This window comes from Nyctereutes procyonoides, unplaced genomic scaffold (genome assembly GCF_905146905.1).
Source record: "Nyctereutes procyonoides isolate TBG_1078 unplaced genomic scaffold, NYPRO_anot_genome, whole genome shotgun sequence".
NCBI classification, from domain to species: domain Eukaryota; kingdom Metazoa; phylum Chordata; class Mammalia; order Carnivora; family Canidae; genus Nyctereutes; species Nyctereutes procyonoides.
Window position 1 is genome coordinate 15,718,830 of NW_026575049.1, and position 284,811 is coordinate 16,003,640.

General features: G+C 40.3%; 3 protein-coding genes across 5 annotated transcripts; 1 reads left to right on the top strand and 2 right to left on the bottom strand.

Annotated features, from left to right (window-relative positions):
• Window positions 1–11,397: 11,397 nt before the first annotated feature.
• Window positions 11,398–186,684, bottom strand: KCNC2 (potassium voltage-gated channel subfamily C member 2). 3 transcript variants are annotated; one of them, XM_055328686.1, is made up of 6 exons: window positions 185,766–185,888; window positions 184,530–185,193; window positions 19,940–20,867; window positions 19,436–19,539; window positions 17,383–17,547; window positions 12,235–12,367 (listed from the first exon to the last, which is right to left on the bottom strand). In XM_055328686.1, the coding sequence occupies exons 2-5, from the start codon at window positions 185,172–185,174 to the stop codon at window positions 17,428–17,430; spliced, it is 1,797 nt and encodes a 598-aa protein (XP_055184661.1). In that variant the 5' UTR covers window positions 185,175–185,193; window positions 185,766–185,888; the 3' UTR covers window positions 12,235–12,367; window positions 17,383–17,427. The 3 variants fall into 3 exon arrangements, with proteins under 3 accessions (XP_055184660.1, XP_055184659.1, XP_055184661.1); XM_055328685.1 differs by lacking the exons at window positions 19,436–19,539; window positions 185,766–185,888 and adding an exon at window positions 186,661–186,684 and having other exon boundaries at window positions 11,398–12,367; XM_055328684.1 differs by lacking the exon at window positions 19,436–19,539 and having other exon boundaries at window positions 11,398–12,367.
• Window positions 186,685–210,230: 23,546 nt separating this feature from the next.
• On the bottom strand, window positions 210,231–251,138 carry CAPS2 (calcyphosine 2). The gene is made up of 17 exons (XM_055328763.1): window positions 251,046–251,138; window positions 247,378–247,427; window positions 246,121–246,166; window positions 245,907–246,032; window positions 244,279–244,452; window positions 240,769–240,891; window positions 237,625–237,692; window positions 234,393–234,512; window positions 230,055–230,129; window positions 229,012–229,107; window positions 228,830–228,923; window positions 225,842–225,960; window positions 224,120–224,196; window positions 222,451–222,605; window positions 219,074–219,193; window positions 216,591–216,687; window positions 210,231–211,434 (listed from the first exon to the last, which is right to left on the bottom strand). Exons 1-17 carry the CDS (start codon window positions 251,124–251,126, stop codon window positions 211,259–211,261), a joined length of 1,797 nt encoding a protein of 598 aa, XP_055184738.1. The 5' UTR covers window positions 251,127–251,138; the 3' UTR covers window positions 210,231–211,258.
• Window positions 251,139–259,239: 8,101 nt separating this feature from the next.
• GLIPR1L1 (GLIPR1 like 1) lies at window positions 259,240–280,007 on the top strand. Its single transcript, XM_055328480.1, has 6 exons — window positions 259,240–259,413; window positions 266,976–267,221; window positions 269,796–269,896; window positions 277,313–277,401; window positions 277,838–277,869; window positions 279,900–280,007. Exons 1-6 carry the CDS (start codon window positions 259,240–259,242, stop codon window positions 280,005–280,007), a joined length of 750 nt encoding a protein of 249 aa, XP_055184455.1.
• The last annotated feature ends 4,804 nt before the right edge of the window (window positions 280,008–284,811 follow it).

Below are 284,811 nucleotides of genomic sequence, written 5' to 3' on the forward strand. Positions count from 1 at the left end.
TTGGCCCCTCCTCCAGCTCATGTTCTCTTTCTTTCAAATAAATAAAATCTTTAAAAAATTCCAGTCACATTGAACCTGTAAATTACCAAAGATATGCTACTAATTTTTATTTATCTTTATAAAATGTAAGTACCTTGATCTCTGGAGAGAGTCTGTAAATAAGAAAATCCTTTGAAAGTCTTTTCATGTTGATGCTCAGATAAATATGAAAGGAAGATTTCATTATCTTTAAAGGCAATTGGAAATGGGTTTAGAAACTGTTGCCAACATTTTGTTCAATAAGATCTACCACAAAGAAAAATCAATACTAGAGAACAAAAAAAATCACAAGCTGCCACACAATTTGTAGAAAAAATCAATGAAAATATAATCATAATCATAATAGAAGTTCATATTTAGAGCTGGATCTTTGTACACAAAAGTGTACTAGGCATATTATATGCATCTTCTCATTAGGACTCATGACAAAATTATGATGTAGGTATCCTTACCAGTTGACAACTTTCTATAAAATTTAGTGTTTAAATTACTTGTCGGAAGACTTATAGCTAGTAAAGGATAAGAACAAGATTCCAACTCAAATTTACTTTGCCTCTAAACCCCATTTTCTTCACCATAGGTCAAGGAGATCTATCTTTACTGGGTTTATCACAGCACAATGGGACCTCATTACTTGTGCAGATTCTGGGGATGGGGCCCCAGAGGAGATCTGTCAACTGAATTTCTGGTCCTGGGAATTAACTCTGGCATTTGCTGTTGAAATGATGAAAGAAATATATAAAAGGTTTAAAATACTATGACTGCAGAGTCTGTGGCAAATTGACGTTAGACCTAGACTGGTGTCAGTGTCTGAGAAGGTCCAGGCCAGTGAATGAGGCAGGACAGCAAGGGATCCAGGGACAATGATTAACACGGTGTCTACTGTATCCCAGACACCTTGTGAGACTCTGAATACTGAACAAAGGAACTAAATAAAAAGAACCAATAGCTGACTCCTTGGCAGGTAAAAGGAGCCAGATGATAAAATGTCTTAAATGGCAAGCTTGAGATTTTGTGTTTTATTCTGACACTGATAGATGAATAACGAGGGGAGAACAGGGGAAGATATGAATTTCAGGAAAATCAGTCTAAGTAACAGTTCAATTTTCGAAAACGCATGTTAAAATTCTTCTGTGAGCCCAGTAATATTATGTCAGGCATGGAAATGGGGTGATGAATGCCTGCCGGGGGCAACCCAAGGGTCAGTGTCCAGAGAAGGAACGAGTCTAACTCATTCATCTCATCATGTTCCTTGACAGTAAAATGAGAAGAGTTGAATGGCAGCCACTTTATCAATTGATTTATAGCCTCCCCCACCCCCGGTCAATTTAACCACCTGAGAAAGAGGGGACTTAATTGTTTCAAGAAAGGAAAGCAAGCAACTTAGTTTTAATAATTTTTAAATAATTTTTAAATAATATTTATGATATTATGAAAATCTTCTAAAGATCTATTTCAAAATTACAGTTAAGTCACAGAGTGACTGGAATTCCTCCCCCACGCCTTCCCGTCTCCTGTAAGTCCTCCAAGTTGTTTTATTGTGATTCACAACTTCATACTATCTACTGAGGAACTGTCAAAAACCAATCGTGTCAGCTAAACAGGCAAGGAAGGTGAAGATTATTGCAATAGGACTCAAGACGACTGCAATAAGGAAGAGAGCTAGACTTCAACTCTGTTAAAACACAAGCAGGAGAGTTTTAGGCACTGGGGTGAGAGAGAGGAAAACTACTGGAGGACATTTGGGGGGAGGTCGGTCAGTGGGGTTGGGCATTCATGGAAGTTAGGCTCCTGTCCTCCCACAGACACTGGTGGATAGGGTCCTGTCCTCATGGTTATGTTTTAAGGGAATGGCTCCCTGGCACCTGAGAAAGACATTCTTGGGTTGTAACTGACAAGTGCTGGAAGAAAATTTATACTTTCAAGGGACAGAGAAAGAATTTACAACATCAATTTTGCTAAAGTAAATGCTCTAAGAAAAGGGGCCTCTGGTCAAGAAAAAAATAAGTCTAAAGTTTAGTCAAGTGGAGGAGAATGTTAAGGCATCTTGGTCATAGCTGCCAGTGGGTGATTCAGTAGTTTTTGGTTAATATGTAGCCTGATATCTAAACATGAGGAAAAAAAACATATTTGATGGGACATGGCTCTCTAGTGGACCACGTATGTCAGAGAATGCTTTCTAAGTGTTAATTCTGTGTCCTTTTCTAGGTGTCCAATAAACTACATGTCAATTCATGGGCATTCGGGACCAAGGAAAGCTGTGATTGAAGGCAAATTGTCTTCTTCCACCTTAATATTTTAACACTTAATGTAATGGCTTTTCTGCATAGAATTATTGGTTCCAGAAACATAAGTAGAGAGATCTAAACCTTAACAATTTTGATATTGGAAAAGAAACCTTATAATGATATTTGCCCTAGGAATCTCATCTGTGTCATTAAGAAGTTGCACATCAAAAAGCGGTATGTTCTCAGTAGTATTTCATCATTATATTTTGCTCTTGCAATAAATCAGACCAAAAGCCTGTGCAAATATATTTTATGCAAATAAAAACAAAATAAAGCCAGGAGTATTTTGCATTTTGACAGTCATTAGTTGACTCTGAAAACATTTAACCTTAATATTAATGTAAAGGAAGAATTTTTTTTTTTGTCAAAACTGAAAGAATAAAATGAAACAAGGCATCTAAGAGAAAGTTACTAACTTCATTCTGTGCTGGGGAATGTAAAAATCGCCAGTCTTTTCTGACTCCTTGTTATGCAATGCAAACCTTTCAAGATCTCCGTTGAAAAGAACCCCTGGCTCTTTTGTGACAGACTTATTCTAACATGGTTTATGAAGCAGAATCATAGAATCATTTCTTTATCTTTGACTTGTCTTTTTACTATTTCACACTAAAAGACCTTGGTTGAGGCAATATTCAGTCTTTGCTACTTCATCTCATGCTGTTCCTTCCTGTATATTCAGCTCTGTGTATGAGTAGGTTTTTTAATCATTATTATCTTAGATTCTGGACATTTCTACCAGCCATCCTTCCAGAATTTCTATAATTTTCTTAAGCTTCCTGCCAGCACCCAAAGTGAGAAGGAACAGCCAGTGCAACAGGAGGGAAGACCATGGAGAGCATTTAAACGAGTGCCCTTGTTTCCAGAGAAGCCAAGTTACTGACACCTGTGAGCTCTTGAGGAAAAAAAAAAAAATATATATATATATATATAATTTATAAATATAAAAATATATATTTTATAATATATTTATAAATATAATATATATACATATATATATTTGCAGTGATTCCTTAGGGACTGACTTCCTGCTTAATTTTTTGCAATGAATTTGGTTTCAAGCCTTTGGTTTGGTTTGGTTTGGTTTCGATCCGCAAATTATAGCTCCTTTGGGCCATTAAGAAAGAATTGGTTTTATGTAATCTGAGACCACTGGTTAAAGAAAGGTTTCAGGGACTGCCACATTCAAAATAAATTAAGAATCCTTTTCATATGGTGCTTATTTTTAGCCATTTCATGTCACTATTTACTCTTAATAAAAATATGAATATTTCACTTCATTCCAAAGTATTTAAATCATGTGCTGGAACAACTCTCCTGAGCTTATAGGAAAATTTATTTCCCCTTTAAAGAGTTACTTGATTTTGAGTTACATGGAATGTCCTTATCTCATTTTTTTACTATGAGAAATGTATTGAAAAATGAAGATGTAAGTTCTACAGGTTTACCATACATGCACACTATTGTACAAACAATAATACATCAAATTTGATTCCAAATTTGAAATCTGGCTCACAAAATGAAAAACAGGATTTCCTGATAAGGATACTTAGCTAGCCTGCTGATAATGACTAGCTAAATTGAGGAAAGCAGAGACATGATATTAATAAAATTTATAAAATCCTTCAACTCATGCTAATTTAATCACACACATAAACTTACTCTGAGAAAAATAATATTTTTTAAAATTGTAGTACAGCTAAGAAAATTATCCTGATAATGTCACTTTCACTGGTCGTTGATGACATGTAACATAATATGACTATGGGGAAAGTAGCTCTTAAAGTACGGTCTTAAGAATTTTTCCATACTCTTTAAGCCAATAATGCCATTTGGGGAATAATTTTTGAAAAACCTTCCCTGTCAAAAATTAAAATAAAAATGTATCTACACAAAATGGTCAATGCTTCTTGATTTATAATAGAAAACAGGAAAAAGAAATAGAAATCCTGCATAGCTGAGGGAAATGAATATATAGAGAACATTAACCTAATGGGATACTATGCATTCTTTTTACATTCTAATTGCGAAAACAATATACCTACGTGCAAAATATTTATTTAGGAAAAAACCCTATTCCTTTATAGTAATTTCCAATCTCTATCGTACGTTAGTCCATGTCAGATGGGAGAAACACCTGTGGGGTGTTTGTTCTGTTGTTTGTTAATAATATATTTGCATATTTTAAAAATCATATATATGCCTAGGCCTCATCCCCAGGGATAATTTCTAAAGGTTTAGAACTGAGCACAGCCTCGTGTATTTTTAAAGGGTACCAACAGTTTTTCTGGTGCAGAGCCTGGGAAGGACCCGCTCTGTGGACGGGAGGTGCCGTGGTCACCGTGAGACCCAGGTGCTTCCCTGAGCATCGTGCATGAGCAAGTGTGAGCTGAGGCCGGAAAAGTAACGGGCCAGACTGAAGCAGGACCGAAATGATAGGCCAGATACACACATAGATGCCCACACTCACACGCTGTGCTAAAATCATAAAATGAGCTTAACAAAAGGGGGGGGAAAAGGCAAATCGACAAAATGAAACAATTTGGGTTATGGAGTAGAAAATTATGGCATTATGGCTGTTTTGTTTTGTTTTTCTTTTCTTTTTATTTTTTTATTTATTTTTATTTTTTTTTATTTATTTATGATAGTCACAGAGAGAGAGAGAGAGGCAGAGACACAGGCAGAGGGAGAAGCAGGCTCCATGCACCGGGAGCCCGACGTGGGATTCGATCCCGGGTCTCCGGGATCGTGCCCTGGGCCAAAGGCAGGCGCCAAACTGCTGCGCCACCCAGGGATCCCTGTTTTTTTTTTTTTTTTTCTTTTATAGAAGCTTTTCTTGTGTTTCATTTTTTAAAAAAAAGATTGTATTTTTATTTATTTTTTTATTTTTATTCATTTATTCATGAGAGACATAGAGACACAGAGAGAGAGGCAGAGACCCAGGCAGAGGGAGAAGCAGGCTCCATGCAAGGAGCCGGATGTGGCTCCATAGCAGTTATTTGCTGTCTGGGGCACTTGAGTGGCTCAGTAGGTTGATTGTCCGACTGGGTTTCAGCTCAGGTCGTGACCTTGCAGTAGTGGGATCAGGTCATGAGCCGACGTGAGACTCGATCCCGGGACCCCAGGGTCACGCCCTGGGCCCAAGGCAGGTGCTAAACCGCTGATCCACCAGGGCTGCCCAAACATATCATATTTTTAAAGAGAAAGAACCTGCTGGTGAATAATCGGCAACATATTTACAGCTGGAAACGAAACTGCAGATGTGTAAGTGACCTGGGGGTTCCCTGGGACGGCCTCGGGAAGGTGGGTTAGGGCCATGCTTTTGCTGCCCACGGAAGAGGGACCGAATGAAACCGTGAGTGTGACCCGGGGGACCCACCCGCCACCCGGGAGCATGCTCTCGGTGTTTAGCCAACGAAGCACAGACCTGTGTCCACACAATAGCCTCACCCAGTGTGTGCAGCAGCTTTATTTGTGCGTGTCAAGACTTGGAAGCAGCCAAGGTGTCTTTTAGCAGGCGACCAACTGCAGGACGTTCAGGAAGCGGCTTGGGAGTTAGCACCAAAAGGAAGAGGCCGGGGAGCCCCAGTGACCCGAGCGAGGCTGGCACCTGACACCCCAGGGGAGCCAGCCTGCAGAGGCAGGAAGGGTCGGTGGCTGCCACCGTCGGGGGAGGCGGGATGAGCGGGGTCGCAGGCCGTGGATGCCTCCTCGCGATGCTGCAGATGTGGCTGCGTGTTGCCATCCACTTACCAACATGTGCAGGGCCTACACCGCCAAGAGGAGCCTCCTGTGCGCCCTGGGCCTTGGGTCACAGTGACATGTCCTCGTAGGTTCACGAAGGTCGTGGCCGACACGGACGGTGCCCCTGTGTGGGGCCAGAGGGAAAGGGGAGGCCTGTCCACTCCTCCCTCAGTTACTGTGGACCTACAGCTGCTCTCGGCACGAATCTCTTCTTCCTAATACAGTTGGCATCAGTGTATGTGGGATCTAGATGAGGTGGCCGTAGCCTTGGAAGGTCTTGCTGTTCCGGTGCATATTCAGGGCCCTGGGTGACTCTCTCTGAAGCCCCTGACTCCTGGTTTCTGCTCGGGTCACGGCCTGGGGTCGCGGGACTGAGCGCCGGATCCATCAGGCTGGTGCACAGCGTGGGGCCTGCTAGGCACTCACTCTCCCTCTCCGCGAGCCCCTACCCCACTCCCAGGCACATGCACTCGCTCTCAAATAAATAAGCCTTTTTAAAAGTGCATGTAAGGGAAAGGAGGGAACTGAGTGGGGAAAATGAGAGGAGACAAGTCATGAGAGACTCCTGACTCTGGGAAACAAAGGGTTGTGGAAGGGGAATTGGGTCGGGGGATGGGGTCACTGGGTGACGGGCACCTGACAGGATGAGCACCGGGTGTTATGATATATGTTGGCAAATTCAATTTAGATTAAAAATAATGCATATTCACTGGTTCATCACTTTGAATGACAGTATGATAAAAAAAATCAAGTCATAGTTATTCGATAAAATTATTTAATTTTTAGACAATAATGAAAAATATATCTTTGAAACAGTTAGTTTAGGGGAGAACAGGAAATTACTAAATTTAGGATCAATATTAATGATACCTGATGGGCACTGAGGTGGGCACTTGACGGGATGAGCACTGGGTGTTATTCTATATGTTAGCAAATTGAACACCAATATAAAATAAATTTATTTAAAAAATTAATGATACCGAATCTATGGTAGAGAAAATTAATATAGTAAAAAAAAAGAAAATTAATATATATCTATAGTTTAATAATGTTCACGAATTTAATCAATTAATTGGATTTTGGCAGGGGCAATTGGAAGGGAGACAGTTTTTGTCGGTAAGGGAAAATTTTAAGCCGCATATTTTAATCATCATAAATGGCTAGGGATTTCAATATTTTAATAGATTCATTTAGCTCTAAATGTCTCCCAACACGTTATAAATCCTCCAGAGTCCCCGCTTTTATAATATTGCCTTCGAACATATTCATTGTCTCTCTCCGGGAGAAGTTCACTATTGCCATTCCATTAGCCTGCTTTTTATTTATTTCAAAGATGAAAATGAGTACCTTCCCTTTTCATTCACGACAATTGAGTCTTGATTTTTTTAATCAAACTCTGATGGTAATTATCACGCATTAAAATGCATTCTTGGGATCCCTGGGTGGCTCAGTGGTTAAGCATCTGCCTTTGACCCAGGGCGTGACCCCGGGGTCCCGGGATCGAATTCTGCATGGGGCTCCCTGCGTGGGGCCTGCTTCTCCCTCTGCCTGTGTCTCTCCCTCTCTCTGTGTGTCTCTCATGAATAAATAAATAAAATCTTACACAAATAAATAAAATAATAAAATAAAATAAAATAAAATATAAAATAAAATAAAATAAAATAAAATAAAATAAAATAAAATAAATAAAATAAAATAAAATGCATTCTTTCCCCCTTCTTGTGCATTTTTCCTCTTTACAGCAGCCCTCATATTCTGACACCGGGGGTGGCATCTAGGCGTGCCCCCTTTAGGGACTCAGCTGCTCAGCAGACACTCAGCAGCGCAGGGCGATTTGAGCCATGGGGGGCAGGGGAGGGCAGCGCGGGATCTGCCAACCTCGCTTCTCCTTCTCGGTCTACACTTTCCTGAATCCTGATGGGTCCCCCCAGTGCAGAGCCCCCAAGACGAGGGCGTGTTAGCTCCGTTCAGCCTGCTGCCCCAGAGGGGCGCACACCCGACCTCCAGCAGGCCATACACCTGCAGCAAGACACGGTAATGGTCTGACCCTGAGAAACAAGGGGGGGAGGAGGATCTGCAGCAACCATTTACGCAAACAGCTCGGCCTCCCTGATCCCTAACCCCCCATCAGTAAGCGGGCAGCCGAGCACAGTCACTCCCAGGGCTGCGGTGCAGACTAGGTCGGATGGCGTAAGTGAAAATCCAGCATGAGTCATCAAGTGCCCAACAGATGCTGGGGGACATCGTGACTCATAGTTTTGGGTGTCAGGGCCATGGGGCAAATCCAGGCCGTGGGCGCCCCTAGGAATCACTGGTTACATGGCCAAGACCCGAAGGAGAGTGAGAGCTGCGTGTGTCAGCCCTTGGAGCCCAGGGCCCCCGTGTTGTGTGTGACCGCTGCTTGGGCACCAGGACACCAGGGGATATACAAAGAGTATAGCCTGGTGAAAACCCCACAACCAAGAGGAAAGCCAAGAAAGGAGCGTGAATAATGTGACCAGACAGGATCCAAGTTTGTCCCCAGCTTAGTTGCCTTTTATTCTTCAGTTGAGCGAGTTACATGTCTCCCTGTTGTACCCAAGGCCGTGCATGCACCTCGAGGTGTCCACAAAAGGCCCACGACACAGGGGTTCCTAACTGGGCCATATGGTGTATTCGGAATCCTGGGGAACGGACTGGCTCTGCAAACATTGGTTAAGCGAGATGAAGAATTCTTACAGTTTTGACTACAGCGATTTCAGAGACACGTACAAGCTTCGTTTGCCACAAAACTCACACGCACAAAAAATAATAATAATCGGTTAAAGAATATCTTTTATGCAAAATATACATTTTAGGATATAATTTGATTAATACTCTACTATATACTGACATTACTCCTTGATCATTTCATAAAAAAATACTCTCATCACCAGAATTTTATCTTCTGTAATATTTATATTGAGGTAACAACAAGACCCAAACCGTGAATGATGTTGGCCAGTTGTGTTTTTTTTTTTTTTAAGTCGTAATGAATTTCTGGCACTCCACGAATACGCGACTGCAAATAGCTTAGTTCTGGTAAGTAGGCACTGAAAACTTCACCACAAAGACAAGCTGATCACATAAGTGGCTTGTACAAAAAGAAATGACACAGTGGATGCTCGTGGATCTAAGGCTGGACAAGTCAGGGGAGTGGAGACACCTGTGGCTGCTGATGTCACGGCCACGTGACCCTGGGCACAGTCCCTGCAGCCCCGGGGCCTCCTCGGAGCTGCAGACGGTGGTCCGGGACTGGTCCCCCCACCTTGGCATGGGCCTGGGCCCTGCACGGTGGTCGTGCCCTTGGGTCCCTGCAACCTAGGCTTGGGCCTGGGCCCCGCACGCATGTGGGTGGTCGTGCCCTCAGGTCCCTGCCGCCTGGGTGTGAGCCTGAGCCCTGCACTGGTGTTAGCAGTCGTGCCCTCCACTCCCTGCAGCCTGGGAGTAGGTGTGGGCCCTGCACGCGTGTGGGCGGTTGTGCCCTCAGGTCCTCCGGCCTTGGTGTGTGTGTGGCCCTTGCACGGTGGTCATGCCCTCGGGTCCCTGCAGCCTGGCCTGCATGTGGGCCCTGCGTGGTGGTCGTGCCCTCGGGTCCCTGCGGCCTGACTGTGGGCCCGAAGCCCGGCCGTGCACGCGTGTTGGTGTTCACAGCTGTTCCTCGGCTCCTGGCCCGTGTGCAGCACACCGCGATGTCCGGGGGGGGTGGGCACCCACGGAGTCCCAGCTGTAGCTCCTGTCCAAGGTTTCCGCCCACAGCCAAGACCCGGGGGTCTCCCAGCGCACCCGAGGGCGTCAGGGCACCTTCAGCAGCAGAGGTGGGTCCTGGGTCCAGGTGACCCCCTGGCCGTTTCCCGGTAGTCAGAAGTCCACGGTAGATTCTGCACAGCAAGGCAGCCAACGGTAGACTCTGCACAGCACCGGGGCCACCGGTGGACTCTGCACAGCACCGCGGCCAACGGCAGCAGCGCGCACACTCGGCTCCTCCCCTCGCCCCCGCGCCCAGCGTCGCCAGCGCTCCTCGTGTGACGTCACGCCGCCCTCGTGAGACGTCAGGGCGGGGCCGGGCCGGGCCGGGCGGGGAGGGCGCCTGGCCGCTGGACTGGGCGCGCCGTAGCCTCGGGGACCTGCCCCCGGAGCCGCCGCGGCCCCCTGCCCCTCATGCCCCGCCCCGCGCGCAACGTCGCTCTGCAGCCCGGGGGGTCGCGGGGTCACCTCCTCGTGCCCGGGTCCCCGCGGGGTGGGCGGGGGGCGCGGTGAGGGCGGCCGGAGGGGGCTGGGGGGCCGGGGTGCGCGGGGATCGCAGGGGTCACGGGGGTCGGGAGGGCTGCAGGGGCCTCGAAGGCCTGGGGGGTCACGGGTGTTGCGGGGGTCCAGGGTGCAGCGGGGACCCCGGAGGTTGCGGGGGGCCCTGGAGTCGCAAGGACCGCAGGTGTCACTGAGGTCGCCGGGGTCGCGGGGGTCATGGGAGCCGCAGGGTGCAGCAGGGGCCGCAGGGGTCACAGGGTTCGTGGAGGTCACAGGAGCCGAGGGGCCGCAGGCTGCAGCAGGGGGCCGTGGGGGTTGCAGGGACCCAGGGTGCAGCAGGGGTCACGGGTGCTGCGGGGGCCACAGGGTGCAGCAGGCTCCGCAGGGGTCACGGGGGTCACAGGGCCGCAGGGTGCAGCGGGGGGGGGCTGTGGGGGTTGCAGGGACCCAGGGTGCAGGAGGGGTGCACGCGGTGGCAGGGCCCACCCTGCAGCGGGCCGGGTCACGGCACTGCGGCCTCGGTGCTGCTCACCCGGGGGCTCCCGCGCCCCCACCTCGTCTACACCGCCTCGCCCGTGTGCGCAGCAGAGAGGGGGACGGGACGAGGGGGGGCAGGACCCGGGTCAAAGTCATGAGCGTCTTGTCGAGGCCTTTCTGCGCCCCATGAGGTCGGCTGCGTGCAGTGGGACAGACAGTAGGACGGACACACAGACAACGTACAGGATGGGCCGCCGCTCAGACGCTGCCTGAAAATCTGACCGGTCCTGCGGGTCGGGATGGGAGCCTCCTGCGAACCATGATGATCTTTGATGTTTGCACAAAAACCAATCGATCGAAATAAAGAAAGGGGGTAAAAGGAAAAAGACATGAGAGCTTTGGGTGATAGTTGGCACTTTCCCTCTGAAAAGTATGACAAATCCGGGATTAAAAAATAATGATTATATATATATATATATATATATATATATATATATACATACATATATATGTATGTATATATATATATATACATACATATATATGTATGTATATATATAGTAGTGTAGTGCCAAGCGGGGTCTGCAGTGACACCGTGCAGGCCTGGCTGGCAGTTCCCTTTCCGTCCTGTGTCCTGCCCTCCCCGAGCCCTTGAGAGATCTGGCCTCAGCGCGTGTGACCAGTAACAACCTCTTGGCAGTTATCTGGGCGCAAACATCCAGAACGCCAGTACAGCATTTTTGAAGAAAAGTAAATCAAGACATTATTAAAGCAAATATTTCTTTCAAAGAATTAGGGAGAAAGAAAAAAGAAAAGAAACGAAAAAGATGCCAAGGAGAAACTGGCCCTGCCCGCCCCACAATCCCACACGCAGGACAGTGGACCAGGGCTTGCGTGTCAGCAGGATGGTGGGTGCATGGACATGGATCCTGAGCCATCCACGTCCCCGGGCTCTGTGACCTGGCTCTCGGGCGATGGAGACAAGGCGGTCCGTGCAGATGAGCTGAGCAAGGTCATGTGGTGTGCGATCAAGATAGGATCCCAAATGTCTTCCGAATGGTTTAGGGTCCCGAGAAACGAAGGTCCAATGACGTGATGGGCATTTGGAAGCACACGGTTAAATGTATCTCCCTGAAGACAGGTTTATGTGTCGGTGTTGGCCGGTGTGACCCCGACGGTCATCTTATTGCGAAAGGAGACCGGGGTCATTAAGGTGGAGGAGTAGCACTACTGTAGGAGATCTGTAAGCCGGGGTGAGATGTGTTAGCTACCCGAGTGGCGTCTGACTTCAAATAGCAGTGTCATGCAGGATTTAAACTGTGTCTAATGGAGCCTGGAGTGACTCTACTTTTAATTCTCTTCGAGGAGGGGTAACCAGCACGTGAATCCATACAACTTAGCCGACTGCTGCAGCTTGGTTTACAAAATAGATGGGATGGGAGATCGGGAGCGCCTTAGAGGACAAGGAGAGTTGTAGGGTGATGTGACTGGAGACAGCCTCAGAGCATTGCCTGCCAAGCCCGCTATGTTGTTTAAGCTTCGGGATTTTTCATATCCTTTCATGAAAAAATGCACAGACATCAGTTGAATCCAACCAGAAAACAGACACAGACAAACAGTACCATGCAGGATAATCAAAAGTGCTATTTCGAGTTCAAGGAAGAATTTTTTTTTTAACAAAGAATTCGATATTGAGACCATTTGTAACTTAAAAAAAAAAATAAAGCTCACTAGAGCTGTCATTTCCAAAAAGATTAAATGAGCTATCGCAAATTATAGTTGCAATACTTCAAAATGTATTCTTTCCCAAATTATACTTTGCATTGATGTGATTTTGGCATATGGAATACTAGAAATCTTTAAAGAATTAGGCAAAGCAAGTTAAGTAAGATATAAATTTGGCTAATATTTTTACATTTCAGAATATGCTTCTGAAAAACAAATGGGCTGTTTTTTCTTTCCATTTTTTATTATTTACTAAGCTAATCAGCTAACGTAATATATTTGGCTAATATATTTACATTATGCTTCTGAAAAACAAATGGGCTGTTTTTTCTTTTCATTTTTTTATTATTTACTAAGCTAGCAAGCATGATTAACTCCAAGAAGACAGCGTTATTTTTTTTTCTTAGCATATTTAGTCTTCCAGCTTTATACGGCTAAATGGATGATTCTTAAATAATGGCATTGGATGCCATTATCTAGGTGATGCGGGATGAATGCCTAATTTTAGTTCCTTGGATTAAAAAAAATAGGAAAGGAAAATAAAAGAAAACAAATGAAATAGAAGTTGCCTTATACTTTCAGCATGTAACGGTCTGAACTTGGTTACAGGAGGTTTGCAGTCAGCTCTGCTGCCGGGAACCGAGAGCCATTTGATCTCGATTCACTTTGTCGTTGTATTATGTCGCATCCTAGTCATGGATGCGTGACAGTCGTGGAACAGAACAGGAGATCTGCCTCCCAAGCTTTCACCCAGCGTTTTTCCTCCAGGCCCCTCTGGAAGGGTCGTGCACCTGCTACTTACTAGAAAAGGTCAGGGGCGGGTGGACGGGGCGGGTAGCACGCAGTACAGCCTGACGTGACCGGTCGTACAAGCAGGACAACAATGGACAAGCAGGCAGGAGGTCAACGTTCACACCGGCCCACTGGAAAACGTGCCGCAGAGCAAGGTGAGACCCTTGGCTGTTGGGCAGTCAACGCGGGGCAAGGACAGACAACCTGATGGACTTTGTCGCCCCGTGACCCAGGGCTCACCCCGCTGCTCAGCCCTCAGGGGCGTGATGGCCACGCAGGAAGGAGAGTGGGCCTCTGCTGCTTCCCCGTGCTCCTCCCAACGACCCCCTTTCCTGACTCTGTTTCCCAGAGCAGGACACACTGGGTGAGCTAGTGATCCCGTGATCTCTTAAGGGCCCAGGAGCAGCCTGGGCGAGGACTGCAGCACCTGCTCCCTGCAGGGTGGAGCTGCCCCGCGTGGGTACAACCCTCCCTGCTCTCACCTGTGAGCTCTCCGCACACTGCATGTCTTCTCTGAGCTTTCGCTGGTGGGAATTTGTGCCACCCGTTAACTATGGTACGTGCCCAGGACACAATTTCTGCTAGCGAGAGAATTATCTGCCCATGTGCTTTGTTAGCATGCGGAGAGACAGAACATGGGAGGTGAGAGCTATTTCATCCTACTCCAGTGGATGATGGGAAACTTAATAAGAGGATGTCTTAAATTATTAATAAAGAATTGCAGATAATTTATCCTTACATAGGGACCTCCATGCGCCTGGAGAGCTAGTTGTTACGGCTCTTCCGTAAAGTGATTGGCAATATGACTTGGGGACTTATAGGAAGAATAGTTCATCCTAGTTGGCCATGTAATCTAAAAATGCAAACTACACTATAAACATTGATTTGGTTTGATTAAAAGCAAAATGGTGAATATGCATGAACCAAAGAGGTTGTGAAGCTTATAAATCATTCATCCCTATAAAAATTTACACAACCTCCAAGTTCCCTCCAGGACCTCCAGAAAGGTAAAGATTTGCTTGGCAGGTTTCTATTAATTACACTAGGTATATGTAAATCTTGGTTGCCGTTCTAAATGTTCAGTTATTTTCCTGAAATACAGGTTTCTACAGAAAAATTATCCATTCTGTTTACAAGTTCTTTTACTTTTAGAAACTATAATTTCAGTGTTCATTTGAAAAGACTCCCTTCTAATTTAATAACAAGTATTTAATTAGTAAAATTATGAGTTATTCTTTTAAATATATATATAGTTTTTATTTTGCAGGTTGATTTGTGCTAGAAAATTTGATAAGGTTTTTGCTTAAGCAGACTTTTATTGAGTGGAATGGTTAAAAATATAATTCATGAGAATTAACAATGTTGAACCGAGTTGGAATTGGCATCTAAATACATAGTGTGCATTTTATATGGTTCTTAAGAGCATGTGCTTGTTTGGGGTGATATTGAAACTGCTTCTCCGTGTACTATCAATGGGTATGTTTTTGTGTATGAAAGATGATTTTGTAAAAACTTCTGCATAAATAAAAACATAGGTCCTAAATGCTGGGAGTTCACTCTCATAGGGAATCCATAAATTTTCTTAATGTAGGACCAACTATACTCATACATGTTGGTAGAAAAAGAATTCAGTGGGAATCTGGCAATTTCTTTTCATCTTTCTTTAGAACTCTAAAAATCAAATCAGTAGAGATGCCAACTTGAAAGATAAAAAAGGGATCCTATAGGAAATAAATGTCTGAATAAGAATAAGAGGAGAGATCTATAATCTCCATAGAAAAGATCAAAAGAAGAAATGAATGGATTCCTGATAAATATAACAAGACAACACACTAAAAAAATTAAGTGAGGTTAACCCAAAATGCTATGAGGCCTCGGGGTGGTGGTGGTGGGGGGAAGCACAAGGTATAAAAAAAACTAAGCAAAAATTAACAAGGAAGTTGATTATGGTGAGAAATGACAAAGAATAAAAGCCCATGGATGAATTTTCAAGGATACGCTTATTGATAAAGAGAATTTTACATTTGTAAAATAACATTTCATGTATAACTTTTCCATACAAACTAAATATCTCATTAATTGCTTTGCTCATGAAACGTTGCCATTTTACAGAAAAATTCTCTATGATATAAAATTCTATAAATATACAAAATCTCTATAATTCACAGTGCTCTATAATTTGCGAAGTACTTTTTTCTTATATCCTTTGACAGTTTAGAATTCATAGTATCGTCTAACAGTGGAAGGAACAAATTTTAGCTAAGTTCTTAAACATGCAACAGTTAGTATAAATACTGCATGTGATACGTTTTAAGGTGAAGCTCAAAAATATATGTCAATGTAACCACATACTACACAGAAATACATATATACATATGCATATATATACATATAGTGAGTAAAGATAATGTAGTTAAAAATATGTTCTGTACAAGAAATCATTAGTCACATGCTACGATCATTATTTAATGTATGTATATATATCTCGCTCAAGTACTATGATAGGACATGAACGCTTCGTAAAACATTTTAAAAATTGTTCTAGCTCTTAATATTTAAATGCATTAAAAATACATAAAATTAGCAAACAAATCGATTAAGCCTATTCAGATCACTGAAATACATTTTGGTGCAAATAATAGATGCAGAGGAATGGAAGTGATCGAAGCGAAGCGGGGCATTTAAAACATTACGTACTGAGGAAATAAAAGGCGAGTCTCTCTCCTCTTTAGAGACTCAGGGGTGTGAGACAGGACAGACAACACAAAATGTTCAGGAGCAGTGAGAGAGAAGCACAGAATGGGCAATGGGATGTTTCAAAGAGAGAAGACATCACAAAATAAATACTTAAGGCTTAAAATGTTAAAGCGTTCAATAGAGAGAACCCACAATGAATAGCAGAGAAGCACAGAGTGTTCCTAAAAGGCAGTTGTGCCGGTGTGAAAGCTTTGGGGTGGCTTTGCATGAACACTCAGTCCCTTGCATCCCCAGGCCCTAGAGCTCTGGTCGGTCAATGAGCAGAGAAAGCACCAGGGCCAGAAGCCACTGGGATCGTCAGAGTGGGAAGCGACAACGAGGCATCAGCCCTGGGACAAGGGTGCCTGATAGACGTCACAGGACCGTTTCTTAAGGGGGGGACAAAAAGGTCCCATTGTCCCGGGGCCTCGTAAAGTTCACGCAAAACAGAGACAAAAAAGCAGCACCTGGGGCACAGGCATGACCGTGGCGTAATCTAGAAGCCTGGGAGCTCGGGGCGGGTTGGAGCGTCGATGGGCTTCCGAACCAGGATGCCAGCCCACAGAATGTATTCACTCAACAAGTATTTACTGAGTGTCTTCTGTGTGTCAGGCACAGGTTAGTGGGGGTCGGAGGTAGTAATGGACTTAACACTATTACTCTTGTCTCAAAAAGGAATCCTGTAGCAGGTTTTCTGGGTCCGTGAGCAGTGACGGGGTGTGCGACTCTGCAAGGCCCACGATTCAGGGCCTCTCCGGCTTCCCAACTCAGGTAAGTCACAGCCAAAACCGCCCACATGCTGGACGGGGGACTTACTCATAGTGTGGCTAACGCCTTTCTTTGGGGGGGGGGATAAAAAAAAAAGAAAAAAGCTTCTCGTTCTATCAATTACTTATCAAATATATGCATAGAGTGAGTGCATAGAGTCAATTAGTGATATGCATAGGGTCAATTAGTGAGTTTCGTTACCTGTAGTTAAAAAATATGACTTTTGAAGACTGTTAATTATGTTAATTAGGTGAATGACCTAATTTCTGAACACCCGTTACAGTTCTTCCCATAGACAAATGGAAGCCAAACATATAAAGGAAAAAAGGAAGAGTGAAATGCCTTTCATATGGAGCGACCAAGCTACTACCGGAGAGGCGGTTATGACACGTGCTTTAATGCCAATAATGAGAGAAGAGGCGACGAGGAATGCAAGGGAGCGCGTGCAGCCTTTCCTAGGAAGCGACCACAGAGCATTTGCATCACTCGGTATATTCGCAACACTTAATCTCTAAGTCACCTGTTAGGATCTGATGAAACACACGCCTACCTTTCCTGATCCCTCCGTCAGAAGCACACGTGTAATCACCTGTCGTCAGTAGAAAACATGTTTCCCCTCTTCCGTTTTTGTCTCTGGTACTAGAGCGTCTGATGGGGAGCCTTTCTGGGGGTGATAATGGCGGCTCACTTCCTGTACTGTCGTCACCTGATAACACTGGTCACAGCACCATGCCCATTGACAGACAGTGATGGATGAGGAAATGAGACAGTACAGAGAGTTTACACTGAAGGTCCAGAGTACGCGCACTCCAGATACAAGAACACAGTCATCACATCACGATAAGAGAAAGGGTTTTCATCACTCGTTACAAAAATTTACACGGAGCAAAATGGAAAACGTATTGAAAAGGAGGGAAGTGTTCTTTGGGGAATGTGAATTCCATGTTTAGATTCCACTAGAAAATGAACTTCTGCAGAATTATTCACATGGGGGTGTGATAATGAAGTAACAGACGCATTGATATCTTACGGTTTTTTTGATGTGCCATCTAGTTATTGTGAATTAGAATCTTTAAAAGTGGAGCCTAGGGCAGCTCGGGTGGCCCAGCGGTTTAGCACCGCCTTCAGCCTAGGGCGTGATCCTGGAGACCCGGGATCGAGTCCCGCGTCGGGCTCCCTGCATGGGGCCTGCTTCTCCCTCTGCTTGTGTCTCTGCCTCTCTCTCTGTCTCTTATGAATAAATAAATAAAATCTTAAAAAAAAAGTGGAGCCTATTTAAGGGAAATCTCCCAGGCACCTGTTGGTCTTTGGAGCTGACACATGCTTTTAATATTTGCTAGAATTTTAATAAAAAATAATCCCAAAGCTCACTTTTGTGTCCAGGTTCTCCATTTGAAGCGGAAAAAAAAAAAAGTGTTTCTGAGCATCACGATGGAATAAGATCAACTTCTCCAAATGCCCTTGAAACAACTGCTTGCCCGTATGTGCTTGCCAAAGATGCCTGCGTCCTCTTGGCCTAGGTGCTCGCTTATTGTGTTTACCAGGCTGAGAGCGTGCTCTTGGTCCGTGCCCTTCACAAGGACTCGGCACAAGCACCCCGAGAACAGTCTGCTGAGACCAGCAGCACCGGCTACGCCCCACCTTCTGGGAAGTCCTGCTTGGCCTGAGGGTTTTCAGATACATTCAGATACACTGCAAATTCAGAATTTGCAGAACAATACACTAAGTGAGCATTAGGATCTTTATGAAGGACATCTGTACGAAGCATTTTAGTTCTGGCCGTATGTTTCCCCCATTCACCTTCCTTAAACCTCTGAAAGCTCATGAAGGAACATATGTAGAGGTTACCTGCCTTTTTTGGTTTTTTTTTTGTTTGTTTTTTATTGTTGTTGTTTGTTTTTTTTTTGTTTTGTTTTGTTTTGGTTTTTGGTTTTTGGTTTTTTTGTTTGTTTTTTTGTTTTGTTTTGTTTTTTGTTTGTTTTTTTTTTTTGTTTTGGTTTTGGGTTTTTTTTTTTTTTTTTGCTTGCCTTGTGTAATTGGTGGTTATTTCTAAATTATGCCAAAAGTATTCATAGGGGATTATCGTAAATCATCGTTCTACAAGAGAAAGATTAAATATATCTAAGTCATGGTTATATAAATAGATCTTCAGTTTTCAGAGTGGGCTGAACGGTGATCAAATTGTTTAATATACAGAATTATTTCATCAGTACCGGACACAAGAGCGAGCACATTCCTGACTATCCTCTTGGCGAAATGAAAGTTTATAGGCAATGTCCTCTGAATTATCTACGGCAATGGAGAGGAGTAGGGATTTAGCATAAATCGCCCAAAACTCAGTTTGGGAGGGAAACAGAGAGCAATGCCTCGTGCATTCAGAGGGAAATCCGCAGGGAATTTCAGCTTTGCCACTGACTAGACAAAGCAGATCATCTACCTTCAGAATAAGGGTGAATTTATTATATCACGAAGCATCTTACCCAATCTAAAGGGATTATACTGAATCTCCCATCTAGGTTAACAATGGCGAAAATGTAATCAACCCTCTAGAATATTCCTAGGGAGGGCTTTCGTTGTCAGAAAGGCTGTCTTGCATACCCCACCTTTTTGGTGCTCAGGCTATTGAAATACAAGCACCCGTTGTTGTTGAGTAACTGCTTCCTGTGAATTCGGGTGAGATGCATGGCTCCCCGTGGCAGGGATAAAACTGAGACGAACACACCAAGCCAAACGACGAGGAAATCAACATTTTGAGAACGAAAGATGGAAAATGGCCAGTTATCGTACCATCACATCGTGCAGGGGAACAAAGAAACATCGGCACAAAAGCAACAAACAGGCAAAAGAAAATATTGGCACCATCAGCAAAGGGCATTCCCACTAAAGCAGGAAAACTCTATAGACGGGCTGTGCAGGCCTCTACTTGGAATCCACCCAGAGAAGCTACGATCCAGCTGTCTCCACGCCTGACACGAGCACATGGATCGTGAAGAGATAGAACCGAAAACTCAGAAATGTTTGCAGACAATGAGAATGGTCGCCTCCTCCCTGAGGGACGTACTGGTCTATGAGGTGTTCGGTGGCATGCACCTGAAGTTGTGCCTTACCTGATCTGTTATGTTCCAGAAGCCGGTTGTCCTTGCCCAGACAGGGGTCACCCTGTGTGCTGTTGCAGGCCATGTTTAATTCTGTCTTGCAAAAGGTAGGCGAGCTTGCCTGGGGGGCGGGAGGGATGTGCTTCTTTCTCTTCCTTGGAAGTTTCTGCTTCGCCATAGCCAAGGAGTAGTACATTCCAAAGTTGTTGACGATGACCGGCACAGGCATGGCTATCGTCAGCACCCCAGCCAGGGCACACAGGGCTCCCACCAGCATCCCCGACCACGTTTGGGGGTACATATCCCCGTAGCCCAAGGTGGTCATGGTCACCACAGCCCACCAGAAGCCAATTGGAATGTTTTTAAATTGCGTGTGCTCGCTAGCTGAAGGGTCGTTAGGTTGAGCTCCTACTCTCTCGGCATAGTAGATCATGGTAGCAAATATCAAAACTCCTAGAGCCAGGAAGATTATCAGCAGCAAAAACTCATTAGTACTGGCTCGAAGAGTGTGTCCAAGCACCCTCAGACCTACAAAATGGCGGGTGAGCTTGAAGATTCTCAGGATCCTCACGAACCTTACCACCCTGAGGAAGCCAAGTACGTCTTTAGCAGCTTTGGATGACAGCCCACTGAGTCCCACCTCTAAGTAGAAGGGTAGGATGGCCACAAAGTCAATGATATTCAAGAGATTTTTGATGAATTCAAGTTTATTAGGGGAAAAAATGATACGGACTAAAAATTCAAAAGTAAACCACACCACACACACTCCTTCTACATACGTCAAGGCAGGATCCGTTTCGATTTCGTATTGCAGAACAACACTCGTGCCATTGATGACTGGTTCTGTCTTGTTTTTAACAATATTGAAAGCTTCGTGTGTCTCCAGGCAAAATGTTGTGATTGAAACCAGGATGAAGAATAAAGAAGCAAAAGCAATAAACTGTAGGGGGGAAAAAAAGAAATAAAAAAAAAAGAAACAGAGAGAGTGATCTGAACTATCATATACTTTGATCCAAATCTAAGAGCATCGATCCCTGCAGGTGGAAAAGAATAAAAGCACATTTGGAGATTTTGCTTGGGATGTCACTCAAGTGAAAGAAGAGATGCGTAGGTATCGTTAATTAGAGTTGCACACACAGTGCGTTTCGAGTTCTGTTTTCTGGTTATATAGGTAAAAACTTTTGCTTTACGTTGGAAAATAATTTCTTGACTCTTTTGTATAAGAAAATACACCTGTTAAAAGAGCATAAAAATCAATCCAAAGCAACGTTAAAGGGCAACAGACTGAAAAAAAAACATAAAGTAAATAAATGTACAGTAGCTTTAGATAATTGTTTCCGATCCTAGAAATCCTCACGTATCAGATCAAGTTTTACGTCTTATAAACATTAAGGTGCTGTCCACACTGGTGGGAATATGGAAGCCGCTTGAATGTAACTGTAGGTTTTTAACCAAAAATAAAATGTTGATGTTGTCGTTAGGTAGGGAGAGGAAAAAAACCATTGTGGGGGTGGGGGGCTCTGTTACAGTTAAATCATATCAACTTAAGGTGGAGACTTAGCCAAAAGAACAGACCTAGAGAAGACTAGGCGACAAGACTGAAGAGAGAGAAACAGAGTCGGGAACAAAATAAAAGACAATTTTCCTTCTCACCTGAAAAAGAACTCCCAAGTGTTAGAGGAACGGGCCATAAAGTTGCAGGGTTTATTTTATTCAGCTCTTTCTATCCTGTTTCTTTAGCCAGTCCTAGGGGGACACACACACCCACTAATCCAGAATGGTAATAGCCGGAGCTCTCCCGCACATACTTCTTACCCCAGGCCGGCCCCTCATTAAGGCAAATCACACAATCAACTCATATCAGGCCTCGGAACCACCTACTGCCGCTGTCATCCTTCACAGTTCTGCGGTGTCAGCACGGAGGTCAGGCTACATTTCCAAGTCATAAGATGCAAAGCGATACCTAAGGCAACCAACCTGACAAGCGTTGCCCCCAGTTGTGTTAACCACCAAACTCTCACATGATGAACACAGATATGTCGGAGAAAAATGTACTCCTCTTGGGAATCACAGATTTCCCAATAGTCAAGATCTGAAAACGTAAAACCCGGGGCTGAGTGAACGGTGCTGGTGCGGACAGTAGGCAGTAGTTGCTCCGTAATGCTCTCGGACTTAGCATGAGTGATGAGCACCAAGACTGCCCCTCAAACATCCAAATTCACTCATTCTTTAGGAGCAAGAGGTCATCAGTCAAGCACAGGGTAACCCTTTTTCAGAAATAATGGGGCGTATCCAAGTCCCGCACCTGTCCCCTAATTGCTATTCCTCACCCGCGCCACTGAAAAGATCTAAGTTTCAAGAAAAGATTGAGACAACGTCCTCCTTTTCCTGGTAGAGCTTCAACAGAAGAGACATATGAAAGGAGGAAGGAAGTCCTAGGACGGTGGCGCCCAGCCGCCAAGAGTCACCTCAAGCTCTGAAATTGTTTCTCTGCGGAGTAGAGGTTAGTACCTCGCTCCTGTAGGAGTGTAAGACACGCCGCTCTCATGGCTTTGACTTACGTCCCCAAGCACGCCTTCCAGGTTCCCTTGGCCTTGACATTATGGGTTCCCTCACATCTTTCCCAGACGTGATGCAAGAGGTTAACGTGTTTTCGCCCAGCTTTCTTTTTTGTGCAAATAAATATATAGCTCTTTGTCCACCTACGTTCATGCAGTGGACTGAGTGGGACCTCCCCACATTGCTCTTTCAGGATCTGTCCCGGCTTCCTGGCCTGCTCCCATACCACAAGGGCAGTTTCCCCCTGTACTTTGACGCTTGTCGGTACGAAATGCTGAGGCCTGCTGCGATTGGACATTTTCCTACTCTTCACTCATTCATTCAACAAGCATGAATTAGGTGCCTCTCAACGTCAGGCCCCAAGACGAGGGCTTTAAGGTAACAGTAGTTAGCAAAACGCAATGCTTGTGTTTGAGGAATTCACAATCTATTAGGGACACAGACATTAAATAATTAACCACAGAAAAATTATATAATTACAATTGTGATAAATGCAATGAGGGATAGAAAGGACCAAAGGCGGGCTTTATTTAGGGGTCTTGAGGGATCATAGAAACCTCTGCCAAAATGTCACCAGACTCAAATTGGAGGGATAAATGAAGGTTGACCTGATGGAAAGGGGTGGCTTGTATATAGCTCAGTGGGAGGTTTTAAAAAAATACGGACTTTTTCAATCTCACTTCACTTTCTTGAGCAATGGGTTTACTGGGACACCACAGGAGCAGCAGGTCTTCCAAATCTGCCTCTTTTGCATGAAAACCCAACATAACGCAGAGACCCCGGTTTTTTTCAAGGCTAACCTCTTTTTCTGAAGAGCTTTAAATAAACCAGAAATATTGCCTGGGTTTTAAAATAAGACTGTAAGGTGACTCTAGAGCAGTTTGTTTGCTGGTGGCGCTCCTCAGACCTTGTTGGCCTACTGGGAGAGCTTTAGAATTCACTTAGCTTATTGTATCAGCCCTGTTGTTGGGGATGCAGTAAAAATAAAAGATAAGTGTTTTTAATTTGAAGCACCATGTAAATACTAGAAATCATTATTACATATATTTTATTATACTGTAAAAATATATAATTAGTACCTCAATGAGAACTACTAGAGCCTGATGTTCATGCTCATTACATGAATTATCATTTTGTCAGAAAAAGTCAACAAAGTCAGAAGGTACCACCCTTGGTGGTTGGAATTTAAATAACATGAATTATCTTGTTAAATTACCCATTTTACCCACCCACATTCTTAGAAAAGGAATTTGGTCACATTCATTGGAACATACCTGGGGAGCTCACACAAATGTGAATTCCTCACCGTCCATGTCGGACATCGACACAGATTCTCTTGTTTGGGGAGAGGGAATTTGCATTTAACAAGTGTTCATGGTGATTGCTATGAAAACTAAAGTCTGAAAAACACGGTTTTGGCGTTTCTCAATTTGAGAATATAAGATTAATAATTCATTATTAAATGCGTTGGAGAAGTTTCTAAATTACAAGCATTTGTAGACTTTTTAAAAAATCTTCTAAACCTTAATAAGAATAGCTCACTAACTCCTGTATCATAGGATGTTTGTGCCTGTGTGTGTGTATTTGTGTGTGTGCTGTGACATAATTCTGGCTTCTACACGAATATTGGTGAGTAAACAAAGCAACTGAATAGCCTCTAACTACATGTAATTCTAAGACACAAAGCTTTGAAAACCAGATTTTGACTGTTTTTACAAGTCACTCGGAACTTGAATTTATCAATATTTTTGTTAGCATTATTTAAGGAAGCCCACCATGATTCTGTACTTGTATTATTCTTCACGGTGATTTGTATCATTCCGTATATCATTCGCTTTTAAGGACTTCATAAATCAGTCAGGATGTGATAATAGTATAATAGGAATCATAAAAAGAGTGTGAAAACAAACAGTCATTCTGGGAGAGACACATTAATCTCAGAAGTACAATATTATTTTGCTTTAAAAAAAACAAGCTAGATAAGCCATTTCTTATGTATGAAGACTGAAGACACTACAAGGTGTGGCTTAGGGCGAGAGGGCTAGAGGGCTCTACCAGAGGACAGAAGTACTCTTCACACACAAAAAAAATCAAATAAATAAATAAATAAATAAATAAATAAATAAATAAATAAAAATTTAAAAATAAATAAAAATAATTAATTAATCAAAAATAAATTAAATAAATAAATAAAAATAAATCAAATAAATAAAATAGATAGATAGATAGATAAATAAATAAATAAAAATAAATGAAAGAAAGAAAGAAAGGAAGGAAGGAAGGAAGAAGTACTTCACAATAACGTGGCGGGAAATTGGAAGTTGTCCTCTATCAGCTTAAAAGCGGGAAGTTGGAAGAAAGTTGAAACCTGGACAGAAATGAGGAAGGTCTCTAAGGAGGATGAAAAGCCCATAGTGGGAGGTGGTAAGCAGGGGCGAGGCCCCTGTCTGGGCGCAGCAGCAGAACTTTGGGACGCAGACGGACTGTATCAAATTTAAGACGATGCTTGCTGTGTTACACCTTCAGCCAAGGGTGGTTGTACACTGACGGTGCTCTGAGTGGTGAAGGTATTGGGCCAAAGGAGGAAAAAAAGAGGGGAGCACCCAACCATGAAGACAACATACACAGTGAGGATCAAAGGCATTGGAGAGTAAAAAATAAGAGTAAAAGGTAATCAAGAGAAAAGTAGCCCTTGTGAAAGTATTTGGAGACATTGGGAGAGACAGATTGGCCCTTGTAATGAAGAACGGGAGCCTAGTTTATTAGGGACTTAGTCCAAGTATCAGACGAAAAGGTGACCCCAGAAGCCTTGAAGGCCTACAGTCATCCAGACCTTGGACTCCAGTATCAAGGAGTTTATATATGTCACTTGAACCTAATTCTCAGAGATTTGGATACAGAAAATGTCTTCTTTTTTTTTCTGACTCACTAAGTTAAGCTGAAATGGGTAAATATGAGGTTAGATTAAATAATATTAAGAAAAGGAAATTTATGGGATGGCTGGATGGCTCAGTGGTTGAGCATCTGCCTTCAGCTCAGGTCATGACCCCGGGGTCCCAGGAACAAGTCCCACATCAGCCTCCCTGTAGGGAGCCTGCTTATCCCTCTGCCTGTGTCTCTGCCTCTTTCTCTGTATCTCTCATGAATACATAAACAAAATCTTTAAAAAAAAAAAAAGAAAGAAAAGGAAATTTAAAAGGAAAGAAAGGGGGAGAAAAGAAGGTTTTATTTGTTTTTCTCCTTCACTGAACCGGGAACTCTTTAAGGACTGGAATTATGTCATATTCATTTATGTACCAACCAACTGTACAATATTTTTGCAAACTGTTTAAGGACTGGTACAATATTCTTCTACCAACTGCTTCTGGCACAGTGGATGGATAGGAGGATAAAATAATAAATTAATTAACAAAATAATAAGATAAATCACATTCTACTGGGAATAAAAATGATCTGAGAAAAGAGAAACAACAGAAATGAAACCTTAAAATATGCACATGGATGCAAAAAAAAAAAAAAAAGCCAAATTTACAGCAGGGGCAAATTGAAACGGTCCTAGAGGTGCAAAGGTTCCCATTAGTAGCAGTTCTGTTAATTCAGTTAATGGCACCTTATCAAGGAGTCGGGGAAGAAAATCACATTGCCATCCCTCTCTTTCTCTTCCCCCCCTGTGATAGGACCACAAACTCTCGCGGGCACTAAACGAAAATAAAATAAAGCATGTTAAATAATTAAAATTTAGAAAGCTTTCTAGAAGGTGTTATCATGCAGACTGAATGCATATCCTGCCCAGCAGTTGAAGGGACACAGGCTGCTCTAACACCAGCTGGCGGAGGCGACCAGCAGCCTTTGCTCTCCGTAAGCCCAGTGCTCAGGACTGGCCAAGGGCCCAATACTCTGCTTTAGTTCAGTTTAGTTTTATTTCTCATCAGCAGCCATGGAGAGGAAGGCTTCCAAGTACAGTTCTACAGAGAAGGTATTATGTGAATCTACCGCAGGTCAAAGATTTAAGTAGATCTCCACAGAAGTAAGACGGGGCAAAAGCAGGCCATATTTTGTTTCATCATTTTCTCTTCCCTCGTAGCATGAAGATGAACATACCCGAATGCTATAACTGGCTCCAAAATGCCAAACACGACAGGGACCGGACTGATCAAGGGGTCTTTCTCTGGGCACCGCTGCCAGCCCAGGATCACTGACGTAGCAGTTTTCACACATTTTTGTTACCGATTCTACGTGTCCACAAATTGTGCAAAGAGAAGAACGTAACACCTATTGCTTAACTAACCTTAGGAAGGTGCTCAGATCTTGTGACATTAGTGAAGGAAGATATTTCTGAAATATGTAACTTGGCATGTAAAAATTCCACTGGCTCCAACACAAAATCTGTCCTTTAAAAGTCACCTCAAAAAGAGAGAAGAAGAAAAAAAAAAAAAAAAAGGAAGGTCACCTGGGTGGCTCAGTGGGTTAAACATCCAACTCTTGATTTTGGGCTTAAGTCATGATCTCAGGGTCCTGAGATGAGGCTCATGAGGGACTATGCACTGAGGGTAGAGGTCATCTAAGATTCTCTCTCCCTCTCCCTCTGCGTCCTACCTCCCATACACGCTCTCTCTCTCTTTAATAAATAAATAAATAAATAAATAAATAAATAAATAAATAAATAAATAAATAAATTTAAAATTTAAGAATTTAAAGTCACCTCATCCTATTATTTCCCAATTAAAAGCATCAACCTAAAAATAAATAAATAAATACAAATAATAAAAAAGTCAACCTGTATCTTAAAGGGGGAAAAAGACTTGAAGAAAAATTAAACTTATTCCTATTTAAAAATAAAAGTCAATGGGATAATTTAAGAATTAGAAATTAACGTTTTTTTAAGACAAGTCACCTAAAACACAGACTGTGCCATAGCCCCTGAAATCCAATCCTTCCATGGGAATCCAATCATCTTGAAGGACTGGAATTCATGGGCCATGGCAAAGAAAAGCCTGAAAGCTCTTCTTGTCCTTGACAGTCACCTTGAAAAGAGACTCCTCAAATCAGGAAATTGAGGACAGTGGCTTTCACCAATTAAGGCTGTGAAAATAGCCATCGATTTGATGAGACGTTTAGGAGGGAGGAGTTTTCTTTCCTCTTTGATTTCCTCTCACTTGTAAAAGATGATGAACCATCACTCTGCTTTGAAATGATTTCTCTCGCTCTGGCATCTTGCGGGAACCCCATGTACTAAAACTGAATGATTTATCAGGGTTATGGTTGCAATACTTTGTCTGAGATCAGCTTTAAAAATCCTTTGCACATAAATACTGATAAACTTGGGACGATCAGGGTTGTGGGACCCCTTGAGTTTCGCAGCCAAGGACGTTAGGTACATTGTTCTGGGTTATTATTCACGGGAGCAATTGGTTAGGATCTCTCTTGTCTCAGGGAGCTAATGCTCTGTAAAGGGATCTTAGCATAATAGTCCCAATCAAAGATTGGGAGGATGGTTTTATTTTTATATACTATTAGGATTGCAGGTGGCGGGGGTGGGGGGTAGTGGAGAGAGACAGTTTTAACAGACACTTGCTGCCTTAAGAAGAGTGCTCAATTTTCAGATTAAGCTGTGAAAGCTTGGGGCCTCTGGGTGGCAAAGTCGATTAAGCGATTAAGCGTCTGCCTTCAGGTCAGGTCATGATCCTGGAGTCCTGGGATGGAGCCCACGTCGGGGTCCCTGCTCAGAGGGGATGTGAAAACTTCAGAGCTCATAGTGTAGAGTAGGAATGAAGATCCTTGGAGTAACTATGGAGGAAGATCCTAAACTGCAAAGATTGGCTGTTACCAACTTTCGCCCCAAGTCAATTAAGCCAACTTGTATTATCATAAAACTGCCAAAATACTGTATCTGGTTAAATGGGAGAAGGGTTGGCTTTATTTGCCTTGTGTACCCACCTTGCCCTATGATGCGTGTAGTTACAAAGAATTGTAACACTTAGTTAAAAAAAATACACACACACACACACACAAAGGAATTTGTTTTTGCAATTCCACATAAAGTATATCTATTTTTAGTTTGCATTTTAGGGACAGTATATATTTTCCAAACAGAAATGCTTCACTTCCATTTTGCCCATTCTACTTTTCTCTCTTAATTAAAAAAAAATAAAAAATAAAAAATAAAAGATGAGCAAGGACTTCCAATAATGAAGAATCAGAGTTCATAGTGCTACCCAATCCAAAATTTCCACTTTTAGGAATTTACTCTGGTAAAATGTGTATAGTAAAGTACAAGGATATATGTAGAAGGACATTCACTGAAGCATTATTTGTCAAAAAAAAAAAAAACAGTAAATGTCCATGAGTAATGGTATGTCCACAATATAGCATTACAAGGAATGAGGCAGCTAAGCATGTCCTGACATGGGATAATATCCAATGAAACATATTAAACCATAAAGGAATATGTTTGGTTTAAACATATTAAACCATAAAGGAATACGTTTGGTTTAAACATATTAAACCAAAAGATGGTTGTAGCACAGTATGCGGAGCCTAGCACCATCTTGCTCTAGGTACAACTAACACGTGCAAATAAATAGCAACACTACACTATCAGCCACGTTTATGTCCGAGGGGAAGAGTGGCCTTGTGTGACTGAGTTGCTAACGGAAAATTACAACTGATTCTATAAATATCTTTAAAGTGTAAAATTTCTACAAAATTTTTAATCATGTATTATGTTTCATTTTTAAACAAAATTCAAAGAAAATACAAAAGAGGATTAAACTTGGATCTTCATCCTTGACCACCGTCAAACTGACTTTATTACTCCATAGAAATTACACATTGGCACGTTGCCATTTTTCTTCTTTTCTACAGCATCTTAAATTTAGCAAACGCTCTTAATTATGTATGTGTTCGAGTCTTATGTACTAGCTTTGCCATAATTAACAAGAATGTGGTGTTGTTCATAGAACTGTGGTCTCTAGAGAAAGAAAATAGTCTCTTTCATTAGTAAGACTATCCTCAAGGGCCAATCAGGCAGGGACAACTGGAGCCCAGCATCTGCTGGCCCCATGCAGACTTGGCAATTGCTTCAGCCTCTTTTGAGGCTGGTAAAATCCACTTCCCTTCATTCACATTTTACTGTTTAAAAACATTCCACAAACTATTGCATTTATGATGTTGAATTAGATCTTTCCTCAATGGGGATACCATACACATACATGACTATTAACAGCAGAAATCATTGAAGAAGGTGAAGATCAAGCTAAGGTAACTGTGATCATGTGTGTGTTTAGTGTGTTTACAACACATTATATATTTTATATTTATATCTGTGTATAAAATGAGTTTATATGTATGGATAGATATGCATGATATACATGGGTGTAGATTATATATAGATATGAATATATTATATAGATAGGTATAAAATAGGTATAAAACAATTTAATGTTTAGGCTTCTCAAATCAAGAAATATACCCAAATATTGCTTTTGGCCACTGAGACTTATATGACCACTAATAAATACTTTCCACTGTGTTTTTTGATAGCTTATCCAATATAAATATACATCATTTTTTCTACATTTTTTTTTCTATGCCACAGGCTGATTTCCCTGAATTTTATATTTGGCCTATCCACTCACACCCAAGTGTAATTTTTCAGGATACAGGCAAGCGAGGCCTGCACATAACGTTAATATTATCACAACAAATTATAGTGTTCAAAGTTAGGTCACTAGATTTAAAATTCATCAAATACGAGCACCCGGGTGGCATCTGCCTTCGGCTTGGGTCATGAGCCCACAGTTCTGACCCAGAGCCCCACATCCAGCTCCCTGCTCAGCAAGGAGTCTGCTTTTCCCTCTCCCCTCTGCCCCCGCTCATTTGTGCTTTCTCTCTTCTACTCCCTCAAATAAAGAAATAATTTTTTTTAAAAAAATCATTAAATATGAAACCACAGTATCATTTTACTTCTCTCTAAGTCTCACAATGTAGTTTAAATAAAGTGTTTTCTCGGGTGCCTGTGTGGCTCAGTTGGTTAAGTGTTGGCTCTATTTCAACTCGGGTCATGATCTCAGGGTTGTGAGATCAAGCTCTGCATTGGGCTCCCTGTTGGTCTCTGCACTGGGCATGGAACCTACTTAAGGTTTTTCCTCTCCCTCTTCCTATTGCTCCTCCCTCTAAGCTTGCATGCATGTCCTCTCTCTAAAAATAGTGTTTATAATCAATACATTGCATGAAAATAATTTTTACAACTGTTTATTGGACTGAAGAAGATTTTTACCCCTTTAGTCATAAGAATATCAGATTATAGTCATGTCATAACATAAACATGGTATTGTAATTATTTCAACTATTGAATTCCAGTATTGAAAACTCCCTCCAAAATTTCCATATTTAACATATATTAATTTGTCTTAAATTTATTTTTAAATGATTCAGTTTGTCTTGGAATGATATGACCTACACCATCATCCAGGAATACCTAGCTGGTCACATTTTTAAACCTTATCTACTATAAGCCCTAGGCTGTCTTTTTGAGGCTAACAATCACTTTTCAAATTACATTATCTGAGAATCTCTGGTTTAACTTAGTGGCGAGTAAGGGACACAAAGAGAATGTTAGTCAAACGTGAAGGGAGGGGACAAGCTTACAAACATTTGCCAAAGATTCGTTGACTCTGAGAAGTCCGCTTCTTTCAACACGACGGCCGGCACTGTGGTTAACACGTACTCTACAGAGCACCAGGGGTGCCTGTCTATCTGCGGGGGCTCCTCCCCAGATCCTGGCACAACACTGGGAATCCCAAGCTTCAGTCTCAAATGTTATCATTCTCTTTTTCCGTATCTGCTTGCTCAGTTATCGTTTTTAAAACATAACCATATACACCAATAGCCAAGTCCTGAGAGTCTTCCGAGACCAGCCATAGCTCCAGTGGACTGTGCTTTTCCCTCTCCTTCCTCATTTATATATTTAAATTAGAGCTTTACTGACCATTCCTTTTTCCTCCAGATCATTTTGTTTGGTGGATATTTGTTTTTCCTTGCTATGAAGCCTGGGTCAGGACACCTCCAATCCACCCTAGTCTATTTAAGCAGGTATGCCTATGTGGAGAGGGGATACTGGAGTCTAGTTCCTCTTCTGTCTGAAGATCTCGGGTGTTCTTGCAAATAGTTGCAGATTCCTCCCAGAATCAAATTTTCTACATTCCATTCCACAAAACAAAAGCTCCTGGATAATTGGTAATTTCATTATAAGATGTAGAAAAGTCATATTTAAAATAGGGAGGGATTGACTGGCTTTGTAATTAAAAATCCAGTAGGGTCCACCTTAATGTTTGCCTAAGCAATTTAACTGTATCAACAGCTATCAGAGTGTGGCTTGGAACTTCTAGGGGTCAGAAGACCATTTTCTTGGGTTTATAAAATCAAAATTAGCTTGAAATAATATTAAAATATCTTTTGCCTTTTTCATTCTCACTGTCTTACCAGTTTACAGAAGAGTTTTCCAGAAGCTACATGATGTGGTATTGCAACAGATTGAATGCACCACAGAGATATGAGAATCTAACCCACTTTCTATTAAGTCAGACATGAGAAAGAGCTGCAAAATGTAAAACAATGCCACTTTTCTCACTTTATTTTTCCTCTTTTAGAAATTTTATTCTTTAAAAAATATATTTTTCTAAATCATGGAGATGCACAGCATAGGGAATATAGTCAATGATACTGTAATAACTTTATGTGGTGACAAAAGACAACTAGACTTATTGTGGGGGTCATTTCATAATGTATAAAAATATCAAATCATTATTATGTACACTGAAACTAATAGGATATGGTTTGCCAGTTTTACTTCAATTAAAAAAAATATTTTCATTAAAAATATGTTTGCTTACATCACTAGGTTATGTCCTAATCCAGGAAAATAAGTTCTCCTAACCCTCCTATAAATACTAATAGGGCCCACCAGGAACTCTATACAAAGATCACAAGGTCTCCAAGGCAATCTCCAACACAATCAGCTGCTTTACTAGAATATAGAGTAAATAAATAAAAATGTGCATTTATCGTGTTAATAGTTTTAAAACTGTCATGAATGAAATGAATGCTAAGCTAAGGAATTCTCAGTGGTCACAGAAATCTAGAATAACCAGAAATATCTGCAGCAACTGCTTAAATACTAGAATTGCTTGAAACTTAGTAATCTCATCTTCCATGATTTCATCTGCCATCAATGCATCAGTGATAGCTCAAAACTGTCAATCTCTAGTTTACACCTTTTTTTGTGGATGACCTGCCATAATTATCCAAGTCCATAGAGTTCTTCAGTCTCAATTAAATAACAAATGCTATAATGGCAAAATAATATGAGTCTGGGTTCTACAGAGAAATGGATCCAACAGGATATATATATATATATATATATATATATATATTTATATAAATATAATAATATAAATAATATATATTAATATATTAATATGTTAAATATATAAATATATTTATATTTATAAAAATAAATATATTTATAAATATAAATTATTTAATAAATAAATATATTAAATATAATTTAATAAATAAAATATGATTTATAAATATATATTTATTTATAAATATAAATATATATTTATATAAATAGTAAGATATTTATTTTTATATATTTATATAATATTTATATATATAAATAGTAAGAGATTTATTATGAGGAATTGGCTCACATGATTAAGGAGGTTGAGAAGTCCCACCATTTGTTGTCTGCCAGAGGAAGGCTTAGGAAAACCAGTAGGGTAGTACTGGTCCAAGCTTGAGGACCTCAGAACTAGGGTAGTCAATGGTGTTAAGTCCCAGTCTGAGTCTGGTGACCCAAGAACCAGGAGCTCCAATGTTCAAAGTCAGGAGAAGACGGCTATCCCCCCGAAGCAGAGAGAGTGAATTCACCCTCCCTCTACCTTTCTGTTCTATTTGAGTCCTTGACAGATTGGATGATGCTCACCCACACTGGTGAGGGGATTTTCTTCACTCTGTCTACTGACTCAAATGCTAATCTCTTCCAGAAACGCCCTCACAGACACATCCAGAAATGTTTACCAGCCATGTGGGCATCTGTGAGCCCAATCAAGTTGACACGTAAAACTAACCGTCACAGGGATTATCATACATTTTATTAGTGAAGATTTAGAAGACACTTCAAACTCTACTTCCCAATGTGTCACTCAAATCTGATCTTGTTATTCCATTACATATTTATTTTATTCTGAACCATCGTTTATCAGTTAACCAGCTTAGTACTTAGATTCTGGTTTTTTTTCTTCCTCAACACCTTCATCTGTTGTATCACTGAATCCTGTAGATTCTCAGACTTGAAATATCTCTAGTATTTTCTTCCTTCCCTATATTTATTTTGCCTTTAATTAGCTTTTCTTAGATTATGAAGACTAAACACTCCTTCAAGGGAACAAATGTGATTATATCACTCATCTGCTTAAAATAGTTTAATGGCTCCCATCACAGGACACACAATGCTCTTAATACATCATTCAAGGAATTTCTTTATGTAGACCTTCCATACATCTCTACTGTGAATATCACCATCTTGGCTGATGTACCAGAAGCTCTAATTCTGTGCCAAATATACCTTTTTCCTTTGTATAGCTGGCAAAGAACTACTTAGTATTTCAGACTCGACTCTGAAATCACTTGGTCTTTGAAATTCCTGAAGTCTGAGGCAAAATTAAGCACTTTCTTGTTAGTTTCCTACTCATATCTTTATGATAACACTTATCTCGTTTCTATAATACTTTATTTTCTGCTCCTTTGGTAAAGCACAAGCTTGTGACACAAGCAGGAATTTTTATTTGCATTTTATGTCAGTAACATTGTTAGTGCTTAATAATATTGATAAGAAGTAATAACGAAGACTATGGCCACACCAAAAATAAGGTTTAACTCATTTTTTTTGCACTTATTTACACTCAATCACTTCCTCCAAAGGGATTTTTAAGAAGGCTTATGAAAACAACAAATAGAATAGAAAGAAAAGTATAAAGGAAGACTAATAAGGGAACAGACTGTCAGTTTGAGTGACAAGAGCAGGGCAATGTCAGGGATAAAAAGGAAAGCAAGGCTTAAAGCAAGAGAGATTAACAATGTCAATTTCTGCAGAGTTCAAAGAAGATAAAAATGGAGAAAGGTCTACTGGATGAGATAATTAGACCAACATTAGTTTTCCTTGATGAAGCCATTTTGGTAAGGAAATAGGAAAGAATCCAGATTTCAAGGGATTAATGAACTAGTAGGTGCTGAGAAATATGAATGGCAAGTAAACACACACACACATTATTGCATTCTCAAGGGCTGAGGTCAGTTCACAGGGATCATTACAAATTTTTTTTAAATGGGGGGCTCTGCTATAAGAATAAGTGAAACATGCTAATTCCAGAAAACACAAAAAGCTACTCAACTAATATAGCACCAAACATTTTCAACCCATAACCAATCAGCAATGTAGGGTAACTATGCTTGTTTTGTAAGGTTTTTCACTAATTCTTCCCTCAAAATCTAACTCTGTATCTGCTGTCCTAAGAGGCATCAGGAAAGTAAGAAATTCATGACCATCACCTTGGTAACAGTTCTATGACATTCATAAGTGATAATTAAAAAATTAGTAATAGCTTTAATGTGGCAGGAGCAATACTGCCTTTGCCATTCAAAAAGTAGCAACCAAAAATAATAAAAATAAGTATCTAAAAATCTAAAATAATAATAATAATAATACAAGAGGTAATATTCAGTAACACATCTGTCCTAAAAAAATAATTTTCATCGCACCTAATCCTGAAAATATATAGAATATATATATAATATTATATATATATATATATATAATCCAGAAAATATATAGATTCTATTATTCCATTTTATAGAAAAAGCAAACTGAGGCATAGAGACTAAGGTCAAAGCTCTCTGTTTAATGGCATATGTTGTATCTGAATTCATCTTTTTTAAACAAGAATCTTTAACTCTACTGAGCACAAATATTAAGAAAATAAATACTACAATATTCCTATAAATAGTGTTTTATACACATATATACATGGAGATATGCATACGTGAATGTTAAAGTTTGGTCATCAATAGTACAAAAGTAATAAAGCCAGGAAAAAAAATAAAATTTCTGAGCTTTATTCCTGATTTGTCTTGTGGATCTTTACATACAGTACTTTTTCGAGGTCCTTATAAAGTAAATGGCATAATAACCAAATTCTGATTCTACATAGGAAAAGATAACTAAGCAAATGAGTATCAGGCTGGTAAGCAACGTGGGTTCATTGCTTGGACAGTTAACTATACATTTTGGGCCTAACATATCTTTAAAAAATTCTGAAATTTGCACGAATGGACAAGTGTGAGCTGGGTTCTTTCTCCTCCTTGATATGCTTTTCTTAATCTCTATTTTCTAGCTAAAGAAAGAAATGGTTGTTTTCATAGACTGTTTAGCTCATTTCAGGGCTTTCAGAACAAGGTTTACAGGACTTGTCCTTGATACAGAGACAACAGAAGGAAGGCTTCTAAATATTTAATAGCTAGGAAATACTACATTTAATATTCTCTTGAGCTTGCACAGTGCTGACTTAGAAGGAAACCAAAAGTGTCTCTTTTCCACATGTAGAATCTGAACAAAGCAGTCTGTAGAGCATTCTCTAGAACAGCACCTTCTTAAAGGTAAAAAACGTCTTTTAAATTGTATGCGGAAAGCTCTTCGTTGACTGGGAAGAAATAGCTATAAACTGTACTTCAGGGTTTCATTCACATTCTATTATTTTATCACCTTATTCTTTCCTTTTTAAAACTTCAACAATTTGGCCCGGGCCTGAATTTTAAGCTTTGTTTTATTTTCTTCTGTTTTGCCATTTTGGGAGTTTTTTGTTTGTTTGTCTGAATAAGGCACACATTTTAAGAATACTAAACAAATCAGCCACCAACTCCCATTGAACAGGTTTTGCACATCCAGTAAGCCTTGATTTTGATTTTACAAATGTGAAAATTCCTCTAGATAGGATAAAATTTTAAAGAACCAGGCCTGGAAGAGAAACCCCCATACCTCAACATCCTTTTCAAATGGTTATAACCCTTCACAAGATTTTTGAAAAATGCCCTAGAGTTTGGCTTCTTCTGTTCTGCAATTTCTTTATAGGTTGTTCAAGAGTCTGTAATTCAAGTCAATAAATACTTCTTGTCCAACTCTTATGATTTGAAGGCCCTCTGCTGTGAGATTCCAGAGAAATCAAGACAAGCTCTAGGAGCGTGTAATCTATATTTCTGCAAGAAAATAAATGACTCAAAATAAATGTAAAATATAGTCCAATCAGGAAAAAAACAAAACGCTTGAGTCACACATCAACCCACCTTTGTCTGCCTTCCATTCTTTTTCTCCAACGAGAGCACCTTGCTCTTAGGGAGGTCATCATCTGCAAACCTGTTGGCAATTCTAATGGATATTTTTATGTTCACATTCTCAAAAAGCAGTGAACCCTGAAGGTCGCTGAAGGTTACCATCCCCCTTCGAGACACTCTCACTAAACCATTTTCAGGATACCAGGTTCTTACATTCTTCCCACTTCTCTGGACAATACGTTTCTGTCTTCTTTGCTAGGTCCTTTCTCCCATCTGACCTCCAAATGTTGGACTGGCATAGAACTTGGCTCCAGACCCTTTTCTATTTCTAGGTGACCTGATGGGGTCAGATTATTAAAACCTATATGCATTTGCATATGATTCCAAATTTCTATCTATAGCCTCTGACGTCATTGAGCTGTAGACTGCTTTGTTATAATTGTCACAGGACATCATGTCAAAATAGTTTACCAATTGTTTTTTATTTCTTTCCTCTCAAATCTGTTCTTCCGCTCATCTTCTCTACCTTAGCAAATATAACACCGTTACTCAAGTAGAAACGGAGAGGTCATCTTGGTGCTTCCCTTTCTCTCCTCACTTCAGGGTCTAATTCACTAACTCACGGCCAAGGGTCAATCATCTTCTTGAGCAGTTGCCATAGTCTTCCAATTCTCTTGTCCCCATGATTCTGGACATTGTTGTAGTTCCCTATTGTGGTGTAAGTATCACCCCAAAACTTAGCAACTTAAGACAACATATGCTTATTATCCCAATTTCATACTGGTTAGGGGGGACCTGGGTAGTCTGTCTCACGGTTCTGGTTCTGGCCAGCAGCTACGGCCATCTGAACGTCTAACTGGAGTTGGCAGACGTGCATCCACGGCAGCTCACTCACAGCCCATTGGCAGGAAACCTCAAATCCTTAGTGTCTGTAGAGAGAAGGCCTCGGTTTCTTACCATGTGGGCCTCTCATAGGGCTCCCTGTCTTCCCAATATCCTAACACGCCAGCTGCCATTCCCAGAGTGATGGATTCAAGAGAGTAAGAGAAAACAAGGGCGAAAATGTAATGCCTTTTATGACTTAGTCTCAGAAGTTACTTTCCGTACTATTATTTTCTTCATATTCTTTTTTATTTATTTATTTTTATTTTTTTCTTCATATTCTATTCGTTAGAAATAAATCACTATTATTATTTCAAATGGTTATAACCCTTCACAGGATTTTTGAAAAATGCCCTAGAATTTGGCTTCTTCTGTTGCCAATTTCTTTATAGGTTGTTCAAGAGTCTGTAATTCAAGTCAATAAATATTTCCGTACTATTATTTTCTTCATATTCTATTTGTTAGAAACAAATCACTAAGGGCAGCCCACATTCAACAGCAGATTAGACTCCATCTCTTAAAGGGAGGAATATCAAGAAATACAGAAGTATTTTAAAACTACCACCAAACTACCAAAGTCTTCCTTTGTCCACAATACGGGGCCTTTACCTAAATCAGCTCCATGACCATTGTGACCTGCGGTAAAGTGGAACGAAAGGATTGAGCAGATGAGTAAATTCAAGAATTGTGAGTTTGTGTAGATACTGACAGAGAGAATAGCATCAAAAAAAAGTTTAGGTGGAAACATCTAATGCTAACAAGAAAGATTGAAGGAGATTCAGAGGTTCTAGGGCTTTTTTCAACGAGAAGAAATGACCTAAAAGCATAGACTCCAGTGACAAATTACTTCCAGCGAGGAAAGCTTCCCAAGAGCGGTATGAACATAGCAGCAGAGAAGAAAATGAAAAGTACTTCTTTTCAAGAAAATGGCAAAAGGAGGCCCACTAATTGAAAGCAATCTCAGGAAAAGTTAGGTTTCACTTAGGCAAGGAGGTAGAGAATTGACAGGAAAGTGAATCATAATCTGGATGTATCGATCGGCTCAAGCTGCCCTAACAGTATCTGAGGCAAGGTGACTTAACAAAACAACAGGCATCTATTTCCTTAGAGCCCGATAGCAAGGTGCCAGCAGGGTTGCTTTCTGGCACAACGTGTCCTCCTGGCTGGCAGATGGCTTCCTTCTTTCTGTATCCTCACATGGCCTTTCTTATATGTGTGCTCCTTCCTAGCAGGTTTCCCCTTCTTATAAGGACACCAGTCCTATATGGAGTCATTTCCTTATGGCCTCATTGAACTTTACCTCCGCAAAGGCCTTGTCTTCCAATGCAGTCATACGGGCAGTTGGGGGTATCAGCATATGCATCTGGGAGGCAAAGGGGAGACATAATTCAGTCGACAGCACTAAATTAGCTAACTTACAGTAAAAACAGATCGTGGGGTTCATGGCACCAGGTGAAAGAAGAGAAGAGCATCATGGCCCCAGCTGTTGTAGGCGGAGGAAAGAGGACAGGTGTTAGGAGGGTGGGAACATGGAGTGGGGAAAGAGATCTGAAAGGAAGGACACAGCATCAGATTCAGGATGGAGCAGCTGAGGAACCATGGGGTCTTGGTCTACAAGCAAGAAAAAATTGCAGGCCGTGCAATGAGATGGAGAAGACTGCGTGTTGAGTGAGTTTTAGGAGAAGTCAGAAATTAGGAGTCACCAGACATTCAAGTCATGGATTAAGAAAGCAGCTTCAAATGAATGCCAAATTATTAGCCTTCCCAGAGTACTATATGCCTGTCTGACCCCCCGAAGGGCAATTTTTGGCGTACAGCAATGACCTTCAACACCAAGAAGAAGAGGTGGACTGTGGTAGGTGTGTGTTTTCAACAGGCTGAAGGGGGAGTCAAAGCAGAATAAGCAGTGAGTTCTCATTTCACACACTAAATCACCCAAGATACTTCATTCAGTACACAATCATTGACAATGTTGGTGGTAAATTCAATAAAACGGTTCCTGTTCTTAATTTTCTTATTATACATTTTGGAGCAGAACATGCATATGGACCAGAGATGAGACATATCCTTTCACAGTTTATCATGAACATGTTTAGGCAGGTAAGAAGCAGAGGGGAAAAATGAAATGCAAAGGCAAGACCAGTCAAGTATGCCCATATTTCCTTAGCTTGCCAATATGTTAATTATCACAATCAATTATTATTATTCCCCAACAAGCGATTCATGACAATTTGGATGAATGCTGAACCTTAACAACAAGAGACTAGGTAATTTTCACTTTCTTGGTGTTACAAAAATGATTTCATAAACTCTAAGTGCCTAAAATGACTTCTTAAACAAAAAGTGGAACACAATAAAAAAAAACCTTTCCCATCCAGTTTGAAATTTTCATCGTTTCTAAAACTAGACTGATCTCCAGATAGATAAATACTCAGAAGCAAAATCGATAGATATGTTGCTTAATTTCTATTAAACTTGATTTCAAAATACCTTTTATTAGCTCCTTTATTCCGTTACTACACTACTCTAAGATGCTATGAAGTGCAATCTCTTATTAGATTCTAAAAGATTCTAAAGCCAAAAAAAAAAAAAGCCAAATTTTGGATGGACAATATCACTTCCCCATAATTCCTTTCAACTTCCATGATGCAGCTTCATGCTGTGGATATGATTATTTTAATAAGATGTCCCAATTTTTCTTTCTTTTTTTTTTGGTCCCAATTTTTCTGAAATAATTATAACATTTCACTTCCAAGGGAAAAAAGCTTTAGCATACTAAATTCTGCTGATCAAGAAGTATATTACGTATTCCATGTAATTGTAGTAAGAAGACCAAATAATTTTTTCTCTAAATCATACATATTATAGAGATGACATTTTTTTATTTTTTTACTGCTGGTATTATTAGGAGATACTTTAAAGCTTCTTCCATTGAATTTTTGCTCTGCTGTTGTCAGTGGTGCCAACAGGATGGATGATTTCAAAAGTAGACTTTGGAGTGACAAAAGGAATTATATTCAAAAATACTATTTATTCCTTGTGACAGTGTATATTATTGGCTTTTAACTTTGAACTCAACTAATCAAAAAATGTTCTCCTTTTTTTTTAAATTTTGAAGTTTCACACTTGAATATTGTGGACTTAACTCTCCACTAAAATATGCCTTTTACAACTTTAGGTGAAGATATTTTGTGTATGTTATTTAGGTTGTGTATACACTACACCGCATATCCATGGTGTGTGGCATAGCACCAACAAATACTATACAAAAATTATATACAATGTATTAAACTGTGAGTGTATTTGCCCATATAACATAGACAATTAGACAGGTGGAAAGAGAAAACAGTGAAGTTCTTTATTATTTGAGCATCTAATAATCTTTATTCATTGATTTGATTTTCTTATAAGCTAATATTTAGTTGACAAAAACAGAAATACAAAATTAAATTAAAATTAAATATAATTATTAGTCTTTGAAAAAATCATTTTAATTTTAAACAGTAACAGTCAACAACTATTGGCTCAGTTTTTCAAAAGACCCCAACAGCAATGAGAATGTAGTAATTCAACATACTGGGGTGACTAAGGTGAAGTCCTATCTTGATCTAATTCTAACAACACTTTTGAAATTAATAAATGTGATTTTTACCTAGAGTTAAATATTTGTAGTTTTTATAAATATTATAATTGTAATATTATAAATATTTATATTATCAATTATTAGTTTGTAAAATTTTAATTTTTTAATGCTCATTAACGCATTTGATATGATCAGGCTTTCCTTTCTTAAGTAAAATTACATTCATATTTTCAATTTACTACAATCTATTTGTACCAACAAAGAAAAATATGAAATATATCAAAACTTTATCTTGAAATACTTAATATCAAATATCTATGAAAAGTAAGGCCTTATTCTTCATTTATAGAAATATCATAATAATTCAAAAGACCTAACTGTGTGATAGTAATATTTCCATTTCAGCCTTCTTTATTGTTTTTTTTTATTTCATCAACATTTGCTTGGCACTATTTTTTATGGTTAGCCAATGTATAAAGTGTCACAATAAAATTTGTTCTCTGCATCACTAAATTCTGCTACAAAATTTTGTTGTTATACAAATCTAATACAGTTAAGATTAATATTTTCCTACAAAAACAAAGCTTGAACTATCATGTCCTCCTCATAACATTGGAAGTAATAGTAAGGTTTTTTTTTCCGCCAATGGAGCAAAATCACTTATAAATTTGGATTATGTGGTTGTCAAAACCTATGAATAAATTAAAATTTCTTAGGTAATTTAAGTCTTTGGGCTATAATTGCTACTCAGTTGAAATAATTCATTTGCATATAGAAATGAAAGATTTGGATAATAACCAAATCAAATAACGCACTTCACTTCAATTAATTTTACTAAAATTAATGACACTTTATTACTATTAAAATGATGTAGTTATATTACATGGATCTGACTTTAAGCCACGTGTTCTTTCTCCTTAAGTTTTCACCATTTAATAAATGAAATTAAAATATTAATTTTAATAAATCCAATATGTTTAGAACCTGGAATTGATCTACGTTTTCCTGTTTTTACTTGTTAATTGCAAATAGATAAAGATTTTCAAATTTAACAGAGTATGGTTTAAAAGTGATATTATTATCTTCAATATACCAAATAAAGGTATTCCAATTGTTCTTTTATCTATTACTAATTAATAGCAAAGGGAATTTTAGACCTGTAAAAATCTTTAACATCATTTTGTTTAATCTCTGCAATTTATGGATGATAAAAAAGCTTAAGAAGTTGGGTCCTATGTCTATAGTCACCTAGATAGTTTGTGGCAAAGTCTCTAAACCACTGTGGTATTCATATGCAGTCCTATTTTAATTTTTACAACAAATAAGCAGATAAATTACAAAATATTATAGTATATTAAATCTTATTCAAGAAATTCATTAGACATGCATTCAACTAACACTTACTGAACACCTGCCATATGTAAAACCCATGATAGACCAGCAAACATGACAAATATAAACAGAATCCTAAGGGAATGGAGAGACAAAAAAAGATGAAATATTTCCAAAGGATATGGAAAGTCTTCATTAAAGAGGAGATATTGGACTCAACTTACCCCGTTAGAAAGCCCTCTGTGACTCTCTGTATGACTAGTTGTGTTAGAAGAATCATATCCCAAACCTACTAAGGCAACACTGAAAACAGATTCCTCCCTTTAAGTTACCTGTTCTTTGTATAAAAGGATCTGAAAAATCGCCAGGATAGAGAATGTGTTCAAGAGCAGTGGCTTCTCCCTTCCTGGCTTCCCATAAAATATTACCAATTTGTCACTGTCTCGCCCATCCTCCCTGCCCCACTCCTGGCAAACTGTAAGCTCCTTTACAGCAGAGAAAATAATTTGTTCATTATGTTCTTGATCTTAATGATATGGAGGACCCCCTATTGGGAGGTGTTATTACGCTTCTGTTGAGCTAAAATCAACTGGATCCAATGGAGTGATCGTGGATTTACCTCTTAAGCAAAGGAGGTGGGAAAATGACTTCTCAGGAAAGGAAAAACATGTAAAAGGCAAAGTCTGGGGTAGAGTTTGGCAAAATCTTCACACGTGGAGGTGTGGGTAGACCATGGTATGGAAAGGGGAGCATGCTGCTTATAGAGTAAATGATGAGTGATGAATTGGATCTAAATTGGAAATGTCTTTAGCTGCCATAATCACACTGTGACATTCTTTGTTCACCACAGATATCCCAGGGATGTTTTAAGCATAGTAATGATGCAATCAGTCTTTATTTTTGAATTTTATGAAGTTTAATTAATGAGAAGGAAGGACTTCTGGAAGAAATGACTAAATAGTCATTCCAATGGACTAAATGAGAGAAGATGAAAGCATATGTTAAAGCCATAAGGATGGAGAAAGAAAACACAGTCCAGGTATATTTGCAAAGTAAAACAGGAATTTGTGAATATATTTTGTTAAGAATTATTTAATGAGGGAGGTGCCTGGGTGGTGTAGCCCGTTGACCATCACCTCTTGGTTTCGGCTGAAGTTTGATCTCAGGGTTGTGAGACTGAGCCCCCAGTTGGGCTCTGTACTTGCCATGGAGTCTCCTTGGGGTTGTCTCTCCCTCTTCCCCTTTCCCCACTCTCTCTCTAAAATAAATAAATTTTTTTTAAAAAAAAGAGAATTATTTAATGAGGTCAATAATTTGTAAAAAAATAATAATTCAAAAAAGCAGAAGTTAGAACTGACAAGAGGTGAAGCCATACAGACAAATTAAGTGTGCCTTATTCCTATGGGAATGAAATAGTGACAAAAAAAGATTGTATTTGTACTGACAAGTTTGTTGGAACTGGTTAAAGGAAGTTTAAGGAAGGAAAACAGTTTAAAGAAAGGTCTCTTCACCTTTGCTTGGTTTTGCTCTTCTTTAGAAGACATTCTGAGTATATTCAGAGGCAAAAGGAAAGACCATGGAAAGAGCTTGAATATGCAGGAGTAACTTGCCTGGGACAATTTCCTAACAGGGAATTAAAATTAAAGAATCACTGAAACCTGTCAAAAGAATTAAAATATAGCTTTAATTGTATGCAATCTATAAATTAAACTAATTTTCATCTCACACTTAGTATATGGTTGCCATTGAATGACTCCAGTGGCTGAAGATTTCATCATACAGTATGAGTGTTGCTCAGTGACTACCATGAGCAAGTCTCAGGGGTTCACAGAAGTCTTAACTTTAGCTCTTCCCATCTAAGCATAACTGGAATGGGCTCAATTAATCATCCTTTATTACCAAACACTTAAAAGGAGGAAGAGAAGTCCCTTCACTGGGTATGTCAAGAAAAGGAAAGCATGCCCTCCCACACCTTCAGCCTCTGGGCAGAAGCTTCTTGCAGATCTAAATGCACTGGCTTTGGGCATAAATAAAGCTTCAAGCCAATAAGGAGTTAATACCTCCTCTATGCCCCATCTCCCTGTCTACATCTTTCCTACTCAGGGGGAGCCAGGAGGGCAAGCCTGGGTCTCAGGAGGCCAATTTCTGAGGCTGTGAAGTCAAGTTCAGTAGCCCCATCATTCGTCAAAAAACAGTAATAAGCTGGATCTGACTTCTCCGTGACAAATTTCATGCGAGATGGGAGATCTCTCTCTCTCTCTGGCTTCTTCACTCATGGAGAGAAATGTAGCTTTTAATAATCACAAGCTAAACTGTATGAACTGACTTAAGAAAATGTACTGACTCAATAAAATATTAATAAATAAGAATATTCTGCTTAGTATAAAAAATATTGTTATGACTCATTTTGAGGCAAACCACAGTCACTCTTTAACTCTTATAATATTAAAAATTGCAAAGGCAAATTATTTCAAGGAGAATTAAATATTTTCAGAGGAAAATTCCCACAGTCTGTCACCTACAATGCCATTGTTATCTCATCCTCAAGGTGAGAGACTCACAAATAGACCTTTAAAAAAAAATCTTTACATATTCTTAAATTCATCCTATAAGAAGATAATATATAAACGTGTAAATGCACTTATAATACATTTAACTTATACATACCCTCCATCAGATATATATGTATTAATTTAATACAAAAGAAATAACTTTATAAATTATAAATATTGATTAACACAGCATTTGTGGGAAATAAATGAAGAGTTCAAATATCTTGAAAAAGTAATTTTTTTCAGGCAAGGCAATAAATGTACCCAGAGGACATATACATGCAGAGGCAGAAAATTACATATTAAAAATACATGCTTTAAAATTAATTGTCCATTTTCTTAGCAAAAATATGTCCTTTCTTAGACATATTTTTCATATGAATTCTTATATTTATTTTGCTAAGCTTTTTATTTTCTTCTTCCTCATTGTTTTCCTGTGGCTATTTACATTATCATGGTCTAGTAAAAAGTAATTTTTACAGAACTAGGATTGAATCATACCTTCATTTACTTACTATCTATGTTAACTCTCAGCAATTTACTCGGGCTATATCTGTGTCCCACCCTAACAATGGAGATAATAGGATTCCTTATCTAGTTGCTGGTTGATCCTCCCAATGACGTGATCTATGTAAAAAGTGTATAATGCCAGGGTCTCCTCTAGTATGAGAGGCATCTTGGAAGCAATTTAAAGATTTGCTCTGGTAGACTAATTTGTAAAAATGCCCCCAAGCTTCACCAGGTCTCATGGTTTGTGGGACTGAGAAAGGAAATTTAGATCCCCCATTTCCACCTTGGGTCGGGAGCCATTGCATCCTGCACAATCTGCAAAACCTACATCACAGCCCCACACACGTACTAACAAGGAACTCAATAAATATTACGTGTCATCTCCCACTCTTAGACATATCAGGGTTATAAATTTAAAAAAAAAACTATTCTAAAAATCCCGGTACACATTTTTTTCATAAATTTACCCTTTTTTCCATATAAACAATTCAGTAAGAAACCCACCCCAGTCTTTGTTATCTTAAGTGGTTTGGTTCATCACTTATCCCTACTGAGAATTATCCTATGTACCTTATGCATATTATCTAAATTTTTGAAGGAACAGAAAATAGTGAACAATTACTCTTATATACAACTCTTTTGTGATTCAGCAGACACTTCAGAATAATTCCTCAGGGCTATCATCGTGAAGAACAATTAACTCTCCACACAAATGTGAGTTAGTTAAGGGGTTGGATGATAGAAGGCCAGATACAGAGATTCTGTTTATGTAACTGTCTTGATGGGAAAGCTCAAATAGCTGTATTCTTTAATATAATGTTGATTTGATACATGCAACTTTGCTAATATGGAATTAATAGGTCATGGAGCCAGTTGCAAAGTTACATATTGTCCTTCTGTCGATGCCTTCGTCGCCCAGCTGTTCAGAGCTGTCACTAAACATCATGTAATCAAAAGGAAGAATTAAAGTGACCTTAACATTTGTGAACATTGCTGGAAGAAAAGCATGATGTATAATTTTATTCGATTTAAAAGATTTTAAATGATGTTAATCAGTGATAAGTAGATGCAACATAGGTCATTCAAACTGATGTTTAAGGAAATTAAAATATACGATGGTAAAAGGAAAGGAATTCATTCTTCTACAATTACAAAAAAAAAAGGTACCTCAAAAATGTGTCTGAGATTCTTTGGGAAGTTCTGTTATTTAAATATGTGCATTACAGATGCTTAAACCTTCTATACAGCTGAAGTCTTGATAAGAGATAATATCTGGGAAACTCAAAAGTCTGAAATGTTAGGATATTTTGAAGGGAAACTCAATAGAAAAAATAAATTAATTCCTATATGCAAATACAAATAACATACACAAATAACCATTTCATGGTTAGCTTTTCAGGAATCCTTCCAGAGAACTCAAAAATTTCTCTGGAATTTGCCCGAGAGTGCCTGCGGATGACAACTTTAACTTGCAATCGTCTTTCTCTTGTCACTTTAAATCAGGTCTTTAATGCCACATCACTAAAGTTTCTGAACTGAAGATCTTGAAATGGCTTTGATCTGACATGATTTTAAGACACAAATCTGTCAAAATTGCCAAATAAATATGACTTGCGGACTATTGTGGGATTTAGACTCTCTCAATAAAACAATTTCCATCGAAGTAGGCATAATGGTGCCCGTTCAAAGGTTTGGAAGTACATCTCTCGTTACAAAAATGTCTATTTATGTCATAGAAAAACATATATCATATAAATTGCAGCAACTGAACTGAGAATTGTAAAGCTCATTCCCTGGCTTCATGATTCTGCACCTGTCGTTTATCTGTGCAGACCTGATATTCTATACTCGAAAAAGAGCTACTGTCATTTCTTCAATTATTCAATCTAAGCATATAAGACTCCCTGGCCCTCCAAGCTGCTCATAAACAAATGTCACCACACTGCAATAACAACAATAATATTGGTGTTTTAAAAATAAACATAATTCTAAAATAAATTCTTGGCTGAATATATTCTGCTGACAAGAACTTTTGATTATAAGTAGGAAATACACTTAAAAAGCTGCCAAAACTCAAAGTAGTATCTCTGTGCCAACTGCTGGAACTCATTTTCTTTGTAATTTTGTGCGTCTTCTCACTTCTTTAGGTAGATAAAGTTTTCAGAAAAGTAAACTTAGGAAAGAACCCAATAGAGGGGCATTAACACGTTTAATAAGAACTTTCTATAGTTGCAATGTTACATCGTTTCCGATAGATACAGATGATCTTATTTTGAGCATTTTTTTTGTTTTCCTTGCTTAAAAACTCTGCAGAACTAGCAAAGTTGTAACTAAATTCGGAGAGTGTGAATTATTCATCTAAACTATGTGCAATTAAGATATCGGTTTAGAGTAGAAAGAATATAAAACTCCCAAAGTACAGAGATAGCTGGTTTTCTAACACCTTATTGAATAAACCATAGAAATGATTTAAAATTCCAGAGGGCATATACATTTATGGGCTCCCTAGATCTAGGTGGTAATTATTCTTAAGATACCGCTATGTCTCTCAATTTATGATTTCTTGACTCAGTGAATGCGGATAAACTAGATATACTTAGCCTGGGTAAAGTTGTCACTTTGTACTGAAGTTCTTCCTAAATATTCTGGAAAATCAACCTCTCCCTACATCAGTTTCACATATAGTAGGAATGGATCATCCATTTTCCACTATAGCTCTTCAAGTTGTCTGCCTCTGAAATCGTAAGCATCTTCAGAGGAAGGATGATGTCAGAAAAAGAATCATCAACAAAAAATAGATTCAGAGTTTAAAATGGTGGTTTGGTCTTAGGATTCTTGTAGTAATCTATCGAAATATGTAAAAAAAATCCATTACAATTGGTTATATGAAAAATTAGGTAGTAAATCAACAAGCTGGGAAAGAAAATCTAACCAAGGCTGACTCACAAGTATTTTTTTGGCTGTTTGGGTAAAGTTGAGGTTGAAATTGTGCACAACATATCAGTGGTCTGTTTCCGGGGTAGGAAGTGTATAAGAATCCCATAAACAGATTTGAGGCCAACGCAGGGAGGAGGGGAGGCAGGGAGGGTCTGATATCCAAATTTTATGAAGTTCTGGCTAACTTGATCAAGTCCGCTTTCCTTGCCCTTTTGAAAATTGTGCATCAAATTAAGTTGCCTCAAGGCAATAACTGTATTAACCCTTATAATTTCAGCCTTATTTACAATTTTGGTCCCAGTCTATCATGGAAGTTCTCTTGGGTCCTACATGTAATTCTGGATTTAGAGATGATTGTGGAGACCACTTTCAAGTTTAAAATCATAAGCTTGGCCTAAGAACTGAGCTTTGCTCAGTTTTTATTCATTTCATAAATGTTAATTATACACCTATCGTGTTCCAAACATCAGGCATGAAATGCTAACACTACAAAGATGTAGTTTATATATCCCCTGCCCTCAAAGAGATTGAAGTGTTAAACGAGAGAGACAGGTAAATTCATACTTAGTATGATGGCGTAATGAGTGTTATGTTAGAGAAACAGCGGAAGCACAGAAGGAGGGCACATCTAACGGGAGGATAGTGAAGGTCTCCGTTAAATCCAGATCCAGATTCCTAAAGGAGGGAAAGCTGTTCCTGGATCAAGGGAAAGAAGAAGGGATAAAACATTAAAGAGAAAAAAAATTAAAGAGCAAGATGTGTTGTGTTGTTGGATGAAAGTTTCACATGGAAAAGTAGAAGAATGTGAATCTAGAAAGTTTAGACAGAAAGAAATCATTTAAGGAATCTGAATGTTAATCTATGAACTTTGAAATTTAATCCCAAAACAACACTGAAGATCCATACAAGAGACAGACTCAGCTCTATACTGTAGAACTCTATTAAAATGTGAAATAGCCACATCATGATTTTTTGCGCATTTTTCGTCTTGTTTTATTCATTTATCCTAACCCACATCCTTTTAAACCAACATCGGTGGCTAAACTTTGCTCCAGTCAGGAGATGTCATGATTCTTCGTCCCATTATCCCTTCAACAGAAAGCACCCCTTCAGGATCTGTAAGAACCTCCTTAATCTCTTTGGAGAAAAGTTAAATATCTTCAAACATTAAATCCACTTCTCAGGAGAGCAAAACATAAAAGTGCTACAGCACACAAACCTTCTAACCTGAAGACTGAAAAGGAATGAGGGGAAGCCTCCGTAAAAGAAGACCATACAACCAGTCTTGAAGTCTTGAATCTGTTGGGGCTGCGCGGAGGCGGCTGACAGCCACGGTGTATTGCTGATTTCTGAATTAAGTGTTATTATGCTGAGTGAAGTAAGTCAATCGGAGAAGGACAAACAGTGTATGTTCTCACTTATTTGGGGAATATGAATAATAGTGAAGGGGAATATAAGGGAAGGGAGAAGAAATGTGTGGGAGATATCAGAAAGGGACACAGAACATAAAGACTTCTAACTCTGGGAAATGAACTAGGGGTGGTGGAAGGGGAGGAGGGCGGGGGGTGGGGGTGAATGGGTGACGGGCACTGAGGGGGACACTTGACGGGATGAGCACTGGGTGTTATTCTGTATGTTGGTAAATTGAACACCAATAAAAATTAATTTATAAAAAAAAAAGTGTTGAAACTTCTGACTTTATAGTTTTAGAAAATAAATGCAATTATACTTATATTCATGTTCTGAACTAAAGAACCTGTATCCCAATACGCGTGCTAGCTCCTCAATAAGGCAAAGTACAGGATCTTTTTCAACATCCTTCTACAAGCCTCCTTTAGAATGGACTTGAATAATTAATTACTAGCTATTTAAACCTGCCTGAACAAAGATAATCTTTCTAGTTAACATTTGCAAATTAGCATTAAAAACAATGGCGGTTTTCTAACAATCAAACTGCTGGTTTAAAAAGCTTTGAGATGAACGTGCTGTAATAAGGCCTGATGTACATTTAAACAATTTGGCTCCTACCTACGTAGAAGACATGAGAATATCTAAATGTATAACCGATGCCAGAAATTCTTCTTGATATAGAGATCTAGAATAGTGTCAAGGTCTCTTTATATGCTCAGAGTTTTCAATTAATTTATCCTTCTGTATAATAAATGGTGATATTATCATTAGGTATTGCCAATAAGATTTTTAATTTAGGTTATGATTAACCTGTAGAATGTAAGATGCTTGATACTCATTTTAATAACCCCAAAGCACATTACTGTATTTTCAGCAGAAAAGTTGTTGACTTGCTCGTTTATTTTAATATCTTACTTTCCAGTTACGTGTATCTAGTTCTTTCTACCTATGAAAATATACTATAAGCATTATTGATTAGGTTTTAATAAAGCTTAAGAAGAAGGGTTTTTTTCTGTCTGGAAATATCTCTAATTTAATAGACTCAATGGGGAAAACATACAACAGTTTATACAATTTTAGTTTCATCAACTTTTAATAATAGATTCATTATGTCACTAATACACCAAGTCATTGCTAGAGCTAGTTTCATTATTATGTGCTGGGGGGGGCAGGAAATCACTTTTGCCATCATTATTTAAACAAGGATACAATCATATATTTTCAGTATGGTAAACCCCATTAAAATCACTAATTTTCTAAGACTTAATAAATGCTTACTCTTATGGATCTGAATGACTCCTACAATAATTACTTTCCACACATGGTCATTTTGGTAATATTTTATCACACGCTGTCTAAGCAAATTTAAATGTGTTTTCTAATGGGATATTCCAAGGCTCCTGGTAACTATAATTGAGAAAACAAGGTGAGGTTCCTGATGCAAACCAACTTCTTGGCATTACTCATTTGTTCTTTTTGTTCAGTCCATGATAATTTTAAAGGACAAAAATGTCCTCTCTTCTAAAGGATTCTAAGATACACCTTAATTTGTAACCATGCATCTGTCAACATTCTTAAAATAAAAACCTTAACTGGGCAGCCTGGGTGGCTCAGCAGTTTAGTGCTGCCTTCAGCCCAGGGCCTGGCCCTGGGGTCCTGGGATCGAGTCCCACATCGGGCTCCCTGCATGGGGCCTGCTTCTCCCTCTGCCTGTGTCTCTGCCTCTCTCTCTCTCTCTCTCTCTCTCTCTCTCTCTCTGTCTCTCATGAATAAATAAATAAAATATTTTAAAATGAATGAATGAATGAATGAATAAATAAATAAATAAATAAATACAGTAACCATTAGAATCTTAGCAGGGAGTTCAGGTAATTCAGGACCAAAGCAATAGGTCATGCCCTTTGTTAGGATATCTAAGTAGGATATAAAACTATAGGATAAAACTGCCAAAGTATACTATACAAAATTACAAATAAAGCAGCAAATAAGCTAAACCTCCATTTCCTTGGGTAATTTTGACAGGAAAGGAGGAGAAACAGTAGCACATTTAGAAGCAGAAATACACAGGATCCATGCACCCCGTAGGAAACCGGTGTTGGAAAAGACCAAATACTGCATATTCAGTTACTCCCTGCATTGTAAGAGGAGATCCCTAATTACCATTATTGTGACGTCCCCTTTCTCTCTCAGGACTGTTCTGTCACCTGTTTTCATGCTGTGTGGTTACTCTCAGACTCCATTTCTGTGTGAATAGCTTTAAAAAAAAGATAATACATTCCACCCATTCTTGTATATAATACTCATTAAGAAGACTGGTCAACCAGCCAGTCACCACCACCCCCCGCCCACCTCCCCTTCCACCACCCCTAGTTCGTTTCCCAGAGTCAGGAGTCTCTCATGTTCTGTCTCCCTTTCTGATATTTCCCACTCGTTTTTTCTCCTTTCCCCTTTATTCCCTTTCACTATTTTTTATGTTCCCCAAATGAATGAGACCATATAAGGTTTGTCCTTCTCCAACTGACTTATTTCACTCAGCATAATACCTTCCAGGTCCATCCACGTCAAAGCTCCAATTTACTCTCAATGTTATTAAAATTTGTTATTACAGAAAAAAAAAGAAGAAGAAGACTGGTCAAAAGTAAGAAACCATAAGCTGTGTCTAAAGTGCGAGGAGGATGTAGTCTGAACCAAGAGCGGAGGATGCCGGGCGTGTTCCTTCATGGGACAACAGGCCAGTGGTACGGGGGTGGGGGGGGAGCAGCCCTGGCAGGAGGGCCCTGCGCTATAACTCAGGATACATCAGTATAAAGAAATTTAACTCCCACCTTTGCTCAAACTTGAGTATTTAAGTACTGAGTTCCCTCGTTTCACATAAACCCATCTTCTATAACCGTGATGACTTTCAAGACAACGTGACACCAGAGGAGAGATACAGAAAGGTGCTCCAACTTCACTACCATAAAAGTCAACGCTTATTGAGAACCCTTACTACAAAACCAGCATCGTTCTAGAGTCCTTACGTGTGTCAACTCCTGTGGTTTTCAGGGAAATCCTAGGGGGATACAAAACTATTAATTCAAACGGATACATGCACCCCGATGTTTATAGCAGCATTAACCACAATGGCCAAATCAGGGGAGAAGCCCGAGTGTCCACAGACCGATGGCTGGATACCAACATACACAACATACACAACGGGACAGCAGCCAGCCCTAAAGAAGACTGGAATCATGCTATTTGCAAGGACATGAGTGGAGCCAGAGAGCAGTAGGCTCAGTGAAGAAGTCACAGAGAGAGAAACTATCATATGATTTCACTTGTGTGTGGAACTTAGGAAACAAAACAAATGAGCAACGTGGAATAAAAAAGAGAACAGGAGGCAAACCAAGAAACAGAGTCTTAACGGTAAAGAACAAACTGATGGTTGCCAAGAGGAGACATGGCGGGGGATGGGTTAAATACGTGCTGGGGATTACGGAGGCCACTCCTGACTGCACCAACTAGTGCATGGAAGGGTTGAATCACTGTATTGTACACCTGTATGTTAACTAACTGGAATTAAATGAAAACTCTTTTTCATTTTTTTTTTTAGCATTTTAGAGATAGAGAAGAAAATACGTAACATCTGTCTTTGGTACATAACCTGTCTCCTATGGATTCAATCCGTCGGAAGAGGGGAGTAGACATAATGTGCTTCCTGTTCTTGTCTGTGGGCCTCTCCACATTTCATCAGCAGTGAGAATAAGGGAAAAAAAAAAAGAGATGCTAGATTCCGCAGTGACTGCGTGAGAAGGAGTCTGGGTCTACGACTTCACAAGCCTTCAGTGGAGACTTTCTTCCAATCCGTTTAATTTTACAGGAATTTTTTTTTCTTTTTCTTAACTTCAAAAAGTAGATTGTCTTTGTTCTTCCCACTTCTTTGCTCAATCTCATGGTCAGTTATGTTGACCTGCATTGTTCTTCCAAAATAACTTAAGAATTTCATTGAAAATCATTTTTTGAGATCACAAATGCATAAAAAAATAATAATTAAATAACTAGCACGGGCCAAAACAGGTGCACTGTGCACACAACCCTTTCTCTGACGCGTTTGCCTCCAAGAGTAATTACGCACTAGGAAGCGTTTGGTTGCGAGTATGCGAGGGCCAATGTGTGTACTCACCACCCGACATCAGCCCCACGTGGAGAGCTAACAGAGGGGAGAAGAAACACCCAAGAAACCACGCTCGCCGTCTCCTCCTGTAAAGCAGCCAGCCGCCCCGAGGCGGCGGAGCTCCGTCTCACCCTAGGGAGGTGGCCTTCCAACAAGCACAGGGCCTCGCCGGCCACATGCGGCATCTCCGCCAGGGACACCTGCCATCCCCCACATGCCACACTACAGACCCACTATCTTCTAGGACCCCCCCTTCTGCCCTGGAGCCTCCCTGGGCCCCCTCACCCATCCCAGGCGCTGCTCCAGGGTTCAGGGCTCTCCCCGCCTCGGGTCAGGCCTGCACCAGAATCTCCTTCTCAGTTAAAATATATATTGATATACCAGAGCCCTGACATATAAAAAAAATTTGCTAGGATGGGATTTTGTCCAGTTTGTATGTGGACACCCCAGGGTGGCCTGACCCTCAGCACCCAGCGCAGGGCTGAGCACGGCCGGAAGGTACATATATTAATTGACAGAGGCCAATGTATCTAATTCTGGTTTCCTAACCTTATGGCAAATTTCTATCTATCTGCTAGCATAGGGTAAATTGGTGGTTTTCAGAATGTCTTTCTGTTTTCCGTAATTAGATTCTATAGCTTTCCCGTCATTACACACACTACGTCCTCAGTATCCATCCTATTAGAAGCATATCTTCAACAAGTTTTTTCTCAGTAATCCTTAAACTTCTTGGAAAAACATTCAAACTGAACAAAATCCCATCCTAGCAAATTTTTTTATATATATCAGGGCTCTGGTATATCAATATATATTTTAATTATCAATGTCTTTTTTCACACTCAATTCCTGGGCAATTTGTATTTCGTTTAATATCAAATATGTTCCAATTGGAATAATGTAGAAGCACAATCTAACACTGTCTATTCTTTTTTCTTTTCCAAACTGCTACTTTTTAAGCATTAATTTTGACCTTAGAAACACCTTTGGCTGAAGACCAGCTTTACAGAAACCATAAAGTATATAATAACAAGACCTAAGACAGACGTGACCAACCTCAAAATACCTTTGTTCTAAGATTTACAGCTGTTTCTCAACATAATAATTTGGTTGCTGGGAATAGTTTGCTAAATATTTTATCCACCAACAGGCTGATTCACTTCTTGTAATAAATTTTCTCAGCTACTCTGGAAAGTGCTAGCAATAAAAATTTCCACTGCAGGTAATGGAGTATTGCCTATATAATAGTTTGAAAATATAAGAATATAATAACTATTTATACCTCAGAAAAGAGAAGCAAAAATGGTTCAATGAAAACACACAGAAATTGAAAATCATGATGCACATTTGCTATGTTTAGAGAACAAACATAACCCATATTAGTAAATACTCCCTCACACAACTGTTTGGCACCTAGAAGTCTGTGCTGAGCCCAAAGCCAATCCTGTATTTCTACTCATACCAAACATCTTCAAAATGTTTGTGTTTATATAACTAAATGATATTTCTTGTAGCCTAGATGTTTGCGTGTTCTTGTAATCTCCGGAGAACCACTTAATTTCTGTCTAAGCTTGGACAAGTTGCCTTTCTGCTAAGTATTTTCAGAATGTGTAAAAGAGGCACAATGATATTATTTCTTATTATTACCTCACAGGAATGGTGTGAAGATCAATTAAAGCACTGTTTGCTGACAACTTTGAAAAGTGCTATATAAACACAAGGTACTGAAAGTTTGAGGAATAAGAAGTTATCTCAGGAATTTTTAAATCCTAGAAGTTAAAGATGCATCGGAAGATATTGGAACCATTTATAAAATCCATGAGGGAATAATAATAATATAGTTAAAATTACAGAATGACAACGGAAGTGAGATTTCTACACCTGATGCTGTTACTACCACCAACAACAACTTTTTGTAGTAAAAGGCAAATTTTTGAAAGATAACAACCTCTAGACAAGTACACCAATTGATTGCCTCTTATACACGTATGAAGGAAGGGCAATCAGCATTATTAATCGAGTGCTATAATATATGTCATATACTTTGCCAATTAGTTTTACACAATGATTTTATTTAAATCCTACAACAGTCTTTAAGGTATATGAGTATGATTTTAGTTATTTTAGAAATGATGAAATGGTTTCACTCATATTTAATAATGTGCTTCAATCCAACAACTTCTAACTATCAGAGCTCTAGGATTTTCATCCTGGTCTTCTACTCTTTGGCCATTGACTAAAAATAATAAATATTTCTATTTGATGAGAACTTAAACTTCCTAAAATGGGAGAGTTTGCTGCATATGAGTAAATGTGTGGAAGTGGATATTACTTGTGTGCAGATAGATACTCCCCCCATGTGTAGGTACATATTTGAAATTGAATTGTAAATGCAACTGTGCAGCGAGACAATTCAGATTGTTAACACCACATGTAATATGAAAACACTCGGAAAAAAATGACATTTGCAATACACACGACCTTGATTAGTATCCTTAACATGTAAAGAACTCTTTAAAAAAAAATAACCCTGCAATTTTTTAAAAGATGAGATACAAGTCAAAGAACACAAGCAGTGAATTCACAGAAAAGAAATACAAATGACATTATATGTTTTTAATGTTTAGTTTCACTAATAATAAAAAATTCAATTCCAAACAATAAGTTATTTGTTGTTAATTAAATGCATATTTGAACCAGTGTTAATAAAACTTAGGGATGTTTATTTTTCTGGTTAAAGTGTACATTGGTACTACATTCCAAAGATTAACTTATAAATATGAACCCCAAATCTTGAAAATTTAAATTCTATTTGATCCAGAAATTCTTCCAGAAAATCACCTGAAGGAATTAAGCATTCATGTGTCGAAAAAATGTGGCCATATAAATGAATGTTCACTGTAGTGCTGTGTGTTTCACAGTAAAAATATGGAAGTGACCTCAATCCCTATGTAATAAAGAATAGTTTAGGTAAATTTTGGTGCATTCGTGTATTGAACTGCTCTGTAAGCGCTTAAAATAATATTCTGAAAAATTCTTAGTGATATAGAAAGATATTAACAAGTTAACTGAAAAAAATCAGATAATAAAGGAATACTGAGGCTGATTCTGTATTTGTTTATATATGGGCAGCATACATTTCATTTTTGCATCCAGAGATAGAGATTCCTATATATAGAGAGAAACAGATCTGTCCAGATAGAGAACTAGAGATAGATTGTGAGAGACACAGACAGATATCCCACAGAGATAGACTTGGAGATAAAAATAGAGGTACAGATATCTACATAGAGCAATAGAAATATATCTATAAATATAGAATTACAGAATCAGATATATATAGCTATAGATATGCATATGTATGCATATATTCAGCAAAAGTTTAGAAGTGGTTATCTATAGGTAGTGAGGACTGGAGGTTTTCTACTTTGTCTTATTTTATTTAGAAATTCAGCAAATTTAGACATTTTATAATGAAAATATGTAATAATTTTTAAAAAGATAACTTGTAAAGACAAAAAAAGTCATAAATGGGTGCCTGGTTGGCTCAGTCAATTAAGCATCCGACTCTTGGTTTCAGCTCAGGTCTTGATCTCGTTGACTGTGAGTTCAAACCCCACACTGGGGGGCTTTCAATTTATAGCAAGAAGAATCAAGACCCTTTTAATCTTCTCCAATAACAGTCTAATTTCTGTTTGTTAATCACATTGGTAATTAATTGGCATCATATTTGAAATTTTCCAGGTTTAAAGAAAATTCCTTGGAGACAACAACCTTAGGTCTATTTTTCTGTTTGGAGATAAATTGGTACAACATTTCAGAAAATTAATTTATAAATATGAATGTGTGGAGATTGGAGTTATTTAGTTAATTTGATAAAATCAATGAGGGTACATGTTAAAGCCAAAAGAGGATAATAAATTAAGAAGTCATGAAAATAATAGCTCCAGTTTTAAATTCTGCTATTTACTAGGTATGAAACCTTGAAATGTTTCCAAAAACTTCTTCCAGAACTCACTTCTTTTCATTTATAAAATTGGGCTGAAAATAAACCTGAACAAAGATATGTGATTACAGACTCTAATGAAATGTATAAAATTTATAAAGGCTTATGTAAACATTACAATCAGTGAGGTTATTATTATTTTAAAAAGAAATCAGGAAATTAACAACTTGAGTTAATTATCACGTTTTTATATCAGTACAAAATATTTAAACCTAAGATTTTTAAGTCTTTAGGAAGGTATTTTACCATGATAAACATATGGTTTTCTTACTCTTTTTTTTTTGTATAGACTAGAAACACACTGTAATTTACAATAATAATTTACTGTAATTAGTAAAAATCAGGAATATCAATATATATAAAATAAAATGACTTCTAGTTAAACTCAAAGAATAAATATATTCATTTCCATTCCCTCCATATTATATATTCTTGAACCTAGTGGAATATGCATAAGAAGTGAGATTCCTAAATTGGACGCATCTCTTTAATTAGAATCTTCTGTTTAATTTTTGATTTGAGAACCCCACACTTATCTTGAAGTATCCAAGAATTAAACCACTTCAAGTGTATTCATAAAGAAAATTGGAAAATGCGGATGTCAAAGAAAGTAATGTACCGAAAGTATCTACGGAGCATTTCCTCTACCAAGTATAATATAAAATGGAAACTTTGCTCTAAAGGGGCTCATAATCTATACATAATGAAGTACACAGAGATTAATATATATTAATGTATAATGCAAAACAGAAAAGGATTTTTTTTAATGCCATAGGAATTTACAAACATAGGACATCATCCCAATCCTACCATTTTTAAATAATTAAGTACCACACTTAGGCTCCTATAATTAGGAAATGCTAGATTCAAATCTCCATCATTTGACTTCTGAGTCTCGGCTCTTAATCACTACAGAGGGGCTAACATTGGAAAACCACGAACCCTCCTAGATCCTTGTACGTCCCAGCGTCCTTAAGCAGTCCTTTCTCAAATGGTATGTAAGTGTCCCAAGGGAGTTACTGGCCTGATAAAATGTCTTTATCACCAGTCTTTCCCAGTTGTACTTCCAATGACAGATCCCCCTTAACTGATTATGATCACTTATCTAGTAACTTTCCAAATAAAAATACATGTCTCACAATATAAAGAAACATAAAATTAGAAAATTAAATATTCCTTTAGAGCTGTGTCATCAATGCAATGGTTATGATGGCAAACCATTACATTAAGATTCAGAAGACCTGATTTTCACCCTCTAAACATTTCTTTGTGAAATTTCTTTTCTGCTGAATGTAGGAGCCTGGCCCATGCCCACACCAGTTCTCAAAGTCATGATTTTCATATACTTTAGCTTTTGTGGGCAAATGTATTGTCCCCCTTTAGTATGTTCCATTCATATTCTAGGGAAGATTTAGGATGCAGGAAGTATCAATAGTGACTCAAATGTCTTCACCCCATAATCTGAGAAAACATCTTTTTGCTTTAAAACTACCTGGGAAGGCTTTTCTTGGTGTGTGTGTTGGGTGGGATGGAGGGAAGATTAGAAAGGTCAATGGACGAGAAATCTGGCCATTAGAAGGCAAGACTTTGTGCCTCACGTGTGGCTGCTGAACCCTCTGCCATTCGTGTCGTATGTTAGTTTATGCAGTTTAGGTAAATCGGAAGAACATGCATAACAATAATAATAACAATTTAGCTGAAATGAGAAATAGGATACATTTTTGTGTTTCCATTGGCTTGGCATGTTTTACCCCCTTGGTGACGTCTGGAAGTACTAAAATGCATATGAGTAAGTGAGATCTTTCTAATGCGTTTTCAACCTACATTTGTTGGTATAGTAGACAAGCTCAGTGAGTCAGCACTGGTCTTCAGGGCTAAGAGGTATTTTTAGTTCACCTTCAAAGAAGCAGAACAGAGTCCCTTAAGAAGTAGATTCATTTAGCAAAACAATACAACTTAAGATAAATGATAAAGACATAGCTCAAGAATTGAAGGGAAAAAGAACATTTGAAATTCCTCACATTAGACATGACATTAAAAAATAAATTATTTACCTTGCATTCTAAGAGGATTGGGCTTACTTTGTAATTGCCTCAACGAGTACATTGGAATTGAATAATAATGATAATTGCATATTTATAAAATATATCTTTCAATGTTTTTAATGTTCAAAAGCACTTTCAACTCATTTGATGTCATTCATATAGTCATTCAACAACACCAACAAAATAATCAAAATACTTTCTATGCAGAAAGTACTTTGCTCTGTACTGGACATGTGAACCTGTGCTTGAGGAATTTGGAGTTTCAGAAAGAAGACGTTATCATGCCACGAGCACACTTGTGGCCTCCATCTGTGGAGATCTGAATGCTTAACAAGCGTCCCCTCTATTAGGTCCCAGTGCTGTCTCTGAAAGTTTTATTATTACTATTTTTGCAAGTTTTATGTATTATTGTAACAGTAATCCAGTTAAAATTTGCATGAACTGATTTAAATGCTGTGGAATTACATATAACTTAATTAAAAATCTACATAAACTCATGAAAAGCTGTATGTTATTGTACACGTGAGAGAAAACTTTACAAGATCAGACATGGGGTTAGAGAGATTTATGTAAAAGTTTCTGTATATTTTACTTCCCCAAATTTCTCTCCATTCTTGCTTTAATTCAGAGAAACTCAAAGCAAATATTGTAGAGAGTGCAAAAAAGAAAATGTGAAATGTTCAGCAGATCCATACTCACAATACATATTTTCTCACTAAACCTCAAAGTAACCTTGCAAGGAAATAATTTGTCCAAGTCCACCCATCTGAGAAACAACTGCACTGAACCGCAATCTGAAATGGAAGTCCTTGCTTTCAGTTGCTAGATAATAAGCTCCTCGTCCCCATAATGAAAAGAAAGTATGTGAAGGACAGATTCAGCAAGAAAGTATAATATCACTATTAGAATTTGAGCCCAAATGTCTTAAATAGCTAATTCTGGGAGACTGATCACAAAGTGTTATAACAAAACGGGATCACAAATCAAAGCCAAACCACTATGCCCCGTGCGTGCATACACACACACAGGTGCACATGTAGGTATATTAATTCTAAAAAAAAAAAAAAGTGAATAGAGATTGGGTACATGCTAGTGATTTATTTCCTCTGTTAACCTTTTACTGAAGATTCAGGGCTTATAGAGTTCTGTTGTTGCACAGTAAAGAAATAGAGCCCGTGGTCAATCAAGGCACAGGCTTTTATGATAAATAAACTGCCGTGAGTTCTGAGCACGCACCGTGCAACACCCTCAGGTGAATGCCGCCTGTCGGAGCGCTGTGGGATATCCCCACGAAGCAGACGCCGGCTGGCTCCCCTGCCTCACAGTGCTACCAAGAATGAGGACGTTCAGGAGTCAGGAAAGCTCCAGGTTCAAACCCTGGTGTGACTTTGGGCAAGTTTCAGCTTCTGAGTCTGCAAAATAGGACTGGTAAAATCTACCAGCAGGACTACTTTGAGGATAAAATGATATGATTAAATAACATGCCTAATATATGGCACATTCTCGATAAAATAGACTCCAATTCCATCGGTAATTGAGTTGGGCTCTTTGAAAAAGCCTCTTGATTATACTTATACCAGTAAGATAAAAATGCAACCTAATTAGATTTAAAATTTGATTTATGAATTTTTAAATACTGAGCGTGATTTTGTCTATGTTTCACAATGTCAATGGAAGATGTAAAGTTAAGAGAACGTGCAACATTTAACAATTTTACAGTTAGTTGGGCACTTATTTTCTACATTCTTTAACAGTGGTGAAGTCAGTAGGATTATTACAAATGGAGTTGTCATCTCTAAATTGTTAATAATGTGCTGTATTTTAGATTAAGATCACCTAGACTTGTGCTATCTATCTTGGTAGTCACTCACTATATTTGACCTTTTGATTTTAAAGTAATCAAAATCAAATAAAATTTAAAATTCAGCCTCTTCAGTTTCACTAGCCACATTTCAAGTGCTTAATGAACACATGTGGCTAACGGCTACCATGTTGGGTAATGCAAATGTGGAACAGCTCCATCATCCCAGAAACTTCTATTGGACAACCCTGAAACAGGCTTCAGTAGCAACGATTGTTAGCTTTGATTTTTTTTTTCATACATAATGATCCAGAATAAGACTTCCCAATAAGGTGAATTGGGATGTTTTTCAATAATATCCTATTATTATTAATAAACCAGTTGAGTTTTGGAATGCCATCTTATAAGGAGTGTTAACCACATTCCAATCAATAGTCTAAGTGATGCCTCTACTGGAAGTTTCTATATACCTTCAAACTCATTACCTTTGGAATTATCTCTAAATTGTCATCATACTGTTCTGTCTGCATCATACTTTCTTTCTTTCTTTCTTTCTTTCTTTCTTTCTTTCTTTCTTTCTTTCTTCCATTCTTTCTTTCTGAGATACAGAGAGAGAGAGAGACAGAGACAGAGACACAGGCAGAGGGAGAAGCAGGCTCCATGCAGGGAGCCCGACGTGGGACTCAATCCCGGGTCTCCAGGATCACGCCCTGGGCCCAAGGCAGGCGCTCAACCACTGAGCCACTCAGGCGTCCCAAACATAATTCTTTTTTGGTCTTGTCCCCCTCACCACCCTCACTGCCACTTTTATCAACCCTTTTCTCACTTCAAACTGTCTTCCACAGAAAACCCATAGCAGCCTTCCTAAAGCACAGATGACACATCCAACTACAAAATAAAGTGCAAACTCCTTAGCACAGTACCAAGGGACTTCATGGCCCCTCACACATCCCACCCACGCCTTCACAATGCCTTGGGAACTTCCCCTGGGATTTTTTTTTTTTTGGAAGTCTATTCCAAATACCTAAAAATAAGTTCAAAGTTTTAAACTTTTATGACTTCCAGTTCTTCTTCCATCATAAAGCAGAGGAAAGAATATTTACTTTCAGAGATAATTTAGAAATTAAAGCATATAATAAATGGTTGCTGTTAATAACATTATCATGATCATTTTCTTCGACATTATTATTAATTTGGCTCTCTAACCTCCACGTCTTTAATTGCATTCTCCAGGAAGTCTGCACAAACCAATTGGTAAAGACCCCTAAGTTTCATTTCACTGGTGAAGGAAAATGGGTCAGACAAGGCACCATCCATTTGCCACAGCCAATTATATCATTGAGGACTAGCCTCGGGATACCAATGCCTTTCTCATTACCACTAAAGGTTACTCAAAAGCTGTTGAAGTCCAATGCTATAAATGACCTTATATTGTTTTTATAAGATTTCTGAATTTAGTGCAAAGATTTTCATTACATCCCTTCTGTCTCCTGATGCAAAGCTCCCATCCATAGTCTGCATGACTTATTGCCCAGACGCATTACAGTAACAGACCTATCCAGCGGGTAACATTATTCCATTACCACTAATTAAAAATTACTGGGGTATTATCACTATAAAGCTCATCTAAACTTTCATTCTCAATTTTCATTTGAGCTTTTAATCCTCCAAGTTTATTTTTTTCAGCTCTTCATGCAGCAACAATTTAGGAACAGTCTTAAATGAAAATAACTGTCCTCTGATGTAATAAAAGCACTTGCTATTAGCAAAAGCAAAGAATTTGCTGAATGACCACAGGATCTATGGGAGCCTATCCTAGAAAGTTAATCTTCTCAAGTCCCAGCTTTCCCTATATGGAAAAATCTGAATTTTGGAGGTGGGTTCAATGCCTAATCTGCATTTTAACAATCTCCCTAGATAACTCAAAATTTTAAATCTCTTCACTATATTTTTTAGAATGAAAGCAACTGAATGACAAAGCCAAAGGCAGACGGATGGCAAACGAATGTGGAATTCCATTTCCTCCCCAAAGCCATACTAAACAACAGAAGTAGCTCCTTTAGATACAGGGTATATAGTCCGTCTGTATAATTACTCTTTAGAATAACAGATCTGGTTCTCAGATTTTCCTGACAAAGTTTCAGTAGTTTAAATAGTAAAATAAATTAATGCTTAAATAGCCAATATAAATTTATTTGTAAAAAATATCTTAATGTAACATTTCTCCAGGGGGGAGAAAAAAGGTTATTTTTCATTGCCTTGCAAATATATTCAAATATATTTTACTCAAGTTGGCATTAAAATTCATTGATGACAACTTGGATAAATATCTTCAAGGCAAATTAAATAAAGACATCTATTCCTAAAGAAAAGAAAGACTCTCCCTTGGGAAAGTGATGATTATGGCAATCACTTGAATAAAACTCTAAACAACGCTGATAAAAAAAATTAAAATTTCGTAGTTCAGGAAATAAGTAATTGTCAATCTTCCCTTCCCCCACCTCTTCATATTTCTGTCACAACCTCTCAATAAAATACATATTAAGTATTACATTTTAGTCCTGAAAGCAACATTCTTTGAATATGAGGCACAAGTTAATCGCTTTGTCTGAAATTAAATCTATTACGAATCTAAGCTCATCATACTCCAGTAGAAGTCATTCTCGTCTGTATGGTTCAATCGAGTCATCATCAATCTTTATCACAAGATGTGCCAATGACTTTAAAAGGTCAGGAATCCAGTTTGTTATTGTAATTTGACCTTCAGATTTTTTTAATTGGTGGACTAGTTATCTGCTCCTTCCTCTTTCATTCAAAATCTCTCAACGATATGAAGGTGGATGGTGGAAAGAAAACAATGCAGCAATTGAAGTAGTACTTTTTTATCACTTCTGTTAATTCATAGAATCAAAATACTCTGCCAACCGTAAACATAAAAAGAGGTGTGCATATTCAGATGTAATGGCAGCAATTAATAAGTTAAATAAAACTCAGGGAAGTCTTCTTTTAAAATCTGTTCTCTTTTTTTCACAATGTCAATGGTCCCGGCAGTGTCAACTCTGCATATTTTACAAGATCAGTTTATGTCCCTAAAAGGAAAAAAATCATGTTAAAACATGTTCTTTCCCTTGTGTGATTGTGGAAACTAATCTCTGAAAGAAGCTAATGGCCCAGAAGGCTGATTTCTTCAGATGCAACACCCACCCTTGTGAAAAATCAGACTGACTATTCACCACGGATTGGTCACCCGTGGATCAGTGGGATATTAAAAGACTTGAAGCCTTTTTTCCAGTTTATTCAAGGAAGGAAGCACTAATTTCACCTAGACGTATGAATAACAATACATGACAAACTAAGTTATTCTTTGGGTGAAGAGTTAATGAAGCTGTCAAGGATGTTTATTCTACAGCGGGGGCTGCATTCGAGGAGGGAGGCATGAGCACACACCGACATTGACCAGAGCTTAGTGCATTAATTTTGCTTCAATTTAAATGATCGATGGTAACTAAGACCCATGGCTGAGATTTTCAGAAAAATTAAATTTAACATCCTTAAAATGCCTGAGATTTTCAGAAAAAATTAAGTTTAACATCCTTATCACTTCCAGTAGTTAACACATATCTAGTAACCAGCAAGAAAACTGAAATTATGTTAATGAATTAATAAGTAAAACTGGAACACCTGGATGGCTTAGTTGGCTAAGCATCCGACTCTTGATTTCGGCTCAAATTGTGATCTCAGCTTAATTGTGAGATTAAGCCCGACATTGAGCTCCGTCCTGGGCACGGAGTCTGCTTCTCTCCCTCTGCTCCTCTCCCCACTTGTGCTCTCAATTTCTCTCTCTTTGGAATAAATATCTAAATATTTTTTAAGAAGTAAAATAGAAAGAAAGAAAAGAAAACTGTGGTAATGTGAGACTGCTTTACTAAGAGGTTCTACCTAAAGAGCTTAGACATGCATTTGGAATTTATAACACTGCACAGGCTCAGTGTAGCGCTTTACTAGGTCTTCCTTTTACGATTTTGGTCATATTCCAGTTAACAGACAAACAAACAAACAAAAAAAACACTCTTGCCTCTCTTTTGGGATGAGATTCAGGACATCAGGGCTGCACATTTAGTTACTAGTCACAGTTTGGGTGAGTATGACTTTCTGTTTGTTAAAAGTAACGTCAAATATGATTTCTTTTTTAAAGTTGTCTTTCAATTTTCGAATCACATAAAATTTATAGGGACACAAAAATACATTTTAAGAATAAAAAGCTATCTGTTCCTTCTACTAATTTTAAGTATTCTATCAACTTAAATTTTATAAACGGATCGCTCTGAAACATTGCTCTATCCAGAAAATACGTGGTTGGACAAGCTGTTATTCTCAAGTTAAGCAAAGTAATAGCCTGATTTGTTAAAGATGACATAGCAATATAGCAAAAATTACTCTGCTCTCGTAATCTTATAAATAAATGCAAAATTTTCCCACACTCCCTCAAAATTATATGCAGTAATATTTTGTCTTTCATTTAAATCAGTTGTAAACACAACCCCTCCCCAATGCAGGGAAATGTCTGACTTACAAAATCCTTGTTTACGTTTAACAAGAACTTTCCCCTCTCCATAAGGTCTCCATAAGGACAATCCGAGCAGACACTGAGAAGTTTCCAGGACTTTTTTTAACTGAATCAGAACTGATAAGGATTAATTAGCTATATCTGTCCCCTTGACAGTCCTGATTTGCAAACAATAATCAAATTAAAGCTCTGTCAACAGAAATTGACAGTGATAAAGATTTAAGACTTAACTGCAACTCTCTCTCAAATGTGACGAAGCCCCGCTGCGAAGACAGAGTGCTGTCACACGGGATGAAGAGTACGTGACCCTCTGCACTTGGGAACACTCCAATGAAAAGTCTAAGAACACCCAGTGCTTCTTAAAGTTTAACAGTTGGTGGAACCAGAAATTAGCATCACCTAATGTCCCATTGATTGAAAAAAAAAAAAAGAGGCTTAAAGTCATCAAGCTTCACGGAGAGGGGACTATGCATCGTCAGCAGCACACAAGTACTGGCAGAAAGACCTGTACTTAGTCGTCATTTTACAGATAACACAAGGATAATGATGGAGACGAGTAAGGATGGAGAATGTTTTATAGCTAATCATTAATCAAGAAAATGACACAACCAATTTAAGATCTTAATCCTTAAGTGGCCCTTTAGGGCTGGCAGGCAATTCTATGACATGCATTATGATGTACCTTATAGTCCTTGGGTGAGGACCCATGCGTGTAGCTGCACAGGGCCCACATTTAGAAGGGCCCATGCTTGGTTTAATGCTCAGCTGTCACTATCTTGAATTTTTAGATAATTCGTTAACAAGACTGTCACATTTTGCATTTTTCTTCAGGCCCCACAATTCATGTTGCCAGTGCTGTTCCTAGTCAAATCACTTTTATACTCTTCCACTCCCCAAAAGGACTATTCCACACATTATTTTCTTTTTTCCCTCCAGCCTCTTCTCCCTCTTTCTTGCTCTCGGTGTGACAATTTGGATGTCCTATTTTACTATTGAGAAACTGAAAACAATCAAAAGACAGTTCTTACCTTTTCCTACAGCTATGTTCAGTACCTTCCTATATCTGTACCCTACGTATAAACTTAGGTCTCCTGTGAAATTGGGTGAATGTTTCTTCCTTTTATCTAAAGCCACTTTTAACCCTGAGGGAATATGAGTTATTCCCAATGCTTAGTCTGCTTCATCCCGTCACGGGCCAATAAATCTGACTGATTTTGGAATAGAGTATTAGGAAACCCATTATGCCCCTGCACCTGAGCCACATTCTCCCTTCCCACCTTTATTAGTATTAAGCGGTAATATTTTTGGATATCCATATATTCATTCTTTGTCTTATTTTTCAGAAAAAAAAAGTTATTTTCAGGAGTCTCTCAAAGACCTCAACAGCAATCAATCTCAGCAAAATATTTGTTAAGAAAATAAATGAATAAAGGCTAAGCATATTTTTAAATATTCGATTGCATATTTTACCAAGTAACCTTATATTTTAAAAAAATTTCAAAATAAATAAATGAATGAATGAATGAATAAATAAATAAAGATTAAAAAATTTTTCTAATCTCGACTTCCCTAGGTAATTATGATACTTCATTCCTAGTCCATTAGAAGGGAATATGAATGGGTATTTTATTTGTGATTTTTACCAACTATAGGGACCTATTTCAAGTAAGATGGTGGTGGTCAGACTCAATTACTTGAGAAAGTAATTTAGAATTGCTTTTGGTAGGATAGTAAAGCCATGTGTGATTCCAGAGAATTCAAGTTTTACCGTCTCCCTCCCACAGGACATCTACTGCTTGATTGAAGTCCCTAATTTTTTCCGCATACTACAATGGATAAATCCCACAATTTGTACTTCCATTAACACCACTTCCAACCAAGTCATTTGCAAACAGTGAAGCTCAAATCTTATTTCCCCTTAGAAATAAAGATAGAGTTCAAGTTCCCCATGCTTGTAGGAGATACAATTTACACATGAAAACTGAGAAGAATGAACTAGATGAGTGCTTTCTAATAGTGTTGGTTTCACAAAAGTATTTTAGGAACAGTTTGGGGGAAGTGGGGAAAATGGGAAGGAATCCCAATGGATTTCCTACATTCTACCAGAAAAAAAGTCTGCATTTACTTTCCTTATTCATGGAATTTTCTTATGACATTTGTTTAAGATATTCTTCTGCTAAAAATTGTATAAGCTCCCTTACAGCTCTAAATGCTTAAATAAGATATTTTTGTTGAGTATAGGAAAATCATAGGAACAATTTGTTACTCAAAGGATCTATATATAAAAGAAAGAAATGGCATTGTTCTTCAGAGGAAAGACCGAATAATAGTAAAAAGCAAGTGATTATACAGAAGAACAGGAGCAAAGAGGTGAATAATAAACGATGGAAGGAGGAAAATGAGGGCATATACGAGAACTATGCTTTTTTGCTTAAAACCAACACACAGTCTTTCCAGGGCTCAAAAAATGAGAATAGAAAACAAAAGTATATTTAGTGAAGTAATTCTATCTTATAAAAAAGGCATTAGAAGTTATCTAACATAGTTTTTAACAAGGACCTTGAAAACAGATAAACCAGCATTTCATTTTAAGCCTTGCTCTTTAGCACCTGTCTGACCTTGAAAATAAAATTTTCTGACCTCTCAAAGCCTAAGTTTCATTATGTATAAGTAGAGATAATATTTGTGCCTATATCCCTGTGTTTGTTTTTCTTAATATGAAGTACTAAAAAATTAATATCCTTTTATTTGTTCTTATAGAAATAAGAACAGTGTCAAGTTATGAGAGGAGGGTTTAGTTTAAGCCATTGGTATAAATTTACTACCTTCTATCTACTAGAGTTCTGAAATAATAAAGTTTATTATTTACATTATTACAAATATGTATAATTCAGAAGTCTTGCTCCTCTTCAAGCCTTAAAGAGGTGGTGAATTAAGAGCAATGAGACTCCAATCTGAACTTCGTAAGTAGATGTTGTTCTTATCTAGACAAGGGCAATTTAAGACCCCGATTAGCTTGCTGAATATTTTATGTTAAAACACATTACCAGCATTTAATAGAACAGAAGTTTGCTTCTGTTCTTAATAAGAAGCATGAGCAGCTCTTTAAGTACTTACAAGTTTTACTGGGCACTTATATTACTGTGCAATCTGTTGCTATTTGTAAAATATTTATTTCACATCACTCTGGTTGGTTGATTCAGGTTTTATTTCTACAGAGAACTGCAGAGAAGCTTTTCAAACATTCTAAACCTATCTTGAATCCCTTTTCTCTGTGGAATTCTTAGATTGTGTTGATCTGGTATGAAGAATTATTTCTCAGCAATCATACTGGAGGAATTCTGGAAATCATGAGCCAAGTGCTGTCTGAGAAAAGCTTGGAGAGCTGCCGATACACAAAGTGGGGCTGTGCCCTCACGCTCCGTGGAAAGTTTCTCTTCTCAGTGTCCTGCTGATTCACTGTTTGACCTTGCTTAAGGACTCTCTCTTTCAATGCATGGAGCAAATGAGCAAAAAGTGTCAGTATCTTCTGCATTCTTTAATGACATCTTATGAGTTAATAACCTTGTCTTATGATCAGAACTTAAAAAAAAAGAACTGCTAAGAAATGCAAAGCATCACTATTATTTATGCAAAATATGGTGGGGAAACTGGAATATATTAATTCAAAAAAAATCATGAGTGTATCTAAAAAGCTGGCACAAATGCAAGGTGCCATTTGTTCAGAAATAAATTTACTTTCTAAGACACAAATGAGAGAAGGAAATTAAATATTGCACACACAAACCCACAACTGTGCAAGGCATTCAGAGGTTTTGGACCTTAATTTAGTTCACATTCAAATAAAGTTCAGTTTTTCACACACTTTTGCTTTGTTTTGTCCCTGAAAGGCCCAGCTGCTTTGCCCAGCTGTCTCCCAGGCATTCTTGATCATAGCTTTATTAGTGGGATTCTGTACTCCTGATATTTCTTTTGGAACTAGAAACAGTTAGACGTATATATGCCTTCTGACTCTATGAACACAAAGATTACAAGGGAGACATTCCGTAGGGATTCTTACACAAACGTACGGCATTTATAAGAATTCAACCCTGGCTGAGGCATCATGGCCTCCCTAGATAGCTGTTGAATGATTAATCGTTTCAAGAGAAAGAACCTAACTTTTCCTCAAGTACTAGATTACTGTTATTCTCATTTTAATTTCAAGTCCCTGTGGAATAACTTCAAATTAATAAACAAACAGGGGGGAAAATGCCACATTTCTAGGACTTATAACATTTGTCAGAATGAACAGAATAACTATGAGCTCTGGGCTATTAGACCAATAGACCAGGGTCAGAAGAGTTTTCTCTGACACCAAATGATGGAGTGACTTTGGGAAAACATCTGGGCCTCCATTTACACATAAAAATTAGAAGTGTTCACTCCCCTTCCTGTTAGAACCACCCTGCACATAACTGTCTTATTCTTGAGGTTCATCAAAAGATCTAGTTTAATAAAAGTATTTCTTTTTCTACACGCACTCTAAATAATTGTGTTTCTATTGTCTTTGGCATATCTACGAGATAAAATAGGGAAAAAATTGATGAGTTGAAGGTAAAACATGGTCAAGTTGTTCCTCAAGCAGCTCTACCCCAGAGGCTCATTTCTCCATTGGTTATTTGTTGTTGTTAGGTTACAATGCACTTACTTTACAAATTTTGGTTTGCTCACATAGCAAAACATACACTGACAAACCAAACCAACTGATAAAGGCTAAAAGAAAAAGTAAAAATATATAAGTAAATAAAGTTGCTAAAAGACATTACAAATTGGGTATACAGTTTTACATAGTGAATATGAAATAGAATTTTACGTGAAAATGATATTTATGTAAAACAACACACATATTTTTTTTTTTTTCATTTTTAGATGTCATTAGGTACTCTTACTTTTTCTTCATGGATCATATTGCTACTACTGTTTCACTGTTCTCCCTTCTTTACTGAATAGCATCACTGTGCATTTAGAAAGTCTTGACATAGTACGCTGACAGTGATTATCACAAGTCCAGAATTATAGCACAAAACATTGACTGCACATTTTTAAGCATTTTTGTTTTAGGAAAAACCTGATAAATTTCAATATAAAAACAATATTATTTAATCTTCTTAGATTATAAACTATAATCTTTGTTAGTGATCAAGGTGAGACTAGAATTTTAAGTAATCAGATATCAAAAGAAACATAACAGAGAAAATAGGGGGAATTATGAAGCAGTAAAGGTGTTTAAATAAGGTAGATTCCCAAATTTCATACACAAATATCAACTCAATTTGGATGATAGACCTAAATGTAAGAGAAATGTTATACAACTTTTAGAAGAAAATATGGGGAAAAAAATCCTTGGGAAATTGGGTAGATACCTTTTCCTTACATAGGACAAAAACCTCAGGAGTCACAAAAGCAATATGTATACATATCGGATAATGAACTTGTATCCACAATATGTAAAGAACTCTTATTGCTCAATAGTATGAAAATTAATAATCCAATTTTTAAAAAGGACAAAATGTTTGAACAGATACTTCCTCCAACAAGAGATGAAGACAATGAATATGCACATGGAAAGATGTTCAATATCATAGTCATTAGGAAAATTCAAATTAAACCACAATGAGATATTACTATAAAACTACTAGAATGGCTAATATTAAGGGAGGGAAAAGCATATAAGACAAAGTATTGACAAGGATGCCTTGAAACTGGAACTCTCATATATGTCCTGGTGAGAATGCAGAAGGGTACGACTACTTTGGAAACCAGTTTGAGTTTCTCACAAAGTTATAAACATACCTACCATATGGCCCGATAATTCTATCCACCAGGGAATCACCCAAGAGAATTGAAAACTTGTGTCAAAGGCCTATACACAAAGTCTTCATTCACAATTTCCCAAAACTGGAGAGAACTCAAATTTCCATCAGTAGATGAATGAATAAATAGATTGTGACTTATCCATACAGTAGAAACCTATACAGCAATAAATAAAAGAATAAAAGAATAAATGAATAAATGAATAAATGAATAAATAAATAAATAAATAAATAAATAAATAAGCAGCAACATTGATGAGTCTCAAAAGCATTGGTGGTAAGTGAAAGACCAGACACAAAATGGTAGACATTGTAGGCCATTTATATGACACCTGGAACAGACATATCAGCAATTGCCAAGGGCTGAGATGTCTGAGTGGGGAGAAGACTGACTATAAAGGGGCATCATATTTTGGAATGATAGCAATCTTCCATATCTTGAATAAGGTGTTGCTTCCAACTGTATATACTCATCAGTACTCATCAAATTCTAACCAAAAAGGGATTTTTTAAATGAAAATTGTACTTCAATAAACATATATTCAAAAAATAGATCTATGATTCAGTAATAGAGGGTTAGTATTTTTAAAAGGCATTGTAGAAAAATACGGATAGATATAAGGTTCATGGAATAATTCAGTTAGTCAGAACTTTTCCGTGTTCCCTTAGAGAACCATGTATGATTTAGACTTGGGAAAACCTATAGGTGACTAAAACAAATAAAAAGGAAAAAAATATTGTCAAATGAGTAAATCTGGTAGAGAAGACACTTAGAAACCATAAAACAATAAATGTTGGAACATATAATGCATATTAAAAATGTGGCTTTAGACAGCATTAATTCTCAGAACTCTTATCTTGATTAACTCTGGGTAGTTTCTCTACCTCACACTTCTCTTCCTGTGGCCCTTCCTGGCTGCTGAGAGTAGAAGGTCATCTTCTCATGGGATTTGCTAATCCCCTCATCCCACAATTCTTAAGGAATAGCACAGGGGGCCTTTCAACTCAGATCAGAATTCCAAGAGTAAACACTCCAGATTGGCTGATTAGAAGGTCATAGATTTGATGGACTCTTCTACTAACTTATTTGCTTATTTGCTATCAGTTGGAATGGTTTTGATTGGGGGGGCACAGATCATACAGTTTGTTCCATAAAATCACAGCTGATATGGTGGTTTGAAGAAGTCCTTGGAATGACAGGATTGGGTGAAGCACAATGAAAGAAAATCTTATGAAGGAGCTCCTATTCTTGCCCTTCAAGACAAACCCCAGAGTGGCTAAACAGAAGTCTCCATTAAAAACAGAAGAAAAAAAAAGTTCATAGCTTTTCAGTTTCCCTTGGCATATACTCACATATAAAACATGATACTGTATTTCTGGGGTGGGATCATATGGACAATCCAGTATTGGTCATGAAAACACACTCTTTCCAAGTGATTTGAACAAAAGGGAAGTGTTTGTTCTGGAAGGTATGAATCAAGATCACTCCAAAACTGCAAGATCATACCAGCGTGTAACCACAAAAGATCAGTTGCTAAAGATTGGGTTAATTGGATTTAATTCACATAGTTCACCATCTGCATTAAGAATTATTTTCTGGGGCCCTGGGTGGCTCAGTCTGTTAAGCCTCTGCCTTCAGTTCAGGTCATGGCCTCGGGGTACTGGGACTCACAGGTCCTGGGATCGAGCCCTGCCTAGAGCTCCTGCTCATCCCCTCCCTCTGCGCCTCCCCTCCACCTCTCTTCCTGCTTGTGCACTCTCTCTTTCTCAAATAAATAAAATCTTAGATTTTTTTCAGAAGCTTTAGGTATTTATCACATTGCATCAAATTCCTATCCTTCTCCTATTTACAAGATTTCTAAATCTCTTCCTAGGTCTGATCACAAGTGAAAATTACATAGAAATATTGCTAAAAGGGGATCAGGAGACTTAAGTCCTTATCACCTCTGCAGATGTAACCAAATCAATTAACCCCAGTGGCGCTCAATTCTTTTTAATGGCTCCTTAAATGTAACAATACCTAATTCTACTGGACGACAAATGAAAAGGAAAAATGTAGTTTTCTAAGCCACGATATCATGACATTGAATTCAAATTATATTATTTATAAGACCTTAAAATCATAAAAATCTGTAACTTTTCAAAGTAACTTCACATACATTATTTCATTGTTAGTCCACAAAGTTACTGTTTTATATTTTTTGCAGAAATTTTTGATTTCACATATTAATCAATGTATTAATGAGAACTAATAAATACATTAAAGCTATATGTATTTAGAACTACATATATTTATCATATATTATATTACCATTTCTTTATAAATGTAACTTACTAGTGAGAACTCACCACCTAGGAGCTTAAAGAATAAACATATCCTGTGTGTTGTCAATATAGCATGATTTACGATGATTCCTGATTTTTCTGAACAAATCAGGTGCAGCTCTGAATTTAACGTGACAACAACAATCAAAAAAGAATTAACTGGTTCAGTGTGTGAGCATAAAAAAAAAAAAAAAAAGCTTTGACTTCCACAGAAAGAACACCCCTTAAAGGAAAGAGAAAACATGGCTAGTTCCTAAGATCACCTTTTCTTCCTAAAACCTAACTAATATAAATATACTTCTTCCTTAGGAAATCAAAAGGATCAAAAATAAAGGTTCCATATTGTCCACTTTAACAGAAATTTTTCAAAGCTCCAGGTGTAGTACTAGTAATTCTGTGCACTTTTTCCTTATTTTCAGCCTCAGGAGAGAAGGATGAGTATGAACAGAAAAGGAAAATAAAAATCGCATATATAGTCCTCTGTGGCCAAATTTAACAAGCCTTGAAATTGCTAGAAAATGAGATTTCATTTAAGAGGAAGAGATGGCATTTAAAACACCAAATCATCAAGTTCAAACTGCTTACCCTAGCAATGCAAACCGACAGCACATGCACACACATAATCAAATGGGAAATAATAATAGCACATCTCAATGGACTGCCCAGCACAAGAAAGTCAATGGCCCAAACGACACATCAGGAATAATTTCTTCACGTGCATTTCTCTCATGCTGTGCTCTCACAGGGTGATTTTATCAACAGAGAATGTATGAGGCTCTGAGGCAGGGAGACGAGATCTTTATTCTCGCCCAGCCTCTCTATGTGGGAAGAAGAAATCAGGTTATTTTCCTAAAACAAGCAGCTCTTTTCTAAGAGGTAGTGGTAGCAGCTTTTTCTAAACAGCCATATTTCTGTGTATTCACAGGAATCAAGAGAGAAGAAAAATAAGCTATTTTCCAAAAGTGAGTAGGGACAAAAGAGAGCATTATGCAGTGGGGGCAGATTGGACTCTTTTTCTTTTCCAGAGGAAAATTCTATCAGTTGGAATGGTTTTTCAGATATTATCATTACATGCTAATTAGATGACTAAGGTGACATGTGCACTGGTTACATACCTCTGATTTTGGAGAGCCCCAGTTGCTACCCCAGGAGGAAAGCAAGCCAAGCGGCCAAATGGCCCTCGGGAAAAACTCTATGTTGTCTGGATGTTTCCTCAAGGTCTGTATGTTTTTGTTTTTGTTTTTGTTTTTGTTTTTTTTAGAACTCCGTCCATAATATTTATTGCCAATGGCCAAAGAAAAGTAGAATTTCTAATTATGTACCGTTATGCATATGTACAAACACATTTCCAATTATATACATGTCACTTTTTTTAGATTTAAGACCAAAGAGTTGTATCTATGTAATTAATTAGGGGCAGTGCAGAGAAAATTAGGTTCTCACTAACCTGCTGAGTTTCAGAGGCTCTTAGGAGGTGCCCAAAGCTCGTGGAGCGCATCCTCTTCTTATACGTGTTTACTGACAATATATCTTCTAACAGAGAGCGATGCCTTCAATTTATAAGATATCTTGCTTCAAACAGCACTGTATGGAGTGGAATGTTTTGATTTGAGCCTCACATAGGATATAAAAAAGTTGTGACTAATACTTTTCTCAGAGCAGGGCTTCGTAGTTGGGAGAAGAGCCTTGGGACATGAAATGCCAGAGTGACAAACAAGCCAGCATGCCAGGACGGGGATCGAGAATGTCCAAGACACGTCCCCGCTTTCCCTAAGAGGGCACCTACAGAATTGCTTGAAGAGTAGTCTCTGAGGGGAAATCAGGGGCTCTCTAAATGAAGACAATTAAAAGAGTTAAACCTAATTCCATGGAAAACAAACAAGCCTGTGAATGTCACTGGAAATTTCCAACCGTGAGTCAGACTAGATGTATGAGCTCTAGATCCACTCTTACGGTTCCCAAATGTTTTGGTTTTTTTTTTTTCCCCTTTTCTTATTGTTGTTAAGTAGAATCTTTAAGGAAAGGCTATGATTTGTCTTTATCCATGGGCTTGAAACCTGAAAATATAGCCATTCATAAAATTCCACCAGTAACTTTCTATAAGCTATTAAAGCAATAGTTATACGCCCTGGGGGCTGCTCCTTATTCTTTACTGCCAGGGTTATTGAGTTATTGATTTACTGAATATCATAATTCTGCAGAGCACTCTATATATGTTGTCTCATTTGCTTATTATACCAGAACTTTATGATGCATAAATATCCCATTTCAAAATGAAGTGCCTAAAGTTTAACATTAGTCATCTAAAGCCATACAGCTAGCGGGAGAACTGGAACAAAAGATCTGATTCTGAAACCCCATGTTTATCAAACAGTATAATACTTATATGTAGGGATTGGTACAGCATTTTCCCTTCCAAAACACAACCTGAGAGAATAAATATAAATAACTGAGTATAATCAAACTATCACAATATATACAATATAATCAAATATATCAATATTAAAATGTAATCAAAATATAGAAATATATTTACTTCTGAGTATAGTTTTGAAATATGTCTAGTTCATATATGTGTTTAATAATAATAAACTTTTATCTTGGATTTATAGGTGCCGGGTTGTGTTCTAAATGCTCCACAAATATCTAAACGCTTTCTAAGTATCAGCTTACTTACCTTTATAACATCCTTGTGCAGTATATATACATAAAGAAATGTATGTTGATACAGAATAATTAAATAACTTGACCAAGGTCAAGCAAAGTAAAATGATAGAGCCAGGATACACACCTAGAAGGTATGGCCCCAGACTCAAAACTCTTACCACTAGGTTGTATTGCCTGCCCTTTAAACAATAAAAGCAAGTTTTCAATATTAATGATAATTATTATAATCAATTTATTCAACACATTTTTTGAGCACCTACCTTATGTCAGGCCCTGATCTAGGTGCTTGAGATGAAGCTAAGATGAAAACATACCAAAGTCCCTGCCTAGGAAAGTTGTGTTCTAGAGTGGATGTCAGAAAACAGGCATTATCAACAAGTAAAATATGTCAGTCTTTGAGAGAAAAATAAAGTAAGTCAGTGAAGTAAGAAAGTCTAGGTTTATAAGGAGTGAATATTTATACTTTAAATGTCCTTACTGCAGAAGAAGAGGACGGAAGGAGGTGAGTACGTGAAACATGTAGGGACCTGGGGAAGATCATTCTGCTGAAGGAAACAGCAAGTGCAAGGACCCCGAAGCTAAAGGATGCTTATCCTCTATGCGTAGATCAAGAAGACCAGGGAAGCAGAAGCAGTGTAAACAAAAGGATAAACTAGCAGAAGTGAAATCAAAGTCAAATGGAAACCTAGAGTGGAAGTTAAGTGGAAATATAGAGCCCTTGGCTTTTACCTGTTGGATACTGATTCGCCATTGTTGGATTTTGAGCTGAAGGGTATTTTGGTTAAGAATGGACAAAGAGGAAAGATGTCAAGGAGGGAAAGCCTGGTAGATGGCTATTCTACAAGTAACATAGAAGTGATGCAGTGTTGACGTGGACCTGGGTAGTGATGGTGGAGATAGAGAGGAGCAAGTATCAAAGTATAAAATTCTAGATGAATCTTGAAGGCATAGCAAATAGAATTTCCTAAGAAATAGGATATACGAAGTAAAAAAAAAAAGAGAGAGGTTAAACTTGACTTCAGTGTTTTTAGCCCATCCAAAGCACAGGATAAAGTTGCTGTACAGTGAGATGAAAGGCACTTGTTACGTTTAGAGATCATCAGTCTAAGGGGCTGTTACATCTGCCCTGGTGGCTGTAAGGCCGCTAGGAAGGGATGTCAATTAAAGCAATTAAATACAAGACTCTAAAGTTTGGAGAAGGGAAGTTTGGGTGGCTCAGTGGTTGAGTATCTGCGTTCAGCCCAGAGTGTGATCCTGGAGACCCGGGATCGAGTCCCACATCGGGCTCCCCATGGGGACCCTGCTTCTCCCTTTGCCTGTGTATCTGCCTCTCTCTCTCTGGGTCTCTCACAAATAAATAAATAAAATCTTTAAAAATAAATAAAGTTTGGAGAAGAAGCCTATATGCATCAGATGAATTCCAAATTTCTTAGACTGGAAGAGATCACCTACAGAGAGCAATGGAGTGATGTTTTAAGGACTGGTAGAGAACTCAAACATTGGGACGCTGGACAGAGGGGAATAGAACCGAAGACGAGAAGCAGCGGGCAGAAGGTAGAAAGGCCACCAGATGATCTGTAGAACAAATGTTTCTCGCAGGATGCAATGATCGATTGCACAAAGGGCTGTTGACAAATGTTGACATTGTCAAGGACCGATGATGTCCCCTTAGTTTTAGCAGCCAGCGGGGGCACCGCTCTTAAAAAGAGGAGAGTCTGTGAAATTGAGAGCTGAAAGCCTGGGAGTGGTGGGTTCAAGCAAGAGTGATAGGACAGGGAGCGAGAGATGAAATATGGAAAAACCCTAAGAAATTTTTCTATAAGAGAGAGCAGACACATCTGTTTCAGGTGGTGGCTGAAACAGATCATAGAATGCTTCTATGCTGATGAGAATTATTCCAGAGGTAAGAGAGAGAGCAGCGAGGGAAGGGATAATTGCTGGAGCTGTGTCACTGAGGAGATGAGATAAGTATATATTCTGAATAGGAGGAGAAAACGTCATCAGATAGGAGGCAAAGCTCACTCACAGGATGAGGCTATGGTGACCCGTGCAGAGAGGTGGGTAGAAGCACACACAGGTGTCTTTTAGGTTGGTGCTGTTTTCACAATGAAACATGAATAAGGCAATAACCTCACCACCACCACCACTGATACTGAGTGTCAACTACGTAGTGGGCACAGGACTGGGTCCACTAATGATGTCATTGAATACCTCACAATTTATACGGTATCCCTGCATTACTGTGGAGAAAGCTGATATCACCAATAGAACAATTCATATATTCAATTTCAAAGATACATTTTTTAATTTATCACGTTAATATTTAGGGGAAACCAATATTAAGCGAACACCAATATATACTATGGAATAACAGTTTTTAGAATCAAGTCCCTTTTCTGTCAGCAAATTTAAAGTTGATTTTTTTTCTTTTGTGTTTAACAAGATAACAAAAAATAATATGGCATGAGGATATGATAAGAGTTGAAACAGTGGGGATAACTCTTTACAAAAAGCTTTTAATATGAAGTTTATGATAAAATCAAAGACACATAGGAAGTAAAGTCATCTTTTTTATCTTGTATGTATTTTACAAAATGTTTTAATCTATTTTACCAATGTGTGTCAGAAAAAGAAAGATTTCTCTAGAACTAATCTCTTATTAACGGCACGGCCAGTCAATCTTCTCAAATCTCTCCTAGATTGATGGTTTCAACTGAAGAGGGGATGGAAAACAAAATGCATCTGTTTATTTGACTATGTTTCCTGCAAATACTTTTCATGTAGGAGAGCCATACTTTTTAAGAGTAAAAATCAGAAAAGTAAAAGGGGTGTAACGATGGCAACCATAAGGAATAAAAATTTGAAAGTAAACTGAAGAGCAAACAGAGAAAAATAGGAAGCCATTGATTTTTACCTTTTCTAAAATATTCAGGAAAAGCTACAAGAGAATTACTTTTCCCTGATGCATATTAACGCATCTCCAGACACTCTTATTTTCTGAATGTGGCAAGTAGAATCCTGCATATCAACCTAATTTACTTTTAAATCCTATAGTCACAGCACAAAAAAATAAAAAAAAATAAAAAAATAAAAGAAAAAGAAAAGAAAAGGACAAGGGTGAGAAAGAAAACAATTACAGAGTAGAAAAGAAAGTCACTTGAACCATCCTTAGGCCTCTGATCGCTGGGAGCTGACGCATTATTTTAATCAATAGTAAGAGTGTTTGCTGAATAAGTTAATAAATAAATGTCAAGCAGCCATGCGGTAGGTATTTTGGGTTATTTTCCACCCATCTCTCCGTAAAGTGACCTCTCTCCCGCTAACGGAATATATCCAAGGAAATTAATTACCAGTCTAGACTTTGACTCAGGATTACCAGTGTTTTAAGAAACAGATATGCAATAGACTACATGTCCTTGGCCAAGCTACTTAACTTCTCCCATCTTTAGTTTCCACATGCACCAAATAGGAAAATTTGTTTGAAGTTTAATGAGTTATCACAAGGTAAGTTAATACAAGTGAAGTATTTAGGAAGCGGCTCAGAGCAGCACAGAAGGAGACACCCGCTGTCCTGACTCTACCTTTGCCTGCCTCGCCTTTCCTGACCATCCTGCCATGTAACCCTGTAACCATCCCCCTCCTGCTGCATACATTTTAATAAGTTTGGAAACTTGGAAACATCCAAGTCCATTTCTAAGCCATTTTACCTCCCCAGATGCTTAGTTCCTTAACACTTTATCTTATGGTAGTGAGTTTGAGAGCAACTTTTAATTAAAAATCAGAAGAAAAAATAGAGTGACTTATATTTGGTTCTGATTATAGCCATGTAAAATAATCATTTATATTTGCACATTTGTGCTGATTCTGTCCTTTTCTATGGTCACTGGACTGGAGACTATATTTAGGGGCAGGGAATCCTGCCATCTTATTCCTTTTAGCCCTCCAAAGCCTCTAGAATAATATCTCTAATATTGTTATTTAGCCATTCACCTTAGAAGCAATTATTTTAAAAATAAGCTCAGAACTGGGACTACTATTTACGACTAAGCCTTTAACTCCCCTTATCCATCCCAAAACAGACGCTTAATATCACAAACCCAGCAATTATAACTTGCCCCCACAAGCTCCCATAGCTTCTTGTAAATGGATTCTTTGCTTAAATCCATTCTAAACCAAATAAGAAGTGGTGTGTTCACAGATCCAATGCGGCAGTTTAAAGCTATGTTAGGCATGGAGATTCGGGCATTTTTTTCCTAAAGCAATTCAGCTGAAATTCAAACTATTAGATACAGCCATTAAACTTTACAGTAAATATCCCTCCACAGTAATATTTTCATATATGTGCTAGAAAGAAAAGAGGGACTTTCACATTTTCTCTACAACGAATCTAAAGGTTACTTGGAAAGAGTTATCTGTTGGAAACAGTACAAAGTTTAGAATCCAGGCAAAATGGAGTTGAAATCTTGGGTACTTCCTAATGCAGCTATGGGTAGGTTATTTATTTATTTAAACTTCAGTTTCTAATAAATAAACAAACTTCAGTTTCTTCCCTTAAAATGGACAATCATTATATATCTGGAGAGATTGATGTGATGATTTAAACATAGATACTGCTTGACACATAGTAAAACTCATAAATGGTATTTTTTTAAGATTTTATTTATTTGAGAGAGACATAGTGAGAGAGAAAGCATGAGCGGGGAGGGAAGGGAAAACCAGACTCCCCGAGAGCAGAGAGCCCGACGTGGGGTTCCATCCCAGGACCCCGAGATCCTGACCTGAGCTGAAGGCAGACGCTCAGCTGCCTGAGCCACCAAGGGGTGCATAAATGGTATTATCTTTAATGCAGAACTAATCAGTCTTACAGAAAAACCTGGGGGATTCTGGAGAAACAGCATTTCCTGAAGTTAAACCTTCATGTTCCCACCACTGCTCTTGTGCTGATGGCTCAAGACAGCAGCCACTGAAGACAAACTGTTCACTCTCCTGTGTCTTATGGGAGTTCAGAAACCAATGGCCTGAGGTGATTATGTGGACCCTGGTACTTCCAGAGATAACTTCTGAGAGGATCTGAGTTGTTTTAGGGACGTCATGCTTCTGTGGGGTCTGAGAACCCATCAGGGAGCCATAATTAAGGCCATGTTGCTAACCATCTTTGAAGTTGAGCATTAAGGCTTTCATGGCCCCCCAGCTGGTGTGAGAGCATCCGAGTGACTCCTTCATGGGGCCTCGTCAAATTTCCAGTCCATGTCTATCCTTTGAAGACTCAAAGGAACAAAAATCTACTGGGCTTATATCCTTCCCTATTTGGCCAGCATTTATGGGCCCTCAAAACCTGACCTGATGGCTACCAACAGGTGAGTCCCAGACACCTGTGGGAGGACATGCAAGCCAAAGATCCCAAACTGAAGGCTTTTATTTTATTTATTTATTTATTTTTTATTTTTTTAGTTCACTAGAAGAATTTGATGATGACTTAAACTAATAAAAGGCAATAGGACCATATAAGGGAACCTCTTTGGTCTTAAAAAGTAGTTTGGAATTTTAAAAAAAATCAGTATAGGAGATAAAAGAGAAGATGACAACATTTAAGAACTGGCAAAGATGAATGAATAGGAACATCTCAAAACAACAAAAAAAATTACAAGAATATAACAAATCATGGGAGAAAAGTTAAGAGTCTGAAGGAAAAATACAGGAGATTTGATATGCAAATAATAAGAGTTTTAAATGAAGGAGAAGGAACAGATGGAGGAGAGAGAATAATCAAGCCAACAATAGACAAAATGTTTTCTGAACTGAAGAAACATTTGAGCTGCAGATTGAAAAATTCACCACATCCTAGAAAGGACTAATGGGAAAAAAATTTTAAAAACACCTTATTTTGATATGTATTCCTGTAAATTGTCCTGAATTCCTAAGATGAGGTAAACTCTTTCGAGTTTCTATACAAAGTAACTAACTTCTGCACTAAAAAGAGCCAGACTAGCCTTGGAACATCCCTGACGTCACAAAAGGGAGAAGCTAATATTTGCAGACCACTGAGAAAAGGACTGTGATCAAGAACTCACACCCAGACGTGACACTTGTCGCCTGGGAAAATAGAAGTTTATCTCTGGATAAGCAGAGGTACTGAGAATTGGTCACCCGCGTATTCCCATCTGAGGAAAATATGTGAGAAGTTACCAGAAATCAGTTATGTGAGACCGGAGACTGGGGAATAGTGAAAAAAGAGAGAAAAAATGGTGAACCATAAGTCTTATAAAGCACGTAGATAGATCTACATGGAGGATCTCCGGGAAGAGGCTGATGATTGATATGCTATGTTATAAATATACATTCCTTTCCTAAAATCTTTTAATGTAATGTTTTTACTTATAAAATATGTTACATATATAAATGTTATAAAGCACAATAAGGAAATGAATATTCATGAACAACCACCTGACTGTCCCCACCCACACTTTGGCTCTAGCAGTGACCACCATCACGTTCTCGCTTTTTCTGAACTTATTTTTTTTAAATCTATATCTCTACATGATATACCAATATCATATAGTTTAAATTTTTTAAGATTTATAAAAACTAGTATTAGATTACACACAATTTTCTGGAGCTTATTTTTTATGCAATAATATGCCCCTTAAATTCATGAATGTTTTTATATAGATGATCTGTTTTCATTGCAGGAGAACAGTCCCTCACATGAACCCACTGCAAAGTTTGTCCTTTTTCCCATTGGAGGATCCTGGTGGTTGGCAGTTACAAAATATATTGCTACGAAAAATTTCATTCATATTTCCTGGTGCAATACTTTCTCTAGGGAATATACTGAGGCAAATATATCAACTTAGAGTATATTAATAAATATCTATTCTACGAGGATTACCTTATAATTTTCATTATCACCAGTAGTATATGAGATTTCTTTGAAAGTTGTCAAAATTTGATATTGTCACTAAGTAAGAAGGTTTTTGTCTTAAGTTTTTATTTAAATTCCAGTTAGTTAACATACAGTGTAATATTAGTTTCAGGTGCACAGTCCAGTGAGTCAACACTTCCATACATCACCCAGCACCCATCACAGTAAGGGCACTCCTCAAACCTCATCTCCTATTTTTAAAAATCTAAAGTGATACATTAAAGGAGAAAGCCTAAGAAGTCTGGAATTCAGAATATTAAGCTGTCTGTCTCCTCAATCTCTAGAGACTAGAAGCGAGTTAGGGAAAGGTGAGAAATAAATGCACTCTAATATTTGTTTCTTTTTAAAAATAATAATCACAAAATGCAAATTTAAAAACAATGCAAATAAGAAAGTAAGTTCAAGCAGAATAAAAAGATGAATCAAAAGCTCTACATTTATCAAAGGGAAGAAATTTCTTATCAGTTTATGAGAAGAAATAAAAATGAAAAGTAAACTAGAAAAACCCAGAAAGTAGAAATAAAAATCATGCAACAAAAGTATCATCAACTACACGGTCTGTACACTCTGCCGTGGCTGACGTGGCCAATTTCCAACGTACAGAAGAGGGGCTACTAAAAAACAGCAACAGCAATGCATAAAACTCCCCACCAAACCAAAACTCCACTCTTTTTTTTTCTTTAACAGCACACATGAACCAAAGAGTCAAAAATAGAAGGATGGTCAGCTACTAGACAAACACAAACAGAAGCAAAATCAGTAGAGTAGAAATTTAAGTCCAAGCATTAAATAGGACAAGAGGCACAACATGTAATCATAAGAGACGTAACTTACAAAGATCCTCTAGAAGCTGTGCAGTTTAATATCAAAAGTTGAATGTAATAAAAGTACCAGGTAATCTTGATAAATATATAACTATAGTCTGATGTGCTGATTTGGATCCTTCTGAATAGAACAGAACACAGAGCAAAAAGATTTTTTTAAGGAATGAGAGGTCTGAAAAATACAACTGAAACGCTTAGTTATGTCGATCTATATTTTCTATCCACCTTCGTATCTATCTATTAATATGTTATTAGTACAGAATTTCTATTCGTGTCTTATGACCAAGTTAATATTTATAAAAATGCACCATGCTTTTGGTGCTCAAAAATCTACAATATATTTTTCAAACTTAAAATTAAGAAATTGTACATGCTGTCCATAAATAAATTTAGAAATGATGGAAAGATAACTGGCAAGCTTACTACAATGGCATTTTCTAATTGTTTTCCTTAACCCCGGCCAAAAAAAAGTAATCAAAACTAAATCTACAAAACGCATTTTAAAAATAAAAAGATTTATTTTAGAAACTAGCTAAAGATCAACTCCAGAGGAAATCTTATAGGTCTGAGTATTATCATTATCAATAAATAAGAACTGAAAAAAGCAACTTAAGTACTTTCTTAAGAAATAGGAAGACAAAAAACCAATAAATGAATAGATGAGGAAAGATATAATAAAGGTTAAATACTAAAATAAAAGAGATACAAGATCAAAAAGGAACTTCTGCCTTCCAAACTATCTTTTGATACTCTTTTCTAGCTGCCTTTATCATCAAAGTGTCCATCAATTATATTTTATAATTAACTATGATAATATAATAATGAAGGGTTTGGAGTTTTTGGAAAGAAAGATGGTCATAATTAATTTATCACTGTTACTTTGACTTATTAAAAAAGGTCACAAACTCAATGCCTGAAGAGATCAAGTGACATAACTAAGAGCAGCGGGAGGGGCGGGTACAGTAGGGAAGGCTGTGCACTCCTAGGAACCCAGACACACAGGCTGGTCTTCAAGGGGCCACCACCGGCTTCAGGCCAACACGGCTAGGTGGGTGTGCAGCCCCAGGGCAGCCGCGTCTTCCAACATCTCAAAAGTTGCCTATTAAGTCATTTTTGTTTTATTTTGTTTTGCTTTTATATGAAATTACTTGGCAACTAAAAAATTTTACCATACAGCAAGGAGCTATAGTGTATTAATTAAACTTGTGGGCCAAATAAAGCAAATCTACAGCGAACTTTGGTCCATGGGCCACTTGTTTTCACCCTCTGCCTTAAGCCTAAACCTTAATGCTCCAAAGAGTATGATAAAAACCAAAAAAGCAAACACAGTGCTTCCATTTTTAAACTTCCCTCAACAAGCTAGCCTGTAGATTTTGTGTGGAAAACTAGACAATTTTTAAATACTAAATACTCTTATTATCTAAAAAAATAGACTTTCTATAGATAAGGTAAAAAAATATAAAAATATTCAATACTCCATCCAATTCACACTACATCTTGTATCTTTAAGTAATTTTTAGAAAGATTTTCTATTAAAATAGAAACTGTTTGTTATGATCCCTTTTTCATTAAATTTATCACCTTATGTAACAAGGAAAAAAAACACAAAAGATTGCTAATATCTTAAAGAAGAGTACCTAATTCTACTCTATGCTTATGAAACATTTTTCATAATTCACAAATTAGACTCCAATGATCAAATATTAAGAAAAATATATTTCAATTGAAGAAAAGTTCTCTGAGTTAAGCAAAAAGACAATTCCTCCTTGATAGCGAAGACTCTTGAAGATTTCATTTAATTTAACAGAACTTCTAAGAACCAGAAGATTTTTTTAAACATCGAAAAATTTTTGTGCCTTTTTTTTTTTTTTGGTCAATCCTTTCTACAATTGCCCTGTCCCTGCGCTCTATTATTGTCTCCATGTTTAGGCTACCTCATCTAAAAATTCTACTAGTGGACAAACATTATATGGTCTCATTCATTTGGGGAATATAAAAAATAGTGAAAGGGAATAAAGGGGAAAGGAGAAAAAAATGGGTGGGAAATATCAGAAAGGGAGACAGAACATGAGAGACTCCTAACTCTGGGAAACGAACTAGGGGTGGTGGAAGAGGAGGTGGGCGGGGAGTGGGGGTGACTGGGTGACGGGCACTGAGGGGGGCACTTGATGGTATGAGCACTGGGTGTTACTCTATATGTTGGCAAATTGAACACCAATAAAAAATAAATTTATAAATTAAAAAAACTAAAAAAAAAACAACAAAAAGAAAACCAGTCAAAAAAACAAAAAAAATAAAAATAAAAATTCTACTAGTCTCCTCCTTTCCTCATTTCTCCTTCTTGTTTATTTATCTTTAATCCAGTCTTAATCATAAAATTTCTATTTTCTAATAGAAATCGTAAGTATATTACTTTTGATAAATTGTAACCATACAAAGGACAAATACTGATGAAAAAATAAAATCACCATGCCAAAGCTAATAACTTGAAAATGTGGGAGATACTGCTAGCAAATGTGGCTCAGGATACGCAATTATCAGCATTGCCTTGATATCCTAATTGCAACTGAAATCCCATTAAAAAATTCCCAAATCTAAACGAAGCAGAATCATGTAGTTTAACTAGGAAACCTGAATTCAATTCACAATTTATTTTAAAGAATAAGCAATAAGCTACCACGTTAGTTCAGAAGATACCAAAAGTGAGAAGCACATTATATAATAGAAAGTTACACCTGTAATTGCAGATTTCCCAACATTTGGACATCTGGAGTGTTCAAGGTGAACATACACACATGATGGCACACCATCTGACAAATTTAAACTTTTTAAAATTAATGTACTGACATTAATCACAATTAATCACATACCAAGTGATTCGGATCAGCAAGGTGAATGTACTAAGTCTTCATGATAAAAGAGCATAGTTCTCGAGTGTTGAGTTCTCAACCTTGATCCAAATGTGTTTGTTATTTGAATATGCAACCTCTGACCATCCAAACATTGAAACCACTATTTCCCTTGTAATTTTCCAAAGGAAAAAAAAAAGATGGAGAATTTACTGCAGTATAATCTCCCGAAATACTCTTGAATTTAGTGTTTGTGTTTATAAAGGAATCACACCATCCTACGCCAGAAATCCTGACCTCTTAACTTGCCCACGTTGCCCCCAAACTCTGTGCCTCCAGCCCCAAATGCCATACATACCCACCTTCTCTTCCAATGGAGTTTTGAGTAACATGGGCTGCTTCACTGCTTATAAGAAATCGTCACCTGAATCTCAGAAGCCCTTTCATGTAAATTTGCAAAATATTTGTATTTATGGTCCTAAAGTTAGTCTTGTCCATGTCCAGCACATGGCATGTAGTCCTTCTAACTTGGGTCATAAGACATGGGGCATCTGGCCATTCAACATCTCCTCTAGGGAAGAGAGCTTTTCTTTCTTGAATCAACAGAATTCAACTTATTTTAACTTATTTATTTGTAAATCCACTTTTCCTTACCCTAAGTAACTCCCTATACACACACACACACACACACACACACACACACCACTGTTTATGAAAGTTTAATTCCATGGCTTATGATAAAGGAGAAATCAGAAAACTTACTTAAACTGATCTACATTTGAACTCACTCTGCTAAGTTTTTAATTTGAAGCAGAATGAAAGACTCAAAATCTAATGGAACAATATATAAAATATTCAACATTTGAAATTTTGGCTTAGTGACTCAAAACCAGTTAGGGATAGACATACTCTAATAAGAGATAGCGCTAAACAAACAAAAAAACCTCAAAATCAAAAGATAAAATTGTGGATCGTTGCCAAATTGGCCCCTTCCCCCCCCTTTTTTTGTCAGCAAATATCATAGATTATTATTCCCAAATACTGTATCTTTCACGGACCACTTGCTCATCCAGTGAATGAACAGGGGATGTTTTATAAATGCCAGGCACTGCTCTGGTAGCAGGAATACAGTTTTGAGAGCAAGATAGACTAGAACCCGCCCTCCTGAGCCTGTGTCCATACCTGCTACCAATGCTCGCAAGCAAAAGAATTCACTTCAAGGAAATGTTAGAAGATAATATTTGAGGTAGGAGATTACATCCCAAAAAGGTAATATTTGGTCAAACCCTAAGCGATGTGAGGACCTGAGCATTCTTCCAGTCTTGTGCAAAGGACCTGGAGTCTTCTCTATTCCAAGAGTTGTTCACATCCCACTATTTCCCTTATCATCCTTTTGCTCGCATCGTCCTCTCCCTCAAATGCCCTCCAATTCCCACCTGCCTTTTGCAAGCCTATCAATTCTGTGCATATTTCCATGACTCCTTCCCAGGTACCATTTTATTGCTGCCTTTAATGACCACTTATTGTGATCTGTGCCAAGTATCACTTACAGTCCACGAGAGAAGAGGACTGATACTTATGGAATTTCTAATATGAACCGGGATCTCTGCCAGGAGCCTTCTTATATATCATCTCATTTAATATTTATGAGAGTTCTAGGAGGTTGGCTATTACTATTCAATTTCACAGGTGAGATAACTGAGCTTCTGACAGATTCTGACCACACGGTCAGTAAGTGGCAAGGACAAAAGTCATACCCAGTTTCATGTAACTTCATATATTTCATTTATTTATTTATTTATTTATTTATTTATTTATTTATTTTTATGCTTCTATATCAAAAACACAATGTGTCTCATGTCTTGTTTCCGAGGTTAGGACGTAGATGATTTTCAGTGCTTTTGCCTGGAATCTGTCCACCTTCTCCCCTGCATATCGGAGTCTTCAGGGCCCAGGTTTTCTAAATTAACGAAAGCCACACTGGTGTGTCTCTTCTCTGAACTCTCGGGTCACTTGGAATCAGAATTACAAAGATTGGCACCTGCTGATTTCTCTATTTGTGTGGTTCTTGATTTGTTTCTAAACATAATTATTTATGTATCTAGATGCCCTCCCCAGAAAAATCATGACTATAATGACAATATCGTGCGTACCTGAAACTCACCCTGGACTCAATTCTTTGAATACATTTATTTAAACTCCCCAGGAAAATTACATGCTCCTTGAGAACAGCAACTGTAATTTATTTTCCCTTGAGCTCCCTGCAGTGCCTAGCGCCCTGATGAACACATATTAAGTGACTAGCCTGCCAAAGAACCTAAGCTTTAGATTATACGAAGAGATAGGTTTTTAGCATAAACCCATCTAATTCCATTTTGAGGAATAAAAGAAGTTGGATGCATTTTTGCAGAACCCAAAGGTCAGGGATTATAACTTTAGAGAAGGAGCATAATGTAGTTCAATCCCACTGGCTGGGGCTGTTGGGCCGTGAATGCTGAAGCCGGCTGAAGGGGAGGGACAGCAGGCTGAGCCACGGCTGCATGGCCCCTGCCTCAAAGACGACACCAAAAGAATATTTTCTCCTCCTGATATTGTTGGAATTGCTCATTATAAAATCACCACCATCATCATACAGTGAAAGCGAGTATTATTAGATTTTTAAGACTATAAAAGCAGCTACTAAAAATCAGTTAAGAATTCTTCTAATTCACATAATATCATTTTTTAAAATTCAGATTCAAATCAAAATGAATATTCCAAAGGAAGCAGATGAATATACACATTCAAGTAGAGGGAAACCCGGTAAAAGCAAACCAACATTTAAAAATAGCCAAATAGAAACAGTGGGAATGGAAGACAAAACACAGTGTTTTACCCTGAAATGCAGACACTAGGTGACCGGGCGATGGAAGGAAACGACAACGTGGGAAAGGCTGGGCTGCAGGCCGCCCCCAACACTGATGCAGCAACCTCAGCCCACACCCTGGGCCTCCCTCCACGGACCCCACACTCCGCACCCCTGCACACACCTGTGACTCGGGGTGTCATGACCACTCCCTGCAGCCCCCCGCCTCCCAGGAAACAGCCTTGCCTGATTTTCTGACTTTAGAGGATGGCGTCTCATCGCCCTTACTGTAATTTCCAGCCCGGCCTAGGAAGCTCTCCTCTACAATGGTCTCCCCAAGATTCCATTCACATAGCAACACGGTTTTGTTTTGTTTTTTTTTCTATTTTGGACACAGTTACTCCCTGACTCTCATTATCACTGGCAACTGGGCTTTTTTGCATTGCAGTTTAAGAGAGAAAAAGAAAAGAAAAGAAAAGAAAATTTAAAAAAGCAAGCAAGAAAAAAAGAGAACACAAAAAGAAAAAAAATAACTCCCAGATTTAATTACACATTTGTCACCCTACTTTAAGAACTTTCTGGGTTTAAAGGCTTAATGTTTTTTGTTCTTGCCGATGCACTGAGAGAAGGTTTTGTTTTGAAATCATTTTTCCTGCTCCTTTCAAAATACACAAAGGAGAAAAAAATGGGGGAAGATACAAGCTGCACTGTCAACAGGCTGGCCCTGCACTGCTTTTATTATCTTGACTGAAGCCACCAGGAAGCCGGCAGACAATTTACATAAATTGCTTACACCAACCAACTGTCCCAAAAAAAAGACTGTAACGCTGACTTTCTTTTGTGGGAATTGTTAGGACCATGAGCAGCCTTGGAAAGTCCAAATGCCTTTTCCAGTCAAATGCTGTTTTCCTGTATCTCCAACCACTTCACTACAATTTGCCTCGTGACTCCTCCACTATGCTAACACGGAAGAACGTTCGGAGAATATGAAAAAGAAAAGGAAGAAATCAGCAATACAGGAGAATGAACCAAAAATGAGTTTTCCAAACTCTTAGGTTTGGAAAGATAGGGCAGAGAGGACAATGACTCGAGTTTAAGTTCATAAAATATATAGATAATAATAGCATATATAGTAAAATATGTAGACTATGTTCCACATTATGATGGACTAAATAAATGGAGGAAAATAAATTCATCATTTTATTATTTTTTTTACGAAGGGCAAGTGAATGACCTTCAGGGCAATGACGTCTGGGCCTGCAGAGCACACGCTGCCGGGTCCCCTGCATTGTGGGCAGCGCCATGGGCAGCGTGGGCACCGGGACGTCTCGTGTGTGGCCTGCCTCACACACTGCATTGTCCTCAAACAGGACCTGTGTGCGCCCCCCCACCTCTCCTGACACAAGGCCTTGAGATGTCCACGCTTCACAAAATCCCCAGAATTCGATGCAGCAGATGTTGTTACGTGTTTTAGACCCATGAAGCAGGACAAATCTTTGTCCCGATGACTAAGCCAGGAATGACCCTGGTCATCCACTCCCTGAGAACCGTCACCGAACAATGAGGACACCCAGCCCGAGGGCACAGCCCAGGAGAGTGCATAAGCATTACTGGGGAGCAGCTAACAAGCCAATGAGGACAAACAGGTCACGAGTATGTAAGCAAATAAATGAAATAACTTCAGATGCTACTGAGGAGCAACATGAAGGCAGCGAGGTGGGTGGCAGGGCCAGCAGCTTGGGAGGCAGGCTCACGGGACGTTCTTCAGGGGGGCCTCTCTTCAGGTTCCCACCTCAGTGCTGGGAAAGCCTCCCCAGAAGCAGCAGGAGGAAGCGCATCCCAAGTAGAAAAAAATCAACAAATCAATGATCTAGTCTTGAAACAAGCTGCTGAGGAACAGAAGGAAGCCCGGGGGCTACAAGGCTGTGCCTAAGCAGGAGATTTTAAGGCAGAAGGAAATGCCCATCAGCAATGGGCATGACGAGCAAAGAGGATAGATTTTACTCTAGTTACGGTGGAAACTGGTTTTACACAGGGAAGCAGTGGGATTTGGTTTAAACCTGAGAAAACATCCACCAGGTGCCCCCTCGGGAGCACGCAGCCTCTTAGGCAACCCCTTCTCACCCCAAGGCCCTGTTGGAAAGACTCAGGTTCATTGCACAACCTGGCAACAGCAATTCTGAGCTCTGGGCTGCCCGCAGTTGTTTCCAGGAGAACAGCAAAAACGCCCTCCACAGACGGCCAAACAGATATTTCGCAGGAAACTTCAAAATTTAAGTTCTCTTTAAGAAGTGGTCTCGCCGAACCCAACCACAGCAAGGAGGTGTATAGACTTCCCACCCTTAGTGGAGATAACGACAAGGCCTCGGTTAGAAATAACTGGCATTACAAATACTACCTTATTATCTGCAAAATACTTTTCCATACAACGTCTCACACGATCCTCAAACTAACACTGTAATGTTGGATGATTATCATCATCATCATCATCATCATCATCATCATCTCCAACACAGAGACGAATAAACAAGCTCAGGGAAGTTAGGGACTTAGCCGAGAAATCTCGGCCAGTAAGTGGCCAACTGGGCCAGACCTTGAAAGCGGTTCTCCTGGGCGTCGTGGTCAAGCAGCTTCCACCGCTCTGCAAGGTCCGCATGGGCCGAAGGCCATCGTCCTCAGGGAAGCCAAATCGTGGGGACCAAGAGCGCTGCCCTGGAGGTCGGAGGCAGCTCCAGCAACTGCAACGACTCGGCGACTTCATCGGCATCTCTGCAACCTCCTTACATGTGAAATGGGGATAACGAACGTCACCTCGCAGATTTTTCCGAGGATTGACACAATGGACGGGAAGCGTTTATCACAATGTCTTGAGTAACAATGGTAGTCGCCTGAACGACAGCTTAGGAAAGGGATGACTGTCACAACTGAATGAACGACACGCTCTAATTGTCCTTAGGATACAGCGTGGAACCAAGGCAGGACCAACGGGGCTCGGGCAGTCGCCACGCTCTGCATGCAGCTCTCTGGGAGGATTTCCAGCCCACCCTCTACCTCACGTAAGTCTGCGGATTTAAAGGTAATAAATATAGAACTAATAAAACAGAGAATTACGTCTCTTGTGAGCTTCAGTGTAATACTTCTAGTTTGCATCTACTGGGTGCTCAAGATAACTCACTTTCCATTAACCCCAAATACTCTCTGAGCTCGGTAGTTGCAGAGGTTCCACAACAGGGCAGCAGTGTCTCATCAATGTTCAGAATCGATTCACGCTGGAGCATAGATCACAGATTCCTGGGCAACCTGCACAGAGGCTTGTCATACTCGGCCTCCCACCCTGGCCTCCCACCAGGGCCTCCTTCAATCCCACTTGCTACACCTGCAGGGCATCCAGCTGGGATTGCGGGTGGCAGCTCCTCCTACGACGACGCCGTCAGCCCGGCTGCTTCCCTCCACAGCTGGAATGATGCCTTCTGCTCTCCCCCGAGTCCTAGCGAATGGCCCCCTTTTGAGATTCTAAAGCTGCTTGGACGGAGGCCACAAATGAGCCCAAAGCCATCAAAGGATGGTTCTTACCCCAACAGAAAAGTGCTGAATTTGAGGAACATTCTGGCAACAAGGAGAGTCTCTTACAAAACATTGCTTGATATGTAGCTATTGCTTATCCTGCCAGGAAAGGCCATGGCGGGTCCCCAGAAAGCATGTCTTTGAGAAGAGAAGTGGCAGGGACCTGAGCGGGGCTCTGCTGTATGGTTTTCAGAGGTTCTGAGATTACACTCCCATTTCTTAGTGGCTTACGTCTTTTCATTTCCTTTTCATCCCTGCGACATTTTCTAAAAAAAAAAAAAAAAAAAAAAAAAAAAAACTAGGGCTAAGTATGAATCCAAAAAATGTGCTTATTTTTTTAACAGTAGCTGATGCTGGATTGTAGCCCCTTCTATTCAGCTCTGCGGCTAATACGAGCAATTCACCGACGTCCACCTCTGCACAGTCTGACTTCCACGTGCGCGCTAGACCTCCGGGTGCACTTCTCTCTGGGCACATGATCCCTTACGCCATGGTGGCCTTCAGACCTTCTGCTCTTCCATTCCTAAGCCTTATGAGTTTCCGGCTCTTAGCTCATCCACCCCTGGTTCCCGCTACTACAGACCTTCGTAACCAACTCTATTGACTTCCCCATTTGGCTCTTAAGTATATATTTGATTTCAATGGATTTCCCATTCATTGCATTTGCTTTGTTTTCAAAATTCTCCCTTTTGGGACTCTTAGAGAAGCCAAGAATTGTGTCTCCCAAGTCAGCTTCATTAGGACAATTTGCTGAGAACTCTCCTTTTTCACTCTGCAATTAGTTACTGAGCACAGAGCCAGGCATAGGGAGAGATACTAAGGACATGGCAGTGAAAAGATAGACATGATCCACACCCTCAGGAAGAAGCAGATGCTAAACAAGTAATCACACATACAACTAGAAAATGAAAGCTGTGATATGTGCTAGGAAAATATATGGGGTGGGGAGGGTGTCAACAGAGGCCCCTGAGGAAGTGATTGCCTTTGTCATGGGATCATAATCACTCCCTGTTTAATTGTGTTTTTTTTTATTAATTACTGAAAGCAGAATGTTGTGTTAGTTTGGTTAATATTCAGCATGGGACTCAGATACTCTCTGCAGCTGTGCCCAGAGAGCTTGGTCCTATTTCTTCTAGAATTTCCTGTGAGTAGAAGCATTCATCTCCTAGGGCCATATTTGATGGATTAAAATAAGCATTGCTCGTTTGTCAGCTGGGTTTTAATGTAGGGAAAGCTCTCCAGTCCACTTCTAGTACTCCCTGTGATCCCTGGCTCCACTTCCCAGAGGGGAAAGGTGAGGCTGCTACAGGGTCGTGACACAGAGCTCTAGGTTATTGGTTTCTACACTGACTCAGTGTCCACAGTGAGTGACCTGAATCCTCGCATGCAGGCTGCTGTTGACACTGCTCCAGGCTTACAGCCTGCAGTACTTAGGAGGATGATTGCATGAAAGAGAAAGGCCATTTGGGGAAATCGAAAGCCACATTCGGCCACCAGCAAGGCAAGAGCGTTAGTCCTCTCACCAGAGGAATGGAGCCATTTCTGCCCCTCTAGACTCAGGGATAGAGTTCAGTAAAGCTCATTAGCGTGAAGGAGATGAGAAACAGCTGTTGTCTACAATCATGACCGGGGCACCCTACAAAATGTGCCATCCTAATCTTACAACAATCCTCTAGGGTGGGCACAGGATCTTTTACAGATGCAGAAACTGGGTCCCAGAGCCATTTATATGGTAGAAAGAGACAGAGCCCACTTTAGTCCATATAGGTAGGTGGGAACTCAAAGGCCTACCTACCAGTGTTGAAAATAACAGAATATGAATTAAGAGTGAAGTTTGTTCTAATATGTGTAATATTTTCCATTAAATTTTCTTGAAGAGTGTCCTTTTTGTATAATGATTTATCAACAGAAATTTTATTTTTAAAAAATTTGAAGAGCAGAGAATAATAGTTCAAAGCTAAGGGCTCAGAACTCTAACATACTTGGGTTTTCTTTCTTTCTTTCTTCTTTCTTTCTTTCTTTCTTCTTCTTTCTTTCTTTCTTTTTTTTTTTTTTTTTGAGAGAGGCAGGGGCAGAGGAAGAGAGGGAGAAAGAGAATCTTAAGTAGGCTCCACACCCAGCGTGGAGCCCAACACAGGGCTTGATCTCATGAGATCATGATCTGAGCCAAAATGAAGAGTCAGATGCTGAACCAACAGCCAGCCACCCAGGTGCCCCTTGGGTTCTCATTCTGTTGCTGCTGTTCACTGGCTTTACTACCTTCCTGACCTTTTCTCACCCATAGTCTGGTTAATAACAGTACATCCTCATTAGGACATTTTCAATTTTATTGAATAATGCAGACGTATTGCTTAGATCAATGTCTGTCACAAACTCAATAAAGGGCAGCTATCTTTTTTATAATCTATATTCACATAAATGGAACTGTTCCTTGAAGCCATGTTAGGTGACTGAAAAAGTGAAGCTGAATGATTACGCGTGATGACACATTTTCAATCAAAACTCAGATCCACAGCACACATCCTAAGGGTCTCTCAACTTTACATTCCATTGCTTAAGTATCAACCTTCTAGAAAATGTAGCTCACATATCCTTGAAGTAAAACATAAGAATGACCGTGTAATAAAAAGACCACAGAATTCAGGATCCAAAGAGCAATTCAGGATTCGAGCCTCAACTTCCATCCATGGTGTGTGATCTTAGACATTCACTGAATTCTAATGCACTGGTGAGTAACCCTGTGTTTAACATAAAGAAAATAAGATTCATCTCTTCTATGTGGCTTCAGTATCAAAGTATATGGAAATCTAAAAAATATGGGTTTTTTTTAGTAAATAAGGCAGAAAAATCCAAGGATTGTCTTAGTCAATCTGTTAGGTCAAATAAGGACTACTACAATTAAACGACATCAAAGCAAAGCAGCAAGTTCAACCTTTTTGTGTTCATCTACAGACTACCCATTATCATCTAACATTTGCTTAGATATATAATGAAACATCAGACACTAGTTAAAACCAGAAAGCTGGGGAAATATCAGGTAGTGTTGGAAGTCATGGTTTTACTAGAAGAAATTTATTCTTTGGAATTCATATTTATTTTATTCAGAGGATATTTTAATTCAAGTCATAGGCCAACCTGCCTTGATGATTAAAAGGATATTTTATCAAGTATTATCTTTTTAAAAATTGAGTGTTTAGGAAAATCTAGATGAAACCAAATGCCCCTATCTAACAAGAACAAATAATTATATTGAATTAATTATATTCCTTCAAAGACAAAAATACTAGTTTTTTAGAGAAATGATTGAAGATTGGCATATAGACCTTGCTCGTCTTTAAAGGATAAGTGTTTCTTGAACATCATTTTATGAATTTAAGATGCCACTTCAGAACAGAAGTAAAAGCAGTTTCATAAGATTTCAGCTGCCAGTGTGGGTATAGAAGAGACATGCATGACAAAGCATTCAGTTTTTCAAGGCAATTTTTACTGCATAGATTAAGGCTAAACACCAAGATTATTTTAATTAACTTAGAATCAGTGATATGTAAATCTTAGTAACTATCACTTGAAACCAATTCTATTCTTAATAGTACAAAAATAGATACAGTGAAATACTGCTCTTCTAATTAAATGTTTTAAAAATACGCTTAAGGAGAAGAGCAAAACAAACAAGTTAGCATCTACCCACCACCTTACGTGACTACCCTTCCCAAATGCCTCCTTTAGGGCTGAAGAGGCCGTGAGCTTGGAATCCTTAGTTCTACATGAGGTTCTCTTCCCAAATTCTTTACCTTGCATAGCAGGTTAGGGCAGCATCTATCTTCCCTCTCACATGGGAAGATCCTCATTATATCTGAGGACAGGCTTTAAGGTCTTGATTCTAGACCTGTTGAGTCCAGAGACATAAGGTACCAGGCTCCCTGACCCGCGTGTCAGCCCCACACGTCTAACCACAGCTCTTCCCCACGGCGTGCACCACTCCAACTCCTTTGTCTCCTTCAGCTCTTTCCTACATGGGGGAACCTGTGGAAGCTTGATTCTCTTCGGGGCCCGGGCATCAGTGAACGTCTCTCAGAATCCCACAGAAATCCGGAGAAAGTTCAAAATTAGCCAGCACTTGATACATTGGCTACCAGGGAAGCTGATCTGGGGAGGTTCCAAAGGTTATTCATCAAAAACCAAAATCAAATACCACTTTTGCCAACACAGTGGAGCCATTCTTCAGTAAACACTACCTTTTCTTAAGCCTTATACGTTCTCCCTTCATCTAGTCTAGAGAATAAAATTTCACCTAAGATTGCTAGAGGGAGGTAATACAAAAATCTTTACAGGAACCCAAATCTTTCTCATCTTGCTACATGAAATTTGTTTTCTGTACACCGGGTTTAGTTACATATGAACTTAAGTCATGCTCATCTCAAATCAACTTTCACCCTGTGTATAAGACCAGAGGAAAAAACAACCTCTCCTCTACTGAGCAATTGTCTTATTTGAAAAACAACAACAACAACAAAAAAAAAAACACAGATATGATTATTCCCACTTCACAAAACTTATCAAGGGGATTCATATACCCCACAACGCCTTTATACCATACTTTTTTCAGTGAAAAGGCTATGGGTTTACTTGATTATAATCTTCAGCTTTATAAAGATTTATTATAAAGAAGGAAACTAGCCGTTTTATACCTTTACTGAGGCCTGAATAAGAATTTAGGTTGCAATGAGAGGGATTTTGTGAGATGCAAATACAAATTGTTGATAGAGGGGGATTTTAAGATGCTTTCACAAGTTATTAAGGATTAACTGAGATGGTTTAAATATTTAATCATACACACAGACAAAAAATGACCTTTGGGGATCACTTGCAGACCTATGATTGTGTAGAAATAGGCCATGACACAGGTGTCTTTGAAGATAAAGATGTTTTCTATGTATTGAAAAAGGATTAAAAATGTCAAATTTGCATATATTGTGATTAAATCACCTCTTAGGAGGCTCGTAAAATGTTAAAGATATAAAATATTTTGCTTTCTCATCAGTGATTACAATCTTCTGCAAAATTGTGTATAATCCTCTCACTGAAATTTACCATCCTTGATATCTATCTTTATCACTACTCCTATTGAGTAGACCTTAATCAAAATGTGTCAAAGGATGTGGGCAAAAATGATGACCAAGCTGGCAAAGAACATCAAATAGGTTCATGTGATTGGTGTCTATGCCCCCATGGTGGGGAATAACTATGCCAACTGGCAGGCTCACGAGTCTACATTCTCCTTGTAGGTGATCAATGGGTTAAATGGATGAACAAAGCATACAAAAGTACACATATTAATTGAGTATTTTGGAAAATAATCTCTCTGTGTTTGACTGGAGCCAAAATCAGACCAACCTATCTTAGCCAACAGGCCAAAAATTCAGGGTCACATGGTTATATTGTCATTCATCTTAATAGAAAGTTTTCAATCTATTTACAATAACATGTGAATAACTGTGTTTCTCAACAGAAGAGCCAAACAAGAAAAGAAACAAAGGAGCAGGTGGGTTTCTTCACTGCACTATTTGCACATCCTCATGGGATGGTAAAATCTTTCCTGTTTGGTTCTTTCGACTATAGAAATTACTAATTCTGAACATGAGTCACAGCTCTATGACTTCTATTTTAATATTACCCTTTGTAAGGCATTTAGCCAAGACTATTGGAATGTTTAGGGTCAGTCATGGGAAGAATTGTGAAGCAGGATTATGTCACTGCCATTTTATGTGTCAAACACTCTTTTTGTCCTCCTTTTACCCCTTCACAAAATGCACTGCTGTCAAACTCACATATACTCGTGCAACTGGCCTGAGCCTTTACATTAAATCCAATCTTTTCCTCATTCCTCATCAGAATTATGGGCTCCCCCTTTTCTAGACTCATCCATTGGAAAGTCAAGTTTTCCAATATAAATTTCTTCTTGAATATCATTATTTGGACAGGTAAAGCCGATAGATTGATACGTGCATAGACAGGTGCATAGATAGGTCTTGTTTTGCTCCTCATAATAACCTCATGGACACTATTTTTCAAGTGAAAAGGGAACTAAGACTAAGATAGCTATCTAGTGAGTTGTGGAGCCAAGAGTAAAAGCCAATTTTCTCTTTTCCAATCTCATGGCCTTACCACTCCACAACATAGCACAGAAGTACATCTTTACAGACTAGCCCAGCACTACATGAACTAGTTTCAAGGGGATATTTGCTGCACTGAAGGGGATAAAATTAATAGTGAGTCAATGTATTATCTCACTTATGTGCATTTTAAAAGAGAATAACTTGGTAAATAAGGTCTTTAAAACAAAATAAAGGGGCCCCTGTGTGGCTCAGCCGTTGAGGGTCGGCCTTCGGCTCAGGGTGTGATCCTCGGATCTGGGATCGAGTCCCCCATCGGGCTCCCTGCATGGAGCCTGCTTCTCCCCCTGCCTGTGTCTCTCATGAATAAATAAATAAAATCTCTAAAAGAAAAGAAAAAGAAAACCTCACATATACCAACCTTTTCTAAAAGTTTTTCATCATGCCCACTTAAACGATGCTGTGTTAGACACCCCTACTCCAGGAAACGCACCGTGGATTGCTAAAGAATTCTGCTTTCTAGTTTGTCTCAGCGTGTTGGGTTTGGCCTTTGTCTCAAAGATTTTATGAATGAGAAGTCACTGCGGAAATGACAGAAGACAGGTAGTAACAATCTCCGTGCTCTGGTGAAAGCCACATTTTTAACAAAGGGAGAATTAGCAGCTATGTGACAGCACTAGTTGAAAATGTAGTTCAAATTAAATTCAAGCAATCCTGAAAATTCTAGGATCCCTCACTTGCTTTCAGAGAAAAAGGTCAGTTCTCCAACTGCTGACAAGAAGAGAAAAAGGAGCTTGATATTTAAGGAAAATTGCCTATGGCTTTATGGAACTACAAAGAAAACTGGCAGTCTCGGTGGTCTGTTTTATTTAATTCTAGTGACAGTTTAGAAGTAATGATTGAAGATGTCAATGGAAAATATAAAGAAAAAGGATGGGAAAGAAAGTAATCTTTTATAAGGTAATCAAAACACATAAATTCTCATCCCCAAACTGGAAAACATCAATGAGGGTAATGAGGCAAATAAACACATTGCCCTTAAAAATGAAAATATTAAAAACTAAAAGTGATGAAAGAGTAAAAAAAAAAAGTTTAAAAAAAAGTAGCAAATGGTATTTGTCTAAAAAGAAGAGGTAAGTAAAAAAGACAAGAGTTTATTATTCAAAATAAAGATGAACATGCGAGCATGTTTGGAAGACAAATGTAATGAGAAGATGGTTGGACCCATTAAAAAATATCAAGGAAATATTTCTGTCTCATGATTCAATGCAGCTTTTCAAATAAGTTATCAATTATGCAGTGCTAATGGGATTCTCCTCTCAAGAAAAAAGGCGGAATTCTCCTCTCAACTTTAAGTAGAATATTAAAGACTTTTCATGGTCTTGGAGCCCTTGGGGGGCTCAGTGGTTGAGCGTCTGTCTTCAGCTCAGGCCGTGACCCCAGGGTCCCGGGATCGAGTCTCACTTTGGGCTCCCTGCATGAAGCCTGCTTCTCCCTCCCCCTGTGTCTCTGCCTGTCTGTGTATCTCTCATGAATAAATAAATACAATCTTTAAAAAGAATCTTTCATGGTCTTTACCTATAGAGGAACATACTGTAATCATAAAAATATATGAATATGACTTCTCTCCAAACTAAGAAAGAAACCTATCAAGCCAAAAACATTAATGAAGGTTATAATGATGAAGATCCTTTTAATAGTAAAGTGGTTTAGCAAGAAAAATACCTAGTGATGTATTAGGATATGCCTACTTCAAACACCACATCGTGGAAAATTCTTATTACGGACTACCCTCTGCAATCTATTTCCTAATTAACCTACTCTTCTTATTACAATATCTTTAACCTGAAAATGTTTGCAACATAGATTTTTTTTAATAAGCATTGGAATGATGAAAGAAAATCTCTGGCAAAATAATCAAAAAATTAGCCAATGAAGAAAATATCCCAAATTATGTTTCATTCTCTGAGGGCATCGCTGGAAATCTTTTCTCTTTACTACTCATTCAAAAGTAGAAATATATTTAACATAAAAAAGATATGCATGTAAAAGTCTAATAGCCGTACTTCTGCAGAACGCTGCCAGTGACCGAGGTAATGGGAGGATCGAAGGGTGAAAGGAGGTTCTTACAAAACAGCTTCACACCCAGGGATTCAGTTGCATGAATCCAGCATCTAATTTACTGAGTTAAAATAGCAAATTGACAAACTCCGCTAATGAACAGGTGTTGTTCGAAACAACTGGCCCCTGAAAGAATAAAGCCCCTGGATTTAAGTGTAGGAACCTACCCTAACCATTTAGAAACCCACAGAACACGTTCTCTGTTACCAAAACGAGTAGCTCATATTTGCATGTCAGGAATTTCAGACTTTCATCATTTACCCACACCCGATGCCAATGCTCTCTGCTCAGAAGAGGGAGAGAAAATCACATCCAGGATTTTGTCCTTCAAATCCCACAGGAAGGGGAGAAAAAGAGATATCCAAGTCTCAAGAGGATTTTTCAGGGCCTGGTCATGTTATTCAAAAAGAAGACTAAGCTTCACCATCATTAGTGCTATATGAGCGGCCTCGGGAGTCCACACAGCAAGGTGGTCTCCAGTGAGTCCCTCCGGCTCCACGTCGAGGCTCATCTGTTCCCGCATTTCCTCCGGAGAAGACGCACTTAGCCTCTCACCTGCTAGTCACACCTTGGCTTCAGCCTCTTGGCTTTTCAATTGATGCTGATTCATGAAGCTCTGGTCGGTCGTCGCCAGATCAAAAAATCTCCCCTGACTCTCTGAAGCCAAGTTATTTTCAGGGCAGCAAAGCAGGCTGAGTAGCCCTAGAGCGTGGACCGTCCCCGGGCTGGGGCGGGGAGCACAGCAGGCACCTGGATACCTCCAGACCAACGCCCGCACAGGCCGGTGGGGCTCCAGGCACCAGCACCCCACCAAGAGCCCTGTCGCCCTGCAGCCCCGGCTCCAGTTAGCCCAACAGGCAGGCAGGACCAATGCCCAGGGATGTTCTTCATGGATAAAGTGGCCTGTGGCCAGCTCGCCTTTGCTTTCGGCTCAGGGGAGCCAGGGCCAAGGCCTCCGCAGCAGGCACCGCTCCGCTTCCATCGCTGTTTCTAGCCCTACCTTTGCTCACATTTCAGTTTCCTTAAGGGCAAGACGGGGCCCTGCCCTCCCGGCTCCCTTCCCAGTGCCTACCGCCATGCCTGATGCACCAGGAGTGTCCACATATATGCCTTGAAATCCCAGAAAGTCAGAAAAGAAAGCAGAAAATGGGCCTGGAGAAGAAAATGTGACTTTCCCGACTCTGTACCGTGACGTGGAAATCACGCGGAAACACAGAGGGGGGACGTACTTGCTAGAGAACAACCCGAATGGCCATGATAACCAGCACGCTAACAAACCATGTGCCTACGGTATGATGCGCAACAGCTCACTGCGCTTTAATACGTTGCAGAAAGCTGAAGAATCGATGACAAAATTGGAAATTTAGTTCTGCATTTGCCTGAGATGGCAAATAACCAAAGACATATGAAGGAATAAATCTCATACGTAGTTTTTTTAAAAAAATCATTAACTCTATATAAGACTATTTAAATCCTGTGTCACATCCATGATATGCCAGTGGCCTTGATTCTTAAACGTGGAAACTCAATCAGTTCCGAGGTCGAGAGTGGTTGTGCACAACACTCTAAGATACGCTATAATATAATATATTTCCCAAGGCAGGTAGAAATTTAATTGCTTATAACACATTTTCAGTCTTAGTTAATATAATTCTGTGAACAAATATTTACATCTTTCATGTCTTAGCCTCAATTAGGTCCATCTTCTCCATGTTCCTTTAATACCCAATTACAGAACTCATTACTGTATGGTAATAATTCCGTTACATGTTGTTTTTTCCCACTATTCTATACATTTTTCTGAGAATCTGTTTCTCTCCTGCTCGTCCCAGGACTCAGCCGTAATTAACACAGTGTAGCCCATAATAGCCCCACAGTGAAATAAATGAATGAATAAATCATGTGACTGATTAAGTAGTCCAAAATACGAGCACTTGCTTGGTGCTAGAATCACTGTTATGAAATGTTGGGGCTGTAGAGATGAATCACATTTATGTCAGTACCTGAATGAGGCCACACAAAATATTACAACATAGAAAGTGATCAAAAAACACCCATAAGAAATTATTGTGACTGTGTGGTTAAGAGCTAATTCATCTGCTTCTGTGTGGGTGTTGAGAACATATGCTCTCCATGTATCTTAGGGCAAGGATCTTTTATTTGACTCGGGTATTTCTACTTTTAAACTCAAATAGGGATTGGGACGCCTGGGGGGCTCAGTGGTTGAGCGTGTCTTCAGCCTAGAGCATGACCTGGGGGTCCTGGGATCGAGTCCCACGTCGGGCTCCCTGCATGGAGCTTGCTTCTTCCTCCCCCTGTGTCTTGGCCTCTCTCTGTGTGTCTCTGTCATGAATAAATAGATAAAATCTTTAAAAAAAATAAAATCATATAAGGGTTTTCATATCTTGTGAAAGAAGACATGAAGACAAGCTGGGCATGGTGGAGCAAGGCAGGAAAGTCAGGGAAGTTCAGATTCAGTGCACCCTGAAATCTATAGAAGCTCACCCGCAATTCTGAATGAGCGACCATTTATCTGTGTCCACCACTCACAGATAAAATCAATCCCATCTGTCGCGTCTTCTGAATTATCACAGTTCAGATGCACTGGTGCAGCGATGTGGACAGTCCTCCTCGGGACATAACTGGAGCACATATGCTGAGGAAAGACCCAAGGCTGCTGAGTCGTCACGGCATTTTGTATATTCCCCACCGAAATAAACGGGACTAGATGATCATAAATTTCCAGGCGAGTGATGGACCGAAGCCAACTAGAATGCCTCAAATGAATACAAAATGACTCGCAAAATACAAAAGAAAGGAATATTTTACAGGAAAGATGACCACCATTTTTAGATGTACCTTGATACATTTGGCTTTCAAAATCCACCCGGACACCAAAAGGTAAATACAAACATTACGATAATTCCTTACAGATCTTAGCTTCAAATATTACCTACGTTCTTTGTGCTTCACTCTCACTAACGTATGCATTTTTAAAAATCGTGGATCAGGAGCCCTTTTGTAAAACTGAGGACTACTGAAAGCCGTGGCGCACGATCGTGGTCGTGGCAGGCCGAGGGCGCCCCTGGCCCTGCAGTGTCCTCGGATTTGTGCCCATGTTACATGGCAGTAGGGACTCGGCAACCGTAAGTAAGGTTAGGGACCCTAACACAGGGGCAATATCCCAGATTATTCCAGTGAGTCCCATCTCATCCCACGAGCCCTTAAAAGCAGAGAGCTTTCCCAGGATCAAAGTGGAGAGAGGAAGCAGGAAGAAAAGCTAGATTCAAGGTGAGAGACTTACTCCATCGCTGCTGGGGTTGGGGTACATGGCAGGTGGAGAAGGACGCCAGGTGGCCCTCGGGGCAGCATCGCCACCCCCCCCCAACCGACAGCCAAGGGGGTCTCTGTTCTACAACCACATGGGTCAAGCTCAGCCAGGACCTGAACGAAGCACATTCTCCCCGTGCCACTTGGTAGGTGACACTTGACTTCAGTCTCGTGAGACCTCGAACAAATGCTCCCTGTGGACTTCTGGCCCATGAAGCTGTGAGGTGGTAAGTAGATGCTTACCCAAGCTACCCAAGCTACCCCAAGCGTGTTCACTCACTACGACGGCAGGAGGAGACTAATACAGAAGCCCTGGCTCAGGAACCAGGCTCTCTGGATTCAAATCCCAGCCCAGCCACCAAGACATAATTTCAGAAAGTCTCTACCTATACACGTTTTCCAACCAGTTTTGCACGTGATCATCCACTAGAGCTAAGCATACCTTGGGAAAGTCACGGCTTCATTCAAAGGCTCCGTATTTTCATTTGGAAAGTAGGTTTAATGGAAACAGTACATTCCTCATAGCTTTGTTGGGGGGAATCCTCGAGATACTGCGAGTATTATATTTAGCTTAGTATTTGGTAGATGGTATGGGCTCAATGAGCTAGTGCTATTTAAAATCAACTACATTCGTTGACATATTTAGCTAGATGTGTACTTGTCTGCAATTTACCTTGAAATATATAAAAAATAAGTGGATTGATGGCTAGAGGAAGTGTTGGATAAATGGATAGTGGATATGAGACAGCATGTACAGTGTAGTGTTAGCAGCAGGGTGGAAGGGGAGGGTATATGGATGCTCACAGAGAAATCCCTTCAACTTTTTGTCTGCTTGATAATTCTTATTATGGAATCATTGGAACAAAGCAAAATTCATGCCAGCAGCTTTTCAGTAAGAAAATACCTTATGTTAGGATGAAACAGATAATTATTATTAGCAAAATTACACACTTTGAAAAGAAACCTTGCTGTTAGCCTTTGCTATTTCTCTCCGCCCTGTCACTGAGGTGTTAAGGCAATCAAATATATAAAAAATGAAAATTCTAAAAAAAAAATGAAAATTCTCAATGCAAAATGAAACAGCTTTATGATATATTTATTTTATATATATAAATATCTATATTTATATATTTTATATATTTATTATATGATTATTATTTCCTCACAAAGTAATACATTGATGTTTTAAAATATATTCATTAAATGAAATTAAATGATTCCACAGCACTGCTGAAGAAATATAAGATAAATTTAATGACAGCTCCCCTGCTAATCCATGCTCCCTACCTGTCACTGCATTATCATCGCTGTTCAGTATTGCTTTCATTAATTCCTCACTGACTCCCTCTTACATCGACATCTGCATCCTCTAGTTGATTAATTAGCATATGAAGTTGCTTTGAATTCTGAATCGCCGTAAATGCTAAATTATTTCTAAAAAACATGACCAAAGTTACCATAAAGATTGACTATAGGGATCCCTGGGTGGCGCAGCGGTTTGGCGCCTGCCTTTGGCTCAGGGCGCGATCCTGGAGACCCGGGATCGAATCCCATATCGGGCTCCCAGTGCAGGGAGCCTGCTTCTCCCTCTGCCTGTGTCTCTGCCTCTCTCTCTCTCTCTCTGTGACTATCATAAATAAATAAATTTAAAAAAAAATTAAAAATAAATAAAAATAAATAAATAAAATTTAAAAAAAAAGATTGACTATAGACTTACCAAATGCATTATATGCCTCATTTTTATCCAGATATCAAAACGTTTAATAATCCTTCTTTTAAAAATTGGCTACTCATCACCAAGAATTTTAATTTATAGTTATTGTAGATGGTTAAGGATTGTGAAATTGTAAATATCTTAGCAAGTCTAGAATATATGTAAAATTTCTATGATTTAGCAGTTGCATTTGATATGGGTATTCTTACATAAAATGTCAATGTTTTACTTTCAGATTATACTAAATCTGATGTAATTTTGAAATTTAGTACCTAAAAGAAAGCAGGCCCTTTATGCAGGTGCAATATATACTAAAAATGGAAGTTAGGAAAATGTTTGTGGACTTTAAGAATCAGACGATAATCACAAAATTTAATCATTGTAATGCACGTTCTGGATGCTTTAAGTATTAATAAATAAATGAGTAGAATGCCAAGACTGCACAAGCAAGTCAAAATGAAGAAGTGTAAACACTGGATTTAATGTGCACCTGGTTCCCATCCGTAACCTCAGAATAATACTCAACAGACCTAGTTCTGGAGTAACCTGACAAGAAAAAAAAATTACATGTAGTCTTTTCAAGATACATGGGGAGAAAACTAATTTAAATTGACATTTTTTTCTAACTCATTTATAATAAATTACTTGCTCTCCCATATGAGTGGGGAAAATGATATTTCTAGTGTTTATATTACAGTGATTATGACTGATTATTCATCAGATTTTCTTTAAAATATGCATTCTCCTAATCAGCTAAAATGCAAAGAAAAATCTTGACCCCAAGGACAATATATTTAATCATCATTAGAGAAATGCTGAGGAAACCATTGATTCTACAAAGTTCATTCAAGTTGATCATAACGAGCAGAAATAGTCTAGCTGCTAAAACTGAATGTAGATGCTATAAAATGTTTCAAATTGTTCCGTATCAACTACATTTCACCTGTACAGGGATCATTAAGCTCGAGTGAGTCAGTAATTCTGTACATGGAAGGATGACACATGTAAGCCAAGCAAATCGGCTGTAGTCCCTAGCTCAGCAGCACTAATCATGTGAGTAGGAAATAAGTAGGAGGGCAAGGGGGGAAGCTGAGCCCCAGCAGGGTGCTGACCCCAGAACATCGTTAGCGAGTGTCAGGAAAAGGCTCATGGCATAAACACATCAGGTACCTTGGCCTCCTCAATCACTGCTTCACGTGAACAACAGCAAAATTACCATCAGAGTCAGACGCATTCGAATGTGAATCTGTCCTTCTGCATTGAACTGATACTACCCGAACTTCTGTTCCTATCAGTGAGCTGGCCCAGTCAGCATGCCCAAGTGATGGGCTAAGGCTCTATTCATAAAGGTGAGGGAAAGGTTGAGGAAACCATGAAGGCTGGTGGCTCAACCCAGATCTGGCAACAGCAGAAAGTGGTCACCACCCCTCGTCATGAGGAGACAAAGGAAGGGACGGTACCTGGAAGAGCTGCCCCTCCAGTGGGGAAGGGACACAGTTATTGCCAATCTAAGGTCTAGCGGGGGGTGGGGGGGTGGGAGGGGGTAAACACAAGACTCCCTGTCTTCTGGTCTCTTGCCAGTTCCTCCAATTGCCTGAGCCCTCCGGGAATACAGAGGGCAGTGAAGGTACCACTGAGACACCTGCAGAGCACAGAGAAGGGGAAAGAACATCCCGTGTGCTTTCCGCCACCCAACACGATTCGGTATTTTACACAGTAGAAAAGAGAGCGATGAACAAAAATCCTGAGAAGAAGCCAAAACATGTGAGAACTCGGTCGAGCCCCCTCGCAGGGCTGAGTCCATGGACGTGAACTGAGCCAAGAAGCCCCTCCCAAAGCAGTGACTCTTCACGTGGGAGAAAGGACCTGCTCCCGACTCGGTGCAGAGCACTCAGGTCTTTATCACCAAGTGCAATATTAGCCATAGGATTCTCTTATATGCACGTTAATGGATTGGGGACATTCCTTCTGTTCCTAAGTTTAAAAAAAAATTTCAGCTTAAATATTCATTGCTTTTTTGGGGCATCTATTGAGAAAACTACATCATTTTCCTCTGTTAATTTGTTGATATACTGAATTACACTAGTTTGTTTTCAAGTACTTTTTTTTAATTTTTTTTTGTTTATTTACGATAGTCAGAGAGAGAGAGAGAGAGAGAGGCAGAGACATAGGCAGAGGGAGAAGCAGGCTCCATGCACCGGGAGCCCGACGTGGGATTCGATCCCGGGTCCCCAGGATCGCGCCCTGAGCCAAAGGCAGGCGCTAAACCGCTGCGCCACCCAGGGATCCCACTAGTTTGTTTTCAAAAAGCAAGTCTACCTTGCCTTCCAGGAGAAAAACCCCAATTGGTCAGGATATATTGTATTTATATATATATTATTAAATTCAATTTGCCAATATATGATAATGATTTTTTAGTCTATACTCATGAGAGATATGGACCTATAGTTTCCTTATCTTATTATGTATTTTGTTCTGAATCTGAATAAAACTGGTCTCATGAAATGAGTTGGGAAACATTCCCTTCTTCTATTTTTCAGAAGCTTTTTGTAAAACAGACATTATAACTTCCTAAAATGTTTTACAGAATCTACTACAGAAGGTATTTGAGTCTGCACATCTTATTGATAGGAAGATTATTTTAGACATAAATTCAATCTCTTTAATAAATTTCAGACTATTAATATTATCCATTTATTTTAACAGTTTTGTTTAAATAATTCATATTACATACAATTCACCATTTTGAAGTATACAATTCAGTAGTCTTTAGTATATACTATAGAATGTAAAACTGTAACTACTATCTAATTTTAGGATGTTTTATCACACCAAAAAAGAAATTCCATACTCATTAGCAGTCACTTCCTATGATTCCCTCCCCCAGTCCCTGGCAAATACTACTCTACTTTTTATCTCCATGGATTTACATATTCTGGACCTTTTTTGTAAATAGAATCATTTAATATGTGGCATTTTGTGTTTGGCTTCTTTCACTCAGCATAATGTGTTCACGGTTCATCCAAGTTGTAGCATGTGCTTACCAACATTTCATCCATTTTTGTGAACAAATCATATATTGTTACATGGATATACCAAATTTTATTTATCCAGTCATCAGTTGATGGCCATTTGGGTTGTTTTTACTTTTTGCTTATTGTGAATAATTCTACTATAAACATTCATGTACAAGTTTTTGTATGGACATGTTTCCAAACTTTCTTGGGTATATAGCTGGAGTGGAATTGCTAGGTAATTCTGTTTAACCAGTTGAGGAAGTATCAAGCTCTTTTCCAAAGTGGCTCCATATTTTATTTTCACCAATAATGAATGAGCATTCTGATTTCTCCACATCCTCATTAATACATGCTCCTGCCCATCTTTAAGTATAGCCATCCTGCTAGATGTTCAGGGGTTATCTCACTATGGTTTTAATTTGCATCCCCTAATGACTAACAGTGTAGAGCATCTTTCGATGTGCTTATCAGTCATTTGAATTTCTTCTTTGGAGAAGTGTCTATTCAGATCATTTGCCCATTTTTAAAGTGAGCTGTTTTTTATTATTTGGTTGTAAAAGTTCTTTACGTATCATGGATACCAGTCCATTATCAGATAGATACACAATTTACAAATATTAATTTCAATATGGGGGTTGTCCTTTCATCTCTCTTATGAGTTTTATGACATAGTTTCCACTATAATTATTTTGTTTGTGTCATTGATTTTTCTCCTGATAATTGCACTGTATTTTTCTGCTTCTTTGCATGATTTTTGATTTCACTGAATTCCCTGAGTCTTAGGTATTTCTACAGTTCCCTCTTGGACCATGAGCTATCCCCAGTCCTATGTGACCTCTGGGATTGTTTCACGTTCCACTTTCCATAGTTCTTTCCCTGCATATGCAGATGAGTTCTCAACCAAAAATTGAAAGGAACTCATTTGCTCATATCTAAAACAATATGGGCACTTCCATCCTCTTTCATATTTTGTTCTGAAAGTGCAGCATGCCTGACCTCCCCACACTCTGGACTCTTGTCTCCTCTACTGAGATAATTGGATTCTTTAAGATTCTCTCTCCCTGCCCAGTAGCCTGGAAGTTATCTTCAGGGAGTCATCTGGGACATTGGTAGAATTTGCCTTACTTGTTTTCCTTCTTTCAGGGACCATTGCCCTGTGGCCTTGATATAGTTAAGGTAAAAGAAAATCAGGAGTTTGGAAAAATGGTTTAGAAAGTCACAAATCATAAATTCCATTCTAAGAAATTCATCCCTGTTATTATTAAATTGTTTTCGTGCTGTTTTTTTCCAAAATGGCATACAATTAGTTAGTTAGGTAATTAGAAAAATCACCAAATTACAGTGTGAAAGAAGGGTTACAGGCCAAAAATCATGATGGGGCCTGAAATGGGTGGAATTTTTTGACAGAGTGAAAAGATTGCATTTAACTATCACTCTAGAAATACATTGCTCTGATGGGTATACTATTAATTTTAGAGAATGACACAAAGAAAAGAGTCCATGAGGATGTTAGATTTTTATAGCTTAAGAAAGTAATGATTCTAGGGAAAAGGTTAAAGAATGCAAATGGAGGAGAAGGAGTTTTTGTCTTTGTTTTTTAAATGGGGGAGGAAGCTAAGTAGGTAAAATATAGAATATGCGCTGTTAGGCATTTTACATGATATCCAGCTAAATACATTAAGACTTCAAAATACTTCTTGTTCATACTTGCAGACTTTATGTTTTATTTGGTAATCCTATATTAATATGGTAGAAAGAAGTTGGAATTTGGTAAGCCAATGATTTTTTTCATCCCTTATAAACTTTATCTAAATCCTCATTCATTAGTAATTCCCTTGTCATAATAATTACCTAATTTTGGGTCATTCTGTTTAAATTGTAGTATGATTCAATTTTGGACACACCAAATGTCTGCTCTGAAACCAGTGCAGATCAACTTTCATCTACCTTGATTTCATCTGTGAGGTTTTAGCAGAAGAGTCAAGATGCCTAAAGACAGAGTTGGAATCTTTGAACAAACTAAATTAAAAGATGACTCTCACTTAAGCGTATATTTAGAGCAAAGTTGAGACAGGATTTTAAAATAAGATCTTCTTTTCTGTACTGCCAATAGGAAAAGACTTTCCAAAGATGTTTTGGAAAAAAAGAAGTAAGGAAAGAAAGAGTATGTGCTAGGGGATGGATAATTCCCCAAGCTGCAATATTTTCTTCTCCAAATGCAACAAGTACTGTAAGTTAGTTCCTGTTTCAGATGAAGACTGTAATTCATCAAAATTGCCCTAATCTAAGTTTTTATCCCTAATCGAAGGAATATGAGTTCAACTTACATTCAGAGTAGAGTGCCAAAACTTTTTCTTGATTAATCAACTGCTCATTTCTGGCTACAAGACTCCTTTAGAGACTTTCAACATGCCTAAGGCCCATGGAGGCATCATCTACACATCATGATCTTTTTTAAACAAATGATGACAATTTTAGCAACACTGCATTACAGACTTCCAACAGTGAATTTTCTATTTTACTGGGTCTTATTCTCCTAAGAACTCGTACTAGCTGGAGTAATATGAACATTTGTTCAAAGTTATAAATTACTTCCTGACTTTATCTATTACTGCAGAAATATCTATTCAGATTTACCTTCAGTAATAAAAGTCATTAAATTAATATTTTCAGTTTTAAAAGATGTACGAGACTCAATAACTTAAAATCAAATAACCTATACAAATTTACAGAGGAGGAAAAGATTTTTTTGTTTAGTAATTATCTTCCATGTTAAAAAAAAATACTTCAGGGAGCGCCTGACTGGCACAGTTGGTTAAGCATCCTGCTCTTGGTCTCAGCCCAGGTCATAATCTCGGGTGGTGAGATCAAGCTCTGTGTTGGGCCTCCATGCTCAGCGCAGAGTCTGCTTGAGAGTCTCTCTCTCTCTCTGTCTCTCTAAAATAAATAAATAAATAAATCTTAAAGAAAAAAAACACACAGAACTTTAAGATCTGGCTATCAGGTATCACACAAATTAAGAAATGTGTAATAGAAATATTTGTAAACCAGTATTTGATATTGATTGATCATTGTTTGTTAAGAAGGATTTATAGCTAAACTCAGAGACTCAATGACATTACTTTCTCATCACTTAGGACAGATGAACATCTAATGTATTTGTAAGGATTTTCATAAAATGAAAGTTCACGAGAAACCGCTCAAACCAATTCTAAAGTTTACAATAAGACACTTCCAGGAGAACCTTATGTATTCCCTCATGTTTCTAATGAGAATTGAAACATTTTCCTTAATTTCCATTCAGTTGAGATGATTAATAATATTATCTTCTCTGTAAGAAATCTCCAACAATGAGTGCCAGTCCCTAAGCACTGCCTGTAAATTTGGTTACCATTTTGGGCTCTCTGATAGAAGGCTGCACGGCATGGAAATGGTCCAATGGAGGGGGGGGGAGAAATGATCCCCACAAATAAAAGAAGTAGATTTTGGTTTTCCTTCTAGACAGACATAAGCAAACATTTTAATTTTTGTAATTCATTCTTTGATAAAATAGGAATTCATTCATCTAACCATGTGCCCTATACAAGAAATTTAACTAGACAGCATGACAGAGTAATGAACAAATCGGACATTGTTCTTGCTTTAAACTAGTGGAGATAAATAACTGAAGCAAATAATCATAATAAAAAGTTAAAAACAGGAAGAAAAGAAAAATGAAAAAACATGGCAGAGATGAAAGGAAATGAGTATTACAATAATGTATTCTATTATTTTTTTTGGTTTTTTTTTCTATTATTTTTTTAATAAATTTATTTTTTATTGGTGTTCAATTTACCAACATACAGAATAACACCCAGTGCTCATCCTGTCAAGTGCCCCCCCCTCAGTGCCCGTCACCCAGTCACCCCCACCCCCCGCCGTCCTCCCCTTCCACCACCCCTAGTTCATTTCCCAGAGTTAGGAGTCTTTATGTTCTGTCTCCCTTTCTGATATTTCCCACACATTTCTTCTCCCTTCCCTTATATTCCCTTTCACTATTATTTATATTCCCCAAATGAATCGCAGGGATTTGGAGCAGGACCCCAGGAGGGCGGGGATGCCCTCAGGCTCCCTGGGACAGTAACAGAGGAACTGCGCCCCAGGGAGAGTGGGAAGAAAGATAGTATTATATTATTAATACGAGTATTAACTAATAGTTAATAGTGAGCATTAACTAATATTTATCCTACTTTTCTCAAAAGTGTGTGCAATATGCAATATGTATGAAAACTTGAAACAAAACTTGTCATACAAATGGAAAACAGTCTCTTATCTCCAATGGTGATTAAAATGTGTCTGGGCAGTTGTCAGAGTCACCTGACAGTTTAGTCACTATCTACTTAAATTGATACAATTAAATTAAGCATAACGAATGGCCTATAATAGATATTAAGTTATTATGTATTGATAAAGTATTGTGATACTCCAAAGATATATTGTGCTTCTACTTATACCTAAAAGCACATGATTATACAGGTATGCTATCTGCGTTGTCTGTAACAAGAATAACACAATCAATAGAACATAAATTATTTCAAATTTGATGTTGGAATTACAGAAAAATAGATATAAGGTTATTTTTGTAATGACTTGAAAGTGATCAAACATCTAAGTCTGGTGTTGGAAGATGTCCTAGTCTACCACTGTACACATTTAAATAATGTTGCCAGTCCCCGTGTATCCATAAACCTATCAAGGAAGAGAGGGCATTATTATCCTCCTTTAATAAATCAATCAACTATATTGAGTTATTTATTATATAGACTCATAGATTCCTCAAAACACTAAGATTATAAACTCTTTTAAAGTAGTATCTTTCTATAAACTTCTATTCATAGATAACTAATTGATATAATCATTTTATAATGAAGTTTCTTAGAGCCTACTCTTAGAAAACACTTTCAATTTAATGCTAAATGCAATATGCACTTGCAAGTAATAAAAATCACATTCGATTCTAAAATTTAGTCTCAAACTAGAGTTCTGTTCAGTTAGTCTGATTAACCAGGTTTCATGGGATTCTAATTACAATCACAAAACGGAATGACTGTCAGTAAACTCATTCATACTTGACTATTTTTCTCTAAATAAGTACAAAATATTTTCCTATTTGCAATCTCAAATATTAGATGGCCCAAGTCACTAAGCCAAGACTTTACCAATTCTTATGACTTAGGGTTACAGATACCTGTTCTCCTTGAATTCCCTATCCACAGTTACAGAGCAAATGGGAATAAATCCATGACCAAACAGATGGAGAATAGCTGGGTTCATTAGGCAACATTCCAAGTGTTTGTTTCTGGCAAAAAATGTAAGATTAAAAAAAAATACCACTGAATTCCCAACCATTATGCACTCACAGCTCCGTGTGAATGTGATAATGATGGTGGTTAAATTAATGTGTCCCTCTTCGCTACAGGGCAGATCTGTGTTATTTCAATCATGCATTCAAACATTTACTGTGGGTAGATTCAATGTCTAACTTTCCTAATATTAATGATATTAACATCCTTAAGTTCATTCTAGAGAAAATAGGAGGAATTTTTTAAACAGCTAGTTAAAAAACTCTTTCTATATAAACATATACATATATATTCCATATGAACTTCAGACATTGTTTTGAAAATAAGTATTTTTAGTCTAAGGGAGAACTGACAAGTGAGGATATAATGTTGATGCTACAAGGCAGTCCTTAATCGCACAACTCTACATTAGTTTTTTGACAAATGACTTCCCCTCCGCACACCTCATAGAATTATGGCATTCACAGTGGACATTATCTCTGCCCACTCATTTCCTCATGCCAGTGACCTATATTAGCTCTTTGGAATCATACAGGTTCATTATGAGTCCACATTTTCTTTCTTTCTTTTTTTTTTTGAGTCCACATTTTCTATTATTAATTGTGTGCCACAGATCATAGCACTCCACATGCACCCAGAGCGTGATGATACACTAATTTAATATGGTTTCTTCCTTTGACAAGTTTGTAATCGTTTGAGAAAGAACTAAGCATTATTCATTATATACATTAAATTTACCTTCATCTCCTTTCTCTGATCTCAGAGGAAAGATCTCCTTCCAGTTAAAACTCATCTATCAATTGAAACACTCAGGTCTCTCCAGAACAACTGGGTCTCAGTCCATCAATTATCCTTCATCTGTTTTGTATATGTGACCTTGCCCTTCATCGTCACCTTTAATGAAATACCTACAATGAACCCAAGTCCTTCTTATTCCTTAAAACAACTTTTGCTTTACTTTGTATGCTCCTACTACAACCCTCCCAATCCACTGAATTTTCTCTCCTCTTCCCCCTCCATCAAATTTACAGTAGCCATCTTCCATTTGTTTGTTGTTGTTGCTTTATTCAACCCACTGCAACTAGTTTCTCCTGAAAATGCCTTTGCCAAGTCCACCAGGGACCACATAATTGCTAAATCTAACAGATACTCAGGGCTTTTCTTCTCTCTTTTCTTTGGCGCTCAAGATGCTGTCTCACTTAGCTGTGTCCTACTGCACTGAACATTCCTTTTAGGTTTCCAGGACTAATTTGTTTTCCCTTTTTGTCTTATAAATACTAATTCCTCAAGGATCCTGTCCTTGACTCTTTTTACATTTTGTGCAAACCCCCTGGAAAGTCTCATATAATCTTCTAGTTTTATCTACCACCTAAATAATAAATACCTTTCACAACTGCATCTGTGTTACTGGCTTCTTCCCAAAGTTCCAGGATCCTATGTACGGTTGCATATGATCTATGTAATACACTCTATTCATAACCAAATTGTTCATCAGAAAAAAAATGAACTAATCAGGTTTCTGAAAAAATAAGAAGGCTAAAAGAAATGATGTCACCATCACATCCATTAAAAATAGCAGGATTATACCTAACATTTTTGTCCCAATGCAATGTTTGCAAATGCATTTTTTTATTTATTTGATTTTGTTCATTTATTTTGTTTATTTTGTTTATTTATTTGAGAGACAGAGATGGCTCATGTGCAAGCACAAGCTGTGGGGAAGAGCAGAAGAGAAGCAGGTTCCCAGGGAGCCAGACGTGGGGGGGATCCCAGGACCCTGGAACCATGACCTGAGCTGAAGGCAGATGCTCAACCGACTGAGCCACCCAGGCGCCCCTGCACATGCATCTTTATGCTAAAACATTTCCGTATAGATGATTTCCACTTTGGAATGAAGAAAGCTTTACAGTCATTAGGACCTTTGCAGGGGAACATATATAAAGAAGACATAAAGCTAACTTAAATCCTCTTGCCCAGTTCACATTCCCATTAACAAACATTCATCACCGTCAAATGTTTTCCTCTTCAGGCTGGGAAGGAATGGAACACCGAGACCTATGATTTCACCTTGATACACAAAAGTGTGCCTATTAGCTGTTCACTGTTATTTTAATATCCATCAAAGTGAAAATACAGCGTTAAGTTCATTTCCTGAAGAGAAAGATCTGATTCGTCAAGACTGTGAGCGTCCCTGGAAGCCCACTATGGAAACGTCGTGGCTGCCTCCAATTGGCTGTCATTGATCAAGGGTCACCCATGCTATGACTTCTCACGGACGGCTCACTGGGATGGACAGAAACACAATCCTGCTGATTCCATTTTTAAAAACAATGCTTATTTTAGGAGGATTGCATATCTGAAATATTTCTTGACAGGCGAGCACAACAAATCTGAATTCTTTGCTGTTGCATTTTGGTTTTGCCAACGGAAATAAACCACTGTTTAGTCATTTCCTTGTCTTGTACCTACTGCAAAGAGCTCTGCCATTTGTTATTCCTACTCTCATTATCATAGATCTTAAAATATCTTTTCATACAGATGTGTAAGTAACCAAGAGCAACTGGAAGAGGGGAATAACAGTATCAGTATACCTGAAGTCAGGTAACTATGTTTTTAGGCCTTGTTTCAGAATTACTTGGGTGCCTGCTTAGAAACAGAACAAAACAAAATAAACAGAAACCAGATTCCTGGACGGACCCCCCAGAAAATACACTGAATCAGAACATTTTCAGTAGAGCAAGTCTGTTTTAATAGACTTTCAAAGTGATCCCTATAAACATTAAAATTTGACAAAAAAGATGCATTTTTTATTGCTTTTGACCAAGACTTGAACTTTGAACAAGGATTCGGAAAGAGGTATTGAAAGCACAGGAGGTTGTCAAAGATACCTTACTTTAAAAAAAAAAAAAAGTGGGGTGGGAGGATTTTATTTTAAAAAGGTTCAAGGAGATACATGTCAGTGCTACTCACCTGAGAAAATGCCAAAGCAATGAAGGCATTCCGGCATGACGTTTCAGAGACCTCGGGGACCTAATAAATCACATTATTTACTGTCTACATCTTGAAGATCAGCTTGACTGCCTTTGCTCTCTTTAGAGTTAAAATAACCAGTCCGCTTCACTTCATTCTGCTGTACAAAAAGCAGTCACTCCAAGCATCCGAGTTGGCCCAAATATAATAATAAGGCCAAGTCTTGGAAAGGAAATGAAAAAGAATAAAACATGAACCAAAACTTTACCTCTTTCTCAAAGGAAGCTGTGAATTATGGTTAGAAATAGGCTGATAAAACTGTAAGCGATGCTCTACTTTAAAAACAGCAGCAGGAGAAATACAATTTGGCAACCAGGAGGAGGAACACAAAATTCTCTCAAAAAAGAGATCACGATTGAGGGTGAAACTGTCGTGTGTGGACAGGAATTTGTGTGTGAATTTAGTTCAGCTCTTACTGCTATTCCACATCCATAAATACTACCCTTATTCAGGCTTTCCATCTTTTTCTCTAACTGCGTTTTCTGGTAGTGGCTAATATAACTCTTCTCCAGCACCGAGGAGGAGATGTCCACCCAGAAATATGGCGATGCTATCTTTTAAACTATAAAATAAAATAATTTTGACTTTGGAAATATGACTATATTGTCTTAGAGATTTTTTTTTAATTTCTAAAGAACCCATGACAACGTAGTTATTGGACTACGTTTATTTATTTTTCTTTTAAACCTGCTGAAGGAATCCATAGTATCATAGAAGAAAAACTAACAGCAACCCACATTTGAGCCGTAGATGCCGCATATGCAGAACTGAAACAGTGTCTTCTCTAACCGCTTCGCAGGGCTGGTGTGTCCATATGTTCCAAATATACTTCTGTACAACAAGGCACCCTGCAATTTAGAAGGCTAACAAATCCACTTATTAGCTGTGTATCGTCGCCCAGCCTGGTTTAGCTGAGGCGTGTCCTAATGGTGTCCCCCACAGTCACTCATGAGAGGGATACTTGGGACTCGGATAGTTCATAACGGTCTCACTCACGGGTCTGCTGTTTTGCTAAGGCTTTGGTTCTGGGCATTTCTGTTCTTCTGCACACGATTTCTCCAGCATGTTCCAAGAGAGTAGTCACAACGTAAAAGCAGAGGCTTGCATCACATGGCAAGCAAGTCATGGGTGGAGCCTAGGGTCATGGCGGGAAGAGATTGCACCAAGCTGTAGACGCCAGAGGTACGACTCATCAGGGACTGCTATTATCACAATCTACCAAAAATGTATTCTTTTGTAAGCTGCAAAGAATCATACAAAGAACTATAATATTAAAAGTAATGAACTAGTAAAAGTAATCATAAAAATAGTAAAAATCTAACTATGAAAGTAAATTTAAAATAAGCCTATCAGTGTCTTTCCCCCTTTGACTATTGAGCTCGCTTGCTACCATGTAGAAAATTCGGTTGATTTCAATTTATCACTTTTTAAAAATACCTTTCAAGAGCATGTCGATGGAGACACATTGGGGATACATGTTTGCTCCAGAGTAAACAGAAGGACCAAAAGGCAGGAAGACAGGAAAGAATATCTGACACTTAGTGGGCAAAGAAAAGGAAAAAAAAAAAAGTCAGGCAAATGAATAACCACCAACTCAGCGAAACAAAGGTTGGAAGTAGAGAAATAATTTATCATTTTTTAAATGGAATGATGGTCATAGACTCAGAAGAACGAACAAAAATAAGAGATTGTCTGTCTCCTCCAGAACACATGACACTTAATGTCATTCCAGAAAGTAAAAAAAACACACCTATGCTTTTAAAAAAGTGAAGAGAAAAAAAAATCATCCATTTCTTCCATTAGCTCCACTCAGTCCTTAACTGTGGGAAAGACCCTTCTTGGTCCTCATCCTCATGGTAAAACTTGAGCTTCTGTCTTTGTTCCCATCCTTGGGGAGTCTGCATGAAAACTGGTCACCTCCTTTACACAATCACATCACTCTCCCCACACTTGAGGCCTGTTCCATGACATCTCTTACTTTTTCTCTTCTTTGGGTTAAATTGCAGTTTTCTAAACTGTTTCTCAACATGTTTTCAGACCCTTGAACCACTTTCGCTACACTTCTAAATCCTCTCAAAAATTTCAACACTCATCTCCAGGAAATAAGGCTCCTTCATCCTAGGTTTTGATTAACCAGAGACAACTATAATGCAGTGACCCTCTCCAACATTAGACAGTCTTGAGGATTTTTAAAAAATTGGTAAGTTTTCCTATTCTAGGCCTAGAATAAATAGTACAAAGCATGGTTCACAAGTAGTATAGCAGCAGTAAAAGTAGCTGTTTGGCCCATATGTTTTAAACATTCTTATGTACTAATTGTACTATATTCCTGATGAATGCATAGCTTCTCGGCCACTGGGACTACTAGGTCTTCACCTTTATACAAGCACAGTCAATCATTCCCTTTTGAGCATTCCGTTTCTTAAAATTTATTCAACTTTCAAAGTTATTCAGAATTTTACTCTATCTTCTCACTTTCTTTTTTTTTTAATTTTTATTTATTTATGATAGTCACACAGGGAGAGAGAGAGAGAGGCAGAGACACAGGCAGAGGGAGAAGCAGGCTCCATGCACCGGGAGCCCGACGTGGGATTCGATCCCAGGTCTCCAGGATCGTGCCCTGGGCCAAAGGCAGGCGCCAAACCGCTGCGCCACCCAGGGATCCCTACTTTTTTTTTTTATGATAGTCACACAGGGAGAGAGAGAGAGAGGCAAAGACACAGGCAGAGGGAGAAGCAGGCTCCATGCACCGGGAGCCCGATGTGGGATTCGATCCTATCTTCTCACTTTCAAAGCAATGTTTCCATGTTTGGGTAAGGCTGGAACTAATATATATTTATTATTTGGGTAAGGCTGGAACTAATGTATATTTATTATAGTGATTGAGTGAGCCATGAAGTCTTAAGAAGGAGTTGGGAGAGGGATAGTCGGTGCTCCTCAGTGAATATTACTACGTACCACAGTAGGAAATAGTTGTGCTTTGAAGGATTATCTGACATAATTCTAATAATAATAATAATAATAATAATAATAATAAGTAATACTAACATGTATTGAATATCTACTATGCACATACTGTGCAATGCAATTTACATGAATTATTTTGCTTATCCTCACAAAATGTGATGCTGTAGTAGGCGCTTACAGCCATTCTCATTTTACAAATGAGGCAGTTCAGTCCTAGAGAGGTTGAGTGACTTGCTTGAGGCCATGTATACTATAAATGTCAATGTCTGAAGTCAAATCCAACTCAGAATCTAGACTCTGAATACCTAATCCTTAAACTTCCTGTACAATGGCCACAAAATAATCCAGTGAGAGTTACTGGTTTTATTTTGTGGGTGAAGAAACTGAGGCAGGGTAGTTTAAATAACTTGTCAAAGACTCCACCATAACTGGCATATCTAAAATCTGAACCCAAGGACAGAATGACTTCAGGATGGAGAAAAGAAAGTCTTGACGGGATGAGCACTGGGTGATATTCTACATGTTGGCAAATTGAACACCAATAAAAAATAAATTTATTAAAAAGAAAAGAAAAAAAATCGTAAGACAACTGTGGTCCTGCGAAGTAGAGACCTACAAATGTGAGTTTCTTGTGAAGCTATCTATCTAGACAGACTTGTCATTCACAAACCTACAATTAAGTTTTCCAAAAAACAAATAACAGAAACGGTGAAATCTGTATGACAGTTTTTAAGGGTCTCTTGAATATAGGATTTCAACTGATCACTACTACTCAAGAAAGTAAGCACGCTCCATCTGACGTGACAAACTATCCCGAAAACTTAGTGTCTTAAAACAATCACTTATTCAAATAAGGAGAGAGAGAGAGTCCACCTCAGGGTGGTCACACAGACTGAAGATGGGTGCGGCCAGGCCACAGAGCAGTCATGGACCTAGAGCCCCTCTGCAGGACGGTAGCTCGATCCCAAAAGTGAGAAGCCCCAGACAACTACACAGAAGCTACATTATCTTTTATGATCTAGCTTGGGACGTCACAGAGTGGCACTGGGCTGTGGGCACAAATGGGTTTGCCCATATTCAAAGGAAGGCAACACGGACACGGACACCTGTCTCTTGATGGGAGAAGAAGCACCAAAGCAATGAAGTAATTATGCACTTGCATTCCTTTTGCCTTTTTTGTTTGTTTGCTGGTTTGCTTTAACTTTTTAAACTTTATTTAAATTCAATTAATTAACATAGAGTGTATTATTGGTTTCGGAGGTAGAGCTCAGTGACTCACCAGTTGGATATAACACCCAGTGCTCATCCCATCATGTGCCCTCCTTGATGCCCGTCCCCTGGTTACCCCCTCCCCTCCGGGGATCCTCAGTTTGTTTCCTAGAATTAAGAGCTCTTGTGGTTTTTCTCCCTCTCTGATTTCGTCGTTTTCCTTCTTCCTCTCTTCCCCTACGATCCTCTGTGTTGTTTCTTAAATCCCACATAAACGTGAGACCATATGATTGTCTTTCTCTGATGGACTTCATCCTTTTACTTTAAAGGCTATAGTCCTTGAGCCACCACTAATATCCGAGTCCCGCTTCCGGTTTTGAAATCAACTCTGTTTCTTTTTTCTTTTTTCTTTTTTTTTTCAACTCTGTTTCTAAGCGAGAGCAACAAGTCCCTGTTGAAGCAGCTCAGCAGCTTCATGATGAGTCAGTCTTATGGGCTTATAGAAATAATGATGTTGCTCAAAGAGCACTCCCTTTCTGGAAGTTGGGAGCTCTAAGACCTAGTTCCAGGAGGCTCTCCAACTAAGATATGTGTTAAAAGCCCACACAGGCCTCAGTTCTCTCATCTGTAAAATGAGGGGGTTGGTGTAGACGACCTCCAAGGCCCTGAAATCTATGATGAAGTAAGCATCTCCCTACCTATCCATCCATACTTCCATCTCGTAACTCCTGCCCTAGTGTCTACCCAGATGCAGCATTTGCTGTCCCTAAGAATCCACTTCGGTGGCAAAGCACCTGTTCCTACAACCTCCTTAGAGAAAAACTTGCCTTCCAGGATTTCTACTGCAACTACCTGTCACTCAACTGCCCCACTTGACTAGGAAGGGAGATGTGATTGGTCACTAATCCAGATGAAGTTCTAGCCGCTTGTCTCTCCTGGGGACGGACTCGTTAGGGACTTATCTTCAGACTTAGGCCTCCCACAGCTTATCCTAGAATAACAGCCAGTGTCCTTGATCCCCGTGTCTCCTCCACCGTCACCCGATCAACGACGTTCCAGTAGGATCCCCAACTTTCCGGTCTACAATCCCCACTGCTTTCGGATCCTGGGTTCTCAAGTTTATTCTGCAACCCTTCCTCGTTTTATAACTTCCTTCATCGAAAGTACCCAGTGAGCTCTTAATATTTTTCACCTTGATTTCTGCTTCTTCCTGCAAAATAGTAGCAAAACATTTCTACAAAATCTTCTGAGTCAGATTGAAAACTTCCATTATGTATGATAAGTTTTGATGGGAGTGTTAATGAGACGTATAAAACTAATTTAAGCGTCAGCAATATTTCTTCCGCTACGCATGTAGACATACCCTCCGTCTGATAATAAAAATGACACACGAGAAGTAAAGAATGATCGTGTGGGAGTAAAGACTGCCTAAGAAAACACGGCAATTCATGGCAAATACCCATTTTTGTATGAGTGACACTGTATTAATAATTATAATAGCTTTACTTGTCACCAGAAGGGGAAGAACAGAACACTAACTCCGGTGTAAAAAGACAGATCCACCCAAAGTACCGCCTGATGAGTATAACCGCCACTTATTTCTCTAATTATCACCTGTTCTTTAAATTAGTATGTCGTGATATCCACAGAACACCAAATGCTTTGAAAGACAAGTTATGGAAACACCTGGGTATTCTCCCTAAACATGCTCACACTGCGACAAGGTAGGCTCATCATGCTTCACGTGTGATCCAGCAGATGTGATCGCTGAATCCGTGGAGCATCTACTAGCATCCAAATGTTCTATTTATTAGAACTTCCCTGTGTTCTCTTCAGGATTCGCACGACTCCCAATTTAAAAGATTCTATGAATTTTATTCTGGCTACTGCTTATTTACATGGTGGGTCTAAGCACTTTCACTGAGTACCTCATCTATTTCCATTTGTCTTGCAGAAAAACAAAACGACGAGGATCATCCTTTTAGGAGCAGCATAAGATATTGATCACATCCTAAGTCCTTCCTAAATCATTAATCTTATTTCATTTAACTAAATTAATATACGGCTTTGATACTTTCTGGATGATCATATATTTTTATTTGTGAAATGTGAGACCAAAACCGAATATAGTGATTTAAAGGACTTCAGCAATACCAAAGATAGTAGAAAGATAATTTCCAGAGTCCTGCTTGCCATATATTTTGGTAAATGGTGCAATATATGTGTTCTATGTATTTTTGTGACTCTAAAATATTTCAAAATTTAGAAAAACAATACAGTATAGAGAACACGTATGTGCCCACCGAGAATTACTGTATACTTATATTGTGTTGTATTTACTTCAGGGCCTTTGTTGTTGTGGCTTGTTTTATTAAAGAAATAAAATGTTATAGCCACAACTAGAGCCCCACAGCTCATTTTTTTTTCCTTCCTCCCCAGAGTTAACCACCTTGGCATAGTCATTGCATTACTAAGACTCAGAAAGCAGAGAATCTTACAATGGCTTTTTTCATGGGAAAGAAGACAATCCCTAATCTATCACTCAATCTTTAATCTATCATTAATCCATCACTCAATCTTTAACCTATCATTAATCCGTTAATCTATCATTTCAATGCTGCTCAGATCTCTATCTAAGTGCAGTGTTCATAAAATTTTACTGTCTTATCATCATATTCATATGGAAGATTAAGGCCTTGCACTAAATCAACCCATGACTCTAATTTATTTAAAGTCATTGCACACGAAATAAAATGATAACAATTAAAGAAGTAGTCAGGTTTAAAAGAATCATACCCAAGATGAAAGGAATAGTCATCCTAGGAAAGAACTTGCATTGAAAGTGGTCAGAAAATATGTTTATATGGATTAAACTTGAGCCTGGAATTTGGATAAAATTTGCAGAGATGAGAATGGGGAAAAACAGTCCCTCTTAAAAGGTGAAGTGACCTAAGCACAGCACAGACATGATATGTGTCTTGGCCAAGACCACAAACCTGGGACTTCAAGGCAAAGGCTGAGATAAGAGTCCTGGGCTTGTTTCAGCACTTTACATTCTCGTTTCCAAGCTCCATCCATGAAAAGACCAAAGTAACCTAGTTTTCATATAATAAAGTGCACAGCAATTTGTGGAGTAGAATGTATTTCTGGGACAAAGAACCAAGATTTACAGCTGGGGAGACAGAAACTAAATATGAAAAAGATTTCACCCAAATAGAAGAGCTCTTAAATACCATGCCTAGGAATTTAGACTTCCAGCAAAACTTGGTGAAGTCGTATCTGTTGAATAAAAATTTAGTTAAGAACAAAGCATCCTAAAATATAAAAAATAAAATAAAAAATAATAATAAAATAACAAAGCATCCTAATTGTAAATGAAAGTGCAAAATCCTCCAGAGGATACAAATCTATGATTCACGGTCATAGCACTTTTAATAAAATCCCAAATTATCCTTTACTTGGGTATAAAATAGTAAATGAGATGATCTCCATTCAAACTGACAAAATTTTATAGGTCTTCCATGGCTGACATCCAATCTGTAATAATTATTCATTTAAAATCAGCTTTTAGGAGACATTCCCCCCCTGGACTAGCTCTTAAACTATGCATGTTTAGCTCAGGAAGTCTATCTCGTCCTAAATATAAATAATATAGAGAAAGTGAGGTTTTTATCTGGTTCTTTTTTTTCCTTCTATATGTCTTCTTATTGCAAAAATCAACTAGTCATTTGGATTAAAAAAAAACTAACTTGGTGACTATAACTGCAATAATTTTTTTAAGGTTTTATTTATTTATTCCTGAGAGACACAGAGAGAGAGTCAGAGACACAGGCAGAGGGAGAAGCAGACTTCCTGCAGGGAGCCCGACGTAGGACTCGATCCCGGGACCCCGGGGTCACGCCCTGAGTCCAAGGCAGACGCTCAACCGCCGAGTCTCCCAGGCATCCCTGCAATATTTTCATTTGACAGATTAAAAGAAAAAGACTTCTTCTGTGTATCTTATAGTTTATACGTAAAATAAAAATTGTATCATTTACTTGTTCTTACCAAGAACATAATGCAAGGTCATTGGCAAGGATCACTGTGAATTTATAGCATGTCATCAAACTTTGGATCAATTTCTCCAAAGAATAACAAAAAAGTTTTTTGTGCTCAATTCTCCCATAATATCTATCTAGGGAAGAAAGAATGAGTCTGCATTCCCAATTCAGTTTTTTGCCTCAATTCCAACTGAACAGTTTGAGGATTTATCCTGTCTGCCAACACAAACATTTTTAAAGATTTTTTTTTTATTTCTTATAACACTTTTTACGTCATATTGCATTTTTTTATGTAAATGAGCTTGAAAATCTTTTGATGACCCATGAACTTTAAAAAAATCTTGGCAGAAATTGAAATTTGATATCATCTTAATTAGTGTCCCCCAAAATATTAGAACGTGAGACACAAAGATGAATGGCCAATTCCCAGTAACTTAATGAATCAAGGATGCAAAATTCAAGGAAACCTTTAGAGTCATTTAAAAGTGAAATGGTGTGGAAAAGTTGGAGGAACTGTGTGTGTGTGTCAAGTATGCATTTTATGATTTTCCACTTAACTCTACTCCTTGTATTAGTAACATTCATGTGAAAAAAATAAGTGAATCCTGTGTCCACAAACTTCTGTTCACAAATCAAGACTGTATACTATGAACTTCTCATTATCTTTTAGTCAAAAATGTTCAGTAACATAAGGAAAGCCCAGAAAATGCATATCCTTGTAAATGATAATAAAGTTTCTAGTTCGGCTGGAACCTTCATCTGCAGAAGACGGTTTTCTTTGCCAGTCTTCTAAGAAGCTATATACTAATGAAAAAAACCACCGCGAGAGGTGGCGTGTATGTCCACACACATTCTAGTTCGAATCTCATATTAGGCCTTTTTAATCTTCATTAGTGCTTCATATTTATAAATTAAACAGCTAATGTTTGTTTTCATTTAGGTTGTGACCCAGGTCCCAGAATTTAAATTATTCATTGTAAGGCATTTCAATTATCTTCCTAGAAACAAGAAGTCTAGTGTAATTATCTAATAATATAAAAAGGAGAAAAATAAATCAAAATACATGTAAATGGTCATTAAATCTGGATAGAAAAAAAAAACCTCAACACCTTCTTCTTAATGAACAGCTGCTACCAAGGATTACTGCAAAAAATTCAGTAAGAATTCCTGTTTTATGGGATCCCTGGGTGGCGCAGCGGTTTGGCGCCTGCCTTTGGCCCAGGGCGCGATCCTGGAGACCCTGGATCGAATCCCACGTCAGGCTCCCGGTGCATGGAGCCTGCTTCTCCCTCCCTCTGCCTGTGTCTCTGCCTCTCTCTCTCTTTCTCTCTCTCTGTGCCTATCATAAATAAAGAAAAATAAAAAATGAGAAAAAGAATTCCTGTTTTATTTCAACCTGCAGTTTTCAGTGCTTTTAAAACACTGACTTTGGACATCTTCAGGTTGGGCATAAACAGAATTTGCCTCAGCGCCCAACACTCCTCAGCATCTTACTCTAAACCTGAAGGCCTTGGATTGCACAACCTCAAATCTAAAGCAACATTCTGCACCTCTATCCAGAGTCTACTAGAGATGGTTTCTGCTAAATACGTATTGCTATATTTAAGCTTTATGTTATTACCTGCATTACTTTAAACTTTTCAGAAAACCACTCAGACTCATTTATTTGGATGATTCCTAAAAATAAGAAAACTTCAATTACCTCTGCTTAGCAATTTACTCCGTTTTTCACTACACCCTCATCATCCACAGTGACATACGTCACACTCTCTAGTGGTGGGAGCTTAGAGCTCCATGTAGTATATCATGGTGCTGTGCCGTTGCCAGGCTATAACCATCACCACTGCCATCTCCAATTTATTCATTGGTAGATGTCTATTTTTTTAAAAGATTTTATTCCTTTATTTGACAGAGAACACGAGCGAGCGGAGTGGAAGCAGGAGGAGCAACAAGCAGAGGGAGAGGGAGAAGCAAGCTCCCCACTGAGCAGAGAGACTGGTGTGGGGCTCCATCCCAGGACCCGTGATCATGACCTGAGCCGGGGCAGACTCAACCACTGAGCCTCCCAGGTGCTCCGGTAGATGTCTATTCATACCTAAGTGTCAAGGCCACCTTTACAAATGCCTTAACTCTCACAGGCTGACTGAGTGGATCCTTCCTCTAAGCACCATTAATAAGTACGTACTTTTTCGCAGCTATATGGTAGTTATTTGATGGCATGGCCATCCATTTATTCAACTGTGAGCTCCATCAAAGCAGGAACACCCCAAGTGCCTTGGGAAATACTTGAGACATAGTAAGTATTCAATAAGTACTTTTCAAAGGAAAAAAATTGTTGCATAAGTAACATATTCAATTTTCCGAGCCACTTTGAGCATCAGTGTAACAAGGCATTTAAGAAAATTGGATTCTGAAACCAAACTGCCTGTGTGCTAATGCAGACTTGGCTACAACTAGCTATGTAAACATGGGTGAAATACTTAGACTCTCTGACTTCAGTTTTCTCTTCTGTAAAACAGGTATAAAATAGTAATTTCTCTAAAGGATCATGATGAGAACTAATTGAGCAAATACATTTTAAAAGCTTAGACTAACCGCAGCACACAGAAATGCTAACAAATGCTAGCTATTTCTATTACTGACTCTAACTATAGAAATAACATCCTTCTATGGGCACCATGAACATATGTTCATAAAGGAAAACAAAAGAAACTGTGTAATCATCACAACCCTTTGATTTTTAAGATTTATTTTAAATCTTGGAAAGGCTTACTGGCCACATGTATCTTTGCATATACATATGACATGCAGTTTTCAGGAAGAAAATATTATATCAGCACATTATTCCCATCAAGATTTTATGGTTGTGTTTAATGTCAATAATATATCAACATTTTACACCTTCACTTTTAATAAATAATGCCCTCCTGAATATCGACAATGCTTCATTCACTAAATTTGTTTTTGTATGGCTACAATAATAAAACATATGTTATAATGAAAACTGAGCTATGTAGAGCATATCCTTCAAAACCCTACAGTAAAATGTAGAGATAGATTCGATCCTCTATGCACTTGCAGTTCTTAACACTCAGGTTATCTATTTCCATCAGTACAGTGGATTCTATACCCCATGTGTGCCTTTTTTTGCTGAAGAATTAAAATTATAATATACATATTATTTTGAATGCATCACTCATGATGAGCTCATACGAAAAAGGAAGCAAGGACTCCGGGAGGTGAGTAAATACCAAAGATAATTTTACCCAGACAGTCTTGCCTGAAGCCAAAAGACTCTGAGTGTCCATTTTGATAACTAGATAGAAGGACAAGATTGGTAACATCCAAGGTCCTCACAATGCAGGTACATTCATAGGAAAGCCTTGCACAGAAGATTAAATATAGAAAGAATAAATCCCTCTATTTGAAAGGAATATCAGACAAACATGACTGTCTAGACCCTAAATGTGAGTGAAGAGAAAAACACAATTTCCCCTGAGAATCTGTAACTACAGATTAGCTTCCACACTGGTTTGCAGTTAGAATTCAAACCACCTGTTCAGTCCCAAGGTCCTCAGGTGGAGAATTTAAAGGTGTTCTGGGCTGGTGAAATGCCAGACAACTGGCAGAAAGAGACATAAATCCTCTCTTGGAAGAGCTCAACTTCAAACACACCTCAAAGAATTCCCACAGATAAAATTCCAAGAGAAATGAATAGCTTACAATCAAACTACACAAAACTAAGCCACAATCAATAAGAACCAGCAGAATGTAATATATAGGCAAGCAAATCAGGGAAGGAGGCAGGGAGAGAGGGAGAAGGGAAAGAGAGTGAGTAGAGATAGATGATAGAAGATAGATAGATAGATAGATAGATAGATAGATAGATAGATAGATAATAGATGATAGATAGATGATAGATAAATAGATGATAGAGAGAAAGATGATAGAGCAAAATTTAGACAACTGATTGATTCTGGAATTATCATGTACTTATATAACACATTTAAGCAATGCAATCCCTAAGAAAGCAAGGTTCGATAATATGACCAGAAATCAAGCAGATTTGGAAAAAAGGAATAGGACATACAGAAAGGAAAAATATAATAATGAAATAAAGCTTATTTGACACATCAACTAAAAGCATTAGTTTAAGAGAAAATTAGTGAGCTGGAATAAATGTCTGAGATGTTATTCAAAATATGGTGCAAATAGTCAAAGAGAAGGAAAATTATTTTAAGATTTTTTAAATTATTATTCATAAGAGACACAGAGAAAGAGAGAGAGAGGCAGAGACACAGGCAGAGGGAGAAGCAGGCTCCATGCAGGGAGCCCCATGCGGGACTCGATCCCAGGACCCCGGGCCAAAGGCAGATGCTCAACCACTGAGCCACCCAGGTGTCTCCTAAGTGAAGGAAAATTCAAAAAGAGGATATAAGACATGGAGATAGTGGAAGAAAGTCTAATGCATGTATAATTGTGGGTTTAAAAAAGATGGAGCAAGTGTTAGAGATAATGCTGAAGACAATTTTAAGACAATGGTTGAAAGACGCAATCCTCAGATCCAGGAAACTATGTGAATCCTAAGCACAAAAAACACATATACTCTTGAACACATCACGGTAAAATAAAAATTACCAAAACAAATGGGAAACCTTAATATCTGTCAGGAAGAAAAACACAGATGATCTTCAGGAGAATGCTTATTAAAATAACTGCTGGTTTCTGGACAATAGGAGGCAGGAAAGAATGGTTCCTCTGAGTTACTGAGAGCAAATTGTTGTCCATACAATTCTATTTCCAGTCCTGTAAATTTCAAGTCACTGCAAACAAGCAATGATTGAGAAAGCATATTGCCAAAGGACTCTCGCTAAAGCAAAGTTTCATTTATATCCCTCAGGCCAACAGAAAATTATTCCAGATGTAAGACTTGAGATATAAAAAAGAATAGCGGGATAACAAGCTGGTAAATACGTGAACAAATCTAAACAAATATTGATTGTATAAATTAGCAACAAAAACCTTGACTGTATGTTTGTGTGGGATGAGGGGGCAAACAAGCTAGAGTTAAAATACTACATAATGATGCAATAATTGCAATAACACGCAAGTATTATCACATAATACATGAAAATAATATATGGGTCGTGTAAGAGTGATCACGTCAAGGGATTCTGAGGTCTGTGACTGGTTGTGGGGAAGTCCTGGCCTAACGATAGAGACCTCAGCAGAGTGCGCGTGCTATGCTGAGATAACCACTAGAAACCTAACTAAAGCACAGAACTGTTGAAAATTATAGGAGACAGACATCATAAGACAGAACCATCTGAAAACTCAATTTATCCCAAAATACTGGGGAGAGAGGAGAGCTGGAAAATAGCAGTAGGAAACACCAGTGAGGTGCCTGCGTAGCTCAGTTGATTAAAAGGTCCAGCTCTTGAGTGGGCTCAAGTCACGTTCTCAGGGTTATTGGATCTCTCTTTCTCTCTTTCTTGCTCTCTCTCTCTCTCTCTCTAATAAATCTTTTTTTAATAATAAATTTATTTTTTATTGTTGTTCAATTTGCAAACATATAGAATAACACCCAGTGCTCATCCTATCAAGTGCCCCCTCAGTGCCCGCCACCCAGTCACCCCCACCCCCTACCCTAATAAATCTTTTTTAAAAACATGAATGAAAGGGATCCCTGGGTGGCTCAGCAGTTTAGCACCGCCTTCAGCCCAGGGCATCATCCTGGAGCCCCACATCGAGCTCCCTGCATAGAGCCTGCTTCTCACTCTGCCTGTGTCTCTGCCTGTGTGTGTGTGTGTGTGTGTGTGTCTCATGAATAAATAAATAAAATCTTTGAAAAAATAAAAACATGAATTTAAACTACTATGTTGAAGGAAAGTAAATAAATAAAAATAAAAATAAATAAATAAATAAATAAATAAATAAAGTACGATTTCATACGGTTGAAGTCCACAGAAGCTCAGCACTCAACCATCGGGATGCACGTGAATTCTTTCACATTATTATTATTTGGAATAACAGCTATTCCAAGAGAGAGATGATGACATGTTATCGGCGACGGGGACGTGGGGGGTTCCCAACAGGTACAGAGTGTTGATGTCTGAGTCTCAGGGATGTAGCAGTGGTGTTTATCTTAGCACGTCTCCTATAGCATGCGTGCACTGGTATGTACTTATGTATAGACACATGCTATGTCATATCTCACAATAACATTTTAATTTTAAGGGGAGGAGGGTGAGGGGTGAGGGTGACTGGGTGACGGGCACTGAGGGGGGCACTTGACGGGATGAGCACTGGGTATTATTCTGTATGTTGGCAAATTGAACACCAATAAAAAATAAATTTATAAAAATAAATAAAAAATAAATAAATAAAACATTTTAATTTTACTATCAGGACTCTTTATAAGGGAAATTTACTTTAATTCCATTGAGCAGTCTTCCTGATGGAACTGGCTGGAGCAGGGGGAAATGGATGAGTCCCTGGGGTCCCTCCTGGCCCTGGTATCTAATTATTTAGCAAACATACAAGTGCTGCTGTTTGTTGCACCAGGAGACATAGTTGTAGAGATGGAGATGGAGCCCCTGAAAGGCCGGCATCCCAAATGAGCCATGTCCTTCAGAGGAAACCGGCCACTCCGACGGGAGCGGCGGAGATTTGGGGCCTTGGTCAGGATCTCCTCCCCAGGGAGGGCCACACCTGTCCCCGCCGTGGTTGGTCTGCAGACTCCCAGGCCCAGGCTCCTGTCTCAGGCGGCCTCCGCCCGTGTAGGAAGGACCCTGCCCCTGCCCCCGCCCCCCCCGCCGGCATCCACGCTGTGTGGACGATGAGCCACCGTCAAGCAGACTGAGTTTCCCCAGCCCATCTGGTGCTGCGGCTGCATAGACAGATGCCATCCTGTTTCTATAAAGAAATCCAACTGGCAGTGGTGTGTGTCAAGTCATGAAATGTGTGAGCTGGTCACCCAAATAAGCCAGGGAGGAAAAGCCACTTAAAGCTCCTATAATCCTGATCTATTTTCATTTGCTGTCATGCCAGGGATCCTAGGGCGCTGGGGCTGTGACACTAAGCACACAGTATTAGACAGGTGATAGAGGCGCCTGCGGCTAAGCGGTGACCACACGGTGACAGCGCCCTGAGATTTCTCTCACGTTTTAAGCACCTGGAAAACTAAGGTTTGTTTCTGTCGGCTGTCAGCCGTCCTCCAGCCCTCATTGACTCGCCGAGAGTGGCCTCCAAGGCGCAAGGACCTGGCGGCAGCCGACGCAGAGGCCTGGGCCACAGAAGCCTGGGCTGCAGAGACCTGGGCCGCAGAGACCTGGGCCGCAGAGACATGGGCCACAGAGACCTGGGCCACAGAGACCCGGGCCACAGAGACCTGGACTGCAGAGACCTGGGCCGCAGAGACCCAGGCCGCAGAGACACAGGCCACAGAGACCTGGGCCGCAGAGGCCTGGACTGCAGAGACCTGGGCCGCAGAGACCCGGGCCACAGAGACCTGGACTGCAGAGACCTGGGCTGCAGAGACCCAGGCCGCAGAGACACGGGCCACAGAGACACGGGCCACAGAGACCTGGGCCGCAGAGACCCGGACCACAGAAACCTGGGCTGCAGAGGCCTGGATTGCAGAGACCTGGGCCACAGAAACCTGGGCTGCAGAGGCCTGGGTCACAGAAACCTGGGCTGCAGAGGCCTGGGCTGCAGAGACACGGGCCACAGAGACCTGGGCCGCAGAGGCCTGGACTACAGAGACCTGGGCTGCAGAGACCCAGGCCGCAGAGACCCGGGCCACAGAGACCTGGGCTGCAGAGGCCTGGTCTGCAGAGACCTGGGCTACAGAGGCCTGACTGCAGAGGCCTGGACCGCAGAGGCCTGGACTGCAGAGACCCGGGCCGCAGAGACCTGGGCTGCAGAGACCTGGACCACAGAGGCCTGGACTGCAGAGGCCTGGGCAGCAGAGGCCTAGACCGCATAGACCTGAACCGCAGAGGCCTGGGCCGCAGAGGCCTGGGCTGCAACCTCCGTGGTGGATTGCAACCTCACGGCCCAGGAAAGCAGTGGCCCGAGCCTGTGCTCTTGCCGTCGGGCCGCAGTCGCTGCCTGCCCCCCCCCCCCCACCAAGTCTGTACCAGCCAGGCCCAGGACGGCAGGCCCCTCCTCTACCCACCCCTCAGGCTGGCCCGCACGCCTAGCAGCTGATTGCAGAAAACAGCAACCTTGTTCCTCTGCCAGCTGGACGCCAACCCGCCTGAGCTCCTGGGTCAGGGGCCCACAGGGCCTCCTCCCCGCTGGACCCCAGGTCCCAGACACCAAGACCCCTGCCAGCAACCTGGGTCAGCCTCCCATCACTTGTGCCCGAGTGACATTATGTAACCAAGTAGTGCAAACCATCAAACTCGAGGGGAAAAGTGCAGGAAAGAAGGGGAATGTCCTGGGCGCAGAGGAGGGGACCCCCGACCAGGCCGCGACCGCAGCCTCCCTGGCACACACCCTGCAGGCAGCCTCCCGGATCTCAGGCCAGACCTGGGCTGCCAGTCAGCAGGCGGTCACTGGGCCACCCAGAGCATCAACTTTTTTTGCAACCTTAGGAAGATTAGATTGAAGGGCAGGGAGTCGTTGGCATGGACACTGTAAGTCCTGCCCTGCTCAGACAGGTCACCTAGTGAAGCTGCATTTGCACTCGGCCAACCTCTGTCAGCAACTGAATCCTTCGGACCCTATTTACACCATTTGCATTTGAGGCCCAGAAGGCAGGAGGAGACCTGTTTACATTTTCTCAGCATTCAGTAATGGATACATCAACTTCAGCACTCCTTTAGCTCATTCATTCGTTCTCTGAATACGTCTGTCACCCATCAAAACTCAAGCTATGAAATAAAACCCATAGAATCAGTAATCTTGCCTTGCAAACAAAAAAAAAAAGCCATTCTAATTTTCTGAATTAATGGAATCTAACTTCATCTTCATTGCGAACGGGAAGACGTTATCTGTACAATTTTACTGACCACCTTCATTCGAAAAGAACGAAACCATACGTATATTTGGAAATCATCCCGTAAATCACTGAAGGCTATAGTTTTAGATACGCTTCAAAGGAGAGAAAAAAAAGCCACACGTTTGTAATCAACAGCAAAAACAAAGCAACAGTCTATACCCCTGAACTTCACATGGGGTGTAACCTTGCTTTTCCCTACCACCAGGGCCGGGTGCTTTGAAATCTAAAACAAGGTTTCTTCATGGTTATGACATATCTCATGGCATTTACTCAAAAAATCAATCTGGCTTTTCAAGCACTGGAAACAGTCTTGTGAGACAGGGAAGCCATAACAAGGCATCAGCCAAAAAAGTAACTTTGATTTTTTTTTTTTTTTTTTTTTGCCCAAAAACCTTCTGAGAAGCTTTATCTGAAAATGGATCTAGTAACACTTCAAAGGCAAAGGCCATCTGAGAGGCTCTTTATTAACAGCAGGGTTATCTTCGTCTACAGATTTAATTTTAGTCCCCAGGGACTCTGACTATAATCAAGGTATAGAGTCAATGCTGAGCAAGATTTAATTTGCTCTTAAAAATAATAACAATAATAATAATAATAATAATAATAATAATAATAATAATAATTTGCTCTTGTCCTCATCAGGCCCAAGAGATACAACAGGAATGACAAACCTTCCTGTTTCAGAGGTCTGCAGGTGCCGGGGGGGAAGCGATAGTTGTGAACTGAACTCTAAGTTGCAAAACAGTGTGGGTCTTGCTTCGGTTTTTGTTTTGCTCAAAAAAAAAAAAAAATCCTTAAACTCCAGTAAAGCTTAAGAAATGTTCCACCGATGGCGGTGACAGTAGCACAAGGGGCAGTTGTATACAGGACCCTCGTGGACTTGAGTCAGGAGGTCTAAGATCATCTCATGAAATAATTGAAGATTTATGTGTGTTGGGAAGATGCGGTGAGTAGGAGCCGTCCGACCCCTTCCTCAAAACAGCTGTGTGATGCTAGGCAAAGTACTTGACACACCCTTAAGCTCAATTTCTAACCTCACTGGACTATTATTAGAACTAGAAGCCACAACAATCGCAGATGCATAAATCTGGACCCACAGAGAGAGACCTGCACACAACAAAGACGCGTGAGGCTCAACGAGAGCCTGGCTCTCCACAAGGCGAGGACAGAGGCCTCTGAAGAAACCACGACTGCTGATATTTCTATCTTAGATTTCTAGCTTCCAGAGCTACAGAACAATAAATTTCTGTTGTCAAAGCCACCCAGCTTGTGGTGTTTTATTATGGGAAGCCCAGCAAACGAACCCATTTACAACCCCCCCCCCCGCCACAGACACACACACACTAAAGCAGTATCAGAATTTGCTATGAACTGACAAAGGGTAGTTTACATTTATTGTTACATTAAGCATTTCAACATAAGCCAAAGAATTTAACACCTTGCTCAAGTTCACACGGATGAGGATCCACGTAATTTCCAAGGCCAAGGTCTGAATGAATACAGGTACAGCAGGGTACGTCCTAACGACTCAGCCACTACACCGCAGCGCTGACCATGCTTTTTTTAGTAATGAATCTGGAATTATGAGTTCTGAAACAGGATCCAATCTGTGAAAGAGATGAGGGTCACTTCTTTAGAAACAGCATGCTTTTCTGATACGTCAGATGCACATTGATATCGTCTATATTCAGAATCTTATTTGCTAATCAGCACTGTAGTAAAGGCTTCATTAAGATCTTAAATACCGGGATCCCTGGGTGGCGCAGCCGTTTGGCGCCTGCCTTTGGCCCAGGGCGCCATCCTGGAGACCCGGGATCGAATCCCACATCGGGCTCCCGGTGCATGGAGCCTGCTTCTCCATCTGCCTATGTCTCTGCCTCTCTCTCTGTGACTATCAAAAATAAATAAAAATTTAAAAAAAAAAGATCTTAAATACCCGCGTTTACTGTTTTGTTTCAAAGCATTATCATAGTTTCTTTCACAAGTGATATGTATGGTGGGGCCATAATAACCACAAAAAATAGTTTTATTTTATTTTTTTTAATTTTACTCATTTATTTAAGAGACAGAGACAGAGTGAGAGAGAGCACCAGTGGTGGGGAGAGAGGGAGATGCCTTGGGGCTCAAGCATCACAGGACCTGGAGGTCATGACCCGAGCCAAAGGCAGGCTGACACTTGACTGACTGAGCTACCCAGGCATCCCAAGAAATAGTTTTAACGCACGTAGCATGATTTTCAAGAATTGTATAGATTTGGAAATTCTGTATCTCCCATGAAAAGCAAATGAGAAAAAAAAAATTACCAGAATATGTGTTTTGTGCCTCTTCTTAAACAGGAACTACAATACAAATTAAAGTACACTGAAGCAGATTAAGTTTCATTCCCATTTATTACTAGGTTACATGAAATGGGAACACTACCTATTTGGGTAGTAATGAGCCCATATCATTCAAGGTTGTAGGCGTGTCTATGAATTAAGTCCCTTAGTGTCCAAAATTAATAGACACCGAAAGAACTTAAAATATAAACTCCTGCTTCCAGAAAGAACCACAACGGCAACAATAATAGACATTACGTAAAACTTTATGTTTTCTGAATTAAACCAGTATTAAATCTAAAATATTTGTGTAGACATCTCTGGATTTATTCCTACAAACACAGTTGCAGAATGTAAATGAAACCTCCTCGAGTACAAACTAATTTTCCCCCGAACCACATGGGAAACTACTTTCAAGTAGTAGCGCAGAAACCGAGAGTAAGAGACATGGAAATGGCCTGTCAAACGGAGCCCTCGGACAGCGCTCGAATGAAGAACTCACTTTGTCCACAATCAGGCTCCTTTGCAGACTAGAGGTCTGCAGAGTTTAGCAGCATCGAGTTAAAGCATCTCAATTTCTGCTTAGCAGAGAACTTTTTTGCCATCTTTTCCTCCAGAATCATAAAGAAAGGAAATTTATTACTCTGGCCACCTTGGTAAAATCCATGTTCCGGCAAATTTTGTGGTGTGGAGCCAGCAGGTGCAGTCACACAGATGGGCCCCGCCCGGTTCCAGAGCATCACTCACAGGGACTGGCACGTGGGTCACACCCCCCGGGATCACGCAGGACTGTTTCTGACCAAAGAACATACTTCTGCTCTGAATTTGCTTGCTGGGGGAAAGCAGCCCTACCTCCCCAGCCACGGGCTGTGTCCACGGGGCATGAGGGGCGGTGGCAGCCAAGAGGCAGCGTGATGGGGCCGCCTGCCAGCAGCTGCAGAGGATACGGTGCCATCAAGAGCAGTGGAATCTCACAGCCACTTAAAGTCCTTCAAAGCCATGGATTCTGGGTTCACAGTATCCCCAGCGTGGGTGCCACTCAGCCACGAGGGCGTTACGGGCAGTCTGCTCCTCCACCGCAGATGAATGTCTGTGTTCCCACAAACCTCACGGTGACACCTGGACCCCAACATGACAGCACTTGGGGGCGAGGCCCTGGGGACGTGTGGGGTCAAGAGGGCGGCACCCCAAGTCTGGGACTAGAGCCTTATAGGGAAACCCAGAGAACGGCTAAGTTGTCCATCGAGCCAGTTTACCTTGTCTCAAAAAACCAGATGACCAAGCCTGCTAGAACTCTTCAAAAATAAGTGTCATGTCAAAAAAAAAGAAAAAAATACATGTCATACAAACATCTTCCTAAAATGTATTACGTGGCCTTCCCATCTTCTGTGACACAGTATTTGATCTCATTTTCTTCATTCGTAAAAAACTTGACCATATGGACTCCAAGATCTGCTTACCGAGTCTTGCCGAGTACTTGAAGCCGTTGCTTTTCACCTACATGGTGGCCTGTGTGTGCCCTACGGAGACCCTCCTTGACCCGCACACAAGGGCGCCTAAAGTCCCGCCTCTGGAGCTACTGCCCACTTGTATGCCTCCGTTCTCTCCTCTCTTGCTCTCCCACTGTTGGCGGCTACATCTTGCCCAACATCATTACGCCTCTTTGTTCTGATTTCCCGCTGCAAGGTACGCGCAGACTTAAAACCGACGACCAAGGCCGCTAGAACTCAAGAAAACCCAAAAAGGCCTTCCTGTGAAACGTTAGATTCTGAGTAGAGAGAACAGACTTAATGGCATCTGTATTGCCTACTCATCATCAGGAAACCTCTCCTTCTCCTTTTGTTTTGGCTTCCTTTTTTTGGAAGAGGTACCTTCACCGCCTCTCCCTATTGGCAGGTTAGTGGCAGGGAACATTTTCAGCTCCTTCAAGTGAGGTCAATTGATGCAAAAAAAAGGGGGGGGGGGGCAGCGCTGGTGGCTCAGCGGTTTAGCGCTGCCTTCAGCCCAGGGCCTGATCCTGGGATCCGGGATCGGGGCTCCCTGCATGGAGCCTGATTCTCCCTCTGCCTGTGTCTCCCATGAATCCATGAATAAATAAATAAAATCTTTTAAAAAAAAAACTGGGACATTCATGTGGGAGACATGGTTTCCTGAAGATGGAAAAGGCTAAGGGTCTGACTTGCTTCCTCTTTCCTTCCCGTGCTGAAGAGTAGGAGGCTGTCTCCTCCTCTAACTTGTCCTCACCAAGCAGACCCACTTGGCTGGTTGTAAACGTGGACCTACAGATCCAGACTTGCCCTCCTCCCTCATGCAGGAAGCCTGAGCATGCGGTGTACTGTTCAGTTAGAGGACGATGGCGTGCTCCCCTTGCCCCGAGGCCTGTGCAGAAGCCCATCGGGGGAAGGATGGATGACACGGAGGGGAAGAGATGAAAGAAGAAAAGCAGGTTTGCTGCTTTCATGGTCTTTCCTATTAATTAATAAAGCCTATGTCTTATTTCCTTTTTGTCTGTTGTTCCTTACATGTACAGCTCCCTTGACCAGAAACCCCAAAGGGAAAAGGACTGATATAGGTCATCCAGGTAAGAGAGAAATTACCGTAACATTATTATGAGGAATAAACAGAGTTCTTGCTAGGAACCTATTTTTTAAATGGTATTCCTAAGCTGAAAGTCAACCAGATGGTGACAAAAGAACACTTCTCATTTGGAACAACTGCAGTTAAGTTTCTGCAAATTAATAAATTTGTTTTAATACCAGCCGCTTACAGCTGGAGAATAAAGGAGCGGTAAATGTAGCATCGAGCACACGCGTATATCTATGGATTGTTGAACCTCAAAAATATGAGATACATAACCTATGTAAAAAATATCCACTGCTACTTACTCATTCCAACCGTTTTTGTTCCGTTTGTTTTTAAAGAAGCTGGTGACACAATCTTGAGCGCGATTTAGAAAATCTCACCACCGCACTTGGAGATTCTAACATCAATGACTTGGAAAATATAAATTATGTAAAGCAGAAGATGAGCTCATTTGCTGAAACCTAAAAATTTGAAATGCTAAGTGTTTGTGTTAAAAACACTTATAGTTTTGCTAGACCTTCTGTTAAGTAAGCTTTTCCTATGACCTCATTTCAAAAATGCCCTGAGACTCGATGCAAGGGCTGTTGCTGCTCCTTTGAGACAGATCCCATGTGTTGTTCCCAAACCGCGATGGGAAAGGTGCTTCCTCTTTATTGGAATTTTAAAGAACCAGTATGAAACAAGAACAACCGAATGGTACCTGGATTCAGGAATTCCCAAAACTGAGTTCTTTTTACAGAGTTCCTCGCAATACACGCCTTAAGCTCCGTTACGGGGCTGGCTCCTCTTCGGTCATTTGCGGAGAATACAGACCAGCACCTGAACATTATTAGCCTGATATTTTGTTGTGGGGGTGGGTTTTCCTATGTATTTTCAGTGGGGACACTGATCTGGGCTTTGTGTGATTTTCAGCACATGTACGTGTTGGTCCTGCCTCTGCGCACTCAGCCCAGCCCCACACAACACCGGCTACAACTGAATCCGCGTCACTTCGCTTTGTCCACAATAAATCAGCATTCATTTTGAGGATGCCTCTGGTTACATTATCATATAAATATCTGAGGTGTCACAGCTCAAATTTTACCCCCAGCCCCACACATATCTGAGCGCATTTCGCAGTGTCACCAACTAGAAAATACCAGCTCTTAGAAACCTTTCGGATTTCTGATCCTTTGCCAGTAGGCACCATCCCTCCAGGCTTTCACTAAACCCATTTGGGCATAACTATTGATTCTTAACTGGAATGCATTCCTCTGGATTAAACTGCTGCCAGGTAAAATTTTGGTAACAGGCTCACGAGGTATCTGCAAGAAAGACATGGGTAAGTAGATTACAGTCCTTTAAACATTAGCCTGTAACAGTGGTTTTATTTGCCCTTCAAAATCTATTCTTGAGCTATGAAAATTGCCAATAGACGTGCCTGGAGTGGTCTATGTATAATTCATAGGGCAAAAATGGCTGAAATAAAGGAATCTTCATTTGCATGAACTATTCAAAATAGAATTAATATTTACTGGATATTTATTAATACTTCAAAAACTCATTTAACAAAATCTGTCAGTTTTGCAAGTTTGTCCTTCCCTAAATTTACCACCAAAGGATCTACCAACCGACTGCAGTTATAACCATTGTGCTTAGGCCAAGCCATGGCTGCTACACATGTTTCCGTTTCTATTCCATTTCTCAGCAATCCCAAATTGTTGAGATCAAGACAGTGATCTCAGACAGTTCCCTGGTACTATTTCACAAATCCATGGAGCTCATTCATGAAAAACTCTAAGGAAAACTGATAGAAAGAGGTCTATATTGTTATCTCGGAGTCTGACTAGAGGTATTTAGAATTTCTACCCTTTAATGATTCTGTTCCTGTATGTTATCAGTAGTCTAAATAGAAAACCTCAACAGACCTATAACAAGTGAAGAGATTGGCTTAGTACCCTTGTTAGAATCAACTGACCATAAACTTAAGGGTTTCTGGAATTGCAATCCTATTCCATTAATATATTACTTCACTGTCTTGATTACTATCATTTTGTCTTTGAGGTGAATCCGCCAACTTTGTTTTTCCTCCAAGTGGTTTTGACTACCCTACGTCCCTTGAGTTTCCAAGGGATCTAGAGTATCAGCCAGATTTTGGTAATTTTTAGAACTATCGCCCCCCTCTCCCTCCCCCCCAAAAAAAAGTCTACATAGTTTCACTAGCGAATTCCTTAAACATTTAAAGAATACCAATTCTTCACAAACTATTCCAAAACAACAGAAGAGGAGGGAACACTTTCCAATTCATTCTGTGAATCCATTATTACACTGATAACAAAACCAGAGAAAAAAATAATTTAAAAAATCTACAAAGTATTCTTTTTGAATACAGAAAAAATCGTCAACAAAATACTAGTAAAATAAATTGAACAAAATATAAAAAAGGATTATATATTATAACCAACTGAATTTAGCTCAGCAACAGAAGGCTAAATTAAATCTGAAAATTAATCATTGTAATATATTCTATTAATAGAATATAGGACAAAAAACACATTACCATTTTAACCAATGCAGAAAAGGCATTTGACAAAACTGAATGCTCCTTTATAATAAAAACACTGAAATAATCTAAATAGAAGGAAACTTCCTTATTTGTTAAAGGGAATGTATAAAAAAAAAACCCACGGCTAATGTCATACTTAAGATCTGGAACAAACTCTAATACCAGGAACAAGACAAGAACATCCACTCTTGCCACCTTCACTCAACGTTGCATTGGAAGTTCTAACTAGGAAAATTATGCAAGAAAAAGAAATAAAAAGCATCCAAATTAGAAAAGAAGAAGTGTCTCTATTTGCAGATGATATGATCACGATGAGAAGGAATCCACTTCAAAAAGTTATAACTCCTAAACCAGTTTAGCAAGTTTGCAAGATATGAGATAAATACGCAACGATCAACTGTACTTCTACACACTAGCAAAGCACAATTCAAAAAACGAAATAATTCCACTGAAAATAGCATCTAAAATATTTAAGGATGAATTTAAAGAAGTGTGAGGTTTGTACATTAATAATTACAAATATTTTCAAGCTTAAAAATATATCTAACTAAATGTAATAAACAAATCCACGTTCATGAATTAGAAGACTTTATGCTGTGACAATGACAATATTTCCCACTCCATTTACAGACTCAATAAAATCGCTATCAAAATGTCAGCTGCCTTTTTTTGCCGACATTGACAAGCTGATACTCTAGACCCCTTGGAAATTCAAGGGACGTAGGGTAGTCAAAACCACTTGGAGGAAAAACGAAGTTGGAGGATTCACCTCAAAGACAAAATGATAGTAATCAAGACAGTGAAGTAGTAGCATAAGAATAGATATATACATATTAATGGAATAGGATTGCAATTCCAGAAACCCTTAAATTTACAGTCAGTTGATTCTAACAAGGGTACTAAGCCAATGCAATGGGGGGAAATAATTGTCCTTTCAACATGTGGTGCTGGGATACCCACATTTCAAAAGAAGGAAGTTGGTCCTTTAACTTGGACTACATATCAAAATTATTTATTTTAAAGATTTTATTTATTCATGAGAGACACAAAGAGAAAGGCAGAGAGACACAGGCAGAGCGAGCAGCAGGCTCCATGCAGGGAAAACAATGAGGGACTTGATCCCAGGACCCCAGGGTAATGCCCTGGGCCAAAGACAGGTGTTCAACCACTGAGTCACCCAGGGGCCCCTTTATATCAAAATTAACTTAAAATGGATAATAGTCCTAAATGAAAGAGTTAAATTATAAAATTCTTAAAAGACAACACAGAGTAAATCTTTGTGGTCTTGGGCTAAGTAGTGGCTTCTTAGAAGCTATACAAGTACACAGAACAGTGTCTGGCATATAGTTAGGTCTTGTTTCTTTATTTTTAAATTTAATTAAATAATATGTTAATTGCAGTATATTATATAAATAACATGTCTATTGATATACTTTGTTTTAGGTCTATTATCTTTTTCTTATTCCCTATTTGTCCCTTAATTCCTCTTTCCCGCTCATTTTATGGATTAATGAAGTATTTTTAAAGTTGTTCTCTATGTAGTTATTAATGTTTTAGTTAGGTATTTTTGTATATATTAACAGTGACCTTTGGATTGCAAAATGCCTCGTTTATTTTTAAAGTTGTCTTAAATTATTACTTTTACCTCTTTTCAATTAATTCAAGAGCCTGGAATTGAATAGGTCAATTCCTGACCTTTTTGGTTTTATTGTGCTACATTTTACTTTTCTATAGGCTAGTGCCCTATGATACATAAAATCTATCATTTAGGGAAGATCTTTGCCTTGGAGCAGATTCATCCTTTCTACCGTTAGATAGTTTGAGGGGCTAAATACTTAATCCAATAAGGACATGAGATGGATCCAGGATACTACTCTGCACTTTCTATGCAATTCAATGTGTCTCTAGATTTCAGCGTCTAAGGGTCAGGCCAGCAAAATGTTTGTTTTAGGCTTTTCCTGCCTGTAGGATTTTGCTACATCAGCAATGAGAGAGTATATGAAGTGTCACTCTGCTTTTACAGCCCAAGATTAATCTTAACTTCTCAAATGTTACAATTTTCATCACTGATCCATTAAATTCTCACAAGATCCCTGAGATCACTACTATTATAATTTCTGTTTTACCCATGAAGAAACGGAGCAATAGAGTGACTAAGAAACTTCCCCAAGATCATTTATCAGTTAGTCACAGAGCTGACATTTGAACCAAGGAAGTCTAGAGCGAGGAACCATGCCCTTAACACACTCATTACTGCCTTTCACAGATATTCAAATTTTCAGAATGGGAACTGGTTGATGCAGCTTTCTGTGGAATATTATATAACTGTGAAAATTACCATATAAATCTATATACATTCAGGCATATGAAATAACAGTATATGTATATTGGCAAGTAAAAAAAAAAGAACAAAAAAGAACAAACATTTTATGATTTGAGTTTTGTAAAATATAACCGTGCAGTAGGTATTTCTGTATACATATGGTAAAGATGTGTGAACATGTGAAAAATATAGAACAATATACATCCATATAGTAATGGTGGTTATCAAGTAAGCATAGGGTTCTGAGGGAATTGTTACTCTATTATCTGTATTTTTGTTGTCTCCTTTTGTTTCCATTTAACAAGCATGGAACACTTAATTCTTTCATTTGTAAGATAAAATTCTTTTAGTAAATACTACAAAGTGTAACTGGAAGGACTAAAAAGAATGTAGAGGCACCTGGCTGGCTCAGTTGTTAAGTCATGTGGCATTTGATCTCAGCATTATAAATTCAAGCCCCCGCATTGGATGTAGAGATTACTTAAAAATAAAATCTGTTTTAAAAAATCTAGAATTTTTCCCAAAAATATAAAGTAAAAGCTTTTTATGGGTCACATTTTTCTCTTTAGAAGTATTGCTAATTACAAGCTAAAAAATCATTCATATATATAATGCATGTGAAGAAAATCATAGTTCAAAAAAGAAAGGAAATCATAGGTCAATGGTGAAATGACATAATGAGAAGACTGCACCAAGAAAATAACATTGAGGTTAACATATGTAAAGATGCATGAAATTAAAAATAAATAAATGCTGATAATGGAGTTGTCTCAGCAGAGAGCTCTTTCACCAATCTGAGTTGTAACTGATGAATTGTAGGTACAGCTCTATGCTTTTGGCTCTTCTGTTTTCTCAAAAACACCACTGAGAAAGATTGACTTAGTAAATCATACATCCTATTGGATAAATCATTTTATCATTTTCATTTTTAAAATCCTCTCTTTTCACATGACTCCTGTTTTATAATAGAAGTTTGTCCTAGTTGTATACGTGACAGTATGTTAAGATTTTCTGACACTTTGATGGCCTTTAATCTATAATGCATAAAAAAGTTATCTCAAATCCTCAATCATCATTTCCAATTTTGCTTTAATCTCTGCATTTATCTTCCATACTTGAATGACGACTCTTTGTTAAAAATGTATAATATGAGATTGCCAAAGACCAAAATGAGCTCTGTAGCCAAGTAATTTGGGATTCCTCTCTCCAAAAATCTAATATCTTCTTGCTATTCATCATTCACCCTCCCATAACTGCCAAAATGAATGCTGATTTTTTAATGAGTAATTTAAGAAAAAATGAAAAGCATGGCTATGATCGGAAAATCAATCAAGCACCAAAAACAAAATTTTATAATGACTTTTAAATTTCTGAGTATTTAACATGTGTCATACTAGTAGGTGTACATAGTAAATATATGCTTAGATAATAATAATGCATTGTTTATCAAAAATCTGTTTCAGTATTTTTGGAAGCAAAGCCTACAAAATCTTTATTCAAAGTTTTTCTTACTTGAGTTAGGCATAGCTATAACTATTTTGTAAAGGGTTGCTTCTAAATATAATCTAAATAGTCATCTCTCTACCAGGCAATTAATTTAACATGTAACTTCCTTTTCTGTAACCCAGAATGCAATGCAATTATAAATAAATCATAGTCATTAATCTCTTTCAAGCATGAAGCTAGTTGGGATTGCCTTGTCTGAAGCCCTGAGTCTTTCCCAGGTAAACCAGCACCCCACACAGGCCTGGCACATTGCGAGCGCTGATCAAAAATACTTTTTGAATAACTAGATGAGTCATCGACTAGCATAAAATAGATAGAAACCAAACAACTCTGAATAATTAGTTGAATTAATAATAATCAATGAACTGGTAGAAGTTATTAAAGATTTATAACAAGACCTTCAGTGATGTTCTTTTTCTGGCGATAAAGATAATGCCACTTAGAGTGCAAAATAAAAATTCTCTTTTGAAAGTTATAAAGTCAAAGATATAGAAATAGACATATAATTTTCTCAACCAACCAAACTTTATTTGCACTTTCTCTTCACTGAGCATCAAGGCAAAAAACCAGTTTGGAAGTAATTTTGACCAATATAATGCGTTTCAGGGTACTTTCATTTCTTCATTTTCTGAATTCCGTTTCTTTAATCTTCAGTATATACTTAATCCTTTCCAACAACAACAAAGTCATTTTAAAGAGAGTAATTTTTCTTTTTTTAAGATTTTACTTATTTATTCACGAGAGACACACACAGAGAGAGAGGGAGAAGCAGGCTCCCATGAGCAGGGAACTCAAAGCAGGGCTCCATCCCAGGACCCCAGGATCGTGACCTGAGCCAAAGGCAGATGCTCAACCACTGAGCCACCCAGGCACCCCAGCAATTTCTTTAATACAGATTTTGGTTGAGTTTGAGTTAAAGACTCTTCTTCCTCATAGTTCTAACATTTTTCCAACCTGGTTCTTTAATTTAATCAAGTTATTGAAATAATAGCTAACTTGAATATTCTGGATCATTAATTAAACTTGATCAGAATTCTTAAATATTACTAAATAGGTGGCTAAAGAGTCATAAGATGAGTGCTGATATAAAAACTAATTTTTCGGAATCAGTTACAGAATATAATAATTGGATGACCATCCCAACTGATGCTCTCAACGACAAACAACGCACGGATTCAATCCCCAGCGAATACAAAGTAGCATCAAGAGCCTACCTTACCTGGTCTTGCCTCCTTCTCACCCCAAGAGGTGGGAACTGCTGCACTGCTGTAAGGTCCGCAAGCGGCACAGATTTTCCTTGACATAGTACAGACCAGAGGCTCTAACCCATTCCTTTTCAGACACAAAAGTGGTTATTTAAATTCAGCCTTCACTTGGAGTTTGAATCCCTCAAATTCCTTCCATTTCCTACTTCTTGGCAGTTATTAGAATGTATCTTCTTGGTTGTTGGAAAATGAGGTCTACTCCTAGCAGAAACCGGCCAAAATTTGGTTATTTATTCCCAATTGGTTCAAAAAGGAGTCTCTCATTTGAGCAGTCGATATATTTCCCCATATATTAATTATCTGTGGGTTTGGACATTTATCTGTAGGAACATTTATTTATCTGGTCTGGCTGAAAGGATAGCACAGAACAAAAAGGTTAAGAAAATAAAGAAAACTAGCACCATACTAGTTCTTCCCAGCTGGCAGCAAGGAAGAGGAGCGAAGAGCAGAGAAGTTACAGTGTCCGGGGCAAAGGAATTGGCTCACTGCCTGCCGATGGAGGCTCCAGGACAAAACACCAAGAGGGGACGGTCAAGCACACGAGAGGAGGAGAGAGCCTGTGAACCTCCAGGACCAGTGACGGCTATGGCCAAGGATATCTCAGCCTAGAGGAGATCACACCTTCACGCTGGGCTGGGACTGGCCTGGAGCGTAAAACATCAGAGCAACTTAACACACAGGTACTGGCATTCTACGCTCCGTCAATATAATTCTGGGATCTACCTTTCAAACAACTTCTTAGTCCTAAAGAATTAAATAAGTGAGAGATGGCTATGCCATAAGTTAAGATAAATATCATTAGAGAATTACAAATACACTCCCTCAGGCTCACCTGTGGTGGTTCGTACCTAGGAATTAGGTGCTATTCTCTACCTAGCTCCGTTCCCACCGCCCCCTCCCTTCCCAGGATGCGGTAGGAGGAACATCTGGCTCCTCTTTGGTTCACCCGCCTGAGGGATTGTTTCCAGCCAACAAGTTGCAAATGGCAGTGGTTGTGTTGCTTCCAGCCCAGAGCATTTAATAGCCAATGTGAGGCTCTGCAGAACTCTCTCTTTCCCCCTCTGGCCGAGTAAGGAACAACTTTGAAATGGTTGTCTCTGAAGAGCTATAATTACTAGGACTTCTCTGAGGCCCCATAAAGTACATGTGATACGAGCAGGAAATAAAACTGTGTTGTCTGAGCCCCTAAGACTTTGGGGCTCTGTTTCACCATGGAATAACACAACCCATCCTGACCGAAACGTCTAACTTCAGCGTTCAGAATAGTTTATGAATAGGTTTGCCAGATAAAATTCAAGATGCCCAGCTGAATTTGAATTTCAATAAGCAATGGGAAAAAAATAGTATTGCTATGTTCCATGCAGTCTTTGGGACATACTTACACTGAAAAATGTTTAGCTGAGATTCAAATTTAATTGGGCCTTCTGTATGTTTGCTTGCTATCTGACGACCGTATTTATGAAGGCAGTAGTATCTGAGATGGGTTTTAAATAATTTAATAGATTTTTGACATGTAAACAGGAAGCAAATGCTCAGGCAAAGGGCCAGGGGCCAAAGGTACAGGGCGTTCCAAGATCGGGAAGCCTAACCTCACTGAAACACCGTACCTGGAAGCGCAGGCACCCTCAGCTTGTGGTTTCCTAGGGTTTCATCCGTGAGCCTACTCTCATTTTCCTGTTCGCCCTAAGTACTATCATCCACTCCAGCCGCCCCCTCATCTGAGCTGGAATGGGACTTGAAGGGTAGATGGGAGAAAACGCAGCCCTGTAACCCCCTCTGCTGACAGCCTCCATCTCCTGCCTGTATTCTTACAACAGCCCCCTAACCCTGACTCAGCCCCTGCTCCTACCCCAGGACACTGTTTCAACGGTATAACCGCAGTCATCGTCTTAAAACAGAAGCCAGGTCGTCACTCTTCTGCTCAAAATGCCTCAGCGGCTTCTATCTGACTCAGGAAGAGTTGAAGTCCTCACCACGGGCCTACAGGCCCTGCAAGATCTTGTGCTCTGCAAACTCTCCAACTTCAGGCACTACCGCTCTCTTGTCACCCTGCCAGCCAGATGGCCCGGTCGATGTTCCCCAGGAGCACCAGCCACACTCCCAGCATGGAACCTTTGTACTTGCTCTTGACTTCGGGAGAACACTTTCCCCTGTTCTTTGGCAAACCTTGCTGCCTTACTTCTTCAGCCTTCTGCACGAATGTTCCCTTCCCGGTGAAGCCTTTCCTGGAGGCTAGGGCGTTGCCACCTTCATTTCTAGTCGGGTATCATCTCCGTTCTTTTATCCCCACACAATATACACTATGTTTAAGTACTTACTGTCTACTCCTCCAAGAGAATATAAACTCCACAAGGGTAAACGCTTTCATTTTTGTTCACTGTTGCATCGCTAGTGCCTAAAAAACAGCGACTTGCACACAGAAGGTACTCAATGAGTATTTTTAAATGAATAAATGCATAAATATTGCAGAGGACAAGAGCAGCCTTGGGTGGTTTGAAGTCAGGAAGCGTATTATCTGAGTTCTGCTTTAACAAGATTACTTTGACAACAGTGCATGAGAAACTGCGATAACCCTAATTAAAGAGAGGAAAAAAAAAAGAGGGGAGCTGGGGTGGTTCACTCGGTGAAGTGGCCAACTATTGATTTCAGCTCAGGTCATGATCTCAAGGTCATGATGGAGCCCCCCGCCAGGGGGGGGGTCTTAAGATTCTCTCCCTCCCTCTCCCTCTGCCCCCTCCCTCGTTCATGCTCTCTCGCTCTCTCTCAAAAAATAAAACAAAACCACAGAGCACACACACACACAGAATATGCATGTGAAAAATAAGACAAAAATTTTAGACTTAAGCAATCAATTGGAGAAGGAGAAGAATCTAGAAAATTTTTCAAGGTAACTGGAGTTTGAGACCCATGTGATTGTGATTCAAAAGCAACAAAACATTTTATGGAGATGGAATTTTTCATCCTTATGGGTTATTCCTACATTATTTTAATCACCTTGTATACTCCCTTATCTACTATCTATCAGCAGACCATGCTTCTATCAGCTTTGCTCATTCCTAATGCACATCAGTGTTCAGCAAACTCTTTGCATTATCTCAAGAACGTAAGAGCAGTTTTACTATAACTTAATTTTTTATAACTAGAGAAGTGCTCCCATGAAATATGCTACTTTCATTTTTTGATAGTTTAATTTTTCACCAGCTAGTTAATATAGGTTCATCTTCTTATTCATACTATTAAAAGGTAATCCATGTGATCATTTATACTAATGATCAGGTAAAAATACTATAAAATAAATATACTATAAAGGTAAAAAATACTATGAAAAGTCTGAGAAGAAAATACAGGAGAAAGGTTTCATGATGTTGGATATGGCAATCGCTTCTTAGAAATGACACTAAAAGCACAGGAAACAAAAGAAACTTGGATTTTATCAAAACTGAAAACTGTCCATCAAAGGACATCATCTACAGGGTAAAAAAAAGACAACATACAGAATAAAAGAAAATATTTTTAAATCTTGTTATCTGATATGAACATGAGATCCAGAATATATAAAGAACTTCTACAAGTCAACAACAAAAAACACAAATAGCCTGATGAGAAAATCAGCAAAGGACTTAAACAGACATTTCTCCAAAGAAGATATACAATGACCAAGAAGCACATGAAAAGATGCTCAACAGTACTAGTCATTAGAAAATGCAAATCAGAACCACATGAGATATCTCTCCACACTCATTTTAAGTGGCTATTTTTGTGAGGCCGAGAAAAATTAAGGCCATCCCACCTAAACTTTAGCATTAGGACAAGTACAGCCATCTTAGGCCCCTGTGAATAAGAGCTGAACTTTATGGGAAAAACTGCAGAATGTCCTCGGCAGGGAATCCCATATCAGAAAGACAACAGAGCTCAGAATTGCCCTTGGCAGAGAATCCCATATCAGAAAGACAACAGAGCCCACATCCATGGTAGAAAGTCCCATATTAGAATGAGAACAGAGCTCAATGCCCTTGAAAGCCTCATATCAGAATGTAAACAGAACTTGAGAAATCCCTCCACCCCTTCTGAAAATCCCCTAGACCAGCCTATAAAAAACCCAGCTGTAACCCACTTCGGGGTCCAAGTCCCTGCTCCGCTGTGTCAGGTATACTTGGACCCGAGCTGGAGCTTGCTAATAAACCCTCGTGCACTTGCATCGGTGTCGGCTCCTTGGCGGTTTCTCGGATTCGCAATCTTGGGCACAAAAATCATTAAAAAGAAAAAAAAAACACCAAATTAACAAGTTTCAGCAAGCATGTGGAGAAACGGGAAACCTTGTGCATTGCTGCTGGGAATGTAAGATGATGTGGCTGCGGCAGAAAATGGTAAGGTGATTCCTCGAAAAATTGAGCACAGGATTCTCATACAATCCAGAAATCCTGCTTCCAGGGATAGATCCGAAACAATAGAAAGAAAGGGCCTGAACAGATGTCCGCGCAGCTGCATTCACAGCAGTGTCAGTCCCGGTAGCCAGATACAGAGCAGCCCAAGTGCCCGTCGACAGATGAGTGCACACGCAGAACGGGGTTCCTAGAGCCGTGGAATCCCACTCTGCCTTTCTGAAGAGGGGAGGAAACTTTGGCCTGTGCCTGACATGAGCGAGACCTCAGATGTCCTGCCAAGTGGGATGAGCCTGTCATAACAGGACCCACTGGGATTCCGAGAGCAGCCAGCGGTGGTTTTGGGGCTGGAGAAAGAGGGGGTGGGGGTGGCGTTCAGTGCCCACAAATTTCCAACCGAGAAAGAAGAAAATGTTCTGGAGATGAGTGGTGCTGATGGCTGCACAACCATAACTGTACATTTAAGAATCATTAAAATGGTAATTTTTTCTACAGTACGTGTATCTCACCACAACAACAAAGAGGATAAACAGATTCACATTCTTTGCAGCTTCCAATTAAAATCCTGGCATAGAAATATTGGTCACAACTCTACGCATTGAAGAAAAAGAATAGATCACATTCCACGGCAACACTCATGGGTTCTCATCCGGGGGAAGGTGAGCATCAAGATCTGCCCCACGCTCCTTCCTCACGCCTGTCCACACGCATCCGCTCACTGAGAAGACTCACCAGGCCCAGGCACGGTTATGAGAGTCGTGGAGCAATCTTTCTTGCTAGCAAGTTCTCTTTTTTCTCAGTAATATATTTATTATATATAATTACTGCTTTTAATCTCCTCTAAAATGTCCCATGCAACTTCTCACCTCCTATTCCATCATAAAAACCAAGGCCTCAGACATGAACCAGCTCGTCTCCGGGCCCATTTAGAGTTTCATCTACATTTAAGCCTAATACTGTCTAATTATCCTCAGAGGATATGTGATTCTTGTGCGATTCGTTAATCCTTTCATCTATATCCATTTATTCATTCATTTAGGAGACATTAAATGAGTGTCTACTATGAATCATTTCATTTTCTGCCTTTTCTGTGGCTCATTTCAAAAGCTATTTATTTTCCTTTTTTTCGACATCTTGGTATCTCTTGGCTCTGAGCACATTCAAATCATAGCCAAACTCGAACGATATCCTCCCCTGAATTCCAAGGCACGTGTCTCTGAATCTGCGAGTCCTTCCCTCTAAAACACTACCTTTCCCTTTCCCTTCTAAGGCAGTTTTCCTGGCAGTGTTCTACACTGCACTTTTCTGTTTTTCTCTCATCTCACTGATGCTTCAGCTCACTGATACCTGGAATCTTCCCACACAGAAACCGCTCATCCCAAAAGTCATTGGTCACCACGTTGATCAATTGGATAGGTGCTCTTCAGGCCTTATATTATTGGACTTCCAGACTGTATGTGGCATGTTGGCCTCTGTTTGGATCTTTTACAAATATTTTATACCTCAGTTTGGTGGTTGGCCATATCTTGTATGACCACCTCTTACCTCCATAGCCATCATTCCTCAGGCTACTCTGTGACTCCTTCTCCACCCACCCCTGACATTTTGCTATGTCAGAGACCTCTGTACCCCCTCTACGTGTTTGCGTTAGGTCCTCTAATCCACTCTAGCCCTTCCTCTCATCTGAGCTTCGGGCATGAAATCATACGCCAGATAAAAGCATGTATCTCCATGTCCCACAAACACCCCAAATTCAACATACTAGATTGCATTTATCATCTTTCTCCTATAACCCTATTCTCAGTTAGTGACGTTCTTCACTCAGACCAAAACCTAGGAGTTATTTGACTCCCTCATTCTCTACATATAATCACTTCAACATGGTATTAATATTATATCCCAAACACATTTCAAATACATGTCCTTTTTCCATATTTACTAGAATTGCCTTCACTGAAATCTTCATAGCTCCATAAATGTAACTCCCTACTGCCCTTTGTGCCTTAATCTGTATAAACTGCCTCCTTTCTACAGTCAGAGGGACCTACTGATCTGATTGAACTGTGTCTTTTCCCCCTGCTTTAGTTAACAATGAAACCTACCACTTCAACTTTGAAACAGAATGATTCATTTCAAATGATATCGTAGATTTATATAATTCCTTTGAAGATAAATTTAGCAATTCTCATTAAAGGCCATTGTGACAATGGTAATCTCGGAAACAGCAAACCAAGTCCTAAGAATGTGACCAACAAAAAAATTAAAAAGAAAAGAAAATACATATTTTCAAATATGATCTTATCACTAAGGCCTCAATAATAATATATATTCATGAAAAAAGAAATATATTAATTGAATATTGTGTATCACATAAAAAGGTGACGAAGACGTAGCAACATGAATGTGTTAACAAAGTTAAGACAATTCTCCAAATTATTATGCACCGTACTTCAACTTTGAACTTTTGAAAATAGGAAGACATGAAAGCAATTGTTTTAGAGCGTATTAGCTTGCTGGGGTTGCTGTAACAAAACACTAAGGACGCAGTGATTTAAATGGAAATTTATTGTCTCACAGTTCTGAAGGATATAACCTCAAGATCAAGTTGTCAGCAGATTTAGCCTCTCCTAAAGCCTGTCTCCTTGGCTTGTAGGTGGCTCTCCTGTCTTCACATGGCCATCCCATTGGCCATTCTGTCTTCTCTGTGTCCTGACCTCTTCTTATGAGGACACCTGTCACATTACTGGGTGAACACCCACCCTAATGACCTCATTCTAAACTTAACTCTTTCCTGGTCCTCTCTTCTATACAGTCATATTCTGGGATACTGGGCTTAGGGCTTCAATATATTAATTTGGGGATGACAAAATTCAGCCTGTAGCATAGGGTAATAGAATTATATTTTAAGACTTTATTTATTTATTCATGAGAGACACACAGAGAGAAGCAGAGACACAGGCAGAGGGAGAAGCAGGCCCCCTGCAAGGAGTTCAATGTGGGACTCGATCCCAGGACCCCAGGGATCACGGGGCAGATGCTCAACCACTGAGCGACCCAGGCATCCTGGGTAATAGAATTATAAGTGAGATTTTTTATCATTTTATCAAGTCCTGTTAAAATTATAATCAAGTTTTAACATGAAAATATAAACGGGTAGCCCCAGTGGCGCAGCGGTTTAGCGCCGCCTGCAGCCCGGGGTGTGATCCTGGAGACCCAGGATCGAGTCCCACATCGGGCTTCCTGCATGGAGCCTGCTTCTCCCTCTGCCTGTGTCTCTGCCTCTCCGCTCTCTCTGAATGAATAAAGAAATAAATCTTTAAAAATATAAAAAAAAAACAATAAGAGCTAATATCCAAGAAAAGTTGCTATGAAGTGACATAATAATTAAAGGGAAGATTTAATAAGCTTATACTAGGGAATTGAATAAAAATTTGCCCCTACTTCCTGGCAAAAAGAACAGTGAAGAAATATCCAGAAGATATAATGTTATTCCATGAATAGACACAGGGTTCAAGAAATGTGCCCACAAGCTTGCACATTTACTGTGGAAATTCAATGATTATTTTATATATTTATATATTATAAATTTATTTATCATGTTCATATATATTTATTTCATATAACCCATATTTTTAAAGAATTATTGAATTAAAAGGAAATATGGGAATTATTGAATTAAAAGGAAATATGGGAATTGTATAAGCTAAGATGCTTTCAGCTGCAAGGAATCAAGCTGGCTTAAAATATAGGGAACTTGGATCTTAAGTTTTATGAAAACCAGAGAAAGGAGAGGCTTCAAGGTTGGCCTCATCAGCTCAGCGAGGTCACCAAGTGGTCAGGTTCATTCAAAGACCTGCTCTAACAACCTCTGTGTTCATTTCCTCCTTCACCTAGCAAGAGTTTGTCATTGCATCCAAGTAGAACGTCACGTGAAACAGGAAAATCAAGTTCTCATCGTGAAATGTTTGGAAGAAGGGTGCTCTTTCCACAAGTTTTCTTGCGGATGTGACCTAAGATTTCACTGTTTTCTTGAACGATTTACTGATAAATGAGTAGAGTTGCTCTTGGACCAGTCAGTGTCACCCCTCACTGTATGTGGGTCGGGGCCAATGTCATCTGAGGCATACAGCCATCTACAGAGAATGGGGGCTAGCCCAACAACACTGGGCTTCCCTCATGAAGAAGGGAAGTGGAAAACAGGTGACGATAATGCCCCTTGTCTTATATATTAACACTAACGGTAAAATCCAGACAGATCAAATACCTCGTCCAAGAACTAGGGCACCTAATTCTTGGTTTGGGCTCAGGTCACGATCTCATGGGTCAGAAGACTGAACTCCAAATGAGGCTCCACGCTCAGCAGGCAGTCTGCTTGAAGATTCTCTCCATTCCTGCCCCCCAAACACATGCACGCTTGCGTCCTCTCTCCCCTTCTGTCTCCCTAAAATAAACAAATCTTTAAAAAATAATAAATAAATAAATACCTTGTCCGAGAATCGCAGGATAAGGCCTACCACTGATGCTCATGTGTCTGTGAATGTGGGGTACCCGGCGAGAACACTGGTAATCCTCTCTCTCTCCTAATAGGACTTAACTGCAAGATCACCCTGAAGGCACGGCTCCCGCGTGAAACACTAATTGGACCCCTCCACTTCCGTCACAGTCTGTATCTACCCTTAATGAGGCAGTTCTGCGGACACGCGGATTAGCAGAGATGCACAGTCAGTAGAAACGAGGCCTTTTCATTTATTCATGAGAGACACAGGCAGAGGGAGAAGCAGGCTCCATTCTGGGAGCCTGATGCGGGATTCGATCCCAGGACTCCAGGATCACACCCTGGGCCAAAGGCAGGGGCTAAATCGCTGAGCCACCCAGGGATCCCCTAACTAGGCCTTTTCAAAAGTAAATCAGATGCTAGGTAAGAATTGAACTGAAAAACTGATGCACGGAGGTGGCAAAATGATTCCTGAAGCTCTTCAGCGCACGCACATCAAGTTTTTCAGCAGAGTCACTGTTGGTAAAGGCAGAATGAAAAGTTTCTTGAAATCATGCTTTGTTGACTGCTAAAAATCTTTTCAAAGACCTTGCTGCGGAGTAAAAGGTATCCTAGATTTGGAGTTAAATATCGCAATTTGAGAAATGAGCTTTGCAGCTTACCAACTTGGCAAACATGGAACTACTCAGAGCCCTATAACCCTCAAATGGAGATTTAATCAAACAAAACAACGACAATAACAAAAACACACCAATTTCCAAAAAAGCCGCATGAGTGCAGTGAAGCGAGATGATACACATGAAGCATTTAGGACAGAGCTTTGCACGAGGGAGGCACGTCTGCCTCAACACAGCAGGGCCCCGACTGCCAGGCGCAGCAGGCACCCACGCCAGCACTGCCCTCTCACTGCCGTGCCAGCATCTGAGGCACCCTCCTTTAGGGAAGAGGAAAGCAAACCGTTCGGAGGAAGTTTGTACGCCCAACGAGCTAGTCCATCGGGCATGGCCACCCCGCACACCGCCGCTCCATCCGTGGAGAACCAACAGGGATGCTTCGGGCTCGGCTCAGGCGGGGATCGCACGGTCGTGATCCAAGGTCATGGGATTGAGCCCCCAGTTGGGTCCACACTCAGTGTGGAGTCCGCTTGGGATTCTCTCTCCCGCCCCCTGACCCCTCCCACCAGTGCCCTCTCCCTCCCTCCCTCTCTCTCTAAAATGGGTAAATAAATCTTTAAGAAAAATAAATTAAGTCTGAAAAACATAAATATACTAAAGAAAAGACAATGAGGGGATCCCTGAGTGGCTCAGCAGTTTGGCGCCTGCCTTTGGCCCAGGGCGCGATCCTGGAGTCAGGGGATCGAGTCCCACGTCGGGCTCCCGGCATGGAGCCTGCTTCTCCCTCCTCCTGTGTCTCTGCCTCTTTCTCTCTTTCTCTCTATCATAAATAAAAATAAATAAATAAATCTTTAAAAAAATTTTAAATAAAAAAAAAGACAATGAAGGAATAAGAATGAAATGCCACCATTCTGAAAAGTGTCATCCGCAGTCTTTGGCGTACACACTACGAATAATTCAACAGTCTGATTCTGAGGCTGAATCTGCATACAGTTAAAACTTAGGACGTCGGAAGTGATAGAGTACGTTACTTGTCTACAAACATTCAGAGAACAAATATTTTTTAGAAAGTGCAAATCACTTGCACTTTGAAAAAGACTTTATTATTTCTTTCAATCTTTTTTTTCTCTCACTTTGGTTAAAATATATGAATGAATCTGACGGGCATTTATTTTTTTTTTCCTGATGGGCATTTAAAGAAATGTTAAGTCAAAAAAGAACAAGAAGCTTCTAAAGCCTTTTTAGGAAGCCTGCATGGCTGGATATCAATTCCAACCACATGAGAAAAGAGTTTTAGAGGAAGCATGTTTTCTTCCTCTAGACCTAAGGACACATGTTGGCTGATTCATGCATGTGTAAGTCTCCATGTTTCCATAAAAACAAATGCATAGAATAAATATGTGTATATGTATTTTATAAATGATAGCTGTTATTACTATTGTCATTAAAAATATGTGAACTATTGATTTTTCAAAGGACGCTTCTGCTGTTCCACTAACATACAATCTCTTTAATGTAGCATTCCATACAAACTAAATTGCATGGTATCTTAATCATCATCAAGTGTGTTTATTAAATATTACCTATTTCTAGACTTTGTGCTAACCACCAAGAATAGAAAATGGTATCAAGGCATTTAGATTAAAAACTCCAAAATCTTACTGTTTTCCTTCCTTACTTTTTTCTTTATTATCAAAGGAATATATGCTCAATATAGCAAATTTAAAATATAGACATATATATTTACTATATTTATTTTGTCTAAAATATAGACATATAAAATGGTAAATACTCAAAGTTGTGTATATTAATATCTTTGGCACATATCTGCGCTATTTTTAACATTAATTATATCGTTAGTATCATGATCCTTTTCTGCTTCCAACATTACAAGTCCCATGAGAAGACCCCACCTGTTGGGTTCACCATGGTGTAAATAAAACCCTTACCACATACAGGGACAGCAAAGTGTTTGTCGAATGGGTGCTATTAATTTTTAACCACGTGAGGCCTCTTTTGCTATATTAGGCTTCGATGTAAACTAGTTGTTTCATCACAAAGTATTCCTGGTGTAAGGGAAACCAATGAATTTACTGGCTGTGAGGCTAGGGAGGCAGGGCCAAAGTCCCCTTGGTATGATTTTGTTGATCTTCAATGTTTTCCATAGATAATGTCTTTTTGATAATTCATGTCTTTCCAAAAACACCAACTTCTTCACAATTTCTGGATTTACTCACACGCAGTTGTAAGTAGAATTATTCTTCTAACACGTTGAGTAATAATCCTTCAAAATATAACTTAGAAGACAGCCCTAGTGGACAAGCCAAAGGTAACGATGCCCAGGTGAGGGGGCGAACGTGACCCTTTAGTTTCTAGGCTCCCTGTGGGAATGGAAGGTAAGACTCAAGGGTTTTGTTAATTCAGTTAAACAACCACTGAGTGATTTTCCTTTCAAGCGACCGAGTTGTGATCCCAGGTCTAAGAATTGAGAACTGCGTTGAAATTTTTAAAAATAAGAAGAAGAAGAAAAGATCAATGATTCCCCATCCTTATTTTAAGAGGAGTAAACTCCGATCACGAAGTAAACTGCTTCCTGACTTCTAACAAAATTATTTTATCACTTCTTCTCGATATTTAAATTATTCTTCCAGTCACTCTTCTGTCCACACAGAATGCACCTGCGGCACCGCAGAGCAGCACAGTCCTTTTGAACATTTGCACCCGAGTCCAACTTGTTGTCCTCCCACCGCGTCAATGCACGACCCCTCACAGCTGCTGGGTGCTCCCCCCGCCCCCCCGAGCGTCCGCCACCCCAGCCTCCCCGGCGGCCTCTCACTCCCCTCAGGTCACCGGCCGCGGGGAAGCAGCAGGAGCGCGGTGGCCAAAGGCAGACGGGGGGGGGGGGGGACCCAGGGCAGGGCTCCAACGCACCTCCGAGGTTTCCCCACCAGTTATGTAGCCTCCTCACACCTCAGTGCCTCCCTCTCCAGGATGGGCCTCCCTGTGCCCATAGCGCAGCTTTGTCATGACGGCCAACCAGGATGATTCTGCGGAGGCCTGGGTCTAGGTCACTGCGGTCACTTCCTGCCCATTACGGGCTATTAAGGAAACGTCACAACACCAATGCTCAGGCGAGCAATGGAGCTAAACAGAGGAAAGGGACCGTTCCCAAGGCATCTGGGTGGTGAGGGGACAGGGGGGATCCAGGTGGTGATGGGGACGGGGCAGGGGATCTGGGTGGTGATGGGGACGGGGCAGGGGATCCGGGTGGTGATGGGGACGGGGTAGGGGATCCGGATGATGATGGAGATGGGGCAGGGGATATGGGTGGTGATGGGGACGGGGCAGGGGATCTGAGTGGTGATGGGGACGGGGCAGGGGATCTGCCAGTGGTGAGGGGATAGGGGGAGCATCCAGGTGGCGAGGGGAGCGCGGGGCTTGCAGCCAGGCCTTGGTCTCTAACGCCTCCTGCCTCCCAGCAGCCCTGCCCCCCACAGCCCTGCCTAGGGGCCTCCCCAGTCACCCAGTCCCTAAGGAGGAGGGTTGCGAGGTCCTCAGCCCCCACTGGGACCCCGAAGGCTGGGTGCATTTCAGGATCCCTGCACTTTCTGAGCTCAGAGAGGCTATTGGGTCCCTGGAACATGCCCGTGACACCCGCGCAGTCTGGGCGCACCCCAGGAGCAATCAGCACCCTGGCCCCAGGGGGCGAACCGAGGAGCCTGGAGCAGCCTCACGTTCCTGCAGGACAAGCTGTGCTCCTCCGTCCCCAAGACCTGTTCTGCGCACAGAGGTTCAGGGATCAAGACTCGAGGACCAGGGATTGCCAGCTGGTTTGTGCTAGGCCCCCGTCTGGGTGACAGGACCCCAGACACCTGCATGCCGGGCCGTGAACACACAGTCAAAGTCCTGTCACTCACCGCGGCCCAGCCCCGTCCCCAGGTGCAGGGACCCCAGGCACCTGTACGCCAGGCCATGGACACATGGCCAACGTCCTGTCACCCACTGCAGCCCAGCTCCCTGCCCCCCGTCTGGGTGCGGTGACCCTAAGCACCTGCACGTCAGGCCATGGACACGTAGCCAACGTCCTGTCACCCACTGCAGCCCAGAACAGGCTGCCCAGCCCTGCAGGACAGCGTGGGTGGCGGCCTGATTGCTGCTTTACAGCCGGGCCCGTGGCAGCGAGGAGTCTGGTGGGCCACCCCCCTCCGGAGACACAGGTCAGGGTCCCCGAGTGCGGGGGCCTCCTCCGGTTGCCTCATAGCAGGTGCGCTGACCCCGCGGCCACGGTCACCCCCTTGGCCTGCTTGTTCAGCGCCCGGCAAATGCGAGATGATGCCCAACGTGCAGGCCCCACGTGAGCACAGGCCCCTCTGCAGGGCACGAGGACAAAGTGCCACCGCACAGAGCACAGCGATGGGCCAACAAGACCGGCCCCAGAGCTGCGATGTTCTCAGGGCCGCTGCACTCGTCCCGGGAGGGAGAGAACCGGGAGTCCAGGAGGGGCTCCCTGGGTGCCTCGTTCGGGGCAGGGGACAGGTGCCAGGCTCAGCAAGTGCTGCACATCCTGGGCTGGGCGCAGTGGGGACACAGGCAGCCGCTCCCGGGCGGGTCGTTCAATCTCAGCACTTCTAAAAACAGCCCCCGTGAAAGCTGCAGGCCACTGGACACAGGCCCCAGAAGCATGACTCTGGGTTCCATACACCGTCGAGGTGTCGCGGGGAAGAAGACAGAGGTACGGCCTCCGTGGAGCCGCCCCACAAAGGGCCTACCAACCCTTCAGTGTGGGACATTTTCTTTAGGCTGCTTGGGGTTCTAGAAGCATCTAGTGCATTTGGAAGAAAGACCCTCCAGTGTCCCCACCGCTCCATCTGGGCCTCTGCCGCTCCGCGAAGCCCAAATGGTCACCTTGCGGGGCGCCCTGGACCCGAGCACCCTCCTGCCTGAGCCTCTGCTGCGCTCACCCGCTCCGGGTGCTGGCTCCTCAGGGAAATGCATCCTGACCCCGGCGCCCGGTTACACACTTGCTCCCAGGGCTCCCAACCACCGCGTGCACCCCTCTCACGATTCATCGGTCGGGGCACCCAGGCCCCGGCGACAGGTGCCCACCAGCACCAGCGGCACCCAGGAGGCTCGAAGCCCAGTGAGCACCTGGCGGATGAGTAACGAAAACTGGTCTGGGTACCTCATCTTTCTCACCGAGAACCTCTCGCTGTGGCGAGCATTAGAGCTGATATTAAAGGTGATTTTTTTTTTCGATTTCACAAATCTTTTAAAACAGAAAGACTGTGGAATTCCCAACCTGTTTCATCGGCAGTGCTAGGAGCTTCAGCAGCACATGCTGCTGACCTTAGACAGATGCTTCTTGAACACTTGAGACGCCCTGGGGCTCAGTGGTGGACCATCTGCCTCCGGCCCAGGGCGTGACCCCAGGGTCCCGGGATCGAGTCCTGCATTGGGTCCCTGCATGGAGCCTGCTTCTCCCTCTGCCTGTGTCTCTGCCTCTCTCTGTGTGTCTCATGAATAAATAAAGTCTTAAAAAAATAAAATAAACATGTTACATTCATATTTTTATAAAATCAATAAATGACCACTGGACAAAGTTTAAAAATATATGATATTTTGGGATGAAAATATGATTTTAAGTCTATATAATTCAGTTATAATTTATAACTTTTTACCAGTTCTCAGAATATTTATTTACTACACACTCATTCAAATTACTAATAATATACAAAATAAGGAACATTTAAACCTGCAATATTTCAAGAAACATATTTTCCCATACACTAAGATTTTTCATGAATATTATTTTTCACAGAATAATATTCCATCATATGGATTGTCATAATTCGCATATATCTCTCATCTCCCTTTGTTGGAAATTAAAGGTTTTTTAAAGTTTTTATTACCATAAAATATTCATGAAATACTGTCATGGGAAAATTAGTTTCCTCATATCTAATATACTTTTTTTTTAATAATTAATTCCTGAAAGAAAGAGTATTAGATTGAGAAACAATTTTACCTTTTTTTTTTTTTTTGGTTCTTGATTCCTTCCTCTTTTTTGGAATCAACGTGATCAAAACCTTCAAATGTCTTGAACGGCGGCCAAACCCAACGGCGCACAGGTTAGACCTAAATCCTCATTTCACAAAATTGGCGTCTTCCTTTCCCAGGCCTACACTTGTACTTAGATACATGAGTCACAGGTGTCATCTTCCATTCATTTGCCATTTTAACACCTTTACTCCAATATCTGACTCTACAGCAATGCCTTTAAAAACACAAATCAGGGGATCCCTGGGTGGCTCTGGGGTTTAGCGCCTGCCTTTGGCCCAGGGTGCGATCCTGGAGTCCCGGGATCGAGTCCCACATCAGGCTCCCGGCATGGAGCCTGCTTCTCCCTCCTCCTGTCTCTCTCTCTCTCTCTCTCTCTCTCTCTCTCTCTCTCTATGATAAATAATCTTTTTAAAAAATAAATAAAATAAAAAATAAAATAAAAACACAAATCAAAACTCAGATTAAATAATGATATCACTTCCTTTTTTTGTATATTTTTTTATTGGAGTTTGATTTAAAAAGTACCAAAGGACAGTACTTTACAAAACATATTTCATAAAACTGGTTATTTCTGGGGGGGGGGAGGAAATTTGAAAATTTGGAGACAAAAAAAAAACAAATTTGGAAAATAGGCAATTTCCCTTTTTTATTCTAAATGGGATCTCTCAGGGCTTTAATACACAACGTGCGTGTCAAATCAACGCGTGAAGGTAGAGTGTGACTCACTGCCTGAGTGTGACGCAGCATCTCAGAGGACTTGAGTGCTGAGGAACACAGGGCTGTTTGGAAGGATTATGCCCTCAGTCCGACATTGACATGGTTCAAGGCATTTTTGGAAGTCCTCTGTTGGATGTAACTCAAGAGACAATTTACCAAACGCTAGAAAATCCGTCTTGCTGAATAGCAGGTGCAGGATATGCCCTTCGGTTCCAACCCCCTCCTCTGTCCTTACTTTCTCAGCTGCTTTCCTTCACCCACCTGCTCCTCAGCCCCTGAATCGCGGGGAGCTAGTGGTGGGGCTCGCTGGCACGGCTTTTTGACACAGCTATTTGCAGAAGAGACACAGCGGAGGCCAAAGGGAATGGCTGTGGAACCCGCGAAAGACACACGCAGGCAGCAGCCTCGCTCAGGGAGTCCCGGAGCAGGCCACTTAACACGACTATCGCCTGTCTGGAAGCACCACAAGCAATGATAGAAATAAAATAGCCTGAGGGATATAAATGAAAATTATGAGAAATCAAGTTGTCAGAAGTTAAGAATTCAGATGCCCACGTATTGGAAACCACACTTGTAATAACAAGATGGGTCTCTATGGGTTCATGGGTCACGTGAACCGTTCCCAAAGTTGCCTCAAAGAACATAGCCTCTGTGTGCAATTATTTAGTAATAATAAAAGCCCTCTTTTTTTTTTGGCAATAGTCACACCTCTTTGGGGTAAAATGTACTAGGAAGAGGCCGTCAGCAGGCACACAAGTCATATAAAAGTCAACAAGAAGAGAAAAAAAAACGGAGTCACTTAAAGTGTGTTGGTTCAATAACATCTGAATAAAAATGATATCAAATTTTGCCCTTCCTCCACCAGTTCTGGGAACACAGAGTTATCTCTGGCAAGGACTCACCTATCTTTGCTATTGTTCCAGCACAGGTGTCATGGGATGGCTTGAGAAGTTATTTATCTCTATTTGAGCTCAAACTGCCTCAAAAATAAGACCCAGAGCTACCGTAGACAGGGTACAGCACCCTGAGTATGATGAATCAGAAAATGCGAATAGAGACGATGCTAAAACAGTGAGAAAGACTGCAAAATGGGAGAACCAAAGATTTCTTTCTGAATTCTCCTTAAAACACACTGTAGGGTTGTTAGATTCAGCAAAACCAAACAGAATACCGACCTAACTTTAAATGTCAGGTAAGAAACACATTTCTGAATGTAAGAATGACCCATATTTAGCACATGTATTTCCACTAAAGGCACCTCTTGGTCGTTGATCTGTAATTCGAGGTTATCGTATTTCATCTGGCGACACGACAGCCACGAAGACCCGTCAGACGACACGGGCTCCGATAGCAGAAGGGCGGGGGCAGAATGAACAACACACCTGGATCCTCGAAGAGTTTAGATGGATTAATATACCTACTGATGTGAGTAGCTGAGAACTGATGTCCATTGCACCCTGGGGGTGCGTTTTTGAGATGGCTGTTGGGGGGGGGGCGGTAAGGTTGAGCAGAATTGGGGAAATACGAGAAGACCCTTGAGCTTTAAAGTCAGGGTTGGTGCAGATCTGACCTGTGATCCGGGAAACCACATTCCACAACCACCATTCCAGCAATAGTCTTTCCAAGAATGGGAACTCCTTGAGAAGCGGACAACTCTACTTCGGCAGCGACATTTTCTCCTTGGCTCCACTTGCAACAGCTTGGGAGGTGGAGGGGGTGGCCGCGGTGGTCCTGTTCTCCAGCAGCAGCGGTGTGGGGACGTGGGGACCGGCCGGGCACTCCTGCTTCTCGAGCCGGGCCAGCCTACAGTATCCCAGGGGCAACAGGGCTGAGGGATAAGGACACTTGATGCTCCCCGGGGGGCATGCAGACTGCCTCCCGAGTGCTGCCCGCTGGGCTGGCCGCCCGCCACTCAGCCGGTCAGGAAACACTTCTGAGCCCCCACCAGGTGCCAGTGTGTCTGGGGCATCGGTAACTCATTGAACAAAAGTGGTCTCGGGGCGGCCAGGGGGCTCAGGGTGTGACTCCCAGGTCCCGGGATCGAGTCCCACATCCGGTCCCCACAGGGAACCTGCTTCTCCCTCTGCCTGTGTCTCTGCCTCTCTCTGTGTCTCTCATGAATAAATAAATAAAATCTTTAAAAAAAAAAAAAAGTGGTCTCAGTGTCCCCTGTGCCTCTTGACCGCCCGCTCCGTTGCCCTCACTCGGAGAAGCAGGTGGTGGCATTCGGAGAGCTGTCTTACTTCAAACGCCGTCCAGACCTAGTGCCACTGTGGTCACGGCAATGACGGGAAGCTGCCAGCTGTGCTCGCCACAAGCTGTGGACTGAGTGCGACTATTCTTCAAAACTATCTCCCACAGCCTGCTGGATCCTCTACCTAGGATCCAATGGAAAGAGGCTCTCCTGTCCCCCGACCCGACACACAGCAAGCAGTTGACAGACGCGACCAGCCCTTACACTGAGGACGTCGCACTCCAGCCTGCCCTTACGCCCCACAGAACAGCAATGACCCTCCCAGAAGGCTGCCTCTGTGTTAGACATTGGGCTACACGGGCTAACGCGTTGTTCTATTTAGTTCTCATATTGTTTAACCCTCATATACCCATTTTAACCCTCATATACCCATTTTACGAATAGGAGTATTACCCAGCCATAAGTAAGATCAAAGTCTTGCCATTGGCAGCGACATGGATGGAGCCAGCAGGCCTTATGCTGAGCAGAATAGTCAGAGAAACAAGCATGACTTCACTCGTATGTGGAATTTAAGAAACAAAACAGATGAGCCTGGGGGTGGGCAGTGGAGACAGGCACACCAAGAAACAGACTCCAACCTCTAGAGGACAAACTGATGGCGACCAGAGGGCAGGTGATGGGGGGCTGGGGGAACTAGCTGGTGGGGATGAAGGGGGCTCTCGAGATGAGCACGGGGTGTCGTGTACAAGTGTTGAATCACTGAGTTCTTTTTTTGTTAAGATTTTATTTATTCATGAGACACAAAGAGAGAGAGAGGCAGAGACACAGCAGAGGGGAAAGCAGGCTCCATGCAGGGAGCCCGACGCAGGACTCAATCCCAGGACTCTGGGGTCATGCTCTGGGCCAAAGGCGGATGCTTAACCACTGAGCCACCCAGGCATCCCGAATCACTAAGTTCTATATCCAAAACTAATATTACGTTGTATATTAACTAACTGGGATTTAACTAACTGAGATTTAAATAAACTTGAAAGAAAAACAAAGGGAAAAACAACGATAAATAAACTACGATGACCCCTCATCTGAAAAACATAAACTTGCTCTAATATTGCTATTTTGAAAATTATTACTGTGTTTTATAATTTTTATTTTATTATTTCACAATGTTTTTTCCTAAAAGCGATGCCATTATCTAAACTCTATAATATATGGAATATATCTGTATGAATGAAAGATTTTTCTGTTCCTTCTATTTGCATGACCATTAGAGTGTATATACGTTTCTTTAAATGTCTTTCTCAGTCCTTCTATTTGCCACAGCTCAGAGGAAATATCCAGACAAAATTAGGTTTTAGATATAATGGTCATCATTACTGCATTAGTTTGATAAAGTGTATTCCAGATACAATGGGGAAAATTTCACCTTTGGATATTTCTATTTTATTAAATGAAATGAGATAACAATAGTGTGATGAATAGGAATCTTTTTTTTTCCTCCTCTCCTTGGCTAATTTCCTTGCTGCCACAACATCCATTCTTCAGTATCTTTTCTTAGGACACAGAGACTTTAGCGAAGGCCCTATTTCCATGTAATTAGTGGGACAATCAGTGCCATCTATTATCATCAGTCAGATGCTTCTCTACATAATAGGGACTAGGCATTTGGTCCCACTGCCAAGGCCTGTGTAAAACATTAAACCACCCTAATACGTAAGTGTTATTTCAGCCCAATGCTGTTACTTTATTCAGGGACTTTAAGTACCACAAACATCTGTTAAACCATCAAAGTTCACATTCTTACAAATGCATTCCCAGTAGGCAGATGATAAGTTAAAGTGTCACTGTTCTCCAAGTGATCATTTTCTAGGATTTTCTATTAATATTAGTCTAATAAGCTTCTTAGAGCAATGGCAAAAATCATACCCTACACTTAGCCTTTTAATTTCTTTACTAGGTTAAGTAAATGTCCAGGCACCATAATAGATTAAAGAGTAGATAAGAAGGTGGGCTCAAAGAAGATAAGAAGAAACACTGACTTTGTGGGGAAGAATTATACAGAAATGCATCCTTGTAGACAAGGAAACTTATGAATTATTTAGAATCATTTAGATGGTGGTAAAAATATACTGAGAAAACTACCGGATGCTGTTCATAACTCTGAACAACAACAAGAAGAAATGGCACAAGCTCATAACTAGGATGGCCAAGAAGCCTCTACACATAGAATTAAATTCCAGTAGAAGACGGTAACCCTCATCTCCTTAGCCAAGCCTCATTAAAAATGATGACAAAATCATAGAGATGGAAAACAGGAAATCTTACTGTTCTTGAATCAGAAACACTACAGTATAAAGCAAACAGCACTGGGATACTGGAGATGCAGGGTAAGGAGGGAATGCAAGCCGGTATAAATGCAAGAGTGAGCATTTCTTGGGATTAGTCCAATTCTTTACAAGGAAATCCAGAATCTGGAAGAACATAAAAGTCAGAGGCAACAGGCATTAGGACCAGGAGCTGGCTCAGGAGCCACTTGGAGACCCCCTACTTCCTCTCGTTGGCAGGCTACAGAATCGGCCCACAGGATAGAGCCAGCAAGAGCAGCTCTCTAAATTAAGTAGGGGGTCAACAGAGAAGAAGACAGATCCTAATTAGGTGTGTGGATGTATTGATGTGATAGAGAAAAGTGAAGCAAACTTCTAAGTACCTCAGATTTCCTCAAAGTGCATGAAGAAAATGAGACGGAAAGGTCACTCCCCGTTCACTGAAATACAGGAAAGTCCTGTCTCTGAATAGAGCCTCCTTTCTTAGACTTTGAGAGCGCTTCCAGTTCGCCCACCTGCTCCTACCCACTGCCTCTGAAGGAAATCCTATGTTTCCACACAACCCTGACTTTTTACCCACATAACACTATGGTACCCTCACCCTCTTTCAAAGACAAATATATATGCAGAAAGTCAACAGTACAAAAAACAGCAAAGGTGAAAGAATAGAAAAAAATATATATATCCATAAAGGGACCAGAGTTAACACCAGAAATGTGATAGAACTTTAAAAATTATCTAACTAATCTTCAAAAAGATTCATACAGACACGTGTGTATGAAATGAGAGCACGCTGATATAGAAAAGGAGAAACCAGAAAATAAAAGATCTACTGGACATTATGAACATATGCCAAAATGGCAAGGTCCACATACTAGTTTGAATGTAATCTTCCCAAAATTTATGTCCATCCCAAACCTCAAAACATGACTTTATTTTGAAATTGCTTCTTTGCACAGGTAATTAGCCAAGTTACGATGTGGCCATACTGGATTATTATGGGCTGTAACCCAATGACTGGTGTCTTTGTAAGAGAAAAATGGGGCAGAGAAACACAAAAGGAAGACGGGCATGTGAAAACAGAAGCAAGACGGGCATGTGAAAACAGAAGCAGATAGCGCGACGTGTCTACAAGCCAAGGGACCCCAGAATTTCCAGCGACCCTCAAAAGCTAGGAGAGAGCCAAAGAACAGAATTTCCCCCCAGAATCTCCAGAAGAAATTAATCCTGCTGACACCTGAATTTCAGATTTCTAGCCTCCAGAACTACAAGAGAATAAATTTCTGTTGTTTCAAGAAATCAAGCTCGTGGTAATTTGCTACCGTAACTTTGGGAAACTACTCTGGTCAGTTAAGCGCTATAATCCTGTGTCTGCAAAGTGATATGGAAACTCAGAGGAAGAAAGCAAGTGCTTTTAAGAAAGTAGAGGTGTCAAGTAAGACTTAATAATTTATCCAGGATATTGAAAGATGATTGAATCGACCTATTAAACCAGGATGAGAAGGCATTCCAGGCTGTGAAACGGAGTACACACATACACGACAATGTGAACACACGTCCTGCATTCAGGAATGGCAAACCCGGGCCTGCCCTCAGTGGTTCTCTACGGGGGCTGATAAGAGGTGTCCCTGAAGCACAGGTGGTGCACGGGTTTGTAAGAGCCGGACGAAACAGAGGACACCTTAACATGCAGCTAAAGGAAAGAGATTAAAGGGATTTTAACAAGAAAGTGACATGGCTTATCCTGCTCTAGAAGGAATTCCTTGGCCTTGGATATGAAGTTGCCATCTTATTCCCTGCTTTCGTTTTTGTTTTGCTTCCGCACAGCATTTACTCCTTCCTGGACTTTTTGCTAAAGGAAATAGTTATTCGAAGCAATTTTCCAAGGAGTATTTAGAGCCACAGAATCTCATCAGTATTTTTTTAATCCTCAGTTCAATTTAAGCTTCTAACTTTAGAGTCCAGTTTGGATAGTTGGTTCCATTTCATAGAAATGATGCAAAAATTAATATTTTCTCAGGCTTCAAACCAAGATTATAACAATGCAAAGCTAACATTTCTTGAAGAGAAGACTTCTTACTCCTCACCACCTTTTTTTATGGTGGTGACTTACTATGACCAAAAAAAATTTTTATTTATTTATTTATTTTTTTTGACCAAAAAATTTTTAAGGGGTTTTGCATCTTTTATGGTTTCACAACCATAAAATCTATGAAATGTCTGTCTGTAATTGGGTAATTGGTACTGAAATATAAAAGTAAACTCACAAAACATAAAACAAAATATTATAGTGTTAAATCCCATGAAAGAATAACTACCGATAAACTGGATTCTGAAATCATATAACCACAGAAGGTTGAATTAGAAAGAAAGTCATCAAGGTTTTCTTGCCTCGTGGTGCAAACAGGAACTAGGAAGACATTCTTGATTTCTCTCTCTGCCTCATCACAGCACCTAATCACTGCGCTTCACCCGTCTGGGCGTTGTCTTAACTCAGGTCACCATTATCTCTTACCTGGATTATTACAGTAACATGCTAGACAATAGCCCTGCTGACAAACATGCACTCATCTTCACCAGCCCACCCCCCTTTTTAGGTACAAAGGTTTCAGAATGATATTCCCAGAGGCGCCTGGTGGCTCAGTCAGTTAGGCGTCTGCCTTAGGCTCAGGTCATGATCCCGGGGTCCTGGGATGGAGCCCTGCACTGGGCTCCCTGCTCAGCGGCAAACCTGATTCCCCTGATTTGTGCTCTCTGACTCTATCCTTCTGTCAAATAAATAAATAAAATCTAAAAAAAATAAGAGAGATATTGAGACAGAAGAAGAATGACATTCCCAAATACAAATCTGCATGCCCCTGGCTCGCTAAAAATCCTTCGGAAGCTCCCCCATTACCACCAAGGAAGACCAGACCTCCACAGAGCTTACTAACCTCTGACCCAATCTCACTTCCTGTCCCCGCCACATCTCCCTGTCCCTCACACAGTCTGGGGCTCTGCTGAGTCACTCACGATATTTTGTGTAGGCCATGCCTTCTTTCTCTTTTGGAACTTCATGAAAGCTTTCTCTCTGTCTGAAAGTCTGGCTATCTGCTCTTCATCCTTTGGAACCAGGAGAGAGATATTCCCCCTAAGAAGTCTTTTCCAACCTTAGCAAGGCTATGTTAACCTCCAAAGTACCCCGGGCATGCTTCTCCTGCAGGTCTCAAGATGTGGCACCAGCACTTCCCCTTTGTTGTTCTCTTCTAGGAGGCCACAATCTTCTTAAAGGCAGGAAATATTTTTTCACCCTACCAGTTGCAAAATGCCTAGTATACCATACGTATGTGTTCTATTATTCTATTTAATCACTACTTACTCATGAAGGATAAAATTGAGTACCTACAATATCCAAGATCCACGTGAAAAATCTCAGGAACAGATAACTTGTATTTTCATGGACTTTCTAAATGGCAGAAAGCTTCTTTAAATTGTGCTATTGCAACCACACCATCTCCCTCCTCCCAAAAAAACTAATGCTGGCCCTAAGGAATGATAATAGATAGTGATGATGATGGTGGTGATGATGATGATAGAACTGACATTCATAAAACCAGGCTCTATGCTGGATTCTTAACGTAAATACACTCAGTTCACTTCCATGACAATCCTTTGAGTCAAATACTACTACTACTTCCCAACACAGATGAAAAGAAGTCGTCTTAGAGAAGCAACTTGGTGAGAGTTATACAGCAAGCAAGTGGTGGGGTCAGGATTCAAGCTCAGCCACCTGAGTCTAGCCCGTAGCATTAATGCATCCCCACCTCAAAAGCAAATGTCTGGCACTTAGCCAGTCTCTGTAGTAAAATAATAATGGTAATAAATCAAATTGAAAAACAGAAACCTAATTAACTTTGTTTTACCCTGGTTTCCAGGTGAACGTGGCTGGCTCAGCCAGTAGAGCATGAGACTCTTGATCTCAGGGTTGTGAGTACAAGCCCCAAGTCAGGTGAAGAGATCACAGAAAAATAAAATCTTTTAATAAACAAATAAATGAACTGGTTTGCAAATTCATCTGTCCATGGAACTCTTTTGAGGAGCAACCCCTATTAACATTCTCAAGGACTACAAGATCTATGAGATGCATGTGGGAAACACCAGTCTAAGCGTGATTATCCTCCTAATTCACTGTTAAATCATATTGCTTTTGCAGCAGTCACATCAGAGTTGGCCAGGAACCAACTACAGCCCTGAACGTGTTCACCGGATCTGAATCTTTCTTATCCAAGTCCCACTGGATTTGAATCTCTGGAGTGAAACCTATGAAGCAAAATTTTAGTCATCAACTTACATTATTTCTAGGCACACTGAAGTCTCAGAACCACAGTTTTGGATAAACTGAAATAATAGTGTTTGGTTTTGCCCTGGAGTGAGCGCCTTACATCTCATCAGGAAATCTCCTTTACGAGCCAGAGGTCCTTTCACTCCAGTTTCAAATCTTCCCTATGTCTCAAGCCTCTTCTCCTGCCCTGCGGTCTCTCTATTTCCCCATATCACGTGGCATGGCATTCCCCGCGTTGGCCAACTGCGCTGTTGACCTCCCCCCTGATTGCTGGAGAACACTTATCTTCTGGAAGTTAACTAAAATGTCATCTCCTCTGTTTAGGAAAGTGGACCCCTCCCAGTCTGTGTATTCACACCATACTAGTATCTCTATTATAGTGTCTAATATGTTGGATTATAGCTCTGGATGTGTAGGTCTTTTTTCAACAGAATACAACTGCTTTAAAGATAAATGTCAAACTCCAACACATCTTGAATTTTCTGTACAAACTAGTTCTGGACAATAGTTGAAGTTCAATAACTGTCAGTTGAGAGATTCAAAAGCATTTTAAAGCTTTCGTCTCTGGTGGTTGGTTCTCTTCCAGCTTGTTTAGCTAAAAGAGAAATGTAATAACGCCCAGTGACAGCATGCTATTTCATCAACCAATCAATACAAGCCAAGGCAGAGCAAACAGAGTGTTGTTGATAAAGAAACCCCGCACTGAAGCACAAAGTCAACTACTCAAGATTAATGCTGTCAAGAAACCATCCAAGATAGAGAAATCAGAGACGAGTTAAATTGATGATCGATATATAAATAGAAGAATGAACAGATTTAGAAAACATTACTAAGTTAAAAAAAAAAAAACTAAGGGACTGAGAATATGCATGTTACAACTAAAAATCGAACAGCACATTCACAGAAGAGATTGAGGCACTCAGTTAAGATCCCTGTTTTTGCATTGAGACTAATCAACTTTGAATGCCACTGAAGCCTATTAGTGTATTAAAATATGTTTGATTCCATTGATTTTCTTGAATGTTATACCTCTACATTGTAGTCTAAACATCAAAGCATAGTTAACACCATTACAAACCTAGAAATTAAGCATAAACTCGCAAAAGTTCACCAATCATGATACAAATATAATAGTTCTTCAACTTTCCAGCACTTGCTAATCATTTTACATGACTGTGATAGGCTTGCTCAGGCCTGATAATAAAATCTCAATGGCTTAAAAAAAACAAAAAGCACAGATACGTGCTACTATACATTCTGTTTGCACAAAATAGAGCCAGCGACAGCTCTATTCTGTCCACTTACCACTCAATTTATATGAAACACAGGTTTCATTAAAGATATTTAATAAGTCTCATAATGCTCCTCTCATTGCTTACCTCAAGAGAGAAGCACAATAACTTAAATGATAAATCAAACTATAATAACCGTATTGTTCTGCTTTCCTAAATAAAAGTTTCATTAATTTTATCCACATTAATACGTCAAAATAGTAAGGAAGTTTACTTTTGTTATGATTATTCTGCTATTGTTTCCAACACAACATTCACTTTTAACAAACAGTATTTTATCAATAAACATAAAAATACCAAAATAAGCTACCCTATATCTGAATTTCTGTTGTATAATTTGCAAACACAGACACAAATTTTACATAAATGCTGAATAGTTTCTGTGTTTCAATGAACCCAATCTGACAAACTACTCAAAAAAATTTTATATTGATCCAAATAGTTTTTGCTTAAACATACTGTCTTAAATTTAGAGATAATAATATTTGGATATATTGGCAAAATTACTTAGAATCACTTTATTTGATTCAAAAATGTGTTTGAATTTTACCATTTAGTGAACAACTTAAAAATTCTGGACAAAGCATTGGTGTAAAATAAAAGAGTGTCTGTGGCCAAAAGGTGGCATATTTTCATCTCTGGGACTCTCTCCACAGAGACATCTAAGAGGAGAGAACACTTTGCATTTCTAAATTTTTTTTAAGATCTTTAGTTATTTATTCATGATAGACGTAGAGAGAGAGAGAGAGAGAGAGAGAGAGAGAGAGAGGCAGAGACACAGGCAGAGGGAGAAGCAGGCTCCATGCAGGGACCCCGACGTGGGACTCGATCCTGGAGTCCAAAGCCAGGCGCCAAACCGCTGCGCCACCCAGGGATCCCCCACTTCGCGTTTCTGAGACGAAATCACGAACACCCGTCAAGAATGGCTATGTTGACCTTTGCTTCAGTTTTCAAAGATGTCAGCAACGTTGTAAGATACATAAAGAAACGCAAGCTCTAAGGTCTGATAGCAAATCACCAGGGTCTTCAAACAAAGAAGACATTACTGAGGTGTCTGCATAGAAGAGTAGAAAAGCAAATTATAAAAACCATACACACACAGAGGGATGAAGGGACATAAAAAGAGCCAAGTGCATACGCAGGTTAGTTATGAGGCTTTAAAGGCAATGGCACAGAACGACGTGGAACTGGCAGGGAAGGCAGGACTGGGGCTGCATCTGCAGGGGGATCCAGAAACAAAGTGAAGCCATAAAACACGAACACTCTCCCTGCCATTATTGAGCCACAGGACACTGAAGAGGGCAGGCCTCCACATACGCATTCCTGATGCGCTTGCTGCTCCCTCAGAACTAAACTCTGTGCATCTAATGTTGGACACTGTCCAGACTCAGCAACCGAGACTGAACGGGAAGAGGCGCAAACGTCGGAAGGCCTACCTTCTGGCCCTCAACCATCGCCAGCTCCCGGAGCCAAGGACAAGTCGGCTCCCTCTTCAGTGAGCCGAGGCAGTTGGGCCAGGTAGTCACGCCAGGTAGTCGCCAGTTTCCTCCCAATCCCACGCCTCGTGACCGCCTCAAGTCTGTATATACACCAGGACCAATCCCGCTCGAAGAGCATGCATTTTGGATGCATGTGTCTAACATGCACACATGCACACACCCTAAAGTCGTAGTCCTACAAATCTTTCCCATTGCTTCCCACATGAAGACTGTAGGAACCTCCCCGAGGATGTATCCGTGTTAATGACACTGAGTGCATCCTCTTCCTATGCTAATGTGTATATCCTGAAATGGAAGCAGTATCTTCCCAGAAGAAAAAGATGGGGTGCTATAACACGTACGTATTTACCTCGAAATATTCTTCAGTAACGAGTACATTAAAATATGAGTCTGTCTGAAATGTGCTAGACGGCACACTCTTCTCTATGCTCATTCTGATAGACTCAGTCATGAAAGAGATTAGAACTAAATAATTTGACATTATTTTGTAAACACTGAAACGTGTCAGGCATATCTGTAAATCCTCCAGTGAGTAAGACTCTCCCTTCTGTATGAGACACAGGGAAAGGGAAAAGCATGGTGTCTCTGTCAAGGCACTTTTCACATGGAAATAAAACTGAGATTATCTAACCAGGTATCCTTGTGGTGGGTGCCTACACACCGGCACTGAAACTCGGATTTAGGACACGACAGAGCCAATCGTCCTTATGGGTTTCACGACACAACCGCAGCAAAATGATTTCCTGAGATCAATATGTGGTTGAGGGAAAGCTGTTTTCAATGGAAACAGGAAGCTAGGAGCTAACCTGTTTCTATGGTAACCAGAGCAGCAGCTACCCAACAGCTGTAGGGAAAAAAGGGCAGAAAGTTATAAATGTAAAAAAACAAAAACAACAAAACAAACCAATACTGGTTTACCTCATTCGTGTGGCGGTCCTTAAAGTACAGCCACAATGAGGCAGACGTTGTGCCCCCCACCCCACTCCCGGGGGTTCCTAGCAATCGGTATCCTCGGTATCCTCGTTTGTCTTCCAAACCTCAGAACCTAAGAGCTGGAAAGAAGTTGGGATACCAGCTAGTTCAATGTGTCATACCCATTTTCTTTTTTCTTAGAAGAAGTCAAAGGAAATCAAGACTCAAGAAAACGAAGTACATTCTCCAAGGTCACCCAGTCGGTGTGAAACCTAGGTGAGGGCACAGGTCTCACACATCCCACCCCAGACAGTTTCCCAGTGCTACTCCCATATATTCTCTACCCCTGCTCCCTCCTCCTCCCAAACACCCACATTTCAGGCACTTTTGTAAAAATATTGACTACATGATATTAAAATCTATGACCGCCCTTCAACTTCTAAGAGAAACAAAAGGCGGTGCTGTGTAGATATCCACATACACATAACAGGGGAGCACTGCTTTTATATAAATATATATATTTATACGGATAAAGAGATGATCTTCTGGAAAAAGAAAACATATTTCAAAAAGAACTGAATTAAGTTCATAGGATATATTGATGGTTCTTGTTTAGACTATATTCCCGCTATATATGTCCTTCGGGAGATCAGTGTTTACCTGTTATTAGTCCTTTAGTGCCCTTTACTATTTAATTTAGACATATTTTTAAAGGTTGCCATAATAAAAAGATGTGACTCAGAATTCAGAAAATATGAGACCTGACACCGCATTTACTTTTTTTCGTAGTAGTAAAAATAAATGATAATGATATACGTCTTCAAGTGGGAAAGGCTGGCCTGCATTTCTGTATAAGCCTACACATTCCTCCTTTTCAGCTGCTTTGAAAATAAGCTTCTCGACAGAGAAGAATTTCCTGGACTCTCATGAGTTTTGTCAACTCGAGGCTACAAATGAGCAATTAACAAAATATCAGAGAAAAAAGTCATCCCTCAACTGTCCGACCACATTCACCTTTGGCGTGCCTAGTGCCCAGCAGTGGATCAAATCACCTCATTTGTGAGGTGTCTGCCTTGGGCTCAGGGTGTGACCCCGGAGTCCTAGGTTCGAGTCCCACATCGGGCTCCCTGCATGGAGCCTGCTGCTCCCTCTGCCTGGGTCTCTGCCTCTCTCTCAGGAATAGATAAATAAAATCTTTTTAAAAACCACCTAGTTTGTGATCAAATGTATGCTGAAAATACAATTTTTTAATGAACTTCCTTGATTCTTTTAGTGATGCATAAATTAGGTACTCTCTGAACCTACCCAATGCTCAAAATATAAGCATGAAATTAATTTGTGATATGTACAGCTAGTGGCCTGGAAAGGGTCAAAAGATACTTAGATGTATATATGGGCAAATGCAAAAACACCAGGCTATTATAGTAGAGGTTTTTCAGGAGCCCAAAATTTGGATTGGCACTGTCATATAATTATCCGTGACTTTTAAAAATGGAAGCTATGAAGACACTTGACCACACCCTAAATTATTTGGTTGTTTTGTCTAAATACAACCTTCACCATAGTCTCCAAGAATATTACAAAGACAGAGTCTATTAATCACCTTACAAACAGAAAAATCAAGCTTAAAAACAGCTTAACACTTTCATAATGAAATAAGGATTAACAATATCTTAACACAGTTTCTAAATAGAATGTTTCCTTGAATGTGTCAGGCAGTGTTTCCATTTGAATTATTTTGTTTTTGTCTGTTTGTTGAGGAAAATATATCTTTAATAACTCTGGAATTTTTTTTTGCACTTCTTAATTTAATAGACAATGTTTTTAGGAAATGTTTTATTATAAATAGGGTGGTGAGCTTACTGAGGGCAAAAACTGTATCTTCTCCATGCATTCCCAGGTACTTCCATAGTTGAGGGCCTGAATAAGCAATATTTGCTAAGTAAATATTCTAAAAATTATAATAATTGGCAACAATATTATATGAACAAGCTGTATTTGGTCAATAATTCTTTGAATTGAAGCAAAACTTACAAAAGAAAAATTAATAGTTTTTTCTGTAATCTTAAAATACAACTCAACGGTCCTTACTTTATTATATTTTTTTAAGTTAAATGATACACTTAAAGCTAGCAAAGAGTTATTTATTTTTTTAAGATTTTATTTATTTATTAGAGACAGAGAGAGAGGCAGAGACACAGGCAGAGGGAGAAGCAGGCTCCATGCAGGGAGCCCGATGTGGCTCCATAACAGTTATTTGCTGTCTGGGGCACCTGAGTAGCTCAGTAGGTTGATTGTCCGACTGGGTTTCAGCTCAGGTCGTGACCTTGCAGTAGTGGCATCAGGTCATGGGGCCCAGCCCCCTAGGGCTCCAAGCTCAGCAGGGACTCTGCCTCAGATTCTCTTTCTCCCTCCCTCTCTCTCTGTGTCTCAGGTAAATAAATAAAATCTCTTTTTAAAAAATGTAAATAGGGCAGCCCGGGTGGCTCAGCAGTTTAGCGCTGCCTTCAGCCCGGGGCCTGATCCTGGGGTCCTGGGATCAAGTCCCACGTCAGGCTCCCTGCATGGAGCCTGCTTCTCCCTCTGCCTGTGTCTCTGCCTCTCTCTCTCTCTGTCTCTCATGAATAAATAAATAATTTTTTAAATTAAATAAATAAATAAATAAGATGCTCTTTGAAAGTAAAAAAAAAAAGTTTTCTCAGCTAACCAAAGATAGACAAGTCCCCAAAGAAGAGCCACCCTGTAAACCTAATTCAACCACCTTCACTCACCCCCCCAAAAAAAATGAGAAAAGGAAGAGGGATAAGGACAAACTTCTAACTGCTCTCAGCTCTTAATATTGGGAACAAATTATTTAAAATATTTTGATTCTAGTATTTTGCCCTTATCCTTTTCTTTTTTTTACTTCTAAATAATCTAGAAGTTCTATCAAAAAATTTCTGCCTGGCGCCTGTTCACTTACCTACAAGTTAATGTTTTCCAAAGAAAGCACATACAAGCTTCATTTCCCTTTTCCACTTAAATATTAAACTGGAAAGATACAATGCATAACATTTTCACAAACACATCCGTGCATCCTTGATTTTGGCTATTTGTAAATACCACTCAACGGCATCAACAGTATAATCTCTCCTTTTCTTTCCTGATCTCATTTTCTCCAGGACAGGTTTCCATGACAACTTATATTCAATTTTTTATAAATTTCTATTTTGGAATACTATTCTTAAGGATAAGAATTCATTTAAGTACAAAATACAAACCCATTTACCAAGTTAACCGGAATAATTTGGACTTTTCAAATACGCATTTACATCATAAATTTAAAGCAACAAAGGAGGGAAATGCCAACCAAAACAGAAAGCAAAAATACAATGTTAGGACAATTAATTGTGCTATCACTGTTGTTTCAGTCTGGCACTAAAGATCATAAAAGTTAGAAATAAAGCGCTTCTGCTCTATAATTGAACCAATCTCCTCAATACTGGGAAAAGATAAAGATGATGATGACAGGTAATAACAAATTGAAAAAGGAATTCGGGCAGTTACAAACGTTCATCTCGAGCATATCAATAAAAGATGAACTAGTGTAAAGAAGGTTTATAAAAGTTAAATACTTAACTTCTATTAAGAATGAGACTGTGGCAGTAAGACCACAGCTGAAGCAAACTACCTGGTAACTGACTTATGCCTTCTAGGACTGTATCCACACAAAATATAATTTTTTTTTACCTCTCGATGTAATTCTATTTATCAGATGGGCCAGATAACATTAAGTCAGGCTATCATCGGAACTAAAAGGTTTCCTATAAAAATATTAAATCACATTTAAGTAGAATGACAACCTCTCATTACTCTTTCTTAGGCAACCCCTAATAATTTGAAAAGGGATTTCCCTGAAGACAAGTCCTACAAATGTTAGTCAGTCTGAAAGAAAGAAAAACACTACATATAACAGGTCAATAAAAATGGAAAGTTCAAAGAGGATTGAAGAAGTCAATTTGAATTCTATATCTTCACTCTAATGTTGGGTTGTACAGGGTAAAAATTCTACCAAAGTCCCGGAATACAAAATTTTTTTTTAAAGTCATAGATGACCTTTCAGAATTAGAATTCTATGTCTTATGCTGCATTAACTCTCAAGAGTAACATGATCCATGGAGATTTCATAAGCCAGTCAGTTATAATCAGTGGTTGGGGCAAAAAGGGCCTGGGAAGGATGTCATGAGACCTCCATCATAATTTTGGATCTGCTATTAACTTGCTGTATGACCTTGGCCATCACTTAGCATCTGCAGTCTTCATTTTCTTCATCTATAAAATAAAGGGTATTCATGAAGGGACCTCAAGGAAATTTTCCAGGTCTGTGATTCTCAGCTGATTCTGCTTCTAATGGCTCTTTGACCTTGTGGTAATCTCTAATACATCTGTGTTCTTTCCTCACCTGAAATGGATGCATATCAAACCTTTAATATTGTTACAATGAAATCTTAGTAAGATTTTTAAAAACTATTTTCAAATTAATAGTTTACCCTTTGACCAATAATCAATAAAAATCAATTTCCACAGCGATAATAAAAATTGAATACCGTCTTAGAGTTTTTGCTAGGCAATGCAGCCTACAATAAAATGTATTATATTATCACGGGTAAAGATAATAAAACATTCTCCCTCTTTTGTAGCACGTAATCTGGGGGGGGAGGAAATCACATGATGAGGCTGAAAACAAATTCAGGTTATCTTTTTAGCCACCAAGTGGAAAGAGCACTGTGGCACTCAGCTGGAATTGAAAAAAAAAAAAAACACAGATGTAATGGTCATGAGTCTGTGACTCAAGTAAATACGCACTGGTTTTTGTTTTTGTTTTAAATCCAACTGTTGTAGAATTTATAGAACAGCCCTAAAAGGAAGATTTCGGAGTTGAAGTTACCAATCCTATATTTGAGTGCCATAATGTGGACATAGTAAAATGTATGTATGCATCCAAACGCCAGATCCAATAGAGGAGCAATGCTTGAAATGGTCTCTTTCATATTCTATTTCAAACTGAAAACAAAACATAGCCTCAGAATTCTAAAGTGGTATCAGAAACACATCTTCTGACACGTTATCAGATAGACAGCTGCACAACACCCCAGAGGCAGCGGCTGCTGACATACAGAAGACAATAACGAGGATGGAGCCCAAGTGAAGCTGCCTGGGGGGTAGTTCTTCTGGGCATCAGAAGCAAACCAGACACACACAGTTGCAAAGATTTAACTAAATACAGTACTCCCTTCCTGTGCATCATTTAAAAACACTTTCACATACTATATAATTTTTGGTTATTTATATTCCTTTTATTTCCTTTAAACTGGAGAAACTATTATTGGTTACCTTTATAGTCCCTTCATGGGATTCTGAAGAATTAATTGGGAGTGCCAAGGACTCGATTTAAACTGTCATTCAAGCTAGAAACTGAAAAGAAAAACTGAGGATGGAGTGGCAATCTAAAGAGTCAAATAAAGTTTGCCACAGTCTATGTTACCCAGATTTAGACAACTGGACTAAAGTAGCATCACCCAAGTGACCAACCCACATCCAACCTGTAAGAAACATGAACAGAGCCCAAGGGGGCAAGGGCCAGACTCCAAAACTCAACGTGCAGGGGCGCTGTGTGGCCACCTCACGGGGCCAAGCCATTCAGAATTCTTGTCCCTTGGGGGGAGACTGGCCCCCACAGCATTCAGGAGACGCCCTCCAGGGAGCCCCAGCCAGGACTAGGTTCCACTTCCCGACCTGGCCTCACGTTAGGTCCCTAACTGGAGCCGCTGCTTTGAGTCAGATGGGCAAGTGCGGCAGGCCTCCCTGGCAAACCGTGGGGAACAGAAGGCCCAAAGAAGCATCCAAACTAAGGAAAAGTTGGAACAAAAGAGTCAGGAAATAAAGAACCCGGCGAAGCGCGACAGCTGTGTGGGGACAAAGCTCCAGACAGACCTGGCATTGGCCCTTCAGGTGCCACCTGCTAAAGGGGATGTCAGGTGTGTGGGGCAGGGGAGGTGCCACCTGCTAAAAGGGATGTCAGGTGCGTGGGGTAGGGGAGGTGCCACGTGCTAGAGTGGATGTCATGTGCGTGGGGCAGGGGAGGTGCCACCTGCTGCAGTGGAGTGGATGTCGGGTGCTTGGAGAGAGGAGATGCCACTGCTGGAGTGGATGTCAGGTGTGTGGGGCAGGGGAGGTGCCACCTGCTGGAGTGGAGTGGATGTCAGGTGCCTGGGGAGGGGAGGTGCCACCTGCTGGAGTGGGGCTGGGGAGGTGCCGCCTGCTGGAGTGGGTGTCAGGTGCATGGGGAGGGGAGGTGCCACCCACTGAAGGGGATGTCAGGTGCGTGAGGCAGGGAGGTGCCACCCGCTGGAGTGGATGTCAGGTGCGTGGGGAGAGAAGGTGCCACCTGCTGGAGTGGGGCTGGGGAGGTGCCGCCTGCTGGAGTGGGTGTCAGGTGCATGGGGAGGGGAGGTGCCACCCACTGAAGGGGATGTCAGGTGCGTGAGGCAGGGAGGTGCCACCCGCTGGAGTGGATGTCAGGTGCGTGGGGAGGGGAGGTGCCACCCACTGAAGGGGATGTCAGGTGCTTGGGGCGGGGAGGTGCCACCTGCTGGAGTGGGTGTCAGGTGCGTGGGGCGGGGAGGCGCAGGCCCCGGGTCCCGCCGGCCCCCACCCCGGGGCCCTGCTCCCCCCCCCCCCAGCGTCCCAAGGCCGCAGGGGCGGATCGGGGGCCGTGCCGCCACGGAGGGGCGCCGGCCGTGGCCTTACCCTGGCGGCTCTGGACGAGTAGGGGTCCTCGAAGAGCGCCCACACGCGGGGCTGCAGCCTCCGCCAGCGGCCGGACTTGCCGTCGGGGCCCCCCAGGCCCGCGGCGTCCTCGATGCCCAGCCTCTTGGCCGCCAGGTCGTCGTCGTCGCCGGGGTCGCCGCCTAGGAGGTCGGGCGTCTCGAAGATGTCGAGCGCCTCCTCGGCGTCGCGGTGCTGCCGGTAGGTCATCCAGCAGCAGGGCTCCACGTCCGTCTCGTCGATGCCCCAGAAGGCCAGCTCCTCCTCGAAGAGAGGCCCGCACACGTCGGCCGGGCAGTGCAGCTTGCCGGTGCGGTAGTAGTTGAGCACATAGGCGAACACGCCCGGGTGCCGGTCGAAGAAGAACTCGCGACCCCCCCCGCCCCCGCCCCCGCCGGCGCCCCGCGGGCTGCAGGGGCCGGGCCCGGGGGACAGGGGCCGCGGCGGGGGCGGGGGCGGCGGGGGCGGGGGGGCGCCGGCCGCCGTCAGGCAGTCGCCCGCAGGCTCGGAGGCGGCGAGCAGGGCCAGGCGCGTGCCGGGCAGGGTCCGGAGGGTGCTGCGGTAGGTCTCGTGCCGGGTGCCCCCGACATTGAGGATCACCCTCTCGTTGCTCTCGATCTTGCCCATCTCTGTGGCTCAGACATGACTGGGGAGGCGAACACAGCGCCGCGTTAGGGCCCGGGCGGCCGCGGAGCCGCAGCCGCCCTCCGCGGCCCTCCCCCCGCCCTCCCCCGCCCTCCCCCGCCCCGTCCGGGTCTCCGTCCCGGTCCCGGTCCCCGGCCGCACGCGCGCGGGCACAGCCGAGCCGCCCCGGAGCACGCGCGCACGGCGGGTCCCCGTCCCGGACCCCCCACCCGGGACCCCCGACCCCCGGAAAGCCCCGGATCCCGCCCCGACACCTGCTCCGGCCCCATACGGCTCTCCGCACCACCACCCCCGCGCGGTCCCGAGCACGGGAACCCTGCCCTCGGCGCACAGCCCTGCCCCCCAACCCTCACGCCCCCCTTGCCGCCCACTCCCCCCGACCCCGTACCCTCCCGGCCCGGGGCAGCCCCTTGGGCGGGGAGTCTCTGCTGGCCCCTCGGCCCGCTGGGCGCCGATGCGCGGACCCCGACCCGGACCCCGACCCGCACGGCCGGCGGCGCCCCGCGCCCCCACGACCCGGCGACACCCCCCGCCCGAGGCCAAGCACCGAACCTCCCCGCCGCGGCCTCTCACCAGGGAGACCGTGACTAATTTCCTGATCCAATTTCCTCCGCACATCACTACCGTGGCTGCCGCTGCTGTTGTTGATGTTATTATTACTTGGGAAAGGGAATCGCTAAGCAGGCTCCGCGTCTGGGCGGACGAGCGCCAGCGCCCCCCTCCCCATCCCCCTCCGCCAGACACACGGCCGCGGGGGGCGGGCGCCGGGGGCCGGGGCGCGGGGTCGCTCCCGGACAGGGCGAGGCCCCCCGGGAGCCGCGGGACCCCGCCCCCCGCCCCCCCGGACACCGGGCCCCCCGCCCCGGCTCACCCCGCGCGCCCCCCGCGCACCCGGGGGGGGCCTGCAGGTCCGCGCGCCGCCCCCAGGTCGCCCCTGCCTCCCGCCGGGGGAGCCGCCCCCGACCGCAAACTACTTGTTGGCGCCCCCGGGCTCGGGTGCTCGCTCCGCCTTCCGGGGCGCTGGGCTCGCCCCCCACCCCCGGCTGGGCGCCCGCACCCGGCATCGCGCGGGGAGGGGGGTGCAGGGCAGAGCGTGGGGTCGGGCCCGGGCACCTGCCGCGCAGCTCCCCCCCCCGGCCCCGCCCCTGCACCTGCAGGTCCCGCCCCGCCCCGCGTGTCCCCCGGGAGCGGCCGCTGCTCGGGCGGCGCCCTCCGCTCCCCCGGCCGCCCCGAGCTCGGGAAGGGTGGGCGGCTGGGTGGGTCTGGGGAAGCTCGCGTACCAACCAGGTTCGTGCGTCCTCCTGCCGCGCGGCGGTCCCCACCCTCCCGAGCCGGTGCCTGCGGGCGCCCCACGCGCACCCCGTGTCCCCTCCCGCCGCCCGCCCCTCCCGACCAGCGAGGGAGCGTCTCCAGCAGTGGTTCCTCGCCCGCCCCCGTGACCGCGGGTGGGAGCCAGAGGTCCACTTACAGGTGACGAGTGCGTCCTGCTGCGCGCGTCCGGCACATGCTCCGGTTCGCTCTTCCCAGTCGAATGTAGGTCTCCAGTCACCACATCATGGTTATATAAAACAAAACAAGTTTGAAAAGTTTATTCCAGGAACACAATGCTCCAGCAAGTGAAAACTCGGGTTTCCTTAGAAGCAGCAGAGGCGAGCTCAGACGTCCGCGCGCAAGTCGCCCCGTCCGGGGCCGCCGGGCCTGGGCTGCCTGGGCTGTGGAGCGCCACGCCGAGCTGCAGCAAGCGGCGACTGGCGATCTCCCCTCTGGAGGTGGAAGCCAGAGCGAAGGTGTGGCCGCCCCGGTTCCTTCCGCGGGCTGCGCGCGTGGGACCTAGTCCAGGCCTCTCTCCTGGGCTTGCAGATGGCTCCCTACCCCGTGTCCCTTCTCCTTCCTGCTATCTGTCCCTGTCCGCCCAAATATCCCTTGTAGGGACAAACACTGGCCCTGCCCGGTCAGCGCCCATCTTAATGACTTCATTTTGACTTGTTCACCTCTGTGAAGACCCTGTCTCCAGAGTAAGGCCACTTCCTGAGGTTCTGGAGGCTAGGACCCCAACCCCTCTCTTTTTCTGGGAGGATGAGGGCGCTGGACACAGCTCATCCCATAGCACCTCCTGTGTGTATATTGAGAGGGAGACTCGAGGCCACATGGATAGTTGTCGTCCGGGGGCGTAGATAAAACCCGAGGTAGGAGGTAAGAGAAAGTCTCTTAGAAAACCCTATGATATTGACACAGTGATTTAGGAAGTCAGGAATCCCTACTAAAGTTTCCGCCGTACACAGGACAGCGAGGTGTGGGCAGTTATACAAGCAGTTCCCTCAGAAAACACCTGTCTGTCATGACAGGAGGTAACTAAGGTGAAGAACTCGAAGGTGCCTGTAAGATTACTGATGTCTAGGAAAGCAACGCAAGAAAACACCATAATCTACTAACAGTATGTCCGTAAGTGTGCCGTGAGGACCCCAAGATCAGCTATATGGACCCAGCCTCGGGACCACATAAATTCGCTTTTACTAACACACCCAGGCAAAAGGGCCAACCCCACGTGCTGAGGGAGTGATTCTAGTTTAGCATGATTATCAAACACTGAGGCCGTTCTTAAAATAAGTGATAGTAAATTTCAGTTGCCAGAAAATTTCCAAAGAAAAATCATATTCAAATTATAACATACATTCTCATATTGTCTAGGTGGTTCCTCATATAGCTTAATGTAAATTCAATAGGGGGAAAAGGCATATGGTTTGCTTTAAAATAAATTAGCAATAGTAAGTGTAGTAACAGAAGCATTTATAGTAATAGATAACATTTACTGAGATCTTACTAGGTGCAAAATGTTTTGTATAAATTACTCCTTTTAATTTAAATGGAGGAACTATTCATATTAAAGTATAAGACTTCCAGAAAGATAACTCATACGGATGGCAGAAATCAATAATGGAAGCCTTTAGGTTGAAAATATTAAAATTGTATTATGAGGGATCTACAGAGAAACCACGGAGGGGGGTGCTGCTGCACAGGACTTGTGGAGGGAAGTGGGAAAACACAGGTCTAAGGAATCAGTTGGGGTCTAAGGTTTTATGAGCTATCGAGGGATAATCATACGGACAAAAGGACACTGTTTTAGAAAAATTCAGACTTTTCTTGTGATTCATAAACAATTAGATGTGAAACCAGAGAACATTCCAGATAAGTTTGAAAATAAGAACATGGAAACATAAAAGGAAGAGATGTGCAGTTATCAATGGAGAACTGATAAATAAGGCACTGAATGAAATGCAGTCTCTCTCTCTCTCTCTCTCTCTCTCTCTCTCTCTCTTTTTTTTTTTTTTTCCTGGTCAATATAAGAGGGGAAGATCCTAAGACAAATATCCAGGCTTCATTACATAACACAGGAGAAAACAGAAAACCCCTCCAGCCAACTAGCTCCCTGATGCTTCTGTAAAAGACAGATAAAAGTGAAAAGAAAGCAAATCTTTGAAAGATGGCAATGGAAAACTGAGGTGGAAAAAAACAGTTGTGGTTTCCTTTGTTGGTCTGTGCAGAGCAAGGATTCAAAAGGCCATATGGACATTACCCCTGGCAGAGAAGCAACTGAAATGCTGCTTCCTTTATACCCTTGAGTCCGCGTCACAGAAGGGCCACGGGCGCTGAGCGCTACATCACCACCAGAAATATGGATTGATCTCATAGGCCACGCTGGGACTGTCAGAATGGCAAGCTTGTGAAAGTTTAACAGTTGAGCAAATGAACTCTCTTAAAGTTCAGCATAAGGATTTTTAAAATATTATTCACCTTCAAAGAGCAATACATTCATGGACAAAATTCCTCTGCAGATTGAAAGATGACCACCATTTCCCACCCTGCCCTGAAGACCTGCCCCTCACCCCAGGACTCGCACCTGCTCCCGCCGAGTCTGTTTCCCCAGCCCCTGAATCTGTGCCGGCTTTGTACCTCACCTTGGCCAGCAGAATGAGGTGGAGGGGACGTTGTACCAGTCTAAAGCCTTGGCCTCAAAGGGTCTTGCATACCTCGGTCCCCGCTCTTTTCTGGACTCCTACCCTGGTGCTGTGAAAACGCGCTTAGCTGGCCTGCTTGATGATGACAGACACGTGTGCCAGGCTCCTGCAGTCCCTCTCGCTCTCCCTCCCTCTCGCTCTCCCTCCCTCTCTCCCTCCCTCTCTTTCTCTCAAACACACATCTTTATACAAAGAGAATCAGCCCTAGGAAACAAGTCAGAAGATATAATAGAGCAAAGATGTGAAAGAAATAAATACCTAAAAGAAATACCGTCCCCTGATGCTAACATTTCGTATCTCTGCCCCTAGATGATTCACAGCCAGGTCACAGCAGCAGAACCACGGCTCTTTTTTTTTTCTTTTTTTAAGATTTTATTTATTTATTCATGAAAGACACAGAGAAAGAGAGGGGCAGAGACACAGGCAGAGGGAGAAGCAGGCTCCACACAGGGAGCCCAATGTGGGACTTGATCCCGGGACTCCAGGATCAGGCCCTGGGCCAAAGGCAGGCACCCAACTGCTGAGCCACCCAGGGATCCCAGGGATTCCAAGAACCGCTGCTCTTACACACACCTCCAGAAGAACAGTCCAGCTGAGCATAGCCCAAATCCACTAACTCACAAAATTATGAGCTAAAAAAATGCTGTATCTGGGCTATTCAGTTTTAGTTGTTTGTTACCAAGCTCATCCATCATCTACGTTGCCTTTATCTGAAAAGTAAAAAAAAAAAACAAACAAAAAAAAAAAAAAACGAACTTACATACCTGCCCTTTTAACAATAACATTTATATCAGATATTGCAAATTCTAAAAGAAAATAAATATATGATATACACGTTCCTCATTCCATAAGTTTTTGAGAGGCGGTATTTTACAGTGGTTAGTTCCTCAGGCTGTGGAGACAAGTAAAACGGAGTTTGTCTTCTGCGTGCTACTCACCTGAGGTCTGACCCCAAGAAAATCCCACAACTCCTCTTACTCAATTTATTCTTCTCATTATTCTAGAATGGGAAGAATGACACATCATTAATATGAAGATTAAGTGACATGAGGCCAATAAATGCCTAAGGAAGTTTCAGGAACATGTTAGGCATCTACTAGTGGTAACTTCTATGCCAACTGAAGAAGTCTTACACCAAAATAACACAGCTGACGATTGACAGGAGCTGGATCATGACCACATCCTCTGATGGCAGCCTAACTCCTCTCTGCTGCCCAGCCTGCTTCGCACAGAGGTCGAGCTGGGTCAAACACGGGATTCAACACAGATGTAATGAAGACAAAACTCTAGCATCCTTCCAATAAGTCTGCGTCCCTCTCAAATTATTTTAATTTGAAAATGTACGTGTTGCATCTTTTAATGACCTACTTTATGCAATGCACTTTTTTTTAACCACCCAGCATAGTTCCTTGTGATAATTATGATTAGACGTACATATGAAGAATTCACAGAGTGCTAATTTTACCACTTGGTCATTTGATTTACAGGAAATATATATTTACATCGCTTGTCAAGGGCCATAGTCTCTGCATAAATACCCAGCATAACAACATAGACAGCCGACTTGAGCTTACTGTATACTTAGAAAATTAATGTTCAAGAGTGCTGAGAAAAGGCATTTTAGATTGAAGGAAGAGAAAAATTTTCCACGAATATAGGATGATGTTGACTGATGAGCATTCAAAGCAAGAGTCGAAAATAGCCCTCTTGCTACAAAAAATTCTGGGCCCTAGCCTTCTGCACCAGCCGTTAATTTCAATAGAAGATGATGATGGATAGATGATGATGATGGATTCGACAGATGATAGATTAGATGCTGGGTAACCTCCGTACCCAGAGCAGCCCAATACTCTCACCACTCCACTTGAAGTCGCTGTGACTGCCACGGGGCAACATGCAGCAGCGTCTCCTAGGACGACTTGTCTACCACCCGGGGTTAGGGTATCGGCAGGTGTCAGCAAAGTGCACTTTACTTCCTAATGTTCTTTTTCTTCCATAGGTCACAGATGTTAGATAAGACATTTCATTGGAACTTGACGATCCTTATTTTTAGCACCTCCCTGCCTCCTAGTGCTAATCATTTCACACCTGTCTGACTTACTCTACACATTATGTACATTTATTTACAGACTTCCTCCCTTTACATCTCCTTTATGACTTCCCAGCCTTAGGGGAGTTCTGTGCTGTGCAGTGCCTCGGACTCCACTGAGAAGCATAAAACGTGAACATCTACACCCTGAGATTTTGATGCAGTTGGTCCATTCTGTGCCAATTTCTGCAGTTGGAAATCTGTGTTTTTAAAAGCGTCTTATGCCTCATGAAATGTCCATGGGAAGCTATAGTGAAGTGAATTTTATAAAAATATGACAAGAAAGTAGCCGAACATGGCATCTGCAGATTATTTCAAGGAGGGATGGGGCAGGAAGAGGATTCACATTTATTGAAAATAAACTGTAGGTCTAACAAGCAAGTGTGGAAATACTCATTTTCTTCATATTAGGCAAGGGGTTGTGAGAATGATTAAGGAAAAGGAATTATTAGGAATTGCAGTAGTCAAAGCTTTCTTAAGTACTTTGGCACAAAATAAGATGCCAAAAGCTTTAGATATACCTCACTTGATCCTCACTCAGCCTATGATGTTACCAGCATTTTACTAATGAGGAGGCTGAGACTCTGAAATTTCACAATAACTTGCCCCATATCACACAGCTAATAAGAGGCAGCTGGTAATATTCAAGCCCACAGGTGTTTGATTCCAATGTCTGTGTCCCGGAAAGTAAATGGTAGAGCCATGATCTGAATATATGTGGAACCAGGATTTGAATAGGAAACAGACGATTATAGACACGAGAAAAATAAACACACTTGCAAGATAGCAATCATTCAGTGAAAGCCCATTGTCAAAATATCTCAGAGCTCTTCCCCCTTCTGTTACATAAACGGCGTACGATGAAAGCATGCTCCAAATAGGTAAGCAGAGTAGGCATTTTAAGACGACTGTTTTGTGTTCGTTTGATACAAAAGAACGGAAACCACGAGTCACAAATATGATCTGTAAAGTGTTGGAAATAATCAGGTTGGTTTCCCCAGGAAATAACAGAGCTCAAGGAATAAGGAAGCTGAAAGAGATGTGAGCAAAACTCAAGCAGATGTAGGCACAGCAGCTAGGCTCCTCATTAGGAAAACACCAAGACGGGGATGAGCAGGCTTCTGGGAAGCTCTGTATGCAGGTTTCAAACGGAATCGAGGGGAGTAAAAATAAGTCAGGACACAGGAGCAGTACTAAAGAGGACGCAGAGGAAAACATTGGGATTCTTCTCCTTCGCCAGACCACTGACACCTGCTTTTCCATTTTATCTTTATTTATTTGTTAAAGAAATCGAACTATGGGACAGCACAGAATACGGTGCAGTTTGGAGGACAGACGTCAAGAACAATATAAAACTACAGTCTGGATCACCTTGACTAAATTGATCGTCCGAAAAAAATATTATACCACAGTTAACTGTTTTCAAGAGATATAAAACATCATTTAAATTTCTGTTAGGGGAAAAGCATCAATGTCTTTTTTTTTTTAACTCACCCTTTCGTTTGTTTATTTTTTTAAAGCGTTCATTTTTTTTTTTTTAAGGATTTTACTTATTTATCTGACAGGGAGAGGGAGAGGGCACATGCAGGCCGAGCAGCAGGTCTAGGGAGAGGGAGAAGCAGGCTGCCCGCTGAGGAGGGACCCCGATCCCAACCCCGGACCCGGGATCAGGACCCGAGCTGAAGGCAGACACTTCACCGCCTGCACCCCCCATGTGCCCTGAAAAACATCCATTTCGTTGCCATCGTTACATGCACAACCCAGTATTCTCTGAATGTCTTTGATCGTTGTATCGCCATAATTAAATTTGAACATTTAGTTGAATTGATTTAAGAGCAGCAATGGTTGATTCCATTCCATTCCCACAGTGGGGGATACAGTTTATTAATGAAACATAGCCGAAAGAATACTCACAATACACATTCCTCCCTAATCGGACACACAATTCTCCCTTTATTTTTTCACTAGTAACCATTTCAGTAGACTGTTTTGTCCCCTGATAAGCTGCAGTCAGTGCGTATTAGGTACTAGAGACAAGTCCCGAGGAGAGCAGAGTGCCTAGAGCTAAGCCCCTTCACTTCAATCTCCAACTCTTCCTGAAATCGTTTCAGTGGCAACAAGATGCTCAAGCTAAAAATTAGGGAAACTTTTATGACTTAGTCTTTTTTTTTTTTTTTAACCTCCGATGCAAACTCAACTCTGTTCCCAAGTTTAGAAAGTTCTTTCTCCCAAGCAATCTTTCAAGTCTATTCACTCCTTTCCCTTCTTGCTTGTCCAGACAGTCAAGCTCTCGCACCCGCGAGCCCTACCCAGCTGGCTGACCGAGTCTCTGCCTTCTGCGAGACGCTGACCCCACCGTCCAAGGTCTTCAGAGAACAGAGGTGGTGAAGGTGTCCTTCCCATTTTGATTGATCACCAATCGAGGGCCATCTCCCACTCACAGTCCACCCACGTTCCCTGAAGTGCTCCCCACTTCACCTGGTCCACGTCTTCCTGATGCTTTCTTCTTCCCTCGACTCCCCGGGGACATTCCCACAGGCCAGTCTCCTTCAGGAATCCTCTGACCCCTGCACATGTTAACTGCAATTCAGCATTCAAATCTCAGTTTAAACACGATTACCTCATGGTTGCCTCCTTGAAGGCTTCCTTCCTGCCCTAGAGTATCCCATGCCCCATGGACTAGGTGCGGGTGTGCACAGAGTGCCCCTTATCTCCAGCGTCGGGACGCTGAGAAACCACAAGAGCAATCACTTGTTTCATGATTTGTCTGCCATCTAGACCAGAAGAACCAGAATCAAGTTGTTTTGGCCACAATTAGATCCCCGTGTCCACTTTAGTGTCTAGTTTCCAGTGGTCAGTGTTGATAACAACGAAGAAGACGATGACAGGGACGTAACAAGTGCAGGGTGATCGCATGGCAAGTGGCCATCCTGGCTGTGATTCTTCGCACTCACAGCAAGCCTGCAGTACTTGCACTGTGACCGTCTGCATTTTATAGATAAGGGATGTACATATGCAGAAGCCACTTAAATTGCTCGAAATCAAGACTTTAGTAATGGGAGCGAATAACACTGGACTCTGGGTGTTTTGCAGGCAAAGGTTGTCTTCTTCAGTAATGTTCATACTGAGTTTTGTTGAATATTGCAGGCAATGTGGAAGAAGCTGTTTTTTATGAGTCTGAGTTTCTATAACTGGAATTTTAGGTATTGGATTCTTATTTTATTGGATTTCTGAGGTTTCAATTTTACGGTATAATTCTAATGCTTTCATCTCTGCTTCCTTAAGAATTCTAAATGTGGTATTTCCTTGGATAATTACGATACCCACAATAGACAATAAGTCTGGGTATTCGGGGATTTTTAGATCAACGTCCTCCTAATTTTTAAATTAATTTAGTGACACTATTTCGCAGTTAATACCCTGCTCTAATATTCGTCATATATATTTTAAAAATAAGACAAAAACGTCTCCCTAAATATAAGGAAGCTTCTCAGGCTACTTCTTATCTAAAGTGGGTTAGCATCCAACAGCCTTGCTTCATTTTGTACTTTTTCTGCCCCTTTCAGCCCAAACTAATATAATTTTTTAAATATCTTCATGTATCAAATAATGTACTCCATTAAATGGAAGACACATCCCCATGTCTTTTTTCAAAGTCTGTCTAAGCCTTGGGTGCTCGGTGAGGCTGCTGTGATGCGAATCCCTCAGCCGTCGTAGGAGTTCCAATGTCTTAACACGGAGGGTGTGTGAGGCCTTCACGGTTCTTCGGTGAAGAACCTAATCAGACCTTTTGTCTGATTGACAAAGAATTTCCTAGCACCATCTGAATTTGATTTCTTATACTTTTATGTTCTTTTGCTAGGAGAGACTGAGAAAAGAGAGTTATAGTCTCAAATCCAGCAAATGCTGGCTTATCAAGTTTCTCTAAATTCTGCTCAAAAACGTAGAGACTTCTTCTTTGCTGCACCTCTTCTTCTCCTACTCCATCCCAGCCACGGAAAGAAGCCCACCCTTCCCACACGTGGCCCCCTGGAGTGCTCCTCTGCCACACTCAGGAGTCCAGGGGGTTCCCTTGCGTTTTTCACGCAGCTGTGGACAACAGTATCCGTCAAACTTCCCAGCACCTCGTAACAGGAGTCTCTTTTCATCCTCCAGGAATATTTTCCTCACCGTATTCCAAGCGTTTGGAAACAGTTTCCCCAAGGTTTTGCCGGCTTCCTACCAACCGCTCTGATCTGCCACCGGGTTTAAAGCCACTGGCAAAGGCCCAGGTCCTCCTCACGGCGACACTCTACTTCTGGGACCAATTCAGCTCTGACTACAGGTGTCTTGCCAACAACTGCAAAACTCTGTGGCCTCAAGCCAGAGCCAGGTGACGATGGTCTCCAACAGTCCTGTCACCGGGTACACAGGCCAAGCACAGCAAGGATGGCTCATTCTCAGCCCCATGGCATCTGTGGCCTCAGAGGGAAACCCTGAAAGGGCTGTGGGCCGGGTCAGCTGTCACCAACTGAGAACTGGCCATGTCCACCGTTTCAGGATCTTTCTGTGGGAGGTTTCTGTATGGTTTCTCCAGGAAGGCAGGCTAGGGAAATCACTTTCCTCTGAAGGTCAGGACTTCACAAGCAATAGATCCAATAGGTCATGGTAGAAACTACAAGGATTCCTGACCTTGCGAATCTAACCTCAAGCTCCAACCGATGCTTTTATTTCCCATCCCTAAAGTGTTAGAGTAGCTCCTGTCTTGGGACCATGTCATTTCCTGTTTCCTATGCCTGATGGGCTATTCTTATGGATCTCTTCCTGGGTGGCTCTTTATCTCATTCACATCTCTGCTCAGACCCATCACTGCAGTGACTGTCCTGACATAGCTACCTCCTACATCAGCCACCCAGAATCCACTTTTAATGAAATGGTGGGTGTGCAGTGCAGAGATCAAAGGAACTGGAGAACCCTCCTTTGCATATGCTGAGATACTGCAGCTACTTATGGCTCACTTTTTTCCTGACATTTTTCTCTCTTGAATCTTTGTGATTTTATGAAAAGCAAAGTTATTCAAAATCTAATTCATATCCATCTCTTTTCTTGTTTTTCAACTATAGGTCTGGAGAATGTATGATTTTAAACAGAAGAAATAAGTTAGGATCCAGGCTTTAAAAAGTTCAGACCAGAGAGCAGAATGGACCGTCTTAGAATCCTTAACCCTTCTCCCATCAACTGTGTCAATCATCCCTAATCATCGTCCCATGATGTTTTACCTCCATGCCCTGAGTAACACCAGCAATAAATGGAGGACAGAGAAAATGTCCGGTATAAAATGGTACAAATGCTTCTTCATTTTTTATTCATTCAAAAAGTGTCTCATACCCTCATTTCTCATAAGAACAACAGAACACCAATGAAATTGTAAGCTTAGGAATTTTTTGTTAGATATGGGGAGAAAGTTCTGACTTCAATGGTTTTAAGAGAGTGAAATGTGTTGGGTTGTCATAGCAAATGCAAAAGAAATTATTAGAAAGCAAGGCCTGGATTGGCTTGGATGAACTCTCCCTCTAGGCAGTGAGGGAAACTAGAAATTTGATTGTAGTCTTGTCCCAGTCTTAGAAGTGTGTGGTCCAAATCGCAAGGGAACATCAAGTTTCATCACTTCCAGTACGATTTAGAAGTTAATTTCACACGCATTTTTTTCTCAGTAAGGAAAATGTTTCTACAGAATCTAACTCATGGGAATCTTACTAGAATCTATTATGCAGTGAAAAAAAGCAATACAGAAATATCTTTTTGCCATTGCTGGACTGAAAAAGCAGAGGCAAGGCTGGTAACTCGCACAACTCATTAAGGAAGAGGACCCAGAAGCCCCATTCTCAGGCTAACAAAATAAAAGTCTTGAATCTCTTCCTGCGAAGATAAAATTACTATATTGGAGCAGAAATACTTGCAATGAAAATGGAACGAAGAAACTCTGGCCATAAAGGACGGCTGGAAATAAAATTTGCTGAATGATACCATAACATGCCCACCACACATATGCCACCCTGGAAGAGATGAGAGGACCCCGCAGAGCTGGGCATTTTTACTTCCAGAAAAAAGCAGCCGCTCTTACTTAGCATGTAAAAAGCATTAAGATTTGTTTCTAATATCTAAGCTATCTGGTATGCGTTCTGGTTGTTCATATTTCCAAGATATGTAGCAGTCATTTCTTTAGATTTCAAATATTTACTTTCCAATAATTTATAAAAAGCTGTCTACAATGTATTTCGCATTTTCTGCCTTAGAATGTGGTATGCAAGAAGCATAATCTGTCCTCTCTATTAAGATAGAAGGAAAATTATTATTCCCATATTACTTTACATTCACTTGATTATTGGTGAATTTAAATCACTAATTAAATATATATTTAATTCCATTTATACATATACACATTCACTATACACACACACGCACATATATACACATACCTCGGCACATCAGAGTATAACTGCTAAAGAGTAGAGACAAAGAAAATAATTAAATGTAACCAGAAAGAGGCGCAATCTCTTCCAATGAGTCATAATAAGACCAAAATCTGAGTTGTAAATAGAAACAATGAATGTTATAAAATATAGCAACTTCAAAGTATTGGAAGAAAATAACTGGCCAACCTAAAATTCTATATACAGCAAATATATTCTCCAAAAACGGAGATGACACAAATATGTCTTCACACAGATGTACATACACCCCTGAGAGAATTTGTCAGTAGCCGATACACCTAAAAAAAATAATAAAGGAGGTTATTTGGGCACAAGTAAATAGATCCCAGATGGGAAAATGGGGAGAGAGAAATAAATACAGAGCAATGAGAAGGACATTTATGTAACTAAATCCAAATGAATGTTGACTTTACAAACTAATATCATGTGCTCTCGAAAATGCATAATAAAATCAAGAACAAAATAAAAATACTATAAAATATAGATATATATAGAATGTACATGTTCTAGCGTCTTTTGGTTGTTTGGTATGTGGTTAAAAAGTCACTAATTTATGGGGCGCCTGGGCAGCTGCCTTGGCTTAAGTCATGATCCTGGAGTCCTGGGATCCAGCCCTGCGTTGGGCTCCCTGCGCATCAGGGAGTGTGCTCTCCTTCTGCCTCTCCCTGCCTGTGCTCTCTCTCTCTCTCTCTCTCAAATAAATAAATGAAATCTTTAAAAAGTTACTAATTTATACTAAGATACATCAAAGATGTATATTGTAATCTCCTAGATAATCACTAAATTTAACAATTAAGTGATTTTTAACTAAAGGTTAATAGAAGGAAAAATGGGGGGAAATTTTTTTTAAATACTTGATTAATGAAGCCAGAGATGAAAGGAAAGAAACAAATGACAGGTGGAAAACTAAAAGCAATTTTTAGAGTATTTAAGAAAACGTAGCCTAGTGATTAAGATGTGTTCTCGATACTTGTTTCAATCCATCTCCTTCGTTACTTGTAACCTTTGGAAAAGTCAAGGGACCGCTTTAGTAACTTCTCCATCTGCTTGACTTAAATATTAGTACTTGGTCGTGGCGTTTTTGTGAACAATAAATGAACTCACTGACATAAAACGTGGACATAGATCTCGTCACCAGGTCAGAAGAGGTCACCAAGAGGACCAGCTGGGTCCGGGCAGACATATGCCCCTCACACTCTCTCATCTTTGGAACAGGCTTCAGCATATTTTTAGCCTCTTCTTTGAAAATGCAAGGACTTTAGAATATTTTAAATCTATTTATCAAGATTTAAACAAAATTGTTGTCATGTACCACATACAGAGAGGTACGTAACATGTAGACACACCTATGTGTGTACTATACCTAATACAGAAAATGGTCACAGTTATGTATACATAATGTACATATATACATATATGTAACATTTATTAAACTCTACAAAGTATCATTATTCCATACAGTCACTACTCATTTACATATTTCTATATGCCCACTTACTTCTGTCCATTGCTCTACTTCATTCCTGTATTTCAAAGTTGCCCTATGATCTTTTTACCTTCTTCCTGCATCATAATCTTTACTATTTCCTACAGAGCATTGGCTGATGACAGATGTTCTCAACTTTGATTTGTCTGTTGAATGTCTTTATTATCATTCTGGAGGATTTTTTTATTGGACATAGAGTTTTAGTTTGGCACTTAAATCATTTCATTACTTTGAATATCATTCCATTATATCTTGACTTCTAATTGCTCTTGAAAAATTAGATGCCACGCTTGTTCTATTTTCCTGCTGCTTTGAAGACTTTATATGTGTATATTTTAGCAGTTATACCCTGATGAATCTAGATAAGTCTTTTTTATTTATAACTCATCATTCTTTGTGTTGGAAGGGCTTCTTGAACTTGTATGTTGATGCCTTTCACTAATTTTAGAGTTTTGTAGCTATTAGGTCTTGAAATATTGGTTTGTTCTATTCTGTTATTTATTTTCTTTCATCAGCACAATTCCACTTATGCTAGATCTTCTCAGTGTATTTCCTATGTCTTTTATATTGCTTTCTATACTTTTTACTATGTTGGTTCATTACAGACAGTTTCTTCTGACCTATCATCACAGTAATTTCCTTAAAATATATTTTTAAATCCATATATTAAGTACTTAATTTTGCTTATTATATTATTTTCTTTAAATTTGTATTTTGTTGGGGAGCTGACGTGTCCCAGTCAGTTAAGCATCTGACTTTGGCTCAGGTCATGATCTCAGGGTCCTGGGATCAAGCCCTGCATCAGGCTCCCCTCTCAGTAGGGAGTCTTCTTGTCCTTCTACTACTCCCCCTGCATGTGCTCTCTCTCCCTCAAATAAGTAAATTTTTAAAAATATTTAATAAAAAAATTAAAAATGAATTTGAATTTTGTTTTTCTTTTCACAGTTTCAAGTTCTCTGTCAAAGTTTTAATTTCTTTTTAATTCCTTGAATGGGCTCACCATAGTTATTTTAAAGTCTGTGTTAATGCCATTACCTCTTTTTCTTATTGGTGTATTTCTATATTCTATTGTTCCTCTTGGTTTTAAGTCATGGTGATTGCCTCCCATTTTTTACTAAAATCATATACGCAAGCATCATATATGAAATGTTATGGAAATAACTTGAGGCCTAGGATGACATTAACTTCCCCTAGAGAGGAAGTACTTTTGCTAGCTTCTCTGTTAGTACTCTCTGATCTTTTGCTAAGGTTACTTAAAAAATATGGACTGGCAGGCAGCCCGGGTGGCTCAGTGGTTTAGCACCACCTTCAGTCCAGGGCCTGATCCTGGAGACCCGGGATCCAGTCCCACGTCCAGTTCCCAGCGTGGAGCCTGCTTCTCTCTCTCTCTCTCTCTCTCTCTGTCTCTCATGAATAAATAAAAAAATATGGACTGGCTGTTCTAACTTAAAAACTTACAAAGAAGTTCGACTATTTTATTTAGTTCATTTTGCAAAAACCAAAAACAATTTTAAAAACCCTGATATTTTAGGATACTCTTAATTTCATCCATTTAACAATTAATTATTCTTAAATAAGTTATTGTTAGATCCGTGGAGCCAGGAAAGCTAATAATCATAGATCACTTAGATCCCTTTATAGGAATTAAAAGGACTTGATGCTGGGCTTAGGTTTCTTGATGGACTTTTCTAATTTTGGTTCAACCTCATTCTAGGATGTAGACTTTCAAATTCTAACCTAAAGGTGGGAAATTTGCCAATGCTATTAAATTAAATTTAATTTATTAAATTCTGATACCATTTTTTCCTATAGTCCTGTAAGAATATTTACAGCTCTGTTCAGGGCACGTGGGTAGCTCGGTCAGTTAAGCATCTGCCTTTGGCACAGGTCAGGATCCCACGGTCCTGGGGGGAGTCTGCTTCTCCTTCACCCTCTCCCCTTCTCCCTTGCTTCTGCTCTCTCACTCACTCGACTCCTCTCAAATAAACAAAATTTTAAAATCTAAAAAAAAACATTAAAAAAAAAAGAAATAAAGCTTTGTTCAGCTCTCACCCTCTGCAATCTCTCAGAATTGGCAGATGTCCCTGCACTGCGACCTGTTGTCCAAATGTCAGGATCACTTCTCTCAGTTTATTCCTGAATCTTTGTTTCATTACTCTTCACTACCTTGATAATTTCCTGTTTCTTCTAGCAATTTTGTCCCCTTTTCTAGATGATCTAGGTGTTCTGTATTTCTTTACCTGTCATTAACCAGAATCACTTCTCTATGACCTTTTTCTAGAGGTTACTCAACAGAAGTATGAGTTGCTTGTTCTGATTTAGTACTTACGTATGACAAAGAACTGCTCCACAATTTTATATAATTTATTTTCGCAAAGAACTTAACATTTCAGGATACCTTTTATCCACCTACTCAATAGTCATTTGTTGAGGATTTACTTGGCATAAGCACATGTACACAGAGCAGATCATAATGAAAAGACACAAAAGTTTCCTACCTTTTAGCATTTACTTTCTCATTGGTATAAGAAATAAACATAAATATTACAATTTCAGGTTATAAGAAGTGGTATTGAGGGAATAAACAAGTTGTTATAGAAATGGAAATGGTAAGCTGAAACTTAAAGAATCAGAAAGCATTCCCTGTGCAGAGCATGAGGTAGTTATTAGTACGAGTGGAAATTTTAGAGGAACACAGAGTCAGGATCACGCAGAACCTTGTGGATTGTAGTAACAACTCGTTTTTGTTCTACAACTGTTTTTCATAAAATACGAGATGAGTTCTGGTGCTGGACTACAACTAAGTTAACTGCCATCACACTTCGACCCAGTGACGCAAACAAAGCTCTCAGGCTACTAAACTGGTAAGAGGACCTGGACTACCAAGATAGTTGGTGACTAGATTGTTTCTACTGACGATTTACCCCATAAAGTGTTGTGGGAGCAATGTGGGAAATTGCTACTCTCAAATTAATGATGACTCAGAAGGAGAAATTGGTTAGTGAAGAGGAAGTGACAAGAGGCTTGGAGACAGGAAGCCATGAAAGTAACAGCAAAAGAAAATTCTGGGCACATTCAGCCAACTTCCATTACATTTTGGAAGTTGAGAATACTGTATTAAGACGGGGCTGAGTGTGAGCTCTCCCTCATGGTGGCACATGAGGACCGGGGCAGGCGGTCTCCCAGGGCCCCGAGGACCAGCCCCAGCAGCGGTGGGGAGTGTCAGCCCTCTCCCACCTTGGCCGTGTCACCACTGACATGCATGGAGACCTCTCATCCAACTTCCGTCGTCTGAGTTCGTGTGACCCCAGGACGCATGCACCTGTCTGCCACCTTCCGGAGGTCAGAGGTCGATGCTATGGAAGACAGGCCATGACCCCACACCCTCCGGTGTCCCCAGCAGCTTGCTCCTGGAGGCTCTTCCTTCCTCACGCCCACGGGAACGTGGCACCCTGAGAGATGGTGGGGCTGGCGCTCCCGAGCCCCCTAATCCTGCCTCCTAACCTTTCCTTTTACATCGTCCAATGAAATCTGGTCGCTTAAGACTGTTTATCTCACCTCAGGCTCGTTCAGTGCAGACTTTCTGACCTGGCCCGGCGTCTTTTCCTGCCATACTTCTACAATTCTAGGAGATTTCAGTGTGCACATAAATTAAAAAAAAAAAAATCACATCCTGATTCTGAACTCCTCAGAGGCCGCCCACCTCGCTGTCTGCTCCCGAGCACTGCAGGCCTCTCCCAGGGCGCCCGCCCCAAGACTGCTCCAGCCTCCGCGTCCTGCGTGGCAGACATCGTGGGCCAGTTCTCAGTCCTCTGCTGGCTCGCGCCACCCTGCCCCCGCGGGGCCCACGAACCACCTGCGGCCCGTCTTGGAACTCACCGTCCTTCCCACTACAAGGCCTTCCTCCCGACGCCATCAGCAGCAGCACCTGCCGGCCCGGCCCCACCGTGGGGAAGCCCGGCTCTGACCCGCGCCCGCCGTGGCCGCCATGGCCGTCGTGGTGTCCGTCGCTGTGTCCATCGTGGTGTCCGTCGCCGTGTCCATCGTGATGTCCATCGCGGTGTCCGTCGCCGTGTCCATCGTGATGTCCACCGCGGTGTCCGTCGCCGTGTCCACCGCGGCCCTGCAGGCCCCTCACCTGTCCTGTGCGGCCCTGCGGCTGCCCGCGACCCCGCCGCCCCGGCTCCCCTCTCGCCATCCGCCGACCTCAGCCTCTGCTTCATACCCGACCCCGAGACGGGTTCTCCCCGCAAACCCCGCATCCCTCCTCCCCGGGTGGCTCATCCACATTGACCCACACGGACAGAAGCTCGTTTCTACCGCGCCCCCAGAGGCTCCGCGGTGGAGCGTCGCCTGCGGCCCAGCGCGTGACCCCGGGTCCCGGGATCGAGGCCCGCAGCGGGCTCCCTGCGTGGGGCCTGCGTCTCGGCCTCTCTCTGCGTTTCTCAGGAATCAACACATAAAATCTTAAATTTAAAAAATACAAATAAAGAAAATAAAAGAGCCCATGTCCCCGACCCTCAGCTTTCCCAGAGCAGGAGGACTTGAGGGGCTCGCCTGCACCGCGCTTGGGCCTCCGGCCGACGACGCCCCGAGCCAAGGCCGCCGGCTGCTCGCTTAGGAGACCAGTCGCCAGCCGCACGCTTCCGGCCGAGCTTCCGGTTCCGGCCGAGCGTCGGGCTCGCCGAGGCCCACTCTTCCTTGCGATTCGGGAACGGGAAGCGCGACAGCTTCGTGTAAAAGTAGGAGCGAGGCGGAGGCGGAGGCGGCGGCGGGTCCCCCGTTTCCCAGCGGCGGATTTCTCCCCCAAAACCGCGCGTCCATTCAGGGTCTGTCAGAGCGGCGCCCCGATGCGGGTGCGGCCGGATCACCTCAGGGCGCCGCGGGGGCGCATCGCAGGCCCGAACCCACACCCCGCGGCGAGGATGAAGGTTCCCGCACAGGCCGCCTGGGTGATGCTGGCGTCGCTGACCCCGACGTCCTTCCGTCTTCACCACCGGGCCCGCGCCCCCAGGGCGACCCCTGGAGCCCGGCCCTTGCCCTTGGGGGCGGCCCCCTTTCCGTCCCACACCGCCCGCCTTGTCGCGGCCGCGACGCATGCATCCCGGACGCTTCGCCAGCGACGTGCGGCTCGGGGCCCGCCGGGTCAGCGGGGTCTGTGCTCGGGCCACGCGGGGCGGCTCAGGGATGCGACCTCGGGGCTGCGACCTCGGGGCTGTGACCTCCGGGCTGCGACCTCGGGGCTGTGATGTCAGGGCTGCAACATGGGGCTGTGACCTGAGGGCTGTGACCTCCGGGCTGCGACCTCGGGGCTGTGACGTCAGGGTTGCAACGTGGGGCTGCGACCTGAGGGCTGTGACCCCCTGGCTGTGACCTCGGAGCTGCGACCTCATGGCGTCCGCGGAAACCTCCCCCCGGCCCACTCGTGTCCACTCCCTGCCCCGAAAATAAGTAAATGGATCTTGAACGGCGTAAGACACAAACGGGCGAGGAAAGCACTGGACGTGGATTTTCATGACTCCAGTAATTCTTGGAACAAGCTCACACTTTAACAAATGTCAGTTCTTCCTGCACCGATCATAAATGTGACAGCACAGAAAGGGAAAATATGGACACAGAAGACATTGGATTTGGTCTCGGCCCAGACGTACCCGGAGGCCGAGGGGATACAGCTCTGGTTACACCAGGCAACAATTACGTGCTGAGTGTTTACGCGCCAGACGCGCACAGCCTGGGACTGAACCGCTCACGAGAGCGGAGCGACGTCTACCGCAAGGCCCTCTGCCCGCTGGCGGCGCAGTGACTCGACGAGGGACCCGGCACCCCCGCGGTGGCACGTGAAGCCTGCAGTGTGCTTTGCACTGTTCACGACCTTCGGAAGTGCAGCAGTGCCCCTGAACGACACCGAGGTCCACGGGGAAGCCGCAGCGGGAGAGGCCCCGGGTCATCTCCACCCCTGTCCTGGGCCTGCCCCGCCTGGGGCCGCTCCGTGAGGCTGCACCCCTATGGCACTGCCCCCCCCCATCCTGGGGCCTCACCCCGACGGTTCCCACCCCCTTCCCCAGTACTGGGGCCTCACCCCGATGGCACCCTCCCCCCACCACACCACACCCCACACCCATCCTGGGGCCGCTCCCAGACGGCTGCACCCCCCGCCCCTCCCCTCGCTCGGTGGCACAGGCACAGACACACCTCAGGCACACCCCGCTCCAGCACCGTGGTTTATGGGGCACCCATCACTTCGCCTCCTTCGCAGGCGCTGACTTCTTCAGCTGCACCTCCTGGGACCCACGAGGCTTCATGAGAACAGAAAGCGTGTTTCATTCTACCCGACCCTCGGGGCCTCAGAAAACTGCTTTCTCCTCCGTCTCAGTAGAAACTCTCAAAAGTTCCCTTTTCCACTTCGGGTGACCTACACCCGTTAGGATCCACCTCAACTCCCTCAGGCACGCACACACCCCTCAAGTGTGCGGGAGGTTCACACTGGCGCCTCTGCTTCCAACCCTGGGAAGGTCAAAATAAAAGCAGGCCTGCCCTTTTGGAATGAGGCCAGAGGGATCATGGATTCTCTTCTGGTTCTTACAGCAATAGGACCAAACATAAATGATCATCTCTACAGATTATCTTGCCTTATTTATTAGAGTCCTTGGGGAAACAGAATGAATGAATTTTTTTCAACAAGAAAATTATAGGATAGTTCATCTAAGATGGTGATAAATAAACCGATTGCCAGAACTGATACAATATCATGAGTAACTGTTGCAAGAGGGTAAAATAAATGTCCTTCAGAGCTCTGACTTTATATGACAGTTCAACTTCACTTATCTTTAATTAAGTATAATTTTTGGATTCTGTGTAGCACTCATTCCATCACATCATTTCCTTCCACCCAACTGAGATCATGCAGACTTCTTGTGCCTCCTTCCTTTAATGTCTCTAAAGAATCTTATAAGCTGTGGGCCATGTTTACTAAATCTCCTGAGTATTTGACAAAACATTTTTAATATCCTTGCTTTATTCAAATCCTAATTAAGGATTTGCTATACTCACCATATTTATATTAAAAAATAACCCCAAAACTTAGCAGCCTAAAGCAACCATTTTACTTTGCTCACAAAGTTATGGGTCAATTAAACCTCAATTAACCTGAAATTTTAAAAAAATTATATATGTGTGTGTGTGTGTGTGTGTGTGTGTGTGTGTGTGTAAAAGTGCAACTGGGTGGTTCCCACGTGGAGTCCGTCATGTGAATATGGTGAGATGTTAGCTGGGGCTGGAATCACTCAAGATGACTGTCCCACGCGGCCAACAGCCACACCCAGCTGTCTGCCCAGAGCTCACCTGGCGTTGCCCAGGGCACCCCGCGCGGCCCCCGGGTCTGGCAGTCTCACAGGCTCTGACTTCTCAGTCGCGGCTCAAGTCTTGCCACAAGCAGTGAGGACAGTGTGGCTTGTTCTTGCCTAGTCTGAGAAGCCATAGGCCATTGCTGCAGCCACAAGGTGTCATTACAATCCAGGCACTAGGGTCACCCGGAGAAGACACACACCCTGCCCCTTGATGGGAGGTCAAGTTTGCCAGGTGAGAGTACCTTACGAGATGACACACTGCTCTGGTCACCCTTGGGAAACACAATTTCTTATGGACTCGAGGCAACGGACAGTCTTAGTATACACACCGAAGGCGCTAGGAACCCGGCTTACATCTCGGGTCCGAAAGTAGTCTTCCACCTGGATCCTCTTCCCATTAATTCCAGTAACACCAAATTTTCTTACTGATGGCTCTTGCAACCTGTCACCTTGCTACATGCTTTGAAGGGAAAGACCTGGTAGCTCTAATATAAGAACTTGATTTTCATCAGAGCATGGGCTCTGATGAAGGAAGAGAACTGACCTCTCTCTAAAAGAATGGTTCTTGGGGTGCCTGGGTGGCTCCGTCAGCAAAGTGTCTGCCTTGGGCTTGGGTCACAGTCCTCGGGCCCTGGGACTGAGCTCCCAGCTTGGTGGGGAGTCTGCTTCTCCCTCTGCCACTCGCTCTCTCTCTCAAATAAATAAATAAAATCTTTAAAAATAAATAAAGGAATGGTTCTTATGATTGCCATTTGGGATTTATCAGGGTTCTCCTATACGAATCTCCTCGACGACTAGATAAGTTTGCTACTTTCTGAGGCGACAGTGATTTCCTTGAATTGCAGTCACCTGTTCCACACTGGCTTTCTCATCATCTGAAATTCCCAGGAACCTCAACATACAGTTGTAAAGGTAAGACTCTTTTCATTTATATCTAAACTTACTCAGCCATAGCTCAGAAATCTCATCCTAACTTGATGAAAAGAATACTCAACACACAACAGAGACCATGATTGTTTTCTCCTTGCATAAAATTAGTCACCAGATAGGCATTTTTTTATTCAAATCTTTCCAAATAACTTTGCCTTGCTTAGATACCCAAGAGCTACACAAATAAGCTTACACAGGTTACTGATGAAATCTGAAAATGTGTATCCACTAATATATAACTATATGATCAAACCTCCAAAATTTTTACTGTTTCAGTTTTTACAGAACACTTGAAATGCCATCTCAATAATACCTTAACAAATCCTGTGATTTTGGAAGGATGAATTATTACTGCCTCCCTGAGATGACTCAAAAAGTCCTTCCATCCAGTGTCTCCTTTATACCTGTTACAACAGTCGTGAACTAGGGGTGTGAAGTGTGGGGAGGGAGGTGAGCTTTTACAAGGTTGGTTGGGCGAGGAGTTTGAACTTCTCTTAAAGGTATGGGATGCCAAGACAGGACTGAGATCATGGAAGAGCATTCTAGAAAGATCATTCTAGTAGCAATGTGTAGGGTGGGTTAAAGAAGGATGGGGGCAGAGCTGATGCGGGGAGAGTACACGCAAAAGCTGGTAAGCACTTGGGCGAAGGAACAGGCATTGAGAACAGTGAAGGGATGGATTCAGAAGTAAGAAACCAAAGGCCCTGAGACAAAGTGAACATACAGAGTGGGAGAAAAATCCAGACTATCTGAGAGCCTTGGAAATTGCATGGAATATGCTGCACAGTAAATACAGCTGACCCTTGAGCAATGTGAGTTTGATCTGTGCAGGTCCATCTACACTGGAAATCTTTTTTTTTTTATAAACACAGTACTGAAAATGATTTTAATAACATTCTCTTTCCTCTAGCTTACTTTAAGAATGCAGTATGTAACATAGAAAATATGTGTTAGTCGACTATGTTATTGGTAAGGGTTCTGGTCAACAGTAAGCTATATTATCTATATTATGCTCTAGTTGCTCCATCATTAAAATGTATATTTTAAAATGTATATTCTTTCTTAATTAAAATGTAGCTCAAAATTCCTAAACAGTATCCCTTCTAATAACATGTGAGTTTTCAAAAAAATTCTGTAAAACATTATTTTATAAGAATTGAGACACTAGGGGATCCCTGGGTGGCTCAGCGGTTTGGCGCCTGCCTTTGGCCCAGGGCGCAATCCTGGAGTCCCAGGATCGAGTCCCATGTCGGGCTCCCTGCATGGAGCCTGCTTGCAATTCTATTCCACAAATAAAGAACTTTTAAAGATCTAGACAATGATGAAATATACTTAACTACAAAATTCATGTAATATCAATAAAACATATAATTTCATATTTAATATTTTAAAGTTAATCAAGATATTTTAGACTCTTGAAGATTGTTATGCATAGAATTTCAAAAGTCAGGTGTTTTTTTTCAAAAGTCAGTTATTATATTGTGGTTGTTTGAAAATGTAACTACATAATTAAATGCTCTTCTATTAAACTGAATACTAAATAATACATTTTATTATACCAAAATCAAAGAATGCAAATAAGGCAAATGCAGAATGATTTATTGTGCCACCAATTATAATTTAATAAAATACACAAATAACATATTGAATATGTATTTCCTAACTCTACATTGAAATAGCAGCATAAAATAATAAGAAATTAACTATTCCTAAACTCCTAAACAGAGAACTTTTTGCAAACACATATGAATATTTATATTAAGAGGATGGAGGCTTATTTAAGAGTATGCTGTGACATCAACATGTTAACTCCCAGAAGAATCTTCCCTTTTTTCACAGTATGACAGCCTATACATTTTCTGATTATATTCACAAGAAAATAGGACCTAACAACATAAGAACAGATTTGTTATGAATAAATAAAAACTTATCAATGAAAAATAGTACATACCTATCGAGCACCCACAGAATTAAGTCATTTCAATATGAGTACAATTTGTAAGCTTAAAATGACTATCACTGGATAATTTTTTCCAAGAAAAAGAATGTGATCCAAAAATGGTATTACAGATTTATTTCTGCCAAAATGTCCAGCATATTGTTTTAATTACCATATCCTAATTGGAAAAAAAAACTCCAAGCAATAAAGAATTTAGCTAGCAAAAATAGCACTACAGTGTTCGTAGCATGTTCTTTCTGATACTTTAATAGTGAGTTTTAGTATCTCCTCAAATCTTGAAAAAGTACTACTTTGAATTTATTGTGTTCACACATATCCTATGTCTGATGTTGCTAATGGTATTGATGAATAAAATTATATGCCAAAGTCACATTCTACAAAGTATATATTTTCATTTTTTAACAATTTATTTTGCTCAACGCCATTCCTTTCTAATTTATGTTATCTTAATATATAACATTTAAAATTATGAACTTGGAAACAACTCTGGAAAGTTATCTTTTCTCCATATTTCCAAGGAGAAGTGAGGAGAAGTGAAGAATTTAGAAAGGATGATTACATCTAACCACTAAATAATATCTGTTTAGAAGGAAATGTTTTAGTTACTTAGTATAACAAAAAGAGATGTTTAGAATAACATATGTTCATTTTAGGAAACAAACCTTTTACATTTTATTAAGAATTAGTAAATTATTCCTTAGTCCATACATGTGATAAAGCACTTTTTGAGATCTCTATTTAAAAATGTAAGAAAAAAATAAAAATAAAAATAAAAATGTAAGAAAATATTTCCCCTCACATTTCATATCATTTCTAGCTAAACAGTAATTCTGTGTAGGTAATAAGGACTGCAGTTAAAAATAGAATAAAAGAACAAACAGAGCTGATCACTTGAAAAATTACATTGTGCTCTATTGGACAAACAACAGCACATGATTTAGGAGAATCTACAAGACAAGTCAGTGTCTAAGTAGCATTTTAGGTGTAAGCCTCCATCATCCTAAATATTTATATTACAGAAAACATCTACACTGCATGGAAAATTGCTCTTGCATGTCCTTTAATTCCTCTAACATTTTCATGTGTTTGAAACAAGCTGAACTATTGGAAGTCTTACAGGTTTTGGGCCCAATTCCAGTTCATTAAATTGAGAATGGTGGCAATCCTATTTTGGGGGAATGGGTAGCAAGAAAACAATGGACAAGTGACTTGCTTACTTTATAGGAGCTTTAATATAGTTTAATACAGATGTAACTTTCCTACAAAGGCTAATTTTAAAAATGACCTTTAAAATATATTCAAGATAAATTATAAATCCTCAAGATAGAGCTTTACAAACTTAGACAGGAAGCACTCAGACATGCACCTGCACATACACATTCCCCCTTCTTCATCTCTCTGATTTCTCTTTCCAGACTCAACCTTTTTGAGAAAAAAAAAAAAAAAAACAAACGAAAAAAGAAGTCCTAGAAAAATATATTCCAGGGTTTGACCTTATTTTACATTCAATTCATCTCTCCTTTAAAATGCTTAGTGCTGGGATCCCTGGGTGGCGCAGCGGTTTGGCGCCTGCCTTTTGCCCAGAGCGCGATCCTGGAGACCTGGGATCAAATCCCACGTCGGGCTCCCGGTGCATGGAGCCCACTTCTCCCTCTGCCTGTGTCTCTGCCTCTCTCTCTGTGTGTGTGACTATCATAAATAAATAAAAAAATTAAAAAAAATAAAATAAAATGCTTAGTGCTGAAGACACACTCATTTTGAAAAAACTAAATCCCCCACGGAATACGTACGATATTAACAAAATCTTCATCATTTACTATCCCTATACTTAGACCTTCATAGTAATCCTCAAATTCACCATAGGACACTTCATCAGACTTGCTGCAGGCACCTTTTAATGTTTCTAGGAAAGATAATTTGATTTCTTCCTCTGTGGAATGGCCTGTAAGATAGTACTGACTGTGAAACAATCTCCTTAAAATACCAGTAAAATGACTGATGACAATAAAGAAATACTAAATCACCTTATGGAATCTTTTCAACCATTTCAAATCTTATGTCAAACTATCCTCTAATTTATTTAAACATTTTCTTGCATTAATCAGAATTTAATGGTGATGACTTTTACACACATTTGAGGCATCTTTTAAGCTTCTGACCAAATGTGTCCTATACATATAAGCAAAACAACAGTCACTACTGTAGATATTCTTATATTTCTTAATGTTTTAGAGGACTCGGCTTTATTCCCATTAGAAATGAGGAAAGAAGAAAACAAATAGTTTCAAATATTTATAGGCTATTAACGCAGTAATGTAATGTGTGAAAAAACATCCCTATCTACATTCAGGCATTACTTATTTTATGGATCAAGTTACTCATAACTGCAGCTAGAAAATATTACTGTGAACAGGATTCAGAGGCCTATGAAAATCTTTGCCAGAAGAATTGTCACTGGATTAAATCATTCTATTTTAATCTGTAACATTAAGTAGGCTATTTTTACTAGGTTATACTAAATATGATTAATTTCATTCTATAAGAAGATGCTCCTGAGAGTCACATATGTAAAAAATAACTATAATTCTTCAGTTCATTATTTAAAGAGAGAACATGACTACTAAGCAAACTAAGTCAGAGAAAGACAAACACCCTATGACTTCATTCATTATGTGGAATTTAAGAAACAAAACAGATGAATGTAGGGGAAGGAAAAGAAAAGTAAAATAAGATGAAAACAGAGAGGGAGGCAACCCATAAGAGACTCAAAATGAGGGTTTCTTGGAGGGAAGTGGGGGGTGACTGGGTGACCAGCTGAAGGAGCCACGTGATGGCGCCTTGGGTGTTGTACGCAACTCAGGAGTCAGTGATCTGTCCTGAAACTAATGCTATATGTTAACCAACTTCAATTTCAATTAAGTAAGTAAATAAATAATAAATGAAATCTAAGAAAACCATTCCTTTGACAATGATTCCTAACCCTGCGTATCCCTGAGATGACGGACGCTGCAGTCTCCATCCACGGATTGGGACTGAAAACCACTCCTAAAAAGAATACTCTGCAGAGTTTAATTTAGGAGAAGCAGGTCGATTTTAGTAAATCAGGAAAAATATATTAAACCTGGAAATTTTAGCACCATGGTGCTTCGTTAAAAAGCTTTTGTTGATAAAAATTAATTAATTAATTAATTAATTAATTAATTAATCAATAATAAATAAATAATAAATAAATAAACCTGGAATGTTTATTTCCCTAGAATTTCCCTCTCACAGCTGCTTAAATTTAATTAAAATACTATAAAGTTATAAAAAAGAAAGAGGGAACATAAAATATCTGATTCAGTCTTTTAATTCATTTGATTTTTTTTAAGATTTTTATTTGACAGAGAGAGAGAGCGTGCATAAGCAGGGGGAGGGAGAGAAGCAGGGGAGCCGGAGCCTGATGTGGGTCCCTCCCAGGACCCCGGGATAGTGACTCAATCGAAAGCAGATGCCTAACTGACTGAGTCACCCAGGGGCCCCCTCATTTGATTTTTTTTTTTAATTCAGAAAGAGAACAATAAGCTATTTAGGTAGCTTGGATTATATTTGATCAGTTAAAGGGAAGGAACAATCTTGGGTGCTACCCTCCTCACACAGATCTACTCCCAGGATCCTAGCGCAGAACAGGAAAAGACTCTCATTAAGTTTTTGTTAAAAGGAATTAAAAGATGAAAGGAAGCTACAGAATATGATAGATGATACTCAAAGAAAGTAGAGACACATATATAAAGGCAAAAGAGGGTAAGAAAAATGTAAATGACCCTCTAAATCATTTTGAAGTCATGTTACATTTTGAAATAACAAACTTAAATTGGGAATACCACCCTAATAGTCTAATGGGATGGGCAAAAACAGGATAAGAGTTGGATCTTTTCTAAAAACCGGAGGTTCTCTCCTGGACTTAGGTTATAACTCATTGTACGGGGATCCCTGGGGGCTCAGCGGGTGAGCACCTGCCTTCGGCCCAGGGCGTGACCCCAGGGTCCCGGGATTGAGTCCCGCATCAGGCTCCCTGCGTGGGGCCTGCTTCTCCCTCTGCCTGTGTCTCTCATGAATAAATAAAATCTTAAAAAAAAAAAAAACTCATTGTAAAGTGCCTTTCAAAGTAAAAAACGCTTCAGACAACAAGATGTTTGCTGTCTTTTAAAACATGCATGCAAAAATAGAGAATAAGTGATGATTCTATTTATAAAAAAAAGACTGAATAAACAAGGACTGACTACTTACGTTCTGCAGAAATAGTAATATAGAACAATAGAGTAGATTTGTTATTGAGTGTTAGTCAAGGATTAAAATTAATCAAGATCTGATCTATATAAAAATATAGACCCGTTGGCAGAAGAGATCTCCTCCTCTCTTTACCATCCATACTTTTGAACAAATGAGTTTTAACACTATTTTTGTAATGAAAACATTTTTAATTTAAATTTGTTTCAAATGCTCAAGAATTTTAGACCTCCTCTGTATCCCCACCCAAGAAATACGTATCTTTTACCATTTGTAACTAACCTTTCTTTCTCTCCTCTTAGATACCATGAAGTGTTTAATAAACAATGTTAAATTTCTAATATCTTTACACAGAAATACATTTGAGATATCTCATTCCTATTAAAGCTGAAAATACTTTTTTAATAAATTAAGCAAAGTAAAAAGAAAGTATTTCCTACAGTTAAATTCTACAACAAAAGCCTTAATTTGAAATTAATTGTAAATAATCTAGGGACACCTAGGTGGTTTAGTCAATTGAGCATCCAAGTCTAGATTTCAGGTCAGGTCACAGGCTCAGGGTCGTAAGATCAAGCCCTGCATTGGGCTCTGTGCTCGGTGGGAAGTCTGCTTCTCTCCCTCTCTCCCTCCCTCTCCATCGGCCCCACCCCCTGCTCACATACACACTCTCTCTCCTTCTCAAATAAATAAACAAATAAATCTTTTTAAAAAATTATAAATAATCTATATTCCAGAGGTGAGTATGTGAATAGATTATAACTTGTAATGATATATAATAATAATTTTTAAATTTTAAAAAACTGTAATTGGTGTTCCTCTTTTCAGAGTGTTTATGTCTGCTAGCTTCTCTTCCTTAATGTGAATGTGAAGATGAGGTATGGAATTTCTCAAGCTAACGAAGGCTTCTCCAACAAGAACAAAACCCTCACCAACAATTCAATGACATCTAGCAAAACTAAAGCTACTTTAGCAATTTAATTAAGATTATTAGAGTGGGGAAAAAAAAGGTTAAAGAGAAGAACAACATAGGGGTGTTGAAATCACCTATATTTAGCAAGACTAGAATGACATAGGTTTAAAGGAAAAGATACGCTAAATCCAATTAAATAATGCTAGAAATTTTCTTATGGCAACTGCAGTGGCAACTGAAGACACTTTAAATGTCTTCATTTAAAGACACTGATAAGCAAATTATTCAGACCTGAAATAGATTATTAGAAATTAGGAAGCCAGTGATGATTAGCTTTAACCTTCATAACAAACTGTTAGTTTTTTCACTTCATAATTAAAAGTAATAAATAAACCACTTATAAGGGTTAATGATGATAATAAACTGAAGTAATTATAGTATATCTTCTTTTAATAATAAAAATATTAAAGGAAAATTCTAGAACAATAGCATTCTATAATATTTAACAGTATATGATTAAAATCATAAATTAGAAAAACTTCAAAAAATATAAATTAAAAATGTTCAAAAAATATACAAACATATGTTTAACCTTCCAAATAACCAGGGAAATGCAAATAATCATTCTTTATAGTCTGCTGGATTGGCAATATTCTATGGTGTTGGCATGATAGAGAAATAAATTCTCCAACTAATGGCAATATAATCTGGCTTAGTCATTTTACAATGCAATTTGGAAGTATCAATTAAAATTCAAAACGTAGATATTGTAGGTATTGAAACTACCCCTCCTGCATAGGAAACAGCAGACAATGAGCTTAAGGAGTCACAAATAAGCATGTTCATTGCTTCACTGCTTAGAAATTAAAAGTCTGCCAGTAGGAGACTAGTTAGGTAAACTGCAGTTTTGTATTGATTTTTAAAAAGAATAAAAAAAAATAAAAAAATAAAATAAATAAAAATAAAAAGAATAAACGTAGCAGATAAAAATAAGGTCACTCATTGTGGATTATTAATATGGTAAGAGCTCCAAAACATATTTTTGAGTGTAAAAAGTAAACTACATAGCAGTGTGTTCTTTGTACCTGTCATGTTAGAAGAAAAAAAAAAACACACTTCAAGAAGTAGTAGATATTTATAGTACAGACACAACTATGAAAATTCATAGAGTAAGGACTGAAATGGTTAAATGATAATGTCTGCTACCTCTATGAAGGAAAGGGTAATGAAAAGAGGAGAGTTACCATGGCCAAGTGCTTTCCTTATACTGAAAATTTATAAATCAATTACATAAAAATTAAATTCAGAAGAAATATAGTAGGGAATGAATCCCTAAAATCACAGCTCTTCCCTGACTCGTGACAAAGTTACGTCTGATAAACCCATTGTACACTGAAACTGTGCTGAGCCGAACATCATTTGCTCGCCTCGCTACTGACCACCAGCCTACCCTATCGGTGCTCAGGACACTTGCAATCGCCTACACTTGGGCAGAGCACCTGATGCAAAGCCGAGCTCCTAACACAGTGCTGACTACCTCACGTAAGTTTTGGAATACTTGCACTGAAAGTGAAAAACAGAACGGCCACATGGGTAACTCAGAGAACTTGCACGTGTAATCGTCCATCCTCTAAATCTACTCTGTTCTAACTCAAATTCCTCATAATCTCCTCTGTACAAAATAAAAGTTCCATCTCATTTTATAAACATCAAAGAAAAAAAAATAAACACAGACAATAGACCTAGGAATTTTTAAATAAAGGAGATCAAATGGCTCTTATGTTTCTGGTTTTAAAAATAATTGTTTATTTCCTCCCTTAATGGCCTCAGGTCCACACTGTAAGTTAATATGATTTAAGGATATTACTTTTATTAATGACATTTTAGAAATCTAATGCATTTTGGCTCCTGATAATTACCTGAAATGACTTGAGGATGCTTCTTTGCACAGTAACATTTTCTTATGTCTGTAAGAGGAACACAGCCAGTTTTGTTGAAATCCAGTTTCATGAAGGCCTGAAGAGAGAAATGTTATTTTTTTTCTGTGAAATTATTAAACATGAGAACCTAATTCTCTATTCTGTAGGAAGTTCTTTTTGAGCCAGTTTAAAAGTACTAAACTCGGGGCCCCTGCGGAGCTCAGTCAGGAAGGCATCTACCTTCTGCTCAGGTCACGATCTCTGGGTCCTGGGATCGAGACCTGCATGGGGGCCCCCTGCCCAGTGGGGAGCCCAGCCCGCTTCTCCCTCTCCCTCTCTGTTCTCTCTTTCTTTCTCTCTTTCAAATAAATAAATAAATAAAATCTTCCAAAAAACAAAACAACAACAACAACAAAAAAAAAACCCCACAGTACTCTGCCATATATAAACTGATATATGAAGGGAACATCATGAATACAGGAAGATACTAGAGCAAAATGTTGGGCAATCTGCACCACACTTATTCTGCACTTTCTGGTCCCGTGATCTTGACAGGGTAACCTGACTTCTGGTGCTGAAGACTTGGCCAAAAGACCTTCTGGTAACTTCCAGCACTAGGAGTTATAGGAAACTGATAAATGGCCAAGACAAACTACCAGGACTGTTTTGACTCAAAAAGTGAACATGCAAATACTCATAACTAAAATCAGTGAGAAAGTACAATATTTTTTAAGTGACTTGACTCTATTTCCTTAAACTTAGCACTACTTTCTATATGCCAGTTGTTTTACTGCTCCTCTTACTCAATGCAATTTTTAGTATCATAAAATAAAAAATATTTTATGGGGAAGGGGAAGAGGAATGGGGCATATAGAAACACACAGCCACCCCAAAGCCACAGCTCCACTCACAGAAGAGTCAAAACTACAATCAAGTTTGTTAATTCACAGTGTGTTCACAGAAATATGGTACCTGATATGGGCTGAACCCCCATCATACGCTGAAACCCTAACCCCTGCCCCTCCCCCACCTCAGAATGTGACTGTTATTTGGAGATGGGGGTAATGAGGTTAACATGGAATCACTAGGGTAGACTCCAATCCAGTGTGACTGGTCTATAAGGACAGGAGACGGGGACACAGACAACCAGACAGGGATGACCACGTGAGCACAGAGGGAAAGGCGGCCAGTCACAGGCCAAGGGGAAATGCCTCAGGAAACAGCAGACCTGCCGACATCTTGGCCTTGGCCTTCTAGCCTCCAGGACTGTGAGGCGATAAATTTCTGTTATTTAAATCAGCCAGTCTGCAGAATTTGCTAGGGCAGCCCTGGGAACAGTACTCTGTAACTCTACTTCGGCCCCTAGTCCCAGTACCAAGATTCATGAAGGAGATAACCCTCCAGCTTCTACTTCGGAAACTCAAATCTGTCACCAGGACACCTGAAGTACAAATAAATTCAAATTTATAAATTATTATGTGGTGAATTCATTCAACATAAAGTTTTTATTGCATCTTTTGGCCAGGAAAGATAAAAAATTTGATGTTTTCTATTTGAGATTTATACCTCATGTAGTGGTTTATACTTTTCATGCACAAAAGCTTTGCCTCAGTATTAGATACATCTACATCTTATATCAGGTGCACGTCCAAAAAAGAAGGAAACTACGTTGCTCAAAAGTATGCTCTGAAAATGGCCCTCAGAACCTGAGTAATATGTACTTTCCTATAAAAATCGAGGCTCCTGGGGGCACCTGGGTGGCTCAGTCGGTTAAGCCTCAACCCTTGATTTGGGTTCGGGTTATGATCTGGGGGTGAGAAGGAGCCGGTGTTGGGCTCCCACTGGGGGTGGAGCCTGTGTGGGATCCTCTCTCATCCTCAGCCCGCCCTGCCTCTTGAGCACACACTCTCTCTCTCACCCTCCAAAATAAATAAATTCATGAATGTTTAGAAAAAAAAAATCAGGGGTCCTGTTTTTCATTCTAATCTAATAAGGTCATTTTAATCGTCATTTGAACGGCTCGCTAACATGCATATTATAAAACCCAGAGAAACAGCTCTTAGTCATGGTCCTAAGATTGAGCCTCAACCCTGGAACAGCCATAATGTTAAGTATTTTACCTGTTGAATCCTTGTACCAACTCTATGAGACAAGAAACTAAGATCAGAGATATTTAATAATAAATAGTCATATAACTGGTCATTTATGGAGCCAGCAATTTATGGAACTAGTCACCTGTGAACCCAAAATTTGATTTCAGATTTTATTTTCCTTTTAAAATCTGCTTCTAAAACACACCCTCAAATTATTTTGCTTTGTCCTGGAAGATCTGTACATGTACGTGTTTGCCTCCGTTTACTAAACCCAAAAGACATTACGGCTAAAAGGACTGAAGACATGTGCAAAGGTAATTCAATACAGTTTTGAAATGGTGAGCCCGACACTCTTAAAGGCGACTTTCAAAGATCACTTGACGAAATTACCTTCCGGACAAACGATTTCCTGTACTCATTCATTTCCCCAATGACGGCACGTGTGAACTCTCCGTAGTCGGCCTTGCCACCCGCATTGCCCTCCAGAACTTGCCACGCAGACTCCAGGGCCTAGAAGCGTTCAGAGAGCAGATTCGGTGCACGGTAGGCAGCACCACAACTGAACTCCTCTCGACAGTGTTTTGTTACTACTTTTGTAGCCCCAACCGGGTGGCAGACTCAAGGCAATTCCAAAAACTTGCATGTAAACAAAGGTGCTAAGAGAGCTACTTGCAGGAACCCCGTGGTGGTGACAGTGCCCTACAGTTAAGGGTCACGTAGGAGGGGCAGTTTCACAAATTCGTATTTTAAGTTTGATTCCTTTCTATACAAAAATGCTTACCACCTATCGAATTTGAACATGGAATTATCTCTGAGTATTAAACATATGGCAACAACAAAGTCCCTCGGGTTCCGCGAGGCTTCCTAACAGCCCGCCTGCTGGCCCTCACGTTTGACGGCTCAGGACGTCAGAACAGCTCCAACATCATTCCACAGTTCACACCCAAAGGTGTTATTTTGAGTAAATCCTCATGCCAGTTTGTTCCTTGCACCATTGTCACTTACTTCTTTGCAAATGCATAATTTCATAGAATGTTCTACTCATAAAGTTCCTAATAACAAAAAGAATCACAGCATGGGGTTTTCTTCTACTCCGGTAAATCAATATATTTTCAGTGTTTCAGTCAGGCTGCTAGCTTTCAATGAGAATGTAAATAAGATAGCTAGCAAGGTGCTGACAAACGATGGGTACAAATAAAAGTTCTCTGCTCCTACCTCCTATTTTCAGTGACCCCTAATTTGTCTGTTACAATGCCCAGTACATGACTGACTCTAAAAGTCTGTAAAATTGCTCTTAAATTTAAAAATGAGCTTGACCTTTAAAATTATACATAATACGGATAAAAGATGAATTTGCATGCCCAGTTCATGGACTAGAATTAAAAGATACTGCTTGAAGCTTAAAATAAATAATTTTCAAAAATGGAATAATTTACCAAAAGTGGCAACAAATCCATGGAAGCTCTAAGATACAGTACAGAATGGAAAATAACTTAGTTGAAAAAAAAAACTGAGCTTAAATTTATTATAGTATCTCTAATAAATTAGGCTACTTAGGATGCATATCAATTTTTTACATTTCAGATCAGGGAAAAATGACTATGTCTTCCCCAAACTAGTTCCACAATTAGACCCAGATGGTGATTCTTGATTTCTTATTTTTGCTTATCATTGCAGGGTTCCTTAATGGTATTAAAGGGGCAAAAGGAGGGGATATTATTTTTTAAATAAGAAAAAGGGAAACTTATATTTTCCAAGTATATGTTAGAAGTCTTATATAATTATTTTAGTTTTTATTCCTGACTCCAGTGATAAAAATTTAGCAATCAACCAAGAAGAGAAGTACTACTGGTTGATGCAGAATGCCAGACTGGCCTAGAATATCTGGGTTCCAAGTGGAATTACCTGTGTGATTGTGGATGAAGACACCAAGGCGTTCTAATTTAATGCTGCTGTTTTCACTGTTACCATTATTTTATTATTCTTGAGAGGAAGAGTTAAAGTTAGATGATTTCTACTATGCTTCACTAGATGGGCCACAAAGTTAAATTTGGTAAAAAACACAAAAGAAGGAGCGCCTAGGTGGCTCCGTCAGTTGAGCCTCTGGCTCAGGTCATGATCCGGGGTCCCGGCCCCCTACTCCGTGGGGAGCCGGCTTCTCCCTCTGCTCTGCATCTCCCTGCTTGTGTTCTCTCTCTCTCTCTCTCTCTCTCTCTCTCAAATAATAAACACACACACACACACAACAGTGTGTCACAGTGATAAGCACATCAAACGGGCACAGGATTTTAGCTGGAAAGGTACATTCCTGCGTCATCTTCTCATCTGAGGTTCAAAGTAACTCTGGCCACAGGTATCATCTGTGGATTGCCCACGTAGAGCCTGGCAATCAGAAAAGGTAAAAGACCTATGGAAGACCACACACTTGAAGTAGTAAGTCTAGAGCTTGAATCTCATCTCCTAAGTTCAATTCCCAGTGTTCTTCCCACAGAATACACTAGGTCTTGTGACAAGACCATTTGAAGCAAGAGACTCTCTCATCTCATCTCATCCTTGAGGCAGATGTGTTCCAAATGTGCTTTTAGAATACAGCCCAACCTTCTTAGCACAGCACGCAAGGCTTCCAGGCAGCGGACCCTGCCAGGCTTACTTCCTCCGGGTCTTCTCTTTCCCCATCCCATCCCATGCATCCACCCACGTAAACTGACGCTGTTCATTCAGCACCTGCCCTATGCTAGGTTCCGTCCAAGGTGTTAGATACAGAGCAGGAAGCCAGAGCACCTTGGGCCCTGCCCTGATGGAGCTTACACTCTACTTGCCAGAAAAGCCAGAAAACCCTTGCAAAGTGGCATGAAGAAAATAAAATGGCAAATGGTATAGAGAGGACCAGGGATCATGTGCAGCATTGGACGCATCACTATAGAGCCCCAGCCAGGGAAAGCCTGCAGGATGGGAAATCCAGCCACTCAAAGGTCTAGTCAGAGGTTGCTCACAGCGTAAGGAACGGGATGTGTGGAAGCTCAGGGGCCGGGGGAGTGAGGCTGAGGTTCTGCAATTCCTAGAATAGGCAACACACGTCCTTGCCTTCGTGCCTTCACATGTGCTTCTCCTTTCATGTGAAGCATCACTGTGTGATCCATATTCCTCCTCTCGTCTCGTCTGTTTAACTCCTCCTCATCTTTCACAACTCAGCTGAGCCACAGCCTCCCCTGGGAATCCTCCTCTTCCCGGTAACCTGGCCTGGTTCTCTATTTAGCACATATGGTGTTTAAATTCTTCCTATCTTTCTTTTCCTTTGATTATAAAGACCTTAAGAGGACAGAGTGTGCCTTCTCAGAGCTTAGGGAAGTGCCTACGTACTAGGTTCTTAGTAGGTGTATGAGGGAGGAATGAATATTGGAATTTTAAAGTTAACAGTACTTGTTGCCTGGAGGCTAACACTGATTACGAGGCATAAAGAGACACATGGCGGCCCCTGGTGGCTCCATCGGTGAAGCATCCAAATCGAGATCTGGGCTCAGTTCATGATCTCAGGGTTGTGCAATCGAGCCCTGGGTGGGGTTCAGGGTCTGGGGTTCAGGGCTCAGCACAGAGTCTGCTTCTGTCTTCCTCTTCGTCTGCCCTGACTCAACTCATGCTATAAATAAATAAATAAATAAATAAATAAATAAATAAATAAATAAAATCCTCCCAAAACCGAGGAGACACACATGAACTACTGAAATCTCAGAAGGAAAGTAAGCAATGTCCTTCATCGCAGTACATACGTCTTCAGACACTTGCAAGTGAAACTCTTGCAGAGCTTGCTTGACAGCTGCCTTGTCCAAAAGTCCAGTTCCTTCCTTGTCCAATTGTTTAAGGTATTTTCCCAATCTGGTCAAAATACGAACACCCCTTTTGAGTAGCTGTTCTTTTAGCACATCTGTTTAGGAAGAAGAGAGAGCGAGAAACCAATTATTCCTATACACAAGGTACCACTTGTCTCTCTCTCTTTTTTTTTTTCCACTTGTCTCTTGTAGGAAAATTAAAGCTGATGTGAGTGGTGTAAGGGATGTGAATATGCACCCGGGGGGCATGTAGGACTGGCAAGACTCCAGGAGCCTGGAAGCTTTCAGAAGAGTGTTCAGTGTAAATACACTAGAATTATAGCACCACTGTGTGGTCAAAGTGTTATATGGAAAAGTAAGGGATCACTTCCTCAGCATGAAAATAATTTACGTGTCCCAAATAAAATCTTAGTTTTTACTTTCCAGGCTTCCTCTTCATCTAATGACCTCACACCTCGTTCCTCTTTGCCATAATTACAAAATTGATGCCAGGCAAGTCACTCAGAAATAACAAGCTCAAAGTCTCTAAAATAGCTTGGAATCTTCACATCGTAACCTCCATATGAACGACATCAAGGCTCTGGAGTGCTTTCTTCTACTTGCACACTTAAAGTAACGCTTTCTTCTAGGAATTTTTAGTTATATTCTCAAGCTTTTAGCATTCTCTTTGCAGGCCAGTGATCACATTTAATACAGTTTGCGCCATCTTTACTTAAGAAAACATAGTTCACTTTACAAAGCAGTTATTAAATTCATAAAGAACAGATGTCACGGATTCAACAGTGACAAATCCTGTGCTGCCCAGGACAGAACAGAGAAAATGGTTTCCTGACAATGACATCAGGAATCTCGGGGGAGTTCCATCACCAACCCCAGACAACTTTTAAATCTGTTGCTAGCCTTCTTACTACTCTCGTATCATTTTTAAGTGACAAATAGGATTTATTGAACTTCATAACTTATAGGTTGATTTCTGTGATTACTTGTCTAATGTCTTCTCCTTTACCAAAGGAGAATCACCAAAGGAACTGTCTATCTGAGCCTAGTATACTCCAGCGGTTACAAGACTGTACCCTACAAACAAAATCTGTAACGTCTTTTCATGTCCGAAGCCTGCACAGTTAATAAAACTGGTTATCCCCATTTTAGAGATGAAGAAAAAATTGTAAGAGGTTTACACAATATAATATGTCTACCAAATGGCAGAGTCCAAACACCAACCTGGCTCCCAGTCTAGCATTTTTCTTTTATGAGAGGCTGCCATAAATCTCTTTAGGATATCATCTCATGCATAAACAAGTATTATATTATAAAAATCACTTACATTTATTCATTTCATGGAGAAAACCCATACTATCTAGTGCTTTCTAATACTCTTAAATTCATAATTCATACAATACTAGTTACTCAGTTAAACAAGATCATTAAAATGGAAAAAATCCTAAAAATGTTTTTTTCAAATCTACCAACTTTATAAAAATATTTTTAAATATATAAATTCCTAAAAAGATAAGCAAATAAGAAATATAAACAAAGTGTCTTTGTTATAAAAACTAAAAACTATATCATTGCAATTAGAACTACTTGAGACTATAGTCACAATCCATACCTTGAACAGCCTCTAGGACAAGCCTATCATTGGCTTCTTGACTGGTTATATCATCTTCATGTTCCACAGAATCAGTTCTGCAATTGATATGTTCACAGCAGATAAAAATCTATTGTTTTGCGATCTTCAGTACAAAAACTTTACTAAGCTCTTCTCTGTTCCAGATTCAAAGAAACTCTCCGAATTGGAAGAGCGCTTAGAGATTTCTCAAGTCCCAGCTGGCTTGCTGCCATAATCCCCAGAAAGATTAAATATGCTAAATCGAGCTAAAATCCTTAAGCCTTCCTAGAAGTACCTTTAAACATTATATTCATTTGGTAGCTATATCGATGTTCTTTTAAAATAATTAAAATGATAAAATTTAAAAGCATTTCTAACTTTCAAAGTACAAAATGTAAAAACATTATTTTAAAAAGCCAAAAAATTGGGACGCCTGGGTGGCTCAGTGGTTGAGCGTCTGCCTTTGGCTCAGGGTGTGATCCCAGGGCCCCGGGATCAAGTCCTGCGTCAGGTTTCCTGCGTGGAGCCTGCTTCTGCCTGTGTCTCTGCTTCTCTCTCTCACTCTCCCCTGTCTCTCATGAATAAATAAAATCTTTAAAAATATATATATAAGTAAGTAAATAAATAAATAGCAAAAAAAACTGTATTCATTTGAACAATACAGTAAATGACAAAGAAACAGATGTCCTTTAGCTAATTCAGGGGATGTGGCTTCTAATGCACATACAGTATGCCAATTATTGTCATTTTGAAATGGATTCAGCACCAGGAAACGCTGGTATAAATAAATACATGTATATTTTGTTATTTAAAATATGTATTTTAATATATATTCTATGATCATATATATTTTATATTTTACTTATGTAACTTATACACAAATAATGTATATTGTTTATATATAATGCCATGAATGCTATGAATCAAAACTGTTTTTAAATGAATTTGGATTTTTTTAAATCACAGAATATATATATTATATACACAAATAATATAGATTGTAACTGACATGTTCATACATATATGTGATAACATATAATGTTTTATATAATATGTATTCTGTGATTAAAAAACTCAAATTCATTTAAAAGCACTTTTGATTCACAGCATTATTTCTTCATTATGCGTATCATTAATCATGTGAAACTCAAGACATTCTTTAAGTGCTAAAAAAAAGCATTACACTAAAAATGTGGGAAATGTTATAATACTGTACTGTAGCCTACCTTTTGTCTTTTTTATTTTTTTATTTTTAAAGATTTTATTTATTTGTTCATGAGAGACAAAAAGAGGCAGAGACACATGTAGAGGGAGAAGCAGGCTCCTGCTGGGAACCTGATGCAGGACTTGATTCCAGGACCCTGGGGTCATGCCCTGAGCCGAAGGCAGATGCTCAACCACTGAGCCCCCAGGCACCCCTACCTTTTAAAATTGACTGCTTGGTAGTATTTGGTAAAATATCTAATTATCTGCTATAACACAGACCAATTAATAAAGTATCTTTAACATAAAATGGGACATTTTTTATCTTTATATAACTATTCCCACACATAATGTGTATTTGAGTACAATACAGCACATAAAGTAGACACATATAGTTATGCTTTGTTTTTCAAAAATATAAACTCTAAAGTCAAAATCCTTTAGGATGGAATATCATCTTAAGATAATAAAAAATGGTGTTTTCACTTACTTTCAAAATGATACATGTATTTGACTTACTTGAGAGAATACAGAGCTATCTGATCAATATTAGTGATTCGAAGTATAAGTAATTTGTTTTCCTTTATGCTTTCTGGAAGTCTGGGATGATCAGAACTCAAAAATGTCAAGTTTCCACCCTAAAGAAATTAACAGATAAATTCCTTAAAGCTAGAAAGTATATAAGAAGTAAAATACAACTAATACTAATTTTAAATAATCAAGTCTGATTATATGTGACATGGTCTACTTTTATACTGATCTTTAAAAAGTGTATTTAGAGAATATTTAGAAACCACACAGGCTTCAGCTAATAATATTAGAAAATAAAGGAAATAATTTCCCAATCTCTCCAACCACTGAGTCACCCGGCTGTCCAGAACTATCTTAGATTTAACAATTGATATCAAGAAATAGGAACTCCAACTGTTTATAAGAGTCAAAGGAAGAAAGGACAAGTTATTTTAAATGAAATTATGACCTCCCTAAGCTCAGAAATAGAACTATTGATTCACAGAAAGATGTAGTGCACACTGCTGAGCTCTGATGGGTTCCTCATCCTCTCACCTGGTCTTTTGCCAACAAACATCAACTAAATGTGAAACTAACTATAACCTAACTGGAGCAGCAAGGCTTTGAAAAGATTCCTATCAAAAATCGCTAATCCAAACTTAGAAAATTGTTATTAATTCCTGAGTTGCTCAAATAAATATGGTCCAATATGGACAAACACAAATTTAAACTAGGGGCTTAATTTTCTATCTTGAAAATAAGGGGATAGATCTCTTTCCTCTCCTTTTTCCTGAAGCATTTACTTTAAAAAAAAAAAAAAAGTAACTGCGGGGCTTTCTCCGTTCTTTAAAATGTTTATCAGTTCTGTTGAAATGACCGCAGGATTCGATGAGAGCCTGGGCGAAAGGGGAGCGGGGTCCTGCCCAGCTCGTGCGCATCCACAGCAAGATGCTAGGAGCGAGGGATGGAGCCTGCAGGTGCGCCTCTCGGCCACGTCTATCGTGCAGGCACCTGTTTCTGGTGTCACCTCAGCAGCCTGCACTGAGGTTTCTTTCCGGGCGTGTCAGGGAAACGTCCTGGGGGGGGGGGGCACACCGAAGTAAAAGGTGAGTTCCAGAGTGACCCCTGGAAGGCAGACGAGACCTGCCCCCACTTCCACGAAGAAAGGAAAATAAGCCGAATATTTCTGCATAAAGAAACTGAAGATTGTGGCAAGAGCAAGAGATGGAGGACGTCAGAAGGTGGAGGGGAGGACCTAGACTGCGGGAATGTCTAAGGGACATATTTTTAAGAATAAGAATGTCTAATGACAAAGTAGAAGTCGCTCCCCCTGTTGCGGTGTACACTCCTGTCCACACTCCCTTCACAGGTGTGCTGCTCAAAGCTCCCACATGTGGTCTGCGTGGTTCCCCCTCTGTCCTTCGACCTTTCTCCCTTCATCCCTCCATTCCGCTCCCTCCACTCTTCCTTCCTTTCTCTTTCTCCTGTCTCCCCTCCACCCATTTCTCTCTGGGAAATCCCAAAAGGGAGCCGAGTTCGCATCGGGCTCAAGCAAAACAGGAGAGGGATGCGAAGAAGGAACCATCAACTGCAGTAGATTCTGGAGCAGGAGTTGAGAGCCGACCCTGACCCTCCTGCCGCAGGCTGTCAATGGGATCTGGGGCTGACCCCAGGACCCCGAGGGGCGGCCAGGTGGCCCGGGCACTTAACCCAGTTGAAGGCACGAGGGTCTTCCTCACCCAGCTCCCCCTGCAGCAGTCACACCTCCTACTGCCTCTGCCTCCTGGAGACTTGAAAAGTCGTTTCTAGTTAGCTTCGTAGCCCCGGCCACCCGGCCACCCGGCCACCGGCCACCCGGCCACCTGTGAGTCGAGGCTGCTCTAACCTCCTTCCTGCTTAACAGAATTAAGTCCAATCTGGTTCCTTCCACTAGCCGTCGAGGCCTCCCCATACTGTAACCAGAGAGATCTTCCTTCTAAATCCCAAACCCGATGTCAGCTCCCCTCAGTCCACTGACCTCTCATCTCTCAGTGACTCCCCAATACATTTTAGAGAATTTTTTGACATAAGGCTCCTCTAAATAAGCTCCAACTCGTCTCTTGCCAACTCCTACCTTCAGCTAAACCAAGCGCCTCCCAGGTCTCCGCATAAGCCACGCTCTTTCACGTCCTTGCTCCTTGCACCAGCTGTCTCCGCCTCTGGAAGCCTGTCCTACCCTCTCCTATCCACCTATCCCACCCCAGCTAACCCCCTTTCTAGATCAGTATGGACAGCACTCTCCCCAGGAAGTCTTCTCCGACCCAACAAGACTGACTCGTTGCCCCTCCTATCCGGCTGTATTGCCCATAGGCTGTAAGCTCCACAAAAGTAGGGAACTGACTTGACCTACTCCCTGTTCTGTCTCCAGCGCTTGGCCTGAGTCTGTATGTTCGTTATGTGGGTGGTCACCACGGATACTGCTAAGGTTTACTCTTGAGATAATGTGGACATAATTCAAAATTGACGAGCGCAATACAAACTGTAATATTACCTATGACCGACCCATTCTAGGGAACCTCCGTCACACACCGTAAGGTAGGGTCGTGTGAGATAGGAACCGCAGGTGGAGAAGCCGACTACCAGGCCTGACAGCTGCAGAGGCCCCGCATCCCTCCGTGCAGAGAACAGGCACCTTCAGGAGGCGAGCCTGCATCACAGGACCGTTACCCCTGGGGCCACTGACGTAGCCCCTTAACACTGGCACAGCCTTGTAGGGCCTTTGGGAGTACCAAGGGACACGCTCTCCCAAGCTTATACCATAGCTTCGTGAGGGAAGCTCACTTGCACCTGCACCCGAGAGGAGGGACCTCCTGGGGAAAGATCAGTCACTGGCCCCTGCTCTACAAGGAGGGAGAATAAATCAAAAACTCGGAAACCCTGGTCCTGCTCCCCAGCAGGATCCTACCCAATTCAGCCACCACTGGCATTAACACATCTGCACACACACACCCCACTTACGACATAAAAATCACTCAGTTGGTACTGCTTCCCTTTTCTTCGTCCACACTGATGACTATAAATGTTTTTTTGAATAAAAGGAAGCACATTTGTCCTAGAAGGTAAATGACAAAAATGTGAAGTCATTCAGCTTTCCTCAGAAGTGATCATCTTGCCAACTGCGACAATGCTTTACCACATACCTGTTTTTCCCAAATTGCCGATACTCATAAATTGTTAGGGACTGGTCATGAATGAAAAAGAATCCAATCAGCTCTCTGCAAGCATCACGTCCATTTCTAGAGGGGTAGAATGATGTTAAAGATTCTCACACAGAAAAAAAAAAAAGGATTTTCACGCAGGATAATTTTCAAATTAAATAATAAACCAGAATTGTGTTATGTCAAAAAGTGGGCCTAAGTGTCTTGAATGTGCGGCAGCGAGCGAGGCCTATGGGAAGTTACAGGAAACGCGGCACGGCTTGCTGAAGTGTCAGTTTAAGGAAGATTTGGGTGGAGAAAAAGGCTTTATCTTATGCTGATATGATATAGATATATTATAATGTAGATTACTGTTATGACAGAGTTTTAAGATAAAACGGAAGATCTTTAAAAATGCTGACCTTGCAAGAAGTCACTCAAGGATAGACACCAACTTTGCTACAGAAAGTTTAAAATCGCTGAAGAGACTTGATAATTTTTACAAACACACTTCACCTCTAATATACACAAAGAACATCATCATTGTGTATGATCAGAAGTTTGTAAGAGATAGCTTCCCACTGACCGACATCTATCAATAATCTACTATTAATTTAAGCCATTGCAAGAAAATCAAAGATAGCCATTTACAGAAAGGTTAATTTTTAAATGCTTTACCATCTTCTAGTAGTAGTATATATCTTTAAAAAATTCACTTCTAAAAAATAAATAAATAAATAAATAAATAAATAAATAATAAAAAATTCACTTCTAAGTTTCTTTCGAAAGCCATTTTAAAATGACTTTTTAAAATAACTTCTAATTAAAATGTCTTATTGAAAAAAATAAAATGTCTTATTGATAGGCTCATAGTCTCCATGATTTTTGTAACATATTAATATATACTACCTTAAAATGTTCATTCTAAATTCACCACTTTGCACTTATATGGGACAAACTTAAATAATCTCATTATTGTTATCTCTGTTTGAAGAGATTATTGTTTTATGACCATAGGATTAAAAGTTTAATAAAATCACAATTACCTTGATATGATCCTACCATCAAACTGTACTTTATGAGAAAGCATATTTTCAGTTAATGTGGAATGGGTTCTTATCCTGTTAAGAAATACATTTGTCAGTAATTATTTTAAAGTCTCCAATACTTGATATAAATGATAAAGTACAAAAAAAGTTATGTTGATATTTCGAAATGCACAGAACGAAGATGTCATAGACCTCTCTTGTTTTTTACTTGAGGGGATGAGCACTGGGTGTTATTCTGTATGTTGGCAAATTGAACACCAATAAAAAATAAATTTATTATTAAAAAAAAAAGAAAGTGCTAACTGAAGCGGACTCAGAGAAAATAGCCCTGAGATATAGTGCATAATACACACATGACTTCTGTGTTAGGACGTACGTACCAAAGTGCTATATTCTAACTGGTCCTGCTACAGGGTTCACTGGCTGCCATTTCTAACCCTGTTCTCCTTCGCCTTTCTCCAACCATCTAATTTGCTTTTCTAGCAGTAGAGGTGACGAAGAGACAAAGTTCTGTCAATGGTCTTCCAGGAAAGACTTTCTTTCATCCTAATAAGAGACGGGCACGGGAACAGTTCCTGCCTGTGGACGTGACAGGAATATGATGCTAGGAGCCCCTTTCGCCATCAGGCAACCAAGTCAGAAAGGCCAGTAAGATCTTGAGGAAGCCAGCCCAGAGCTGTGTCATCACTGAGCCACTGAACTAAAACCAACTGTCGCTTCCAGGCAGCTGGTTTTATAGGAAAATGAATCATGACTTGTTTAAGTCACTATCAGTCAGGTTTTTCTTACCAAAATAACAGAATAGTGGAAGATGTGCTAGATGGAGCTCCAGCCTTGGAATAGGTCTGGTGGTAGGACCTCAGATCCGCTGTTTGATGTTTATGGCCTTCAGATGGCACTAAATGATCTCACAAAGATTGACGGTCCTGAAATTCTGTTTAATAATATGAAGCAAAACCCAAATGTCCACACATTAGCACCCTACTACTAGTAGTCTCCTTTATAATAAGAAATCTGAAGATTTGGTAACGTATCTTTACGCTCCTTCCTAAATGACTATATGGCACTCCAATAAAACTAACTGCAGGTCTAATGAAACTGCAATAATGTAAATAGTAAGTAAGTGTATGGGTCACTGGGATCTTGAAAAGTAAAACCTCTATAAAGTCTAGGTCTCTGAAACATAAGCAGCATGTAGACAGGAAGAGTCTGTGGTCCAAAGGAGCTGGTGAACACAGGATGGAGCCCTGAAAGACTGGTCTTCTCACTTCAATTTAATCCATTAATATCAATGTGTCTACTGAATGCTCACTACCTGCCTGAGAAAATTCTAAATGCCAAGAAAATAACAGCAATAATAGCAGCTACTATTTATTAAGAACTCCCTGGACACCAGTCGTTATTAAAATAACTTAAATGCACACTGGTTCATTCAATGCTTGCAATAACTCTATGAAGTAAGTACTATTATCCCTTCTTACAAATAAATTTTCATTATGTAATTAGTGCATGACAGCCCAACCTTGCTTATCATAACTGCTAGGTTATATTGCTTCTCAAAGGTGAATAGAATTCAATTTAACAGCGATAGGCTGTAGTCTAAAGTCTACAGTCTCCTTGAAAAGATAAAAGACATAAACAGGACATTTATATTATAAATGGAAAGCTCTGTGTTAAGGTGTTAGGTATCCAGCAAGTAGTAACAACCACTTCTCTCCATCCAAGGTCTTAACCAACATGGGAATAAGAATCAGGCAGATGAGACCAAAATATGAATTTTATTAGTGACAAAGCTGTTGGAATCCATGGCTTAGGAATGAAGTGACCCTAGGATTACACAGACTAACCCACTCATTCCCATTGGATAGGGACTCTGTGAAACCGTGCATGCAGCAGCTTCTGCAGCCAGCGGGCTCCCAAGGAAAGAGGAGAGGAGGGCTGTGCTGTTCCTGCTTCCGACTCTGTGAAGCAAAATCCTCTTCTCCATCTCCAGGAAGAATGAATAAGGGGGGTAAAATCCATAAGTTCAATAAATCTAATTAATACCCCCTTAGAGTTTTTCATTAAACTAGGGTAGCTAAATCTAAAATTTATATTGAAGAGGAAATGGTATATCAAGATAATATTGAAGATAATAAAACTACAGGTATTTAATATAAAGCAATAGCAATTAAGACAGGATAGTATTGGTGGTAGGATACAGAACGGGGAGACAAGACTGAAGGAAAAGCCTAGAAACCAGCTATACATTTATAACAATTTGATATATTATGATGTAAGTGCATTACAAGTCGGAGGGACAATGAGTCTGCAGGAGGCAGAGATTTTGTAAAGATACACGGGGCACTAACAATAAATGGAAAGACTGGAGAACAGGTCTGCATCAAAATTAGTAACTCCTATTCAGCAAAAGACATGATCAAGAGAATGAAAAGGTAACCACAGAGTGGGAGAAGACATGGCAAGCAAACATAACTGAAAGAGCACTTGTAACAGGAATATATAAGTCAGTCCCACAAGTCAACATGGGAACGATAACCCAACCCACCTGCCGGGAAATTTCGGATAGGAGGATGTCTATTTCCCATAAGAGGGTACCGGTGTGGATTCGTAAGAAGAGCAAAGATGAAAAACCCGGGCCGAACCGAGCGCCGGCAGAGATGCTGTCAACTAGCATGTCTTTGTGCTCCTGGCGGGAGTGCTAACTGCAGCAGCCCTTCTCAAAAACTGCGGGGTGGGATTTTTTGAAGTTGAACACATGCGTACTCAATGGGCCAGGCAGTCCGTGTCTACGCTGAGCAAGAGGGACATCCTCGAGACCTCGACATCCACGAGACCGGGTGCCACGGGTCACGGGAGCACCCGTCATCACAGCCCAGGCCCATGAGCATCCATGGACACATTGCGTGCTCGCACGATCCGCACGTGGCCGTGCAATGCCCTACGGGAGGGTGGGAGATAACTGCACATGATGTCGCGGATACACTGACAGCCGTGTTGAGTAAAAGCAGCCGGTCACAGAGTCCAAATGAGGTGATTTCGGTAAGTTCATCAGGAGGCAGCCGGCGTCCCTGGCACCAGGACAGGGGCTGCCCTGCAACGCACCTGCACAGTCGTGGGGGTGCAGGTAGGGAGATTCTGGGGTCCTAGCAACGCTCTGTTTCTTGATCCAGGAACTCGGTGCCTGAGTATCGTTCAGTTTGTGGAAATTCCTATGCTGTGTACACTTAAAATGTGTACACTTCGTGGATGTATATGTATTTTATTTCAATAAAAGCTTACTTAAAAAAAAAGAGAGAGAAGCTTAGACGTGTCAGCGAAATGACCCTCCAGAGTGTTTCATAGCCTCTGCCTCAGAACACGCCAACCCGTTGGGATGGCATGACATGGGGGGCACCCGGCATGTGGGAGTCAGGGCCTTGAGGTGAGGGAGGGGCGGGCTCACCCAGCTGCAGTCAACAGCCACACGCGTCTCTACGGGAAGGCAGAGGGGTATGTGGGCACAGAGAGTGTCGGGGTGATAACACACCCACTGCTGACTTTGCACGTGAAGGAAGGGGCCAGAGCCAAGGAATAAAGGCCTCCAGAGGCTGAAAGGGGTGAGGAAGTGGAGTCTCCCCAGAAGCCTCCAGAAGGAATGTCAGTGGGATCTCAGGCTTCTGACCTCCAGACCATAAGAGAATAAATCTGCGTTGTTGTCTGTGCTCATTTGTTGCAGCAACCACAGGAAATTAATACCTGGTAACTCTGAATACTTAAAGGTATGGAAACAGAGTCTTCCAGAAAATAAGAATAAGCCAAAAAGGTAACAGTTCTAAGAACTTTCAGACCTTTACACAGTTTGAAAACATGAAAGAACTGATGTGGGAACTGGTGGATTTTCTTAGTCTCCTAAGGCTGAGGCTACCTGCCAACTGCCAGTGAAGTTTTGAGAGATTTAAGTGGACTGCGCCTGAAAACTGCAAGAAGCCCAAAGATTTTATAAATTGCAAAGTAAAAGGCAAAATAATAATAAGGACTTGTAAGCAATACTAATTTTGAAGGTATTATATCGACGAGATGTCTCAGTTACTCTATTTTCACATATATTATCTCCTAGGTTGTAACTGTTATTCCTAAATTACTAATAAAAAAAAAAAAACCTCGAGGGCAAAGTCTACTCCTCTATCTTAAAGTGGTGGAACTGGGATTTGAACTCCGAAAATTCCACTTCTCTTTAAATAGAAAAAAGGAAAAACTAGCCAAAAATATCTTTTCAAATGGACACAAGATACATTTTTAAAAATTCATTGCTAACATACTATATCTTCATTTGATTAAGTAAAATTTTCTTACTTAGTTTCATGTAGTGTTCTTTTCCTAAATCGAAGAGGTGCTATCCTGGAATCTGGAAAGACACGAGCACCGTCTTCCCTCGCAGTGGTTAGGTTTTGTTCTGGATCACTGATTACAGCCCTATGCAGGAAAATACAAAGTCTGACAACCCAGTATAATAATCAATGCACTACTCTAGTGCTCACATATTCACAGGCACCCCATCTACAAATGCAAAGTTACACTAGGGTCAGAATTATATATTTGCCAGATACCAAATGAATGAATTTAATAAAAGATACCAGCCATAAAAAGGTGGGTATTGGGGGATCCCTGGGTGGCGCAGCAGTTTAGCGCCTGCCTTTGGCCCAGGGCGCGATCCTGGAGACCCGGGATCGAATCCCATGTCAGGCTCCCGGTGCATGGAGCCTGCTTCTCCCTTTGCCTATGTCTCTGCCCCCCTCTCTCTCTGACTATCATAAATAAATAAAAATTTTAAAAAAGGTGGATATTCCTATCTATCTCTTTCTCCACAGGTGTTATCTAAATAGAAACTGAAATTTTTGAGAGAACTCTGAGCTCCATGTCTTATTATTCTTTAAACAAACAGACACTGAGCTGGTGACTTCTGAGTAAAAAACATGAAGCAAAATAATTAAATGACCATATGGAGTTCTGGGGGGAAAGTATCCCAAGCAGAGGAGAAAATAAATGCAAAATATCTAACACAGGAGAGAACCTGGTATGTCTCAGGCTTAATGGCTAAAGCAGAAAAGACGAGAAGGTGAAAAGTAGGAAAAGCGGTCCAGCGTGGGGGTGGGCAGGTCATGAGGGCTGGGGTGAACTATATCACTGGCCACAGTTTTTTAAGACTCCTGATTCACATCCTCACCCTGGCCTCATTGTAGGTGTCCTGTACTAATGTCTCACCCTTCAGCCTTGAGCTCAGCCATTTGACTTACTTTGGCCAATTATATAGAGCTGGATGGCTCTGCTGATGTCGATTAAACTAACTCGCATAAGGATGGCTCGGCTGGGGATCTGCTCATCCAGCATAATCTTGGCTAGGTGGCCCAGCTGCATTTTCAGAGTCATGCTCTTCTTGAGATCAGTGGGTTGGCCAAGCTGTGTTCTTCTCACAAATATGGCAAAAGCTCAAAAAGGCAAGTGGAAACACACACGGCTTCTTAAGGCCTAAGCTAAGAACCGAGACCACTGCTTTTGGCCAAAGTGGGTAACAAGGCAAGAGCCACTTGGCCGAGCCTAGCCTGCACAGCTGGTCTGAAGATGCACAAGCCCTAATTAATTACTGTTGCTTTACGCTACTAGGATTTGTGGTGAGATGTAACCCACACGTAGATTGTACCCTGAGATGGGAAATCACTGGAGGGTCTGGTCTGGCTGACTGGCTCATAAACTTATGCTGGTTGCTGGGTTAATAGCAGACTAACGAGGGGCAAACGCAAACACAAGTCCCGGTAGAAAGTGACTGAAATAATCCAGGAGAAGGAAGATTATACTGTCAACAGGGGTGACGGCAGCAGAAGGGGTAAATTTATTTTGGGGGTAGAACTCAGAGGCTTTGCTGATAAACTAATATAGGATCTGAGAAAAAGAGAGGCATCAAAAGCAGCACCAAGATTGTAGATCTAAATAACCTAAAGAATGAAGAAAAACTACAGAGGATTTGGCCATGGGGAAGGAGGAAAGAACGCCCAGGAACCCGGAGCAGCAAAGGCTATACTGGAACCTTCGATTAGGGAAGCATCAGCGTATAAGTAGCTTTTAAAGGCATGACACCGGATGAGATCACTCAGGAAGTCAGTGTAGAAAAGCCTATGAATGGAGCCCAGGGAGCTCCCGGGTGTAAGGACGGGGTTGACAGAAAGGAAGCAGGGAAGAGACTGAGGGGCAGGAGGGAGGAGGAAACCCAGCTACGTGTTGTGTGTAAGGAACCAAACGGGAGAGAGAAAAGTATTTTGGAGAGGAGAGTTTTCAACAGAGACAGAGGTCGCTGACGAGAAGTGAGAAGTCACCATTAGGCAAGCAACGCGGATGTCACCAGTCATCTTACGAGGACACGATACGGTGGACAGTGTGCGTGAAAACATCATCAAAGTGAGTTCAAGACATAGCAGAAGGAAGAACCAGGAGTATAATTAATTAATTATTAATAATTAATTATTTCAAGACAGTTACTGGAAAACACGCATGTAGAACACCCTTCTCTCTGCCACATAAACAAACCATCATTTTTTTCTTTCCTTTCCTTTCCTTTCCTTTCCTTTCCTTTCCTTTCCTTTCCTTTCCTTTCCTTTCCTTTCTTTTCTTCTTTCTTTTCTTTTCTTTTCTTTTCTCTTCTTTTCTTTTTTTCTTTTTTTTCCCCCCATCATTCTTTTCAAAGGTAACCATACGCCTTGCGTCTTCCTGGAAGACTGCCTAGACTACTCCAGCCTTTTCTGAAATCTTACGATATTTCCATATCGTCATGAATGTTTAGCACAGCAGATACTTAAGCTTTACACACTTTTCTAAGAGTCATGAAACTTTAGATTGAGTTTTAAATTAACAGGCCCACAGTTCCCAAACTGTGCACCAAGGCACCCCAAGGTGCCACAGGGAGGATGTGGGATATTTTTAGGTTTTTTTTTTTTTTTTTGGATATTTGTAATTTGTGAGGGAAATGCAATGATACTCGATATTTGTTGGCAACTACATGAACTACTAGCTCAAGGTAGTTCACGGTTTCAACAGGGTATTATGCTATACTCTTTCACTCTTTCACTCTTTCACTTTTTCACCAACCTTTACAGAGCTGGGTTTTCTACAGTCACCATGATAACTAGCAAGTGCCATGTGGAATTGGAAGTGAAAGTGACGGCATCCCAAAGAGGTTTAAGGTTTGCGAGATTGTGCTAAGCAACTGTGGCTATTTAAGAATGAAATACAAATATCTTTTGTTTAATTTATGTGCATTATTTTTTTTGAAACAACCATTAAGTTGTCATGAAATAGATACTTCTTTATTTGTATATAATTGTTATTTAGACAAAAGTACTTGACAAATAGAACTGTTGAGGATTTCTACTGGCCTAGAAATGCTGTAGGAAACATCACTACAACACTGTGAGGGCAGTGAACAGAGAACATTTGGGAGCTTCCGAGTTGGCCACTTGTTGATTGACTAAAAAAAAAAAAAATTGATGAAAACTTTCTGAATGGATTTCTGCTTCTCATTATTACTAACTCTCACCTAGATAAGTGGTCTGTCATCACTTGCTCTGCAACAGTCTGTTTCTTCCTCTCTGCAGCCACAATTTCCTGAGAAGAATCGAAAATTTTTAAAATTTCATTATCCATAAAACAGAATGACCCTAGAGTTAACACAAGAACCCTAACTAGATTTAACTAGATGTTATTTTTTTAGATTTAACTAGATGTTAAATTTCCAACTTTCTGCTTAAATATGGATTACTATATCCATCATTAATAAAAACAAATTCCAATTACTTAATCCGAACAAAAGTAATACACTTACATTTCGGTAGAAATCATCAGAGTTCCACACCTGCCCCTGAATTTCACGGAGCCAGAATGAAGGAGGAGGAGGCTACGATGCCCCTCTCCTTGACAGATGCCCCGTAAAAGGCACTTTAACCTGCTCCGAGAATACCAACGTTGACACATTCAGAGTTTGTTCTAAAACTATTCATAGTAGATGAAGCTAAAACGGAACTGGAGTCATTCAATCCTTTATCAAAAATCTAAGAATAAAAATCTTCCAAATGCCTCCCGTCATTAAAAGAATAACATTTTCTCTGCATATAATCCATTAACACTTGATCAACTTATCTCAATTACTGGTTTGATTAAACTACCTTCCCACTAGTTTTTGCTTTTCTAATTCATTTGAGAACAGTTTTACTACATTTTAGGTTATATCAAATTGAAAGATTAGCAATCATTCAGTTCTAATTAGATTATAATGTAACTATATTTACTAAAATGTTTCTTTTGAAGAGTAAATAAAAGATGTTCAAAAATTTAGGAGTCACAATAAAGCCTGTTGTACTTCTACACTGTAAATTACTGTCGTCTCCATAGATCAACCCGGGAAATGAAATCAACTACAATAATATAGCTTACGATTGAGGCTCAGCAGCATTAGGGGGAGTGTTCTATTCAAAATGAGCACAAAATTCAAATAAGAATGACTAAAGTTATGTCATAGAAACTCCTGAGAAACTTGAAAATTTGGGTGCAATTACTTAAATGTTAGTCTATAATTGAATTTGGTCTTTTTTTTAGTTTCATAGAAATTAAGGTACAGTTTACAGCCAAATATGCCCCATATAAAGTTCACATCATTTAACATTTGACTGCATCTGGTGTCCCCTTCAGTTCATGACACTTTATAATGACTTTTATTTAGGAATAGATTTAAAACGGCAATTAAAAAGTTAGAAAGTGTATGGTAACTACAGGCACAGAAAAGTGTGTTTTATGTCTAAGGGCGATGAAGGTGAACACTGACTAAAATATGAAATTATTTACAGAAAAGGTCAACCAGAACATAGGTGTAAAACCCAGCGGCAAGCGAAAGAGGGGAGATTAATGAATAGGGAGCCCGTGCAGAAAGCCCACCTTGGGAGTTGACATTTATGGTGGCTTTTTGCAGGAAAGGTTGGAACCACCCCCAGGCACACTGATTTTGAGGTCTGTATAAACATAAAGCAGATTAGAAGCAGAAGTCACTCTGATGCAAAGGATCTAATAATGTTGAAAAGTGAGAAGCAAACCAGAAGAGATGGATACAAAAACCACAGGTTCACCACTTCTGGTATTCGATTAAGTAGCTAAAAATTAAAAAGTTTCTACCTAGAATTTGAAAATAAACCAGTATCAATTTCAAATGCATTCACACAAACATATCCTTGGGGGGAAAAAAACGATAAATGCGTGCCACCACAATAAAGTAAAATACTCGATGCTGAACTTGCTGAATGAAAGCAGCTGTAAGTAAAAAAAAAAAAAAAAAAAAAAAAAAAACAAACCGCTAACACCCGGATGGCTTTAGGTGACACCAAGAACAACACCCAGCGGGCCTTATGCATCAGTAGCACCCATTTCAAGTACAACTTCAGGAACATATCAAAGTAAGCCTGGTCTGGGATACTATTGTGCCTTGTCAAGTAGCTTTTTAAATTTTAGGATAATCCTGGCAATATTCCTTATTCTATCAAACATAAATATCTAAATAGTAGGCATAGAAGATGATGTTCATGTTGTTTTATTTAGTACAAAAACTACAACAAACTAGCAGCTTGAAACGCCCACAGAATGGTCCGGACACTGATTGCATATTGCTGCCAACTGAGAACGTATTAATTCTGGGTGACTGTAATCCAAATAAAATATATATCGACTTTCCTCTCAGTGATAACGATTATATAACTGCATAAAACCATATCTAAACCAGAGCTCTCCCAACTTTTGAACCACTACACACTGATATTTAATGAATCCATTACAAGGACGTCTAGGGGATTAGTCACATGGGGGTGTCTGGGGTGGTCAGTGGACTCCGACCTAAAACAGCTTGGTCTGATCACCCCAGAACACTATAAAAATGTAATTATCTATTTGCACCAGACCTGGCCTAAGCCATACTCATCCAACAATCTAATTGATTTTGTTTTTTGTTTTTTTGTTTTTTTTTATTTATGATAGTCACAGAGAGAGAGAGAGAGAGAGAGAGAGAGAGAGGCAGAGACATAATTGATTTTGTAAAAGACACCATTTAAAGTTAATATTGAGAGTCTACAGTTTTGCTTCCCTTTTCCTAAAAATAAAATTATTCTTGCCCTTTTCCTTAACTTGCTGGAATTTCTCTAGTCTTATTAGCTTATCACTTCTAAAAAACAACTAGGTCAAGGGCATCTGGGTGGCTCAGTCAGTTAAGCATCTGTCTTCGGTCATGATCAAGTCCTGGGATCGAGTCCTGTGTCGGGCCTCCTGCTCAGCAAGGAGTCTGCTTCTCCCTCTGCCCTTTCCCCCTGCTCATGATCTCTCTCTCAAATAAATAAAATCTTTAAAAAAAAATAGGTTTCTTTGGGGGTAGGGGGTGATGTCAAATAAACCCACTGACAAAAATAGCAGCCGATTAACATTTTTAATAGTATAAACTAAATTTTTACAAACTCTCAAAGATTCAAGACCATTTCTCCACATTTCTCCATACACCAAACCTCAACCATTTGTAAAAACGAGAACTCAATTTACACATTTGTGAACATCCACCACAGTCCTAATTCAATTGTTGCAATTATTTACTCAATTTTAAGGCTGCAAAATCTTGGGAGGGCAAATTACCCGAATGGCTTAACAAGTAACTTACAGCATCAGATCTTCTCGTGCTCCTTTGTGCGTTATAAGGGATTTCTGCATAACCCTGCTGCAAGAGGGCTTTCCTATCCAAAGTTGTGAGAGTATCTATGATGGCTTCTTCACCTTGCACACACTGTAAGCGAAAGCAATAAATGAGCTCACGACAGTTTACACTTAGTTCACATACTTAGCATACTCGTTTTTAACAAAATAGTGTGTTAAATACCCTCTGAACACGTTGATAGTCACTGTGTAGCGATGACAGTATGGACTGACGATCAGAATGCCTATTTGAACACAGGTCTCCATCTTTTAGCTAGAGGACCTCTTGTGCCTCAGTTTACTCATAGTAATGGAATTAAAATGGGAATTAACAGTAACTATTTCACATACACGAAGATGAAATGTCCAGCACTTATAAGAGTATCTGACATAAGGTAAGCATCAGATAAAAGGTAGCAAGTACCATGACCATTACCTTCCACTTGAGTCTTTGTAGTTAACAAAAAGGGGGATCTCCTTTGTAAAATGAAATTCAGAAGTACTAAGAGGTGGGATGTACCCCTTGACGTAAGGATCCTCTGGGATCCTAAGGATAAACGCTGAATTTTTCTCTGACTATGAGATGTATTTATATTCCCCTAACAACAACAACAACGTCCCGGTAGGATAGCAGCTGCCAAAACGTCATAGATTTCAAGCTTTTCCTCCAGGGTGTGTTCTTACCTTTCTTGAAAGGTCACACTCCATATTCATACCCTACTCTCTGCGACCCTTGACTGCTACAGGAAATCCTATTATACATTTGTGTCTGAATTGTTGCCTGCCTCTCCTGCTGCAAGCTCCATGAGGGCCAGAACCTTGTCTGCCATTTTCCTTGCAGTGTCCCTGACACCAGAACAGAACCACACATAGTGAGCATTTCATAAATCCTTATTCAACAAATGAATAACGCGTCTTGCAAAAGTATTAACTACTGGGAAATCAATTTATGAGGATACGTCATAAGTTTATTCATTTACGTAGTAATATATTTGTTTTTCTTGCATAGTGACTCACTTTAGGAGACATCAAAAAGATGTTTAACATTATATAAGGTAAATTAGGCAGATTAAATTAATAGATATGTTTAAGTAGAAGCAAAGTTCTGCACTATGTTCAGGTTGGAAGAAATTTTCAAAAGAATTTTATTTTGTTTTAGTTTGTGTTTATCCTAAACAGTGACATTTCCACTTGATATGTCAAATTTAACCTCCCCAAACCAGACTTCCTGATGGTCCTCCCCACCCTTCCAATTGCTCCGGTCCAACACCTTGGGTCATCCTTCATCGTCCCTTTCTCCTAAGCCTACAATCAATCCATCAGCAGATATTCTCAAATAGTCAGAATCTATCCAGAATCTGGCTTCTTTTTTTTTATAAATTAATTTTTTATTGGTGTTCAATTTACCAACATACAGAATAGCACCCAGTGCTCATCCCGTCAAGTGTCCCCCTCAGTGCCCGTCACCCACTCACCCCCACCCCCCGCCCTCCTCCCCTTCCACCATCCCTAGTTCGTTTCCCAGAGTTAGGAGTCTTTATGTTCTGTCTCCCTTTCAGAATCTGGCTTCTAATCATGACCCACGTCTTATCCAAGTGGGTGGCCTGGGTCCATGCCTCCGTCCTCATCTCTTGTTGGGATTATTGTGACAGCCTCCTCAGACATTTTTGCTTCCAGCTTCGCTCTATTCTCAGTAAAACCTGCCCTCAAAGCAGAAAAATGGCTTTCAGCCTCAGAGTGAAAGGCCAAACCCTGGGTAGTGCACAGGGCTCACAGATCTGCCTCCCAGCCCTCCCTTGCCCTTCGCCCTCCGACCACACCATCTTCCCTGATATTTCTTAAACACTCCACGCTGCCTGCTACTTCATGACACGTGAGAGTATATCCTGGGTGGCTTGCGTGTCATCCTTGTCAGATGCCTGCTGAAATGCTACCTTATGGGAAAGATCTTTCCTGGTGGTCCTGAACGAATAGTGACCCCAACCTTGAGCCCTGGTCTTCCCAGTGCCCTTCCATCCACAGCATTAATCACCAACTGTCAGACTAGATGGGGTGACTGATTTGAGTCATTCATTCATTCATTCATTCATTCATTCATTTTTTTTCTTGCTAAATTCTTCCATTATGATACGCACTCTGTAAGGGTAAAAATATTTGTCTGTTTTATTCACTGACTTAGTGTTTTCTGCAAAATTGAAGTTTAATGACTTTCAGGCTTCATTTAAATATGTTCCACCATTTAAAATATAAGTTTACATTTTAGGAATGATTTGACACCAAGAGATTCATCAACATTTTATACTAAATGGAAGGAAAACTCAACAAAGGAAGTTTGCCATTAAACAAGCAGAGAGGAACTTTTACTGTTTGATTTTCTGTTGACTGATATATCAGCTTGACTAGTTCATGGTTATGACCATAAGTTATTGTCCTAGATCTTAAATATGTTTAACTTCAGCTTTTTAATCAACAAAAAAGAATCAATTTACATGTTATGTTGTTCCCTGCTTTACTGAGGAGCTTACGTTTCTGATATCAGGAAGCAATTCTATTTCCAGAGATTACTATTCCAGTGTTAATTAATGTAATTGTAATAGGATTTACTAATAGCCCATTTAGATAGCAGTGTTGATTTTCATAACAGTATACACCTAAAAAAAAATCAAATAAGTTGCTTAAATCCATTAACTACAAAATTATTATGTATAAAAACCAAGACTTTTTGTAAGACTACCTACCAAAAACATATGAAATAATAATTATATGCATTTATATGTAGATTTTAAAAATCAAAGCAAAACAGAATTTTTCCCAAAAGAAAACTCTGTTCATATCTTACAAGTATTTACCAACCATATGGGAAGCTTCACAAGCAGTATTTGTTCCTCCCTTAACTGAAAATAAACAAATGCCTTCATTTGAATGAACATATGTTCAAGGAAATCAGTTTTACTTTAAAAGAAATTTTAGGGGCGCCTTGGTGACTCAGTTAGTTAAGCCTCCAGCTCTTGATTTCTGCCCAGGTCATGATCTCGGGGTCATGAGACCAAGCCTCCCAATGGGTCCCTGCAGAGAGCCTACTCCTCCCTCTGCCTGGGTCTCTGCCTCTCTCTGGTCTCTCATGAATAAATAAATAAAATATTTAAGGGGAAAAAAAACAGCTTTATAATACAGTCTTGTTTCCAATCCCAAGGCAAATGAAAATCTTTTAACACAGAAAAGATGACTAGGTCATATGACTAGAGTTTTCACAATAGAAAGTGACAGTAATAAACTTTTAGAGCTATTAAGAGTAAACTAGTTAATGCAAATACTTAAAATAGTCCCTAGCACACAGAACTAAGTGCTAGCTATACATGTACTATGACGAACAGTAAGAAATACCAGACAAAAGGATTTCTATAATACATGTAGTTTTTTTTTAAATTTTTATCAGAAAAAAAATTTCATCAGAACCTCATAAAGTCTCATATCTTACCTTGTCATCTATCTTGTTTCTTGGAGACTGTTGCATAATCTTTGATTTAGTCTTTTCTGCATTTCTCTGGCTATACTGTTTATACCCCTCTTTCATTTCAGTTTCATATTGCTGATATTTTAGTTTATATTTGCTTGTTGGTGCTGGCAAGTTTTCAGGTGTTATGTCTTGCTCCTGGATATAAAAATTAAAAAATTAAAAGTATGTCATCTACCAGAAAAAAAATGATTATTAATTTTCCAAATTAATGTTAACAGGTTTACCATTGATCTTAACATTTATGCCTAAGAAACGGATCATTATGATCTGTGTGCCAACCAGAGGTGACATCTGGAACATTTAGCTGGTGTGACATTGCTGAGCCACCAAGCAGATGGAGCTGCTGGGATCTGAAACACCTGAAACACCAGGAAGCCTGTACCTGGTCTCCCTGCAGAAGAAGAGTGCTGGTGCCAAAAAAATTTGAGAAGACAAAAATTAACTTTTCTTTCTTCTCAGGTGCTTTAGATCGGCCTTTTATTCCTGCCCCAGCAAAACTCTACTGACAAGCACTTCTTCCAGAGTCGTTACAGCAATCGGAGGTCACTAAGGTGGCTGCCTGCCTCTGCTGTGACCCAGGCCTCTGCCGAATGAATGGGGCTGAGAGGCCACAGCCAGTGAACAGAGAAATCTGGAAGGAGTGCTAAGCAAACACAATGGCGTATACGTTGGCCCAAGAGGGACAGCCAGCCTAAAAGGAGGATAAAGCCTGCATGGCCCTAGGAAAGTGTTGGTAACATCCACGTCTAACCTAGAGAAGGAGAAAACAGAAGTTTCAGGGTGAAAACTGGAGCTGGAACACAACAGGGCACCAGTGTGCAGCCGTCCAGAGACGGAGGAGAATACGAACAGCACCAGCCAAGGGCACCGGGCTCAGTCTGCTAAGTCCCTCGGGTTGTTTTTGTTTTTGTTTTTAAGATGTTATTTACTTATTCATGAGACACAGAGAGAGGCAGAGACCCAGGCAGAGGGAGGAGCAGGCTCCCTGCAGGGACCCGACGGGGACTCGACCCAGGACTGGCACAAGGCAGATGCTCAACCGCTGAGCCCCCCGAGGCCCCCACACTGTCTCTTAAAAAAAAAGAATAGAACCAGTGACAGAAGAAAGACTAACAAAGACAAAAAAGCAAGCCCTCCTCAGAGTGCTAGTCAGAACTTCTGTTCCTAACACAAAATAAGACACTAAATACTGTTTGAAGTATAAATAAGTCCCAAGGAAATAGCTTGAAATAAGTATAGTAATACATATGAGCATCCGAGTAGCCCAAAGTAGGAGTTAATTTCTAAGAGATAAACCACATTGTGAAACTAGCAGGATCTGACCTAACACTCTACCATATGTTTTAAATTCCTGGATTCCCTCTTAGGGTACACCAGTACTTTTCCAATTTTATAAGACATGTTTAAAATACTATTCCTATGTGAAAAACAGAAAGCAAAGTAAAACTATTTCACCGACATGATAATTTGGGATGTTAATATAGAAACTACTAACCTGGACAAAACATAAGACGGAATATAATGAAATTTCTGGACTAAATACAGCATAATCTAATTCTGAAAGTTGGTAACAAGAAATAAATACTAACCGGTTCATTTTCATTAAGCTGAGTATGTGATATTTGACATGGTGTGATGCAACTAAGAGCAGAAGATGAATTTGGTGGGTTAAAATGAATATGCGCGGTACTAAGTGGGATGTGTGAAAAATCATCCTAAAATAAAAATAAATACTATGTATTATACAGTATATATGATATTGTGTTCAAATGTTTATCATAGCAAATACCAAGTAAAAATTACCTCCTCATCAGAGTCAATGAGGCTTTGCAAATCAAGTGGTGGAACCCTGAAAGAAATAATTTATACATCCCGTAAGTTTTCTAAATGAGGCTTTAACAGTTGCAAATTATATATGCTACATCTTATTTAAAAAAAAAAAGGTACGCTAAAGCCAGTGGTGCCTGTACCTACCAGCCGTGAAAGGCTTTTGTTAAATGTTCAGTAGTTTTTGAGCTGGTTTTTTGTTTTGTTTTGTTTTAAAGATTTTATTTATTTATTCACGAGAAACAGAGAGAGAGGCCAAGACACAGGCAGAGGGAGAAGCAGGCTCCATGCAGGGAGCCCGACGTGGGACTAGATCCCGGGACCCCGGGGGTCACACCCTGGGCTGAAGGCAGATGAGCCACCTGGGGATCCCCTCGATTCTTTATCTAGATGAGCATACAGGTATCTGTTATGTAGAGCCACATGAAATTGCTGATACCTGCCCATTTTTCATCTATAAAAATGTCAACTTCATATGGTTTAGACTAAAAATTATTAGGCTTTTAAATTCTATTTTCTAATAAGCTGTATCTAAAATACTTGAAAGAATATAAAAATCCTATATTTCCAAATTTTGGAAATATGTCAGATAAAACATAAGTTAATATAGTCTAATCCAAAAATAAGATAATTTAAATAAGATTGATAAAATTGTCATATTCCTCATGATAAGATTAAAGCCACAGATATTTCCTATTAAATTCATTTTGACTATCCCAGTTATAAAATTCAAAATTGTATAATTAATAAATTCATTTATCCGAATTTTCCAAATAAAACAATAAACTTTTTCAGGAAAATGTAAGAATATTAAAGAAAATTTAAAAACAGGAGAAGTATAAGGGCACCTGTGGCTCAGTCAGTTAAGCATCTACCTTCAACTCAAGTCCTGATCCTGGGGTCCTGGGATCGAGTCCTGCATCACTCTCTGCACAGAGCCTGCCTGCTTCTCCCTCTCCCTCTGCCTGCCACTCTGCCTACTTGTGCTTTCACTCTCTTTCTCTGTCAAATAAATAAATAAAGTCTTAAAAAAAAAAAAACAAGAGAAGTATTTCCCTCAGTATCCTACTTAATTTTGGCATAGCAATTTTCAGGCCATTCACATGGATACCAATTTTTCTGTGGTTCACAATCATAGCTACATATAAAATTCTGTTCTCTTTTTTTTTACTTGTTAATATATTATAAATATTTGCCCATTAAATAGCTCAAGTGTGAAGAAATGTGACTTACACTGGTAGGCGAGGATTCTGGATTGCCCATGATTTGGAAGTTTGTCCTTGCTTTAATTAAAAAAAGAAAAAAATCAGTGTGTATATGCCCCTTCTGTATACTTTAAAAGATAAGCAATGAGTCAATGCAATAAAGCTGATTATAGTTTTCTCAGTAAACTTCATATAAGAAATACTTATTAAGCCTAAGCTTCTTCCTACCGTGCTTGAGACACAGAGATAGGATGATAAGCAACAAAAATAATCCTTACCCTCATGGTGCTCTGTCTGCTGGGGATGACATTCACTCAACAAACCATAATGTGAAAAAACACGGGCTATGACAGAGCAGCTACATAGAGCATTTTACTCAAGTCTCGGAAATTGAGGAAGCTTTTTCGAAAACAAAAAGAACAGTGACCTTTAAACAGAACTCTGAAGGATGAGTAGTAGCCAGATAAAGATAGAAGGGAGAAAACTGCTTTAGCCAGGAGAAACAACACTCATCCTGTACCAGCCCTAGAAGGGGCCGAACTCCAGGGGGGACAGGGTAGTGGGGCCAGAGCCGTCGCAAAACAACACAAGTCGAAGACCTTGTCCTAAAGGAAAGGGGAAAACTGCAGGATTTGTGCATAGAAGTGATAAATATATACTTTTACATACATTTGTAGATGTTCAAGCTTATTTCCAAAAAACTGTCCAAAAGAGATGAAAATACAGTGAGCCACCATGGAATAAGAAATATATATGAATCATAGAGAAAATTCAAGGTAATGAAGGGAGGAAACAACGCATCCATCAACTCTTCTGGCTAACTTCTAAAACGTTATCTAACTGGTCATTTTTGTGATATCGATAGCAAGTATAGAAATTACATTCAAGACTGAGCTTTATCACTCTAATTGACCATGAGAGAGAAAACAAATTCAATTCAGTATAAGCTTTAATATGGCATTGTTTTCAATACAATCCTAATAAAAAGTTAAAATGTAGAAATGTAAAATCAAAATGATCAATTAATTGGAATATATATAATAATAAATATAATACATATGATAACATAATACATATACATAATCTATTTATGCTAAGTTGGCCCTTCAGCAATGCTGGGGTTAAGAGTACCAACTACTTCCCCCCATATGGTCAAAAATCCACGTGTAACTTTTGACTCCGCAAAAATTTAACTCCTACTGGCCAACTGTTGACTGGTAACATAAAGTCAATTGTCCTTCTCACCTTTTATTTTAAGCTACTTCTATGTCACCCCTTAAAATCATGTTTATGTCTATATAATAGCCCATCTAAAGGTCGTGCCATAATTTATGTATTTTTCGGTTGCTACATATTTTTTTCATTATTTCAAAAAAACATACTTCAAAAAATACCTTTCTTTTCAAGTAGCTTTGTTCTATGCTTTAGATTATTTCCTTAGAACAGATTCCAGGAATGGTATTATTTGCATGAAATCATTTGAAAATTTTTATAGCTCAATCTTGTTTCCAAAAATGCAGTACCACTTTCGTTTATTTTTTGGTTTTTTTTCGTGTTTGATTCTATAGTATTTTAATTTAGACTAGGCATTTTCTAAAGAACATAATATAAACATTACAGTCAAATGCCCCTGCATTCCAGAAACTCAACTCCTAAAAGTTTTGCAAAGAGGTGGAACAATTCCATACCTCCCTCTGGGCTCCTTAATCCCCATCACCTGTTTAAGCCAACTCCCCACCCACTTCCCCTGTGGTACCAGTTTATAACGCACTAACTCTACATCAGAGTATTTCAATATTACATTTTTCTGCTAATTTAACAGAGGCATAAAAGTATATCACACTGTTCATCACTGTTCATTTTCATTCTCTTGATTATCAGTGGGGCTGAACAAGTTTTTATATTCTTATCTGCTACACATATTTATCAGTTGTTGGTGCTTATAATGATTTGAAACATCAAGGACCATTTTTTTAAAAAAGATTATGTGTCATTTCTCATTTTTAATTCTAGCTTTTAGATACCCCCAAAACAGTAGTGGTAACTACAACATTTAAACTAGGCTGATAATCTTGAAGAGACAATAACCTGGATATCTAGGATCACATTTTCCTTCAGGAACAAAAGTTCTTTTTTTTTTTTTTTTTGATAGATTTTATTTATTTATTTGCAAGACAGTGAAAGTTAGAGCAATCACAGAGGGAGAAGGAGAAGCAGACTCCCCGCTGAGCAGGGAGCTCAGTGTGGGCTGCCAGGACAGAGATCATGACCTGAGCCAGAGGCAGACACTTATCCACTGAGCCACCCAGGCACCCAGGAACAAGGGTTCTAAGATAATATAAACTTGTTCCCTCACCCACCACTAGTTGGACCTTCCTCTTTTTTTTTTTTTTTTCTAGCTGGACCTTCCTAATAAAAAGATCAAAGGAGGGTATTATATGAGGAGAAAACGTTTAGTAACAGAAAGCCTTTTTTTAAGAACTTAAATCATGCACTGTCTTAACAACTAGGAAAAAAGCTGAAGCCTCCACAATATGATAATCAAACAATCAGTGGGTAAGGCTGAAATACTTGATATTTTGTACTTGGCATTTGACAAGAAGGACTGCTTTATTCAAATTATCAAATAATTCAGATTTAACTCATAATATTACGAACCATAGGAACCCCAAAGCACTGACTCATTCATAGAAGGGAGACAGCGGAACACGGGGTAATGAGCACAGATGGTTGAGGTTAGAACTGGAGTTCAAAATCTGGGCAAGTCACTTCATCTCCAGGAGCCTCAGTTCTTCCATTTCTAAAAGCAGGTTAATAATATAATACCTACCTCAAAGGTTTGTTGTAAGAAATAAGTGACATAAGTTAATGAAACATTTATCGCGGTCTCTGCCAAGCAGTAGGCATTCAATGTTTAGAATAATAACAGCAGGAAATATACATCACTTTTATGTTTCTCTAAACTAAAATGTATATACACTCAATTCTATGGTGGAAACAAGGACAAAGCAGCTGTAAACTTGTGCTTAATCAATGATACGTATGCACAATGGTGATATTATGAAGGTTATGAAGAATGAAAGGCCTAACAATAAAAGCTCAGATTTATTTCTTTTTTTTTCAGATTCATTTCTTACGTAGCTAACACAAAATGTACACTGATAGTCTCTTATTTTTTCTACTATCCCTCTTTCTTACATTTTCTGCAGATATACACAGAAAATTTTTTAAATAAGAATATGAAAGCAATAATAATAAACTTGATTTTTAAAAATGAAACTTATGGGATGCCCGGGTGGCTCAGCAGTTGAGCGTCTGCCTTCGGCCCAAGGCGTGACCCCGGGGTCCTGGGATTGAGTCCTGCATCGGGCTCCCTGCATGAAGCCTGCTTCTCCCTCTGCCTGTGTCTCTGCCTCTCTCTCTCTCTGTGTCTCTCATGAATAAATAAAGTCTGTAAAAAAACAAAATAACAACAATAATAATAATAAAATAAAAATGAAACTAATTCAAGCAATGACCCACTTTCAAACTTTCAAATAATGATTATCTTCAATTCTGGCCACTTAACTCTTCAAATCTAGGAAATATGGATCCTAAATACTTGTGCATATAAGTTGTCATAAAAACATGAAGAAAGGAGTCAGGAAATTATTTAATGAATCATCCTACAAGAAGAAAATGAAATAGCACACATACTTGCAGCAGCTTCTTTCTTCCAGAGAACGGCTGAGCTTGACTTGTAGGAGAAGCAGCAATCCCTTTAACCTCTAAATCCATTTAAGTTTACGTATTTATCCTGCAGTATATTTTGAAAAGGGTAAAAATCATAAAAATGGTAACTTTCACTCTAATTTTAAACAAGTCATACAAACTACGTAACACTACTTCATGGAAAGAAATCATATGGTTAATTATTCTTGCTCCTTTCAACCAAAATCAACTTTTTATGGGCCAATTACATTATGTGGGGCAATACCTACAGGGCAAACGCTAGTCTGAACCATGTTCCTCCAAAGATGTCCATGTCCTAATAACTGGACCCTGGGGATAGGCTTACCTTGGTCGTGTAATGACCAAGAGGACTTTTCAGATGTGATTCGGTAAAGGATTTGAGGTGTGCAAATTATATTGGATTATCTGGAGGGCCCTATGTCATCACCAGGGTCCTGATAAAAGGGAGGCAACATGATCAGGGTAAGAAAGAGAAGATGTTAAGACGGAAGGCACGGGTCAGAGGGAGTGAGGATACTATACGGCGGGCTTTGAAAATGGGGGGAAAAGAATGGGCAGTCTCTGCAAGTTAGAGGAGGCAAGGAATGAATTTTCCCCTGGAGCCTCCAGAGGAACCAGCCCTGCTGACAGCTTGAGTTTAGCCCTGTAGGACTCATCTGGTGCTTCTGACCTCAAAATGTAAAATAATGAATTTAAGTTGTTTCAGACCACTAAGTTTGTGGTAATTTTTTACAGCAGCAATAGGAAATGAATGCTTGTATTTCTCTACCACAAAGTGACGTACATTATATTTTCTTTACTCTTTTTCCTAAACCTTTATGAGTTTTGATTTTGCTAGAGTAAGCTAATGAAAAAAATGTGTTATGCAAACAGTATTCTTTGATACAAAGAATAAAATACAGTGAGTAGTCCAACCGGCAATTATGAGGCGACAGGTAAAAGTGCATGTAAGAGAATGCTGAGAATGATCAACTTGCAAAAGTGTACAAAACAGAAATCAGATGAATATCTCAGTCACGCAAATTTTGAATATTTTATTTTACACTTTAACTTTATATTACTGAGGATATGTTGTTTAACAATTCATATTTCTGTTATTAGACTTGGATTTATTTTAGTAGTGATTTTTTTTTTTTTTTTTACTTTTTAAGGAAAGAGCATGGCATAGTGCCAGCATAGAGTTAAACTGACGTTAAAATCCTCATTTTTGACACTTTCCTGTAATGTAAAGTTGGGTAAGAACTTAATATTTCAGAGCCAATATTTCTAATATGTAAAGTGAGTTTAATGTTAGCACCTTTCTGATCTTCCTGTGTTAGGTACAACACAGCTACTCGATACATGGTAGCCATCAATGTTATTCTTAAAATGTAGTTTTACTGCAGGCCCAGTGAAAATCTGAAAGATATTCCAGTTCTTCACTAATTTATCTGTATGGCTCCCCTTACCCCATTTCCATAGCCCCCTCCCTTAAAACTCCATGCCCCAAGTCTAGATTTCTACTCTAAGAGTAATGTCAGGAAGCTTTAGCAACCAACAGTAGACATATTCTGAAAACATCACAAATCATCAGATTCAAAAATAATTTGACTTTTTTTCTGAGTTATCCTTCACAAAGAAGCAACTTTTAAAGTTGTTACTTCCTTTTTTAAATATTTTATTTATTTATTCATGAGAGACACACACACACAGAGAGAGAGAGAGAGAGAGAGAGGCAGAGACACAGGCAGAGGGAGAAGCCGGCTTCACGCAGGGAGCCCAATGGGGACTCGATCCTGGGTCCCCAGGATCACGCCCTGGACCGAAAGCGGCCCTAAACCGCTGAACCCGGCTGCCCTATTACTTGCTTTTAATCACATCATAAAAGCTGCTGTATTTGCCATGTCGGATGGCCGCCAACAAACTGAGGAATCAGCAAGTGATTTTCTTCACACACCAGCCACAGGGTTCTTTATACCTTAGAAACCATCGTACCCATTTCAAACCATGTTAAGTCACTGTAAATCCCCATCATTCATTTGCAAACAACAAAATTCAACAAAACGTAAATCCCCTTTCCAGGACCTCCTAGTCCCTGTACTTCCGCAAGCTTGACAATCGTACCTCTCCACTTGTAATTACTCTTTTCGTGCCCCTAACAAACAGCAAGGCCATGAGGGCTGGTATCTCTTGTCCTTAATATAGCAAATACTTCAGAAATGGCTTTTAGTCCATAAAGAAAGTAATGCACAGTCAAGTTCCTGTAAACATCATGAACATATCGTTTGTTTCGTTTCTCTGAACCTAAATATGACAGGATCCCAATGCCGCATATAAATTCCGTCTTCAAACAACAGCGCAGGCATTCGAAGCATAAGGGGTGGCTACTATTCCTCACACTACTGTAAGCCTCCTAAAGGCAACGAGTGTGGCTTTGCTCACCTTGTATCTCAGCTCCTAGCGGAGAGCCTAGAAAACAGTAAGAACTTAATAAACATTTGTTAAATAAGTGAATTCAGTCAATTCAGATATGAGCTATTTCAGAACTATGCAGCGTGCAAGTGGGCTTACTTGGATAGAACCAGAGTCTTCACAGGGCAACCATCGCCCGTGGAACACTCCAGGATCTACAGAATCAGAACGGTCAGGCTACTGACGCCGTGTGTACCCTTATATCAAAGAATCTTAAAATCTGGACGGGCCTGCAGAGATTAAACAGCTCAACCTTCTGATTTTCAAACTGAGGAATCTGAGAACCAAACCAGGGCCATTTGCTCTGCCAAGTTATTTGCTAGTTATTACTGAGCATGGATTTATACCACTTTCAGACCTCTTTGTAAGCCTACACCCTTGCTTGCACGGGTCAGAAGAAAGAGAAGGAGCTGCAGAAACTCAAGGGCACCAGAAACCTAAACTTGCTGGCAAAAGAATCAGAATTTCCAATGAATAGCATGGGAAGGGACCTTTGGAAAGCATACGGAAGTCTGTCCCTGTCCTATAGCACAGGAGGTGCAGCTGGGGATGAGGGGTGGTGGCCACAGGGAAACGCTTGGGAACAGCTGTCTGCACTCAAACTGGATGGAGACTACATCTCGCCTGAGCTGAACAGCGCTGGCTAACACACTCAGATCTTACGTACTACCTTCCCTGCTACCAGAGAACTGAACTCACCTCCCCCTTCCCTCATTTTTTAAAGATGATTATTTCCAATTGCAATTATCACCACTGCTCTCTTGGTGAGGGATATCAGTGGCTATGATTTGCTTACACTAAATCAGAACATAAGCGAGAGAGAAGAATAAATTGATCAATTCCATCCCATAATCAAGCAAAGAGGAAAAAGATTATTTAACCTCCATGCAGGTGAGGATCAAATTTATCTTGGGGCCCAGGTGGTAACAGACCCAGGTATTTGTTTTGTTTTAAGGTTTTATTTATTTACTCATGAGACACAGAGAGAGAGGCAGAGCTGCAGGCACAGGGGGAAGCAGGCTCCCTGTGGGGACCCAATGGGGACGCGGTCCGGGACCCCGGGGTCACGCCCTCGGCCGCCGGCAGATGCTCCACCGCTGGGCCCCCCGCGTCCGCAGACCCAATTATTTGAACGAACCGGGCGTCATTCCTACTTCATAGTGACCATGTGTCCATCATCCTCCTGAAGCTGCTGCTTTCCGTGGACGGACCTGCGAAGGCCCAGGACCAGCGCCCTGCCGTTCTCCGGAGCTTCGCGCTGGGGGAACGCCGCACCGCACCCAGCAAGCCGCTGGAGGCAGCTCCCGGGCGGGACGGACGGGAAGGGAGCCGCGGGCGCCCCCGAGCCCCGACTCCGCTCCACGCACGGCGGGAAGGGCCCGGCCCGGCTCCAGCAGGCCCAGGCCCGCGGCGGCAGTCTGCCTAGCAACAGGGCCTAGCAACAGGGCCTAACAAAAGGGTCCTAGCAACAGGGCCCAGAAACAGAGCCTAGCAACAGGACACTAGCAACAGGGCCCTAGCAACAGGACACTAGCAACAGGGCCTAGCAACAGAGCCTAGCAACAGAGCCTAGCAACAGAGCCTAGCAACAGGGGCCTAGCAACAGGGCCCTAGCAACAGGGCACTCACAGCGCCTCTCCGGCCGCGCCCGTTCCCAGGGGACGCAAGATCCTCCTCCCAAAGCTCTGGCCCCTCCAGGCTACCTCCCGCCGCAGGCGCGCCGGCCGACACCCCAGGCCCGCCTCGGCCCGGCCCAGCCCGCCCTGGCCGCACCACGCCCCTACCCGGACCGCCCTCCTCTGGCCACGCCCCCGGCCACGCCCCCAGCCACCCTGACCACGCCTCCGTCGCTGACCCCGCCACCTCTGGTCCACTCTGAACACGTTCCGCCCCACCCCCAGGCCACGCCGACCCCGCCCCCTATGGCCACCCCTCCCCGCCTGCGACCCCGCCCCGCCCCGCCGGCCACCCTGAGCCCGCCCCCGTCGACCCCGCCCCCGCGGGGTCCTCACCTGAGGGCGGTGCTGCGTCCCCGCGGCGGGGTGGAGCGGGGCGGGGCGTCCTCCGGGCCCAGCCCTGGGGCAGCTCTACGTCCTGGCGGGGATCTGGACGCGGACTCCACCCCCAGGGGCTCCTGCTCGGAGACAGCGCCGAAGCCAGGCCCGGATCCGGGCGGCTCTCGTAGAATGGTGCGGTGAGTGAGCGTAGATTTTTTTTTAAGATTTTATTTATTTATTATTTATTTATTTATTTATTTAAACTTTTTTTTAATTTTTATTTATTTATGATCGTCACAGAGAGAGAGAGAGAGAGAGAGGCAGAGACACAGGCAGAGGGAGAAGCAGGCTCCATGCACCGGGAGCCCGACGTGGGATTCGATCCCATGTCTCCAGGATCGCGCCCTGGGCCAAAGGCAGGCGCCAAACCGCTGCGCCACCCAGGGATCCCAGATTTTATTTATTCCTTTTACAGAGAGAGGAGCGCGCATGCGCCCGAGCGGTGGGGACGGGCAGGAGAGGGAAGAGCGGGCTCCCCCAGCAGGGAGCGGGCTGAGCCCCGGCCAGATGCCCGGGTCGACCAGATGCCCAACCGGCTGAGCCACCCGGCGCCCCTTAGCATCCTACATGCGCCTCCACTGAGAGCTCAGATCCTAAGAGGAAACAATTAGGCTGTGAGGTCCAAGTGGCGGGACCCTTGCAATTGTTGGAAAAGACGAGACTGCCTCGCCGTCTTCCAGAGCGGTACCCAGAGGCAGGTACCCAGGTACATGCATGTGTAGGGAGAAAACACCAACACGGGGAAGGGGACCAAGCCCAGGAACCAGGAGTGTCCGTCTCACAATGTCCCGGTGGCCAACTCATCAGTGAAAGGAAAGGTCGGGGTTGAGCTATTTCCGAGGGTCCGCTCCCCTGTACTGTGCCTGTAGCCTTCCTGCTTTACACAGCCGGTGTCGGATGCTCAAGTAGAACTAAGATCTGAAATCTAATCCAGGTCTTAACCACGAAATCAAGTGTCTTTTCAAAGTTAGCCCCCCTCAAAATAGATGTATCTGACTTTGCAGGTTGGAGTCACTTTCAGAGTAAAATACAAATATATTTGCAATGGGTATATGGTAATGACTCCTGCTTCTTCCCTATAAAAATTCATCCATGCATTCCCCTCCCCCCTACACACAGAAGGAAAGACAAATATAAACTAGAAAAAACAATATATATATATATAAGTATATAAACAAATAAGTGTTATATAAAGTATATAAACCTAGCATTCCCTTTTTTTAAAATATTTTATTTATTCATCAGAGACACAGAGAGACAGGCAGAGGGAGAAGCAGGCTCCATGCAGGAAGCCCGACATGGGACTCGATCCCAGGACCCCCTGGATCACACCCTGAACCAAAGGCAGACACTCAACCACTGAGCCACCCAGGCGTCCCTAACATTGCCTTTTTTTTTTTTAATTTTTTTTAATTTTTATTTGTTTATGATAGGCACACAGTGAGAGAGAGAGAGGCAGAGACACAGGCAGAGGGAGAAGCAGGCTCCATGCACCGGGAGCCCGACGTGGGATTCTATCCCGGGTCTCCAGGATCCCGCCCTGGGCCAAAGGCAGGCGCCAAACCACTGCGCCACCCAGGGATCCCCTTAACATTGCCTTTTAAATTGAGTCTAAGATACTTTTTGAGCCTCTGGTATGTATATGATGAATGAGATCGTTGCTAAAGAAGCTTACAATTGTATGCAACATTATTAGAAAGTTAAGGAGTGCTCATTGCTTCATCAATTCAGTCAATAAGTAGTTACTGAGGGCAGAAGTGTTCAGTAACTGCTCTGGGTGCAATAAAGCAAGTAAAACCAGTTTCAGACAGATTAAAATCTAAGGCGACAAATGTTAAATAAATAATGTCATCTCAGGTAGCAGGTAATGTGATGAAGAAAACCACAACAGGATAGACAAGCACAGCATGGGTTGCAGGCCCAGTTCTGCAGACAAGGGAGTAGCAGCCAGGGCCAAAGGCTGGGGATAGAGCACCCTTGTCAGGCCGCGGCCTGTGCTGGAGCAAAGCGAGCCAGTGGAGGATGCAGGGATTAGCGGGGTCAGATTGAATCACGCCCTGTGGGCCCAACTAGGATTTTGGATTTAATGGGTATGACATGAAGTCATCAGAGGGTTTTGAAAAGAGGGGAGGCTGTGATGCTGTGATTCATTGTAAGAAACATACTTGACCTTCCTGTTTCGGGGCACAGAGCTCCTAAAACCCTCGAGCAAGGAACCTTTTTTTGTTATTTTAATGAAGTGACTCTTGGACAGCACCTAAGGACAGAGGCTGGCTGCCTGTGGAGCCAAGCCCATGATTAGAGTTTCAGCCCTACCCTCAGGCCTCCTTAGGAGGGGACAGGGCTGGAAGTTCGATAGCCTGCTGAGGAGCTAGGACCCCAGAGGCTGGGGCTCCCAGGGAGTGCGCTTCCAGATGCAACATGGAAGTTCTGCCTGAGATTTTTCAGACTCAAGACACCACATCAACTGTCACCCCTCAGCTGCCCCTACAGATTTTCGGCTTGCCAGCCCTCATAATTGTGGGAGCCACTTCCTTTAAAATCTGTGTGTAGGTACACATGTATATAAAAGGGAGAGGAGTGGAAGTAGGTGTCCACTAGTCCTGTTTCTTTGAGAAACTCTAATATACAGAGAAAGGAAAAAAGAAAGTAATAAGATACAGGATTATGAGCTGATTTAATGACAGAAGGTTCTAATTGGAGGACTTCATAAAAGGAACTAATGATTGCAGTCTTAAAAGATTCATTTGTTTATCAAATATTGAACTCTTTTGAGATGCTGGGGATACAGTAGTGAAAATGATAAGGAATCCCTGCCTCATGGGGCTTACATTCAATTGAGGGGAGAAATAATAATGTAAATAAGTAAATTGCATATGATATGAGGATAAGGGTTATGGGGAAATAATACAGCAGAAACAGGCCAACAGGGCAGCTTGGGTGGCTCAGCAGTTTAGCGCCACCTGTGGCCCAGGGCCTGATCCTGGGGTCCAGGGATTGAGCCCCACATCAGGCTCCCTGCACGGAGCCTGCTTCTCCCTCTGCCTCTCTCTCTGTGTCTCTCATGAATAAATAAATAAAAGGAAAGGAAAGAAAGAAAGAAGAAAGAAAGAAAGAAAGAAAGAAAGAAAGAAAGAAAGAAAGAAAGAAAGAAAGAAAGAAAGAAAGAAAGAAAGAAAGAAAGAAAGAAAAAGAGAAAGAAAGAAAGAGAAGAAAGAAGAAAAAGAAAAGAGAAAAAGAAAGAAAGAAAGAGAAAGAAAGAAAGCCCACAGCAAGCCATAGGTGTAGGGTGGAAAATGTAAAATGCTACTCTGAGGTATTCTGAAAAGATGAAGTGTGAGCAGATGCTCGCACAAGATGGCACAAGATTCCGAAGCAGCCCTGTAGCTTTCTAGGGGGACGAGCCAATGCCCTGAGGCCGCAGCGCCTCTGGTTCCTTAAGCGGCAGCGACGGGCCTGCGTGCGCGCAGGAGGGAAGGCCGGGGGCTCCGCGGTCAGGGCCTCGGGCCGCAGTGAGGGCGCCGTGGGACCGGCCGTCGGAGCCGGGGCGATCCCCACGGGCCCCCTCGGGCCCAGCCCGCGCCGCAGTGGGGGGGAGGGGCGGGAGCGCGAGCCCCCGCCCCCCGCCGTTAGCGGCCCCGCCCCCCGCCATGGCGCTGACAGAGAAGCTGCGCTGCCTCTGGACGCTGGGCCTGTGCCTGGTGGCCGGCAGGTCCCACGCCAGGGCCCCGGCCGCCGACCGCAGGTTCCGGGAGCGCTGCCTCGACGCTCACAACGCGCTGCGGGCCCGGGTGTTGCCACCCGCCGCCGACATGAGGCGCTTGGTGAGAGCGGGTCGGCCCGCCTCCCCCGCCCCGACCCCCGTGACCCGCGCCCTGACCTGCCCTGACCCCCCTGACCCGGGCCCGGGGAGCTGCCACCCCCGAGGCTGTCTGGCCGCAGCGCAGGTGCCTTTAAGGGGGGAGGGGGAGACGGGAGGGAGGAAGGGAGGGGGGAGGATGGGGATGGGCGGGAGGGTGACAGTGGGGGATGGAGATAGGAGGGAGGGGCGACCAGGGAGGAGGGGGGACCAGGGAGGAGGGAAATGGCGGGGAAAGGTGGGGGTGGAGGATGGGGATAGGAGGGGGGAGGGGGCCAGGGAGGACGGAGATGGGCGGGAGGGTGGGAGTGGGGAGAATGGGATAGGAGGGAGGGGAGAGGGAGGGTGGAAGGTGGGAAGATGGAGATGGGAGGGGGTAGGGAGGGTGGGGGACCAGGGAGGACCCAGATGGGCGGGGAAGGTAGGGGTGGGGGATGGGTATAGGCGGGAGGGGAGGGGGGACTGGGGAGGACGGAGAAGGGCGGGAGGGGGGAAGATGGGGGTGGGAGGAGGGAGGACCGAGATGGGCCCGAGGTGCGAGGTGCGGTGGGGGATGGGGAGGGGTCACAGGGACGGCGATGGGCAGGAGCGTGGGGGCGGGAGAAGGCCGCGTGGCGCTCGCTGGTCTTGGTCCCTGAGGCCCCGGGTCTCCCAGCCCCGCCGAGCGCACCCCTAACAGCACAACCAAAACACCTCCTGTAAAAGGAGTAGCAGGGGAGGGAGAGCTCTCGTCCTTCCCCTGTTGGTGCACCTGATGACCTCCAGGCTGAGCAGCACCACATAGACCCTATTCCTTTTTAAGAAACGTTCCAGGAGGAGGTAATACTGAGACCAATGCTTGAACGACATCAAACTGTGATTTCCATGAGAAATAATGAATATGTGAGATTTAACTCCAAATACTGAAGATGTCTTTTGTAGACTTCCATCCTACAGGCATTAGGACAAAAAGAATACTCCATTGAAAAATGAGCATAAAAAACACTAGATTATTAAAATAATTCGTAGCATTTATAATTTTTAAATAAATGCTTGAGTATAAATTTTATCGCTGGAAATATGCCCCTTGCAGTATATTTTTCTTGCATGTAGATAGGACAGCGTTATAAAATTAGGAACGTGATGTTGACAGCATGCTTATGTGCTGTGCAGATGTAGCTACTCTGTAAAACATCTCTTCTAGGTCTCTTCCTTTCCACCCAACAGAAAATAAAATGGAAATAGTATAAAATCACAATTCAGACACTAAAGGTCAAAACTGCACTATTCTGCTCTGGGGGAAGGACTTTTTGAGGGGGAAGAGGTTTCAAATATGATTCGGAAACACTGGATTAAACAAACCTAAGCTGATCTCCTAAATGCAGAATTGTTAAAATAAGTTAATGTGTAAAATGCACTTTAATCTCCAGTGGGTTAGGGTGGCCGATGACGGGGATTTGCCATACAGTATTTCCTCCATACTTAATTTGAATTTCTTTTTTTAAGGACTATCTTATGTCACTAAATTGCTATTTAAATTATAGACACACCTATTTGTGTGTGTGTTTGTAAATATATACATTCTAGAAATATATGTAAACATCTACACATTCTATACAAACACCTATATATGCTATGTTTTCCCGAAGGAAGCAATAAAAAGATATACCTAATATTCATTTAAATTTAAATAGCTAGCTGAAGGAGAAGGAAGAAAGGAATGGGGTGCAGAAGACATGAATAGAAACAAGTCTTCTTTGCGCTTACCTTATTTTATAGTTTTGAGTTTGTAAACGTGTAGAAGTTTCTGTTATTTTTGCCCTTTACGTTTTCTGGTGCTGTTCATTTCTTCGCTATTTCCACCGGGTATCATTTTACTTCTGCCTAAATGACATTAACATTTCTTACACTTTGGTTTGTTGATTTTAATCCTATCAACTTTTTATATTATAAAAGTCTTTGTTTCTCCTTAATTTTTCTCTGTCACACGGTTCTATTTAACTGTATATTTTTTTCCAGTGGAACTGAGAAATAATCGGCATACTTCACGAGGGCTTGCTCACACAAAAAGGGGTTATTCTTAAAATACAGGGCCAGCCAGGCCCCCTGGGCAGAAAACGCTGTACTGGGATTGTGAGGAGCAACTGATTTTAGACTTTTAAATTGGGGGGGGGGGTGGATAGAGACAAAGGAAGTTTCCAAAAGGATTTGCATATGTTAAAGAAGATTCACGGGATCCTGGAGGGCAAGCTAAGGTTACTTTTTGCCTCTATCTAAGTATTAAGGTTAAAACAGTTGTGACTTCTTTGAGGAATGTTCTACTCGACCTATCTCAAGTATTTGTCATTGGGCTGCAGGTTGTAAGGAAATTTAATTTTATCCACATTTCCTGTGCCATCATTCTCATCAGTCCTGCTGCACTTTTTGGAGAGAACTTATTTATCTTATAACTGGAACCCAAGGAACCGCTAGGAGGTATTGGTCAGGTCTATCACCTGGATTATGGTGATGGTGTCTGGATATTTGCATATGTCCAAATTAATCAAATTGTACACATTAAATACGTAAAGCTCTTTATCAGTGATACCTCAATAAATCTGATTTTTTAAAGCATGATTTTTGTTATTTTTACCATGTCTTATGATCCTTTCAGGAATTTTGAACATTGATGTTTATACTGCTTTTATACTCAGCATCATTCTTGTTGTATCATCCACATGTACCATCAACCCTGCAGTAGCATACCGACGTACCCCGCATCCTCTTGCCCGCAACCCTGTGCACACTATACTGTTTCTTGCCAGAGCACAAGTAGAAGCATCATGATTATTTAAGCATACTTTTGAAAGATAGTGTGGCAACTCTCCATCATATGAAGCTGTTGCAATTCTCTTTGTTTTTAGTTTATATTCTGATGCATTTCTTAGGAGGTTCTCTTAATCCTCCTTGTGCAGAGGAGCTTCAGTGACTGGATGTAATTCATTATGAGGACTTTAGGTCAGAAGAGCTTGCAGGGTATATTCGAGTTTAGGTTACGCAGAGGCCAAGTGCCCCTTCCCCTCCCAGCCAGCGTGGTATCAGAAGAGGACAATCATGCAATCCGGACTTTTACTACTACCACCCACCAGTAATGAAGTGGCCCTCATAGCAACCTCCCATGGTGTCAGCAGAGACCATGTCAGGACTCCCAGTCCCACAAAACCGAGGTACCCCTTCCTCTCCTGTGGTATTGGCAGAGGCCAAGTAGGGAGCTTGGATTTTCATCCCTTGATAAAAAGGCGACCCTTACTTTCCCAGTGGGATGATGACGTCAGCCAAAGCAAAAGAGGAACCTGGATGTCTATCTCCTCCCAGTGGAACTAGTTATCCTTCCCACAGGGATAGTAAGAGTGGGAAGCCTAGACTTTCACCCACCAATCAAGTGATAAAGAAGCTGTGTCTCCTTTCCCCCATTAGAACAGTATTAGTGAAATCCTCCTTAAATACAAGGATTAAATAAAATCTAGAGTCTCATAATGTAAAACTCAAAATGTCAAACATACAAGTAAAAAAAAAATCACTCATCCTACCAAAAACCAGAAAAATCTCCACATCAATGAGAAAACACAACAGATGCCAATGCCCAGATGACACAGATATTAGAATTACCTGACAAAAGTTTTAAAGGACTCATCATAAAATGCTTCAAAGAGCAATTATAAAAATGTTTAAAACAAATGAAAAACAGAAAGTTTCAGGAAAGAAATGGAAGCTATAAAGAATATTTAAATGGACAGTTTACACCTGGAAAATGTAATAACAATTCACTGGATGGAGACAACTGACTGGCTCATTCAGTAGAGCATGAGATTTTTAATCTTGGAGTCATGCGTTTGAGCCCCATGTTGGGTGTAGAGATTTTTTTTTTATTATTTTTTTAGAAATTACTTTAAAAAATAAAAAAAAAAATTAAAAAAAACCTCACTGGATGGGCTCAGTAGCTGAGTGAATATGACAAAAGAAAAAATTAGTAAACTTGAAAATTGAATAATAGAAATTACTGAATCTGAGCAGAGAGAAAATGAACCAAAGGAAAAAAGTCAGGGATCTATACAGCAAGAACAAAATATTTATTCATGTCACTGGAGTCCCAGAAGGAATGGAGAAAAATGGGGAGGGGCAGAAAAAATATCCTAAGAAATAGTGGCTGAGAACTTCCAAAATTTGGGTAAAGACATGAAGAACAAATAGTGAAGTCCAAATATGATAAGCCCAGAGAAATTCATGCCAAGGTACATCATAATCAAAATTCAGAAAATGTAAGACAAGGAAAGAAATTTAAAAGCAGTGGGGGAAAAAACCAATGCAATACCTAAGGAAAACAACAATTTCCATTTAAACCCCATCAAAATTTTAAAATTTTGCTCTTTAAAAAACTTGTTAATACATAAAAAGCCAAGCTGTAGACTAGGAGAAAATATACACAAACCACTTACCCCACAAAGAACTGTTGTCTAGAATATATAAAGAACTCTCAAAACTCAATAGTTAAAAAAAAGTCGGTAAGAAAATGAACCAAAGGCTGAAGAAACATTTCACTACAAGGTTACACAAATGGAAAATAAGCACATGAAAACGCTTTCTACACATTAGCCATTAGGGAAATACAAATTAAAACCACAATGTGGTATTACTACACACCAATCAGAAAAACTAAAATAAAAAACAGTGACAGCACCAAATACTGAAGAGGATGTAGAAAAACTACGTGTCATACTCTGCTGGTGGGAATGTAAAACGGAAAATGTTACAGCCACTGGAGAAAATAGGCTCTTTTAGTCTAAAAAAACTATGTGTATATTTACCATATGACCCAACGATTGCCCCCTTGGGGCTCTTTTTCCTTTTCCTCTTTCCCCTGAAAAAGGAAAACTCAACTGCTACATAAAAACCTGATCACATATGTTCATTGCAGCTTAATTTATAATCATCCAAACCTGTAAACATCAAAATTTCTGTGGATAGGTGAAGGCTAAACAAACTGTGGTGTATCTCTTGGGTGGACTACCACTCAGCAATAAGGATTAAACTAGAAGCCCGTGAAACATTAGAGATGGAGCTCAAGGGAAACATGCTGAACAACAACAAAAAGCCAACCTCAAAATGGTTACATGTTGTGACTGTTTATATAACTTTCTTGAGGGCAGCCCGGGTGGCTCAGTGGTTTAGCGTCGCCTTCAGCCCAGGGCGTGATCCTGGAGTCCTGGGATCGAGTCCCACGTCAGGCTCCCTGCATGGAGCCTGCTTCTCCCTCTGCCTGTGTCTCTATCTCATGAATAAATAAAATCTTTTAAAAAAATAAATAAATAACTTTCTTGAAATGACCAAATCATCGAGGTGGTGAACACATTGGTGACCACCAGGAATTAGGGATAGCATGGGCCAGTGTGGGGCCCCTGGTGGCTCAGCGGTTGAGGTCGGCCTTTGGCTCAGGTCATGACCTTGGGGTCCTGGGATCAAGTCCTGCATCGGCCTCCAGGCTCGCTTCTCCCTTTCCCTCTACCTGCCACTTCCTCTGCTTCTTCCCCCACCCCACTGTCAAAAAATAAATAAAATACTAAAAAAAAAAAAATAGTTATGTATCTTGATTGCTGGAGGTAGTTACTTCAATTTACTCGTGATAAAATTGCATAAAACTATACACACATGAACAAATGCATGTAAAACTATTGAAATCTTAAGGTCTGTTGATTGTACCAATGTCAATTTCATTTTGATACTGTTTTTTAGTTACATAAAACACTATCAATGGGGAAACCAGGCAAAGCTCGCACAGGACCTCTACGTACTATATGTTGTAATTTATTGTAGATCTACAATTAAATTAAAATAAAAATATTTTTAAAAAGCATCTTGCCAGGGACTGACTCAGTTGGTAAAACATGTGACTCCGATCTTGGGCTTGTAAGTTCAAGCCCCACATTGGGCATAGAGCTCACTTAAATAAAATCATCTTGCCATTAAAGTTACATTAAGACCTTATCACTTTTGTCAAAAATTGACAATAGACCTTATTCTGTTCCATTGGGATATCTGTCTATCCACGTCTTACAAAAATACCAAGATTATGATGTCTTGGTATCTTCTACAGTAGGTCTTCTGTTTTATTTTATTTTTTAAAGATTTATTTATTTATTCATGAGAGAGAGAGGCAGAGACACAGGCAGAGGGAGAAGCAGCCTCCCTGCTGGGAGCCCACGGGGACTTGATCCCGGGACCCCGGGGTCACGCCCTGGGCCGAAGGCAGGTGCTAAACTGCTGAGCCACCCAGGGATCCCCTTCTGTTTTATTTTTTAACAATTGTCTTAGAATTTGATCTCTGAATTTCCACATAAACTTTGAAATCAATATCTGTAAAAAAAAAAAAAAAAAAGCTACTTGGATTTTCTTTAGAAATTGATTAAATGTCAATAACCAAACATTTACAATATTAAATCTTCCAGTTTATAAACATTTCTTATCTATTTAAGTCCTTACAAATTAATCTTAGTGATGTTTTGTAGTTTTTCAGTATAGAGCTTTTTTATATCATTTATTAGATTTATTTTTATATACTTGTTGCCTTGAAGTTGTTTCTGAAGTATATATGGAAATAGAATGTTGTATATTTTCCTGATACCGGAAACTGAAAATTTCACTTTTTTCCTATAGTTTTGTGTATTCACTGAATTTTCTATGTATCCAGTCTTGTTATCTACAAATAATGAAGATTCCAGTTATTATACATTTTATGTTTTTTTATGTATTTATTATACCATCTAACTTCCTGTATTATTTTAAATAGAAATAATGAGACATCTTGTTTCATTCCCAATTTTGGGGGAAAGCTTTCAATATCTCACCATTATATATTGATGCCTGTTGAAATGTTTTGTTTGTTTTTTGGTTTTGGTAGATACTCTTGATCAAATTAAGGAAATTCTACTGCCAATGGGTTAAGAGGCATTTTCTCTTTTTACTTATAAATGGGTATACATTTTTTTAAAGGTTTTATTTATTTATTCATGAGAGACACAGAGAGAGGCAGAGACCCAGGCAGAGGGGGAAGCAGGCTCCATGCAGGAGCCCAATGCAGGACTCGATCTCAGGACCCCGGGTCACCACCTGAGCTGAAGGCAGACGCTCAACCACTGAGCCACCCAGGTGCCCCCGGGTACTCATTTTTCACTTATGATATATTTGCATGACCTGAATTACTAGACTGTGAACTCTTGCCTTACTTAAATCAAATTCAAGTATATGTGATAAGTGCCTCTACTGTACCAGGACATCTACAAAGTATTGGAAATACAAAGATAAACTGTTACAGAGTAGGTACTAAATGTTTCTTAAGTAGAACTAAAACAAAACAAAACAAAACAAAAAAAAAACAAAAAAAAAACTCACTGTAAACATAATACCAAAAAAAATCTATATTTTATTAAAATAAACAAAATGGATTATAATTATAAGAATAGCTTTAATCCAAGCAAATATGCACAATTCAGTTTACATTATTTTATCTTTCAGAGTTGGGACGATGGTTTAGCGAAGACTGCTAAAGCGTGGGCAAACACGTGTAGATTCGAACACAATTCCTGTTTATCAAAATCATATGAATGCCATCCAACTTTTCAATATATTGGAGAAAATATCTGGTTAGGTGGATTAAGCATATTTTCACCAAAATCCGCTGTTGATGCTTGGTTTAATGAAACTGAATATTATGATTATGATACCCTATCATGTACCAAAGTTTGTGGCCATTATACACAGGTAAATTTTTGACATTTTATTTATTTATGCATATTTCAATCAAAAGATAACTTTTCTAGCATTTTCTTGTGAGTTTGAGTATCTAAAAAGGACACCTTCATTTGGAAGACATTTATACTGGGAATAGAATTCTATGTACTGGAATTTTTTAAATTTCCTTTGTTTGTCTTATTCTTCTGGACTTTAAAAATCTTACTTCACTGTCATCTCATTGCACTGTTTCCAAAAAAAGTCTACTCTAACCTTTTCTTTATGTACTTTATGTATCTCTTTGCTCTTTTACAATTCTTCCTTTATCACAAGTCTCAAGCAATTTCATAATTGCTCAAGCAACTTCAAGTCATTACTTGAAGTTTTTCCACAGTTGACTGATGTTCTCTTCTCTTTGTTCCTGATTTTTTTCTTCTGTGATTAATTTCAGAAAGTTTTATCGCTTTATGTTTAAGTTCACTAATCTTTTCCTCTTTTTGTTCATAAATGACTATATCTAATATCTTTAATCTTTCACTTAGTTTTTTAATTGTATCTATGCAAATCAAGACTCTTGTGCATACTCTACCAATGCCCCAGAAATTGGTATTTTCCAGTGTGGCTAGTAGGAACAGTCTCTACTCCTGGCCCTGTGTAAGTTTTAAGCATCCTTTCCTCTAGTTTTTATAGGTGGTTCTTTCCCAGGCCTAGGGTAGTTTCTTCGCTTACGTGCTGATTAATGCTCTGCTGAATTGGTAATGAGGATTCCCCGCTGATCTCCACAGTTGTATCACTGTAAGGTTCTCACCTCTCCAGGACTATATTATCTAAACTCCTGCTTCCTTGGTCTCCTCAGACAGTCAGCTTTGCTGCTCAGCTGTGTGCATCCATCAAGCTTTTACTGGCTTCCCAAATCCCAACCCCCTAGCCATGGCCTGGAAACTCTCTCAAAGCAATAATCTGGAACAAATGTACAGCCTGAGTCCTTTCCCCTCAATTCACAGGGGGCATTATCCTTTTCAAGATACTGATTGTCCCATACCTACTTTCTCATTATTTTCCTAGTATTCTGGATATTTCAGTGGGAATTTTTGGTGAAAAGTAGAAGTCATTTTTAAGCTAAACCAATTCTAAAAATGGCACTGAACTCCTAGGAAGCCCCATTTAAGCAGTAACAGGGATAACTTTCTTCTCCAAATTTACTTATCTGTATAAGATGTAATAGTATATAGTGACATAAAGCAAGTCATTTTTATCAGAGGAGCACCAAACAAATTGTCCGGAAAGGATGCAACATCCCTAACATGGCATGAAGACTAACTCACAGCCTTTATGTAATCCTTTGTCTCTCTCTCTGTTTCAAGTCAAAAGGAACCTGTTCCAAATACCCTTCTCCCCTATCATTGCTACATCAGAATTGGAAGCTCATTCCCCACTGGCTTATTTCCACATATGCTTAAATAATTAGGAATGGTTGCATCCTTCCAATTTACTCAGCAACTATATCTTGCTTATTAATGTTCTAAGCAAAATGAGCTAAAAATTTCCTACATTAAGTCTCTGCAGATATTCATACTGAAGTTACAACAGATGTTCATATTGTCACATCTAATCCCTTTAATGAAAACAATACATTTTAAATCTACACATGGTCAATATTTACTTTTATCATTCCCAAAGCCAAACAGAATCATGACTTAAATACATTAACCAAGTAGAATTTCATGGAGTAGCCACATATTCATGAACTAAATTCTTAAACATGATTTCTTGCATATATACTTGCATTTGTATGGTTATTAACTTTTTGGAACATTCAAAAGGAAAAGGATTGTTTAAGGATCAAGCTTAATCTCATTTTATTAAATAGGAAACTAGCTCAGAATTGATGTCAGTCTCCAAAGCCACACATATGGTTAGAAGCAAAATCTCTTACTTCTCTCTTACTCTTCTCTCATCCCTTACTATTACTAAAGAAATAGTAATCTTCTTCACTTTTTTCTCTCTCTCTCCATGTCTAGTTTTCCATAGAAGTCATCTTCCTTTTGAATAAACTTTGCTTATTCTTAGCAAGTAGACAAAAATAAAGATTCACCATCTCTGTGGCAGGCATCTTTTGCAGAAGACTCATTATATTCTTAATTTCTATCCTTATCTGTCTCTTGTGACTTGACAAAGAATATGGTTAAGACCACAATATTTAAAATGTGACCACAAATGAAGTAAAATTTTTCTGAGAAAAAGAAATAAAAGTTTATTATTGTTTTCATTTATAGTTTCATTTTAATATCATTTTTATAATATCCACATGGAGTCAATTTTAATATATTTCATAAGTCATCTAGAAAAAATTTAGCTTTGTCTTTACATTATATTCTCCTTTTAACTTATGAGCATTAACAGTGAGGAAAACTAGTTAGATAGCCCTCAGGGAAGTAGCCTTAACAAAATAATTGTTTTAAAGTCAATACTAAAAATTAATAAAGAGAGTATATAGCCATGTGCGTTCATCTTTGGCAGCATAACAAAGATTATTGCTCCTACAATGCGCTGTTTGCATGAAGTTGTTTTGCATATTTTATTTTTAAATTCCTTTCTTTATAGGTAGTTTGGGCCAATTCATATAAAGTTGGTTGTGCAGTGACAATGTGTCCTAAACTTGGAGGATATGAAACTGTAATATTTGTATGCAACTATGGACCTGCGTAAGTTATTCTGCTATTAAAAGTATTTTAAATTAAAATATGTTAAGAATTGTTCCTAAAACAGAACTATATACTAAAGAGGCAAGTATATTTTTAATACGTGAAGTCTCCCTCTATAGCGCTACTCAAAATAAATATATTAAAATAGAAGGTGGTGAAAGAATATTACCTTATGTAAAAACCTATATCTGTTATGAAATATTTAATCTTGAGAATAAAAACTATGGGAACTTTAAGTTTTTTAAGAAGAATGTAAAAATACATTGCCACAGTAATATCTGAATACTTGGAATACAAAATAGGTTTTGGCAGATGCTTCTCTACTATAACAACTGGGATGAGTAAATGATTGGGAATGGAAGTGAAATGCACATTCTCCAAAGAAAAGAATACCATCATTTTTAATTGCCTTGCTGATAATTGCATATCTAAATGGACAAATAACATTAGCCTAATGAGAGTGCCCAAAAATGAAATTCTGGAACTCTAATCCCAATAGATCTGTACAAGGAAGAAGATAAAAATCAGTTAATAGTCCAACTCTTTTAACAACCAATTTTTTTTTGAAATGTACAAAAAATGAAAACATAGGCAAAGAATAAATATACATAATTTGCATAAAGGATCAGAGATATGCCAAAATTGCAACAGAGAAGTACAAATGTGTGTATCTCTGTAATTACTTTGGTTACCTCTCAGAAGCAAAAACAAGAATGACAGATACATAGCCTTAAAACCTAGGGCAGAGTGCAGTTTTTATAAATACCAGAGAAATTGTAGAACTACTGAACACTTATAAATTAATTTATTTATTTATTTATTTATTTATTTATTTATTTTTAGTGTTTTTTTTATCATTATTTATTTATGATAGTCACACACACAGAGAGAGAGAGAGAGAGAGAGAGAGAGAGAGAGAGGCAGAGACACAGGCAGAGGGAGAAGCAGGCTCCACGCACCGGGAGCCCGACGTGGGACTCGATCCCGGGTCTCCAGGATCACGCCCTGGGCCAAAGGCAGGTGCCAAACCGCTGCGCCACCCAGGGATCCCCCTATAAATTATTTATTTTTATAGAATATCTAGAGAAAAAAAGAATCTGAAAAAGATTTTTTTAAAAAAGCATCATTAATCTGTGAGATAATTTTAGGGAGAACTGATTTCCTAAAAAGAGGACTGGGACAGAAAAATATTTTAAGAAATATGGTCCAAAACTCTCCAAGCTTAAGGAAAATTATAAATTCACAGAAGCAAGATGGCTAATAAATTCCAAGTTACAAGAAACATGAAGAAAACTATACTAACCCACTTTATAATAAGAAATTTCAAAACCAGTAATAAAGAGAAAATCTTAAAAGCAACCAGAGAACTAAGACATGTTACATACAGAGGGACAAAGATAAGGATGACAGGAGATTTCTTAGTGGAAATTAAAAGTGAAAAAAAGATTTTTTTCAAACTACCAGCAATGGTAACTACATGGGTAAGATATAGGATGTTCTCCTTATTATTTAATCCTCTTTCAAGGAGAATTGTTTAATCAAAGATAATAGCAATGCATTGTATGAGTCACAACTACATAAATTAATACGTGATAACTACAGCATAAAGGCTAAAAGAGAAAAATCTATTAAAGTTCTTCCACTCTGTTAAGTGCAATAATTTAACTTGACTGTAATAAGTAAAAGATGCATACTACAAACTCTAACACTTAAATAAGAAAACAGTTATAGCAAAGGAACCAACAAAGCAGGTAAAATTAGATTTTCAAAAATATTCAATATTCAACCCAAAGAAAGACAGAAAAAGAGGAAAAGGGGAACAAAGAACAGATGAGATGAAGAAAATAAATAAGATGATAGCTTCACGGGATTCCCTGGGTGGCTCAGTGGTTTTAGCATCTGCCTTCAGCCCAGGGCATGATCCTGGAGTCCAAGGATCCAGTCCCACATCAGGCTCCCTGCATGGAGCCTGCTTCTCCCTCTGCCTGTGTCTCTGCCTCTCTCTCTGTGTCTCTCATGAATAAATAAATAAAATCCATTGCATTTCTATATACTAATAATGAAGTAACAGAAAGAGAAATTAATATTTCTAACATAGTATATAGAAATTAACATTTACAACAATCCCATTTAGAGTTCTAGCCGAACTGGAAACTTTATTATCATTTACAATGATATGCATTTTCTGGGCTTTCCTGTGTTACTAAACATTTTTGACTAAAACATAATGAAAAGTGTATAGTACACAGAAATGAACATTTACAACAATCCCATATAGAGTTGCACCAAAAATAATAAGGGGCAACCTGAGTGGCTCAGTCAGTCAAGTGTCTGACTCTTGATCTCAGCTAGGGTCATATTCTCAGGGTCATGAGTTCAACCCTGTGTTGGGCTTAAAAATAATAAATAAATAAATAAATAAATAAATAAATAAATAAATAAATAAATAAATAAATAAATAAAAAAATACCTAGGAACAAACTTAACTAAGGAGGTGAAAGACTGTAATATATTGATGAAAGAAACTGAAGACAACACAAAGAAATGGAAAGATATTCCATTTCATGGATTGAAAGAATAAATATTGCTAAAGTGTCTATACTACCCAAATCAATCTACAGATTTAAGGCGGTCACTATCAAAATACCAACAGAACTAGAACAAATAACCCTAAAGTTTTTATGGAATGACAAGACCTCAAATAGCCAAGGCAATCTTGAAAAAGAGGAACAAAACTGGAAGTATCACAATCCCAGATTTTAAGATCTACTACCAATCTGTAGTCATCAAAACAGTACAGTACTGGCACAAAAACAGACACATAGGTCAGTAGAACAGAATAGGGAGCCCAAAAATAAACCCACAATTATATGGCCAATTAATCTTTGACAAAGAAGCAAAAATATGCAATGGGGAAAAGACAGTGTCTTCAACAAATGGTGCTGGGAAAACTGGACAGCAACATGTAAAAGAATGAAACTGGACTTCTTTTTTACACCATGCACAAAAATAAACTCAAAATGAATTAAGGACCTAAATGTAAGTCCTGAAACCATAAAAATCATAGAAGGGAGAACAGGCAGTAATTTTCCTGACATCAGTCATAGCACCATTGTTCTAGATATGTTTCCTAAGGCAAGCAAAAATAAAAATAAACTATTGGGACTATATAAAAATAAGAAGCTTCAGCACAGTCAAGGAAACAAAGAACAAAACTAAAAGGCAATCTACTGAATGGGAGAAGCTATTTTGCAAATGACATGTCTAATAAAGGATTACTATCCAAAGATAGTAAAATAAACTATCAACTAATACAACTGATAGTTGTATAAAGAACTTATACAACTCAACACATACAAAAACACAAATAATCCAACTAAAATGGGCCAAAGACAGGCATTTCTCCAAAGAAGACATACATGTGGCCAACAGATACGTGAAAGATCAACATCACATCATCAGAGAAATACAAATCAAAACCACGAGATATCACCTGACACGTGTCAGAATGACTAAAATAAAAAACTCACGAAGCAGCAAGTATTGGTTAGGATGTGGAGAAAAAGGAACCCTCACGCACTGTTGGTAGGAGTGCAAGCTGGTGTAGCCACTGCAGAAAACATTACGGAGGTTATTCAAAAAATTAAAAATAGAATTACCATATGATCCAGTAATTCCACTATTAGGTCTTTACCCAAAGAATATGTAAACACTAATTTGAAGATACATGCACTCTTCTGTTTATTGCAGCTTTATTTACCATAGCCAAATTATGGAAACAACCCAAGTGTCCATCGATTGGTGGATGGATAAAGTAGTATGTATATACAATGGAATTTTACTCAGCCATTATAAAGAATGGAATCTTGCCATTTGCAACAACATAGATGGAGCTAGAGAATATAATGTTAAATGAAAGAAGAGAAAGACAAATATCATTTCACTCATACGTGGACTCTAAGAAACAAAACAAATGAACAAATTAAAAAGGAAACAAAATCAAAAAACAGACATTTAACTATGGAGAACAAACTGATGGTTACCAGAGGAGAGGTAGGTGGGGAAATGGATGAAATAGGTGACAGGGATTAAAGAGTACACAACTATGATAAGTACTGAATAATGTACAGAATTATTGAATCACTATTCTGTACACCTGAAACTAATATAACACTGTGTGTTAACTCTACTGGAATTTAAATAAGCAAATAAATAAACAAACAAACAGAAGTAGATTAAAAGTACAAGAATGGAAAAAGTTTTATTATTATGCTTACATTAGTCAAAAGAAAGCAACAGGGTCTACACTAAAAACAGATAATGTTTTAGAGCAAAGAATAATACTAGAAATAAATAAGCCCATTTTAAAACAACAATGAGGTTGGGGGCGCATGAGTCGCTTGGTCACTTAAGCCTCTGGCTCTTGATTTTGGCTCAGGTTATAATCCCAGGGCCACGAGGTTGAGACCAGCATCAGGGTCCACACTGAGCATGGAGCCTGCTTAAGATTCTCTCTCTCCCTCTCTCTCTGCCTCTCCCCAACTACTCCCACATGGACTCATGTGTGCTTTCTCTCTCTCTTTCAAAAAAAAAAAAAAAATGACAGTGGGGTTAATCAATTAAGAAGCAACTGGATGAAATGGAAACATTCCTTCAAGAACACAAATTGCAAAGGGTAAACGAAATAAACAAAAACCACAGAACAATATCTACTGTTAATACAGGCACAAAAATTTAGCATGGAATCCATCAATACAGTAAAAGCCTAATTAATACTCCTTGTCCAAATGAAGTTTATTCCAGGAACATAGAAGTGGTTTAACATTGTAAATACATCAATCAATGTAATTCACCATATTAATCAACCTAAAAATAAAGAACACATGATTATCTCAATAGATTGAGAAAAAGCCAGACATCCATTCCTGGTAAAAGCTCTCAGCAAACTGGAAATAGAAGGGAACTTCCTAAACCTAATAAGGGCATCTGCGAAAAACCTATATGTAATATTATTACAATAGCAAAAACATTTTCTGTAAAATAATAGAATAAATATATTAGGTTTTGCATACCATATATATTGTTACCTTCGTCTTTGTTTCTTTTTTTTTAAGAACTCATTAAAAAATAATAATTCTTTGTGTGCAAATTGTATAAAAACAGATCATACTTTGCTGACTTCTGGTCTATATAAAAAAAGTGCAATGAAATCTATGAAAATTCTTCTGAAACTAGTAAGTAAACTTGGTAACTGTTCAGGATACAAGATCAATATACAAAACTCGATTACAGGTCCAAATACCACCAGTAAATAATCAAATTAAATTAAAATAATAATCATTCTATTATTTTATAACAACACTTATAACAACATCAAAAAACATAAATTATCGGGAATAAATCTGGTAGAAGACATAAAAGACCTCTCCACTGAAAACTACACAATATTCATGACAGAAATTAACAAAGATACAAATAATTGGATAGATTATAACTTGTAATGGATTAAAAGACTCAAGATGTAATTTTCACTGAATTGATCTATAGATTCAATATAATCCTAATAAAACATTCCAGATTTTTATTGTAGAAATTGACAAACTGATCATAAAATTCATATGAAAATGCAAAGGACTCTTAATAGCCAAATCAACTCTGAAAAAAATTTGAAGAGCTAACAATATTTTTTTAAGATATTAATTTATATATTTATTTGTTTGAGAGAGAGAGAGAGAACAGGGGAAGAAGCAGAGGGAGAGGGAGAAGCCTACTCCCGGGTGAGGCCCAATCCCAGGGCCCTGAGATCATGACTTGAGCCAAAGGCAGACGCTTAACCAACTGAGCCACCCCCCGGAAGACCTAACATTATTGTTTTCAAGAATTATGAAAGCTAGAATAATCACAACAATTGATGTAAAGTTAAACAAATAGATCAGTGGAACAGAATGTGGAGTCCAAAAATAAACCCATACACAGTGATCTACGTATGTCCAACTAATTTTCTAAAAATGCACAAAGGCAATGCAGTGGAAAAAAAAAGATTTTTTAATAAGTGGTGCTGTTTGTCATTCATATATAAAAAACAAAAGTAAACTCAGATCTATACAACACACAACCTATAATAATTAACTCAAAATGAATCATAAACCTAAATGTAAACACCAAACTGTAAAACTGTTGGAAGAAAACACAGACGAAACCTTTGTGACCTGAAAATAGCCAAAGATTTTTTTTAGCTACCATGATCCATAAAAGAACAAATGGATAAGTTGGATTCCATTAAAATTTAAAATCAATGCTATTCAAAGACCCTGGTAAGAGAATGAAAAGACACGCCACGGGCAGGAAGAGTCTTCTTCATAGCTAATATATTAGAAGACTCTTTCTCAAAAATAAGCCATATGGCAATACAGGAGAATACAGGATGAACTCTCACAATTCAGTATTAGAAAAACTTAAAACTCAATTGTTTTTAGATGGATAAAAGATTAACAAAGAAGACATGCAGATGGCAAGTTAGCACATGAAAAAATGCTCAACGTCATTAATCATTAGAGAAACATAAATTAAAACCACAATAAATACCACTACGCAATTAGAATGGCCAAAGACTGGCCAATCCGAATCCTGACAAGGAAGTAAAGTAACTCGAATTCTCAACACTGATGGTAGAAATATAAAGTATTACAACTACTTTGTAAAACCTGTGTGGTAGTTACAAATATGTACCTACCAGATGATCTGTTCATTTCTTTTATCCAAGGAAATGTATATGAATGTTCAAAATGTGCACAGTAACTTTATTTGAAATAACCCCAACGTCCATCAACAAATGAATAGATAAATCATTGTGGCATATTTTTTAATGGAATACTACTTATATTACTAACGTTTTTCTTTGTGTACTCTAGGTAAGTAACACTTTTTTAAGTTTCCACAGATACAGAGATGGGGGTAAACAGGTTTGTTAAAATGCATCAACTTATTTTATTGAGAAGCAGGCATAATAGCTGCGAAACCTTTTTGATACATCACCAAATAGAACTAGATAAGAACCTTGGTGTTGAAATAAAGCCTATGTTTCCACCTGCAATTTAAATTTTATTTATTGTATTTACCAAATCAAGAGATAATCATAGTGTTTACAGCAAAAGCTCTGTGGCTGTCAGCCTGCATAATTACCCTGGGTTCACATCTAATTTGTATTCTATAGAATATTCAAGAGCATAACTGCCATGTGGATTAGGGACATCTTGTAAACAGTTTTAACGGTTTCTTTTCACAAAAGAAAGGAGCATAAAATTAGAACAAAAGTCGTTATTCATGAGTGAGTGACCAAAACAATTTGCATAATTTCATGCACAAAATTAGAGATATTAATAGCCATGTGGCTAATCAAAGATTCTTTTCTTACAGAGGAAATTATCCGAATAGGCCCCCTTACACTAGAGGAGTACCCTGCTCTTTGTGTACCGAAGAAGAAACTTGCACAAACAATCTCTGCCGTAAGCAAAAAAGAAAAAAAAAATTATCACGACATTCTATTTAGAGGGCAATTTCCATAAATTTTAAATATTTAATATTTAATATTTTAAAATTCGGATCATCAAGTGTTTAAGGAATTATTGACAATATTTGATTGCTGCTATATGATGATATAAATCATTTGTCATAAATTATCATATTTAAACTCAGATTGTCCCCCCCTTCTTCACTGATTATTTTTCCTCTCCAGCTAAAGAACAGAAATAATGTACAACCATGACCTAGTTTGCTATTATACTCAAAGTAACTGTTCATTGAAACATTTCTTATTTGTATTTGCTTCCAATCACCTCCACTTATTAGTTTTTATCAAAATATTTCATGCAGAAGTAATACATTCATCAACGTGCAAATTAATTGTGATTTAAAGCTAATATGTTTCCCTTCCATTATCAGTCTTTTGGTTCTCAGAACAGACTTTTTTAAAGGTAAGTGAATAAATTTTTGATTAGAAAAGAATTTTCAGTGAAATAGATGAAGAGAGGAGATGATGTGAAAAATTGTAAAAAAAAAAAAAAAAAGATTTGGTGCCATGAAAGAGGACAGACACAAAATGAATGCATGATAAATGATTTCATTTATATAAGGTTCAAATATCATGCAAAACTAATTTGTGTTTGGAGTCGGGCTAGTGGTTACTTTTAGAGAGCAGAGGAGTTCGTCAAATAGGAAAGGACACCGGGACCTTCTAGATCTGTGCTACTTTTTCCTACATGTGTTCACTTTGCTTTTTTGTTTTGTTTTGTTTTGTTTTTTTCATGTGTTTACTTTGTAATAATTCATCAGTCTTTCCATTTACAAGGCATGCATACTTCCATATTCATATTATACTTCAGTTACACAATGAATTAGAAGTATGGTCCAATTTTAATTTTCATTCAAAGCAGTTTAAAAAATAAATTCATTGTATATCTCCAGTCTGCAAACTAAATGTTTTCTAGTTAAAGGGTCATACAAATAACAATGGTAGACTTTATTTTCTCAACTTCCCCTTCCCGCCCCTGTCATTTCTCACCTGAGCCAGTAATCTCCCACTTCTCTTCCTCCTCCAAACTGTTTTATAAAAGGAAAATCCAGGTCAAATCCTTTTCTTTCAATTCCTCAATTGCTTCTTACTCCAATTAAAGGAAAAATAAGGCCCTATTTCCAGGCCAGTAAGCCCAGGTATGGCCAGTGTGACTTCTACTTCTCTCCGCTACCACTCCCTTTGACACACTGAGCTCCATGATCACCAGCCTTAACACTCCGACGTCCTCCCAAAATCCCCAGCATCTCGGTCACCTCTGGGTCTGTTCCTGGTTTCAAGATTGTTTTGTTTCCTCTTGGTTTTGGTAACCTGTGGTGGTTCTGGGTGTGGTGAATGATCTTCAAAGCCGGCATTAATGAGTCCTCCCCTCCTTCACACATATGCTGCTCCTCCCAAAACTGTGGACACTATTTCCATGCTCTTGAACGAGGCCTTGATGCTGGGCCCATCCCGGCCTCTGCTTTGCTAGCTCCGCAGCTGCGCTCTTGCTCGGTTGGGAACCCCAGAATTCCAGGCCCAGGGTCTCCTGCTGAAGAGGTTGCTGGAGAAAGGCCTCTCCGGAGCTCATCCCTGCTTCAACCCCAACCGAGCTCCCGCTGCATGCGACTGCCACTGAGTCCCGATGACACGCAGAGCGACTGTCTAGTAGAGGCAGCCAATCCAGCTCACTGCAATAACACTAACAGTTCTTGTGTTAAGCCTTGCACGTCGCCCAAACACGTGGTGTGTGCTAGTGAGTTTCTATCAAACATCTTAACATGCAGAGAACAAAAATGCAGAGTCCTGGCTTTTCCTGCTGAGCAGCTAGGGTCAGGGCTGCTGTTCACCTTGATCCAAACGCAGCTTCGTCAACAGTGGATTAGGACTCGTGCAAGACATGTCCGCCTCTGTCTCTGTTCCAAGGGCTCAGACTCCAGGGCTTTCCACTGAGAAACTTGGGCGTTCCCCATTGCCTTTCCAAAATGGGTTCTGAATTCTAATCATTATAGGTTCAGCACTCTGAAATTACTGGGAAAAAAATCTGCTTTGCTTTCCAGAAGCCTTCAGCGTTCCTCACAGCTTCAAAATCAAACAAATACTTTGAGTACAAAATGGCCATCAGGTGGGCTCCTTCCACCACCTTGACTTTTTACCAGGATCTTGAAATGCTCAATTCCCCAATTTTCTCTCTCTAGTCCTACAGGGCCAACAAAAGCTCCGATGGTTTCTGTTTCCCAAAAATCAGCCCCTGCCTGAGCAAAGCCCAGATTTTCAGTCCCAGACCTGGGCCCAAGATGAACAAATGGCTCCAGGGAAAAAACAGCTTTCCTAACCGCAGCCCATTCTCTGTGGCTCCCCAGCTCTTAAGTCCTGGCCCTTCGGTCTTTGTCGCCCTAGCAAATCTCGGAGGCCCTAAACATTGTTTTGTTTTACTTTGTCTGGATTTTCTAGTTTTATTTAATGAGGACTTTGTCCGTCATGAGCTTCTCCACCCCAAGATTCAAACAGTTATCACCGCGGGTCTCCAAGGCCGTGTGCAAGCGGCAAAGGCTGCAATAAGCTTTGCTACCTGACCGCTGTTCTCCCAACTTGTTTCTTTTCTAAATTGTTCAGAAATTACCTGGCTCTTCATCGACCTTTGCTCTTGCAAATTAACATTAGGATAAGCTTATTAATTCATAGAAGACTGTGGAATTTTGGTTGGGATTACACTGAATCTATACATAAACTTGGAAAGAATTAACATCTTTGCTCTGGTATGTTCCACTTAATTAAATCCTATGACTTTCGATTTGTGTGTTTTTTTATGTTGATTATTGTTTATATAAAGCCAATTTTTAGTTTTGTTGACTTACTTTTTGAGAGATGAGAGCAAATTAATGATAGATTTCCTCCCCCTACTTTTCTGTAAGGAAGCTCTATTTTCTCCTGATATCTATTTACCGGAAGCCTAGAATTATGTTCAATACAGAGTACAACACTCAAAAAGGGCATAAATGAATGAGAGAAGTTAAACAAATGAATTCCTAACAAACGGCAGGATCGTGCTAAATAGAGGTGAAAAAAATTGATGAGGGAAGGATACAGAGCAAAATTTGGAGCAGGAGCCACACCAGAGATGCATGAGATACGAGTCCCAGAGTCGACACGAGGCAATACGTCGTCTTTCAGGGAATTTAAGCAGGATAGCACGGGGCCACTGCAACGTTAACTACCTCGTATAGTTCTGTCAACTTTAGGCTTTTTCACCTTTAGCATAAAAGCTGCCTTAGGAATACCTGGTGACGTGACTTCGTTGGCAGGGGCACTGGACAGATCATTAAGCCGCTGTGGGATTTGGGGAGGAAGCTTTCATTTTCTTAAGTTAAACCAAGTTTAAAGCCAAACTAAGTTTCCTAAGTTTATTATCTTATTTAGAAGGCCAGAAAAGCAAGCGAATGCCTTTAATTCTATAATTTTTTTGTCTACCTTAGGAAATAAAAAACTTGAAAAATCTGAAAGTAAGTGTCAAACTATCTCAATATTGATTCAATTACTTCCTCCCCTTGTAACTTTGTGGAGCTTCTAACTGTTGTGTTTTATCGTCAGAATATCCAGATTGGAATCCACAGGGGACGGCGCCTCAGCACATATCATGTAATCCACTGTGCCTAGTTTTGGTTCTTCTGAGACTATTTTAATTACCATTTACATACAGAAAAGTTCTAAGGCATGACAATAAACAAATAGTTTATTGCTAAACATAACTCTCATCGGTTTAATTCTTAAAGCTTCTACACTCTGGTCTATTATTAAATTTAATATCTGATTTTAACAAAAGGTGTATTATAGTACAGGAGGATAGCAGTAAAAAAAAAGGAAAAAAAATTAAGGTCTGTTTTCTCTTTTTAACTATAATTTTACATTGTATCAAGAGTCTCACACTCAGGGTCCCAGGGTGGCTCAGCCGGTTAAGGTTAAGCTCAGGCCTTGGCTCGGTGGTGATCCCAGGGCCTGGGCCGGAGCCCTGAACGGGTCCCTGCTGAGGGCCCTGGGCTGCTGCTTCTCCCATGCCCGCTGCTCCCCTGCTTGTGCGCACTCTCTCTCTCCCTCTCTGTCAAATAAATAAATAAAATGTCAAAAAAAAATAGAGTCTCATTCTCTAATTTTCTAGATTGATATTTTAGTTACAGTAGACATAAAGAACATTTCAGATACTGGATATTTTCCTTCTATGCCACAGGTTCCTTTATGGAAACCATCAACATTATTCAGAGGTAAAATGTTATTATTAAGGAAAGTTTCGGATATCATCTAATGTCATGTCAACAGTTGGGGAAATGGATGGGAACAGATTAAACCAAAAGGGAAATCAATTAAATTTTAAACCTTTGAAAGGTAAATGTATGCTCTTTTAGGAGATTTTTTTTTTCTTCTTTCCTTAAAGACCTCACTCATTTATTCATGAGAGAGAGAGAGAGAGAAGGAGGGAGAAACAGGCTCCATGCAGGGAACCCGACGTGGAACTCGATCCCGGGTCTCCAGGATCACACCCTGGGCCGAGGCAGGTGCTAAACCACTGAGCCACACAGGCGTCCCCTCTATTAGGAAATTTTATTTTAAAATATGCTGTGTATGAAATAACAGGATACAGATGGTATGACTTTTAAAACCTATACAACTGTAGTATAGTCAACAACACCTCTACAAACCAGAGAGCCAGCCAATTCTGGCATTTCTTTCATCTGAAGACAAAAAACAAAAACCCACATTATTCAATTCAGTTTTAACAATCAGTTATGTTGAATTGTTGACTTCCATGGGCTAAACTACGTAGATCTCTTGCTTCTCAACTAAAATAATCACCAACTTCCTCAGCTATAAATATTAAAAACCATTTTAAAATGTACTTTTTAAAGATTTTATTTATTTAGTCATGACAGCTACAGAGAGAGAGGTAGAGACGCAGGCAGAGAGAGAAGCAGGCTCCATACAGGGAGCCTGACATGGGACTCGACCCTGGGTCTCCAGGATCAGGCCCTGGGGTGAAGGTGGTGCTAAACCACTGAGCCACTCGGGCTGCCCTTAAAATGTATTTTTAAACAGAGTTTTTTTTTATAAGAGAGAGAGCAAACAGGGGAGGGGCAGAGGGAGAGAATCTTAAGCAGGCTCCATGCTCAGCACAGGGTCTGACGCAGGGCTTGATCTCATGACCCTGAGTAGGGACAAGAGTCGGACACTTAAGTGATGGAGCCCCCCAGGTGCCCCTAAATGTATTTTTTCATGAATAAGAGTTGTTTTGTTTATATTGCCAAATACCTAAGAATGTCCACAATAGCTGGATGATTGTTGCTATTCTTTAAAAAAAAAAAAAAAAAAGCCAAGTGATTTTATATTTCAAATCTGTTTGTATAAGTCAGGATTCTCCAGAAAAGCACCAACAAAAAGAGAGACACAGACAGAGACAGAGAGAGAGGAGGTTTTAAGGAACTCGCTCACACAGTTGTAAGCTGGCAAGTCTGCATCTGGCTGCATCTGGTAGAGATTCAAGTAAGAATTGCTGTTGCAGCCTTGAGTTTGCAGTCTTGGAAATGAGGTGGCATTTCTATTTTGCAATCGGATTTCCTTCTTCAGGAAATGGCAGTCTTTGCTCCAAATGCCTTCAACTGATTAGATGCAGCCCACCCGTATTATGGAGGGCAATCTGCCTTGAAGTCAACTGATGGTAAATTTAACAATATCTAAACACCTTCACAGCAAAAGCTAGATTAGTGTTTCATCAAACACTTGCCACCATAGTCTAGCTACAGTGACGCATAAAATTAACCATCACACTATGTGCCGTCATGTATGTGAAACTGTTATATTTTTAGTAAACTATTGCTATTTAACTATTGCACTGTAAAAATTCAAATCCAGGGATTCCTGGGTGGCACAGCAGTTTAGTGCATGCCTTTGGCCCAGGGCGCGATCCTGGAGACCAGGGATCGAATCCCACGTCGGGCTCCCTGCATGGAGCCTGCTTCTCCCTCTGCCTATGTCTCTGCCTCTCTCTCTCTCTCTCTCTCTCTCTCTATCATGAATAAATAAATAAAATATTTAAAAAAAATCAAATCCATAATTCATTACTCCTTAGCTTGCAGTTTGAAACAGGCTAAAGGTAAACTGACACATATACATACACTTTGTATTTTTTACTATTGTGTTGTCTTCACAAGATTTTTTTAAATCACACTTTTTCATGAATAATTAAAATATCCTGATTTTTAATATAATCACCTCCTTATCTTCTTCAGACACCTTATTCATCCAAAAGCATGTTTCCTTAAATCAGATTAACTTAAATTCTACAGAACACATAAAAATTGAATTTTTATAGGATTCTATCCTCTGATTTTGAAGAAATATTTCTCAGCATTTTAAATCGGCACTACTGTGGGAACTCGTACGTAGTTGTAGTTCTCAGAAAAGGGGGTCTCTATTTGCAGAATTCTCTCTGCTGAAGTTGTGAACGGAGGCTAGGTGGGTGAAGTGCCTGCCTCGGCCTTATTTTGTAGGGTCCCCTCATTGGCAAGAAGAAAAACGTCTGGGTCAGGGGGTTGTCTTTTCTATTCCTATGATCATAAATAACAGACTCTTCCTAGGGCATGTTGGGAGGCCTGACATCACTAGCAATTCTTTTACTCTGAGAAGATCTTGTAAGAACAATAGAGATCTTAAGTAACCCTCCTATTTCATTCAGTTTGCAATTCTGACACAAACTGCTCTGGGTTTGGCCTTTTCAAATCACTAAGGGCAGTTAACTCAGGATTTAAAGAGTGCATGGTTTTGGGGGGGGGGATCCTCTCGTCTTACTAGGCTATGTTTGAAATTTCCACAAATTTGGTTAATCACTTGGAGGTAAGTGATCAGATGTATCAGTCTTATCTGGGCCAGGTTTATCTCATTCTTACCCCCTGGGAAGGATCATGAACAGATGGTTTAAACAGTGGTCTCTATAGTTTTTTGATTATGCATCCCGAACATAAAAAAATATATATATTGTAGGGTGGTCAACAGTCCTGGTTTGCCTGGGACTGAGGAGTTTTCCAGGACATAGAAAAGCACACTAAACACAATAACAGGGCATTCCCTAACAAATCCAGAAGCTGGTGACCCTATACGTGAATCAAAAGTATACATGTGTCATTTAATTACATGTATTATGTGTACTTTTCATAGAGCAATATATATTTTAAATACACAAAAATTGAACCTGAAAGAGGTGACATAATAATAAATTTTAAAAAATAAGTGCTAAAGAGAGGTTTATGCCAGGAAGATGGTAAGAATCAACTGCTGCTGTTTGTTTGTACTTGTGTCTTTGCAACTATAATTAATCTGC

What these genes read in the sequence shown, in the direction of transcription:
- GLIPR1L1 (XM_055328480.1), top strand. Translation starts at nt 259,240, where the DNA reads ATGGCGCTGACAGAGAAGCTGCGCTGCCTCTGGACGCTGGGCCTGTGC. An exon ending in GTATGCAACTATGGACCTGC is followed by an intron (nt 269,897 to 277,312) that starts GTAAGTTATTCT and finishes CTTTTCTTACAG; the next exon opens with AGGAAATTATCCGAATAGGC. An exon ending in TTGCACAAACAATCTCTGCC is followed by an intron (nt 277,402 to 277,837) that starts GTAAGCAAAAAA and finishes TTCCATTATCAG; the next exon opens with TCTTTTGGTTCTCAGAACAG.
- CAPS2 (XM_055328763.1), bottom strand. Translation starts at nt 251,126, where the DNA reads ATGGATTTAGAGGTTAAAGGGATTGCTGCTTCTCCTACAAGTCAAGCT. An exon ending in GCACGAGAAGATCTGATGCT is followed by an intron (nt 237,693 to 240,768) that starts GTAAGTTACTTG and finishes GATTCTTCTCAG; the next exon opens with GAAATTGTGGCTGCAGAGAG. An exon ending in ACTTGCAAGTGTCTGAAGAC is followed by an intron (nt 219,194 to 222,450) that starts GTATGTACTGCG and finishes GAACGCTTCTAG; the next exon opens with GCCCTGGAGTCTGCGTGGCA.
- KCNC2 (XM_055328685.1), bottom strand. Translation starts at nt 185,174, where the DNA reads ATGGGCAAGATCGAGAGCAACGAGAGGGTGATCCTCAATGTCGGGGGC. An exon ending in ACTCGTCCAGAGCCGCCAGG is followed by an intron (nt 20,868 to 184,529) that starts GTAAGGCCACGG and finishes TCCCCCCTACAG; the next exon opens with TTTATTGCTTTTGCTTCTTT. An exon ending in TGACGGAGGGATCAGGAAAG is followed by an intron (nt 12,368 to 17,382) that starts GTAGGCGTGTGT and finishes TTTTCATGAAAG; the next exon opens with GATATGAAAAATCCCGAAGC.